The sequence below is a fragment of the Musca vetustissima genome, unplaced genomic scaffold (assembly GCF_032173495.1).
Source record: "Musca vetustissima isolate MV318-11 ecotype Yass unplaced genomic scaffold, APGP_CSIRO_Mvet_v1 utg9639, whole genome shotgun sequence".
NCBI classification, from domain to species: Eukaryota; Metazoa; Arthropoda; class Insecta; order Diptera; family Muscidae; genus Musca; species Musca vetustissima.
Window position 1 is genome coordinate 571,764 of NW_026887794.1, and position 288,358 is coordinate 860,121.

General features: G+C 33.2%; 2 protein-coding genes across 5 annotated transcripts; one reads left to right on the forward strand and one right to left on the reverse strand.

Annotated features, from left to right (window-relative positions):
- Nucleotides 1-52,580: 52,580 nt before the first annotated feature.
- On the forward strand, nucleotides 52,581-214,135 carry LOC133335508 (protein grainyhead). 4 transcript variants are annotated; one of them, XM_061543784.1, is made up of 15 exons: nucleotides 52,581-53,775; nucleotides 169,030-169,426; nucleotides 179,914-180,045; nucleotides 181,051-181,506; nucleotides 181,893-182,122; nucleotides 183,268-183,430; nucleotides 186,507-186,618; nucleotides 188,375-188,469; nucleotides 196,186-196,242; nucleotides 201,562-201,660; nucleotides 209,870-210,049; nucleotides 210,296-210,423; nucleotides 210,552-210,735; nucleotides 213,588-213,652; nucleotides 214,009-214,135. In XM_061543784.1, the coding sequence occupies exons 1-15, from the start codon at nucleotides 52,592-52,594 to the stop codon at nucleotides 214,133-214,135; spliced, it is 3,609 nt and encodes a 1,202-aa protein (XP_061399768.1). In that variant the 5' UTR covers nucleotides 52,581-52,591. The 4 variants fall into 4 exon arrangements, with proteins under 4 accessions (XP_061399768.1, XP_061399769.1, XP_061399770.1 ...); XM_061543787.1 differs by lacking the exon at nucleotides 52,581-53,775 and adding an exon at nucleotides 153,333-153,607; XM_061543785.1 differs by lacking the exon at nucleotides 213,588-213,652 and having other exon boundaries at nucleotides 214,009-214,134.
- A 21,121-nt stretch (nucleotides 214,136-235,256) lies between these two features.
- Nucleotides 235,257-267,436, reverse strand: LOC133335510 (regulator of G-protein signaling 17). The gene is made up of 6 exons (XM_061543788.1): nucleotides 267,349-267,436; nucleotides 266,888-267,271; nucleotides 237,241-237,321; nucleotides 237,111-237,172; nucleotides 235,423-235,711; nucleotides 235,257-235,354 (listed from the first exon to the last, which is right to left on the reverse strand). Exons 2-6 carry the CDS (start codon nucleotides 267,253-267,255, stop codon nucleotides 235,267-235,269), a joined length of 888 nt encoding a protein of 295 aa, XP_061399772.1. The 5' UTR covers nucleotides 267,256-267,271; nucleotides 267,349-267,436; the 3' UTR covers nucleotides 235,257-235,266.
- Between the last annotated feature and the right edge of the window lie 20,922 nt (nucleotides 267,437-288,358).

Below are 288,358 nucleotides of genomic sequence, written 5' to 3' on the forward strand. Positions count from 1 at the left end.
TATTACCAATGTCGGCATCAATGTAGGCATGACAGGGAATAGAGCTACCCACAGGAAAACGACAACACTAAATAAGCAGGGACCCCAACCATTGCATACAGTTCAAAGAGGCGTTGTTTCTAGGGAATGATAGATGGTAGCCCCATCATCTAGGAAAAAAAAATTTTTATGTTCCCAAAAGGAGAAACAGAAGACAAAAAGAAATAAATTTTTTAGTGGTCACATCATGATTTTGCATTATCGGTTCGGCATCAGTATTAGGTGGCACTACAGTCGTTTTTTACAAGCTTCACGAACTTCGTTTTTGAGCGAGAGTCAGTCGTGATTAAATTCACTTAACCATGGTGATTCCTCATTTCTGTCGTGATAATCACCATCGAAAGTTGTAAAAATTGAAAAATGAAACGTTCGCCTTGTACCCAAACGTGGACAGTTTTTACATAAAATTGGGGATGTCTTCTTACCTTGTTGGGTACCAATTAATGACATGGAGAACCACTACACATCATACCGTACTATTTCTCTATATTGCATCTTATTAATAATCCCGATAAAAGTCTATTCAACACTCTCCAAAGTATCTGTAGTTGCAGGTCGTTTGTATGACCGGATATATAAACATGGAAAATTTGGAGTTATGAAAGTTATTTAGGAAGTTGAAATCGGAATACGATGATATATTAGACATAATTTGATTTTCACAACATTTCGTATATTGCTGAATGGGAATAGTTCCCCATATAACAAAATAAACCATTTTTTTCAGTTTCACAAATAGATTGAATGGAACAAATGAAAAAAGAAGAAAATCATCATTATCAAACTGTATGTACCCACTCCTTCTTCATTGATACGATTGAGAAGTTGTGGTCTCTCCCCACGCTGGAGGTGGTTACGACGTAAAGAACTCTTTTTTGTGAATTGAGTTACATTTTTTATTCGTTCTTCGCTAAGATACAAAATCGAAATAGAATCCAATTCAAGTCAATGCAATGCTACTACTGGACATTCAGTCGATTGCGGTACAATTGTTAAAATTGCATCCATGGTGCTATGATAATGCCTATGTTGTTGTTGGTGGTCAGTTTGTGAACATTGTTGGTGTTGTTGTTGGCATTGGTTTAGAAATGTTTGTTTGAATTGAGAGTTCTTTCAATGGATTGCATAGACAACATGACGAGATCATTAGCGTAATTAGGGCACTACTAAGGGGGCCCACCATTTCGCTGCACAACAACAGCAACCGAACGATGATGCTACGTTTCCGGACAACGACAATGAAAAATGTCAATAAATGGTTTATATTTTCAGTGCAATTAAATTGAAATAAAAATCGTATTCTTACGATGATGAATTTTTCTCATAACAATGTTAGCATTGAAGTTTAATCACTTCTAAGAGCAGAGTTTAGGTTTTGGCGAAAATAAAATTGATGTCATGACTTAACCACCACATTCACCGCTCATGGGTCCTGATTATATTATCCTCTTTCAAAACGTAAGGCAACGCTGTAAGGAAAACATTTTACTACGATTGAGGATTAAAAGGAAAAACAAATCAGGAGGTATTGGCTATACCAAAAACTTACGATTTAGAAGTGTTTCAAGAATTGACAGCAGCTTGGTTGGATTAGTCCGCTTGTCTGAGTTCCGTTGATCCATTCGTTGTTCTTATTCCAGTTAAGATTGGTCTACTGTAGTATTTCGTGGATGGTGGTGCTGCCATCTATCGTTGCCTAGAAACAACGCCTTCTTGGATTTTGTGTAGTGGTTGTTGTTGTTGTAGCAGCCCTATTGTTTTTATACAATGGTTGGTTGGGGTCTTTGCTGATTTAGTGTGACATTGTGTTTTATCTTCATGTATTGATCCTAAAGTAAACAATTAGAAGGTCTGGAAGCTTCAGATATATTTCATCTGGAGGTGGTTGTATGCTTCTTATTACAAATATGGAATTGTCTATTAGAAATCGTCGTAAATTGAAATGAAAACTGTGGAAAGGGAATGCTATGCTATAAAAACTGTTTTTTTTTTTGTCCATATATACTTGAACCCAAAATAACCCCTCTTTTTAATATTAAATTCTTATTAATCTTATATAGCACTTTGTTCACAAAAAGGGAAGCAGAGAGAAATTGTGCTCTAATTAAACTGATCTTTCAGCGTGACAGTTAAGGGGTGGTTTTTGAGTGCGCATTGCTATTTGGTCATTGCGAAATTAGAGTCACTGTAAAATTCCCCAAAAGGATCACTTGAAATTGAAAAAATCACCCTTAGCAAATTTCAAATTCCTCTTTTTATATTTCAATGTCCTCTTTTCGTAATAACTTATAGAGCTTTGAAGTTTTGTGAAATTGTCTCTGAGCACCTAAATTAAGTGTCCTGTCCAAATTGCTTTATTTTTGAGACATTAACTTGTCAATCCGGTTTGGCAAGTTGTCTGCAATGTTCTGGGGTCTTTTTCCACAACCGTTTTTTGTGCTAAAAAATTATGTCCTGTTTACCTTAAAAATCGTGAGAATATTTCTATGTTTGTGTCCCAGTTTTGCTCGTGTTAATTTTGCCGTTTGATCTGTTGTTGTTCTTTTGGGCAGTTGGAACCCAACCCGAGCTGAACAACAGTTGTTGGTCGGTTCATTAAAATGTTGGTCATTTTTATTTTTTTTGTTATAGATATGACATTTGATTTAAATGCATTTTTATGTTTTTTAATTTTCGAAATGGACAATTAATTTGAAAACCAACAATTTTTGGCGGTGGCTGTGTTGAGAGAGAGCAGGAGGAGGGATTTTGCGAACAGCTGGATATGCGTTTTAGAATAAATCAATGATTGTTGTTTATTTATGGATATTCATTTGTTGTTGTGGTTCCATTTTCCATTCACAATGGAAAATTTGAGCATAGTAAAAAATACGTAAGAATCCGTACAATCACCTGTGGAGTAATGATGGCGCGGTTGCTGGTGGGCCAATCCAATCCTCCCCAAGCACAAAGTCCACGAACTTTAGCTCTGTTGTCATCGTTATAGTTGTTTTTGTATTTTATTTTTCTTAATGGCTCGGCTTGTTTGCTTGTGAATTTGCATTCTCTAAAGTTGTTAATTTTCGTTGTGCTGACCAACCCACGCTAATCGTGCCGTATCGCTTGCTCTCTCACTGTGGCCGCCAATGCCACCACCACCACTTAGCCAAGAAGGCTAAGGCTGTCATTGAAACAGTCATTCCACATAATAAATTTATTTTATTATAATTTAATTACATTCTTTTAACAAATGTTTCTCTTGTCATTTCATTCTACAGAACAACACTGATGCGTGATTACAACCGCTGAGTAGCAGTGAGTTGAGCCGTTGTCGGTCGATTAGTGGAGGAGTAGGGAGGCGGTGTGGCAAAATTAAAAAAAAAATAGAAAAAAATACAAAATGTGTGGTATGATGGTGGTGACGCAGTTACAGTTCATTAGAAAAAATCAATACAAATTCCACCCATGTAGATTATTCAATTCAATCATATTTAATGTTGTTGTAATTGTTGTTGCAACAACAACTATTAATGTCATTGGAAATTTACTGTCAAACTTAAGTCAATTCATTTTAGAACACTGATAAAAAAGTTGCATTTTAATCTTTGCAAATAAATATATATGTATATGCATGTAAATTCCATTTAGACAAGGTGAATATACAAATTAAAATCACACACAAGGTCGTTACTATTTAGAAAGTTCGAGGGTTAGTAGTAATAATAGTAATAATGATTTATGTTACACCCTACACGCCGATGTCATATAATTATTTGTTGTTTTTATTATAAATAATTTTCTGGGGGCCTCACATTGGCCGCAGAGGCCTCACATTTTTTAAATAATATATTTTTATTTTAATTTGTATGTCATTAAACTAATTAAAAATTTTATATTTTTCCAGGGCCGAATCTTATCCATACCTGGACTATAATATATCTGGATAAGAAAGGTAAGTTGTATCTCTTATGAAATATGTACTAAAATATCGAAATGGTTTAATATTTATAAAAATTTTACCTAGAGCAATATTATTACCAGCTGTTTTACTTTTGATACTCTTTACAATACGGTTTTATTAAAATGTTCATTGATGCCAACTCGAAATATTCGTGGTAGACTCCATATTTTGTTTCTCCTGTTACTCCTCTTGGGAGCATATGGCTTCCACAAAACATCTCCATTTTCTTACACGATTAGTCCTTGTATTAGTTTCGTTAACAAATTCATTATTCTTATTGATTGGCTGTAACTTGTCCTAAGTTATGGGACTGCCATCTATGGTAGAGTAGAAATAATGTCTCCTTGAAATTTGTGGAGTGGTTGGGGTCCTCGCGTATTTAGTGTTGTAATTTTCCCCTAAGTAGCGCTATTTGCTGTCAATTTGTATTTTGTGTTATCCTTCTGTGTTAATGTTGATACTGATATTGTTTTTTTTTTATGCCAAGGCGCTTTGGATTATTTCATCGCTTGATACCCGATTTTTTCTCCTATTACTCCTCTTGGTATCTTCCACAAAGTATCGACAACTTTCTCGACACAAGGGCTAGTGTTAGTTCTGTAATCATTATTTTGCAGCCTGTCCTAAGTGATGGTGCTGCCCTCTATCGTTGCTTAGATACAACGCATTCTTGCATTTTCTGCAGTATTTGGTAACGTTGCTTATTTAGTGCTGCCATTTTCTTCTGGGTGGCGTTATCTGATGCCATTTTTAGGTTAATCTCTCAGGAGACTTTGGATTATTTCTTCTGGAGGCGGATGAAAGCCTCTTTTTACAAATATTCCAAAGTCATTGGAAGACCATATTTATTCAACTACGAGTAAAAGATAAGAAGGTCATAAGAACGATGGGGTATGCAGTAGAAGATTTTCAAATAAAAACCATTAGGTCCTGAAACTTCATTTGAAGGTCAATACGAGGATAAGAAGAGGTCTACAAAGGTCTTCAAAAAACTATGAGACCATGAGATCCTTACAAGAATTATCACGATGTATTTTCTATAAGATGATGAGGTCTTCAGTAAATCGGCTTTCATTTGAAAGCTAATCGGCTTTCATTGAAAAACTAAGTCCATGAGATCTTTACTACAAGATCAAAAGGTCGTCATTAGGAGACCATGAGGTCTTAACTAGAAGGCCAAGTGTTCTTCACCCGAATGTCAATAGGTCTTCACATAAAGGCCAATAGATATTCTCTAAAACATTGCCGTGATAATTAGAATACCAAATGGACTTAGAAGATCATGAAATCTGAACTTCAAGATCACGAAAAAAGGTTTTCACAGGAAGAGAAAAGAAAGAAGTTTTCACAGGAAGTATATCGGGGCTCCTCACGAAAACCTTGAGGTCTTCATTACAAGATAGTGAGGTATTCACGTGGAAACGGACATGAATTATCACGAGAAGAGTGTACCGATGAACTTAAATTAATTAAACATTAAACATTGATGCCGAGCATGAACTGAACTGATGCAGTGAGTCTTCGGAAGAGGTCGAAAACGAAAAAAAGAAGTCGAATCATTGGGCGCCATTATAATGCGAGCTTATCAACTCAAACCTGAGTCCTTTGGACTGACCAATATATGAAATTGATGGATCATTTGTCGTACAGTCCTGAGTTTTCTTTATTTCCGCATATCTAGAAGACATGGGTGGTCAAGTGGAGAAAGTGCTTCGATAACTTGTTGGAGTGCAAAAAATATAAAGTATACTGGAGAATACTTTGAAGAACAATGAAATAATTTCTGATTACAAATATTAGCCCTCGTGATATCATCGATATATCATTTGAAGATAACGATATTCTATAGAATACGACGATGTTCCTGTGGATCTCATACACAAAGATACTTAGTAACTCTCTTGATCTTCCTTGTTCTTTTTACGCAAAAATACCTAAACTAAACATATTCCTAGGAAGCATTTTTACTGAACTCCATGTAACGTTATAGGGATAGGTCCTAGAGTCTCATATGAATTCTTCAAGAATAAATCAGTTCATTGTTGTAATAAAACGCAGGGAACATTGATTTCATACACGCCGATTGACTTCAAGGATATCTTCATACCATTTGTTTGTTTTTGACATAACCATTTTGGTTATAAGGTCGTCATACTTCGACTAAGTGACATTTTAACAGTTCCCAAGAACCATAAAAAACTATTATCGCTATTTAGGTCATCAATTTCCTGTTTTTATTTACACAATCCGATTTGATTCGAGCAAGTGGCATTTCAAATTACCTTGTAAATTTGGGTTAGTAATGATGGCAATCCCATCTATACTTGACTTGGAAATGATGATACACACACAAAACTTCACCCTAATCTGTATCAATTAACCAGCCTCGGCGGCATATGACCTTTTTTCGGTGGGTCATAAATTTTCTGCGCTGAGGTGGAAAGAAAATACATTTTTGTGTAAAACATTTTCCATTTAAAACCCCCGTGAGATTTTGTCTACCTGACCTCAGATGACATTGTAGGGCATCATCATCCTAAGCCTTTTTAGGTGGTGTGTAAATTATTATAACCAACTTCAGACACACACACACACACCCATAGTCATCTCAAGATTTATAAGAAAGAAAGTTAGCTGTTGTTGTTAGTTTTTTTTTTGGGAAAGATGTTTCTAATCAGATATGAAAAACCCCAACGTCGACATCCACCACCATGGGTAATAGTAGGCATGGTCACAAAACATTTCCTCCTAGAAGCCATGGCCCAGCCAGCTAGCCTTGCCTAAAATATTGCAAAATGAATATTCAAATGCTTGAAATATTTTATAGTGGCATGATTATATTTCTTCCTTTCTTCTTCGTCTCTGATCCTCTCCTTTTGTTGTTGTTGTTGTTGGGGAGCATTTCGGTGAATGCGCGTGCGCGATTTAAAGTCTTTTGCAGCAGGCTTGCATGTTTTATGGCTGCTGCAACAATTGGCAAAATTTATTTATCTTAGAATTGATGGAGGAGCTTTTCGTAAAGTCAGGCCACAGCGGCAGTCATACTTACAGCAGAATGAGGACAGTAACCCAGGCAAATCGACACACAATGCATCCATGCAGTCGGGCAGGAAGAAACGGATGATGCAGAGGGAAAAACAGAGTCAAAGAAGTGACCAACAGAGGAGAAATCGACCGAACTTGGCAAAAAAATGTGGAACAGATAATGGTTAGCAGAGGACACGACGAAGGAGGTCGAGGGAGGGAGGGTATTTTTGGTAGAAGCTGGCTGCTAATGCTGTAATGTCGATGTCGTCTCTGAATGCCAATGATGCTGCGTTCGCGAATCTTGGCTGTTACCATGGCATGGTTTTGGTATTGCCATGACATTAGTCCTCGTCGAAGACTTTTCACTGTTGGATGTTCGTGGATGGCTGGAGTTGTCAAAAAGGCAATGGTATTGAATTTATGCACACCATTGCAAAGACACCGCTAGCTGAGGTTGGAGTTGGAGAGCTGTAAATGCAACACAACAACAGCACGACAAGAGTCATGGCAAAGATACAGCAGAGCTTCATGGAACAGCACGGATGGCCCAAAATACTTATATGAACTGCCACTGAAATGGACAAACTGTAATACGAAAAATAAAATAAATACCCTGCCAACTTAGATTGCCTTCACTTGGTGGTGGTGGCTGTTGATAGTGGTGGTGTTGCGTGCAAGTTTGTTGCCTAAGTCTTTCGTTTTGGCCTGTCCGATTTTCAGCAACACTTTAACTCACTGAGACGACTTGCGAGCCTCCCTACTATAGACGTTTGTTTAGCTTTTGGCTTTCAACGATTGTCACTGTTGCGTGTAGAGTGTTGATTGCCGACCGCATGTGTGTTGGGTATCTCAACAAAATTTCAGCACAGTTTGTTGCGGGGGGCTGGTGTGAAGTTGTTAGGCAAACGAAATGTGTGTAAACGAAATGATCGAAACGTAATAATAAATAGCAAAACATTGAAAATTGAAAGGTAGCAGCAAAAGCCTCACTCCTCACCAACACACATACTCACACATTTGCTGCTGTATTAAGAGAATATCGCACACACATACACACATACATCGATACACCAACTACCACCAGCAAACCATTAACATTTGTATAATTTTTTAAAACTATTTTTATGGCGTTGTTTTTTTGTTGCCTTTCTTTCTACCAATTCCTAACTAACTGCATGCAGTCGTCCCAAAAGACACAGCAGGGTGATGGTGGTGTACCCAAAGACTTATGACGACTATCATTTCTTTGCCTTGCTTGCTGCTTCTGCTGCTGCACATACCGAAGGAGTAGAACTGAGCTGGGCTGAACTCTAAGCCATCTCTATCTCTGTAATGTTGGACAACACTGCTCTTATGTGATGTGTGTGTTTGTATTGTATGTTTGCCGTCACTGTTCATTCGATCGGTCATCTATATGTAGGTGTGAGTTTGTATAACTAACGGCTGGTGGTAATAGCTGTTATATGGTGCACAGTGTTTAAATTTATTTAACAAAATTTCCAAAATCATTTTTTATTTATTTGAATTTTGTCTGTCACGCGATGATCATTTGAATGAGTTTTAGGTCAGGTTTTTCTCTTTCGAGCCAAGCTTATTTCGGTTCATAATACCGAAATTGATCGGGACCTTTATATGATCGTTATGTAAAAACATGGACCTGCAGTAAAACCTCGTTAATCGGGACAATTGATTGTAGACCCCAATCCTGATTACCAGTTTATTGATAGCCATTGTTTTTTTGAATTGGTTCCGTATTAGCTAGTTTAGGATTATTGAGATTTTACTTTATATTGAAAAAATGTATGAAAGATTGCATTTCTCCATAACAGAACCCGTTATTGCCCTTCACGTGGAAAATACGGCACTATAGTTACCCGACACAATCTAGTGTCCACACTAATCTTCATAGGAGTAAAAGTAATGTATGTTCCTTTCAACAGACTGAATTAATGCCATGAAATTTTCACGAAGGTAACTTTCTGTAAAATTCTACCTCACTTTTAACCACTGTGCCCGCCGCTGTATGCCAAGCGTTGTGTCTGATTGCATCTATTGTTGGTTAACTTGGTTCGTTCCTTCGTTTTTTGTTTGTTGATTTGTTTGCTGTTGGTTTATTTGGTGTAACATAACGTCGTCGTCGTCGTTTGGGGGTTTTTCGTTTGTTTCATTTTCTCATTGCCTTTGTTGCCGTTGATGTTACTGCTGCTGCTGTTGCCGTTGTTGGCGGTTGTTGTGTGTTGCGATCGATGTGATTTTAGCCAAATGTGCGCAGTGTTTGCCATATATCTGTAGCATTGGCTGTATCTGACAGTACATTTTTTTTGTATGGTTCACTGTTGTATTAGTGTACACACACAAATATGACTTTTCACACATACACACACTATTTGTGTTTAAATATCTCTCACTACAGATTCTTCGTTTCGTTTCTTCTCATGAATATCTTGACTGACTCTTTAGACGTTACCTTTTTCTCTCTCTCTCCTTTCCTTAACTTTGATTTCAGTGGCTAGAGAGTCAGTTAGTTGTTATGTATTGTTAACAATAACAAAAAAAAAAAAAAAAACGAAGAAAAGAGTTGAGAAAATTACGTGAAAAAGAGCAGTAAATGTGGTGGGAATGAATAGCAGAGGTGTAGTACAAATTGGTGTTGGGATGTTTTGAGGGGGATTTCGCTAAGTAAGACTTCAAATTAATAAAAATTGAAATTAGGAAAATTGTGTTTATAATTTGGGAATAAAAAAATTGTAGTAGTTTTTTTAATAGCCATTCTAAAACTACTTAAAAATATTAATGGTGTTTACGCCGAGATTGGACGCTAATTGTGTAAAGGCCTGTTTGGGCTATAATTCGCCATTTCAAAGCATGTTATGAGTTCCACTTGTATATTAGGGATTCTAAAAATTGCTTCATTGTGTTTTGTTGGTTAATTTTTAGTCGGGGTAATTAAACGCCACACTTTCTATGAATGATGATTTGATAGGGGTTCATTTCATGATTGATTGATTGATTTGGAGTCGTAATATTTCTTCCAAACATAGTTCAAGTTCGAAGATGGGGAATATTTTTTTTAATGCGAACGGACTATCCGATATGAACCAAACTTTGAAATACGTATTATCTTTACCATGCCTAGATGAAGTCCAATGATGGGATCCATTGGTCCATTCCTTCTGGTACCTCCCCACAAATGTTTAAATTCAATTGAATAGAATAACCGATTTCATATTTCTAAAGCGAATAATAAATCCTGTGTGTAATTCCGAAGACCTCCGCAACCATAGGATGAGGGTATATATCTGTCGTCAATACCGACTAAGACTTTTTTACTTGCTTTATTTGCGGCTTTGTGCCCTTAAACATGATAGAATATATTAGGTTGGGGACAAATAAATCCATTATAAAAATGTCGATAAAATCGTAGAAATGATCAAAGTTGACCGGCATTTAGCAGTCGTAACATCGTCCAGGAGCTAAAAATCTTGCCAGAAACTTTGGAAGCTAGGTTGGGAAGTTTTAATGCATTATATTTCTTGCATTGTAAAATTTATTTAATGATAAAAATTGGTATCTAGGGAGGATTGTGAAAATCGACCACTAGAGTTTTTTTGCAAATAGGGAGCAAAATAAATAAATGGATAAGAATGGATTTCTTTTTCCCCAACCTAATATAATATCATGTAATATGTTTTATAATTTTTTCTGGAAAACCAAGATTTGTAACAGAACCTAAAGTGGACTTAAACCACTTTCAAAATACACCATTCATATCTTCATGTCTTCTTTCAAACCTATGATTCTGCAATTATTATTTCTTAAAGTATAAAAAACTTCTGATAGGTCCATTTTTTTAAATACCTTCTGATTTTATCGATTTTGAAGGCCTTTCCCACACTATGTGGCAGTAAATTACCGTTACCGGTTCTCAATTGATGAAATACCTCTGTACAAAATATTCCCCCTCTTATAAAGCCTATATCCATTTTAGATTTTTTTTTATCGAATAGTCTGTAATTTGTCATTATGAGTTTGAGGTTCCAGTTGGGAAAATTATTTCTTTCAGAAAAAGTTCAATAAAAGTCAACCATGTGGTGTTTCATGTTATGTTTTAAAAATTAGGAGATTATACAAATGTCGGTCCATCCAATTTTTGTATTTTTATTAATTCGTAAAATTTTCTGGGATATTGGACTCATAGTCTCCCTCTTAGCAAATGATCTACTTTTGTAAAAAAATGCAATACTCTCAGACACACAAAATTACAAGTCAATCTTCCGCATTCTAGCTATTCCCCAACTTATTGCCATGGGAGCATATTTGTTAAGGTACATACATATATTGTTTGATGTTTCTCAAATATACATACTTTTTGGAAGTATTTCTTTCCATACCAAGAGTATGGTTCACAAAAAACCTAAAAACAAATTCAAATTGTCAGCGTAGTTGAATTTCTTTAAATATCGCCATGGACTATATTGACTATATTCCAAAACTGACCTATGTTAATAGCAAATTTAAATATTCTACCGAATTTACATTTCACTATCATTTTTGAAGAACGATGATCGTCTAGCTTTATTTTTAGCACACATTATGCGTAATCGAGTTTGTGTCTTAAATCTTTTGTTTTGAATGAATTCAATGCTCATTGAAGTTATTCTTCCCTTAACATTTCAATGAGTTACTTCAAAAATTACCCGATTTAATTTTGTTTAAAATTCATTTGAAGTACATTTCTCAATACGTTTTTGTTCAATGATTCATTTTTGTTTAACTCGAAGAATAAATTAAATGTTTTATGGCTTTGATGTTGTTGTTATCAGCTTGTCATGTCGTCCCCCTAAATCACATACACACATACTATTTTCTTTGTTGATGAAATCCGAAAGAAAGAAAAAACGCCACTGACTCTGACTTGACTCTTTGACTTCTGGAGTTTTTTGTTGTTGTCTAATTCTGTTTAAGCCATTGCATTCGACCAACACACATTCACACACTCTTTACACCCCTAATCCCAAATTGGTTTTTGGCATTGTTGTCTTCACAACTTCTCCCTCTTCTTTGTTTTTTTGTATTATGTTTGGGTTTTTTGGACAATTGGATTTGAATGGTTTTGGGAGCGTTTGAGACCCGCAGTTTTCTTTTAAACGAAATAGTCAATAAGATTGAGTGACCGAAAAAATATAGAGAATTCTGTTCCACTACCTGTGTTTGGCTTAAATGAACATCGGAGAATAATAATTGAGTAACAAACACACACAGACACAGGTTGGTGTTCAAGTGTTGAACTGAGAGCAACAGGTGAGCGTGTATTGCTTAGGCTAGGCATAAGATGAAACCATAAAAAGACAAAACGGAGATACCAATACATAAGATGGTTTACTTTGGGAGAGCATAAGAGAGAGATAGTGAGGAATATTTTTGTTGTGGCTCCCACAATAGACACCTGTATGGGAAAAACCACCTGAAGAGACACCAATACACACACACTTTGTCAGAGACAATTTTGGAGTGATCTCGGATGGTTGAGAACGCCATACATGTAGCACTCTCTCCGCTGAGAGTAATACAGAGAGCAGACAATGCTGTTGCTTAAGTAAATTTTGTAGGTATCTGCGACGACGACGACGACAGCTCTACACGTTCCTTAACATCAACGTTTACCATCTACAACGAGTTTTTCATACCTTCGGCGCAAACAACATTATATTCCCCCTCTCGTAACATTAGAAATTTCTCGTTAAATTTACACCGTGTTTTGTAGAATTTTTAGCCGTTTTTGAAACATCGAAACAATGTTTGCCAAACAAAAATGCAATTGTCCAGTGAAATAAATAAGAAATTCGTGAAAAGTTCAATGGAATTCGAAAAAAGCAGAAAAATGTGCTAATTTTTTGAGAATTGAAGAAAACAACAACAAAAAATACGATGCTGTAATTGTGAATTATTTTTATTATTATTGTGAAGTGAGGAATCAAGTGAAGCAAAAGAAGGAAAAAAACAACAAAGTATTGTGCCTAAATCTCGTTTCTCGCCGTCTCGCCTCACCTCTTTTTTTGTATTACCAACAACAACTACTGAGAGATAACTTGTTGTTGTTGCTATTTGCTGGGGTTTTTAACAACAACAACAATAATAATAACACACAACGCAAAAAAGTGTTAACAAAACAAAAATAAATAAAATACAAACTACAACAACAAAACAACTATAAATAAAATTAAACAAATTAAAAAATAATTCCCAAAATAGTCTCGAATCGAATGTGAATACCTACGTTGATTGTTTAGTGAAAGAAAAGTCTCAAGCATTTTTGAAATCTATCTGTCCAAATGTGTTGTTGAATGCAAAAACAAAAAAAAGATCAAAAGCCTTTTTTCGAACCAAGAGCCAGCCAAGCTCCTCGTCGTCGTCTTTTTTACCACCACAACGAGGAGTTACAATCACACAAACGAACCTCTAAGAAAACAAATTCCAATGGTGCAGTTGCCTGAGAGCTAACGCGGCCCAAAACAATTCGTTTAAGCGTCACCGAAAAGACTACGTGCGGGAAAAAGACCACAGAAATCAGTTTTTTCCAATTTATGTGTAAGAAAAAACGACTACAAATTGTGATAGAATTGTTGTAAAACAAATCAACAAAAAATAAAATTGTTTAACAAATAAAAAAATTGCCATATTTTAATTAAAAATAATTGAAGTAAAATAAAAATTCAATACAAAAATAATCAAGTGCCTTTCCCTCAGCGAAAAAAAGTGATAAATCTCAAAAGAAAAGTATTTTTTTTCAAATAGTGTTAAACCATTTATAGCCTAAGTTCATCTATTTGAAATAATCATCGTCATCATCATCATCATCCAGTGCTCTGCGTACAAAAACCATTCCAAACAACAAAACATAATCAACCACCAAGCTAATTTGTTATGGTTTCATTAAGCTTACGTAAGTGTGTTACCCCCCCTCCTTCTCACTCTTTTATTTGGCATATAATTTATTTGCTATAAATGTGTTATTTACCAAAAAATGTTGTAACATCTGTTTTTTTCCAATAAACAAAAATTAATTTAAAAACACTAAACTTCAGTGAAAAACTATAATTTAATATTTAAAAAACGAAAAGAAAAGAAAAAAAACGTTGGAAAACAAATTACTGTTTTGGTATATAACGACAAGAAGTGCGCGCTTTTTTCTGTCTATAAAACAACAGCTAAATAAAAACAAAATCGCAAAACAAAATTCATTAAAAACAAACGTTGTTGTTTTCTACTTCCTCCTCTTCTTCTTATTCACCTTTGTTTGTGTGTCGCCCCCTTCCCCTCGCTCTCAGGTTCGCTGTGTTCAAAAACAAGCTTTAAACAACAACATCGCCAACCTCATCATCATCACCATCGTTGAAGTCGTCATGTTTATATGTGATGATCATGATCATGTGGTTGTTGTTTTTGTTTAATATACTTCATTGCATCCCCCTTTCTCTTTTGTGGTAGTGGTGATGTCGGTCTGTATGTCTGTCTATCTCCCTGTTTGTCTCTTGGTCGGTCTTACGTACACATTTTGGCCATTACTATTTGATTGTCGTCTGTCTCTTTGGTGTTGGTTGTTGTTGTTTTTGTTTTGTTATTGGTACTCTGATAGGCGTCTGAGGTTGCTGTTTTGCTGGCTATCTGTTGTGGTTGCTTCTTTTTGCCTTTACTTTAATTTTTCTTCTCTTGTGCCTCTCTTTACCAACTTCTTCGTTGTCTACTGTTGCTGGTTCTTCTTCTGTTGCTGTTCATCAGTTTAATCAAGCCGGAACTGTTTTTGTTGTTATTATTGTTTGAAAGTAATACGAATGTTTTTTATTATTTCTCATTGTTGTTGTTTTTGCAGATACCTCTCTCTTGATATAATAAAAAATACAGTAAATGAAAACAATCATCAGTTCATATTTTTAACCCTTTAAGAGACTCCATTTAGGGATATTTTTTAGCTTTGGAAAATGTTAATTGTAAAACACAGTGGGAGATATTTCGCAATTACTTCTTATGGAAGTCTATTGAATGTTACTCTCTCATAACTTTTTTTGTTTGCATTGAGAAATGCAGTTTGTTTCTTAAGTCTTTCGATGGCTTACTCCCAACCAGGGCTGCCATATTTGCCGATTTATCGGCATTTTGACGATTTTTCACTCTAAAAATGGAAAATACCGATTTTCCGATTTTTGCCTCAGAATTGCCGATATTTCAACAATCGACACAAATTGTCTAACTTTTTAATTTAATACGGCGTAACCATACAAACATATAAAATTGACAGCTTTAAATCATTATCGGCGACTCGCCGCAGCCGTTTTCAATGGCTTAGATATCTGCATTTTTTGTCAGAATTGTACTCTGTCTAGTTTACATTTTACATAGAATAATCTTTAGACTCCGAGTTTAGGGAGTTAAACTTTCTGAATTTTGAAGAAATTTTTGAAAATGCAGAATATAATTTAAACATTTTTTCGGAAAAAAATTTCCGAAATTAAACGTGGGGACTCCAATTTAGCTTTTCCAGTTTTGTCTAAATTTGTACAAAGAATTATGGTTCTTCCACACTCCACAGCAAATGTGGAACGAATTTTTAGTCAGGTAAACCTTAACAAAACTAAAATTAGAAGCTCACTTGAGAATGATTCATTGGAAGGGATTCTTTATTCTTAATATTACCTCAAACTAAATAATTCAAATTGTTTTAATATCAAAATTGATAATGAAATACTAAAAATTTGTAATAAAAATATGTACTAGTTTGTAATTTATTTTTATGACCTTAATACCACACTGTGTTATACGTAAATCTGAAAGATCTCACTAGTGTATATAATAATTACTATATTTTAGAAAAATCTACATTAGAAAAATGAATCTTTTATGTTGTTTTTTTATACAGAATTGAATTTGTTATCTTTTTTTAATGTAATAAACAATATTGATTTGTTATAAACCAAAAAAATATGAATTTATTTATAAATTATATGCTGCCGATTTTTTGCCGATTTTTGAAAATACAAATGCCGATTATGCCGATTTTTTTCTGAAAAATTGACGATTTTTCATGAAATTTAACTGGCAGCACTGCTCCCAACACCTTCTGTTCGTTGTTGTGGCAAATATTACACTCTTTAATGCTCTCTGTGTCTCTCAGTAGGAGTTAATAAATGACTATTTCAAAGTTTGTGTCTTAAGTCTTTCAATATTCCTCTATTGTTTACATTCATAAAGGCTCTCTGAGTATCATTCAAGATGGGTTTGGTTCTTAAGTCTTTTATCTTAGTATAGGAAATATTATATTCAAGAATGTGGAATTAAAAAAAGTATTTTTTTAAACCCGACAAATATTTCCGAAATATGTTTTAATTCAGAAGGTGGATTTAGAAAAAAATTTATTTTATACGGGGATTTATTTTTTTATAAATGTTTGGATTTGAAAAATTCCAGAACGTGGATTTCTTAAGAAAATATTCTCTTTAGGAATATTCTGTTATTTTATATGGGTCCGGTATACAGTTTACTGATAGAAAATCTCCTTATAGTCGTCTATACCTAGAAGAAGAAGCCATCAAAACATTTTGCATTATATTTATAGACGTACAATACCCTGTAGAATAAAGAATTCTTGTAGGCCTCTTATCCATCTTAGGAATACTTCCCCTAACTACTGGACTATTTTTTAACACCTGCCCGGACCAATAACCTATTTTCAAACTTTAATTATTTCAAATCATTCCTCAAAAACAAATTTCTTCCCTTTCCAGCATCCAATAATAATAACCCCCCACAATGGGTTAAAATCTGACTACTATTTCTTTTGTTGTTGTTGTACATTATGATTGTGATCTTTGTTTAACTTGAAGTTATTTATTAAACATTTTTGTTGGTGGGTTTTGTTGTTGTTGCTGCTTTTATTGGTGCTGCTGCTGTCTGAAGTTTTATTATATATGCCATTTTTTTCGATGTAGCCAGCCATAAGTGATGTTGGTTGCTGCTGCTGTTGTTGTAATTATTTATTTATTTTACGAAGATATGCACATTATTGGTGTTGTTGTTGCTGTTTCTATTTTTACTAAGGCACTGCATATTTTCAGATTTGATTTTCTGCTGCTGTTGGTTTTTGGGTTTTTTTTTTTTGGCAATTTCTCTACAAGCCACAAAGGCTGGTCGGTTTCATGCTGATGATGATAATGGTGGTGGTGAAAGAAGTTTGGTATGAGAAAGTCATGGCACCTCTCCACCAAACCAAAACCCATAGACAAAGAAGAAAAAAGTGTTAAACTCTGGCAGTGCAGAGAAACAAAAACTTCATAAATTTCCATAAAAGTTAATTGAACATTGTAAAGAAAAAAAAAACGAAAAATCAAATCCCCTCCCGGTACGTACATTGGTGGCCACTGCCACAACTAAGGAGCTTAGTTTTGCGATCGAAAAAAAATCTACATGCAGTTGTCGATATTGCCGTTTTTCTGTGTTTGTCTTATAAAACAAAGCCAACGAACCAACGATTGAAAGAAAAAAAAAAACAGCACAAAAAAAAATTGTAATGCTAAGTAAGACTCCTGTTGAACTTTCGAAAGTTTGATTACAACAAAGCCAGCCATGGCAAACGACATACCCTCTGAGACACAGCTTACAAACATACAAAGCAACGACATTGTAGGTATGTATGTATCGTCCGTACATACATTCAGCATCCCACTATGTTGCTGATAGAGGGTGCTACAAGTTTGTTGCTTAAGTCTTTTATTTTATACTGTTCAATATTTAACTTGAGGGAGATTTGTACACCCTGTATGTACAGAGAAAAACACACCGATGTACTCGTACTTTGTTGTTGTCAAGCTCCAGCCTCTGGGTTCTAGTCGCTCTGTATTATTTTTTCGTTGTCGTTTTTGGTGTGTGTGTGGGTTTGTTTGTGTTAACTCTAAATGCATTTAATGCAAGCAATGCATTCATTCTTCGTCTTCTTGTTGGTCGTCGTCGTTGTTCTCTGCCTCAGCTTTGCCTGCTCTGGCTGCTGTTTTATCTGACTGTAAATGGTCCACGAGACCATTACAATATATAAAAAGGGGCGAGCGCGTGTATACAACCACCACTCTTTACGTACACAACAAGAACAACGGCAACAATAAACTTCAGTGGCAGCAGCAGCATCGGTAACAAAACAACAAAAATAACAACAACAGTCAGTCAGTAACAGTTTAAGTTTAGTATTTTTTTGCAATTTTTCGTTGTCTGTCTGTTGAATTGTGTTGTGCATTCATTGGCAACAACATAAAGTATGTGTTAACGTTTTTTGTTGTTGCTGCTGCTGTTGTTGTGTTTTTGTTGCCTGATTGTCTGTCTGTATGTCTTTTGTGTCTGTTTGATATTTGTTGGAATGGAGTGTGCAACTAACTGACAGCAGCACAGAGGCCAGCCAGCCACTAAGTAGTAACGAAGTAAAAGCCATAAGCGGGCGTTGCACAATGGGTCGAGAAGGTTTTATTTATGTAAAACGTCTTTTTTGCAGAGGTCAATTGTGGAATTATTTTTGGAAAGTGGTGAGACGCTGAAGTTGGAATGCAGTATTGGATGTAGGAGGTATACCATATCAGGGTATAGTGAGCTCACGATAAATTGTACACCTCGATATATAATGGAACACGATTTCGTTCAAAAAGTCAAATTCTGAGCGAGAGAAATAATAATCTATCCGCAAATTCTTTCATACCCTCTGCAAAAATTTGTACAATTTATCCAGATACGAATATAATTATCTCGAAACCTTAAAATTATTATAGACAAGCGTTTTAAATCTATTAAACGATAAGCCTAGGAATGAGGCAGACATAGGATATGTTGTAAAATAGGGGGGGCCTCCTGCGCCCTCTAAAAAGAATTGTGGTGGGGAAAGTCCATTCATACCCCCTCATCACTATCATAAGGGCTATGGATTTGACTCATAAGTTTGAAAAAGCTGGTCACCGTCATAGAAAATATTTTAATATTATGTAAATGTGCCCGCATGCTAAGATGTCCGGGGTCTGCAAATTTCCCTTTGGTTAAGCAGTACGATTTTCATGGTCTTATCATCATTTTGATTTCCCAATTGTCTTGAATCGTGAATTAAAATCAAGTTAACATTTTTTGAACTACGATTTTAGATAGAATCCTCAAAGACCAAAAATCGATATTTGTATGTTTGTATCGTCCATTTTAATTTTTACCAAAACCTTGTTCAGGAAATCTTATATTTATGTATGTACTGGAATATTTCCCAAAATTATAGAATAATCCCAAAGTTTTGCTCTTTATCATGGTGTCGATTATCCGTTCCATGGGGTTTCCTGTGAGGCTTGGGTATAAAGAGTTATCATGGTACAATGGTTCCATTTTAACTGAATATTTTCAGGTTCTCGGGGTCATGAGTTAGCACGATATGTAATTTACTTTTTTTCCATCAGAGTCATTGTTGCCGCCAATTGATCGGTTGATGTTTATCTGGATGACCACCGAAAGTTCCTGAATGTTATGATATGTTGAATCGAGCTCACTCTTACCCGGTGGATCTTGAACTCAGCTCCAGTTTTGCCTCTTTGCAAAACTGTAACTTCAACTACAGATGCAAATATTGATTATTTGCTGCAAGTGCGGCATAAATACACATAAAGCTTATATGGAACAGAGTCCCTTCTTATGCTTCTCAATCATAATGTCTAATAGATATTCTTCTGAAATTTTTACTCAACATGGCAAATAAGCGATATGATTTTTTAAGATTACTACTAAAACAACGGGCGTTATTCGTGGGCATAAAATCGAGAGCGGAGTAATTTGGACCCTAACAATAACAGTATTCGTTATAACTTTTTCCTCACTCTTTCTTTTGGCGAACACATTTATTATTTTTGTATTGATCCGTCGTAATTACATTCCCGATATCGCCAGGTTCAACTAGAATAATTAAACACCTGGGATGGCATTCGTAGGGAGACTTGGGAACTCCCTTCAATATAACATACATAGCCCAAGAAATTTTTAAATTTACAATACTTTTTGAGTAAGCCCTGTATTAATTTGAAATATAGGTATTTTAATCCAATTCCGTAATATGTACAAAAAATATCAAAATAAAATGATGAAACAATCACATAAAAACGAATGAATAATTCTATGGAATTATCTGTAATTTTCACAACAAAAAATACTTTAAATAAAATTGTGTAATTTTTTTCTACAAAATTTGCGTGTTTAACGGTATTTATTATAGAATTTTATTAGACAACAATTACAAGCAATAATCGCTAGTTTATTATATACGAAGGGAAATTACATTTTTCGATTTATATTGGTTTATTATCCCCAGTGTGTGTGTGCCGTGTGCTTCGGGCAAATGATAGCTAGCTGTGTGGCGGTATGGGGGAGAGATGCTCGTGCTTCTCGTCGTGTCTGTGTGTTTTTAAGTTAACGTTTTTTGTTCATTTTTGTTGAATTGGTTTGGTTGGTTGGTTGGTATGTCATGATGGCATGGAGGTCTGCATAAGGTATACAAAAGGTGATCTGATCTTGCATTCGTGCTTGGTTTTTTTCTTCTTCTTTGCTGTTGTTGTTGTTGTTTTTGTTTTTTTTTTTGTTTTGCTGTTCACTTATTGACTTGGTTTAACTTTAGGCAGATGTAGCAGCAGTTTGGTGTAGCCAGCAGAGGTACATACAATGGGAGAGAGAGCAAAAATTCAAGAGATAATATGGCCCAGCATCAATAACTGCTCATTTTTTGCAATGTGAGTCTTTATGTGTGTTGGTATTTTGTATTGCCAGCATCTCTATTGGATTTGTGAATGCATGTGTATAGGTGTTAGCCATATATTGAGAGTGGATTCAATCAATTATCATCTCTGCAGTACTACCAACACTATCTAGAAAAAAATGGTTTAATGTATTGGTGTTAGCTGTACTCTTTTGGTGTATTATGTTTGCGGTATCTCATCTCAGGAGACTGAGTTCGTCTTGTGTGTTTCTCAATTCTCTTTGGATCTGAGTAAAATATCCCCCCTCCTATACCAAATACTACCCATGGTAGTATTTGTTATTATTGTGTGCGAGCATAGTTTGTGCTCTGTAGTGTTATTGTCAGATGTTTTTATTGAATTTATACCTTTTTTCCAGGCCTTTTGTCTTGTCTTTAGATTTTTTTTCTCCTTTAGAATAAAACTCAGCATCATTGAACACGAATAAATTTTATTTTGTTTTGCTTTTCATGTTTTTTGTTGTTGTTATTGTGAGTTGTTCATTTTTTTGTTGTTGTTTCTTGCCATTTCATCTATCAGACATTTCTTAGCACCATAGTCATATTCTTTCTTCATCATGCAATAACTCTTAACTTTGAGAGGCGAACATTATTTGGCTTTTGTTCCAAACTAATGTTTGTTTAGAACACAACAATTGAAGCAGCAGCAACAACTACAGCAAAGTCTAAGCAGGACACCAGCCAAAATGTGAGATTCATTGTAGGCACTTGAACAATAAATTTGAACTCTAAGTCTGAGGCACACACACGGGGAGATATCAGCCATGAAATGTTAGTGCACTGAAAAAATTGAACATATTGCAATAGAATATTCCACCACAATTGTGTGGTGAATACATTTTTAGGTGAATATATTTTCTCTATTGGAAATTTTTTGATGAACAAAATGTTCTTGATTGGATTTTTGTGGTGAACAATATTTTCTCTATAGAAAATATTGTGGTGAACAATATTTTCTCTATAGAAAATATTGTGGTGAACAATATTTTCTCTATGCGATTGAGTGGTGAATTTTAAAGATTTTAATACATTCTAGAATGTTATAAAAACCATTTGTGGTGATTATATGTTCCAATAGAATCGAATGGTGAATAATAACTTTCATAGAAATTGGATTAGTGGTGAATAGGATTTTAATAGAATATGGAATAATGAATATTATTTTCAATAGCAACATAGGTGTTGAATAAGGATTCCAAGAGATAAAAAAGGGCGAATAGTATATTAAATTCATATTGATGTGGTGAATTAAAGTATGCTGGAAAAAATGTATGTGGAGAAAAAGGTGTGGTAATTTTTTTAAATATGACAGTATCGTTATAGGAGTAATAAAGCATGTATTGTATAGTAATCTAATAGAAAACGGGTTGGTGACTTCAATAGTGGTGAATTTTAAGTTGGATAGAAAATCGAGTGATTTTTTGGAGGATTGGAGTGGGGAATATTATTTTCAATATGAAATTATGTGTAGAATACTGCTTTCTTATTATGGTGAATAGTATTATCAATATAAAATTTGAGGGCGGTGAATAATAAATTATAATAAGGTGAATAGTATTTTGATAGAAAAAATAGGGATTTATAAAATATTTCCATAGAAAATTGGAATGTGGAATAGTATTTAGAATTGGAAAGGGATTCTCCACCATATATTTGAATAAAATTTTTAATCAAAGATTTAATTAAAATGCAAACGAACGTGGGGTGGTGGATAGTAATTGCAATAGAGGATGAGGAGTTATTCTATAAAATCAAATCAGCACTGGCACTTCGTTGGATAATAATAATTAAATATCAATGGGAATATAAATGGGTTTGTGAATATTTTTTTTAAAGGAATGGTTGTGGTGAAAATAATATGGAAAAAAAACTTAAGCCAAACGAAAAAATTGACACAAACTCATATGGGCCACTGAGTTTGTGTAATTTTTTTCGGTTGGCTTAAGTTTTTTTCAGTGTAGTTGTAATTTTTTTCGAAAATTGTTGTTGTTTTTGTTAAAATTCAAATATTCTACAACTGGCTCAAATTAATTGGAAAAAAAGAATTAATAAAACATTTTTTCCATACTCCATAAAAACAAAACCCCACATACATACGTATGTTTGTAAATCATTTTACATGTTTGGATGATGTAGTTGTTTTTGTTGCTGCTGCTGTCGTTGTTGTTCACAATAGCTCTAGTAAAGTTGCTGACAACATCGTTGCCATTGCCTTAACTCGTTGCTCTGTGTTAATGGGCTTTGTGCCTGTACGACGAGTATGTATCGTAGATTGTTTGTAATATAAAGACACAGACTTGCATGTTATTTTACAACAACTTTAGAGGTTGTTGGTGGCGTTGTTGTTGCTGTGCTGTTTTGACATTCTAGCAGCTAGATGTGAATGTGCGCCAACGCAAAATTGCTGTAAATTTATTACAATACAGTGAAACTTCTCTATACTCACAGAATAAAGTTCGAACGAAAACGATATTGTCAAAAAAGTGACTTTGAAAGGTTCCACTGTTTCCCAAGTCATCTAGTTGCTGTCGTTTTGATGCTGATGTTGTTAACTCTTCTGGAGCTTTGCGAAAAAAATGCATTCTATATGAGCTGTTGTTGTTTTATTTTTGGTTTTTGTTCTGTAACTGAAATAAAATCCGATACTGTCTGGCTGTTTTGACTTTTGTCTGAAAAGGTCATATGTTGAGAACATAAAATTTATTTCGTTTTTTTTCTTTCATATCATTTATGTGGATAAAATTGTTGTTTTATTTTGCCTTGTAAAAATCCGCCGAAGATTTTTATTTAAGATTGTGAGAAATAGGTGTAGAATTCCAGGAAAAAAACTAAGCTCATCTAGCTTTTACTTTCTTCTGAGCATGAGGTGGGGTTGCCTGTTCGTCACTAATATCCCTTACTCATCATCAGCCGAGTAATAATCAGTGTCGTCATCAGGTTTTTTTGTTTTCTTTATTGTTTTGATGTCATTGCTGTTGTAGTTGTTGATGGTACTGGTGATTATGGAAACTAGCCTGCGAGTTCCAAACAACCAACCAGCACATGGTTGTTTGGCACGCCGGCTAAGTTAGGTTTTTAGTTTTGTGTTGTTTTTATTTCAGTTTTTTTTCTTGTTTTTGTTTAGCTTAGACCAGAAACCAGCAACCCGAAACAGCTGATGATCAGCAGTGCATTCAAAACTTTTTTCTTTACTTCTAAAACTCAGAAGAAGAAAAAAAAACAAAGTCAGAGGAAGCACATGGCAGTTTGACTGGTCGCTGCTGGTAGGTTGACTGACTGGATAGGTAGAGGAGTTGGGTTGATTGTTTGTGCCAAACCAAACAACCAGCCAGTCACTCAATTGTAGTACACTCACAATACAAGTTCGCATACTCGAGAGTGCAACAACAAATGCTGCCGCCAAAGCTACAACAAATGAGGCGGTCGATCGCTCGCACTTCAGAGGAGGCAGCTAGGTTGTTGGTAGGTAGGTGGCAAACGGGTTAGTTTGACTGATTTAGGGCCAAAACAAGTACCGTAACCTGAAAATGAGTAAAATGTAATAATACAACAACAACAGCAGCAGCACACAAATAATAACAGCAACACAACAATAAAAACTAGAAGAAACCCCCCGACTTTGCCGACTGAATGACTAACTGGTTAAGTGATGATTGGGTGGTGGCAGCGGCTGGCTAAGCATACTAGTACTCGTACATATGTAGAATCCGCAAAACAAACTGATTTGTTTACATGCGGCCAATTCCCACCAAACCACCAGCTGATCATCATCAACACTTGGGCTGTTTGTAGGTTGTCGTCGTCATTATCTGCTTCTTCTTTTCGATCGTAAAGTTGTTGAGGTGGGATGGTTGGTAAGGTTTATTGATTGTTTCTCAAAAAGCTGGTTTGAGGGTTTTTGTTTATTTTTGATAATACTAAAAATAAAAAAACAACAACAACCACAAATGAAACTATTTTCTCTTCTACTTGTTTTTTAGTTTTTTTTTTAATAATTATACACACACTCACAGACAATCCCCTCGCCTGAAATGATCTATGACTTTGAATTTTATTGTAAAAAAATAACTGCCTTTAGAAAAATATTAATAACAACAACAAAATGTGATTTCATTCATTCATCAACCCCTGGGCGGCACAGTCATACCACGAAACTTGACGTCAATCATCATTGATTGTTGTTGACTTTTTGTTGTATTTTTTTAGCCAAACCCATAAATCTGAAAGTTTCTAAATTACAATAGAATGAATTGAGGTTTTTTAATTCTGCGTTCTTCTTGTTTCTATTTTTTTTAAAGTTTTTTTTGTTAATGATAATTGAAATAATATATAATTTTCAGTAAACACTATAGGGGACTGAACTTTTCTGCAAACGAATTTCTATGACTTTTTGCAAATTTCTTTTTTCGCAAATAATACAGAAAAAGGTGCGTCAAAATCATTGTCGCCTCCCACATTATTTATTAATATTTCAATTAGATTAATTTAATTTTTATTTGGGATTTCCCCAATAAAAAAGAAGGCGTTGGAAACCTGGCTAATGAGGGTAGACATATATTGATAAGATGAAAATGCGCCTAAACGAAATATTAGTTTTAGACCCCAAGATTCTATGAATCAAATCAGTTCTGTCAAAATGCGAGTCAATTTCCAAAAGTCCGCCGTCAGTCTGCCAGCAAGGCTGTTGTTCAAGATGATGAAAACTCTCCGCACAAAATGATCAACATTTTGATTAAACAATAAATCTAAAATATCATACTTACGAAATATCTGAATTAACCACATCTTTGCAGGACCTAATTTTTTTAACTTGTATCACGACCAAAGATGTAATCCATTGGTCTACTTCTTCTAGTTTCTCCCTCACATATTTTGAAAATTGCTCTACTTCGTCCGGTTATTGTCCGGAGAAGCGCCTGACGGTCGACAAATATCCCTGCGGTCGCGATATATGGTGATGCTGACGTTGAAGCTTTATATCGTATCTTTGACAATTTATAACATTTATATTTGGTAGTAAATGAGAGAATAACTTGATGTTATCTATTGTAGGGTTAATGAATATCCTATGAGGTCGATGTTGCCTACGAGGGCTCAAGCCTAATAATGAAAATTTGAATGTTAGTCTTCAAATCAATTCTTCCACTCCACTTGTGATACCTCCAGAACCTATTTCGATTGCTCAAAAAATGCGCACACACAATGTCATAGCCATAAACCTATGATTCGTCACCAGTTCCGACCTTTTTGAGGTAATCTGGATTGTCGTTGGTGATGTCCAACAGCTTTTGACCGACATTCGGTGCCTCACGTTTTATTCCTAAAACATCCGTAAAAATAGGTCGACAAAAGTCGAAGGTCTTATCACAACCTCACTGATAGTGATTCGACGATTACCCAAAATAATTTTCTCCTTTGGTTCAATGTTTTCATCGATTTTGAAGTGCTTGAGACACCAGAACGACATATTCTTGGCTTCCTAAATTGATTATACTATAATGACATTGTGATTCGACGATTACCCAAAATAATTTTCTACTTTGGTTCAATGTTTTCATCGATTTTGACGTGCTTTGAGACACCAGGACGACATATTCTTGGCTTCCTAAATTGATTATACAATAATGACATTGTACTCTGCTCACATTATGCTCGACAAATGTCACATTTCCATTCCTTCGGCATTTAATTTTTTACACAAAATTTAATACAGTTTTTTAGATCCATTTTCCGAATAGTTAAAAATTGATCAGAACATATCATGATGAAACCTTATAGTATATCGCACTTTATAGAATTTCAAGTGTCTTAGCCATAGAGTGTTCAATTTGTTTCCCAATAATTAATATTTTTTATAAAAATAGTCCCAAGAGAGTTGTGATGACTCATTGGTTAATTTGTTAATTTCCCAAAGGCGACCCTATTTGGATTTTATATTCATTTTATTATCATCAGTTTTAGTCGATCAATTTGTTATTCCCATCCCTATCCGATGTAAAAACTAAAATTCTGCTAAATTAATACCCCAATACTTAAGACTACGTAAACTGATAAATAAAATTATACAAACGATTTTGTCACATTTCCCCCAGAGACTTTCCGAGAGATGCTTCTTGGTAGGCAGTTGGTGTTTCATGCAGGAATTTCTTGTATTGCCTTTCACAAATTACTGCAACAGCTCTTCGTGCATTCGCTGCTGCACAACAACATTGTGTGTGAGGAAAGGCTGGGGTGGAGGAGCGGAACGAATATGTTCAAGGGTATTTCACTGATTTCGATTTGATGTCAACATTCCAGAGACATAACTTGAGATAACAGCAACAACAACATCAGCTAAGCAGAAGCAACAGAAGAAGACCAAAGACAGGGACAAAGTCTTTATTGGTCACATAGTAAATTGCAACACATTTACTGCTGCAACTTCTTTTGATTGTTTTTTTTCTTCTTCTGCTTCTTCATTTGGCTTTTATCATTGCAAAGGTTGATTATTTCTCTCTTTTTTGTTGTTGTAGTTTTTGCTCTTTTGATTTGAGTGTTTCTTCCTTTTGCTGTGTACGCTAATAAAATGTTAAAATAATTGCAATTGTATAGGAAAACAAAAAAAAAATAAATAAATAAAATAACATCCAAGAAACTACAAAAAAAAGAAGAAAAAACTCCAGTAAATAAAACATTGCAATAAATGGTCACAGAGGCCATTTTCAACCAAAACGATGACTGAAATGAAGAAAGACAAAAATCAAGCAGCAATCACAAACATCGATCGATTGAGGCAAGGAATATTAATTTCTGGTAAAAAAGATGGCCTTTGCGGTTCTTTGGTTCTTGCAATGGCTTGTCGAGGCACCCTATTTAAATCTACACTACCTAAATATAGTGAATATTGCGTCTAATATTTATTCATCAATAACTATCTTTAAAGTAATTCCTCTAAGTTATTATACCCTTCCTTCTAGAATTATCGTGTGGACCAACCAAAGACCTTTGTAAATCTAACCAACATTTCAATGAGTTTGAGGGTATAACATTTTGTCATTGAAAAAAATTTCATACAAAAATCTATAATCCAACAATGTTACGAACACATTCATCTACTATTTCTTCAATTTATTTTCATAAATACAAATCGAATAAAAGAGAAACGAAAAAAAAGACAAACCCTCATGATGGAGAAAAAAAAAATTCAAAAAAAGCAACAAAAAATTAGATTTGATATGGGTTTCGGTGTTTTTTTCTGTTACACGTGTGTGTCTGAAGAAAGTATGTCGTCATTATTTTTATTATCTCAAAATCAGCAGCATCATCTGGGCAAGAGACAAAACTGTAGTTATCCAAAAAGCCCAATTTCTGTTGTTGTTTTAAATAATACTCATCAATTCGATTTTGAGGTTATATTTTGTTAGCTTATCAGTTAGGGGACTTGGTCGATTAGTTTTAAGCAACTACGTAATTAAGCTTACATGTTTTTAATGAAGAAATGTATTTGTCGTAAATTTTTTCGTTGGCATTCGAACCAATTAAATTTTACAAGAGCCCTTATGCACTTATCTTAAATTATGCGTGCTAATTCAGTGATTGGATGCTGTGACTACATTTTCTATATATGGGAAAATTTTTATATATTTTTTTTGGATTTTGATGTTATGAATGCGTATCAAATCGTATATTACCAAAGCGTACACAGATTCTTCCTATCATTATATAATTTTTGTGTGTGTTTTTTAAAAAAATATACAATTTATATGCTGCACAGTGTCTCGAAATTAAAAATATTATGAATAGATTTAACTTCCTGACACTGAGGAATTATTTTCTGTAGTTAAAATCAACTTCAGGGAATATGGATTTTTTCTATAGAAAAAAAACAGTTCTCATAGACTGAGGATTTAACCCGAATAGTGCTGTATTTTTTTCGAATTGTGGATCGAAACTTTCAGCGTCTCTAGGTTGTGGGCCACTGAATTCGAAAATTAGATTTGTATCCTTTTTTCTTATCTGGATAATCGACAGGATAAATTTTTGGGCAGTGGCCGTATGTTCACACTACCCCTGCTCGGGTACAGGTTTTTAGATGATTTATTGATCGTATTATGAGTGTGATCATATGATCACGCTAGCACAGCTCGGTTAACGGGAGATTTTTTTCTATAGAAAAAATCAGTGCTATTGGACTGAGGATATTTGTATAGAAAAAATGCTATCATCATTAGTTTCTATAGAAAACCCCGTCCTTACTTCCTGAAGATATTTTCTACAGTAAAACCTGTCCCAGTTGCTGAGGAATTATTTCAATATTTTTGCTATAGACAAAAATCTATAATCTGTGACTGATTTTTCTATAGAAACAATGTTTTATATAGAAAAAAATCATCAGACAATGGCAACTATGTTTTTTTTATAGAAATGGGACAGATATTTTTTTCTATGATGAAAATTCCTCAGTCGCTGAGAAAAAAGTTAATGAGGAGTGTTTTTTTCTAATAAAAATTCTCAAGTCAATACGTACTGATTTTTCCTTAGAACAAATTCTAAGGAAAATGGTCTAAATTGTTTATAGAAAAAAATCCTCAGACGTAAACTACTGAAATTTTTCTATAGAAAAAATCCTGAGTCACTGAGGGCTGATTTATTTTTATAGAAAAAAATTATGGGCAAAAATCTATGCTCTGTAACGGAGATTTTTTTCTATAGAGAAAAATAGTAACTGAAAAACTGAGGAATTTTTTCAATGAACCGATTAATGCTCCTTGCTGAACGAATCTGAGCATCCTTGACTGAGGATTTTTTCCGTAGAAAACAACAGTGTTCAGTGACAGATCATTTATATCTATTGAGAAGAATCAATGCTAAACGAATTTTTCTATAAAAATGGGATCTGTTTACATGAGGATTCAGCCATCAGTGATGTACAAAACAGAAATCATAAGTGATGGAGGGTTTGGTGTCTCTGAGATCATTGTGAATTAGGATTTTCTCTATAAAAACTAGTCTTCAATGGCTGTGAAATTTTGGTATTTCTGTAGAAACAATTAGGTCTTCAGTAGTTGAAGATTTTTCTATTGAAAAAATCAGTTCTTAGTGATTATTTTTTTTCTACAGAAAAAATATCAACTCTCTTTGATTGAGGAATTTTTTCATAAAAAAAATTTTGTATGGCTGATGGTGTATCAGTGATCAATGACTAAGGAAATATATCTCTTCTTTGGCAGTGCCTATGGAACGTATTAGTGCTTAGTGCCTTTTTTAGAAAATATCACTCCTCAGTGACTGAGTATTCTTTAAAAAATGTTTATTAATATGTAAAAATATCCAAATGCAGTGGCACTTTTCACAATTGTATCTAAAAGAAAATCCTCATGATAAATTGTCCACCCACACAAAAGCATTTCAGTTGAACTTGACAAAATCCGCAGAACTTTGACAAGCCCACAATACGATTATTTAGATTATGGCATAACTGAAACGTTTTGTCTCCCAGGGATCAATAAAAAACATACACCAGAAAAAAACATGTTTCTTACAGGAGCGTCATCACGATCCAGCAACAAAAAACCAGAAATGCGGCCAACAAACAAATCATGATTATGATCCTCGTCATCAACATCATTATTATCATTGTGGTGGCGGAGCAGGCTTCATCAGGCACATACACACAACAACAACAACTGCATCAGTATCATAATCTCGTTTTTTTAGAAGCGGGAATAAAAATATCCAGGAACCGGTAGAGAATCCTTGACCTAATGTGTTATTATTATTAGTGATGATGGTGGTGGTGGCGAGGAGATACTGGTTGGTCGGACCGTTGTGGCAGCTGGATTGCATACCGGGATCAGATCAACTTTAACACTGGTTTTTGGGTGACTAACAACCTTAACAACAGCCAGAAAGCCAGCCAGTCGTCAAAAGCAAACCAAGCAACCCAACCAGCTAGTCATCCAGACTGCTGGCATTCTCAATACAGTTTAGAGTAACTAGCTAGCCAGGCATTCAGCCAGTCACTCAGCTAGCCTGGCAGCCAAATGGGCAGCACATTTATTTACTAATATCATTACCAAAGTTCAAATCCAGTTCGTGTTCCAATCGACAAAACTTGTTCCTCCGACACCACCGACAACAACAACTCGCTCTTTCTGCAGCAGCGGCGGCAATCACATTAAATGCTTCTTGTTTGTTGATGATGTCCAAATGCTGGTTTTGAACTTGTTGCTGTTGTTGTTGTTTTGGTTGGCTATTTGGTTTAACGTAAACATTTGGACCGGCTTATTTCGCACGCTCTACTAGTGGGTGAGGTCAGTAACAAACAATAACAACAACGACGACACAAAAAACAGTTGATTTCTTTTTTTGGGTGGGATCATATTGCTTGCCACGGCTGGGGACTCTCCCAAATTTCGGGATATAAACCAGAAAATAATGTCACTTGGAGATCACGATGATTATGATGAAGTTGGCGATGACGATAAAGATCATATATATCCTGAGCCAAAGATGCAGATCTTTTTGTATGCTCCCATGTTGCTGTTGATGTGGTGTGGGTTGAAGAGCGGTTGTTGGTTTGAATCGACGTTTGGCGGCAACAACCCCATTGAATGTTATTTGAAATCAAATCAAGTTTTTGTTGTTTTTTCTCATTACTTTTTTGTCAGATTATTGACATCTCTTTGAAGGCAAACCAAAACGATTTTGAGTGTTTCTTGTTGTTGTTGTTGTTTTAGGTGATTGAACGGGTATTTGAAAGTGTTTCTAGTAGAGTTGTTGCGGTTGTTGTTTCTGGTCGTCTCGTGACTTTGACTTTTTTTCCTAGGTAATCGAACTGAGTGGTGATAGAAATAGGGTCATTGCTCGAAGTGCTTGTTTTTTTTTTTGGTAGAAAATAAAACAATTGACATTTGAGACATAAGCTGAAGGTTTTAATGTCAAATGACCTTTAACAAGGGTATTTGCTGTAATGCAGTGAATTTATTTGTGGGATGATACTTTCGTAGAAATATTTGATTTTTTTCTATTAAAAAACAGGGAACTATTCAAAGAGACAAATGGTTAATGATAATACCTGAGTCCATTCTACGGAATGAGCATTTTTCTAAAGGAAAATTCTCTCTCCCTATGTGACCTAACTTGTTAATAGAAACAATTCCTCAGATGCAAACGGCTGATCTATAAAAAATCCTCAGTCACTGAGGACTTAATTTTTTGTATAGAAAAAAATCCTCAGTCATTGATAACTATTTTTTTTTCTACAAAAAAATTCCTCAGTCACTGAGGACAAATTTTTTCTATAGAAAACATTATGGAAAAAATTCCTCAGTCAATGAGAACTGTTTTTTTCTATAGGAAAAATTCTTCAGTTAATGAGGACACATAGAAAAAATTCCTCAGTCACTGAGGACACATTTTTTCTATAGAAATAAAAATCCTCAGTAACTGAGGACACATTTTTTTCTATAGAAAAAATTCCTCAGTCACTGAGGACACATTTTTTCTGTAGAAAAAATTCCTCAGTCACTGAGGACACATTTTTTTATAGAAAAAATTCCTCAGTAACTGAGGATACATTTTTCTATAGAAAAAATTCCTCAGTCACTAAGGATACATTTTTTCTATAGAAAAATTCCTCAGTCACTGAGGACACTGAGAAATGTTTTTTTTCTAATAAACAAGCCTCAGAATCTTTTCTGTAGAAAAAATCAGTTCTCGGTGAATGAGAATTTTTTTCTATAGAAAAAAATCCTCAGTCACTGAGGACACCTTTTTTTATAGAAAAAAAAAATTCCTCAGGACTGATTTTTTCTATAGAAAAAAGATGCTCAGTCACTGAGGACTGATTTTTTGTATAGGAAAAAATCCCTCAGTCGCTGAAAACAGATCTTTTCTATAGAAAATATTTCCTCAGTCTCTGAGGTCAGATTTATTTTCTATAAAAAAAATTCCACCGAAGACAGTTTTTTTTTTTAAATTCTGTCATTGTTTTCAGATTTTTTCCTTGAAAAATCTCAATATTTCAGGTCTTTTTATTTTCTGGTTATATTTTCCTATTCAAAGGTATCCACAATTATTTCAACTGTCTTTGTTTTGATTTTTTCTTCAAGGATTTGTTGTTGCTGTTAGTATTTTGACTTCCAACGGAATTTAAAGCCGAACATATTTCGTTTATTTTCTTAACGATTCGAAAAATCTGTGTAGGATGTAGACGCCTCATACCCACGCTTGAACGTACGCACACACACCTCATTTTTTGGTGGAATCGATAACTGCCAGACTTAATGACTTCACACAAAGATAAATCGGATGCCAGTCAGTTTCTACTTCTCAGGCTTTAAATATGAATTGCAAGCAATTAACATTTGCCCCGGAATTCTTCCAACATTATTTTTTGGATATATAAATGGTGTTGTTGTTGTAACTTTGAGTTTATTCAAAAGTTTTGTGATTATGTTTGGGTTTTAGCATTGCTGGCATAATTTTTGTTCCTTTTACTGCTGCTCTTGAAGTATTAGTTGTGTGGTTTGACTGGCTGGCTGGCTGTATGGCTGAAGGTAGTTCGGTAGGTTGGTTGTTTGGTTGATAGTAGTCTGGTTCATAAGAAGTACTTTTGTATTGTTTGACATTTGTGAAGGAGTCAAACTAGTTCGACAACCACGTGCTGCGTCTGCTGCTGCTGTTGTTGCAGTCAATACCACCGGTGATGAGGAGGTTGCTGCCGCCTCTGTAGGCCGGATTGTTTTTTGCGGCCAGTGCACTCTCTGAAGCGTCAGAAGCTTAGAGAGTACTACCCGTACAACTAATGTACGCTGTTCCTGTTTAATGGGGCGGAGGGAGGGGGTTAGATTTAAGTATTTTCTGTTTTGTTTAGCTGTTTTATGATTATTTTTATTTTGTTTTGTTGTAGTGCTGCCTCCTCTCTGGTGTTGAGTATTTTGTTTTGTATTTAACCTTTTATCAAACTTGTTTAGCATTTGTTGTTGTTGCTGTTTAGTTGTTATCCTGTTTGCATTTCTTTGGTCTCCTCAGCTGGTTGTTTGTTGGTTGGTTGCTTGATTCACTCTGGTTTGATTTTTTGCCTTTTGTTGTGATAAAATGTTGTTATGATGTCATCAGCGCCATCATATGTTGTTGCTGGTGTTTTGTTGTATTTGTTGCTGCTTTTGTTTCTCTTGTTTTATATGTTAATTCCTGGAATAATAATTATTTGTGGGAAATTTGAAAACTTGTTTGCTAAGTGAATTGTTAGTTGATGATTGTGTTTCTGTTGTGTGTGTGTTTGTTTTGTTGTGCTTTTAATATCCTGTAAATCCAGTCAGTCAGCCAGCCTGTTTGGATGATTGTTGTTCTGTTTTTGTTACAGCATTCACATGTGAATCTGTGTCAATGCTAATGGCCTTGACCTGAAAAGGGATTTAATGTGTAATATAAAAGAAAATTAGGTTATTAAAAACCGGAACGATGTGATTAAATGATAAGAAGGATAAGTAAGTAAGAAGATAATTTAGGCATGAATTTTAAGTTTTTAAACCTATAACCAGGTTTTTTAGAAAAAGAGGGTTTTTCAATTGTAATTTTTTGTGCGCGGTTCTAATTTTTAATCTTTATTGCCTACAATGCCAGTGGAGGTGGGAAGTTAATGGAATTAAATATTTTGTATTATAGGATTGTTAAAAATTCAATCGAAATAGTTATTTTCGAATTTTGCACAAACACTGGCGTGAAAAGGCTTTGGATTTCCCCTTTCGAATGTTTAAAGGCCATTTTGTCGAACCTTTACATGAACGACTTCTTGTACTGTATATTAACGTGTAAAAACTATTCCTTTTCACGATTTGTATCCGTCGATCGTCAGGACACAATTTTAGGTATATTTAGAATAACACATTGGAATCCAAATATATATGAAGGCAAGGTTACTTGAAGCCTTAAATCAGAGGTATACAAATATCCAGTTTTCCACTTAACCAGTAAAATTTGTTTTAAATAATAATAAAAAAAAATATATATATATCATATTCTAAAAATGACTATGTTGGCCCTTTCAATCAAGCACCCATCTACCAACGATTTAAATTTGCAGGTGCAGACATAACATCTCCTAAGCAACGAACGGAGAAGGTTGCACTAGGTTTACTGTCATATATTAAAATAAACGAGAAGTGTTCCATGTCAGGAAGTTTAATCGTGAAAAAAAACATTTGTTAAGATTATAAAGGGTTTTTTAACTCTCGTCGAGTGAAACATTTTATATCCTCCAACATGTGGTGTGCATTCAAAATTCCTTTTAAAAAGGTCGGCTCATTTATATGAAGACTATCGTCTGCTCTGGGGGCAAAGTCAAAAAATAGATTTATATCAAACAAAGAATCAGCAATATTTTTCGGACTCAAGAAATTGGAATGGACAAATACAGCTCTTCGGTGGGAAAATGCGGTAAAACCTTCAAAATACCGAAATAGGTCAGGACCTAAAGGTGGAAAGCTATGCCAAACTATTGTATATATCTACAAATATATTTTTCCATGAACCTGGAATTTCAAATTAAATCCAGGGTGGGATTTAATTTGGGAAATAGAGATACCGTCTTAAAAATCATAAATGGGCGAGACCATTATATGTGGGCTATGTCAAACAGAGGTGAAAAGCTTCTCTTTCTTACCCAGGCATATTTTCCGAATCGTGTTTTTCCCTGAGTAAAAATGTACGCCATACGATTTAAATTTGGTAATTGTGGCCTATAGATCGACCAGGAAAACATACAGGGGTCTTCTTTGGACAGCACCCCTCCCACATGCAAAATTTCGTGACGATTGATCCATAACTGTGGACTGTATCGTGTTTACAATTTATATTGGACAGACATGTCTAGATCGACTCAGCTATTCGAGATATGACGGTCGGTATACTTAAAGCTGGGTCTAGGATCAAGGTGGATCTAGGACCAATGTTTAGATTTTACTGTTATTTTTAGTCCTCACGATATGACATTTGAGGTTCACAGAAGAAATGTTTATTTCTTGAATTCCGTGACAAAGCAGGCCAATTTATAAATTTTTATAGTTTGTTTTGTATTCGATGAATGCTTTTCAAAGTTCTCTCCTTATAAAAGGAAGATATTTTGTCAAATTAACTGATCTCCTGGCACTACATCATCTGATACAACTAAAATCACATAAATCATCAACCAACCGACAACGAAATCAATTAAAAGGCTAACAAGCAACAACTGTTACACTTTGTGCGGGCCAGCAACATACGAACCAAAATGAATTATACGCCCCATCTTTTGGCATTGATATTGGTATTATTTACTGCTTACCCAGTTTTCCCCAGCAATTCATAGTTGCTTCATTCTAAGCACGTCTTCGTTGTAGCAGATTTCCTCATTAGAAGCCACGATTGTTAAGTCGTCGTCCATAAATGTTATGATCTGTTATGTGATAGCTTCTTATCGCATTTCAATCTGCTGGGGAGAGAGAGAAAAAAAAAACAGAAAAAATAACTACAAAGATTTCAAACTGTGTTACACTTTACCATTTCGATTTGAATCGCCATTACAGTGGACGAAATGTTGTGCGATAATAATCTAAAGTGCCTAACAAGGATCGAAGTAGCCGCAGTAACGAGAGCAATCTGTAATTGATCCTTATCATGATGATGTCGGTTGGTCGATCGGTGATGACGACGACAATGCCGCTGATGATGTGATCAAAGAGTGTAGCTCATTAAACACAAAACCACAGCTCCAATTATTTCTGTTCACACAATACGCACTCACAACCTTACTATTCCGTTTGCAGATATTTTTGTTGTGTCTGGGTTGGTTTGACAGCTGAAATTGGATTGAAATCAATTCCCAGCTTATTAGTAAAGTTATTACCTTAAACACTTAATAACATTAATCAGCAAAATAATATCTTGAAACACTTGGTTTGTTTTTTGTTGCTGCTATTGTTGTTGTTGTTGGGGTCTTAACAAATACCATTTATTGATTTGAGCCATCTCTCTCTTTGGACATATTCTGTTTGATTTGATTCTCAAAGCCCAACTTGTCAATGGCTAACTGTTGTTGAACCACAACGGTTGTGTGATGATGGTTGTCGGATCGGGCTGTGGTGGTAATCTACAGTTATGGTTGCTCCAATAAATCTACTCTAAATTGGCAAATACTAATAAACACTGCTGCGGTAAAATCCAATATACAAACGATAGCGATATCTAAAACATTTTGGGTTGTACCAAACCAAACCGTTGATCGTCGGTCGATTTGTGGATGTTTGGTACAATGTGCATGACCGTTTATGATGATTGGCATTGGCAGTTTTACTTTGCCGGGTTTGTCGTCGTCAGAGTAGTTATTCATGTTTCCCCCTATTGGGAAGTTCATTAAACTTTTTTCTTTCAAAATAGCAAACAGCAAAAACAATAATAATAACAACAACAGGTGTGATATATGTACTTTATCAGACTGGTTACCGGGGTTGTTTTTTGTTGTTGTTGCATGGTAGAAAGATAGCTGTTGTTGTTGCTGGTGTGTTTAATAACATCATAACTGTTTTCTGTTGTTGTAGTTGTTGTTTTGTCTAGTCCAACTAGAAAATGTTTTGACGATTGTTTTTTCTCCTCATTGCCTGCCTGACTGCCTACATTGATGACGATTGACAACACCAGCTGATAAACAAACAACTAGACAACAAAAATCCGGTCGATCCACTCCAAATACTCAATCGCATCTTAAGCCATGATTTAAAGCATTCAATTCCACACTACTCAATAAACGTGCAATTTATTTCCTTTGGCCCCCCTACGTAAAGTGTTATCAAATTGGAGTTGTTCGATGATAAGAAGTAATGCCAGGGAAAATTAAAAAAAAAAAAAAAAACATTGCAATGTCTACTATTCCTGGAAATCGTGCAAATCGCATATATAAAGATTGTGTTAATATCGCTTATAAATACCCCTGCTTTGCTACAAAAAGATCCTAAAAAAAATTCAACCCAGGTATATTTGAGATCAACTATAAATACTCATTGACATTAGAGCTCATTTACACAGCCGATCCACAGTTTTTCTTCTATATAAACTGTTGTCCAAATATGAATGTTTATGAACTCTTTAATTTAGCCAATAATGTTATCTACAACAGAAATATATTTTGTAAAATCTTGGCCGTTGAAAGTATATTTGATGTAGATTTTCAGGTCGTGCCATGACATTGTGGTAGTGTAGTGCAGATAGTAGTGAGTCAGACTACAAGCCGATGGATTAAGGGTTCGAATCCCAGGGGGTTAGAAAAAGTTATTTTAAATATTATAAAATGCATCCAAAGCCGCTCCGACATTAAAAAAAAAACATCTCGGTATCAACTACACATGTGGATGAAACAAAATAGAAACGGCAGGAAATATCGCCACCTAGAGTAAAACGAAAACACTAAGTAAGCAAAGACCTCAACCACTGCACTGAATCCACGTGTTGTTTCCAGGATACGATAGATGACAGTCAGTCCCATCACCGAGGACAGGCTGCAGCAGACAGATCTACTTAAATGTAATTAGAATCAATGACATTATTTACGAAACTAACACTATGATTAATATATACTAATATCGATGCTTTGTGGAAGCCATTTGCTCCAAAGAGAAAAATGCACCCTGAACATTTTAGCTTAGAATGGTTATACCTTCTAAATAAATAAAATATTGTCGGTATCTTTATATTGTTAAAACATGGTTCATGGCTTTTGAATCAGGAGGACGGCTAGGACCATAAAAATACCCAAAATTGGGTTGTACCGTTAAATAGATTCTATGTTAGAAATATGTACCATTGATAGCGATTGAGTACCTTAAATACCGAGATACAATTATTTCGTGGTGAATACTTAAGCTGGTCTTTTCATGGGATCTATGTCTAGACGTGGACCTATACAATTATTTTTCTGTAAGCAATTCTTTGTCGAATATGCGGCGACAATATTGAAAGTACTTAATATTTAGCGCAATCTTTATAATGGGTCGGACTTTATCGGAAAAAACTGAGATTGGACTTATTTAATCCTCACCGGACCCTAAATTATTTGCTGTAAAACATGTTTATAGGATCGTCATAGGTTACGAATTATAGATCAATGCGTGTCATCGAAAAAGGCGCATCGAAAAGAAAATTGTTGTATTTTCTTAGCCAAAATTGTTCATGTGGACTGGTCTGCTTGAGCAACGTAGGGTGATAATTTCGGAGTGGTAAACCATCATTTCTTTACGTGTGGTTTTCGAAATTCGAAATAATCGCATCGACTCAAACCAAAGCGTTTTTGGTCAGCCCAACGGTGGATTTAGCGCTCATACGCTATAGATCATTGAATCGGCACCCAAAGTCTTCTTTTTGTTCCCGTTATACAGCAACCAGGCGACAATTTTCATATTGAACCAGTGTGTTCCTTGAAATTAAATCCTGTGTACGTGTCGAATAGCGACCAAATTTCCCCGGTACCATTACCTACTTATTAAAATTTTTACAATTCCCATAAAATAACCCTTTCTTCCATTATATGTTGTTGTTGTTGCTAGGAGTTGTTGTGTTTTTCTTTTGGAAGATACGTGTAAATCGATAATTGTTTGGTCTTGTTGTACTAAATAAAGTAGCATCAATCTGCTGTGATGGCTGGCTGTTTGATGTTGTTGTTGTCGGATGATGTGGATCTTGCCTGGCTGTCAGTTTGTGTTTGGGTTGTTTGACACGTTTAGATATGCCGTTCGTTTGTTGTTGTTTTTTTGTTTTTCTAAAGTCAATAATTGCAAAAAAGATAATTTTACTTGTACTGCTGCTGCTGGTCTTTAGATACGTAGAGCTTTCCTAATAGTTGTTGCTGTTATTGTTATTGGATAAACATTTTAAAACAATAAATCATAACCTACCGCAAATTTATTTTGTTAGATGCCAGGTAAATTTAATTCGGCCAGTTTTGTCGGTGGAACGGACAGTGCATTGCCCGCGAAAATGTTTGAAACCTCACTGGTGTGATGCTGTCAAATTGTTTGCAAAACCACAACATCGACAACAGCAAGTGGATTATTGGCCTTTGATTTGTTTACATTTTTTGAAGGGGTTGTTTGACCGCTGACGCCAACAACATTTGTGTGCTATTCGTGTTTTTGTTGGTTTGGGTTTTTTCTGTCTAGCCTCCAACGGTTGGGTGATGTGGTTGTCCCCAAGCACCTGTTTGATAGGTAATTTTAAAACGGCTCCGTTACTGAAATAAGTACAAAAAAGTTCATTTCAGGTGTCACAAAAATGTAATGTAATAGGGTATAATTTTTAATAACACTACTATGGAAAAAATCTAGAGGATGAATTAATTCTTCAATACTGATCTGGATAGATCGAATACAATAATAATATTTATTAGCAGAAGGAAGATTCAGATTTCTAAAATGTATAAACCGGAGTTTTCACAAAACAATGGTAGTCAATACAGGCGATTATCGGCTTTGAATTAATAAAATATTATCATGTATGGGGTGTCACTACTGATTACAGTTTCACTTCAAGGCCTGAATGAACCAATCAATTGATTACAACCATCGTCATACAATGTTGCTGCATCTTCATACAGTAGTTCAATATTATTGTTGTCTGATTATTGCCATAAAGTCATCCTTTCTTATCGTTTCTTTTTTTTTGTTTCGAAACTGCAGGTATATCTTTACAAGACCAAGGATAACAACAAAGTTTGTGTGTATATTCCTCTCTTGGTTATTAAACAATTCTTTGTTGCTGACACTAGTTTGTTGTTTTTGTTTCTGTTGCAGTCATCAACTGGACTCTGCTGCAACCACCATCACCATTGATAAGAATCAATTAATTAGTGTTGCCACATTTTATCTCTGTACAGTTGTTACTCTTCTCTTGGGGGCTGAACTCCTCTTTTGCGGCATCCTTCTTGTCAAGAGGCCGTAACAGGAGGGGGGCTTACTCTCGGTGTTGTTGTAACTTTTCACCGCGTAATTTTATATTTTCCTGGTTGATCGTTGATCGGCTTCATCATTGCTTCGCCGAACGTGTAAAACTTTAATCACAGCATGTGACTTGTTAGTCGCTAATGGGTGTTTCCTCATTTAAAATATGTTTTCAAAGACGTTTGAAAACGTTTTTTCACCATTTTTTGTTGTTGTTGTTGCTGCTGCTGTTGTTGTTAATGTTCAGCTCGGAGTTGTTGTGTTTTAAACTTTTAATTTATGCCTGGTGATGTGTTGTTGGCTGACTGGCTGGCTGTGCCTTCCTGTAAAGTGTGTAGCTGCTGTTTACCACAGAATCGTTGGTGGCAGTGGTAGCTGCCTGCCCCATAAGCCTAAGGGGGCTTTGTCTTAGAAAACTACAAAAAAGGCTGATGCTGTGTTTCTGTTTTATTTATTTTTTTTTCTTCTCGGCTCACTCACAAAGTATGTGTCCGGCTTGGAGCCAAATTAACATTTAGATTAGATTATTTAAATTGCTGCAATTAATAAAGTCCACTACACATCCACTTTCTTGGCCAAAGTAGTAGCACTATGTGCCAGTATTACCTACTGAAAGGGGCCTCTCTGCTGAAACACAAATTTTTTGGTGTGGTCGTTGTTTGTGGTATTTTCCCCTCAGCTGGGTATGTTTTGTTTTTTTTTTTCCAACCAACCCAAAATAATGGTGTTAACTTTCAATTACTTGGCCATTGTAATTAGTCAATTGTAAGATAAGCGGGGAAAATGTGTTTAGGCTAATTCTGTGCCATTGTACATTGCAAGTAGGCAAATGCAGCGGGAAATGTTTAATGTCCTCCATAAACATCAAAATTGCCAGAGAAAAACATATATTTGTAGAAAGGAAATTCATTTTGAAAAACAAAACAAAAAAGAAATGGGAATGTCAGTGGCATTTTGTGGGAAAATTTACAGTTGGAAAATTGGTAGTATTGGAATGGAAATTCAATGAATAACAATTAATACTGGTGATGGTAGTTTTTAAAAAATTATGAATATAATATTGAGCAGCCTTGGGAAACACAAAAGATTATACGAAGTTTTTGGAATATCTGATTGGAAAGCGGTGTTAAAATAGACAATTATCAACACTATATCGGAATATTGCCCTAAAACTTCGTAAGTATGACAATTGTTGTCTGGACGTTTTCGTCATCGACCAAAAACTACAGCACACTACATTAATGTTATTATAAAGGATATACTAATTTTGTTCTTCTATATTTTAATTTTCAAATATGCTCGAAATATGTTGCGGATTTGAAAAATATGGTAACATGTCTATATGGATAACATGTCTATTGATATCAAGATTAAGCTCGCTCTATTCAGGATAGTTGATTTTCAAATTATTCACATACATTACCCCTTTCTCCAGGATTTTGGAATTTGGTCCCTGATTTGGAAGAGCTTATGTTATGTATGAGATCTCTTATCAATTTTTGGTTTTTAGAATGTTTTATGCAGTATTTTCTGAACGAAGTGGATATTATTTTGAATTTCCTGCTCTTAAATATAGATCCTTGATTCTATGTTGCTTCTATGTAAAGGGGACGCTATGTTTTAGGTTTTTTTTTTGAATGCTCTGTCTGTAGTTTTTAACTTAAGGTTCATTTAGGATTTTCAATCGGTTCTTCGCCTTAAATATTTAATATAGGCCCACCAACTAGACAAACTTTAAAGATCCTGCCCCATTGTAAGGATTTTGAGGGTCATATATACAGGTTTCATCTGAAGTGACTGAAATTAAAAAAAATATTTCGCAATAGAAAAAAGTATTGTATAGGACCAGATTTTAACATGGTCTCCATAAATAGGTCTAGTGCCACTATAGATCTTTCAAAATTTCTAGTTTCAGTTTTCATTCAATTAAGGCTCAATCGGTAAAAAATCCCCCTAACATTCGAATAACCAATCTCGACATCAACACAAGAGGAGGAATTATGGGAGATGGCGCCGCCCTAAGGAAATTGCCAACAACACTAAATAGCAATACAATTCAAGATGGTGTTTTTTCTAGGCAACGTTAAATGACAGTCAAAACCCATGACAGCAGGCCAATCATATACTTAAATCAAGCGCCATCCACGGGGAAATGACAACACTAAAAACAAGGACCCCAACCATTGTACAAAATTAAATGAAGAGTTGCTTCTACTCAATGATAGATGGCAGCACCATCACGTAGGACAGGGTACATTAGATATCTACTTATATGAAACAAACAAATTAATAAATAAATACATTACGAAAGTAAAACGAGGACTAATGGGGTAAGATGACGTTGATTTGTGGAAGCCCTTTGTTCGCAAGATGAATAAAAAGAGAAACAAATTATAACACAGTCCTGCCCAATATGTTCATGCTTTAACATAGAACATATATAATGTTGCCGCGTCATTTTATATATTTTGAAGGTATGTCCAAAGTGGCTTTAATTTGGCAATATGGGTTCTCTCATGATAGATCTATATTTTGATATATTCCTTTATATCAATCTCGTCCCATTTTAAGATTTTTGGGGGTCTTTTCTAATTTTGCCAACGAAAGCGGCAACAAATACGGATATCAGAGAATAGATTCACACACAATTTAAGATATATACCCATAGGTCTTCGGAATCGAACATTTTTCGGTCCTTCATAGAATAGTTGAGCTGATATATGTGGTGAGCATTAGATACGTTATAGAAAAAAATAATTGTGCCTAAGACGATGGTCTGCATGATCATAGGTAGTGTATCTGGGAATGAGAAAATAAGACTCACTAATGTCGGTCAGACTGTACGAGGATTTTTAATCTTCATATGAATAAGCCTGATACAGAGTGTTGTACTTACTTAATAAAAATATTTCTGCCATGAAACCCATTCATAATCGATGTCAATTAAATCTCAAAATATAACTAATCTACATATTTTCACAAAAATTGTTTCAAACTTCAATCTTATCTCAGTTATGCATAACATATTATTATGGAAAAATATTTAGTTTAATCAAAAAATGCATGCCAAACAAACTGTTTCTGCAAAACACAATTGAATTGTTCGATTGATTTCTATCTAATCAATATTAATGCCTACACCTATATTTAGAAACGAGACAAAAAAAACTGAAAATAAAAACATGTTAATCATAAGCCCCAGTTATAATAGAACAAACAATTTCAATAGCAGAAAAACACTGAGACACACAAAATTACGCTTTAAACTCCACACAATAACCAAGGGGCAGCCAGCCGATACTTAACTAAACCACCGCCATCTACCCAGGGTATTAGTTAATGGACGTTTAATCTTGTCTCTTCAGACAGAAACGAACAAACCAAGCAGAACCAAGAAACGTTAAAGCTTATGGTTTTTGGACATTAATGCGAGTGGTTGACCAACTGCTGTAACGCCTTAGGTGCTACACTGATCTAGGGTAGCACCGTAAATGCCACATTTTTAGTTAGTTCCTTCAAGTGCCATTGTTTTCATTGTGATACTCTTTGACCATTGCACTGGGTGTGGAGCAGAGGGGTTAGAGATATTTTATTATATCAATCCCCTCCCTCCACCTACTCTTCTCTTGTTTTGTTTTTTATGGCTTATTTTTGAGTTTTGTTAGAATTTTTTTTTGATTGTAATTGCATCTAACTTGGTTTCAACCAAACATTTTTGCATCAAAGAATGCAAAATTGGTTGCAAGTCCAAAAAAATAACTTAGAGTACTAAATTGCTTGTAAGTAGATGCAAGTGTAGGTATGTGTGTACACGTGTGTGTGTATCCAATCATCGTTGAGTAGCTAAAATACGGCTGCTGTATACAAAGTTGATAATAATGTTGGTCATTTTTTTTAAATGTAAGATTGTGGTTCGTTTGTTGTCGGCGTTGTGGACACAGTGGGTGGATAGTTGTATTTTAAGTATCTAAATGTCATTTCTATGATTTTATGGTTAATTTGGATTTCCATCGAATGGAACACTTATGTCCAAATCTTCTCGAAAATAAACAAAATTTTCTGTACAAAAATTGTATTAACAAATTCCACAATGACGACCCAATAAACAAAATTCCGCTGGATCTATAAAAAAATAGAATAGGTCCATATATATATATATATATATATTTGGGATGACTTATTAACCTGTATTGAACGGGAACTAAGTCAAAAATATTCAACTACCGACTCTCAGGTTGAAAAATAGGGTTAGGACCTTAAACAACCAAACCATTCAAAATATCAAAAAAAGTGCGATTCTATGGGGATGTACCCGAACGAGGACAGGTGTTGATAACTTTTGGAAGGACGATTCAACACCCAATAAGAATCTAAAATATCAAATTAGAGCCATTTCGGTCGAAAAACTTACCCTCCGCAACAAAACCGAATATGGAACCTATCCCGAACCATAAGCTAACATTGATCATTTTTGATTGACAGATTTGTTACCCATTGAGAACTCAAAATATTAACTTTTAGCAATTCTGTTGAAAAACGAATATTGGAGGGTACCGAAGTTCTATAGGAGATTCTCAGATTTTTTAGAATACCTTTCCTAGGTCTTAAATCTGTAGAATAAGTTGCCTATACAAAAACTTATTGAAGCAATCTACAATGTCTTGTAAGCCATCTAAGGGTTCATTCCTAAGGTATTTACCAAGGATACTCCGAAGGTCTTCATTCTGACAACTCTAGAAGAGTCTATGAAAAGTTGAAAGAAATTTCTTCTGTTAATAGAAAGCTCTTTGGATACTAATAGCCTATATAGGTGAACATTTTTCAATGATGAACCTTCAGATTGACTTCAGTTTGCGGATTTTTTTCATTAATTGATCCTCGTATGAATTTCTGTTTATGACAAATCTTTTGAAGTGATAATTTCATTAGACGATCCTTTGAATATCTGATATATACCAAAAATGACCTTAAATATCCTTTTAAATATATAATATATTCAGTGTTTTATATCTACAAGGACTTCGGTATTGTAATACATTCGGTCTATGGAGAATTCGAAAATCTTCCAAGGGCCTTTTAAGTTTAGCAATTTCTTATAGAATTAGGAACTAATTGTTCAGGGTGAACTTTATTCTCCCAGTTTTTTTTTTTTGTAAAAATGTATTCAATTTTTTTTCCCGCCCACTGTGCGTAGGAGGTTTGTTGTTGTTGTTGGCGAAGGCAAGTAAATTGCATTACATTTAGATTTAGTGCTAAACATCAGGGCAGGGTAGTGGTGGTGGTAAAGCCAAGCCGAGTCGCTGCCTGCAAGCCATGCTAAAGTCAAGTAGTGTTGGTATTGTCTTGGTAGTTGTCATGCACTAGTTTCAATCATGTGGGCGTGTTATGTGATGCTGGAATGTGGAGGCCGCCGTAGCTTATTGTGCTCTGCTGTGCACAGGCCGCCGAAAATGCATTTGCTTGCATTTAACTTCAGCTGGTGAGTGACTGACAGCCTCAGGGGGCATAGAGTTACACAAAATTGCATTGTTTTTTTTCGTGATACGTTGCAATAGCTATGTGTCCGCATGTGTTTGTTTGTAGATGTTTGGTATCTTTATGGATTTTAAGCTAATGGCGCCGTTATCACTACCACACAATAGCCGCACAATGAAATTACACCTTCTTTTATGACTTTCAAACAATGAAGAACGTTAATATTTTTCGCTCTTCTTGTTGTTGTGGAAAACAATCTTTGTAACGGATCATGTGGTTATAGCATCATCAAACATCGTCATCATCATCGTAATCTGCATGTGATATGATATGGTATGGTGGACATATGAAAATTTTAACACCATTACAGATGCTCCTGGTGATGCTGTTACTGCTGCTGCTATATAAATATAATGTTATGACATTTCCAAGTCAATGGCCAGCGTCACCAGATTTTTTGTTTTTTTTTTTTGGAATACGCCCCTAAGCTAAAAGTTCACTTAGTCCGACTAGGATGGACGCTGGCCCACATGCCTGCCACACTAACCGTTTCGCCGGCATATGTGGCAGTGGCAGCTAATAATCATTATTAAATATGCACCACTTAGCATCGCAAAATAAATTATTTTCATATTTTCGTGATATGCCATCGTTTGGTCACAAAACGATGTATGAGAGGTTGTTGTTGGTTGACGTTATGAAAATATATTTTGTATAAAAAATCTGTCCAAGTAGCGAAAATAACCATTGTAGATGAAAGAATTTATAGGTTGGGTATTGGTATTAACAGTAGTTTTGTAGAGTTCAAAAATAATTTTAGAGTTTTTGGTCTATATTAATGGTATCCTCAGAGGATCTTCTTAATAACTGGACCAGGGTGGGTATTAAGTCTTTAGAAGAGGATAAGACTAAGGTTGTTCTAACTTTTTATTCTTCGCTCTATGGAAAACCTCTTTAATTGCTAGGCTGCTGTCTTTGGGAGACCCAGATGGAAGTCTTGCAGAATATCCATAAATTTTAAATTTAAATCTTTACCTTTTATATATTCATAGAAACATAAAAAGTGTTAGGTTTTCGCTCCTTTGAAAACATATGGAAGATCTTCTGTCCTATCTATGAAATAGGAAGTTTTCAGAATATTATTTGGAATTCCCTCGGTAGGTCTTATATCGATAGATGAAAGTGTCTAGACAAAAACATGTCGAAGCAATTTGAAAGTCTTGTAGGTCTTTAATATTAGAAGCCTTTTGGATAACACTTGAAGGTTCTACAGAAAGTTATCAAAAATTGTTCTACAGAAAATTATCAAAGTTTTCCAGCTGTAATCAAGATATATTCTTCCAAAATTTCCTCAGTTCATCGGAAGTTCTTCCGATATATAATAGTCTATGTGGGTGATATTTTAGCATTAATTTGCTCTCAGTTTGTGACAACTCCTTTAAATAAATTCTCCAAATATTTTGTATATACCGAAAATTGCTATAAAATCTTCCCTGGACTGTAGATTATCTAAGAGTTTTATACTTACAGGGACTTATATTCATAGAAGAGCCTCATAATTCTTCTGTCTCCATAAAATCTTCAGATTTTTTAACAATACCAGGCTCTATATATGATCTTCCGGAAAAAATCTGCTACTTCTTGAAGGGTCTTCTATACATGGAAGTTTTCTAGAAAGTATTCTCAGATCTCAGGATATATATTAAGAAATTTCTTCTCTTAATCGATAGCTCTTCAATTTCATTAAAGAACCTTCGAATGATCTTCTGTTTATAAGAAAAACCTAGAAAAGCTCTGGTTGTCCATACAATATATCCAAAAATTCTTCTCACCTAGAATGTCTTTAAAAGGACATTGATTTTGTATGCCCTGAATTATGACCCGAAAGTCTTCTCCTTTTGGAAGATCTATTCAAATATGAAATACAATTATTATTAGGTCTCTTTAAGGGGTCTTGCAAGGATTCTGAGGATTTAAGTCTTAATCTCACTTTGATGGACTTTGATAGAGTCAATAAAAGTTCTACTTAGATGGAGAATTTTTTCCCCTTAATATCGTTGTCGGTCAATATTTTTCATATTCGGGTTTTCTATATATTGGATACCTGACACATTTTTTCTAAGGTCCTTTAAAAGGCCCTTTCTCTATTGAACGTTTTTCTTGTCCACCACCCCACTTGTTAAAATTCCCATTCTAAAACAAAATAATCTTCTTCTTTTCTATTGTCAAAACTACTGTTCATTGCACCGATTATGTAGTCATATAAGCCTCAAAACAATTCCGTTGTTGTTGTTGTTGCTGTGCCTGGGTTGGCAGCTGTCCACGTCCGCTTCCATTCAAGTGAACTGTTAGCAACGCTGTTCCAAAAGTGAACATTGATTACAATTATTAGAGTTAGAGGTGTCCTAGTGTGGTGAATGGCAAACATTTTCTGTTGTTGTTGTCTTTTTATTTTCGTGGTGGTGATGGTGGTGGCCATGACCAAAACGTTCCAATCTTTCAAGAAGATGATGTTGGCTGCCAAGATGTTCACCGCGCACTACGGGAACAGAGCAACACTAACAACAACATGTTTTGCATTGCTAACCTGGCATCTAAATATTCTATTCTTTTTAAGAGTTTTCTTCTTCTTCAGCATCATTCGCATCCACAACGGTCGTTGTGTGGCCTTTTTGATGGTTACAGTCTTTTGTTATAGTGTCGTTGTTGTTCTTGTTGTTGCTGTGTTTTGGTACACCATCAAATATTAATATTAGGAGGCATATGCATGCATGCCATTCATGGCAGCTCAATATTCGTATCCAGCCATGTGAATAGCCTTCCTGCTAGCCAAACAGTCAGCCATCGTGCCGGCCTGCCTGCCTAGCTGTCCGCTGCCGTATGCATTTGTGTATGAAATGCAATTTACTTTGGTGCTATGCTGTGCTGAGGCAGGCTACAGCATAAATCTGCGTACCAACAAACAAAAAAGTGCCATGTGAGAGAGTGTGTGGCGTGGTGGAGCGCTATGCTGTGTTGTAGTGTTAAACCCCAATACCCCATTTGTGATGCATGTAATGGTAATGCCTGTCGCTGCCTCTTGGCTAGAAAACAATATGGAAAACACAACGGACTGCACAGTAAAGTAAAAAAAAAAACTGAACTGAGCTGAGCAATTTTCCATTCATCTCAGTTGTCAAATAAACGGAATTTGTGAGTTTTGCGTTGGCTGCCATGCCATGGCTGTTAGTAGTTAAACTTAGCCTTAACAACAACGGCAACAACAATTCCCCCTCAAACACCACCAAAACGACCAACCAGCCAGTCAGTCATTCATCCCAGCAAATTTTGTATGTAATAGAAAAAAATACAGCGGCCCAACATTATTCCATTAAAGCAGTACTACTACACACACAACCCCACGACCATGCCTCCTTCGTCCGCCTAATGCTTGCAAACTTTGGACCCCGCCATACCAACCACCACATCTCCATCTCCAGCTGTGTTGGGAAATTGCCCACTCAAAACTTTGTTGCAATCTCTAAGTCTAAGGTCGTTGTTCCAAAATGTCTGGCCAGTCCTAGTAGTGGGTAAGCCATGGTGTAACTCCTTGGCTATGAAGAAAACCAAAATACATTGGAAAATTTATTATTTGATATATTGACAATAGTATATATCTGCATGTATGTGTAAGGGGCGTTTTGGGGGGGGGGGGGGGGGGGGGGGGGTTCTTTGTATGGGAAGCTCATAGAAAATTTGTAAAGGGTCAAATTATTGTTGTATTGTTTGTTAATATCTGACAATAATTTTTGATCCTTTATCTGTGACCAAAGATTTATTAGCAACGTTTAATACAAAGAAAGAGGGAATATAAAAATGGTGGAAAGGGGAGAAAAAAGTTACACAGAATTGTGAAAGAGATTTCTTAACCCTTTCAGTGTAAAAAAAATTGTCGGAATAAAAATCTAAAATTTTGTATTTAAAATAATATTAAGGCATAGAGTTTAGAAAAATAGCAATTTTCACTTTAACCCTCGGAGAGTTTCATCTGTCTGACAGCAAAAACAAAAACATCAATAGTATACATAGGATTCTTTTAAATGTCGAATATATTCGACAAAAACACTGAAAGGGTTAATTTTCTGCTTCTCCTTCATGTATAGAAAACCTAGTTATCTAAAGGGTCATAATAATGCGTTTATGTACATTATACATTTGTCTGGAGATGAATTGTTGTTTATAGAAATAGCTCTATAAAATACCTACATCACTATCGATAGAAAATCTACAGAGACGACTAGATGACTTTCTATCTAATGGAGACCTACAAAACGCCCTTTACCTATATCTTTCTGTAGAAGAATTTTAGAGGATGGTCAATTAGAGTGCCTGTGGATGTTCTGAAGCCAATTGTCTGCAGAAACCCTGCCTGTGCATTTTATTCTATCTATCTATTAAAGTTTCGCAGAAGATATCTATATAAAAAGAGCTGCGGAAGATATGGTGTCTAGTGACATAATGTCTCTTATTTTAGAAGATCAGCTCTCCATAAAAAATCTGTTAAGACTTTCCATGGCTTACACTTTTAGGAAGTTCTCTATCTGTATAGAATAAGTTCCCTCATGTATAGAAAAGGTGTTCTATCTCCAGAATACTTCTATTCCCAGAAGACCTCTAGAAGGTCATCCATTCAATAGGTAGAAAAAATCGTCTTATTATAGAATGTTATTAAAGTAATATCGAATTTTTATTCCCTCCATTTTGTACCGTAAGTCTTCTACTCCAAAAGTTCTACTGTCCATAGTATACTACCAGTTCTCCTCGTTTTAGAAGACTCTCTCTAAGCCTCCCATATGGAAGTTTGTAAAAAGTCGGTCATTATAAACTTTAACAGTTTTTTTAATGTACAAGAGGTCCTTTAGAAATTCAGAAAGTATTTTATCTGTAAAAGACTTTTAGAGTGCCATCTATATAAGGCCTTTCAATTATCCTCTAGAAAACCTGAAGAAGTTATTGTAGTAGGTGTTCTATCGATTCACGACCTGTATATATATATATGACACCTACTGAAGGTTATTTGTTCATGCGTATACAGATCATATATATCATTTTTTTTCTTATTTTATAAAGCTTCCCGTCAAAGGGTCACCTTAGAGGTTCAAGAAATATGAACCGATTATTCCAAAGACACTACCTCCAACCGTTGTTTTTATTTCATGTGGTGACAGGTATGGAATACCTTTAGGTTGCTCTTAGTGCAAAAATGCGGCAATTTTCTTGTTTTAAGATAGAAATGGGCCTCTCGGCTGAAATCAATTCAACTAGACAGCTCATTTCACTGATCGGTTTATGCCCGATTTTTCTTTATATTTTAGAAAACCTACAAAGTCTCATATCTTTAGAGTACATACACCTTAAGGAAGTCATCAAAATATAACAGATTTCCCATTGATAAAATACATATTTTGGAGTATAGACCCACATCACCTGTTTGCAATCTAACTCCTAAAAATATACCTTAAAATAAGTAGTTTTTAGTCCCACTTCCTAAAAGTATACTTTAATTTAAAATCATAATTTTTTATTAATTGTATTTTCTCTTCATTTTTCATTACAGATGTTTCGAAGCAACTACTCTAACATTACAATAATACCAGCCATTATTGCCAAAATCCACAACCAACATCATCACATCCTCCATACGGACCCACAACAACATGCCACAAAAACTCTACCTATGAAAAAACGGTAGGAAAAAACGGAACAAGAAAACGCTGTTCAACGCTAAAGTGTGCCATACCATCAGCAAATTCTTAACAATTTCCGAAAGAAACAAAAAGAGAAACCAATTAAGCCCAAAAAGAAATATTGCCACTATACAAAACTAACAACGGTCACAACGAATTGTACAAGATATAACATAACCTCTTCTAGAAATCCGAGCCTTCCAAGAAATCAACTGAGATTAAAGTGCCTTTTTATATATTACGTATATATACATACACACGCCCAAAAACACAAACATACACATTATTCGTTTATAAGTTAATATTTGCATCGTATATTAAGAACTAAATTAAGTTTTAGAACACATAAGGAGCCATTAAACATACTCATTATTACATAACGACAACAACATTCCAATCAAATTTCAATACATTCCATACGGATAAGATCCTACACAATATTTCTTACCAGTATCGGAAAATATTAACTGGCAAGTGCAATTCTCCTCACATACTTCCCTAAGTAAGAACTAAGAAAAAAACAAGGAACTCAACTGTTTTACCACTCACCGCCCAACTCCTTCCAACGATTCTAAGAATCTCCAATCACATTGCTTTAAAAATAATCTCCAAAATTGTACGCTGACATAAGATGTCATCATCATCACCGGTCACAACAAGTGTCATTACCGCCAACGAACTTGCTCTAACGGCTCAAGCGAATATGCATCACCGTGCCGCTGGCCATATGCACGAAGCCCCCCTTTCGCCAGCACGTGCCAATTCAGTATCTGTGGCTGGAGCCACCGGAACCACAACGGGCAATATTGTCAGCACAACCAGTATTTCAAATTCTGGACAAACAGCCAATGGTATACCCATGATTTCACCCGAGGCCATGCATCACTCATCCCCCGATAGTCCACAACCCGAATTGGCTACCATGACCAATGTAAATGTCCTCGATTTGCACACAGACTCCTCAAAGTTATACGACAAAGATGCCGTCTTCATATATGAGAGTCCCAAAGTGGTAATGACTGGTGGTGGTGGAGGACCCCAAGATGATCATGTCATTGATGCACGAATGGTGGCCCAATTGAATCAGCAGCAGGCCGCAGTACAAACGGCCCATGAAAATCAGCCATTGGCCAAAATAGAGTTCGATGAAAATCAAATAATCCGTGTCGTGGGACCCAATGGGGAGCAGCAGCAAATCATATCTCGGGAAATCATTAATGGTGAACATCACATTTTATCCCGCAATGAAGCCGGTGAACACATTCTTACACGTATTGTCAGTGATCCCTCCAAGTTAATGCCCAATGATAATGCCGTAGCTGCTGCCATGTTTAATCAGGCACAAAAAATGGCCAATGATCATGCCGTTTATCAAACATCCCCCCTAGATGCCTCCGTGCTACAACATTACGATACCGAGGCAGTGGTCAAAACCGAAGTTGATATCTACGATGATCCGAAGAAACAACATTCGGGGCAGATAATATACACAACATCGGGACCGGATCCTGGTAATCCTAAACATTTATCACATTTACCAATGGGTGCCAAATTGGATCCAGATATGTATCCAACGGATAAACATATCGATTTAATTTACAACGATGGCAATAAGACGGTGATCTATACGACTACCGATCAGAAAGGTTTGGAAATATATTCGGGCAGTGATTTAAGTGGCCTTGTGGCTGATGGTCAAGTTGTGGTACAAAGTGGTGGTCTACAGTATGCTGGACATGGTGGTCCCGGAGGTCAACCGGTGTACATTGTGGCTGATGGTGCTCTACCGCCCGGTGTTGAAAGTCATATACAAAGGTGAGTGATAAAGAAGCAAGTTTAGTTATTAATTCTATCCTATTCAAAAGAAGAGGAACTGGCTTGAAATATATTGTTGACAGGTATGTCATTTGCAGTCTCATCTAATTTAGGAATATAACAGTCAGATAAAGTGGAAGGTGGTCCCCCTTAACTTTTTAGGACGTGTTGTGTTTTACTTAGTTTGGCACCATACTATGAACCATCCCTATTAGATATTCTATAAATTTTTTCTTACCCGTCACAGGAATTTGAAAGGTCTTTGCTAGACGACAGAAACATTTTTTTATATTTCACTCAAGAATGCGAATGAAGTCATTAAAATTCGTAAATAATTGACAATTCTAAGAAAAACTTAAGGTTTATGGTCCAATCAGCTGTTTGTTCAATCAATACCTGAAAGTATGCTACACAAATAAATCTTTAGCCTAGACATCATCCCCTATCACCTAATATGCTTTTGCATGGATGTATAAATCTTATTAGGGCGTGTTGGTGTTACTTATTTCCCGCTTTCCTATTAGAAATCCTCCAACAAATGTCCTTAACAATTTGAATTGTCATTCCCATATGTTGGAACTAATTTCACATTTTATTAGGTGAATGAGGACATCAAAAAACGACGAATAATTGTGTACTTTCTAATAAAAAATAATGTTTATGATCAAATAAGCTGTTTACTCCATCAATCCCTAAAAGTATGCTGTTTTTCAAACAAATCTTCAGCTAAGACATCATCCCATATAATCAAAAAAGTCTTTGCACGTGTGTATAAATGTTACTTGTTCCCCACCTTTCCCATTAGATGTCCTCCGACATTTTTTCCTACCCTTGACAGCAATTTCAAAGGTCATTCCCATATCTCTGAATGTTATTTTACATTTTATTAAAGAATGTTCAGAAATGGGAACGTGAATGATGTACACGTGATGTTTGGGAATGTTTTTGTTTTGTTATAGTTGATACCTACCAATGAAGAGAAAACAACAACAACAGCAAGGAGAACATCAACATGCATTGCATTTACAACTAACATCCTTTCTAAATGTAAATAAAAATAGGATTCGTTAGCAAATATGTTGTTGGAGTCGTCGGTATTGTTGTTGTTGCAGTTGGTATTGTGTCTCAAACAAATGGGACAAAAAAGAATCCAATAGATTTCATTGCTCATTTGCATCTGCCTTTGCCTCTGTCTTAGTGTATTCTACATCTCCAAATGTCAGGTAAAATGGGGAGGAACATTTTAGTCGAGGGATGTGGGGTATCCGTCAGTCGGTTGGTCGGCCGGCCGGTCGTTGTTGTTAAATGATAAATTGCATGCATAGCTGGAAGTCAATCGTATAAAATCTACGCAGCTGCGTCATGCAAACCTTTTTGTTGCAGCCAACCAAACAAACAGACGAGCAAACGGCCAGGGTCAGCCAGTTGAAGCTTAGCATATTATTGTGTACTTAGAATACGAAGGCTACCACAACAACAATAACAATAAAATTGTTGTTGTTTCCGAATCAAATGCCATGCGAATAACATTGCTCATGCAATCCATCTATTCGAGTTGGCGAAAATATACACCCCTCTCTGTGCATGGAAACATTGGCCATTGGTCCTCGTCTACGTTCGTCATCATCATCATTGAAAGAAATGGCAACAACAACAACTTCTACTACTGCATCAGCAACATCCTATACATCTCAACTAACATACATTACGGAAATGCAATTTTGTCATTATTTATGGATGTATAAATCGGCTGAGTTGCATGCCAGCCGACTCACGGGTTGGATGGCTTGCCTGTTTGCATTTTCCATAGACTTTGGTTTGGTCAAACGGTTGGCCACAATTTTTTACCCCCCGAAAGGAGGGAGGTTGTAGACATTTTTGGTGTTTCATTTGAAACACATAGTTCAGCCTAGGAGAGGTGTTGGTTGGTGCCACCACTCATGGCTGGTTACTACTGCTAACGGTTAAACTTTTTAGATTAATTTCTATTCAAATTTTTATTACCAACATAATGTGTGGCTAGGTGGCTGTCCGGCTATGGAAGGATGCCTCTGCCTTTACTACGACATAACAGTAACTTTAGAATACCAGGGAAGGTTTGCTAGCGAGTATCTTGTGTTAGGAAAATAAAATATACAGTAAAGAAAACGGATCCGGGCGCGCCTACTTAAAAATTCGTAGCACATCAAATGTTTGTTATTGTTGCAGTTTTTATTTTATTTTTTTGCGAACGAAGAAAACCGACGACATACTATAAAAATGAAGAAGAAGAAGCATACTTTGCTGTTCTCCTGGCCACATTGTGTTGCAAGCAAAACATTTCATTCAACAGCCGAGTGGAATACAACCCAACCAACTCAGTGATGATGAAGACAACTACGACCAAGATGACGATGACGACAGACAACAACAAACGGTACAAATGTCCATAGCTGCTGTCGTTGTCTCCTCGCCACAATGATGATGACGCTGGCCACAAACATTTGCCGGAGACATGTAAAAAGCTAATTAACAGCATCATGAAACTAACGAGATGTATAGCAACGACAATACCAACAACAGCAACAAATCAAATGTAGCTGACGAATGCATTTAACCGCTAAAATCTCTGACGCATAGAACAAACCGACTGGTAAACTAGACGAACAACCGACCAGCCATTCAGTCAGTTAGTCGGCCGTTCAGTCTGCCCGTCTAAACATCCAAACAGCCAATCATCATCATCGTCGTCAGGTCAATCCATGTGGGGTGCTCCCAATCAAATAGCGAAATTTATTTTTGTATCATTTTCTTTCCCTGCCGTTTCCTATATATTTCTTTGTTTGTGTATGGCGGAGATTCATAGAATTGTGAATTGTGTCTCCCCAGACAATTTCAATTCCACAATTGCAATAATTTATTACACACAAAAACAATTAAAGTAAAAGTCCAGACATTTTATGGGCTGATGATGTGGATATGAATTGTTATTTGGAGGAAAAAAGTTATTGAAAGGAAGACTTGATGTATTCGATGCGAATTAGTAACTTGCCTAAATTGAACTGTGAGTCAAGGAAATATACTAGGTTAAGAGAAATATTAGAAAACCAATAAAACAATAAATAGTTCGACTTTTTATACCCTTTTCAGTAAGGAACCAATATAAAATTCTAAATTCTGGTATACCACTTGGAATTGACAATTGGATCTTCAAAATATCTAAAAACGTTTGGACTCAAGAAAAGGGTGTAGGTATTTTCAGGCAAAAGAGTAACTTTTATGTTCAAATCAGCTGTTTACTCCATTAAACACCTAAAAATATGCTACACAATTAAAACTAAATTGTATTTAGCTAAGACATCACCCTATATCACACAAGAATCAATATTTGAATGGCTGTGTAAATTTTTTCCAATTCTTTTTTACATACCATTGTCTGCAAAAATTAATTATTTCGACTTTTTATACTCTTTTCACTGAGGAATCAACAAAAATAAATCAAAATTATAGATTACCACCCGATATTGTCTCTTTTTCTTAGAATCTTCAAAATATCTAAAATCATCGGGATCCATTAATGTATCATATGTCAAAACCTGCAATGGCATTGAAAATGTTCTGCAGAATATTTTTACTTTATTACTGAATTTTACGTTAGAATAATAGGCCAGGACCTTATTGGTAGCCACTTTGGTTTAGTCACAGAGATCAAAATTCTCAAATACTAGGCTAGAAGATTTTATTTAAGCCCAAAGCTCATTTTTAGATTTTTCTTTTATCTACTCAATCGTTAATTTACATAGATGTCATAAAAGGGTCAAAACCAATTTTTGATATTTTGAAGATTCGGCCTCATTTTATTTTTCTTCTCTTAGGACAAAACAAACTATTACAGAAAATGTTTAATTCAAATGAATGCTCCTCCCGATTTAAAGGTTTTTACGGGTGGTTTTAATTTGTTATTTCGGAATTGCAGATTATAAAATACCTCCTTTCATGCCTACAATCTTAGCAAAAAGCTTTCTTTTCCAATGATGTAGCTTTAATTTGTTATTTCGGATTTTCAGAGTATAAAAGACCACCTTTCATAACTACAATCGTAGTGAAATGCATTCTTTTCAGCGGTTTTAGGTGATAGAAAAGTCTTTCAAATGCAACCCTGTTTTCGTTATCAAAGACACAATCCTTGCGCGCAATATTGTTTTATTGATAGTGAAGTCAACGACCAAAATTTTGCATCTACAATTCAACACACATGGTTCGTGTCTACACTAAAATAATATTACAGCACCATCTGATGGTAATTATCTCAACTAATATGTAATATATATCTTTTTGAAGTAATTCCCATAAATCACCTACTGAGTGGGTTATTGTGGTGCAAAATACATGATTGAGATTTCCACAATTATCATTTCTATAGAATAGTGAGCAATCAAAGTTGTCAAAATTTATCAGGTTGTAGTCCTAACATGTACATTAAAAATAAACATATTACAACTGTCCCCAGAAGTTTATTTAAACGTTGAAAAATTATATGCATAATGTTATACATATGAATTACAGGCTTTATTATATATTTCTAGGCGCTGTCAATTTATTTTCTAAAAAGAATATTTGATTGTAATTCATGCATACACCTTATTAAAAATAATACACCTTTGTTTGCTATTAACTCACTCGAATTCATTTGAATCGAATTTGACAGCAACCGCCGTCTGTTAGTCTTTGTTATAATATTTTATTGTAAATTCTTTATTTTTTCATTTTAAAATAGGTTTTTTGTTTTCTTATTTCTCCTCGTTATCAATTTATGAAACCCAATTTTCTACGCCTAACAATTTACCACCATTCAATGTTAATGATTAAAATCTCCACAAGATAAGCTGCTCTTCGAACGACAGACCGACAACTGTCCATTGTAGTCAATTTGAAGTTGCTGTGCACTCCTTACCCACAACTGCATTCCAATAAATTTAACAGCAGCAGTCATGATATTGATTCTATTTTCTAAACTAAAAAACACACCTACTAACTCAATGGCAACAAAGTGTGGCTTATTTGAAAAGCGAAACGCAAAAACGAACAACAACAAACTCTACTTCTTATAATAATTTGAAAATTCTGTAACAAACAATCGGGGCTGTTTTGTGCCACAGCTTAAGCTGCTGTCGCTGCTGCCTCTGTTGTAGCCTGCCACTATTGAATTGATATAAATCATTTTTACCTTGCCGTATCACCTCTCCCTGCTGTTGATAATCCAAATGTTATTGGGAGATATATGGATGTATGTATGTTTGTCTCTCTGTTTGTCTCTCTGCCTATCTATTTTGGTGTGTCAGAATGGCAGTGAAACCTGGGCTTGTAAGTCTGATTTACGACTGTGTGAATTGTGAAATCGTAACAATGAAACAATTTGTGTAAAATGAGCATAACATTCAGGTGGTACTGTGAGATTTGTTGTTGTTGTATTTTTAATTTTTTTCATAAATTTAACTAACTAACTCTGACCATTGGCCGCCACACAGACACACATACACATTGATGACGATATATTTGCTACTAGGTCGCACAGTGTGACGATATTTACAAAAATATCTTTTCTAAGTTTAATAAAATCTTGAGAGACCACTAAATTTCACCGAAGACCGGATAAGAACAAATAAATTATAATTTATAGGATAATTTTATTATGAATTTTAAGATTTTTATTCGCGAAGAAGTTTAAGCTAACCGATGTGGCTATAATTACGCATTTCAGTTTCTCCGAGGATAAAACCAGCTTTGCACATCAATTTTAATGTTGGTCCACATTTCGTTATAATACAGTTCTTTTCGACACAGTCCCTTTCCTACAAGGATATAAACCTATGCCTCCTAACGGAGTAATTTGAAAGTAGGTCCATTTTTAAGTCAGACCTCCTCCTATAAGGATTACGACCGATTTTTTGTACTTTTAAGGTCCCACCCTTAATTACGAAGCAACGATTCTTCATTTTTTACATTTCACACTCTTAATAGATGAAATATCTCCTCGCAAAAGATTTGAGAATACATCCATTGTTCGGCATAATTAAGCTTGTGGTGATATTTCTCAGAGGATAAAAACCTCCTTAAATAAAATTAGAGTATAAAAACCACCTTAAATAAATTGGGTCCATATTTCGATACAGTTTCTATGCAAGTGTCCCGACTTATTTTATATCTTTCAAGTTCTCAGAGGACGTTCTCATTTTGACTGAATTCTCCTTATATTTGGGTCACAACCGATTTTTGTTACTTTTAAGGACCTTCACTTATTTTAAAACCTAAGAGTCTTAAATTTTGTATCTTAGAACGTAAATATCTTCTTGTAGAAGATTTACAATGTAGGACAATGTTTTTACATATCTCTCATTTTGGGGTCAGCGTCATTTTGTTTGTAATCCGACATTTCGTGTTTTTAGGGGATTAAAGAGTCCTCTGCAGATGATTTTCGATCCAATTCGACCCTGTCATTAAGTTTTTCCGTTTTTTCCACTTTATAGCCTCTTTTTTATTCCAAGTATTCCCTGTAGGTTCCATACCACTGTTACCTATTACCCTACAACTGAACAAACTCCTTATCTTCCATTGTAAAATAAAATGAAAAAAACGATTTGTAATTGTATAGAAAAAAATCTCACACAGGTGTCAGATTGCTAGGGGGCACCCTTTTTTACTGTTTGCAAATGTTTGTGTTAAGCTACATCGCTTTGCCCTCCGAACGTGTACATGTCATAGTCCGCTCCTCACCGCTCACCTACAGCTATAAAAATCATTTTTTTTAAATATTGTCTGTCTGTTGTACGTTTGTAATAACAATATTTCGCTCATGTTTTTGTTTGTTGTAAATCGTGGTGTGGTGTCTCCCTCCCTCGTTGTTGTTGTACACCAAAACAGATTTGCACCAATTTTGCGTCATAAATAATAATTAAGAGTCTATTATACGGCTATATGCGTTCACATTGTTTGCGCCTCCAGTCTCCTCTCATTGCAAGCGCCGTTACCTCAGCTCGTAACTTCGATGCTGTCATTTAGAATTGAAAAGGCATTTTATACGAAATACAAAACAAAAGAAACCTCCAAAAATATCCATAACTGAGCGAGTATGAGTGGCAACCAATGACGATTTTGATTTTTTTTACCTTGCACGATTTTTTGTTTTTTGAGCTGAACAATTCGCCCTCATTGCAATTCCATCATTGGGCCACCTACATGCGTTGTCGCTCATCATTGCACTGGCTGGTTGGGTGCTTGGTTGTTTGCTTGGCTGGGTCTCGAATGCATATTACTTGCCTGAGTAGTTTGGCAGTCAGTGTGTGCGGTTGATGTATTCGAATTAAATTTAATTAACCACGTTGTGAACAGAAAGCAAATCTTAGCTTAGAGACGACGTTCAATTAACTTCTCGATAATTTGGGTTAACTAGCAACGGGTGCACCTGATAACCTTTGGTTTGCTAGTATTAAAAAGACTTGAGAAGAGGGGGATGAATATTATGGTTGGATGAATTTTGGAAATACGGGGGAACTGAGGTCATTTTTTTGAAAACTTGACCTTTTTCAGATCATATCATAGTACATTGAGGGTTCTATTTCTATCGTTTTCCATCATTGTCTTATTTCCCTTATGGAAACTTCCCATCAAAAACCTTCCTCCTGATCCTCTTCTATTCTAAAACTCCTATCGCTGCGTAACATTTGTAAAATTAATCCATTGTCTTATTTGAGGCTAATGAAACACATGTTTAGATGATTTAAAGCGTTCCCCCTTAAGCTTTCAAAACACCACGGCAAAACATTGGTCAATTACAAGCCACACTCACACACACACGTCTATGAACATGCGTGTATGGGTGATAAAGTCGTTGTGGTTCACAAGTGTTAGATTCACAGCTGATAATCGAAAGGCCATATTTTGACCCATGGCCTTTTGAACAATCATAAACAAGTGTCGCTTGAAATCATTTGCATGAATTTATCAAATGATTTGGTTTGGTTTACACCATTGGCAATGGTCATTGGCTGGTGGGTCCAAGAAATGTTGCTGCTGCTGTTGCCATTGCTGGTGAATGGTTAATTCTTGAGTGTAGTTTTGCAGTACAATTGTGTTGCCTCTCCTCTTCTTCTCCTTGGTTTCTTTTTTTCTTGTCTTGACAACGCCTGTGTTATGTACAAATCCATGATAATGGCCATCATTTATGTACCCATATTGCTTAACAATCGAACAAACGATCGATCCTTTTGAAAAAAAGGAACCGAGACAAACAGCAAACAGAAAAATATGGAAAGAACAACAACAAACAAAAATCAATGTTCTTCGTTCGTTGTGAACGCCAGTAGTAGTACTGTGGGAAGACCCCACCAAAAAAAAAAGAAATTGTTTTGTAAGGAGAAAATTTAGCTAGGGTTTTTATTTTTGGTAATGTATTGGTGTCACCTTGTGTTTTGAATTTCATGTCGGATACACTGGGAAAATGTGACCATAAAATTGATGCGCAATATACTTCAACAGAATTTGAATTCATGCGGTGAGGCCTACTCTAGAGGTAGACTATCCGACTATCTGATAAGTCATGTTTGCAAGTAGAAATAGGTCGTCTATTAAAAAATCCTCGCGATCTTTTAAAAAATTGTTTTAATTTTAAATTCCTCTGGATAAGAACATATCCTGTTTATGTTAAGATTACCCTTCTAGATTATATGACTCAAGTTCTGTAAAAGTCCTCCATGAGGCCTTCTATAGTAGTGAGAATAATATCTCATTTAATCACACCTTTAAAAGAAGGTCCTTTAATGCCTTATGCGGATGATAACCTTGCATGAGGTCTTGTACAAAAGAAGGCCTCCCTTATGTTTGTATTAAATAACTTTTCTCCTGAGGTTTTCTTTGAAAGGAGAATTTCAATCGGCATTGCATAAAAGAAGTCATCTCCTGAAATATTTTTTCCCTTGAGGTGTTCAATTTATTAGAGTAAGTAATTTCCTATAAGAAGGATATGCTAGAGATAGTATGAAGATATTTCTCCGAGAGCGTCCAGACAATTGGTATCCCTGCTGCTGAAATGTATTACTTTTCCGAATATAATAAAAACCAAACCTGTGCTGATGAAACTTCAGGACAAGTCCTCTACTCAGGTTCAATAAAATTAGCTCTTCTCTGAGGTCTTCTGTAGAATGAGCCCTTCGTTCGGTTCTTTGAGGGTTTCATTTACAAGATGTCTTTACCAAAGGACTTCCCTATAAAAAGGATGAGTTTGAGGTATGTTTTAATATATTTTTCATGGCCGTCATATACGTTTTTTTTTGAATTTTTAAAAAGATAATTTTGGTTTTTCTTTTTCCGAACCCCTGTGCGTAACAATTCTCCCATTAGTTTGGGGCAGCGCTGCAGATTTATCATTTCCATGATTAATGAGACGCTGTTGCGAAATAATTGGAAAACATTGCTAAGCAACATCTTGTTGTACATAAAAATTGCTGGTACCACAGCGAGACAAACATACAGACAGACGACGACACACATACAAACACACGCATGTATGCATGCTAGCTTGAATATTCCGGGGGTACCTAATAGCTGGGCTCTGACAAACATTCATTTGTTGTGTTTCGTCGTTGTGGCCGACCGAAGCGTAGAATGAAGCTTACAACTTGCTAACGCCCCAGGATACAAGCAACGGTGGAGCTTCATCATCAGCAATTGTTGTTGTTGTTGGTGGTGGTGTTGCCGTTGTTCGAACGAATGACCAGGCCATAATTTGTTGTTGAAGCTATTGATATTCTTGTTGCTGATGTTGTTGTTGTTGCTGTGCATGTTATGCAGCCACTCTCGCATATGAATGTTGGGAATGGGAGTGAGCCTCGACATGGTTGATATGCAAGAATTGGTGATGTTTATCGCGCCTGCAATCATATGAGATGAGACGCGTAATCAGAGCCACTTGATGAATGGTTGGTCACATCAATACGGAATTTTGGTCTAATTGGAATGCAAAAACAAATTTGTCGCTTGCATATGGAAATGCAACAGCAGCAGCACCCCGTGCAATGGGGACAACACTATATATTTAACACAACACCACACCAAGCGAGCGAGCAGGCGAACTTCGATATATACAGATCCATCCTCCCGTATTCTCTCGATTAACAAAATTGTAGCTATCATACCACAGCTGAGGTTTGCTGGTGGTGTTATTCGTCCTAGGCCGATGGCGCCAAATGGCCACAACTCATTAGAGGCTACATGATCGTCGTTACCTAGGCTATGAGACCACAGCCACATTCACAGTTTTATTTCACAAAAATTAAAGCCAGACATGCAAATGAATCGAATCGAATTTCATTTGTTTTGCCAACAACAATTTCAACAATTTCCCCTGTGTTGTTTTTCCAAATAACATTGATCGCAAAATTTCCGGGGGTTTCTTAGTTTGTTTTTGGTTTGTCATTTGAAGAAAGCCTTAGATCAAATAAAACTTTTAAATGGGTTGCCTCGCTATGGGGGGTTGCTGGCCATGGAATTTGTTCGTTTATTAGAGTTTTTAATTGTAAAGGAAATTCAATTAGTTCTGGTTAAGCTCGCTACTAATAAATGGAAATAATTAAAACGGATGATAGATATTTCCATTTGTAATACGTTTGATCTATGCAACTTAATTCATTATAAATGGAATTAACAAATGGGGCAGGTGTTTTTTTTCAGATTTTAATATCAAATATTAACGAGGCGTATATTAAAAAAAATCCTGAGACCTTAAGGGGACCCCCCATTCTCGGAGTCAAAAATTTTTTCGATTTAATTCGAATCTACACAAGTGAAAATCTCAAGAACTCATGAAGATATAGCCGATTTATTGTTTCAGCATCAAGTGACGGCTAAAGGCTTCTCAAACTTTAAACGCGTTTTCCTCTTTTGCGAATGGCGGGCACGATAACTCAAAAACTAATAACCCAATCGATTCCAAATTTTTACACGTTTTTCTATGAGTGTACTGCTATCGTATGAACTGGGATAAAGCCAATCGATGAAGATCTTTCTTATTTTTTAACTTGGTTTGTGGTCAAAAATCGGCGATTTTCCAAAAATATTTTATCAAAGGTATCAATAATCCTAGTTCATACGAGAGCCAAATAATTTCACCTTGTCAACATGGTTTCATAAAAGGCGTAGACTGAGACTATACAAGGCGTAGATTTTTAAAATCAGTTTTTTCCGTAGATTTTTAAGATAATTTTCGTCACTGTAAAATGTATACTAAAATCACCGACAGAGGATTTCCTTTAATAGTGTCCGAAAAATTTATAATTCGAGCTGAAATTCTATCCCAGAACTATTTGAAATGTTAAAAATTCTCTACATAATGTTTTTTTAACTGCAACACTGTCTTGTAAACCACAGTGCCTTATAAATATTAGACAAACTCTATAACATCTACACTAGAGAATCAATTACGGATTTATTATGCTTTGATGTGGCAGATAACGTTATATGAAGTACATATATATTTTTGTCATGGACTACAACAACAATACACAACTTACGCACTATCCTGCAACAGCCAGCGATGGTGGTACAAACAAACAAAATGTGGCTCAAACAAAAAAATTGTATATGTAGCACAACAAATCATGATTCAAGTAAAGTGGAGATTTACAGCACCAGTAAAGTGGACAAGCTGTGGAGTAGTTTTTTTTGCTATGGTTTGGGTTTTGCTCCAAAATAACTGGATTAGTTTAACTGATATTCACATTTGGCTATCTCTGGGGATTTTGCTTTGAGGTTTGGTGTTTTGGTTTTCTGTTTTGTTTTTTGTTATCTCTCTAAGTTAGTTGACTGCAGCTTGGAGTTGTTCAAAAAACATTGAGGGATTTGTTGTTGCATGCAGTTAAGTATGTATGTATGTCTAAGTGAGTGTGTGTGTTTGCTTGCTTGTTGGGTGATTGCGTTTTGGGGGCATGACGAAGTTTAAGATCAAGAGCGCATGCGAAACGCGTGAAATCCAAATTCCAACACTTTATCGTCGCCGCAACATTTGTGGTTTGATTTCATTTCTTCGTTGTTGTTTTTGTTTTATCCAAACATTTTGGGTTGAACTTTTTTGCGGCTAATTTCACTTGGTCGTTTTAGGCGAAGTAAGGAAAAAAAGGGAGGTCACAGCGTAAGCCAAACCAACTTAAAACGCACACCATACAACACCACACATTGCAACTATAACAACAAAAGCGACAAGGACAAGTGACACCTAACAAGACATAGTAATGCAACAAGCATCCTGTGTTCGTACCGATGAAATGACCAACTAAAACACCGCAACAGCAACAACTCATCCTTATGAAACAATGTTAACAGGGAAATGCTGTGTTGTTGTTCCCCTCGTATGTGTTGATGTTTTGAAAAGATAACATGTTAACAACAACAACAGATCCATTGAATGTTTTCTCCGTCTCAATTGTTATGTTGTTGCTATAGTTGTCCACGGGGTCGCATCCTATGCAGGGCAACATCAGTTTAGGGTCTTAACATCAGTTTGATGTTAAGATCACCATTTACAAATGTCACTCACACTTCGTATATCGTCTCGAAACTGAAACGAAACCAAAATGTCATCCTTTGATTTCTTTTCAACCTTTCCATGTCACCATCTGCAACAACAGCAGCAGCATCATCATCTTCATCGTCGCCATAAGTTAAAATCCATGGAAGCGAACGGAAGATGCGATTAAAATCTTTTGTCTTGTGCTACAACGATAAGCGAAAGTTCAACGATAAAAATAATTCTTTCTTTATATGAAACGGCAAACAGCAAAGGTTAATCGAAAGGGATTGTTTTCTTTTCCTTTTTGGAATTTCTCACATAACTGGGTTCAACTAAACCTTTGTTAAAAACCAGCCCCTTGTAACCTCTAAGAAAAACATTAATTAATAGAAAATTTTGACCACGTTATTCATAAAGATTTCCTATAATTTCACCTCGTGTTCAATCAGTAATCGTTTCTGAAGAGCTTGGATTATATGTCTGTGAACCCTTTACAAAGACTTAATAATATATTCAATATTCAGCTATGAAGGTTCTATGTCTCCTATAGCTGTGCATCTGTCAGGCTTTTAATGATTTATTATCTATCACCTTTGGCGTGATATTCACATTATATTGACTTTATAACATTCACCAATTGAAAAAATGTTTCATGCATTGTCCAATATCAACGCAAAAATGCAGTTAAAATTAAATATGCAAATTTAATAGTACCATCAGATCAGGACTTTTCAATTCTCTGATCGCATATTAAATACCAGTTATAACCCTTAATAAAGGCTTTATTTGAATTTAAATTATAACAAGGTATTGGCGTATAATTGACATCAACATGTATACGTCAGATGGTACCAGTGACGTAATTGATGTCAATATGTATACGTAAAGGTGGTGAAATTGATAGCTGACTACCCTAACCTAACTAATGACCTTCCGTTGGAATATGAACTCATGCTCCTAATTATCATAATCTTCACTTGAGACAAAAATATTTCCTTCCGTTGGAATATGAACTCATGCTCCTAATTATCATAATCTTCAGTTGAGGCAAAAATATTTATACAACCGTAAATTTGTGGAGTCCCTACAGAAAGTCGTATTCAAATCATAGTTCAGGAATGTTGTGCTCTGACAAGATATGGTATGATCTTGGTTTCCAAGAATTTACAGACTTTTGTGAAATATAGACATTTCCTCTATTTTTATTGTCAATATTTTATAAATTCTGTAATCCGTAGCAAAAGTAGGAGCGTATGATTTACAACAACACGTATGCGTTAGGTGGTGTTGGTTGCGTATGATTACTGTCAATATGTATACGTGAAGGTGAGACTATTGTGCGATGCAGACCAGTATTTAAATTGAACAGAAAGTCTCATAGTTTCGTAAATTTTTGTTTTGAACAAAATCTAATACCGATTCCTAAGAACTGGCAGCTATGGTTTGTGGAAGATAGGTATTCTAGTTCCATTAATATTTCCATTCCATTTCTGTAGTTCTTTTATCTCCGGACTTTTCCAACAGTAGAGTCGGCTTATTCCGGAACAAACTGGTTCGGTCGTCTTGCTGTTTTTGCTATAGTAGTTTCCTTCATCTAGTTCCTTGTGATCCAATCGTTCATTTACATGAGCGAACTGTTTCTGGGAATAGATTGTTCAACTCTAAAAGAATGTGTGAAGGTTTTCTTCACTCAAATGTTTAAGTCTTGGAGCTACGAATTTTAGGAATTTACTTTTTATGGAATCCACCAGTTCTAACAGAGGTAAAATAAAGGACACCATTGCAAGAAATCGTGAAACTAGTCATTCTTAAGGAAAACAAAAAAATACATACCCTAAAACTAAGACAAGTAGGGAAGTAGTATTTTGGCTTGTTTTTTATGCTAATAGTATTTTTAAAATTCACGGTTGCGTATGATATATGTCGTCATGTATACGTTAAAAAATATCGAATTTCTACGGTCTATAACAGAACTCAGACACTGAGTATACATACAAATTTCAAATACATGCATATATTTATACAGTGCCTCAATAATATGTCATCAAAAAAAAAGGAATTTGTACGTGTCAGCCGCCTGTATACCCCAAAATAAAGCAATCGATATTCTCAAATATGTAAATTAAATATGAAATTTTCAATACGCTTCTTCCTCGAAAACTACGGGCCTATATTATAGACATGATTTGTGTTTCGAAAATTTGCAACTTCGTCTACCTCCATGGCCAATAGACCCCAACAATGACACTTCGAAGCAGAAAAAAATAAAGACATTAAAAATGCGAATGAAATAAAGACTTGCTTGCGGAAGAAACATTGCCTGACAAGCATCTTAAAAATGCATTAATTTTTTTGTGTGGTTCTGTTCTTAGAAGCATATTTCTTCGTGCACGTCTCCCAACTTTGTGCAGTTAGCTAACAATGACTTTGAAAAGTACTCGATACTTGCAGTCGCCCGGCTACTTTTATTGCTATTAGAAGTCAAGGCAAATGACATCAAATGGAAATTTTTTAATTGATGTTACTTACATTTAGGCCTAGAGTTTGGCTGGTGGCTGGCTGGCCAACAAGAGGATGCGAATTCTAAATTCTAGAAACGGCATATTACAGTGACAAAAGTTACGTTCTAGCCGTTCTTTAGACCAATTCATTGGAGAATATGCAAAAATTAAAAAAAGAAAAGAAAACAAAAAATAAGAACAACTTGATGCGTGCTGTTGCAAGTTGAATTATTGCATGCTAAGATTTTTGCAGCGAGACAAAAAAATCGCCACGAAGGAAACATAGAATACGGCAAGAAATTAAAAAAAAAACAACTCCCGAAAAAATTAAAAAAATAAACAAACAACCTGGCAGACAGTCATGGATGGATGGACATACCAGGTATGTGAATGAATGTGGACAGACAACGGCAAGCTGCAAACGCAACGGATTAATTATCGCACGCGTATTCAGTGTCAGCTTTGCATGCATATCATTCACAAAGGAGGACGACGATGACGACGACGATGTTATGGAAGGAATGTCCGCTCTGTTGTCCAGCCGTCCAGCCAGCCAGCGATCCAACCAACTAGCACCACCAACCATTTTCCAAAATGCCTACATCCCAGGCATCCGTCGTCCGTTGGTAGAGATCGAGCGACACCACACAACACTTCATATCATTTGGAAGACATGGTGTCCACGAATATTTTTGTCGTTGCTATTTTTTTTGTTTGCTTCTTGCTCGCTGTTATTAAAAATCTTAAATATTTTTTAGAGTACCGAACGTTGACCTAGTTTAGACATCAATTTTTTACATCTAACGGTATTTCGTAGAATTTATATTTTGTGTTTTTTTTCTTTTTTGTTGGTTTTGACTGTGAGACTTGGTTACTTGGTCGGTCTCAGCAAGATTGTTTTTTGGGTTTAACGACATGAATTATTTATTTACCCAAAAACAAAACAGCAACATAGCCATTCACAACTACAAAGACAATTGCCATAGGAAATGGTTACACACATAGGTTGGTTTGTGGAAAAACAGTAGTGGGATGAGAAATTAGGACTCTTTGGGGGTTATTGAAGGTGAGGGTGAGATTTGAAAATAATAAGGAATTTCTAATTAAAAAATACTAAATTACTATGAGAAATTTAAAACAAAACGGCCGATGAAAGTCCTATTAGTAACAACTAGTGAATACATAAGAGCGTATGACTGTTGTCGTTAAGTATACGTTCTGGTGTCCCATTAATAAAATGTTTAGGAATCAGAATGATAAATTGCCAATGAAAAATTTAAATGCGAAATGGTACAATCTTTTCACAGGGCTTTCATCATAAATAAATTTGTCACCTTTGCCAATTATAGCAAAAATTTACTTTAAAAAGGATAGCAAATGTCGAACCTAAATTGGTTTCAATTTTCTCCGCATATGAAATTTCTCAATATCTTACATATAAATACACACTATCAACGAAATGACTTTTGTAAAGCCACTGTCCCATATGCATTATGGGTCGCCTAACAAAATCATCGGTCCCCTAATAAATCAAAAATATTTATTCAAGGTGGCGTATGATAACCACCTTAATGTGTACGTATGTTCGACGGTGGCGTATATATAATGTCAGCATGTATACGCAATAAAGCTCAATGTAATTCTTTTGAATTACATGTTTAATTTCTAAAACTTGGGTACGGTACATAGACGGCATAGTTTCGGATTTCTATTCCTAAATATTCAGTTTTTTATTTATATGTATTTTATTATTTTAATTATTGTCACATCGTAATAATTCATTGGCCATTGACTGTCTTCATAGCCAAGACATCACAGCAACAACAATAAGATTTTTTGTATGTCATAACAAATGCGTTGTTGTTGTACTGGGGGGAAAATAATATTGTCATGGCATTGTCTGCTGCAATCTCCTTTGGGTTTTATTTGATAATTTGAATTTTATTTTATTTTCTACACAGCCTTGGCTTATAAAGAAAAAGACAACTAGAAAATAATTGTGTTCGTTGCTGTGTGTGTGTGTGTGTTTGTATTGGCTATAAACGAAAAACATGTCAAGTGTCACAGTGGTCAAATAGGTAGACACACAGGCACACCAACCAACCATTCCATCCCATCTAACCATGCCAACCAATTCAATATCTTTTGAGATAAATTTGCTAAAGCGTCAAAGACCATGTTCTAAAGGTTGAGTTGTTTTTGTTGTTGTTTGTCTCTAAGCTTTTGTGACTTTTTTTTGTAAGTGGCATCTCCGCGCCTAAAAGCACATCGCCCAATACAAAGCTGTCGCCGACATTGTACATGGTCACAAACGAAATGCCAAAGCTAATCATGAGTCTTCGTTTTTTCTCCTCCTCCTCTTTCTTCTTTGCATCGTTGTGGTCTTTACTTTAGCGTTTCATAGTTTTCTTTTCTGTTTGCATGATTCCATGGAAATGTAATTTGTCGCTGTCGAGGGTATGTCAATAATTTCTGGCATTGCCGCCTGGCCATTGTTTTTGGACACCACGAAAAAAAAGATGACAAAAAAAGAAACTAAAAATATTTCAATACTCATCATAATTTTGCCCGTTTTGTATTTCTCAACGGGGAGGATGGAACAAAGGGGTAGACAGTAGATGCAACACATTTTATTTTCTTTTCGTTTTTCTCGATTTTTTAATAAACGCATGAAACGTTTTTATAATGGCACAAAGAATTGTCCATGTAAGGCATTTTGGCATAAATAAAATCAACGTATATGCCTTATTGTAGAAGTTCGGAAGATAAGTTTTTTGCTGCATGGCCATTCCATGCCAATGCCACGCTGCCACAACGACACGACAATGATTTCCAAACGCATTCGTCGACATTTCATTTTATTATGCGAATAATGATTTTTAGGACATTTGCCGATGCTGATGATGGCAATGGCATGCCCCTCCGAACATTAAGGAGCTATAAATGGAACATAAAATCTAGACAATTGCATTGTTATTACTGCAAAAACCGTTGATATTTTCGCTGAAAGGAATTTAGTGTTGCGGAAAAAAATATAGAGAAAATACTGTTTTGCTATTGGGGAAGTTATTAGAAATGTCAGGTTTGGGGAAAACTTGCGTAATTATCGTCATCAATTTAATTAGGAGTGGTGATTAGAAGTGGGGAATTTGCAAATAAGGTTTGAATGCGTTTCATTAGGGCCTTCGACCAGAAGTTATGCTAAGATGTGTGTTACTTCTCAGATTTCTAAAGAGAATATGATTGGGGACATCTTATCCTACAAGTTCTGACAAAGAAAGAAGAAAATTATTCGTGAAAAGGTTTTGAAATCGGATTTTGAATATATAAAAAAATTTTACTGGTAATTTTTCCACGAACACAATATGACAAAATATTTGGAAGCTAAAAATGAAACAAATATTTTTAGAACAATTTGTTTGATTTATAGTAGGGATGTCGATTGTAAAAATGTTGCAATTAGAAACGTCTTAATTTCAATATCATTTACAAGAAATATATTGATCCAAAAACATAATGATTTTGAAATCTGAGTTCGCCTAGAAGTATACACTGCGTACCACAACATTGATAATGCTACGTATGGAAATTGTAGTGTAATTGCTTTTCATGTTGCCCTTCGAGAACAAAGTTTTCATAAAATGATCACATTTTGAGGAACCTTCCCAGAAAATAATCTTTGCTTTCAAATTATAAATATTTACCGTATAGCTCTATATATGTTCTTTTCCATACCAGGTCTACACAAAAATGTCTCTGAATAGCATAGATATCTGATCGATACGATTTTCTATTTTATTGTGTTCTAAAGAACATTTTTTCTCTACAGCAAGTAATGAAATAAATTTGATTTGGACAAGACAGCATAGAATATAGTAAATATCTTCCTGCTATAAATTACCTTTTAAAGAAATTTCAGCACATACTATATATATATATTTACTTTGGTTATGATTTTCTGACAGTCTGTTAAGGTGGCGTATGAATGGCGACAATACGTATACGATACAGTGGACAGTGTTGAGGGTGACGTATGGGTGAACACGTTAAGTATTCGCAATATAGTGCTACGTAAATTTTTAAATTTCCACAAATATTTTTCAAAGATATTTAAAAAATCCACATTTCCTAAAAATTTAAAAAAATATTCTATATATTTTAACAAAGTATTTTCAAAAATTAGTTAAAAATGTACGCTCAAAAAATATTTTAAAAAAATCGTAGCTCCAAAATATTTTTAATAATGTCAAACTTATGTGGAAAAATCCACACTTTAAAAATAAAATATATTTCTAAATATTCACATTCGTAAAAATAAATAAAATGTAAAGGAATATTTTTTCTAAATGTACATCCCTATTTTTTATAAACACATAAAAATCATGTCAAATAAAACAACAATAATTTTATATAAAACAGTTTTTTTTTGTTCTGCAAACATTTGGTTATAACAGCCGACATAATACACACTAAACCGTTAACATGGGTTTTGGGCCAAGAGGAAAAAACTCCAACAAAAAACAAACGAACAGCAAACAACAAAGCTTACACAAAAGCTAGGAGTAAAAAACGTTGTAAAATTGTGTTGTTGCTGTTGTTTCTACAACAGGGATCAAACCACAAGGCAACTTTACATACATGTTGCTTCTTTGTATTTTTTGTTGTAGTTTACAAAACTACAATGGCATGAGAATATACAATTTTTTGTTTTTACTTTTTTTTACAATGTCATTTACATTATAAGCTGTAAAAAATACAGGAAATTTCTTGGTTATTGTTCGTTTTTTAATTCCCTCCCCTCTTCAGCATCTCTTTCTGTGTGCAAAACTATTTATTGGTGATTTCTTCATCCTAGGTAAAAGTTTATTATTCTGCGATTGTAGGTGTGTGTGCGCAATTATTTTCTTTTGAAGAATTCATGCATGCGACTGATGATCGTCTAAGGTACGGTTATTGGTGTTTTTAGGTGGCAATTAATTGTTTATTATACGCCCATACAGCCGTTGAGCCGTTGAGTCGTTTGCTGGGTACTTTATTTTTATTGTTATTGTCGGGTTGGGGCCAAATCTTCTAAGCCAACTCTTCTCTCAACAATGTTGGGCTCGACACATTTCATGTGAATTTTGTACTTTTTGATGCATGGCAGAGCCATTGTCGCTGCTTGCCCTCAAAGTCCAAATTTAATGATACACCACTATAAAAAGTTTTATTGGATGTTAAACAGCATCGAAATTGTCTCATAAAAAAGAGTAAATGCAACAAATTTGAAAGGTGAGAATTTTGTACATCAGATTAGAAGGCAGAGGATTTGAGATGGCACCATGAAGAATATTTATAAAAAGTGGGATTTTTTCCTCATGTTACTCCTACAAGGAGCATATTTTTTCCTCTTGTTACTCCTCCAAGGAGCATACAAAGCATCACCATATTGCCATGCTGATTAGTCTGCTGTAGTCTATACTGGGTGATTGGGCTGCCATCTACCGTTGACTAGAAACATCGCATTGTTGAATATTGTATATTATTTTCCACTGGGTGCCGCTATCTCCTGAAAGGTGAGAATTTTGTACATGAGATTATAAGGATGAGGTGACAACATGAAGAATATTTATAAAAAAACTGTTTTTCCTCATATTACCTCTCCAAGGACCATAGGGCTCTTGCCTAGCTGATTGGTCTGCTGTAGCCTATACTGGGTGATTGGCCTGCCATCAACCTTTGATTAGAAACACCGCAATCTTGAATATTATATAGTGGTTTGTGTCCTTGCTTGTTTAGTGTTATTATTATTTTTGAGAATTTTGTACATGAGATTAGAAGATAGAGGATTTGATATGGCCTTTTTATTTTATTTTTCCTCATGTGTTCACAATGTTATTATTTTTCACAGGGTGCCGCTATATCCTACATATCCTTAGTAGAATGTTACGGGGCTTCGGATGTATTTTCATATGGGGCCTTATTAAATAATTGAAAACCAAATTGAAAGAAATTTTCCACCTCTGTTGTGATCAGAACCCGGGACCCATCTGCATACTATTCAACATAATAATAAGAATGTAAGTAGGTTTTCGATGTATTTTAAATATATCCGAAAACCACATTAAAATTATTTTTTCCTCCTCCGATGGGGTTTTGAACTTGGGACCCCTCAGTTTTTAGTCTGGCATATCATATCCTCTACATATCATACACTGTACCTTTAAAGAGCGTCATTGATTACCTTCTGAATCAAAATCCAAAAATGATATTTTAAATAATTCCAAAACTGTAATCTTCTTCTTCTTCTCCCTTTTGCCATCATTATGGACATGCGTTGTTATATCTTGGGCAAAACAGATCTGCTGCTGGCTCTTTTTGCGGTAGTGATTATCTTATAATGAAATCAGCGAAAAAGATAAAATTACCCCTTCAGCCGACAACGAACTCAAAGAAACAATCCTGCTGGAATGATGGTGACCCCATTTCCAATTTGTATTGTAAATGTAAAACTCCCCTCCCCTACCCTCGGCAAAATTTCTTTCGATCTCAACATCCTCCATCTTTAGGCCACAAAAAGAAATGCACATAAAAAGATTTATGAGCTTCTGAAATTATTAACAAACGTGTGCTAAATTAGTTTCTCATTCTTTTGTGTGAGTCTTTTAAAACAAAGTTCCGAGCCAGACGGACGGACACACTGCCAGCATCTCACTGCGAACAGAATTCCTTACATTGTATTTTTTGTTGTTGCTTTTATTCTTGCTTTTGAGAATGCGTTACGAAAATGCATTTTCTGGATTTTGGTTTTGGTGTGCCGTAATCATGTTTACATGTCAGTGAGTTATGTGGGAATTTTTTTGGTTATGGCTATTGGCCAGGGATTTCGTGTTTGTTTTTGGTTTTTCGATTTTTTTTATTTCCAATTGGTAACTGCCGAGAGTTGCTTTACCATTACCTTTAACTGCAAGATTTTAATTGATTTTAGTTTGATTTTAAGATTGATGACATTTTATATTTGGCCGCCAATAAATAAATAGGGGTTGGGGGATCATCGATCTGTGCCAGATGATGGGTATTTCATAAGAGCCCCTTGGAGCTGCTTTTTCGGCCCAGACTAAATCACTAAATCACTTTCACCGCCAAATCTTAATGATATTTTTATTAATCTTTGATGCCTTTGATTTATAATGCAAACGACGTTACAACAGGGCTTATCGAAGGGAACCCGAAATGTTTGAATAAAAGCAAGGTTTGGCTCTGCCACAGTGTGATCCATATTTATATTTTTTTCTTCCATTCTGCATTGTTAAACTGTAAATTATTGATAAATGATTGTTTTAAATGAGTTCAATGCATGCTTTTGTCGGATTCTAAGAAATTTCGAGGAGCGGGTGCATGCTTAATAATTGCAAGGAGATTTTTTCTGTTAAGTGTGCCATTGATTTCATTTATAAGTAAATTTTAAGGTTTTATTTTATACTGTACTAATGTTGATTTTCCTTTTATCTTTTCAGGTATGTATTTTTAGGAAGAAATATTATATAGGTTCGAATACATAATTCTAGTATTCCACAAACATGTAAGTAAATTATTTCGGAATTAAAGATTTTTTTTTATAAAAAAATTCCAGATTTTTTACAAAAATTATACAACAAATATTTTTCTGGTGCAAAAAATGGTGCTCCATGACAGAGGAATTTGCCTTCTGTAAATTAAACTTAAGAGGATTTTTTATTTACTTTTTCATAGCAAAAAATTTGTGGCTAAGATATTTTTATAAACAAATTCAGTACATAAAACCTATCCTCAGCGATTTAAAAAAATCTCCAAGATGCATAGGGCTTCCACAATTGCATGGCCATCTTCTCTAACTACCATCTACCGTTGGCTAGAAATACCGCCTCCTTTTGTCCAGTTTTGCCATTTTCCACTAGGTGGCGCTATCTCCTGTATATTTTGTTATGACGTTGCTGTTGGAGTTTGGTTATTGGAATACCAGGTCTTCGGATGTAATTCAACTGTAACTCTCTTTCTGGTCCAAATGTGGTGTTCCTTGACTGAAGAATTTCCCTTGTGTAAATTAAAATTAAGAGGAATTTTTTTTATTAGAAATTTTTTCTCAGTGGCATTGCATTTTACACAGAACAGTACTTTTTCTACAGCGAAACAAAAAATCTATCCTAAGTGATATTAAAAAATCTGCCCTCAGAGACTGAGAATGTTGTGAAAAAAATCAGGCTCAGAAAATGAGGTTTTTTTTCGATTGAAAAAAAATCAGTCATTTTATTCTATAGAAAATAAGTCAATCCTCAGAGAATATTAAAAATTTCTATAGAAAAAATCAGTCCTCAGAGACTGAGGAAATTTTTTCTATAGCAAAGAATGAGTCGTCAGTGCCAGGAATTTTTTCGTCTTTGACGGAAGAATTTTTTTCTATAGAAATATGTCTGTCCTCATTGACTTAGGATTCTTTTTTGTTTTCTATACCAAATTTTTTCTATATTTTGTTAGTCGTCGTTGATTGAAATATTTTTTTCTATAAAAAAATCAATCCTAAGTTTCTGAGGAATCTATAATATTTTCTATAGAAAAAAATCAGTCCTCATTGGCTGAGGAATTTTTTCTATAAAAAAAAATCAGTCATCAGTCAGACTCAGCAAGTGAGGAGTTGTTCCCTATAGAAAAAAATCATTTACCTCATTTACTGAGGAATTTTTTCTATAAAAAAATTAGTCCTCATTTACTGAGGATTTTTTTTCTTTTGACAAAAATTAGTCCTCAGTGACTGAGGGGTTTTTCTATAGAAAAAATACGTCCTCAGTAAGTAGAAAAAATCAGTCCTCGGTGTCTGAGGATTTTTTTTCTGGTAAAAAGAATAACTGAGGAATTTGACCTATAAACAAATTTTGTTTTTACACATAAACCAGCCCTTTGGGATAATCTATATTAATTATTTCCAAATGGCTCAAATGAAGTGACAACCTTAATATACCTTTTGCCATTATATAGTGGAGATCACGAAATACCTTTATTATCCCCCAAATACTATCACACCACACTCTATAGTCAAGCCAATTTAAAATGTATGCCAATTTAATTGCTGTCAAAAAAATGATGTCTCCTCAAAATCAAAACAATAAAAACAACAACAACAAAAAATTCATACAAACTACAACGCTTTTGGTTAGTTAAGCAGCCAATTTTTCTTATTAAGCCTCTTCTAGACTTGTCTACATCAAGGAAATGACACAAGTGCATCATCATCATCGCCGCCGTCGTCATGGCCAGCATTCGGCATGGTCGACTGGCTGGCTGGCTGACTGCCGCCACCAAAACGATCACATCATGATGAGGAGGATTGTCAAAGTTAAAACTTCATCATGACTTTCATATCATAAGTCGCGTTTCCTTTTAGTTTGATTTTTTTGGTTTGGTTTTCATTTGGAGTGGAGTGGGAAAAGACCCACCAACCAAATAACCAAAAATAACACATAATCACAATATCAATGTTGGCTGGTTGGTTGGCGACTTGACGGTTATATTGCCAAAAAAAATCACAAAAAATATTTGGTCATAAATACATTAGCCACGGTTGCAACAATGCAGTCTTCTTTAAGCTCAGGAGTTTTTTTTTGTCATTTTTATTTTGGGTGAAAATGGCAATGGTTTATTTGTTGTTTTAAAAATTTCCTTTTACTTTTTTGGAGGGCGTTTGTGTCGGTATTGGTGTGTGATTTTGTTTCAAGACAATCTCATCAATGTCAGTTCGGTCTTTGTAAAGGTTGAGAGAAGATCCACCTAAGCCAGCACTGTTTTTTTTTTGATCTGGCTGGCAAATGCATCCATCCCATCTCCTGATTTCGTCCCTCAGCTAAGATGTTCGTTCATGCGTGTTGTGATGAATTGACGTGCATCTCGAATCCAGGTTGAAATAATGTCATTTCAGTTTCAAGTTTAGCCTTATTCCGCTTCGTTTTCGATTTATATAAAACAGTTTTTTGTTTTTGGGTCAGCATCACAACAGCCGCCGCTGCAGTAACAAAACAAAGTTTTGTGTTTCATTTGAACCCCAATTCGGGGTTTCGGTTCATTGTTGTCGTTCGTTCCTTGCTGCATTTGATTGACATTTAATTTAAATGCATTTTCGGTTTTAACCTTTCGAAATTGTTGGTGAGTCTGTGTGTGTGTTCGTGTTTTATCTTATTTCGCTTAGTTTGTGTTTTGCAGCAGGAGATTTTTTTTGGCTTGATTATTGTTACTGTCATTACAGATCCTTTGGGGGCTAGTAGCAATGCCAGGAAATTAAGTTCAGTTATGTAAACTTAAAAAAAAATGTAAAATATTTTAAAATATTTTGTGATCATTATAAACAGTGAAACCTATAGTAAACGATTACTTTTCTAAAGAAATATATTCTTGAGCCACCAATAATTATTTTGTCCATTTAGAAACAACTTCGCCTGCCCGCAGTGTCTATTTTTTGTTTTCTTTACTATGGAAAAAAATCCTCAGCCTTCAAGGACAGATTTCTTTTATAGAAAAAAATTTCTCAGTCCCCAATACTGATTTTTTCCTTGAAGAACATTTTTTCTATAAAAAATTGTCAATTTATATATCAGTCTCTAAGAAAAAAATCTCAGACTCTCAGAACACATTTGTTCCTCGATGGGGTTTGATTTATTTTTATAGGAAAAATCCATAGTCTCCGTGGCCCGCTTTCTCCAATAGAAAAAAATTTCTCAATCCCTAAGGATTGAATTTTTTTTCCAAATGAAAATATTCTCAGTATCCGTGGCCTGATTTGTTTCTATAAAAATCCTCAGTCTCCGAGGACTGATTTTTATCTATCAGCCTTTGAGGACTGATTTTTATAGAAAAGACAATTCTCGGACTCTGAGAACACATCGTTCTATACCAAAAGTTATCATTCGATTCAGATTGGCTTCTTTCTATAGGAAAAAAATCCAAAGCCTCCTCGAGGCCTTATTAATTTCTGTATGGAAATAAATTCTGCCAGTGAGAACTGATGGCAAAATTTCACAGATACGGACGTATTTTTGTAGGAAAAATGCTGTCACTGAGTAAAACTGATAAAACAAGTTCCACGGATCTTAACTAATCCTACTGACTATAGATTTTCAATTTAGAGATTATAAAAATCACAAAATTATAGGGATTTTGGATTTTGGTTGACCTTTTCTAATATAAATTCCAATGAACTTTGTTGCTTTGTTGTTCATGTCAATAAACCGTGATTATGTTAATATACCCTAAAAGTAGACAATATACAGTGGCCATTTACTTAATATGCCAATAAATTATGTTTCCAAAAAAATTCAATTGTTTTTTGAGCTGCCGAAAATTCTCCACTAACTGGCAAAAGAAAAAACTTCAGCCATTGATTGCCTCAAGTTCGTTGCTTAAGTCTTTTGTTTTGTTTTTCATATTTTTTAATACTTCATCCTTTGGGCTTTGTTTTTCACATTCATTTACATGATTTATTAACATTTACCGTTATTTTAAATAGGATTTTAGTTTTTTTTAGTCTAAGCTAACACAATTGAAAATAATAAATTTTCCAACCAACGAAAATGCGTTTATTTCTGCATGGCAAACATGGCAGCGAAAATGAAAAAAATAATTTGTTGTTGAGCGAAAAAATTCATTGAATAGCAAAACACCTGAACTAATGTTTACCGGGGCTATGGCTATGGCTTTGCAATTTTTTTCTGTTTATGGCTCCTCTTCTTGTAGCCATTGCTAAACGAAACAGAAAAATCCATTACATTACATCGGGCAATTATACGGTGGCTATTATTTTCGATTTGCCACTTGTGAGCTGTATTGGGGAGCGTTTAACAGCAATAAATGCAAAAACAACAAACCTACATTATTAGCAGCTACAAGAGTTCGTAACAAAATGGCATAACCCCTACCAGAGGAGCCACAAAGTGAGGAGACTACTTTAAGGAACCAGACGCTTGATAAAAAAACGAAAAACAAAACACTTTGAGTCTGGCACCACCAGCAACAATGCATTTTGTCTCCGTTTAACTTGTGGTGGTGTAGTGTTGGCTGCTGCTGCTACTGCCACCAACAGGAGTGTGCTAAAAGATAGCAAATTATAAGGAAAATTACAGCTACTGATTGTAGACTCTGGCACAACAAGAACTGCCTTCTGGCCAAAGCCCAATGGTGCTGGTGGTGGTTGTGGTGTTTAGGCTTCCCAATAATAACACCACCATCACCAACAACAACACCAACGACAACAATAAAAAATTAGAAGTCGGTTACTTGAAATTAAGCTTCTGTATACAACACGTTGTTGTTGCTCTTCTTCGCCTTTTTCGAAGAGCCTATTCCCGCCAAGTGAAACATGGCGTTTCTTTCGCTCTTTATAAATTATAGCAAGAAAATGAAGATTGGTTTTAGTACTTGTTGTTGTTTTTGCTATTTTTTATATAAAAAAAACTATTTCATAATCATAAATTTATGTGAATAGCAAACAATAATAATAATAACATCGAGTATGCTGCCAAGAATTTTAATTTTAATATCAAGCTATGAGGTAGCAAAGATACTATGTGCGAGATACAGTCGGGGGTCATGGTATTGGGATTGAAAATTTAAAAAAATACATGAGGCGGATTTGATTCCTAAGGCTGAATTTATTCCAAAGTGCTGTATAACTTAAATAATTCCCTGAAAATTAGTGTGACATTTTTAGGAATATTTTTCGAATTACCAACAGGGACAGTCGCTTTGTAGGGTTTTTAAGAATATTTTCAGAATGGCCGAGAGAAACAAAGCTTGAATTTTTATGACAAATTTTCGAAGGGATACACATGTGAATTTTTTAAGAATTTTTCCAGAAGGTCCAAATGACGTAGTACGATAGAATCGGGCATTTTCGAAGAATATTTCGGAAGGAACAATTAGGGTAGATTTTTATAACTTTTTGTTAAGAGGAACATAACAGTGGATTTTTTTTGAAGGACATAACAAATAAATGAGTGTGAATTTCCATCGAAGGATAAACAGTGATATGGCCTGATTTGTTTAAGAACATTTTTTGACGTGCCACCAAGAACATAACCCTTTTGTAAGAATATTTTTTGAAGGACTTACAAAGACCAAAGCGTGGTTTTTAACGAATATTTCACAAAGGACCAACAGGGACATATATGTGGTTTATTTTCAGAATATTTTTTCGAAGGACAACAAGGAATATAAGCGAGGATTTTTTTTAAATATTTTCGGATGGCTCAACAGGGATATAAGTTAGAATTTTTTGAGAATATTTTCCGGAGCAATATCAGGGACATAAATGGGAATTTTTTTTCGGAAGAGCGAACAGATGTATGAGAGGGGATTTTTAGTAAATTTTCCAAAGGACTAACAGGACATAAGCGTGTATTTTTGCTGAATACTTTTCGAAGGATCATATGAGTCTATATTAAAAATATTTTTAGAAGGACCATTAGAGGTAATTTGTGGATTTTTGCAGATTATTTTCCAATGAACACGCAGCATTGTAAGTTTGGATTTTTTTCAGAATATTTTCGGAGGACCATCAGAGATATAAGTTATGATTTTTTCAGAATATTTTCCGAAGGACCAACAGGGATATAAGCGTGGATTTTTTTAATTTGTTTCGAAGTACCAACAGAGGTACAAGTGTGCATTTTGTTAGTAATTTTTTAAAAATATTTTCCGAAAGGTCGACAGGAACATAGGCTTGGATTTATAAATATTTTCGAAGCACCAATAGAGGTGGTACAATTGCAAATTGTTCAGAATATTTTCCGAATGACCCTGTCATAAGCTTGGATTTTTGCGAAATATATTTCGAAGGGTCAACAGAGCCATAAGAGTGGATTTTTAACAAGCACCAACACAGGTATAAATGTAGATATTTTTCAGAGTATTTTTCGAAGGACCAGACGGAGACAAAAGCCTGGATATTTGAAGAACTTATTTCGAAGAAGCAGCAAAGACATAAGAGTGTTTTTTTAAAAATAATTTTCTACTGACAGACAGAGTTAATAGCGTGAATTCTGCAGGCCGAATGACCAACATAGACCTAAGAGGTAATTTTTTAAGAATAAACCCATTCCGCAAATTACGATTTTTCTCGCCTTTATTGGGTTTATCTTATCGATTTAATAAGCCAATTCACTAAGCTAATGCTGTATTTTTACCATCCCCGCTACCTTTACACAATGTAGCATAAGACAAAAAGTTCTATACTCTATGAGTTCGATTAATCTATGTAAGAATGACTTTAAGTAAAGAAAAGAGAACGAAAACAAAAAATCGAATCGCGATTGAATTTTTTTCGTTTCGTTATTATTATTTAACATAAAAATTGAAGTTTCTGGCTTCATGGCTCTTCCACAAAGTTTTCTTCTTTTTGCCAACGATTTATACTGAGGATATGCAACGCCATTGATGTTAAAGGAAACAAAAGCTAAGAAAAAAAGAGCTAATAATAATGGTTTTTTGCATGCTGGGGAAAATACATACACATACAGCACCATGATGTTGTTGTTGGTGTATTTTTTAGCCTTTGGAGGAACTCCTGTAGAATCAGGCAGCGCACCAGCAACAGCAACGCATATGAAAACTCAAAAACGCCCAAAGCTACTGCTACCGTACCAAAGCTGATAATTTCAATTGATTAATTGCCAGTTTATGGCCAGCGCACCAATTTATCTTTGCTTGGCAATCATTTTTAGTTATTGTCGTTGTTGTTGCTGCTGTTGTAGTTTCCCCCTATTTTCTGTAGTTTAAACTCCATCATCTTAAAAGAAATAACAATATAGCCAGCAAAACTATTAGCCGGTAATGTTTTGCAAAGGAAGGAAAAAAATTGCAGCAACAACAAATTGTTTTAAAATTCACTTGATTATTATTATTTTTATAGCCACCTTTGTTGCTGTTGCTGCTGTTGGTGTTGGCCTTTGTGTTGTAATATAGCCTCTCCTGGTTTAAGAATTTTAATTTTTGATAATCGATTTTAGTTTTTTTTCTTAACAATTACCATGAAAATTGAAGATCAGACTAAGATAAATTTGACCTATGATATTAAATTGCAGTTTTTGTTTTTGTATTTAAATATTTGTTTAAAATAATTTAAAGAATATGGGAAACATGGAAAACTATAATATTAATTTTAGAAGGACTAACAGCGTGGATTTTCAGAATATTTTTCAAAAGACCCACAATGAAAAATGTGTGGATTTTTAAAGAATATTTTCCCAATGGACAATAGGGACATAAGCGTAGGTTTTTTACAAATATTTTCCGAAGGACCAACAGGGATATAACCGTGAGTAGTTTGATTGTTTTCGTTTTTTTCGGGTCTTAATTTTTAGAATGTTCCCAAAAGCCTTTAAGTTTAGAATATTTTCCTAAGGCCTGAATATTTTCTAAAGTACCAACAGGGAATTAAGTGTGGATAATTTAAGAATATTTTCCGAAGGAACAACAAATGCATCAGAATGAATCTGATGGACGAACAGGGAATCTGACGGACGAACAGGGAAATAAGCGTGGATTTTTTAAGAATATCTCCCGAAGGACCAACTGAGCAAATGTGTGCAGTTTATCCTTCGTGTGCGATATGTTGCGACTATGAGACTTTATAATATATGACCAGAATATATTGTCATAGAAAACCAGAAGACCTTCTTATAAAAGACCTGAAGTACATATCATAGAAAATTGGAATTTCTTCTCATAGAAGGCCAGAATTCACCTCACAGCAAATCAGAAGTTATCGTAGAAGACATGGATAACTTCTCATAGAAGACTTATTTTCATATGAAGAAGGAGGTATTTCTATAGATGAGCAGAAAGTTTTCTAATGGAATACCAGATGGTCTTCCAATTGCGGACTCTACAAATAAAAAAAATGTTCTTCTGATAAAATAATAGGAAATCTCATAGACGAACAGGAGAACTTTTTATAGAAGACGAGGATATATTCCTAAAAGAAATCAAAAGGTATTTTTTTATTAAGAAAAAAATCTAGGGGCCTCCAAGGACAGAATTTAAATGTGTTATGATCTGTCTGACTTCTAGATCCAACTTTTGAAGAGAAAATGTCCTCAGAGATTTCTCGTACACACATCCTATCTATAGAAATATGTCTCATAAGATCAGGTTCATCTTCTTTAGAGGGAATTACCTCAAAAATATTTTCAATATTGAAAAATCACCCAATTATTTCGAAATTGCGCCCCTGTACTGGGATTTTTTTCTAGTTAAAAACTAATTTTTCGGTATAAATCTCTATTTTCAAGAGAAATATACTGTTATCGCTAATTACTTGCAACATGTACATGTTACAATATCAAATAAATCCAAATACTTGAAAATTTCCAAATGCATGCTGAGTTGTGACACATCAAGTGTTTGTGTCTTAAGTCTTTTGATTTATGGCTGACTGGCTACTCATGATGACAAATATTTATCTAATAATTTGCAGTTTAATACTTAACAAAATCTTGGAAAAGCCTCAGTGACTCAGCTTAAGCCGCAACAACAACAACAGCAATAACAAAAATCAAAAATGGAATTTGTAACTCTTCAAGACAAAAATGTAATTTACCCCCAGACGTAAAATAAATATGTAAGTCATAATGCACAATGAATCATGCATACGACACACGCACACTCACCTAGTTGTAAATGTATTTATTACAACATTGTAGGCATATTAGAGCACATCGCTGATAGGCCAATCAGCTAAATGTCAAATCGATTTTATTTAAACACAAGGAACTTGGAAAAGGCTTAAATCGGAACAAATTGATGGCCAATAAATTGGCAATACTTTGTAATTTATAAGGAGAACAACGCATATGGAGCGGAGTGAGTTTCTCACGGTCACCTGAAATTAAATGAAGCAAACTAAAAACGAATAAGACAAGAGGAGGGTTCGTTAATGACGTTCTTGTCAAAATTTATTAAACTGTAACGTCTTTTTGTTTTCTGTCGTTTTTTTTTTATTGAAAAAATAAGTAATCTCCCTTTCCCGGTAATTGTTTTTGAAAGGATTTGATTTAATTTCTTTTAAAATGTCTTCATTAAATTTCAATTTAGAACACAACGTTTTTTATGCCATTATTGTGGCTACTTTATGGCTTTTAAATTAATTGCATTCATTTATTTGCCAACTTAAATAAACATTATACAATTAGGGGGACGGCGACAACGACGACATAACTTTTTGAAATTTCCTCTCTTCGTTGAAGATTTGCATAAACTAATTAAACGAACTGAAGAATGGAAAGCAGGCATCCGCGAATTGAACAGCAATGATGATTAGAAAGAACGTTTTGTAATTCGTCGTTTGCCTTTCATAATCTGCAAATGCTGGCTGGGGAGCTGCAGCTGGAAGAACGAATGACTACAATCGTGTAATCAAAATCTTCACGAGCTGTTGCAGCAACGGCAGCGGCGGCTGTACGGTTCATCTCTCTTTGTCAAGATGCAACAAACCGAAGATGAAGTATAATATTAATGAATATGGCGCCGTTAATCCTGTTGTCCACCAGAGGCGAACATAGAGAGATATATTTTTGCATGGTGTGGAGCAGAGGGTTGTTTGAGGCGCTCTGCATATTATTTACTATGTATGATTTCCTTACAGCCTTTGGTTGTGGAATTATAATGGGGAAAAAGAAGTAGTAATCTTATTGCAGAAAAGGGTTATAGAGAAACCGAAAATATTATTATTCATAGACCAGAAATCAGGAGTTCATCCCATAGAAAAGCTAAACCTTTGTGTAGAAAAATTTCTTATAAAAAGAAGAAGAAGAGTTCTGAAACTACCTTACCCACAGACAACTAGGAGGTACGTAATAAAACACACAAATATCTTCCCATAACAGACTAAAGGGACTACTCAATACCAGAAGGTCTTCTAGGAGATTATAAGGAACAAGAAGATCTTTTAACTGAAGACCAAGAAGGTAAGAGGTTATCACATAGATATGCAGATATTCTTATCATAGAAGATTGGAAAGTCTTCGTATAGAAGACCATAAGGTCTGAAAGAAGACCAGAAATTTATTCTATAGATGACCTGAATGTCTTCTCAGAGAAGAACTTCTGATTTTCTATGATATGATCTTTCGGGGTTCTATGATACAAGGCCATGAGATTTTTGAATAACAGACGAGAACTTATTCTCATAGATGAAGACCATAATAACTTTTCTGAGAAGGCCAGAAATTACCTTCATAGAAAATCAGAAGTTCTTATAGAAGACCTGGACATCTATTCATTGAAAACCAGAACATATTCTTATAGAAGACAGGAGCTATATCCATAGATGATCAGAAGGTATTCTCATAGAATACTCGATTGTCTCCCAATAGGAGACTTGGAAAATCTTATAATAGAAAAACAGATGTATTCTCCAGAAAAAACAAAATCTTCTGGAAAAATATTTTCATAGAAGTCCTGAGGGATTTTCATGGAAAACTAGAAGGTCTTCTCAATGAAGATGGAATTTTTTCTCATAGAAGACAACATGTTCTCCTCATTGAGGACTACAAAAAGTCTCATTGTAGAATAAGAGAAGGAAAAAGTTCAAGATCTTGTAGCTCCTCTTCACTTATATGACCTCTATGGAGGTTCTCTTTCTCTATATGTACTTCTTTAGAGCTCCTCTCCACTTATACGGACCTCTAAAGAGCTTATGGAGACCTCTATAGAGCTCCTCTCCACTTATACGGACCTCTATAGATCTCCTCTCTGCTTATACGGACCTCCACAGAGCTCCTCTCCACATATTCGGACTTCTATATAGATCTTGTCAACCTATACGGACCTCTATAGAGATTATGTCACCCTATACGCCCCTCTTCACCTATTTCGACCTCTGTATATCTCCTCTTCACCTATACGGACCTATATATAGAGTTGCTCTCCACATATGCGCCCCTTTATGGAGCTCCTCTCCTCATATACGGACCTTTATTGAGTTCCTCCCCAAATGTAACTCCTTCCCACCGATGTAGTGTTCCTTTCCTCCTATATGGCCTTTACAGAGCTCCTCTCCACCAATACGGACTTCTACAGATCTCCTCTCCATCTATTCGGAACTCTGTATATTTCCTCTACACATATACGAACCTCTATAGTGCTCCTATCCACCTATACGGACTTCTACAGAGCTCCTCTTTACCTATACGGACCTCTATAGAGCTCCTCTCCACCTATACGGACCTCTATAGAGCTCCTCTCCACCTATACGGACCTCTATAGAGCTCATCTCCACCTATACGGACCTCTATAGAGCTCCTCTCCATCTATATGAACCTATTTAGAGCATATCACATCTCTCTCCTCTTATACGGACCTTTACAGAGCCCCTTTCCACATATACGGGCCTCTACAGAGCTCGTCACCACCTAGACGGATATCTATAGAGCTCCTCATCACCTATACATACCTCTATATAGCTGAACTTAAACTTAATCATTAACCTTCCCTTGCCTTCGATTGGTTTCACAATTTCCAGACCATTGACTGTCACCCCAAAAAACCCACACACACCAGGCCGTAGTTTTTATGCTGCACTGAAACTAATACGATTTGATTTCTTCCTTTTCACAAAATGGCCACAAACGGAAAAAGATGGACAATCTCTGTGAAATGGTCACGTTTAAAATTACAAAAATATCACAGAGAGGAGTTGGATGGCGAATGAAAAAAAATAACAACAACAACAAGGAGTGTAAAACGTTTTTAATAATTATTAAACAAAAAAACTTGGTGGAGAATTGTTTTTGTTGTCGTTATGTGGACCAATCCAAAAAACAACAACCAACCACCACGGACATTCTTATATCACAATGTAAAGCATAACAGAGCAGCCATGGCATAAGGAGAGGAATGTAAATTGCTTGGGTGCATGGTCGGCAGGAGCGAGGGATTGCTAACAACTAAGCGTCAACAGCAACAAAACCAACCACAGCAACAACTATGTATCCGGACAATATTAAAAGACAACAAACTAAAAATGGCTAAAAGATGATGACAACGACAGGTGTATTCGTTTGCAAAATGAATGAAGAAGAATAGCAACAACAATTTACAGGAAAATGATTTTTATTCTTTGAAGGTTACTATCATGTTCAGAAATGTAGCTTCACTCAAACACACACGCGCTCACACACATTTCCACGAGCCTTGCACGAACCGCCAAGTTATGGGCACCTTGGTTTTCTTCTGATACTTTTCTAGTGATATGACCAACACGGACTACCATTCATGACCAATGCCAGGCAACTTCGTTGCACTTCCTTGCAGTCACTACCTTCGTGTCTATGCTTCGCTGGTCCCCTCTGTGGGGATGTGCTTTGTTGATGTGTCTGTGCTTTTAGTTGAACCATATGTCTCCGCATTATTTCCCATATGCAGATTGCTCCAGATCATTTACTTCTTCGGTTCCCCAATTGCAATCCCCCAAATGAGAATGGCTGCGAAATAAGTTGGCTTTTCGCAAAATTAATTTACCATTTAAATATAATTTACACACATTTGTGCTACCGGTCAACCGTCAAAGTAAACCGAAAGTCAGGCAGACATACAGAACCTCATCCGAAATATCATCACGTTTAAATGAGCTGATGATTCGCTGATCATTGTTGTTGGTGTGTCTTCCCTGGTCTTTTTTTGTAAATTTTATAACTAGTAGGAGGTGCAAATAGTTTGTTGTTGGGAAAAAGTGATTGGCAATGGTCAGCTGTGTGCAGCACCGTACTCAATTTGCATTTAAATTACAAAATTATCGGAGGAACCTAATAAGATTGAGTTTCACGGAGGGAATATTTGAAGGCTAGGTTAATGATATGATGGGGTTCTGATTTGTTAATAAGATTTGGTAATATAATATTACGTTTAAATGTTTAGAAACAGGTCCCCCTTGCATAGTGTTTTGAAATACCTCAAATAGAATTTTGGATTGAGAAAACTACACAACAAGGGTTTTGAATGCTTCAAATAATCTGGAGGATACGAAAATGGTCGATTTTAGGGAATAATAAGTAATTAGGTTCCAAATCAGGTCTGTATTAAGGATGACCCACAAAGTCTATGTATTAGCCGATCTAAAAGACGCTTGTTTGAGTCAATCCGATAGTACCAGGCCTGAATATATATTATATTTTTTAAAAATGAAGATTACAGTTCCCTCCGTCTATAAAGCATCCGAAGCTCCCTGGTATTCAAATAACTGATCTCGATATCAATGTAAACTTGCCGGGAAATAACGCCATACAGGGGAAAATCACAACACTGATAAGCAAAGACAGCAACCACTGGAAACATTTAACGAGCCGTTGTTTCTAGGTAACGAAAGATGGCAGTTCTGTCACCTAGGACAGGCTTCCACACCACAAACATCTAATTAGCTGATGCTTACATTTCACTCCCGATTAAATGCTTCCAAAATTCCCTGACATTTGAATAACCGGCGTCGGCATCAACACATGTGGGTGACACATTTACTCCATCTGTAATGTATGCGAAGCCCGCTAACATTCGAATTACCAATATCGACTTCAACCTAAATAATGTAAGAAATAGCGCCATCCATAGGAAAATTACGAAACTAAATAAGCCAAGACCGCAACCACTACAAGAATTCAAGCAGCTGTTGTTTCTAGGAGTCATTAGATAGCAGCACCTCATGTACTTAGCTGATGTTTACATTTCCCTCCACATTAAATGCATCCGATAACCCCTGACATTGGAATCGCCGACCTCGGCATCAACATATGAATGTGACACAGACTAGGAATGACAGAAGATATCACCACCTAGAGGAAAATTGCTACACTAAATAAGCAAGGACCACATCCACTACACAAAAATTAATGAAACATTGTTTCTAGGTAATGATATATGGCAGCTCATCACATAGAACAGCCTGCAGCAGAATCATCGCCTGGGACAGCCTGCAGTAGACCAATCATATATGTTCCTGATGCTTATATTTCCCTCAAAATTAAATGTATCCGAAGTCCCCTGACATTCGAATTACCAATCTCAATAGCAACACATCTAGATAACACCGAATAGGGATGACGAAGTAAAATGGCGACACTAGATAAGCAAAGACAGAAACCACTGCAGATATAATTATGTTTTTGTTGTTTCTAGACAACGACAGATGACAGCCTCATCACATAGAACAGACTGCAGCAAACCAAACATCTATTTAGCTGGAATAAAAACAATGATTATCACATCTAATATAAAGACTAAAGGAGTAGGATGGCTATGCATTGTTGAAGCCATACGCCCTAAAAGGAGCGACAGGTGAATACATGTATCAAAATGCATTACTTATTCTTCGAATACACTTTGTTTTATTCCTCAGCATTGGTACTGAAGAGGTGCTTTGAGATCCATTGGTATAAATTCGATTCTCAAAATCCCTAGAATAATAGGGTCCTTCGATATAAAGAGTGTGGCTGCGAAAATTCTTAAAAATAAATAAAAACTCTATATGGGTCAATAAATACATGCAATGATCTCCAAAGCCTCATATGCTTGGATGGAAACCAAAATGCATTTTTTCCAAGGTTGCATTTCTGACCATGGTCTTATGAATAAAAATACCCCCTACGTAACCACCCCCTCGCCACAACAAGGAGCAAACTTCATTCAAGTGCTATCTACAATAAACTGCCACTATATTCAATGGCCGGTCAACACTCTAGAAAACGTAGCATCTTCTCATGACTACCCAAATTCAAATCCCAATCATATATCACATTCAAATGGCCCCCATCTTCCGTCCATTCCATTCCACCAGCCAGCGTGCTAACTCTATAAGTGCATCATAAATGCTACGATTTTATTCATTTATTTCTTCTACTGCTTTGCGTTTTTAGCTTAAAAGCATACAGACATAAATTCAACGGATTTATAGATTTTAACGTTGCAATGACTTCAATCTCGGCGTGAATGAAGCGGCAACTCAGTGTTGAGTAGTGGAGCAGTGAGTGGGGTGACTGGTGGTGGTAAAAGCTTTTGCATATGACCAGCCAATATTTTGTTGTTGTTTAATTTTTATTTTTCGCCTTTTCGTTTCATTTTGTTTGTAATGCTGTTGTTGTTGTTGGCGGCGGCATGATAAACAGAATCTTGTTGATATTTAAAAAGCGGACGCAATCGGTTGTATGTGCCACATTATATGGGGCGGGACATGGCCGGAGAAATGCAGGAGGGGAAAATACTCACGATTTGATTATAAAAAATGTGAAGAAAACGTTTTTTAGCTTTTAATATTAAGTTGTTAAGATCGATATTATTTCAACAATAACAACAAAAACAACAACGGCAACCACCGCTCGACAACAAAGCGACTGCAACAACAACACACAGCAATATTTAATGCAACGCACCTCAGCAAGCCAGGCCAAGCCACGCCAAAACTAACTGCCTGCCAATCGTGCAACCGTGTGGCAGCCGAAGTTGTAGAGGAATAAGAAGAAGACGACGACAAAGCAAACGTAGCACCACCAAATCAACTTGAAATTGCGTGCATTTAACGCATTCGAATCGAGGCAACGAATGAAAAAAAAATTAAAAATAAAAAAATAATGATAAACGAGCAAGTTTGTGGCAAGCGTCAAGTCTCTACGTTTGTCTGTCTGTCCGCCTGTCCTCCATCCTGTCGCTGCCTTTTGCCATAAGTGAGAAATGTATTTTTTGTTGCTTCATTTTCGTTAAAGAAACGAATCAATTTGCAATTAATTGCAATTGCGGTTATAATTTTTTTCGCATTCATTCTGTTTTTGTTGCTGCGGGTATTTATCTCTTTGGGTTTTTAGTTTAAGGGAGGGAGGGGAGGAGGAGTCGTGCAGTGAGGAGGGGGTTGGCTGGAGAAATTTCGTTCGTCTGCACTGCAACTGATAACTGTTTTCTCTGCAACATTACTAATTGCCTGTCATTTAGTGTGGGGTGTTGTTGCCACAATTCAAAGTGTTGCGTTTCTTCTTTGGCCAAAAGGCAACAACAACAACTACAGCAAAATATGACATGGCCTAAATAAGTGGCATATTTTTATTTATTTATTTTTGTATGAAGTTAACAATGCCCAAGAACAATTGTGAAAATGTCATTTGTTTTTGTTCCCCACCGCCCGTCCCTCTCCTGCGCCTGCCAAACAATTCTTTCTTAGGAAAATTTCTTTATTTGTTTAACAATCATCTTAATAGAGCAACATTATTTGCTGCCTCTGTCTCTGCTGGTCCAGGCCCAATTGCAGCAGCATCAGCCCAGTTGGTTGCCAATATTTTGGCCGTTTTTCATTTTGACTATTGCCACAAAAAAGGAAACAAACCACCGAACGAACAAAACCATTAAAAAATGTTCCTCAATGAAAAAATGCAGAAAATTATTTAAGCCACAGTGGCCTGCTGTTTGGTGTTTATTTTTTTGTTTGTTGCTTTATTGTTTTGTACTTGTTGTAGTTGCTGAGTTTTTTTGCTTTTCATGCTGTTTGCCAAATTGTTTTCCTCCTTTTTTTGGTGGGGCACCTCCATTGCATCAGATAACCGAAAATTCAGATATTTGTTTGTTGGTCTTTGCTTTTCATTTGTCTAAAATTTCATTCTATTTGAATGTAAATTTCTTTGCTTTTTTGTTGCTATGTTTTGAATTCTGGTAGGAAGTACATCACAGTTGGGGGCGGAGCAATAGCAGTGATAATAAAAATTTCTTAAATTTTTTTAATAAAAAAAAAAAAAATTCACTCATGATTCAGAAAATTCGCGCAAGAAACGAATCCTTGAAAATATGATAGATGGTCCTTGAAAATTTTCCTGTCACTATAAACGACGCATGGTCGTTCGTCAAACCGTTCGTGGTCTTTTTTAGGCAAAAGTGGCAATATTTCCGATACCATCAGTCCTGAATATATATGATATTTTTCAAAACAGGGCCTTACACTTTTCTCCATCTGGAATGCAACCGAAGCCTGCTGCCATTCGAATAATTGATCTCGGCCTTGGCAGGAAATGACTACACTAAATAAGCAAAGTCCACAACCACTACAAATACTCAATGAACAAGCTGCAGCAGACCAATCATCTAGTTGGCTGATGCTTACATTTCTCTCCAGATCAAATACATCCGAAGTCTCTGACATTCGATAAACCGACCTCGGCATCAACACATGAGAGTGACACAGAATAGGAATGACTGGAGTTAGCGCCACCTAGAGGGAAGTTGTCGCACAATATAAGCAAGGACCACAACCACTGCATATAAATCAAGGAATCGTTGTTTCTAGACATCGACAGATGGCATCCTCATCACTTAGGACAGATTGCAGAAAAACCAACATCTATTTAGCTGATATACGATTCCTTTCCTATTTATTTAAACCCTCATGCTGTAATGACCACGAACAAATAACGAAATATCTTAGACCCAGCAGGTAAAAGGACAATCTACTTGTCAATATATAAATCAAAGGGTAAATATTACCTCTGAACGCTGCAAGAAAATTCATTGTATGAATTGGAAAATAAATTATACAAAATCTCTTTTTGGCTTCCATGAAAGGCTACCGTTTCCCCGAGATGATGGCTGTGTGATTTGTCTAAGATAACCTTAGGCAAATGGTGGACGGCCACACAAAACGATTTTCTCCTCTTGATTGATAAAACCCTAGATTAGTAACAACAATGGTAGCCAATCTTTTTAAATTATATTCATATTTTTCTTTTCTTCCTTCCTTTTTTCTTTATAGGTAAGTCGTTTTTATTTTTATCCATTTCTGAAAAAAATATTATTGATGGTCAAATACACTCAGTGTGGTAAGTCGATGATTTCTTTTTATTTCTTTCCTGTGGCCACAAAATTATCAGTTTCATGACACAAATTTCACATAATATATATGTTCTGGATTTTATAGGCCATATCATATATAATGTTTAAAGAAGAAGAAGAAGTGCAAAAAAAAGAAGTCATCCTCCATGTGTGAAGAGATTGTGTAATTTCATGAATGCGTTGCTGAAGCAAAAACAAAAAAAAGCGGACAACAGCATTGAACGTCAATTTATGCCAGCTTTTTGACACTTTAATTGTCCGGTTTCTTTCGCTGTGAGATTACCTTCATTGTAATGTCATTTTTCATGTATCAGCATCGGCAGCAGCAGTAGTTTATGAAAAAAGTCTAGAGCAAAAATGACACTGATGGCTTTGTTGTTGTGGTGCGGCATTTCGAGGTGTGATTCGCCACACTTTTACATGGCATAGAGCGAGCGTAGCGTTTATTATCCATCCATCCCATTAATCCATATGTGGCTGAACGTACATTATTTTATGCATTACAATTATTCTGCTGCATCATTCATTCGTCCAGCCAGCCATTCACACGCTGCGGCCCCAGAGATGGTCCAATATGTTTCATTTCAAAAAGTGCTCTATAATTAAATAACAACTTCTGTTTTATTCGTTCGTACAATCCCTTTATTTCACACTTATTCCGCTTTGGCGTTTCCCCTATCCTCTGTATGTGTTGTTTACCGCCCTCCAATCGATTTGCTTGTTGCTGCTGCCGCCGCCTGCAAAAGGTGTGAATCCCATCGGATTGGTACCATGGATTATGGCAGCTTTAGTTGATGGCTTCAGAGAAAATGAAGGTGTTTTGCGATGTAGTTCTTCGCCTTCTTCATCTTCTGTTTGCCACAATATAATTTCGCAAAAATAAAAGTGCTAAATACTGACAATTTTAATAATACGATAATACACCTGCATATTAGGATTAATCTGTTTGGGAATTTTTCTCCGAAATGTGAATTTGAGTTCTGAGGAAAATATAAAACGATTTCAGTTTTATATTGGAACATTATCTTAAGTGGTGGATATTATACAGTATAATATGGTGGAATTGCGAATTATTTTTTAAAGATAGGCTTGTGTAATGTTTTGAGGGGGCCTACAGTATTTTTGAAAATTTCCAATTGAAATTTTAAAGGACCATTTCTGAATTGTTAAAAATCAAGGCCATATGTGGTCCTTGTATAATTCATCGCCATAGATCGTCATCGAAAAAATGTATATTTTTTAATCCACGTCTGTGGAGGTCTTTCAAAAATATTTTAAAATAATGATGTTTTTTTTTCAAGCTTATAGATAGTCGCTCCAAAATATTTTAGATTGGGAAAAAAAGCCATTAGTCCGGTCGTCGAAAATGTCGATGAAATCGGAGAAATGTTCGAAGTTCACCGGCATGTTACAGTCGTAACATCGCCCACGAGCTAAAAATCGACCATAAAACTGTTTTAAACCATTTATATCACAAAGCTGGATTCAAAAAGAAGTTCGATGTTTGAGTGCCACGCCACTGAAGAGAAACAAATAGGATGGATCGAATCTGCGAAGATTTGGCCCAATAGAATAAGATAGACCCATTTCTTGAACGGAGATTTGAAATGAATCACTCTTATCCATTAAAAATTCACAAAAAGGTCCTTCAAAAAAAACTAATTTAATATTTTATCCCTAACAAATATTTTTAAAAATTCCGTTGCTTATTGATCTTCCCTGAAAATTATTTTTTGTTTAATCCACACTTATTGGTGTCTCAAAATTTTTTCAACATATATGATTATAGATGCTCTTTCAATAATATTGTTGTCAAAATTCACACTTTAAAAATATGTTTTTTTTTAATTCACAAAAATAAATGCGTTTTTATTTAAAATATTTGTATACACTTGGGTTCAAATGGACCCTGAAATCATCAGGTCTTAAGTCACTGGATTCAACAACCTTTCTAAACTTTAAAACTTCCGAATTAAATTACTTTAAAATCATTTCGTAAATCACAAAGATATCCTTAGACCCTATATAACACCATCGCCAAGAAAACATTAAATAAAAATAATTTTTGTTAATATAATTTGCCTACACCCTATTTAAGAGGGGAGACAAAAAACTGAACCCTTTACAATCTCAACATTCATTCAAGTCATTCCTTTACAAGAAAAAAAACTGTATACGAAGAAGAATGAAGAACAAAATGCAACGAACAGGTGCATTTTTTCAGTCAGAACAAATCTATCTTACAAATAAAATAATAACTTGGCGAAGTTAACAACAAAAACTGCAACAACAACAGCAATACTTTACATAGTTAACGTATATTAAAACCAAAAGCAGGGAGGACACTAGCAGAAAAAATAATACACCAGATCTGTGTTCTGCTCTGCATAGTAGTATGCCACTTCCGAATTAAATTACTTTAAAATCACTATCACAAAGATATCGACCCTATATAACACCATCGGAAAACATTAAATAAAAATAATTTTTGGCTGGCTGAACCCTTTAGTCAACATTTTGTGGCGGTAACTTCCAGCGACTTCCAATCAATCTTGTTAACAACATAAATTCTTTTTTGTTTTGTTTTTGTTCTCGTTCATCTCATCTCCTCGTAGGCCAAATAAAAAAAAGAAACACAAGTGAATGACTACCAACGACATTACTACATACATCTACGACTACCACTACTACGAGTACTATTTTTTTGCGTTTACATCAACAACCTAAAACATGGCTAGATGGCTTGTTGCTGCCTGGTTGGATGGATGGATAGATGGGTGCCTTTTTCCATCTTCTCAAGCACCACTACTAAGCTACCATGAAAAACAGCTGCCTGTTTATGGGTGCGGTATTATCTTTTTTCTCCTTCTTTGCTCCAAAGGATGTTTTGCTTTTGCATGGCATGATGTGATGCAGTGTGGTGGTGGTCAGGGCCAAATCAAAAGCCAGAGATGCATTAACAAGATACGCATTGTGTAACTAGACCAGTCCGTACCCCACCACCAGTAGAACTTTAAGGAAAATATGTTTAGAGGACTACTACTCGACCAACAACAACAACTTGGTAAAAAATAATAAGAACAAGATCACACAGAACAAGAACAACAAAATCGTTATGTATTTAAGCAAAATACACTGATGAATGAATTTGTATCGATGGAGTCGCGACATAGGGAAGAATGAAGAAATCACAGTGAACAAATCTAGTTACCTGTCCTAAGCACAGTGGAACATGAGGGGAAATTTTGTGATTGTGTTCTCAATATAAAGTAAAATATCATTTGTGGACTGTCTAATAATAGAATTAGTCAAGCATTTTATAGCATACTGACAGAAGAAAGCCTTCAATAGAAGTCCCATTTTTTACTTAAAACTTCTAATTGACCTACTATCCAAGGAGTGTATTTTAAGAAGATTTTTTCTCCATAATTGTCCATATTTCACATTTCTTTAAATCCTTCTGTTCCACTGTCCCTCGTTTCGAGATTTTGATTTTTGAATGAATTTATTATTTTGTTGTACTCAAGAGTTAGTATGAAAATGGTTTGGCAATGATTTTCATACCTTGCATTGTAATCAATTTAAGGGGGCGCACAATGATTCTACTTTTTATGTTGATGTTTTGCCATGCTGCGTGGTGGTGGATGTGGTCTTGTCTTCCTGGACAACAACATTAAGTATAAGCCATGTAATCACCATCATTCTCATTCACATCATCGGACAACGTCTTCACCGTCATCATCATCATCAACAGGCCACCATCCTTTTTTTGCCTGGCTGTCCGCTGGCCTTCCTTCCCATTGCTCCTAGTTAGTTATTATAGTTTAACACAGAAGCTGTTTGAGGCTGGTCATCGGAAGCTTTGTTTAATAGCAAACTTTTTGACATGATGCCGAGCTGCTGCTGTTGTTACTCCCCATTTCGGGCCGAAACTTTAATGTTGGCAATCGATTGTTAGACAACGGGGACGGATGGATGGATAGATAGATGTATGGATGGCTGGATTGATGTTTTCTAGTAATGTTCCGGCCCCCATTCTCATGTTGACTAAGTACATGTTGCTGCAAACCAAAATATTGTTGCCATTCAATATTAGTTTGTTGTTATTATATTAAAAAACATAATTCATTCTGGCTGAGTGGTAATTGTGGTGGGGATGTATTTATGTATGTTCACCGCAACAACAACAACAAAAACACCACCAACATAGTTTCTAAACATTGTTCGCAATTCTTTAAAATTAAAGCAGGCGAAAGGAGGAAAGTTTGAAGCATCGAAGAAGAAAAAATGGTAGTAATAACGTTTTTCTTGTAGTTATAAATCAAAAAGCATTTGACGAGCTAAACTACTTAAAGAAATTGGTTAACAAATGAAGGATAAACAGAAGGAAGTATTCTATACGGAGAGTTATGTTTCAAAGCAAATAAGATTTCAGCATATAAGACTCTAGACGTATACTTTATGCCAATAGTTATACGTTCCAAAGTACCAACGGAAGATTTCATAAATTTCTCAATAATAGAGCCTGGATTCAGTATACACTTGCAGGGTTTAATTACTGCCAATTGCAGACCTCTTATTGGTCACACTAAATTTCATGTTTACATGCAAAGTTTATTTAATAGTTGCTCCATATATTTCAGCTTATTACTCAGAGATAACGTTAAAATCATCTTTAGACAGGATTTTTTCTTATATATTCAGAATCGTGTGTTAATGATTTAAATACATATTTTTAAAATTTAAAATTTATATTTATAAAAAAAATTGTGGTATACTTTTCCTACTCGTGGTGACGTATACATTACGACAACACTTATATTAATTATTCAGAAATAAATTATCGACATCAAATATTCACGCTAATTGTAATTTTACATTAATTTCTATATCATTTCGAGAACCTTATTAAGTTGTAACTATTTTCTAAAGAAACAAAAAACGAAAAAAACAATCCAATTTGATATTAATTAAATTCAATTATTACAAAAATGTGCCACCTTACAATCTCCACATTCCGTTGTTCTGAATTCGTTTTTTTTCTTCTTATTTTGTAATGCATTATCGCAGTATGATGTGTTAGCCCACGCAAACTAAAAGCAGAGCAAAACTTTTTAATTAAAAATTCCGATTTCTTAACAAAGATTAATTGCCCCGTGCATACTTTGTGTTTTACTTAACAAATTAATTCACTGCAACGAGGTTACTTCCCCTTTTTGGTAGGTAGATAGGTAGCCATAGCCAGGCCAGGCCACTGCTGGTGCAGCGTAATATTGGTTTGTTGTCTCCAAAAACGATTAAACGATGGATCAGTTAAACGATTGTATAACTGTTGGCAAACAACAACAACAAATGAACGACGGTTCGACCAAACGAATACCACAAGTGGTCAGCAATACTATCGTCTCCATTGGCGGCGGATGGAAAACCAATTAAGCGATTTGGTGGGCGTTGTTATAAATGTTTAATCATATGGGTCTTGGGTGTTTCTTTTTTTGTTTTTGTTATTTTTTCAGTGTGTGTGTTTCTTAAAGAAAACAATGATCTCAGAAAATGTTATTCTGATAGTTTTGAGGACAATAGCGGATACTACACACGTACACTAAATATAAGTAGATTAGGTAAGGTGAAATGTTTGGAAAATTAATAACAATAAGTCTTATATATGATTCTGCGATATTGGATTGTGATTGTGTCGGTAAAAAAGCCTTTGACATTCTTCCAGTTGAAATGCACTCGAAGCACCCTGATAATAACCAATCTCAGCTTTAAGATCAACACATGCATATATCAGTGAAAAAAAAGTTTGGAGGCGTTGTTTCTATCCAGTAATAGGTGGCCTAGAAGAGGCTACTGTACACTAATTTTTACTAGGTTAGAATAAAAAAAAGAAAATTGTGGCGAAAACGGAAGTAGGATCATAATGTCGAAGACCGCTAAGATTGATAGGTTAAAATTTACCGCTAAGATTAGGTAGTTAAAATTTAGATGTTTTAGATACGTATAATTGACACCCTTGTGTATACGTTGCTGGTTGAGTATTAACTATATTCCGCTCTTGAATTTATAGGGGAAAATGGGAATCTTATTATTGTCAATCCAACGAAATAAATGTCTATAACGGTCTTCCTTAAGAATATAATTTTATATATATATATATATATATATATTTGAATATTTCATATTTTAATGAAGTGTCGTGTGGGTGCGTATAATTGATGTCAACTTGTATACGTCATGGAGTAAATATAAATTGTGGCGAATGATTTATGCGGTGACGTATACGTTTTTTTATCGGAAGCAGGAGAGGGCAAATAAGTTTTTGGTCATTATCATAAAGTTCAAGTTTTCGATAAAAATAATCTCTTATTGTATATTTTAATTGGACATCTTTTCATAGTTGATTTGTACCACATTTTAACGTACACATACTCTTACTGAGTAGTGTTAAACCTGTAAGTTAAATAAGTTTTTTATCACAAAACATTTAAAGCATTTTAATTTCACAATAAAACATCAGCAAACCAATAAAAAAACTAGCCTTAGATCCGACAAAAATGATAACAAATACAACATTTTATTGTTTTGGGAAGAGTCACAGCGAAATCAAAATAAAATAAATGGACCCTTAATTTGTATTGGTCCGGCGATGGTGGTGACTTTCTCTTACTTTACTGGCAGGAATAATTCAAAAACACACACAAAAGAAGAAGAAACAAATAAAACGACGACGACAATCCACGATAACACAAAACAGCCCAAAAACAAATGTAAACAACAAATAATTACAACAATAAATGTCTATAAAAAGCCAATCGATAATCGAATAAAATTTCCAAGCAAAGCGTTTACAACGCCAAACAAAAAATGCTGCTATAATTTAAAGTTTTTGGTTATTTTTTATCAAGCTACAGAAAAAACGTTTAATTTTGACCACAGCTATTAAAGATTTTGTTGTCTTTTTTGTTTTTGTATAGGAAGCAGGAGAGGGAGTAACCAACCATGAAGATGTTGGAAAACGCACACACCAAACTACAAAAAAACTTTACAAATATTTATAACTTAAGGGCAGCACTTTTTGGAAATTTACAATGAATTGTTAAGCATGAACTGAGCATGTTGTATAGTCACTAAATTTTTACAGCTACAGAAAAAAATAAGCGAGACCAAAACGACAACAGAAAACAATTCTTTTTTGGTCTTTAGGCCAATATTGTATCCATTTTTTTTTGCTCTTGTACATAACACATGAATCGCAACATCAGCAAATCGTAATTACATGAATTTAACCACACAGTAAAGGAAACAAAAAAATCGACAAAAGAGGAATATCTTTGGTTTCGTATCGCATTGCTTGGAAATCATCATCAGCGTCCCAGCCCCAAAAAAGGAAGAGGGAATCCTTAACTAACCATCTTTTAAGCATAGGGGGCAAATTGTGCCCTTTTTCACTGTTGCCGTACATGCCCCCTTTTCATTATTATTAAATGCGTATAATGTGAATTCAACGACCAATCGACCGACCGGCCGGCGAATCGAACAAATGATCGACTTGAAAAGAGGTTACTTGTAGTTCACAATTTTTTTGTGTTGTTATTTTGCCGCTCTGGTTGATTTGGAAAATATATCTCTTGTTCCGTTTTGTGAGTTCTTTTCAATCGCATGAAAGTTGGGAGCAATTAAAGAGCACCACAACCTCAATATAGAAGAAGGTATACGGAGGAGGTGTATTACGAATGTTTATAAAACGAAGGAGACGGTCAATGGGGTTTCTGCTATAGAAGAGGACCTCCTTCGATTTTCTGCATATAAAAAAAGACCTCCTCGGTTTTTGTCGGTATAAAATAATACCTTTTTGGGTCTTCTCCGTATAGAAGAAGCCCTCCTTGGGTCTTCTCTGTGTAAAAGAATAACATCTTCAATCTTATCTGTGGAAAAGAAGATCTTCTTCAGTCTTATCTGTGTAAAAGAACATCTTTAGTCTTTCTGAAGAAGACCATCAGTCTTCTCTGTATAGAAGAAGACCTCATTGAGCCTTCTCTTTATAGAAAAATCATCCTTGAGTCTTCTCTGTATAGAAGTAGACCTCCTTGGATCATCTCCCTATAGAAAAATACTTAATCCCCCCTAGGCTTTCCTTATATATAGGAAAACCTCAACCCGTCTTCGTTTAGATGAATACCACTGCGTCTACTTCGTAGAGATGAAGACCACTGTGTCTGCTTGGGTTTTCTCCTCATACGTTCTCTTCTTCATATGCTATAAGGCCACATGGACTTTTCAATAGGGTCATTGATGCTTCTCCTCGGTATAAAAACAAAATGTGATCCCCTTTCTATAGAAAAGTTCTCCATAGAGGAATATCTGGACATCTAACTTATTATTTCGTATCTCTCTCGCGCTGTAACTATTCTCCCCATTGTATTTATTTTCACATAGCTGTACCTTCAACCATCCATTCCCCACACATATGTATGTATGTTTGTACCTTGCCCTCAATGTGCCCTGCATTGTTTGCGAAATAAAAAAAACCGAAGATCGAAAAATGCTTTTAATCAATAAGTGCGTGTGTGTGCTTACGCTTCAACGGCATTTAAGTGAAATTGCGAACAAGTGCAGTCATTTTTCTTTGCCATTGTTCTTGTAGTTGTTGTTGCTGCCCTTGCTGTTGTATTCTCCTATATGCCAGGTTGATCTTTGGCAATCACCTTTTGGCTGACTGGTGATGTTGAATGTTTCCCTTTTAAGTCGTCGTCGTCCTCATCGCATCTCTAACATCATCGTCCTCGTCGTGTCTTCGCATAATATCACGACTTGGCTTATAAGATTTACAACAACAATAAGAAATGTATGCGCATTCATGAAACGCAACAGCGACAACAACAGCAGCACCAACAGTTAAAACAATCACCTGAAGTTGAAGAAGTCGAAGAAGAATTTTTGCTACCAAAGAATACGCTCGGGTATTCATTCTCTTGGGGTAACAATTCCATGTTTCTTTTTCATACTTCATAATTTATGAAGCATCCATCATATCGAAGAACTTGGCCGTTTGTTGTTGTTGTTGCTGTTGTTATTGCTCCAAAGTAATAACCAAACATCAGACAGATAAAAACGAACATCCCGCGTACAAATACCATAACAACATCACATGTTATTTTGTTGTTATTATTTTTTTCTTATTCTCATTTTTTATGTTTAGGTGGGAAATGAAGACACTGGAAAAAATATACGGTGCCTCAATTCAGTCCTGAGGGTCTAGAGATTTTTTTAGAAAAAAGGTCCTGAGGGACTACATAAATTTTCCTGTAAAAGCAGAGTCCTGTTGTTATTTTCTTAAAATTTGTTTAAATAAAAAAAATCACAGTTCTGAAGGAAATTTTTTCTAGGGACTGCAACTATATAATTTTTTCTATAGAAGTCCTGAGAGTCTATAGAATAAACACAGTCTTGGGGTACTATAGCAATGAAAGAACTTAGTCCTTAGGGTCTAGAGAATCGTCCTAAAAAAACACAGCCCTGAGGGGCTGGAGAAAGTCTTCCGGTACTGTTAATATTTTCATATTTATTTTTTTTTTGGTTATCATAGTCCCCTGAAACGTTTGAACATTTTCTTAGAAAAATCGCAGTCCTCAGTAACTGTTCCTTAGACTGTTATTTTTCTATGGAAAAACTGTACGGAGGGTCTAGCAAAATTTTCCTAAAAATATTCCTGAGGGAAAAAACAAAGTCCTCAGAGTCTGTAATTTTTCTGTAAAATTGCGTTAAATTTAAAATTAATTAATATTAGAAATATTAATTAATAATTAATATTAAAAAATACAAAGAATGTAATTATTTTTAGAAATGGTCGGAATGACCTAAGGTCAATATTTGTTTTTCTATAGACAAAACTACAGTTCTCGGAAACTAAAGAATCGTTCTTATGGAAACGTTTTTGTCTCGGAATTTTTTATAAAAATTATATTTTTTCTCAGTGTATTGTTTCTGATTGCAACAACAACAATATTGCCTTGTAGCGCCTTATTTTCTGCATCCGTATCATTCAATTGACTTGACTTTTTGTTAAGCTTATGAAATAATCATTGTTAGTTGACGTTGCCACTATCATCAGTCAGAATTCGCCTTCAGAATGTCCATTCGTTGTTCAATCAAAATAAAAAAAAATCCGACCATTATATATATTTATATTTACGTATATACCACAATCATTATTGTTATTATTTGGTCCTTTCGTCTTATTCTCTATATGTCTGCTGTGGCTTCTTCTTTTGATTTGAGAACAGTGGTAGAGTGACTGATTCTGTCATAAGCATCAGCACGATATGTGGAAGCAACCAGCCAGCCAACCAACCAAGAGTTTTGCTCTCATTCTCGAGTGAGTCCATACGTTCTTATTCTTTTCGAGTTCAATCCTTCGGTTTGTTAAATGAATGCTTAAATTAAATTGTATATAATGACTTTGTTGTATGTTGTTGTTGCTGCTGCTGTTGCTATACAAACAGGAAATAGTTTAAATTTTATATATTATCAAAGTAAACATTGTGCAATCCATGACTGCCTGCTTGCCGGCCAGCCAGCCACTGCCCCAGCCTCAAATGCAGTGATATAGCCATGGCTGTCCGGCCAGCCGGCAGCCAATGTCTTCGGTTTTGAATGGTTTGATTTGTTGACTTTACTTTGATATGGCGCTGGCAGGCATTAGGCAGATTTATTTTAATGATAATTTCTGATGACTTTAAAGTGAAGGATATAATTTTTTTTATTTTCATTTCATTTTCTAATCGAAAGGAGATTTTTCATTTTAAAAGTGACATGGGATTTATTTGTAGAGATGAAGAAGAAGGGATTTCATTAAAGGCATGATGAGGGAGAAGAAGTTGCACACTGATCTAGTATTTATATGTTGTTACTCTAACAAAGTCAGTCTATATTAGAATTTTGAGATAATTGTATGTGGAAGATACGAGTGGAAGCAATTCTAATGTTTTTCTATTATTCAATATGGAAAGATTTGCAGTAATATAAACTTAAAATTCAAGAAGGACTTCCCGAAATGCATATTAAAAAAATATAGTTCAGTCACTTCGAGCAGTCAGAATGTCTCACTAAAGAAATTCCTTACAAACTCAACTCTACATAAAGTTTTGAGGACTATGGAGAGGCTCAGAAGTCAAGACAAATAGGGAAGATGAATGTGTCATGTTAGGCCATTTTGAGACCGTAGTTCTTCATGTATTTGGAAAAATTTATAATGAAAAACGTGTATCTATTTATTTTCCCTTATGCAAATCACTAATATCCCGCAGTTTGTAATAATGAATAGCTGAGTAAATGTAAAAAAAAATTTCAGTTTGAAATTTACACCGGGAACGTATAAGTATTGACACAACGTATACATCACAATGTCCAATTATAATAATAATCTACATCGTCTATAATTTTGATCTTCAATTAATCAAGCTCAATATTTTATACTCATGAAGAAAATAAGAGATTTAATAAATGTATTTGCTCATAACAGAATTTTTTCTTTTCCACACAATTAGATTTATTTAGAAATTTGTTGACGTATACTTTATGACAGTACTGATACGCACTAAATTCCAAGATAAATGTACTTAGAGAATTAAAATTGTCAGTATCTCCTTTAATTTAATTTCTAAAATAAGCCTTCCATTTGATGATCTCTTTTGCTGCTAGAATGTTTTTCTCATATGCAAACTATGTCAGTGAAAATGTATGCTAAGATTTATTATTAGCTCATGAAATATCTTTCTTATCAGATAACCTAGTCCAAATACACGTTATTTTATTTACTGTTCTAACATTGTAACCAAAATGATGTTAATATTCTTAAAAAAGAAAATTCCCATCTCCACAAAACAGAAATTTTCAGCAGAATCTCGTAATCACTAATGCCACACACACCAACTTTGTTTGCCACCTCTGTTTTTTCGGAATTCTTTCCCCTTGGCATATAAAGATCTTATCAATTTATAACGGCATTTGCAACATTAACTTTAAGCCTTACGAATAATGCGAAATATTTTGTTTTGGCTGCATTTTGCACTAGGTTACGCAAACATATGCAAACTTTTATGATCCTTTGTTTAAGAAAGAATCAAGTGAAAAAAAAATCTGCAAACAATGAGTGCTTCAAGCCATCTAAGTGTTAAAGGAACAAAATACTTTATCTTACTGCCTCTACGACTACTCAACAGTTACGGCGCAACACAATGTGCGTCTTATTCGCATAAATATATTTTTGGAGGAAAGGATGAATCGCGCGTTTTTTTCTTTCTTTGTTACTCTTAAATGATAGCCATCAGTTAAGGTGTTGTTAAGAAACTTTGAATTGCACGCTAGCTGGAATCAAGAAAAAAAGAAGAAAAGGAGCGCACCAAATCAAGGCACCCAAAAGTGATGTCGTGACGTCATAATATATATAACAATGTGTGCCAAAAAAATTGGTCTGGATTAGAAAAGCAACAAAAATGTGGAACACATACAATTTATAATGGGAAAAGTGTTGTGGGCAAAAAATGTGCTGGGTAGTGTGAAAATTGATGTGAATTCTGGGAGAATAAAATCCCAGAAATACCTGTTGATTGAATATTTTATCATTAACTATTTAAAAATATTAGTAAAAAACGTTTACGATACGAAATGATTTGTTATTTTTACTTTGGAACACAGTGACGTATAAGTTACGACAAGACTTATACGCACCCATTTGACTGTAATAGCCGATGGTACTCAGTTCTAGTTTGGTGCTGAGTGCATACATAGATCTAACATTAGGAATTTCTTTATGTTTATTGGTATATGAGATAATTTTGGAAATTCCATACGAAAATCCTCGTCCTAAAATTCCTTAGGATTATTGTCTGAGATTTTTAGCAATGAAAAGGAGCAACTAAAGAAATTCGGATAAGATTTTTTTGGGCGGTGTGCTGTTAATAATATATTCAGTGATTTTTATTCGAGGGGGTATTTATCCCTATAAAACTAAATACCAAACCACAGACACTCCGATTGAAAAAAATGTGCTATGACCTTGAACATACTGGAAATAATGCGTATGGGGGCTATGTAGAAATATGGATTAAAAAAAGGATTTGGATGTTCTGTAAAGAAGTTGTTTTCCGAAAAAAGGTCCCGCATGTTGTGGTGTTCAAAACTATTTTCGATAAAGAAAGGAATATTTCTATAGCTATGGTCTTATTCAACCAAGCTGAACTGAATTTTTCATTAAGAGAACACCATTCCGTTCAGCTGAAGTGAAATTTTCCTATAGACAGCTTAATTCCAATTAACGACTTTTAGGCCACTGAAGATTTGTTTTTCAGCTCCAGATTCTTGAAATTTAATACCATTTTTCTTAATCATAGTATTATTTAAGTCCTATCCGCTAAAACTAAATCAGAGATTATTCCTCCTTCAAACAAGTCCTTTTCCAGGAAATGTTTGTACTACAGTTTTTATCCCCCCTCGTTGAAGCTCATAAATCTCGAAAACCCATTCTTATGTTACAGGAGTAGCTCTTCATAGCATGCGCCAACTTCAAACGCCATTACAAATAAAAACTCCAACTTCATCCAACATCTTATGGACCATTAAAAATGAGCTAAACAAATAACCATTGAAGTATTTAAAGAGCAACAAAAAAACATTAGCGGGGATTTTTATTAGCCAATGGCTGAATGATGGCCATTTGTACGGATGGGGATGGCCAATTGGTTAAACTCTTCAAAAACAATGATGAGTTGCAGGGAGACCAAGGAAAAAATACACACATCTTCAGATTTAAAAAAAAAAAACTTCTTATCAGCCATTCTATTGATGCTGTTTTTTGGAGGATTTGCAGATTTTCACAATGTTGTTGCCAAATGGATGGATGTGTTGGGAATGCATCAATGGAATGCATCAATGGATTGGGCCTGTGCCTACTTGGCGGCCATGGGTCTATGCGAGGTGGCTTCAAACAAAAAAACCAAACTAAATAAAAAAAAACGTTAAAGCAAATTGAATGGATGGATGACTGGCTGAATGATTGTTGGCTGCTTCGATGGATGGATGGATGAACGATGCCTGGTTGGTTGCTCGATTGCCACGCAGCCAGCCAGCCTTCTGCCTGCTTAGCTTTGACTCTGTCTGTTGTTTGCTTAGATGGATGGATGAGTGTCAATAAATTTGATAAATGGCTGCTTAAGCTGTCATGCTCAACAGTTATGTGCCTATAAAATAACATCAACTTAAGCTTTATTATGGCATAAAGTAGCAGCATTTTTAAACTCTTCCTCCTTTTCTGTTCTTGTTGTTGTTGCTGCTGCCTGTTATGGTTGGTAAAGCAAAGCAATTCGTCTGCTTTTAAAATTCAATAAAAATGCAAAAATCCAAACAAAAAATCGCAGTTTAACACACAATTTGACACTTGTTTGTGGCAGCAACTAACTGCAGCAGCAAGTCATGAACAAAAACAAAAAACAATTACGTCTTTGTTAATTAGTTTGGCCAACTTATCTTTCGCTGATGCCAACTTCAAACGAAAAAGAAGGAACATTTGATATTTCATTTAATAATAAGAGGAGGGGGTAAATTAAGTCCCGACATTCTATCTATTGGCTGAGCAACCGCCTTAAAAATGCATTTTGAAAAATCGAAAAATCATGACAGGAGATACTGTGACTGACAGTGAGGACAGACAGTTAGACAGACAACTTCTTAAGTTCTACAACTCATTTGTTAAAGAGTTTTGTTCATAATAACAGCAACAACAACAGCAACGACATAAAAACTCTGAAAATCGGGGGGAGCGGTCATCTAAGCAGTTGAACTTTAAATAAGCGCAAAATCGTGATTCGTGCCACAACGTAATGTATCACTTTGTTGGTCCATAACACAACACACAAACACACTTGCAGGCAAACATACAGACGTTGTGAGTTCTTGGCATTGTGGAGATATTTAGAGTTTTACAGTGATTATAAATAATAAAAATTAAAACAAAGAAATAATTCACTTCAAAAGTTCTTATTCAGCTAAGCTGAATTAACATAATGCCATAAGAAAATATTATTCAGCTAAATTGAATTTAAGGAAAAATTATATCAATCAACACATGGCAGAATGAGAATATAGTCCAGAAGAAAATAGATGAAGAAGCAAGGACCCCAACCACTGCACCAAAAATTCATGGAGGTGTTATTTTTGAATCTCTGCTGATATTTTTGGAAGAGGTTTTTAATCCTCCAAATGAAATGCATTCAAAGCCCCCTGACATTCTAATAACCAATCTCAGCATCAACATCAAAACGAACATAACAACACTAAATAAGCACGGACCCCAACCGCTGTGCCAAATTCATGGAGGCGTAAGCATATACTACATCACACCCACTTGGCAGACTGACGAATCTCAGCTGATCTCTTTCAAACGGGATTTGAAATATCTATACAACGTGGCTTACAACTTCCTCCAGATGAAATGCTTCCGAACTTACCTGATATTCTAATAGCCAGCCTAACATAGCGCGACCCTAAGGAAGGAGGTGCTATTTCTAGGCAACGATAGATGGCAGCACCATCCGTTAGGGCAATCATCTACATAGCTGGAAAAAGAATAATGAAATGATTAACGACCTAACGGCCGAACTTAGATTTTTTCCCCAATATATGGATTTTCTATTTTCAAAACACTGTGCATTCAGCATTTATTATGGCAATCACCAAAGAAAAAAATCCGAACTGCCATTGGATTTTTGCATGTCATATACAGCATGGATATACATACCGTCAGTCTCTGACAGACATTCAGTGTTAAGATATGGCAGTTTAGTTGAAGTTTAAATGTTTGACCTTTTCTATTTGATTATAATTTGCATTTGTTAAGAACGACAAAACCACTGCCATCATGACACAGAACACAACCATAAAAATCTCTCACTCTGGTGGTGCTTTCCTGCTAGAAAAAAAAACATTGGTGGTTGTGGTGACCACCACCACGATGACGTCGTCGACGATGACGACGACCATTAAACTTGACTTGGCTTGACATTCATACCATTGGCAATCATAGAAAGACATGATTGCTGTCTTGTCAACGAATTTGGATACCTAAATTTGCTGCTAGTTGTTGTTGTAACTGTTGTTGTTGTGGTATTACGTTCCACAATACTATTCAATTGTCGTCAATTGGCCATTGAATGTAGCCGCAATTGTTGTCTTGTTATTTTCGTTTTTTTTTATTGATTTTTGCCACATTTTATGTTCAACTCATTATCCAGCGATAAAACGCTAAGAAATGTTTTGTTTTAATCATTCCTCACCTGCTTTGAAGTTTATTTCGTTTATTCGCTCGTTCGTCGTTCATCGTTTCGCTTGTGAATATTTCAATAAAACTGCATTAACGAGCATCATTCGTTCTTGCCTGGCTCACTGACTGCCTGCCTACCTTTGACTTAGCTGTCTTATTAATGTCAGTCGAATGTGCATAAAAATTATTATGTTTATTTTTTGATGACTTACTACGTATTGTTGTTTTTATTTTTATTGTATATTTTTTATGATCCATATTGTGGATACTTAAAATGTTACGAATAATGGCCATAATACGCTTCCATATTTCGTCCATAACAAAGGTGGTTATGGTATTTTTATAGAATTATTCTAATATTCTAAATATGTGGGAATTCAGATGTAATTTTTTTAATTTTTACAGTCAATTCTATTGAGTCAATGGGTCAGTAATAATTTGCATAGTTAATTCCTATTTTTGACTTAAATGTACTTGAAAAGTATCACCTTGCGTTAAGTTATAATTTGGGAAATCAGTGGTTAGCTTGACATTATAATTTTGAAAAATTCTGATAATTTTGATAAATAAATTATTACCCGAACAGTGGGATTATTACCCGAATAATGGTATCATAAATTATTTTCAGGAAGTCAACCTAGTTCTATATGTTTACGCCATTTTTCATAAGGCGGATGTTTATTGAACTTTTTATTCACATTGACACACTACGAAATATTTATCAGAGACACAATTTGGCCATTCCTGTTATTGGTGACTCAAAATTGTATTCCTAATACCAAGTGGCTGTAATGGAAAATTGCAACATTGGAAAAGCAAGGACCCCAACCACTGCAAACAATTTAAGAGACTTTTTTCTAGGCAACAATAGATGGCACCCTCTTTACTTAGAACAATCTAAGGCCGAATTAAAAAAATGATTGTGGAATTCAAAGCAATGGTTTCCAAATAGGAGTAATAGTATAAATAAAAGGTTGTGATCTGCTAACACGGAACTTCTACCTCTGGTAAATTATTTAGAACATATGCTTCATTATTTATATAAGTGACTTTAGAATGTACATAAAAAGTTAGATTTTTTCCCTCCAGACCACCGTGACAATGTAAGCACATGATAATAACACCACATAGGAATAGCAGGAAATATCGAGCGCCACCCAGTGGAAAATGGCAACACTTAATAAGCAAAGACCCTAACCACTGTAAAAGAAGGCATTGTTTCTAGGACATATGGCAGCCTCGTCACCTAGCGCAAACTGCCGCTGAATTAAAAAAATGAGTTTTGAACTAAAATAAGGACTATTCGAGTAAAATTACTACATCGTCCCAATAGGAATAACAGAAGAAGGTGTAATCTGCTGACATGAGACTTCTACTTCCGATAAATTATTCAGAACTGTGCATATGTTTCTTTATTGTACAATTATGCTACTAAACTGGATTTCTCATGCAAAATTCCCGGCAATAAAAATATAGTTGGTATGTATGGCTGGGAATGACCCTTTTCCATTGAAAACGTTTATCCTTGACCCTTAACTTTTGTAAATTTTAATTATCAGTCAACAACAGATGTAAGTCGAAGTACCAAATTTAGAAATAACCACCTAACCACAAAATATCAAAGACCTGCACCTTGTTAGATATACAAATGAGAGACAACAGGTGGCGGTCCGGCATTTTTATGCAGGTTTTAAGGACTATAACAAAATAATTCATGTATAATTGTGAAAGTAACCTGCTACTATAAAGAAAAGTTTGGCTGGCCAGATGTAAATATAGATCCGTTTTTTGTGATCTCGTTCTTTTTTCTTTTCCTTTTTTTCTCGTTCTATTTTTCTGATCTAAATCAACGTGGAACTATGTGAGCGAAAAAAAACAAAAAGAAAGATGAAAAAGAGAGATTCAAAGGAACTATGAAGGAGTCGGAACTATATGGAGCAAAGGAACTATTTGGAGCAAAGGAACTGTAAAAAGCAAAGGAACTGTATGGAGTAAAGGAATTATATGAAGCAAAGGAACTATATATGGAAAAACGAAAAAAACAAAAACAACGATGAAAGAGAGAGAGAGATTCAAAGGAACTATGAAGGATTCGGAACTGTATGGAGCAAAGGAACTATTTGGAGCAAAGGAACTATAAAGAGCAAAGGAACGGTATGGATTAAAGGAACTAGTTCCTTTTTAAAAAAAGGAACGAGAATGATCGATCCGCTAAGTGAACTATTTTTTTTTTTTTTTTTGATATGTTTAAATTTTTTTTGTGTATTGCAGTTTCTTTATATTCTGTAACATTTCAATAAAAAATACTGCAATACAAAAATCTACCGCATATATCCTTTAAACAGGGATTGCCATTCACTAAAATTTTGTCGGATATATGACATTATTTTGGTAATTAAAATTTAATGTTTTTTTCCTTTAACCCTCAATACAAAAAAAAAAAAAAAAACATTACAGCACCTGTAGGCTGTTGTAACAATATACACAACAACAACTGCAACAAAAAACATCAAACGATCACTACACAATATGTAAGCCATGTAATAATAATGAGTATGTACCGGGCCATGTTACCTTTAATTAAGCATTCGACGATCCATAAAGGAGGAACAACAGACAGACGACAGGAAGATGCCGCCGCATCATCATCATCCGCATGCTCATCGAGTGTTATGTGAGGGGCGGAATGAATACTGCAATTGGCCAGGCCAGATCGGGCCAGAGTATCATAAAACCGTCACTTTGTATTTTTACATTCACCTTTCAGGTATCATCTTTAATCATTTAATGTTTTCACAACGTTGATGTTGATGTGTGTTGTCTGTGGTGGTGGAGGATGTCGATGCTGCACTGCACTACACTTCAATGGAATGGGATGGGTTGTTTTGGGATATGGGACGCAATAACTGTTACAATGCCATGATGACGACTAAGACGATCACGACAATGATGATGCTGTCGATGTTGCGGTAGTTTGTAATGTTTGCTTAAATTTCGGTTAACTGCTGACCGATTTTTCGTTGTTGTTGTTGTCAGTGTATTTTCATGGGAATATTATACTGTTTTGCACTGTGACAACAACAACCACAATTATAATCATATATGTTTTTAATACATACGGTGGTAGAGGGGAATCTTGCCATCCAACAAAACAAACAACTCCTTGTGATTTTATTTTGTGTTAAGCACTCATTAATCAACTCCTTAATGGCTTTTCGAGGCCTGCCACTGAGTATTAATTGCTATTTTATTGGTTTATTGGAGCAGAGTGGTGGAGTAGAGTAGAGTCGGGTAGCTGCTATATAATCATCATGCAGCTAGCTAGCTGGCAAACTTTGAACTTTTTTGTTTTGGCAACTATCCTTTTCAACATTTGGCAGTGTGTCCCCCATTCAAGGTTTGTGGTATACGGCTTCGGGTTTTTTGGCAAAAGGAGAATTAATATTCCTGCATGAGCATTTGTTTGTTTTTTAGCCTGAAAACCGATACTTTAAATATTGTCATCTGATTTGAGTCACATCTTTAACCGCACTCTTGTCGTGCTTGTGTGTGGTTATGGTGGTGTGTCACAGTGAATTTTTATAGCCTTAATAACCTTGATGACGATAATGTTGTAGTTGTTGTTGATGCGGCTCTGTCTGTTGCATTTGTGATGCATTCACATAATGCAACTTGGTTTTGTTTTTGTTGGTGTTTTGATATCATTTGACTTTTGTTCCTTGCGGGCTGTTTACTCTAGTCATGGATATACTCTACCAGCAAAAACGAGTAAGAAATTATAAAAAAAACAACGGGAATAAAACATGACGTTAATTTTAATAACGACCCCTTGCTTAGCTTAATATTGATGACTTTTAATTGTAATTCATTGTGGCAAAGGGTTATTTTCGGGGTACTTTATTTTCACGAGATGGTAATTTTTTAATTCGAAAAATGTGTAAGAAATTTTAATATTTATGATAGAGTTTTGAAGCTTCAACCGGTATAGAAAAAATCACATACCCTCAGGAATGTCTATAGAAAATGGCAGACCCTAAGGACTATCGGAAAACACTGTGTTTTGTTATAGGCTGTGATTTTTTCTATAAAAAAAAATCAGAGACTCTCAGATCTGTTTTTTTTCCTATAGATAAAATTCACATACCATCAGGACTGTGTTTTTTCTACAGAAAAAAAAATCACAAATCGCCCTGTTTTTTTCTATAGAAAAATATCGCAAACCTTCCGAACTGTATTTTTTCCAATAGAAAAAATTCACAGACCTCAAGGCTGTGTTTTTTATAGAAAAAAAATCACAGACCCTCAGTTTTTTTGTCTATAGAAAAAAATCACATAACCACAGGACCTCAAGGCTGTGTTTTTTTCTATGGAAAAAGTCAGAGACCATCAGGACTGTTCTAATAGACAAAAACCCACATACTCTCTTTTTTATATATTGGCATTCTGATTTCTTCAAAATATTTGTAGAATATATTCAAGGAATGTCAGAATTTGGACATAGTGCTCATATAATCATTTTCGGTATTTTGAAGGTTTTAGCCGCATTTGCTCACCAAAGAATATCTTTGCCGAAAATTGTTTGACATCGCCATATAAAAGGCAAGACACGATCCATTTTCGGTTTCGAAGATTTTTACTCCGAATAGGTGAATAGCTTACCTGGATTTCATATTAATGTCTTGCTTAATTTTTGAACGTTGAAGTTCCCAGACCTATTTTCAAATCTCGTAACCCGTACATGTGTAAACAATAAATTTTGAGGTCAAATAATATTAATTAATTTATATTTATAAATAAATTATCGACATTGCTTATAATTTTTTAAAAATATTTTTTCGAATTATTATTTTGTTTTTTTTTTCAAAAATACTTTGTGATATTTTTTTACTTATAATTGTTGTCTTCTTTTCATTTTAGGTAAGTCTCACAATTTTTACTAAATATATATATATATATATATACTTGGGATCCAGCGAATTCACACCCACTACCTATATTGCACAATACATCGTTGGAGAGTATTTTTCTACGAAAAATAAAGGTATGTTGAAATAAAAAGTATTATTTTTAATATTTCCAATAAAATTTTTACAAAAAGAAAAACATTTTCCTTATTAAAATACCCACCCAGCTAATGTTTCTCCTGGAAAATAATATTACATTATTGTTAACCCTTTATCGAAGGATGGCTAAACAACCAACCGCACCTACAACTTTGCTGATTGCCTGCCTTCCCCTCAAGAAATGTGTTGTTGATATCAATTTGGTTTTTGTTTCCCAATTTTAGTTTTTTTCGTGAAATCAAATTCCCTTGAAATGCAAAGAAAAAAATCCTCCAAAAAATGTATTTTTTTGGCGATTTCTTTCTTAGCTTCGAGGATGATGATGACGACGACTCCCTGTGTATTATTAAATTGAATTTACTTTCACTTTTCTGCCTTGGTATTTGGCAGCGTGACGTGATGCTCTTCTTCTTTTTCTTCTTGTTTGGTATCTTGTAACAATGTAATGCGGTTGGTTGGTTGTGTGATTGTGTTTCGATGTTGTGTAAATGTAACTGTTTTAAGTTCAATTTCATGTTCCCAATTTTAAAAGGTGTTCGAGTCAAAAGGATTCGCTTTTTTAGCCTTTTACCACAGTGAAAAAAAACCAATGCTTGACATGATGAAGTAACAGTCAGAGATGGACAAGTAAAATAAATGGATGAATCTTGAGACGGACAGCAGAATGACTGACATGTTCCATTGGCTGGCTGGCCGTTTGCTTGGGACGATATGAAAATTAACTTTTGACTTGAGGCCTTGTAAATTTCATAAGAAATGTCTTGTCCACACCAAGGTATGCTGGTGTGTGTATGTGTGTGTGCGCGAGTATCTGTGTGGCATATTGTGAAAAGCATTTTTCATTTAACTGTTTTCTTGTGAATCAACGAAGACAACGACGACGATGGCGATGAGGAGGACAACAATCATAATCAAGATTTATATTTGGTGTTGGAGATTGTTTTCTATAATTTTTGCCTCTTAAGCCTGAGCCATATTTAGTCAAGTCTAGCTGTCTGCCGCTATGTCTATGATTTTTCTATTCCCCCATAAAAGTCTGTATTTCTTGACACAATCTGCGAAAGCATCGTCCGATCGGCCGGCGACCAATCGATCGCTGGTATGACTTTACGCAGGTCTCCATCAAAGACAATACGCACAGCGTCATCTCCATCGCCACAGCGACCACCACCACCACGCTGTTGCTGCTGATAATGATGAATTTCTTCACAACAAAACAAAACAATTGTTGTCTGTTTGTACAACCCAAACAGCCATATTTAGACATTCTTGGCATTATTCAGAAAAATACGTCTGTGGAGAGGAGCAAAAAAAAAAAAATGAAGAAAAAATCGTTTGTTGTGTTTAGGCCAAAACCATTTAGGATGAAAGTATGTTGCACAAATGGTTTGCAACACACTGCGGCGACATACCGTTGACACAACAGTACTTTGTTGTCAACCACGACCGCTCAGCATCTCTCTCCAGCATGCCTCCAACATGCCATCATCATTGTCGTCGTCATCCCCATCAATGTGGACTTGGTCGTCATTTGCGGGTCGATTGCATTGTTATCAAACTCAGCCGGGCAGCCAGCCAGCGAACAACCACCATCATCATCATCAAAAGCTTTAAAAGGCATCATGGCAGCAGCTTACCTAGAAGGCTGGCAGTTACTATAGTCCGATCCCCCCGTCCTAGTTGGTTGGCTGCAATTACTCCATAGTTTTGGGGTTCTTTGATTTTTTCTCCTCTCTTTATCATTAAACCTTGTTCACATATGACTTTAAATGTCGAATCTGTCTGTCTGTCTGCCGGTCGCTCGATCCGTGCGTCGTTTTGACTTGAGGCAGATCCATGGCATATAATGTTCACTCACACGCTTGCTCTACACGCTGCTGACATTCATTCATATGAAAACCCACAACAAAAAACCACCAACCAACAGATTAAAGTGACAGCTTGCTGTGATTTCCCTGTAGTAAAGCTTAGTGGCCGAATCATGATCGGCTACAGCATCATCATCATCGTCGTCATCACAGCCAAGTCCAACAAATCCATCGATAGGACAACGAGTCGGACAGACAGACAGCCAGTCAAGTCCAGCAAACAACAACTACAACTGAAAACTCACTTCATGCGACAAGTGTTTGTGGTTGTTGCTGTTGTCGTTGTTTACCATATGGGCGGTGTGTGTCCAGTTATTTATTTTCGATTTTTTTTTGTTTGCATCTCTCCTGGCCTACCATCATTTTGAGGCTTGAGATATAAGGAATTCCTCAGATTGTTTTCGTAGATTTGATTTTCTTTTACAATGCTCACACACACTATTGTTGTTTTTTCTTTTTAAGCTTAACTGTCATCAATGTTTGTTGTACGCCTGAACAAAAAAATTGGGGAAGATCTCAATCAGCAAGAAATCTCCCCCCTATTCATATAAATTGACCGCCGACCACTGAAACAATGGAGTTTGTTTTATGAAGATGATTATTTTTTTGTTTAGGGAGATAGAGAAAGGGAGTGTGTGCGGATATATGGGCAACATTGTTTAGTTGGGAGGTGATTTTTTGTAAGGATTTAAAAAATATTTTACTGAAAAGAGAAAATTATTGTTATTTACCGGAGAAATTTTTAGACCTGAATTTTCGATGTAATACCTTCACAGGTATTTGAATGATATATAACTAATCACAGAAAATATAATGACATGTGAAAGTCTTGAACAGGATTTTGATAGACTGAAAAACTTCCACCTGTCTTCCAAAGACAAAATATCTTCTATAAAATATGCCCCTTGCTCTATAACCGCGAGATAATTTACTTCTTATATAAATATGAAAACTTCTAAATTATTTTAAATCCAGAAAATCTGCTATAGATTTCCCCTAAATATGCCTTCTATAGGCATTCTACGGAGGAACTTCTACGGGTCTTATATATCCAAAATATATTCTACATACAAAAAGTCTTATCGATATCGTGTATAAAATTTGCAACAGATCTACCATAATCAAAATATTTTGAAAAGACTGTAGATCTTTTATGCGCCGAATATCGTATGTGGAGTTTCTATAACTATAGGACGTCCTGTATGCCTTATGTATGTCAGCTGTAGGTGACATATAGATAGAAGTTTTCGTCAAAAAGTCTATTCAAAGAGACTTCTGAAGGCCTTTTACAGTTCTTCTGTGAGGATAGGGTCTTATATATTTTACAGGTCTTCTGTAGACAGTTCGCATCAAACATATATTCTTTATTGAATGGAAATGCTTATGCATGTCCTCTGAGACAAAACGCCTTTAAAAGATCTTCTGAAGGCAGAAAGCCCCTTCTACCATTATCCGTTAGACATAAGGTTCTCTACAGCATACAGATTATGCATACAGATGTTCCTCAATAGGTCTTCTGAAGGCGGAAAACCTCTTACAGATCTTATGTAAGGGTCTTATACAGGGTATCTATTGACACAAGGCCTTCTGCAGGTGTTCTGTGAGCGGAATGCCTTATACAGGTCTTTATATTCGGAAGACATTTCTTAATCTTCAAAATCTTATTAGGCCATACATAACCAAAATATCTTCCGCCGACCTAAGATTATCGTCCTTACTTTAGGTTTTCCATAGAATAAAATTCTGCTACGGGTCTTCTATATCAAGAATATATAGTTTGGAAATCGTATATAAAGTAACTATAGATATAAGGCCTTTTAGAGATCTTCTATAGACAGGAGGCTTCTGCAGATCTTATGTAGGCCTAAGGCCTTCTCCAGGACCTTTGTAATCAGAAGGGTTTCTACAGGTCATTTTTATACAGAGGGCCTTCTATAGGCCTTATATATACATATCCAAGATATTCATCAGATCTTACACAGACATTCGATTTTCGTAGATCTTATATAGGCCTTCAATATCCAGAATATATTGTCTGAAGATTTTTTATGGAGTTCCTATAAATGGAAGACATTTTCTTTTCCTATATTATTTTTTTTTTCACTACTTCGTAAATATTCTGGAAGACACTTCCTTGAAATAAATCCTTCCAAGGATAGAAGACACTGGTTCTGGTCTTGAACAGATCTTCATAGATATAAGAGTTTCAATGGTTCATCTGGCTGAGAAACTTGTCCAGGCGGAAGATATTATTCGAAGGATATAAGACACATCTCGTTAGATAGAAGAGCCGTCTTAGGACCTTCAACGAGTCTTCCTTTGATATATATGACATTCAATGATTCACCTGGCTGAGAATCTTCTGCAGCTTTTCTATGTGCAAAAACAAATTCTTTGAAATAATACATTAAAAATGCTTTATATTAGATTTCCTATACATCGAAGCCTTTTAGGCTTCTTCAATAGGCTTATTTTCCATTCCGCTTCTCTCCTCAATAATTCTCTTCATAATTTTCCATAGAAAAACAAACGACTTAAGAAGCAAACTTTTTTCCTTAAGCTATCCAAAAAACCCCATAACAACTCCTCTTTGAGGACGATTTACACGTGTTATTTCCTTACAACATGAAAATTGTTTACAACAACAGCAACAACAACAAATCTAACAAGGCAAATCGGCGGGAAGGCAAAACCACCGATCAACTACAAAGCAAATAATTTTCTATGACCATGTATGTAATCAGGGTTGTGATTTGCCCTCACTTGGACCAAAAAAAAAAAAAAACATTCCATATTTATGGCAAATAACTGCAATATGCATTTCTTTATCAAATCAATTGGACATCAATGTAACATAAATTTGAACACATAAACGAACAATTACCGTTGCCTGTTTGGTTGTTACTCCAGCGAGGAGAGTGTTGGCCTTTTGGCAAAATAAAAAAAAAATATTAAAAACAAAAAACTGAAAACGAACAGCCACAACTACTAACTAGCCAAGACAAAAAAGATAAACGCCAACTCAAGGCAAGACAAAAATCATCGGTATCAACAACAGAAGAAGAAAAAGCAACAGAGGAGGATGAGGAGAAAATCACAGTTTGATAGCACTAAGGCAAAAAAACCAAACAATGCTAAGGTGTTTGTCCAATTTTTTTTTTTTTTTTTTTTATTTGTTGTTCTTTTTTGCCACAATCCAAAATATGTGCTACAGCAGCAAACACGCCTTTACAGCGACGAAGAAAGCCAAAGAGAGCAGAGCAAACATACCGATGAAGAGCATCAAACCAAACACAACGAAGAAAAACAATACAAAACAAAGATGATGCTGCTGGTGGCCTGCCTGTGTGCCTGCCTGACTGGCTGGCTGCACGTTAAGCAGGTGCAGGAGTTGCAAATCAAACCAACAGCATCGCATCTTTGTCTTGTGTTAAGTGAAACAATTTTTGGTGGTATGCTGCTGCTGTGCTGTGGTTTGGTTTGGTTGAAACCTGTGTGTGAGTCTGTGTCTCGATCAGTGTGTCTTTCTCTTGGCCAATGGACCACGCATGCTGCTCAACCTGCGCTGCTGAATTCGCCGCAAGTTCGATCTGTGATCTGAGCATGTGCGGCGATCGAACCAAACGATCGTGGCCAATCGAACCTCTTGGCCAGAAACGGCGATACGATGCGAATGTTCAATACACAGGTTGTGTATTGAGGCGCGCAAAGTGGTTTTCAGTTGTTAACGGCTCGCCACAAGGCTAACAACAACAAGCTGATCAGCTCTGTTCTGCGTTTAGCTTTTTGGTATCATTTGGTCTACGAGTTTTTTAGTATTTCTTGTCTGGGCCTTCTTTGTTGTTATTATTATTTGTGTTGTGAGTGTGTTTTTTGCGCATTGTGTACTTCTGCTGTTATCAGTTTTGTTTTGGTCTCTTACAACGAGTTAGAAGTTAAGTGCAGTTGAATATTTTTTTTGTTTTGGTGCGAATATTTTTTTTTTCATTACGACAACAAAGACGTCGGAACATGAATTTCCAGTTGGCCAAAATATAAAAAATAATACATTTTGTGAAAAAATAATCATAACAAAAAACAAAACATAAATATTTTTTAAATACTTCTAAACAAAAGAAAATGTTTAAAATGTAAATGAAAATTTCAAAACCCATAATAAAGAAAGGAAATATTTGTTTTCTGTGTGAATTAAAAATAAAAACAAAGTGCCTTAATTCAAAATACAAAAATGAAAATTATTGTGCAAATGAAAAATGTTTTAAAACTAAATTAATTCTGTGTTAATTTAACAAAAAAAAAAATACTGAAATCTTCAGTTCTTCCACATAGTGCCTTAGCATCATTTTGCCTTTTCCAAAAAGGATTTAAAAAACATAACACTTCAAAGCTTTAATACAAAATGGATACCGCCAGCACATTTTCGATATCGTATGCAGATTGGTTAACAGAGCCACGGTAATTTTTTAATTTTTTTATTTGATAATTTTTAAAAAGAAAATTAACCCATATGTAAGTGTGTCCGTTAAAGGTGATAATTAAAATGGAAAAAATAAAAATTGTGTTAATAGAAGCTGTGAATCCAAAAACACTGTGAAGCTGTTTTTTGTTTTTCTTTATTAACATTATTTTATTTATAATAAAATTGTATTAAAAAAAATAAAGTGGATCAATGTCATCTTGCTCTTTAAATTCTTTTGAGGGCGATATGTAAAAATAAATATATAAACAAAATAATTTATGGGAAATGACTAGACTACGAATTTACGAAATTTGGGAACATATGAAAATATCTTTGACTTCCCGACTTTGCCAGTCTCCACCTGTTAGATTCAAATATATTTGTAGATTTTGGTGTAGCTGACATGATTTTATTGAAAATGTTAGTATTTTTCTACCAACTATGCCTGATGTCTTAAGGCACAGATATTTTTTCTATAATTAGTAAAAATGTTATTTATGTTTTTAATTTTTTTCCGTCGCGAAATTTTTTCGACTTCGATGAAATGAAAGTTTTACAATATGGACCATATCTGCTCAGATCTGCTTTGGATTAATTGTATGATATCTGGAAATTTTACTCCTATATTTTCTATTCGTTTTTACCGAACTGTAACTGAAATCCCTGACGGATTAAAGGTTTTCTAAGAACTAAAATACTATCTGGAGGTCTCTTTAGGTTTTTTTTAATTTGTATATTACCACGAGACATTTTATGGTCCTTCTATTGAAAATATCCAATGAATGAATTCGGAGGACGAACGCACTTAATGCTTCGACAAAAAAAAAAAAAAAAACTTTGCCATGAGGTGTTGGTCTCAGTTGGTGACGACCCACATCTGCTCCAGAGGGTCATACTACAGATGAGTTCCTCCGATACTTCTCACACTTCTATTTAGTTACCAGGGTACACAGTTAGTTTTCCAGAATATCTCCAAAATGTTTTGAGCAATATCTTGCGAAAAAAAACAAACTTCGTGCTATGCTCCTCACCTTCAGTGGATTCAATATTTCATACAAGAAACAAAAGACTTAAGACACAAACTTGAGGTCTGTATTAATTTAATTGAAAGCAATTGTCATTATTTTTAATTAAAAAAACAATCTAAGGATTTGTTTAAGAGTTCCAAACAAAAAATGAATAAATAAACTTCATATATCAATATTCCAGATGGAATGTAGAATATCACCTAAAGGTCATTCATTTTTTCCAAATATAAAATTTGTTATGTTGTCCATTTTCATAGGTTTGGTCTGCAATGATTTCCTATTGAAATCAAGTGAAAAAAGAGTGGTATATTTCTGGACATTCAGAGCACTCCATGTCCTGTAAATTCGTTATATATAAATCCTAACTGTATATCTTAGGTATACATAAGACACTAAACCATTGAAATAAAAAATCGACAATCTTATGGTTAGGAAAGTCAAAATATAAATCAAAATCTAAACAATGATTTTTCAGTACTTTTCTTTAAAAAATACGGAATTTTCAATCATCTTCTTGTATTCAAAAATATATCATCATTGTAGAACAGTATTTCAGAGAATTATTCTCGGGCATTTCAGAAAGATTATCCTACCCAAATTAAAGCATTAAAAAACAACTTTAAGTTTCTCAAAAAAATTCTACCATATTTTTTGTTTAAAAGTCAAATATTTAGAAAAAAAATCCTTTGGGTTAAATATTTCAATTAGTAAAATAAATATAACATTACGGTTCTGACACAGATTGTTTTCATTTGTTTGTTTCTCTTAGCCTCCAAAAGTTCTAATTTTAACAGTTTCACCTGTTCGTTTTCCAAAACACACCTCATTGTCGTATACCTACATAATTAATAAACCCTTTTTATATAACGTATGCACCCGTTTTTGAAGAAGAAGAAATTTCACTTTTTAACATTTCAAGGAACCCACCAACCAACCAAAGAAAAAATACTTAATGTCACTGTATTTGTTAGGAGGCCTTAAATGGTTAATTCATTCATTTCTTAGTCGGTTTTAATTTTGTTTCTTTCTTTTCTACTCCCTTGGATTTCTTTACAACAACGACAACTAAAAGTCCGATTCAGCCAAAAAACTGATTATAAACGTAAATTTTATTTTATTGGAGTTTTTTCGTTTGGTTGGTATTGATTTCAAAGATGTCTTCTGACGTCTACCCCCAAAAAATGTGGCAATGTTGTTGTTGTTGTTTTTAATGTAAATGAATACTAAATGCCTTACAGCACGAATAAAACGAAGACACATACAGGCGCACTTAATTGTGGTATGGGTTTAATATCATTGTATTAAATTAAAAATTGTTACTGATGCTGGCCGCAGCCTCCATCATCTCCATTGTTGTTGGATTTTCTGTTTTTGTTATAATCATTTGTTTTTGTTTTTTTTTTTTGTCTGTGTTAGGGAATTAAATAAAATTAACATAATTCGTAATTAACATTAAGATTTGGAGTCTTATATTTTCGATAGGCTTTTTGAATAATAAGGGGGGTGTTCCACTGCGATGACGTCTTAGAAAATTAAATAAAAAATCCCTACTTAATTAGTTGTTGTTTTTTTGTATTTAAAGACAAATACTAGTTGCGATTATTTATTTATAACATGGAAAACATTTTCTAACTTATTGAACAGACCTTGCATATTGGGTCCCTAATTTTGTATATACTGACCTGAAAATTTTGCTGTGAATTTTCTTGTAATGAAAACAAAGGGAGTAGAAAAAAATTACAACAAACTAAGAAGTTAATGAGGCCTAACAATGCGATATTTATTTTTCTTTAAAATTATAAAAAGTTCAATTTTCTTAATTTAAAAGGGTGTATACGAAATATATGTAGGGTCTATAGCTATATGATGAGGTTTGTTTTGAAAAAGAAAAGGTGATTTTTTTTCTTTAAAACTTTTTAAATATGGAAAAACGCCACCTGATGAAAATATTCTAAATAAAGTTGGGCTTGTTTTACCAAGTGAATAGGTGGCCAGATGGTATTTAACCAAGTCTCACAGCATGAGAAAAAATACCGAAAATCATGGAGTATACTTATAAAAAATGGAACAAATATTCGTTTCTAAAATCTGCCAAAACATTAAAAAAGTATTTTTAAAAAAGTAATTTTTATTTATTGTATAAATGTGGTTTTCTCAGATCCAGGTCCAGAGGTGGGCCAATACTTTTTGGGTAATAATGAAATTTCGAAATGTGATCTTTGACAACATTACATCAGCCACCATATTTTGGGATAAAAAATGTCCTAGAGTATTTTAGTAATTTTATTTAATATTTTACAATGTCGACAACAATTGTTGCCAAGTTGTCGACAGTGTTTAATTGATGAGTTATATTAATTTCAAATACATATCATTCATTCATAATTAATATGTAAAATAATAACAATTAACGCTCGTAATAATCAGTGTTTTTTATATTTTGTATTAGCTTTGTTGTTGTTGTTGAGTATATATATATATACACAAAGTGCGCGGGGAACTACAAAAATGTTAATAAAATGCGCATCATGGCAAAATCTAAAATAAAAAACTAACGCCATAATTTTTTCCGTATAAATTAACATTTCTTAATGAGTCAAAAATCTCAAATTGTTTCATCAATAATCACAATGATTGTCACAGTGACAATAAAATAAAAAAAAACACACACAAACAACCGTGATGAACACCAAAATACATAAAATACTGAAATTTAATACTTTTTTCGCAAAAACCACAACGCATTTAAATATTATTTTTTTATTAGCAGATTATAACACTATTTCCATGTTCCGGAACTCTTAAATGCTAAAATTCTGATAGATGGTTATATAGTTCAGACCAAAAAAAGAACCGACAAAGTGACCTCCAAATACAAACAAAAAATTAATTTAATATATTTTAATTATAAATGGAATTATTTGAGTATAGAACAGATAAAAGATGAGTTCTAGTGATCATTCATGATGAATATGATCAATGACGTCAAAAATAACCTTTATATATATATTTTTTTAATATGGAACCAATGATCATTTATAAAGGAAATATTTATTTCAATAGAGATTTTATAAGCCTAGAACTCAACTCTCTAAGGACTGCTTTATTCTTAACAAAAATCCTTGGTCTCCGAGATCCTTTTAAAGTATTTAAAAATATTTCGATATTCTTCAATATGTATATTGAATGAATTCACACCATTTGACCTTGATTTGTTTTTTTTCATCTTCACATTTTCTTCCTTTTCGCTCTTCAAATAAATGATGATCAATCGAACATGTAATTTTCTTTCCTTTAGACATCCTCCTCCTTTGCCTCCGATACAGCTAATTATGTGTTACTTTTCTGTACGTTTCTTCCTCAAAAAAATCTAGCATCACTAATTACATACGATGCAGCAGATAATGATGAACAATTTTCTTCAAAATCCATTTTGAAGCTGCTGTTGTTGTTGTTTTTGTAAATTTCCAAAGGGTATACTGTTATGCATCCGTCCATTCTGTTATTTTTAATCATCTATGCCAATGCGCATTTCACGCAATGCCTGTCCGTTTGCCCTTCACCTATATAATTAATGACCAAAGCTTCATCGATAATCCTTTACATCTGGACATTCGTTCACTTTTCCTCAAAAACACACATACGCGCATGCGTTAGAGTAGAAAAATCCGTAAATGAAATATATTTATGCGCCGAAGCAAAGCAATTTAATTGCCGCCGCGTTGTTATTTGCTTTCCCACAAAAGGTGGGGTAGCAATAGAGATTTGTAGGGCGTTTTATTCCTCGGTTTCTTACCACTGCGCAAAAGGGTTGAAATTTGAATATCAGCGCGAAAGGAAGGGGTTAAAATGGACACTGAGCACCACCAAACTTAAGGGATATGGTGTTGTGTGATTATTACCTTTTGTCAAGCGGCGGACATTAGCTAACTCTCTAGGTTACCTTGGCCGCTTCGGCTGATCGTTGAATATGCAAATTTTTCAATGCTGGCCGTTTTTCGTAAAATAAATAAAAACAATATTTTTCATTTTATGTTGGGTGGTAAACTGTGATTGCCTTGCTCATAAATCTTTGTCTTTGGCGGGCAACCAACCATCCATCCATCCATGGCTTTCATGTGTGATTACAGCATTGCCTGCCACCACCCTTGTGGCGGTCAATATTGACCTTATGGGTCAGTTTACTAATGATGTTTTATAATAAATTTTTGTTTGGATTTTTGTGTGTTTGTAGTTTCGTTTATTCGCTAACAAACAGCTGTGTAAATTGTACAGAAAAAAAGTTCCCTTTTTCCACATACAATGTTTGATGTTAATTATTAAAAAAAGGAGTACCTCATATGTCTATTTTTATACCCATGTCTAGTATTCGAATGTCCAATTTATCTATTCACAAGTTTTTTTTCTGAAAAAATACTTTCCTTGATTTTTTTAATGAAATTGTTGTATTTTTTATGGTAAAGAGTGACCAATGCTTTACTCATTATAATTTATTTTCAAATGAAATGAATACTTTTTTAATTAAAAATGATATCTATTTGAAAAAAAAATATGAGAAATTGTGGTATGTGCTGCATATTTTTTAATCCCTTATTAACCAGACATTTTATTATAAAAAACAGGCATTTATAAAATTGACGGTAAGAAATGGAAGATTGGGCTAGAATTTTTAATTGGCATTGAATTTTATAGACTAAAACAATTAGGCCTGGCCATTCTATGAGAACCATGTAAAAAATTTTAAACTGTATTGAAAAAATTCATCTAGAATTCGGAAAGCCAAATTACGGCCACTTCGAAATAAAAACCCTTAAAAATGCATAAAATCTGGTCCCTCTATATATGTTGGGAGCTACATAAAAAAGTCGACCTACATTGAAGTTTTTTCAGCAAATAATCTGTCTAGAAAAATTCTAAAATGTCAAAAATCAGACGGGACATTTATATTGCCGTTATATCCAAACATGGGCCTAAATTGAATTTTTTGTGCAACTTTGATTTTCAGCTTCCAAGAAACCAAAATACCAAATTATAACTTTTTCGGAGAAAAAATACGGATGGGGACGGATCTCTACGTGGGGCCTCAGCGAAAACTTGGACTTATAATGATTATTTTATGCATATATGGGTTTTACGCTTCAAGACCCTGAATACCAAATTACAGCCACTTTGCTTAAAATGAGGATAAAGCCCTCAAAATACCGACGATATCGTGGACCTATGCAAAAACTAGGACCTACATTGGCTTTGGTTTGTAAAAATGGCATTAATGCCAAATGACGGACATTTCGGTGTGAAAGTGCGACTAAAACCTTCAGAATACCGAAAATAGTGTGTTACCCTTATATGAGAAATATACCAAAACGTTGGACCGATATTGATAATTTTATGTGGGAAATTTGTTTACCCAATGAGAATCCTAAATATGAAATTAGAGGCAACTTGGTAAAGAAATTCGCCAATAATTCCCAAAATACTGAATAATGAAGGTACTGTTATATTCGGTGTAATCTGAAAAGTGGACCACTATCGATAATTTTTTGTATAAAGTTTTTCTAATTAATGAAAACAGAAATTATCGAATTGCTGACAATTTGTTTGAAAAAAGATATCCAAAATACCGAGTATTAGGGAATACGTTTATGTAGGGGCTTTGGCAAAACGTGGACCGATAAATCCCATTTGAAACTCAAAGCATCCCATAAGTAGTAATTATGTGTGTGCAACATTTCAAAGCTTTATCGTAAATATTGCGATCCCTATTATGATTTCAACAGACAGACGGACATGGCTAAATCGGCATAGATTAGGAATTTATACGAATATAAATGGGGGTCTCCGACAAATATTTCGAGATGAAGTATACGGAATGAAAATTTTAATACCCCCTTCAACTTATGGTTGAGGGAATAAAAAATCCACTTCCCCTGAAATCAATTAGATTTTTATAGAAATAATTTCCATATCTGTGTACGGATTTTTACTGGAAAATGTCTTTTCTTTCGACGTGAAAAAATATTCAGTCCAACGGATTGATTAACTTCAAAATTTCCTTTCCATTCCGTGTTATTGGATTGAGCTGCAATGATAAATAAATACTCCCTCAGTAAAATCAATGCTTCAGGTACTCAATGACATCTATATAAATAGCAAAATATTTCCTAGCCTTTTATCATTTGTTTTTGTCTTCATAAAAATTAAATTTTCCGTCCTCTAAAATTAATTTTTTCATATAAAAATGATTACAATTAAGCTATTAAAAAGGCTTGTCTTCAAAGAAGCCGACGGTGTAAACTTTTGACATTTAATGACAAAAAACTGTAGGCACATCACCTCACCAAGGAAGACATTTAAGGTTTTCAACACTTTCTTTCCCATAATAACAATTATTACTATTTTTCCTTTATTAATTTTCTATTTTATAAAAACAAAAAACGTCCTTCTTCAAGATATTTTCAATTTGTATTTAAGCCATGCAGGCGTACATATATTTTGTTTTAATTTTTTTCTCTCTACATCATGCCGCCAACTACAACTAAGGTTGGACCGACAAAAAAGTCTTTCCATGCTTACGTCTTGGCCATGGCTTGATGCTGTTGCTGTTGATTTTCTTATTTGATGCTAATTAATGCGATATGTATGAGAAATTTATGGCCCACACCCGAAAATTTGTATACATCAAATACGGATACATAGTGTATGTGTGTGTATCGGTGTATTTCTTTGAAAAACTCACAAACATAGATATATAGGCATATAAAAAAATCATGCATATGGTTGGTGTTTTTATATCAAATGTAGATATACGATATGTATGTGTGTCTGTATGTATGTCTTTTAGTTTACAGCTCTTGACTTAAGATTCTCAAAAGCACTAAAATCGCCGCCATCATCACTGAATTATCATGGTGATATGGCGCGGGGGTTACTATGACACCACTACTTAATACCTATAGATTTCTGTGTGTCGTCTGTCTGTTCATCTGTCTCCAATTGTTGCAGGTGTGTATTTATGGAGGCTGTGTGTTACCAAATCTATATTTTTTGGGGGTATTTGTTATTGTTTGAAATTTTAGTTTTTTTTTTTGTGAATGATTGTGACGTTAGTGATGTTGTCTTTCGATTTCCTTAATGAAAATTGTTTTTTTTTCTTCTTCTGTAAAACATTTAAATTTAATGGCCTACCAGAGCTGGTGGCTAAGTTGTTGTTCCATCGCATCCCAAGATGATTTAACAATAACTAATTTGCATATCAAATTCAATAAATTCATAGTAGATGCTTTGTTGTTGTATTTTCGTTGTTTTTATTGTAATTTATATTAAGCAATAATATGGGTATTTCCATAGATTTTTTTATTTGTCAATTTATTTGATTTTGAATTTTGTATATACCTGGGAATTTCCCATGACAAATATTTGCTGTTTAATTCATTTAGTCTATGAATTCTCAGTAAATAATGAAAGTATTTGTTAATTTATTGATTGAAATACATTTAGTTAAATTTATTTCAGTTGAAATATTGATCATTTATTTTTATGTTTTCGGCCAGGCCGAATTTTGTATACCTTCCACCATGAGGTTGACATTCAAAGGACCGAAATTAATCCGATCTGTTATGGGGGCCATGATTAAATTGTTTATAGAATTAGAGACAATCTGTGCCTAAAATATGAAATAATGGAGGGATATAGGTATAGTAGGCCTTACTCATAGTTTTTGATAGGCATATTTTATACCCATAGATAATAAAAATTGCATACAATTTGGTTGAAAAACTTTACAGAATATTTGGGAATACTATTATACTGAGATATACCAAATTGTGGATCGATATATCCCATTTTCAACACTAAATATTCTAGGGGTAGTAGTAATGTATATACAAAATTGCAAAGCTCGATCTGAAATATTTCGGCCACTATCGTGATTTCATCAGACGCATATGACAAAAAAATGATCAATTTATTCTAAGGACTGTGGACATTTTTTTTTTTGATTACTTAAAAAACTCCCTACTCATTTATTTAGATTATTTTTAAAAATAAAATTGAGTGCATAATCGGTATGCAAACCCAATTCAATTATTGTTATAATTATTCTGTCCCCTTTAGACCTACTCAATTCAATTTAATTTAATTCCAATACACTATAGAGTTACCCATATGTATAAATCCTTTGTTGTTGTCATTTTATTTTAATTTTCATTTAGTTCCACTATCAGTTTTTGTGTGTTTTGAATAAATTCAAATCAAATAAAAGAAATAATACAATAAAATTTCACTTTCTATATATGAATCGGGTTTGGGTTATCGTCTTTGACCAAAAAATGTTTTCTTCTTCGACGACAACGACGACTCTTTGGCTTTGTCTTTAAATGTCATAGCTATAAATATATGTACATAATTTAAATTTATAGTCAATTTTAATCCATTTCGACTAATAAGACAAACAGTATTACAGACATACCCACCTATACAATAAGAACTACTAAAGAAGAAAAGCAACAATAATAAAAAAATAAAACAACAACAGACAATATGAGGGTGAGGGTAAAGGTGTTGCTGCTGCTGCTGATGACGACAATCATTATATGAAGAGGATAAAGATGACTTTGAAGGGGGAGCGAAGATATCAGACAAGCAGAGAACACCTGATGTGCTGTAATGTGTAGTGGTGCCCTTAACAGAAAAAAATCTGAAGACAAAAATAAAAATACACCTTTTTCTCTCTCTCGTATTTTTATAGTTTATGACGTTTCGGCTTAATCAAATATAATTACAAATAATTCTTTTATATCTTCCAACTGGCCTGTCTGCCTGCCAGCCAGCCTGCCTGCCTTGCACTTGAAAAGGCCAAAATACACACACACTCAAATACTCTTCGTCATCATCGTCAGCACCATCATCTTTGTGTCTTAACTGTCCGTTAAGGGGAATGAAAAGGATTCCTTTTAACTTCGGGAACAGATAACATGATTTTCTCACACTTGGTGTTGTCGCCTTTCAATTTTTGGTGCTTCATTGTTTTTGTTGTTGTTATTATTGCATTGTACACGTTATGTTTGCAGGACACGCACATGATCCTTTTGCCCAACATACACACACAGAGCGATGGTACACATGCTCATTTAAAACAAAAAAAAAATAACATTGACTGTGTAGAATTTTCGTTTGGCATTTTTTGTTGTTTTTATTTCGGGGTTTCAACAACGTTTTGTAATCTCAGTTAAATGAATGAAACAAACACACACACACCCATACATAGATAGTTATACAAATGGACAGGCCGGCAAAGGAGTCATCATATCTGTTCTGTTGGCAACAACCACCTCACTCGTTTTCAAATTTTATGATTATCATTCCTGATGTGCGCATGTGCACAAACATGTAAACTAATGGAAAGGATCGACGAGGACCTTAATGTCCGTAAATGAGTGTGTATGTGTTTGTGTGTATTGTTGTTATGATTTCAAATAGGAATATTCTTGCATGGACAGTGAGTTAGGTGTCAAATTAAGCAATGGACATTTTTTGGGAAATACATGTTGCATAGAGGTAATAAAACGTTTTTTATTGCATACTTTTAGGGGAAAATTAAATTATATAATTTAAGGGCTCTGTTTAGGTTAAAATTTAATTGTTGCAATCTTTTTGGGAGACAATTATTGTAAGGAATCTAGAGATATTTTTAGGATTTTTGGAACTTTCTTGATTATTTCTAACGTACATAGTTCGGCACTGTGAAAAACTCAAGTATGAATTTAACATTTCAAAAATGTTGGGAATAAGTCCGGAATTATTCTTCCAGGAGGAATATCTATTGGTACTCTAAAAAGTTTCTAATTGTTTTTAAATCTAAGAATTATATCTCAGCCCTATAATCTTTCGTCACAATAAAGTTTTTTTTATAGAAAAACGTCCAACACAGAAACCTCGTGAAAATCCGATTTTCAACTCAGCAGACTACTAAGGAAAATCTACGCAACATAGGAAGTATATTGTCAAACATTGTAAAACATTGGTTCAGAAGTGATGTACGATATTCGGCATAGCACTTGCATTTGGACTCTCTCTGTGAGAGAAATCCCGCACATTATTATAATTTTTATGTAATTTCTTTTAAATATATTGCCTACTTTTAGGCGAACAAACAATACATTTCGGATGGCAAATATAATATATGACAAGTGTGAGCTTATGGAATAGACATCCATCTCCGGATAATTACATTCAATAATATTTGAATGTTTATTCATACTAAATTATATTGCATACTTTTAGGCTCATCATAGTATTGCAAGAAGGTAGAGGAGGGTTACATTATTAGAGTGCATGATTTAGGGTGAATATACCACGTTTAAATCGAAGGAATATTTCTCAGCACTAAAATTACAAAATTTTATTCAATGTCCCATGAAATTAATAAAAAATATTCGAACCATTTCTTTCATAAAAATATATTCAATTTGTTAATATTTCTACAACTATCTTTAGGCGTCAAAAGTAATGTTTTAATTATTGCATATTCTAAGGTAATTCAGAATAATTATCTGAAATGTGGCCCATTTCGAATATGAAATGGGTCCAATTTTTGTGTGTGTTTCTCCTATAATTATGTCACAAGCATTTGAAAATTGCATACCCTTTGGATACTCTATTTATAGACCTGCTATAATTATAACATCCTAAAAGTATGCAATTTACATTGTACAATTATATTTGATTTATCCGTAGATTTTTAAGAAAAAAGTTGCATATTTTTTGGTCGTACAAGTTTCCACTTTATGTGTACATTTTTTTACTGCACAACCCAATGTGTACATTGTGCAACCCAATTTCATGACCTTTCCATTTTTGTTACACTAGTATTGGTGATAACGTTGAATATTTCGTTATTTTCGTTTTATCATCATTACTTTTAGTCTGGCGATTGTCCGCCCAAGCGTCCTTCCTATCGTCCAGCCTGCCAGACAGGCAACCATCCCCTTGAGTTTGGTTAGGTTTGATGTCGGTACAACAACCACTGATTTTTGTTGCATTTCAGTTTTAAGTGATTTTTCTTATCCATCGTTAAGAGCAGACGTGCATAGGATGCGTAAGGATAGTCGGATGGATGGACGAATGGTTGGCTAGCTGGTCGCTTGATTTTAAAATTGCATGATGTGGTGGATGAATGAATGGATGGACGCTGATGTCTTTAGGTTCCCGTGTTGTTAAAAAAACACTGATGATGCATTAAAATTTAACTCAAATGGACATTTGATGATAAACGAAGGACGTAGGAAAAAGGGTTTCTTTCACCTTCAACACACACAATAATAATTTAAAACAAAATAAGGGTTGTTTTTCTACACTAAATTACCTGATGATGATGATCAACAACATCATCCTCATCCTTCAAATGTGGCATCTTAAGTCCAGTGTAGATCTTACTTCATGCAATGTCTTGTCTTGAAAGAAAGGGTTGTTTACACCAATTCATCGTCCTGCTGCAGGGACGCAGAAGGAAACTAATTTGCATAAGCTTTTCATTTGTTTTGTCTTTGCAGCATCACATGGACATCATCCATCCTTTTCAAGGGCGATTGTCTAGGCAAATGGTTCACAATATTATCGGACAGTTGTGTCCAACAATGACACACAGAAAACCCAAAGTCCTTAGACAACAACAACAAAAAAGGATAAAAATTTCTCAACCACATTCCCTAGCAGCACTGGTGGTTCTTACGTCCAATCCTTTAGTTGATATTTTGTGTTATTATGCAAATGAGTTTGAATTGTGTTTTGTTTTTTCATTGTTTTCTTTCTTTGTAAACTAACAAAAGGGTGCTTTTTGCCCCGTCTTTAATGTGGCCGTTGTCCGAAGGAATGACAATCTCCTCCTGGGCATTCCTAGATATGATAAGTAATTGTGTGAACAAAAACAATAGCAGACGAAACTGAAGAACGAAAAAAGCCCAAGGCGTTACTAAGATTTATACTTTCATCCTTTGTAAGGATTTTGTTGATGAGCATCTGCTTTCGCGGCCGTTAAGAAAATCCCATGGCGAATTACTTAGGCTTCGTATGCTTCTTCATTAAGCGAATGCAAACACAGCTGTTGATTTGATAGACAGCTAAGTGATATTAAAAAAAAACTTTGCACAACGGCCGACGTCAATATACATTTCGCTTAAAAGCAAAAAAAAATCGTAGTAAAACAATAACAACAACACTGTAATTCCACAAAAAAAGTTTATTGTAAATGCATTTGTGTTGCTGCCTCCTTGTCTCTGTGGCTTTTACGAACAAATCACCATTTAGATTTTTTATGATCTTTTATTTCTTTTTTTAACAATCATTTGATAGATTGCTTGAGATATTTTTATGCCAAACAGCCCACAATAGTTACAATAAAATTTGCGATTTGTTGTAACCGCAAAATGGGGTTTCGACGTAGTGGTTGCTGTCGCTGCAATTTGTAGATAGCTTCACTATAATATTGGCCAAATGCTAAATGATTATAGCAATAATATTACAATTCTTGTAAAAAAAGCTTTACAAAACCATAATTTTTTACACAGCTACATAGTGTATGTCGATATTTTTTTGTAAAATAAAAAATCATAAATACATTATATGTATTTTTTTCATTCGATTGCGTCTTCAATTTTAAATGCATTTTTTTCTTCCCTGCCTACTTAGTGGAGTTTTTATGTAAATTTGAATTGGCGGTTTTTGTGGTTTCTATTTATACCAATTTGACATAATCATTTGTGTATTTTTTGTCGTGTTGCCGTTTTGACTGGAAAATAAAAGGAATATTTTCATAATTTTAGATATATGGTTTCGATAATGTTGTAGGCCCATAGTTTTGTTATCTCATTTTGTCGCAAAGACAGAATATTTTCTCAAGAGATGTAGAAAATATTGAGAAACAGGTTGGCGTTCAAGTATACACAGTTACTGCAAGTCGGTCTTTTAAACAATAAATGAACGCATGATTTACTGCTCTTAGAATCTATTTTTTAACTTTTTCATCTTCTATTTCTATACAGTTATTAATTCCTTAATGTTTCTTCATTTATGAGAACAAGGAATTTACAAGGATCTTTGAGAACAAGGACCATTGCTGGCAAGCATTATTTGCTAAATTTGTTTATTAAAAAGGAGGAAAACATTTTTTGTTATTCTACAAAACGAGAATAAATCGAAGCTATCCTGTATCGTGCCAAATTGAGTCCAATATATCATGAAGAAGAAAACAATTTTTGTATAGTTAAATAAAGGTCGGACAGACCGAACTTTTTATAATTTCCAACATGTGGTGCGTTTAAACAAAATTTTTAAATCCGTCGGAATATTTATATTGGGACTATGTCATTGTAAATTATCTGTTAGTTGGTTGTTTATGCTCTGAGAAAATTACAGTCACTCAGTTCGGACTTAAGTTGGACTTTTGTTTATGCATTATGTAAAAATATGGAACTATATTTTTGTGAATGAATTAAAATGAAGGACATTTTCTACAGGATATTTTATCACCAAAGTATAGATGTTGTTTTTAACCCAATAAGAACCCGGCATGCCAAATTACAGACACTTCGATATGAAGCAATATCTCACAAATGGGTATAAAATCAAATCATGGCTCTATATTAAAAATATTCTACAGATATGGTAATCAGCCTCCAAAATGTCGTATTAAACTCACTTCGATTGTAAATGCAGTAAATGGGACTGGACCTTTATAGGAGGGCTATGTCAAAGCATGAGCCGCTATTGAAAAATTCCACAATGATGATTATTATCCTGCCAAATGTGTCTGAAACGTTCAATGGTACGAGACCTTTATATGGGGGCTAAACCCATGCTCTTATATGGATTTTTTTTTTTTTTTTTTTTTGCAAAAACTTCACATGGTTGTGGATATAAAAATAAACGATTCATAACAATTATTTTTTTAATAAATAAGGGGATATTTTGAAGCCACAAGCTCTGCAACATTATTCATATCACTCCAAATTTTACTAAACTGCTCTAGGATCGGAAAGATATTGATCAAAATAAATCAAGAATTTATAAAGGAATTAAATTCAGAGCACAAATTTTTAATAACATCGAAATACGTGACTAATTAATAACGACTGCATAATTAACTCCAATATAACGATTTTAATTGTCGCCACCAATGAATACTTTATTGCCTTTAATTGTTAGTTTGAATTTTACAAAATTCACTCAATAATAATATTCGAAATTTATGTGGATGTCTGGTCATTTGTTATTAAGATATTGATTAAATTTATTAGCTAACGGTGGGGTATATTTTTCGATTTTAATTGTATTTCGAATTGTTTGGAATGAGGAAGACGTTTACAAAAAAATAATTGGTATAAAAATTTATCGGTGAAAAAATAATCTGCCTTTTTTGATGTTCGTATCATCTACGGATTATTTTGAAATCAGTGTCTTCCTTTTCATGAGCATTGCATGCTTGACTATATTCTGTAATTCTTAAGACGTCCAATAAATTTTTATTTAATTTTTGTGTGTGTGTGTTTTTTTTTAATTTTGTTTGCTTTTAAATTGTTATGCTCCTCTTAAATTCACATCAAAATCCCTTCTTTATCGAACATATTTATAAATTTTTATATATGTGTATAAATAGTAAAGCTATATTCCTTATAATTATCATTGCCACATTTCCTTATATAGCCACCAATTTCCAAGTTCTTTCCTGTCTAAGATTTCTTCAAAACAACAACCATACCACTCACTTTGTTATCCATTCTTCCGGTATATTTCCTCATACAACTTTCTTATCAGGAAATTAAATATTTGCAATTTAACATTGATATCGTGCAACCCACCTCATGTCATTTTACATATATATACGACATGTGATAACATACACATTAACTTTTTCTTCACATATTAATTTCATAATTATTATATATACATTTTTTAGACAATGCAATTAATTAATTCACACACCACCACTCTTCTCCACCTCCTCACATTCCTTCAACTACCAATCAGTAGAATACAAACTGAAACATTTTCAAACATAAATAAAATGTTTACAATTTATACCTGTTAAATGACCGTTTACACACCTGAACGACTTTGAGTTATGTTTTGCAGTCATGTATCATATTTTTTGCTTTTATTTTTTTGTTTTGCCACCACCTAAACCCTATACGACGTGACGACCACCGCCATTCACTATTTTCCACTGTTTTTATTCATTTCCCATAACATATGAAAATATACTCGTAAATGTGTGTGTGTGTGTGTGTTTATGCGGTTTGTGTGCCTTAGCTTCCTTTCCTCTATTGTGTACCTATCTATGGTGCCCATGGCATCGTGGGTGGGTAATGGAGCGCATAATAATGCGAAAAGTGCATGTTGCTCATTGCTATTGTTGTTGTAGTTGTATCTTTTTTGTTTTCGTTGTTGTTATTGTAAATAAAGTACTTAAGCGCGTGCGCATGCCTATGTTTCATTTGTAGTTGCAACACGAAATAAACGAATTTAAAGTGGCAGGCGGGTAGACAAAGCCAACTGTTGATGTCTAGCGAACAACCAGCCAGCCAGCAAGCTACTCAGCCAACCAAGCGGCCATCCAAATGAACAAAAGCATTCATTACCTTCAGTGGCTTTTTAAGGAACAGTGTTTTGAGGTTGATTGTAGGAAATATAGAAGAGCTCTTATTTGATATCAGAGATTCTCATGGGCTTCCCAACCTCTCCACCAAAAAATGATCGATCAATATTGGCCACAATTTTAGGATAGACCCTATATAACGGTACCCTCCATTGTTCGGTATTTTAGGAAGTTTGGGGCACATATTTCAAACAAAATGAGCTCTCATATTTTAAATTAGGTATTTTCACTCGAATTGACTCTTATTGGATAGTAGGGAATCCCAAAAATTAATGCTATAGACCCTCGATGTGGTATAGCTTTCATATTCCAATTTTTGCTATTTTGAGCCAAAACGAAGTCAGAAGCGTAATTTGTCATTTTCGATCCTAGCCCAATGTTCTTACCTGAGAGTCTGTCTGTTTGGCTATTTTTTTTTTTCGATAATAGAAAATTTCGTTTCTGTCGAATTTAACGATGTTTCCTGTTGGTATATTTCATCGATTCAAAACACTGTTCCCCCTCATATTATTGTTCATTTTGAGCTGTTTAAATGGTGTTTAAGTTAATTGTTTTCCTTCTATTCTGCACTCCCTCTCTCTACCAGCAGCAATTGCAGCAACAGCATGTCACACTTGTAGCTGTGTAGTTCTTATGCAGCAGCTTGGTTGGCAAAGGGGAAGCTTATACTCCACAGTGTACGAGTATACATTTTGTTGTTGTTGGGTAATTGTTGTTGTTACTGCTTGGTATATTGTTGTTATCGTATTAACCACCAATCAGTTTGTGTAGGCGTTTTTTTCGGTTGTTGTATTGTCATTTAATGCTTTGTAGTTTTGTTGTTGTTGTTGCTGTTCGCTCTTGTGTGTATTTATGTTTTTACTTGATTACATGACATGTTAGTAGTATTGATGTTGCTGCTGCTGTTGTTGCTGTTAGTGGTGGATTTACAAAACAACAAAATGTTTAGCATTCTTAATGAGTTTTGTGTTTAGCAAAAAAGTCAAAAAGTCGCACGCTTTTAGGGCTGTAACAGTAGGCAGTTACCTTGTGGTATGTACACTAAATGCAGCACACATACCACACACACACACGCACTCACTCGCGCATATGGCAGGGCGAATGGTGGCATGCATAAAATACCATAATAACAATGAGGAAGGTTATTTAAGACGACTTAAAGAGACCACCGACCGACCAACCGACCTACATTTATGTCAATAGTTTCCTTCCGTTTTGTTGTTTTTTTTTTTTTGCAATTTTATTTTATTAGAGGAAACCTTGTGTGTTGTGCCTGTGGCCCAGGCCGGACAAAGTATTTGCAGAATGTGTGTGAAAATGTCATAAACGGAAATTCGTTTACAAATAACCAGGGCAACACCAAGTCAACACTTTTTATTCTTTCATTCAACATCTTTGCATTGTTGTTGTTTGTTATTACAATGGTCTTTTGTTTGGAATTAGTTGCTACAGCAGCGAAAATTACAGTGTAACAAATCCAAAGGGGAGGAAAACAGTTTCTTTTTGCAACTTGTTGCTTCTGTGGGACATTTTAAGAGGGGTTGCAATTCTTTCTTTTGTTCTGCATTTTAATCCTAGAACAACAAAATTTTGCCAATGAGGCTTTACCTCCTGCACAGTCTTTTTCTTTCTTTCCAAAATTGACTTCTCAATAATGTCGTCATGTATATGGGAATTTTGGTGGAACTGGTGCTTCCCCACTTGGTTGGTGGTTGCTTGCTTTGGTTGGTAGTGTTAAAACTTAATTAGTAATTTTTTAATTTTCACATTAGGACCTCATGCTGCTCATTGTTTTCGGATGATGGTGTGGTGTGTCGATGAATAACAAAAAAGTGCTAAAAACTTAATTTACAAATCTCACAAAAAAATGAAACAAACAAATCGGCATCAGCAGCAGAGTACTCATAAAAGAAGATACCGCTTTTATTTGATACAACACCAACGGCTACCATTATGTTATTTCCTCCATACCACATTCGTCCCTCCATCTAATGTCAATTTAGATTCTCACCGCCAAACAACAAAGTTCGTCTGCTACCAGCCATGCATCAGCATCTTGAACATCATCATCATCAGGTATAGCTCCATTGTTAGGTCTCGGTGGAGAGATAGTAGCCGCAAACACCCATGCCTTTGACTTTGACGACGTACTTATCAATTTGACATCGTGTGCTAATGGCGCTAAATAAATAGCTAAACAATTACCAGCGGTAAGCTATAGACAAGGCGAGCACACGAAAAAACAAAAACAACAACAAACACCAAATAATAACAATAAAACATTTGTGAACAATTGTTTATGTTTATTAAGAGTAAATATGTAATATTGATATTGTGTTGTGCATCATTGTCGGACAGCCAGACAGACAACCATGGTAAATATTGAATGTTTACTTGCATGGGATTGTTTTTTGGAAGTTTACTGTTACTTTTTTTGGTAGCCACTGGTTGGTTGATTGCTTGGCTACCGTTGATTTTTTTTAACAGTAAATTTCAAAATAATTGTGTATTTTTCATTTAATTTTGGCACCTGCAAAATTAATAGAGAAAATAATTTGAGGAATATTGTTTACCCTCTAGCATATGATGGACATTCAAAATACTTAAAATCGATCGGGAATTTTATATGGAACCAATGACATAATGGGGAGAAAAATTGCAAAAATTAGGGAGTACCATTACAGACTATAACTGATCATGGTCCGATATTGATATTTTTAAGAGGATGATTTGCCATCTATTCAGCTAGTCGACATTACCCTATTTCGTGGTTTTATTTTTTATACGATTTACTTAGGTTTGCATCTCGTCTATGCTACAGTTTTCTCGCGTTTTTTTTACAATTATCAAGTCATGGATCTCAAATGTGTTTGGTTCTTAAGTATTTTGTTTGTTGTTAACGAGTATAAAAAAATAGATAAATTTGCATAGGGAAATGTTATTGAAATGTGTTCTTATGAAAAAATTGATGGAACATACAATTTAAATTCCACAATTAAACAAAAAATATTTTTTTTTATTTTTCACACATCATTACTTACGTAGTTTTTTTAATTATTTTCAAAGCTACTGTTGCCAGACGAAGAGCACCAGCAGCCCATCTATGAAAATAATTACACTTAATTGGTTTTTGGCTTTTGGCTATGTTGTTTTGTTTTATTTTGTTTCAATGCGTTTAACATCATGAACACGATGCTCACAAAAAAACGCTAAATGATGAGCTGAGTGTTAAGCTTATCTCTAAAATGAATAAAATGTTAACAAATTAAAACAGAAAAGCAACAAAAAACAACAACAAATGTTTAACAAAATAACATAACAGCAGGTACAAAAATACACCAGACTGACAAAAATCTACTTAATTTAATTAAAAAACTCATCTTGTCGTCATCACAGTTTAGCCTTGGACAAACAACAACAACAAACAAGAAATAAAAAATAAAAAAATAAACTATTTATAAACAGAAAACTTAAAGAAAAACATAAAACATTTTTTTTTTGTTTCAAATCGACAATTACATTTTAGATTTAAGGCTTAGGCGGTCGGGTAATGTAAACCGCCATTGGTCATAAATTAAAGTTTTGGGTGAAATATTTACCTAAATGATTGGCTGGCTAGCTGACTAGATTGGCTGCATTATATGTGTATGTGTGTTGTCATGGCGTTGTTGATGGTGTTGGTATGCCTGTACAACAACATAACAGCAACAGTTCAAATTACAATGCAATTAATATGCAAATATGCCCACACGATGTTATGGTGGTCGTCATTTTTTCTGTCCGTCCATTCGTTCGTTTCGTTGGCGTTATTTTCGTACATACTTTATAAACAATTATTACAATATTAACAAAAAAATAATGGCCAGAGAGCCAGTCATTGCGATACTTTATGGAGTGTAACAACAATTAGTGTACGGTGCAGGGGCAGGTTTTCCAATTTCCAACAACAACTATATGTGGAAAATCCATTATTTTGTCATAACCCACCAATAAACTAAAAAAATATATTATTGATTGATGTCAAAATGAAAAATTAACAACAAAAATTCCATGTTTTATTTTGAGGTCCGTAAATTATTTTGTAGTCTAGGTATTTTTGCAAAGAAAACTAACAAACTGGTTCCCACAAAAATAAGAAAAAATGTTGTGAGATAGCACATGCCAATAATATGTTGCCATATATATTTGTTTTCATTTTGGGTGGCATCAATTAGATTAGTTTTGTTTGTTTGTCTTTGACTTGATGCCAGGCACACACACGTTTGGTCAGCCACTTGTTTCGATATTAAAGATTTTTTGTGGGAGATTTTTTGAAGACAAAACACTGAACTTGTTGAAATCCAAAAAACAAATAGAAATCACATTAATAACATATTTTTGCTAAATAAATTGTGGATACTGTTGATTTTGCAAACCATAGAAATTAATAGGGAAAAAATTGTATCCTATTAGTTCCATTTCAAAATCACAAATATTTGAAATTAATTGTGAAATATCGAATAAAAATATGACATACATTATAAAATAATCAATTTTGGAGAGCAAAAAAAGGGAACGGAAATTTGGAAAAGAAATGTGGTAGTGGTATGTCTTCGATATGTGTTAGAAATATGATATTCCCTATATTGTGGCAATTATAGACTGTCCAGGTCGGACTTAAATTTTATACCCTCCACCTATCTATAGGGATTTTTATATAGGGCTAATTAATGAAATTCTAAATTATCAAATTATTGTCAAATTATTTGAGAAATGTACCCGAGCACTAGGGGGTATCGTTCTATGACGACTACCTCGAAACTTAAGTCAGTATTTATAATTTTTGATTAAGAGATTTCCCATCCAATGAGAATTAGAAATAAAAATTGCCAAAATACCGAATATTTGGGAGGTATGGGTAAATAGGGTGGTACTTTAAATAGTGGGGATATATAAAAAGTTGACCAATATTTATCATGCTCAAGCTCATAACCAATTCTATTGAAAAACATGCCCAAAGTACTAATTATTTTGGTTTACTGATATGTGGAGGCTAAACCAAAACGTGGACTGATATATCCCATTTTCAATACAGAACTTCCTGGGTGAATATCTCGAATAAAATATTTAATATACACTCCAGCTTATGGTGGATGATATAAAAAGAAAGAGGGAGAGAAGATTCGAAAAAGTAAGAGAAATTTTCAAAAATTTGAGGCTTGCAATGTAGTGAGAATATATTTTAAAAATTCGCTTAAAACGTTCACACCACTTTCTAATGCCTTCCAAAACTTACATTCCCTGATTGCCTTCGAAATTCCAAGATTATTATGTCTGCCCCTTTAAGCCCTCTGATAGGTCCTGCAGAATGTAGCTACTCTGTATAAGTTTATCCATTTAATTTGTTTTAAATTTTTAAATAATTCTAAAACAGCTTCCATTTTTAATGACACTATAATTATATATAAATATAAAATATATTACTTCTAACTATATATACAATTTGTCATTTAATCAATCAAAATCAGAAAACAATAACAACAAAAAAAAACTTCATTAGAAAAACAAAACCAACGATATTAATATTATGCAATTTCGTATCGAAATAGTTTTTTGTTTTCAAATATGGCGACATGATTTGCAAAATTAGTCAACATTTTAAACTAAATAGTTGTTGATTATCTATGCAAATTGTTGTGTCTGTGTGTGTGTTTTTATAACACAAAAACAAATTCTTTCTAATTCCGTATTGACAACAAAACAATTCTCGAAGTAGGAAAATTTAAACAAATACACACATATACAGTTAAGAAATTTAAAAAATATACAACCACAAACTAAACGATAATAAATTGAATAATTTATTAATTAAAATATGTCTAAATAACAAATGACTCATAACAATTTCCAAGTGTTTAAGGGTAGGCAAGACAATTTAGAAAAAAAAAGCTCTGAAACAGAATCAAACAAAGAAGGCTAATACCACAGATATAAAATAACAACGAAAAACAGTTACAATAATAGCGGACAATTACCTTACAATTCAAAAATGTAAACATTTAAACGTCAGCAATACCAAATTGGTTGGCAACTTGTTGAAATGAAAAAAATACAACTCAGATGAAAAAAGAAACAATTTAACACACATATTTGTTTTGTAATATATGTGTGATTTTGTATGTGTGTTTGTATATATGTGTCTCTGTGTGAATGGATTATTAAATGACATTACAAGTGACAAAAAGCTATAAAAAATAATTAAAAAATTATCATACCTTAAACAGAAGAATTAATACAAATCATTTACAAATACACATACCGACACACAGAGACTCACTGTATAATATAGCGAGCTTGAAGATTGCACATGAATTGACCACAGAGTAGAATATCAAAGTGTGTGTGTTTGTTGTGTTTTTAGTAAGAATTGAAACAAATAATGAAATGATAAGATTTATATAATTAAAAAAAATACAACAACACAAAAAATCAGCACACACAATAAAACAAAAAAAAAAAAACATCACACAAAAAATGAAGGACACACGTACATTGACTGCAGTTAACACTCACATATGTATATAGATACGTATTTAAACGCATGCCAATAATAAAACAAAACCAAATTGGGGAGAGAGGTGGGGAATGGCCATTCAACCATATAGTCCACGATCAGATCACACCAACACAGAATGCTATCAACGAAAAATGCTTCAAAAGATCAGTGGGTATTTAATGTTTTTTTTTACTTTTTTGTAGATTTGTTTTCTTCTTCTTGTGTGCTTTTCAAAAGAACAACAATAACCATAACTACTTGTTGTCGCTCAATGTACATTAGATGTTTCTGAAGAATTATGTTGGGGCCACAAAAGTAATTGAGAATTATTGTGTTTATTTGCTTGAAAAAATACACTAGCCTTCAGTGAAATTTTGAAGTATTTGGAAAAAAAAACTATTAAAAAATCTGGGATAATTGCACGGATTGTACTTCCGAAAATTCACTGATTTTTTTGTTTCTACAAAAAAAAAAAAAATAATAATATCTCAGAAATTGGCTGTAGTATGGTGTTTCGAGTTATCATTCGGTATTAAATATCTGCACTAAATCTTATCAACATTAGTCCATTCTTTAGATTTGTCCAGAATTTTCGGCATTTTATCTAATCTCTGTGAAATTATTCTGAGTAAGTTTTCCATAAAAAAACAAAAAACTTGACTTGATACGACACAACTTGACCCACATTCCTTCAGAACAAAAACTGTTTTAAGAAATCAAACAATAGTTACAATTATGCAGATTAGGAGCTTTCCAAAAATATAAATAAAAAAATAATATTTTTCAAGGGCAATGTCATCTATCGTTGCCTTAAAACAATACCAGCATCTACTTCTTTGGTGATTGTCTCGACTTATTACATTGTTGCTTTTTCCTCCACTAGATAGCGTTTCTAATATCGACTAATTTATATTCTCCATTTGTAATAATTTCGTGAAAACAGTATCTGAGGGTAGAACTCTGAGCACATTTTCAAAGGAATTTACAGTAATTTGGTATTTTGTAATGTTTCCCAAGCGGAATGCCATCTATCGTTGTCTGAAAACAACACCACCATCTACTTTTATGGTGGTTGTCTCGACTTATTACAACGTTGTTTTTCCCCTTCACTAGATAGCGTATTCTAATATTCTTGAAAATGCTGTATATCGACTAATTTATATTCTCCTGTAGTAATCATTTCGACAAGACAGTATCTGAGGCTAGGAATTTGGACATAGGTTTGGTTTTAGGATTCTCATTGAATACCAAATCTGCCTAGATATAATTATCAAAATGTTTCAATTTTTTAAGCTAGACCCTATATATCGGTACCTACTAAATATGGGTACATGTTTTTTTGTTAATTTTTGTAGACTAGTGTTATTATTACTGATCAATTGATGTTGCTAAAGAGATCTGCTCTCTGTACACAGAGCAATTGCCGCTTAGAAAAATATGAAAAAAAAATAAAATAATAAAAACCATGTTGATTATTGCAATTAAAAATTACCAATGCTGATTAAACTCTATTTTTTTCTTTGAACAAACAATGACTTTTGATATTGAATTCATTCATGCCCCACTGGACAAGCAAACAAACTTTGTCGACACATGCAGACATCATGCTCCACAAACTGAATGTGAGAAAAACGTTACTTCAAACCAAATCGACAACAACAACAATACACTTTATAACAAAAGAAATTAATGGAAAAAACTTTAAAATTATTATTTTATATTTTTTTTTTTGTTGAGATAATAACAAACAATGAAGTTCAATGCATAAGAGATGGGAAAGAGTAGAGAGGGAGGAGGGGAGGAGTGTAAACAAACCAAACACGCATGCAACATACACTTGAGTATGACATTATTTTTTGTTTAGTATTTTTTTTTTTAACAAATTCAAGGTTAAAAGGTGACACACACAGGCAGCTCATAATTTTGTATGTGAGAGAGAAACCAGGCATCTTAAAAAATAAAAATAAATAATCACTGATAAAAATCCATTCACAATTAAACATAACTATGGGTATGTATACACTTGACATATGTAAAATACGCACTTCCGTATAATTTATCATTATTGGGTTTTTGTTGTTGAAAAGGGGAGAGAAAAGTAAAAAAAAAATTGAATGAATAAATAAAAAATGAAAGGCTTCTTCTGTATGCTGTAACCTTGTTCGAAATAAAATTTTTTTATTAAAGTCTATGGCTGGCTTATAATGATTGATCATATACATATATGTATGTACATCTTACAGAGCCAAGATTCTTTAATTACAAAAAAGAACGCCATGCTGATTGCAAGACAGTTTTTTCTTCTTCTTTCCAACAGCAACAACATTGTAAAATAATAGTAACTGAAATGATCGATGATGCATAAATAAGTAGATTTAATTGACTTATCAAGTGATTAAGTATCAAAGTATTTCGTTTCGTTTCATATGAAAAATCCCATTCACAACGATCAAAAAGTATTAAGGTAAATGGTTTGGTTGTAATCAAAAAAAAAAAAAAAATTCTAGCAATTCTGCCTTCCAAGTATTTAAAGTTTTTTGAACTTTAGCATACTTAGCTCAACTGTGAAGTAAGGAGATTTAGAAACAAAGTCATTTTTATTTTGAAGCCATATTAAATTGCTTGATTAGTGTAGCGCGAAAATTACAAGAAATTAGCGAATTGTTGCTGTGAGCCATAAAACTTACAGAAAAATTAAATGTTTGCCAATAATCACCGTTTTGTGTGCGATTGTGTGTGTTGGTAATTTCAAGCAAATCACTAGACTTAAGACACAAACTCAATTATTAATTGCCATATCAAAAGAGTAGCATGTTGTTGTTGTTGTTTTCTGTGTACTATGTAAATCTATATGTTTAGCAAACACTCTCTGTGATATATGACAGCGTTAATGTAATGCATAACGAAAGATTTAAGACACAAACATGAACCAAGACACACACACACACACATCTGTGTCAAAAACAACATTACAAAAATTCCAATGTCCGTCAGAGGCATGCACAAACTAAATTAATGTTTTATTTTTTGTTTTTGCACAAACGGAATTTTATATATATTGACCATGAACACTGAAACTATTTTTTTTTTTTTCGTTTTTGAGATTATAGGGTAATAAATTTTCGAAATTATCAATATAATATTGAAAATAAAATATATACTCGTATGTAATGGAATTTATTACAACAAATTCTTGTACATTTTTATATTTTAAAACATGTTCATCCGGTCAGTGTTTGCGCATATAATAAACTAAATTTGCAATGAAATCTGATCACTCTTTGTTTATATCACTCACGATTTTGATATTTGCTTAGTGTGAATTATCTTTTAGCTGTACCGCCATCATCTCCAAGTCACACATTCGGTGTTAGGACTTGAATGTTTAATTTTTTTCACCAATAAATCTATGTTTAATACTTCCATTGACATTTTGAAACTTATTGTTAATATTTAAGATTGTATTGCAGAATAAGCCACAAAGCAAATTTCAATATTTTTATTTTCCATGAAAATTTCGAATCATACATTTTTGGATCATTATATCCCAATGAATTTGACAAAATTGGTCACGTGAAATTCTATATACATATATTTTCTTTGGATTGACTACCAACTATGGTGCATTTTTTTTTTCATTTATATTTTTCTACACCAAAAACCAAATCAATTTATATATCCCTTCGATTTTCCCAATATGAAACCGTATTTCATGCTATTAACAATTTAGAATAATCAGTTCGTTATCTGAAAACAATACCACCATTTAGTTTTCTGGTGGGTGTCTCGGCTTATTACACCGTCGTTTCATCCTTACATTAGATGGCGTTTGAAAACTTCTCGAATATGTTGTATAATACTATCAATAGTGAAAATCTCCTTATCGCCATCTAGAATCGTTCACTAAAATTTTGTTGCTAAACTTCTAAGAAAATAATAGGATAGGAAGCTTGAAGGTGGCAAGATTTTAAGATATTTTTCTCATGCTTATCAGATGTTCAAATCATGGTTTCTGTTCCAAAAATTATTTATTCCATGTGAAATTATTTTGAGTAACTTTCTCCATAACAAAACTGAAATCCCCAGTTAGACCCATACTCTCTTATGGAGAACCGAACCCTTTTATTAGTAATGTATTAGAAATCAATAATTAAAATTATACAGATATCGAGCTTTCCAAAAATATAAATCGTTGGAAAACATATATATATATATATATATATATATATTTCGTTGTAATATTTCCCAAGGGGAATATATCTATCGTTGTCTGAAAACATAGTTGTTTTCCCCTCCACTAGATATCGTTTCTATCTATGTAACCATTCGTGGAAATAGTATGACATCAATTCTAGGAGATAGGACTTCCATATGCTTTTTTGAAGTGTTTTGGCCATTTGTTCGCCATAGCTACAATTTTTAAGTACGAAGTGTAATGAAGAAAAATCTCGCGACTGTTAAATTTTGTTAAATTTTCAATTCGATGCATTTATTTTTTTGTTTAAATAGTTTTCCAATTGGTGGAGATTCCGAAAACATTTTAATTTTTTTTTTTTTTTTTTTTGATATAAAAATTTAGTACATTTTTCAGAGATGATACGGTTTCTGATACTCCATGTTATTGGGTTTCAAGTTAACTGTCTGTTCGAATAATTGTTTATACAACAGATGGCGTTAGTAACCTAACCTAGGCAGGAATATAAAAATAGGAACGATTAATTAATTTAAGTTTAATATGCTAGTAGAGTAGGGATATTGTGCGCTCTTCTTACATGGAAGAGTGTACCCATATTTATTTACTCTCAAGTATATCGAACATACAGGTTATAGCAGTACGTCGTACCAAGCATTCAACTCATAAATGACGTTCAATATTACAGAGGAGCTTAGTCGCCGTGATAAACGTGCCGTTGTTTTTGTAGAATCTAAAACTATAACCCCCACAATTATGATCACAATTTTTCTGTATTTAATTTTTACTAAACATTTAAATTTATGTATCCAAAATACCGTCTTGCAAATTTACATCTTAAATATTTCACACCTCGAACTAATGAGATTATGTAGATTCTTAACAACCTAACCTTACCTAATTTTTTGTAGCTGTTTTTTCCGATCTTCGTTATTTCATTCTTATTCTGTACCCAAATTAAAGACCTACATTTCACTTTCATTTGAAAACCACCACAAAAAACTTGTTTCTGGACTTTTATTAAAATATAGAATATTTGTTTTTTTTCGGGTAAATTTATTAATGTTGCCAATATTTATTGGCTTTAGTCGCACAATTAAGAAAAAAAAACAAAACAAGTTTTGAAAAATTAAAAATCTTTCCATAACAACAACAGCAATAAAAATCGATTTTGAAAAGAATATTTTAGCAGGTGCCTTTAGAATTTTTTTCTGATTCTGCTAATTCTCCTTTTTTTCTGTGGCATCTTTATATGGTTTATTTGTTGTTGTTATTGTCTGGTGTATTGGATATTTGTTTGAGTTTTTAATGCAGTTAATTTGCGTTTATTAAGTAAATCAAATTGAAAATGTCAAATGTTAAACCTGTGTTTTAAAAAATTTATAATTTATTGAATAAAACAGACAGGCAAACATACACATACTAATATTATTCTTATGTGGCTGACTGTACATTTTGTGGTTGATTATTTTTTTTTTTCTTTTTCATACTACACGTGTAGTGGTGTTTGTTTTATTTTGCCAAAATTATTTGTTTTTATTTTTCTGAAACAAAAAAAACATCATCCGTCCGTCCGTACAGTTAATTATTAATGTTTCTATATAGACTTATGCGTTGTGTCGCTGCATTTTGGTATATAATCGAAAGCACAAATGAAATGGAAAAAAGTTAATAAAATTAACAAAGCAATAATAATTTTGAACAATTTATGGCTTTTTGTTGGAATTCTGACAGAAAAACAAAAAAAAAACAAAAAAGATTCTACAAAAAGGTATTAATAACAATTAACTAAGATTATTCTTAGTCTTCCTTTTGTTTCTTTGTCAGCTTGGTGTGTGCTGTTTTTTTTTTTTTTCATCTTCTGACGTTATTTGCATTTTTTTTTTTTTTGAGTGTCATAAAAAAATAAAACAAATAATGTTTAAAAAAAACATTTTTCGAAATGCAATGGAAATCGGTTAATCATTGATATGTGTGATATGGTTCCCAATCACAATAGGATGTTAAAATTGCGATCTGATGCTATCATGTTTAAATATAGAATATATGTTGAGGAAGACTATATATTAATTTCCTGACAGAGCGTCAGAATGGGAAAAATAACATTTTTGTCAAATTCGGTTCCGATATACATAGATATAGCTCCAATATATAATTTCGTCCGATTTCACACCACAGTTTGATTCAATTGTCAACTCGTTGCAAATTGTCCTTATTTATCCTTCCTAACAAGCCAAGGTGCCACACAAAATATTACAACCAATATTACTCCTAGCATTTGTGTGGTCCCATTTCCTGATGATTTCATATTTCGCTTCCTCTTTTTTTATTATTATTTGATTTTTTCAATAATAACACTAATCCTTTTCCTTGTGTTTTTATATATCCTTTTGCCTTTTCTACTAAATTATGTGTTGACATTTAATGGTTTAAACTTTCTATTGTGTGTTTCTTTCGTTTCTTTGTCAATGGCTCCGAAAACCCAATAATAACAAGGGAAGTTGCCTTTTTTATCCCGTACCTCCAAAAGGAAAGGCCTGTTACACACAGTCTTCTTCTTCTTTTTTATGTTGTAATAAAACAATCGGTTTTTTACGAATGATTTAACAAACGACAAAATATTGAGAACATACGCTCTACCAAAATATGTTGTCTGTGTTGTGTGCGCCCTTAAAGGATAACCGAACACAACAATAAGGAGCTCCTGTTTCTTACTGTCTTTCTTTCTTTTTTTAGCCGACAAGCTTATCCTGCTATCAGATTTCAATAATAAAATGTTTCAACCCTTAAGAAGACAGTAACGAACAAACGATCTGAAATTTTATTTTATAGTCAGTCTATGGATTGCATTGAAAAACAAATTTGCATAATTTTTTTACGGACTTCCCTTTCCTTTTGTGGCGCTAGAAAAAAAAACATATGAAAAAATAATAAATTTTGTTCCCTTTTTTAGATGGGTTAGAAACGGAGCGTGTGAAATAGTTTTTAACGTTTTTGCTTTATCACACTATTTTTTTGGGTGAAAAATAAAACTTGCAATATTTTGATAGTTAATTGCTCACTTTTTTGGAATGGAAAAAAGTGATACAAAAAACCCACTTAAGTATACTTTTAAAAAATTTACAAAAAAATAACTTTTTAAAAAGGACAAAAAATTGTCACCGGAACACACTTAACTTTGGGTTATTTTCTTTAAATTTGGTTCTCAAAATACACAATCATTAAAAAACGTAACCCATTAAACCCTTTAGACGCCGCACGGTCTTAACCAATGGTGATGCTCTCAATCAAAATGCCTCTTCTCCACCACCTGCCACACCATCATCACAAGCCCAAACGCTAACCATGTCTTCCTCAAATCATCAAAGCAGTCCCCATGAAGTTATCATTCACCAACACAATGGCAATACTTATCAGATACCAGCCTCATCGGTATCATCCCGCTATTTTGAACATCCCCAATTGACAACAGTGGTCTCAGCTGGTCCCCAACAGACATTACTTAGTCTATCGCCGTCAGATCAACAGGATCAACAACATCATGGACAACAACAACATCATCAACAACAGCAGCAGCAGCAGGATGATCAACAAAATGGTCTGCAGCAACAACAACAGCAACATCATCACCATGATCACGATCATCAACAGCAGCAGCAACAACAACATCAACATTTAATTGAAACCTCTTCGGGTTCGGTAAATCTAAGTGCCTTGGGTACGCCACAGTTACATCAGGTCCAAACCTCAAATGGCACCACTTCTTTCGTCTATGAATATTATAAAATGCCCGATAAGGATGCTGCCACCGCAGAGGCTGAACTACACTGGAGGTAAGTTTTTTCGAGGGACCAGGGATTGATTTTTTTTCAGGAAATTTTAATGTGATCATTTTTTTATAATTTTTAATTTTTTATTATATACTGATTCCCAGCATAATAGGACAAGTAAGGATAATAATAGTAGAAAAAAGGGCTGCCAAACTAAAGGGTTCGCACCATTTCGATGCAATATCATATACTTCTAAAAATAAGGCATTGATTTCTAAATTTGTATCCCCTTCACGACACTGTGGTACAGGGATGATATATTTGCGCATATGTTTTAACATGCAAAAGGTTAGGTCCATAGCTAATTATGAGGATATACTTAGAATAAGTATTTCCTTCCGTCGGTCTGTCGATATTATTGAAAACAATGTTCAGATCGCATTTATGTTCTGAATCGGATGAAATTTGCCAAGGAAGTATTTTGGCCCACAAGACGAACCCTATTAAAATATTGATGAAAATCAGTTCAAATTTCGATATACATCCCATATATACTTTCTGCCGAATGTACCAAAATCCCAATATCTGTATGTTTAAAGCGAATTTATGTATTGAGGAGAGAAGTGAAAAAAGTTTTTTGGCTTCAAATCGGATCAGATTTAAATATAACACATATATTTTCGGCCGATCTCATCTAAATGGTCCACGAAATACCCAAAGATTGTCCGATTACAGTAAAATATTCAATATTAAGTCAAGTTGAAATCGGATTCAAATTTAGATATTGCTCACATATATAATTTTGTCGGATTTCATGCATCAAATACCTAACGTTTTTTCTGATGAGATGAAATTGTGAACAGCATTCCGAATTAAGTCCATAATGACGTGTGAGCTACCGACTTGAGGCTAGAATGGGGAGTTTTGAGTTTTGTTGGAATTGATTCAGATGTACATATAGCTCCCAAATATATTTTAGTCTGCTATTATACAAATGGTGCAGCAAAGACCTTAAGTCATTACAATTAATGTGTTTTAATTTACCTTAAAATCGATTCAGATTTAGACATAGCTCCCATATATATTTCCGTTTCATGAAAACGGTGCACCAAAGACCCGACATTTTTGGGTTTCACACGAAATATTACATAGATTCAGTCTAGTTTGCTTTAAATCGGTTCAGATATCTACATTTTCGACCGATTTGATCTAAATGTTGGACCAAAAAAATATCCACGCATCTTTGATTACGACGAAATTTTTCAACATTTATAAGTTTCTAGAACCCAAAAAATATATACAATTTAGAATACTTCGTTCGAAAGACTTCTGAGAAACATAACGTATAAATTTTCCTTATATCTTCTTTTAATAAAACATTTAAAATGCAACACATTTAAATAAAATTTCAATACAATGAACTTTTACCTTGAAAACGCTCAATATGCTAAGAATGTTTTATGATTATTTTTATGGCTGTTATATATATTGTGATACGTTGTATTTATTATTGAAAAAATATATAATATTTGTTTTAACATTTCATTTTATCGTTGATATTTTCCTCTCTCACTCCTTCTGTGTTTGTGTGTGTATTTCACCCAGACAGAAAAAGATCGCAGCTTATTATAATAATACGTTAATTTATAAAATATTTATGAGCAATTTTTAAAGATTTTTTTGTTTTATTTTACCAATACTTAGCTGATTGAAATAATATATAATTTTTTTCGATAAAATAAAAATGTCAAGTGCTTGGTAATCTGATGATCTGACTCATCTTTAAAGCCTGACTAAAGGCAGCAGCAGCAACAGTACAATATTTTTTTAATTAGTAAGAGTATGTGTCACACTGTTACTTTAAGTGTTTAACATACCACTGATAATTGTTATTGTATGCTATTGCTAATATACTCATAAGTTTTATCTTCTTCTTTTCTTTTGTATATTTTTAATAACACATTATTTTGAGTGACAAAAATTAATATTAGCTAATCTAAGTGAAGGTTAATACATTTTTTTCTTCTGGGTGTTAATTTTATCTGTTGTCTTCAAATGTATTTTTTTTTTATTAATTTATTTCAAACGTTTTCACAACATTAAAGAATAGGGTGTGGAATATATTAATATAAATATTATTTTTTTATTCTTATTATTATTATTAATAAATACCATTGAATTTATTGCATGTTCTTGTCCACTGTAAAAGTGACTTTTATTTAGCGATTTTTATGGTCGTAAGTCACGTAAATATCTTTAATTAATTATAATTATATAGATTTCACATAAATTGTATTGAAAGTTTAATTATTTCTGTTTAGTTATTTTTTGTTTTTATAAATGATCGTTTACAACATAAATTAAAAAACGTGAGCGAGTAGTATAAGGACTGTATGGAAAAAAGACTTTAGAATTAATTTTGAATGAAATGTTTTAAAGCAAATGTAAATCTGAATTTCATAGCAATCGGATACATATAGGGTCATTGGTGCAAAATTTACATTAAATCGGAAAAATAAGTTTGGGAGCTAAATCTGAACAGATTCCCCCAATATCCAAAATCTTCGTCCTTAGGCAAAATTTCAAATCATTTGAAAAATAAATGCCTAAATCTACCCAAAAACTGATTCTAATTATATCCTCAAAAGTAACTATGGTCCATATTTTTTCTATGTTACATAGAAATGTACAAAGGCACAGTATGGTATTAAATCACAATTTTGTTTTCCTTTATCAGAACTAGAACAGTCTTTAAATTTACTTCAAAGAAAATTTAATTTATATCTCAAAATGTTTTGCCATATTTAGGTGTGTCCAACTCTCCTGACATATTATTTACGTTGACAAAGTTGTTTTTAGCTAAACGACCTTTAAATTTGCATAACTTCCGGAACACGTGCCCTTTTGGCTTGTCTACATTTTTTTCCATCTAAACTCTCCTCCGCAAAAAAATAACACTCACAGACATACACACATAGTCTGTGTTTGATTCCAAAACTATCAACAAATGTAAAAATTTTTTTGTGTATCGCGTGTGTGTGTGTTTGATCACTCGATTAATTGATCAATAAAATTCAAAATCATGATATTGTTTTCATTTCATCGAATTGTTGTAATTATACAGAAATATTTAACTAGAAAAGAACAACAACAACAAGTAACTGAATTATTTATTATTATTACAATTAAATTTTTTGTGTAGTGTGTTGTTGTAATTTAAATATTATTAATATTATGATTTACAACAAAATGTCACACCATGTTACAAGCAAATATTTTTTTTTTTTTTTTTTTTTTTGAATTTGAATGAATTGAATAAAAAAGCACACACATCAGCCCTTCCCTTTACACTTGCAATATTTTTTGTTTGACTTCATTTACAAGGTGTTTTGTTATGATTGTTTTCTAACGTTATTGTTTTGCCTTAATTTAAAAAATAAAAAAACCCATATATACAACAAAACAAATTACCTCAAGGCGTTAAATGATCACTATTTCTCGATTCAATGGTAGTGACCAACAGCAGCCACCGCAACAGTACCTGATTGCCGTCATTTGTTGTGAGGCCACCGGGGCAAATACCGAACAATACCTAAGAATTGATTTCAGAACCTATATATCGGCGACCGGCCGAGCTCTCCACAACACATGATCAATTTGATAATAACCTCAATTGAACAATAACAACAAAAGCAACAGCAAATCAGAATTACAAAAATATATTTTTTTGTTACTCCTAACGACATTCATTTACCACCACCAGGGCTGCTAGTTTTTCATTTTTTTTTTTTAATTTATAAAAAAACCTCCATACAGGGTGTGGCTGTCCTCATAGGTATAGATTACAATGTACCACAATATATGTATGTCAGTATGTGCATACGTATGAGAGAGCTTTTGTGATCTGATTGTGTGTTTATTTGTTGCTTGTTTATGTCTCCTGTCCACTGATGGCCAGGTTAGCGACACTTGGTAAAGTGTTAATGGTAATAAGATTCAAATAACCGATAGATAGCCAACAACAATGACAAAACAAACTGCTCTTATTTCAAACTATTGACAACGATTTATATATGTGGTCAATTGGCAGGGTTGCCCTTTAGATTTCGACCAAAAAAAAAATGGATAATTCAAATGTCCAGACTGTCTTTATCTTAGACAAAACTTTCCAGAAACTAAAAGCGATTTGGATCTGTCCCGAAAAATCAAGGCATTGATGCTCAGTTAGTTTTGAAGGCGATTGTTTCAAATGCAACCACTCATAATCTTCTCAAAAAATCGATTTCCATTGCTTAGCCTAAAATTATATTTTTTATATTAATTTTTAAATATTTATTGGCAACTCTGCCCACAGAACATATAACCAAAGTCCAATAAATTTATGTAGACTCGGAGCATAGACATGTGTTCAGATCAAATTCAAAACCAAAAGAAAAAAATTAAAAAAAAAAAACAAACAACAAAAAATATATCATAATAGCCAACACTTATGGCTGTAAGCTGCGTGTTGTTATATTTCAAATAAAAAAGCAAAAAAAATTGAATTGAATTTCTGTTTAATTTAAAATTGAAATCAATGTCAACACTTTAGAAAAATAACAAAATATCAAAGAAATAAAAAAAAATCAACAACCATTGACTCTCATAATGAAATAGTTAAGTAGTTTCAAACAAGACAAATAACCAGCGGGAGTGTCTTTCAAATACACGCGATTTCATTTCTTTTTCTTTATCAGGAGTGTCTGTCTAGACCGAGAAAAAATATATGTATGTTATTGGGCGTTCCAAAAGACGTCACTCACTGCATTGTGAAAAAAGTTATAAATTTGAATGGTAATTTAATTTCTTTTTTTCGCTCTTCCTCTTTGCTTTTTGGCAAATGATTATTAGTTGGCTGTTACGGACGCTTTGTCATATTTCTCTAATTTTCATTTTGATTTATAATTTTTAATTCAAATTTTATGCTGATTTGGTGTGATGATGCCCTCTATTCCCAAACGAACAAAAAATTGAATTTCAAAATTGACCTTTTAGGAAAAAATGTCACACTTATTTTCTTGTTTTGTTTTATAACCTTTGCCTCACAAAGATGTCAGCTAAAAAGAAAGACTTGCAAAAAATATATCTGTAAAATATGTGATTATAAGTGGGACTTAAATAAGGGAATCATCACACCTCGAATGACTACAATATATATACGTGTGATATAAATCATAATTTTAATTATAAGTTTTATCTTATAAAATTAAAGTTTATTTTTTATTATATTATATTATATTATATTATTTATATTATGTTATTATTCCAATAATGCAACGTTTCGACTTACATTGAGAAAGAACTGTAGAGGGTCTTACATATAGAAGAATGTGGAAACTTGGGACTTTGACCTGCAGAAGGTCATCTTCAGAAGATGTAAAAGGTATTTTATCTACAGAAGATCTGTAAAATTGTCATCTACAGAGATATGAGAATGCATTCCATATACAGAATATCTGAGAATGTATATAGACATACATATTCGGTAGAATACCCCTGTAAGAGATATTCGAACTATAAAACACCATTAAAAGGGGGTTTTGTCTGTAGAAGGCAAGTAGAATGTCTTCTGTCTATAGATGGCTTTTTTGTGTACAGCAGACCGATGATCGTCTTCTGGCTATAGAAATTATATTATTCGAGACTCTTTGATATATGAAAAAAACTTTGGAATGTATTTCGTCTATAAAAGACTTGAGAGTCTCAGATTTCTAGGTATGTATCTATTCAATGAAATACCTGTAAATGGTCTTCTAAAAAGTCGGGTAGAAGGACTCATGTCCAAAAATTGCTGTCGAAGGCCTTTTCTCTATAGAAGTCCTGTTAAAGACCTATAAACCCCCTGCCATTGAAGTCTTATGGGAGTTTTCCTCTCTAATTTTATTCTGAATAAATATCTAAATATTTTTGGGCAAATTTTGTTTTTGAAAGCCTCTATAATCACCACTATATTGATCGGCATTTACTGCGCGTATGTAATAATTTATTTCTTAACATGTCCTCGCCAAATTTTCGGTAAGCTCTATTATGAAATATTGTACTTACCATAACAAATCAATTTCCACAGCTTCCAACTCCACTAAATTCAAACTATTCTAGGGATTATTTTCAGTTCAAAGCCACAACCACACACAATACATACTCAACACAAACTAAAATAAAAGTGACAATAATAGATTTGGCATCATGGATTAGTTATACCAAAAGAAATATTTTTTGTTTCTTAAATTTTGGTGTGCTACGTTTTTAATAGAAAAACATAACAAATCTTTTTCTAACAATTCTATTAAATACAAGTTCCTTAGAAAAGGCAAAACAATTTAAAAACGCAACTTTGTCTACGATATGTTCAAAAGACAGATTTGCGCACTTTTCCATAGAAATGGAACATAAAAAATAAAAATGCTTAGAGCATGGAAAAGGTCAGCACTTTATAATCTTGACTACATACAAATGTTCTACACACATTGTTTTGTCAACTTAGCAGAAGAAGAAGATGGTTATTAAATTTGATACCGTCACACAAACACACACTCAGATGTGACAAAACCAAAAAATGACAATTGCTATTGCGTACAATTACGTTTTTTGTTACCAACTACATTTATTAAGAATTCCTCATTTTTATATTAAAAAAAAAAAAACAAAACATATTTACTTATAACCCCTTTACCAAAAAACAAAAAAAAACAACAAAAATTTGGAACAATTTGTTACTGTAACAAGAAACAATTTAACAAAGCAAAAGAAAAAACAAAACCGACAAAAAAATAAATAAAAAAAATTTGAAATTTCCACGAAAATAGTAGTTGGTAAAGTTTGTTACATTTCGGACAGAGCAGGAGGCAGACAAACGCACATCTTCTTGGGCAGTAAGGAAGTATCCACAGCAGCAGCAGCAGAAAAAAGGTTTATGAGTTTTTTTTATAGTTTAATGACTTTTTGAATCTTTTGCCGGTCCCCAGAGGTGTTGCACGTTTACAGTGTCTTTTTGTTGGATTGTACTACTCTCGGTACACTCACTCGGTGTATAGCAGGCAATAAAAAATATATGTTTTACTTCCAAAATAACATGTGTGATTCATGAAATCAACAAGAAATGGATGTCTTGGTTCAAAAAAAAAAACGGCAAAAATAAAAGACATTAAAACGGTTGACACAAAGTAATAAACCGTTTTAACCACAAAAAAAATCTCCAAAAAAATTAACTAAAGAAAATGTCTTAATTTTGTTGTTTTTTTTTTTCTTTTTGTTCCTATTATTGTGGGAAGTATAACATTTTCTTTTGAAATGGTTTTGTTGTTGCTATTGTTATGACATATTTCAAGGGGAGTCCTAAGGTAGAAGGTCATTCATTCTAGTTCCAAAATTTAGTAATGGGAGAGGGCAATGACATTATTTGATAATTTATTTGTTATAAAATTTATTGAGAGCAATTCAAAAATAAAAATATAAAATAAAAAGAATATTTGGTGATAGATTGGGCTTATTTAAAAAATATTGGTACTCCACAACAAATTTCAACCTGCCCCATACAGCGCCATCACTAGAAATAAATATGGGGATTTTAGTTCCTGAAAATCATGGATCAATATGACCTATTTTTGCTATAATTATTATTTATATTTCATAAAAGCCACAGGGCGTTGAAAATTATTTTTAAAAATATGTTTACCATTTTGGAGGAGATAAACGTGTCGTAGTCGATTTATTTTGAGGTGGGTGCCGAAACACCATAAAATAACTAAAAATGGATGTTTTTCCTGAGACTTCGAGCTAAGAAGTCACACTTTGTAAAGTAGCAAATGATACCTTCAAATATTTTCAGGGATCCAATATTTATTTAGTTTTTTATTTTGGATCGGAGTACAATTCCTTACAGTATAATACTAGCCTTGCAGTGCTAGCCTATAGCTATTAATAAAATGTTTGGTATAAAATTCTGGATCGGTTCACGTTTTGAAATAACCCCCTTCAACGATACAGTCAGCTTTTCGACACAATACGCATTTGTTTGGAAGGTGTCCTCACAGAAAATAGTCAATCTACGAATTCCGACCTATTTCCAGTATTTAGATGGTCATAGACCGCATTATTCAATCTAAACTTTTGTAATTTGGCAATAAGGGTTTCCAGAGGGTAAAAATTACCCTCACATAAGCTGTAGGTCCTATTATAAAGATAATGCCCCATTTTTAGTCTAGTTCAGTCCTTACTGCAACATCGATCTGGCTAAGTGGTTGTTATTTGCAATTATGGTTCCCATGGTACATTTTTTGTCCCATATAATTCTGTCGGTCATTTTAGATACGTTGAAGATCCAAGCCACATTTTTAATAAAATTCGAAGCTGATCAGTAGAATAATATTCGGTTTTTTAGAATGTCATGTTTCCTTATAACACCATCGGCACCTATTTCGGATCTCATCGCTAGAAAAATACTTATAATAAAAATCAAGAGAAAAATAAAATTCCCCATCAATCAGATGAAAAGAGCTTCATCTGTCAATGCAATTCGTATTACGTCCAAATTTGAAACTATATATCATAGACTTGCCCTTAATTTACAAAAAGACCACACGATACGCTTCAAGCTTTCAACTGACTAACTATGGTCACTTCTCTACTTCAAGATTCAAATTTATGTAACTTGGACGATTAGAGTTAGTAAATCAAGACTTCTGTATCCTGTTTCTCAAATCTGGGACATCATAAATTAGTCCATCAAATCCATCTAGAAAAATTTAGAAAATGGTAACATCCTATTTGTGTACAGTCGAATTCCTTTATAAGGACAGATTTTATAAAGCAATCTCAGTTATAACGACTGTATCCAAAGAACCGAGAAAGTTTCTTCCATTTATTTGATATCGTTTATAACGACATATCGTTCATAGCAACGATTTTTCCCGTTTCCGTCATATTAAGCGATTTTGACTGTATTTTGAAATTATGTTCTAATATTTCAACCGAATACACTTTAATTTTCCAGTTCGAAGATATCTTTACACGATTTTTTACCCACTGACATAATTACAACACCTACCCAAAGTGAAAAAATTAACATTTATTTATTAAACAAAAATTTTATGAACACCCCTGCATGCACAAAAACTAAAGCTTTAGCTTTAATATAAAATCAATCACACAGCCAGTTATACATATTGTACATAGCACAACAATTATGACACGTTGCATGCCACACACTTTATGTTTGCTGCTAATTTACTGCACGCAAGTGTTTTTTGCTTTTTTGTGGCAAAGCTGCAAGTTTTACATGAACTTAACAACAACAATTCAGTTGTAATAGTAATTTTTTATCAACTTAGTTGTTGTTGTTGCAGTTACAGCTTCGAACTCTTATTCTTATCTCTTGTTGAAAATCTTTTTAATTTTTGTTTTTTTTTTCTACCATTCGTCGTTGTTCTTTAAATTAAATTTTATTTAGATTTATTTGAAGTTTTCAACAAATCAAGATAAAAATCAAAAATGTTTCTTTTTTGTTTTTTTTCATTCTTACAATTCTCTGTTTTTCATTTTCTTATATGGAGCCTTGTACTTACTCACACACTCACATATTTACCTTTGCAAAAAGGAAAGGAATTCCTATAGTTAAAATCAAATATTTTGATGTTTATCTTGGCAACAGTTGCAGGCAGAAAATAATCAGTGAAGGCATCATCATCAATGGAGGAACATAGAATGGGAACAAATTAAGCAAAGGGTTGGTTGCAACACAACAGTAGTTGGGCCTCTGCAACTGAACTGAAAATAAATATGCAAATCCCTGATTTTTCTCCTTGAGTTGTATTTTTTGTGTGCTGCAGTCTTTCTTCTTTCCAATTGTCTGTCATTATCAATGTTAAACTAAGGTAGTCGGGCATTGCATTTTGTGGCATTCGTTGCATCTTCTTTTCTCCTCTCTTTTCTCTTTGTTAATGTGATGTGGCATGGATGGGAATCAATTTCATTAAGCGGGGATTACGCGTAACGTCAGTTTATTTTCATTTCATTTCAAGCAGCATTTTTTTTGTCTAACCAAAAAAAACACCGCTACCCATGCCTATTTTCTTTGACCCTCTCTCCCTCTCCGATTGTAGGGAAACAAAGAAACTAATATGCCAATATGCTGATACATTGACTTGACAATAAAACTGTTTATTTGTTGCATATTCAACAAGGCAAATAAAAATCGATACTGACAGTCAGCCATAGCAGGATGGCAGTAGAAGATTCTTTTCTTAATTTCCCCTCCCCCTTTCTTGAAACCATAATAAGCGAAACATAACAATTTTTAAGGCGTCTAGTGGTGTATTGATTCTGCGGCAAAGCTTACACTTCAACAACAGCAGCAGGTGGTGGTTAGCATGTAGCTTAGACACCACTGCGGCCCAGGACCTATTGAAGGAGTAGAGAATGTATTCTGCCTGGTTGAAAAGTGTTATGGTTGCCATTAAAAACCCAACTGACCATGATATGCACTTACCAATACATAGCTAATTTTGTGGCAGTATAATAAACATGCTGTTGCTATTGCTGATCGGCATTGGGCGAATTTTTTTTTCATAAAAAACACATCAACGTCTTTCATAATTTTCAGATTTTATGAAGTCACGACATTTTCAAACTGTGCCACCACAAACACCACCACACAATGGTCAAATACAAGGAGCAGAGCATCCGAACGAGTGCTGTAGAGAACAAAAAAGAATCAATTCACATTTTCTTCATCAGCATTATCGCCTCGCATGGTGTACAGAAGAAAAGATGGCGGCAGTGGCGGCATCGTAACGCCAACGTTCAATGTAGCGTTGAAAAGTTAGCGTGTGACTGTTAATAGGATTAAAAACCATTAACGCATCACGGTGTTGAAAAAATCAACATTATAGAAAAAAATTTCCAAAAATAAAATACAAAATAAATTCAAAATAAAATAGTCGCTAATATTAATGATGATGTATGTAGATATAATGGAAATTTATAATTTTTTTCTTAAAAAAAAATATATTTTTTTTGTGTCCTCAATGCCACGTTTATATAACTGCAGGGGAAAATAATAATAAAAATAAATTGCATTCAAAATGTTTTTTGGAGGATGCAAAAGTGAAAGGTTTTAGTGTGCCTTTATCAGAAATAAAATATTAATGTATAATTATTTAATTTTTTCGGTAATAAAAGACAAATGCGTTTTTTATAGTAGGTGGTCCATAAAAATGATTTTTAAAAAATTATGGAATACCGTTCAATATACGAGGGAAAATACGAGGGTCTGATCAAAAAGAAGATAAAAAATTAACCTGATCAATTATTTATTCCGAGCCTGGGTAATATTTCGTGATAGCATCTTTTCCTTGCACGGACATATTTTCCGAATATTACCAATATTCAGTACATCCTAACAGCTCTGGAAAAAATTTCTTGTTATATATTCCTAACGGCCATGGAAAAAATTGCCCTTGACAAATATTATTTAAAAAAATCACGACCTAAAATCCTACGATCAAATAGCCATTGGGAAATATTCTGGGAGAATATCTACGTCCAAATAGTCATTGAAAAATATTCTGGGAGAATATCTACGCCCAAATAGTCATTGAAAAATATTCTGAGAGAACATCAGCGCACAAATAGTCCTGGAAAAATATCCTTTAAAAATCCACGACCAAATAGTCCCAGAAAAATATTCCTTTTAAAATGCACGCCCTAATAGCCATTGAAAAATATTCTTTTAAAAATCTTCTCTATAATAGCCATTGGAAAAATATTCTTTTACAAATCTGCGCTCTAATGATCTTGGAAATATTATTTCTTCAAAAATCTAAGGAGTGGATTGCCTTCAAAAAATATTATTTCAAATTCGACACTTTGATAGCCCTGGAAAAAATATTATTTTGAAAATCTCGCCCCAATAGCCCTGAAAAAAAAATATTGTGTTAAATATTTAATTAAAAATCTATGTCCTAATAGCCTTGGAAAAATATTATTTTTTAGCCTTAATATTCATTAATAAATTTTATTTCAAAAATTCAAACCAAATAATCTTAAAAATATTCTTGAAAATATCCATGCCCTAAAAGTTCTACATTAAATATATTTTTAAAAAATTTTTTATAAAAAAAATATTTTTTAAACACATTTTTATATAATTAAGTTGTTAATATTTTCTGATTACATGTTGTTTTTGTTTCAAAAAAAATGTTGTCTTCGAAAAACAATACCATAAAAAGTCATAACCATTCCGCACACATAATATGCCATGAAATATTAATGACATGTGTTATGATTTGTCTGCAAAAAATATTTTAAATATTTTTAGATTTTTCGGTTTCGGATTTTAATGAATTATTAATTTCAATCAAAACCAAATAATAATAACAAGCATGACAATTCAATGTCAAAGACCAAATAATAATAACAAGATATCATAACAACAGAGCGAACACTATTAAACGGTTTTAGTGCTATATCTTAAGCTTATAAAATGAAAACACAATGTGTTGATTTTATTTACATTTTATACAGACATTTTCGCGTATTGGCGTTTTTATTCTTAACATGCCTCTGTTATGTCTGATTCCCCCTGGATATGTTTTCATAAACTATTTTGTCAAAATGCATTTTGTCGAGTCTTTACGGTTTCTATGTCTTTGGCTATGTGTTGCCATGTGATTCCATCACACATGCTGGCAACTGTGCATGTCAGTTGTAAGAAGAATTTCAAATCTAAGCAAAAATTCAATTAAATATTCTAGCAACACCTGTTCCGATTTGTTTTTAATTTGAATTGGCATAATTTTGAATTATACTTTTTGAATCAAACTACACAATTTCATTTTTTTGCATTTAACACCCTCAGATTTCCCACAATGATTGGATGACTGTTTGGTTGCTTGATTGCCTGACAAGTCACAAAAAGACAATTGCCACCAGCCGTCATTTGCTGCTGCTCAAGTCACTCATCTAGATATACAAGTTGGTGTGTTGTGTTGTGATGCCAAAGTAATTTTAGACTAGATTCTCCTTTAGATTACGTGTAGTTGTCGCTGCTGCTTTTCTGCTTTGGGTTGGGCTATTGTTTTATAGCGTGTCTCTGTGTGTTGTTTTGTGGGAACGTGTTTGATTTGTAAAACTTCTCCACTGCTGCTTAGTTTTCACAGTTACTGTTGTTGTTGTTGTTAATGTGATTTGTGGCATTAAATTGTTGACGCGTGCCTGCAATTTTTGTTGTTGTGCAAAAAAAAAAATCAACAACAACCAAACATGATTTTTGTGGTTGGCTGATTTTTATGTTTGTTTACCTTACCTACCAACCCGCCGAGAGCCTTACTCAATTGACTGACGGGCCACCGCACTCCTGTTCTGCATGTTGGTTGCATTAATACAGGCTTTGATTGATTTTTATGCCATTCTTTGTTTGTTTATTTTTCGGTGTGTGCAATTTTTCCAGCATCAAGGATGGAGTTTTTTATTATTATTACGAACCTCAACCACACACAAGCAAACGACACGGGTTACAACGTCAATATAATGACCGGCCACTTGGGTTCCTTTTTGACTGTTTTCCACCATGAAAACTATATTGAATGCTTCGTTGCTGCCTTGCAGAAAACAAAGCCCAAGAGCAGAGCGTGCTTAGAATTGTTTATGTTTTATGTGTGTTATGCAGTAATATTCACACTACTCTATGCAACATGCAGTGCAGGCAGGCAGCACCGGCAGTTAATGCTGCAACATGGAAACGGGTTAGTTTTAATGTTGAAACTTTTTCGAGTTTTTCTTTTTTGTTGTTTGGGTTTGTTTTACTAGTAGTACCACCCGATTCAAGTTCAATTAAGTTGTTATATGGATTTTTGCACTATTATCATTGCCAATGGAATCAGTGGAAACAACAATGCTTTGGCTACCGAAACACTCACTACTCAATATTATGATCAAAAGCAATATCATTATAAATATATATATACATAGCTGTTCAATACGCTACATTCCATGATCATCATTTTATTCCATTGTTATGGTTGTTGTTGTTGTAGACCATAAAAAAGTATAACAACAAAAACACAATTATGATCATTATCACCATAATTGGCAAAATATCGCGAAAAAGCCAAAGGATTTTTTTGCCATTTTATCTGCTACTACTGCTGCTGTTGTTGTGTTCAAGGCAATTTCCATTGCCATAAATTGAAGAAACAAAGGAAAAGCTTCAACTAGGCAGCTAGCCAATTGTGTAAAGTGTCAATGTACAATTATAATAAAATGAAAATTGCTCATGCGGAATACCAATTGAAAATAAATGCCAATCGCATAGAGAAATGCGGCCTTTAATGAAATTTTAGTTCCGTAAAATTTCAACAATTTTTGAAGAAAAATCATCGGCTTTTCCTGATTAATTAGTCATAAGAGATGTATGTAAGGGTATTTTTTTTAAATACAGGGGTAGTACTTCTTGAAAAATATTATAGTATATGAAAATATCATAGTCTTCGAGAAAATAATATACAAAAAAAAAATCAACGACGTAATCGATACACTAATAACCTAGACGAAATGTTCATATATAAATTTTCGTTAAATAGATCTAAAAATATTAGTTTAAAAATGTTATTCCCTAATAATACTAGAAAAAATAGCCCTGGAAAAAATATTCTTCTATAAATCTAATAGTCCTGGAATGTTTTTTAAAATAATTCTAATAACTCTAAATTTAAAGACATTATTTTTCTTAAAATTCGAAATATCCTTACCGATTTTTTTTGTGATTATGAAGGACAACTTCATAATTTTCAATATGAAAACTAACCGTTAAACTTGTTAACAAAACTGATGTTCATCTGTAAGTTTTTGTGTATTTCGATTCAAAAGAAATTCGGGATGTTGCCTCTTTTACTTACAAGAGGAAATCTTGGTATAAACCTTAAGGCATTTTAGCATTAAATTGTAAACTAAGTTTGAACTATGTAATAATTATTAAAAATATACTATTTAGTTTAATTAATAATAATATATTTAATACTTAATGATGATTTGTATTATATTATTGTTTAATATTAATTAATTTGTAATAAATTTTTATTTAAATCTCTTATTTTAATTATTTTTCTCATTGTATAAATTATTATTTTTCTACTAAATTAAAAAATCCGTCTATTGCATTTGGGAATCAGTATATTATATATTATTTTAAATATCATAAAGATTCTTTACAGGTACCCCAAATACTCTCCAACGAGAATTGTGCAATATATTTCTCCATATGTGCGTGCGTGTGTGATTTCGTTTTGGCTCTCAATGATATTGAAATTTTATAATATGCAACATTTTTTATTAATTTAAATATTTTTTTTTTATTTTCTTTCTCCCTCTTTTCCAATTTAATTGAAAACTTCTATCGTCGTCAAACAAACAAAAATTTGTCGCAAATTTGTATGTGTGTGTGTGCTTAGTGCTCCCAGTTCGGCTGTTAGCAAACTTAACGGTCAAACCACACCTCTCGATGTGTCAAGCCTATCGCAAAACGAGATACAAGGCTTATTGCTTGGCTCACACCCATCGGCCACAACAACCGCGGCGGCCGGCGCAAATGTCACCACAGCTTCAAACATTGCCCACCAACAACAATCGGCCATTGTGGCAGCCAGTGCAGCCGCCGCCAATGGTGGATCTGGTGGCGGTGGGGGTACTGTCGTCATAACAGCAGCTGATCAACAACGAGCACAACAACAGCAGCAGCAATCCAATGCAACCGCCACGATTAGCATTAAACGAGAACCCGAAGATTTGCGTAAAGATCCTAAGAATGGTACCGCTAGTAATGGCTCAGCAGCCAGTAGCGGACAAAAGGTGAGTGAACCTTCACAATTTCTTTTTTTGTGCAACGAGAAAACGATGTCGTCGCCTACGAAGCAAAGCTTTTGTTTTTGTTGACCACTTGTATGCTGCTTCACAAAAATTAAGTAGACAGACATCAGTCAAAAGAAAAGAAACAGAAGGTTAACAGGATATCCATGAAAAAAATCAAATATTTTTTCTTTAATAAAACAGGTGTTAATTACAGGAAAACCTCTATATAATTTCTTTTTTGCACTTTTTCCACATTAAGAATAAGTATATTTTTTTGTATATTAACTCAAAGAAAAAAGGACGCAACACGCAAAAGAAACCAGTTTTGTTTAAAACATATACGTTTTTATACGAAAATTAAGAAAAAAATGCTATGGAGACATTTTTTTCCTTTAGCCATTACTCTTCTCCTTAATATAGCTTTGCAATAACATACGCTATATTCCAAGTATTATTCCTCCCAACCAAATGTCTCATTTCATACTAAGTTTATTTGATTTGTTCTAATGCCTTCATTTAGCTTTCTTCCACCCATTTCTTTACAATCATTCGCTCGTGTTCATTCATTCATACATTTCACCATTCTGCAAAAAAAAGTATTTCCACCCCACTCTCCACTCTATGACAGCAACAAAAACACACTCTAGCTGTGCTCTCTTTTTTTCTTCTTCTACCTCATCATCTTCTGTTACACCCATTTTTCTATTGGCATTTGGTGTATTTGCAATGGTATGCATTCTATTGTGGGTATGTGTTTGTGTGTGTCTCCACACTTTTTTTGTCATCTTAGCTTTGCAATTGGACGGTGGTATTCAATTGAAAAATATAACAACAAAAATACAACAACGCCTGGCTTGTTTTCTAATAGTTGTTGGTTTTGCACAAACAAATGGGTATTCGCGTGTGTGTGTGTGTATGTGGCTGTGGCACAGCCATATGGCCCGACTGCAACGTTTGGCTATTGGTTGAATATTGTACTCTCGTTTATAATTTACTCTCTCTGTTGTGCTCAACTGTGCTACCGTAATGTGCATGCTCGCATGCAAAGCCTCTGGTAACTGTTATACACAGTCTATCTCTGTTTGTCTTGATAGGAGACATATGTTTTTTCTCTTTTCATCCAATTGTTTGGTTGTACGATATAAATGAGGAAATGTGTGCCTGGTTGTATGCCTGCCTAAATTGAGTGTTGTAATTTTGTGTATGAAAGTTTGATCGTCAACCAATGCTTGAATTGGAATTTTGAAAATAAGGGTTTATTATTTGCAACATGTTGGAAGTCGTCAAACCAAATGGTTGTATGATAAAAATGATGATCGTTCAGGTTTATTGAGGGTATTTAGTGGATTAGAAGAGAGATATTTTAAAATTTTAAATATTAAACAAAAGAAAATTGAATTTTGTTTTTTTATGTACATTTTTTTATATTAATTTATTTCCTAATCAATTTTTAATACATAATGAGTAAAAAAGCCTATAAAAATTATAAAATACCTAAAAAGGGCACTCTATGTATTTTGAATTTCGAATTGTATTTTTTTGTGGAAACTTATAGTTTATTTAAAATGAATGTAAATAAGCATTTTATCGAGATTTAATGAACTTTATGTCAGTATGATGCAAGTTTTATTGGAATTGTTAATTCTTTGAACCAAAAATTTCCACGTAAAAATTGCTATAGCATGACAGTATTTGTAGTTTTTATACAAAAAATGGTATTTGTATGCATTTTATTTTTAGTTTTTCTGAGTCATATTTCATTATAATTTTTTGTGCATATAAATTTTATTGCAACTTAATTTATATGAATTTTTTGGAAGAACGATTTGCGTCATCCCTTGTTCTTTTTTTAAATATTTCGAAATAAACATAAGTAATAAAGACATGATAGAATAATAGATATTATTATAGTATAAATTTTTATAGTATAATAAATTCAATACCGCAAGTATCCAATTTGAATTAAATCAAGAACAGGTTCATGTATTTTTGCATAACTAATTATGTTTATGTTATAAATGTATTATTCAATTTTTTTCAAAAAAATAAAATGCATAAAGATTTTTTATAGTTTTGGAGAATTGAATTTATGTCAATTTGTTGTTGCATCCCAAATACAAATGACAAGTTTTAGTTTTCATTATTTAGAACCTTGAGGTCACCTGTATTGGAATGGAACTCAAGTCTATTCTAAATAATTATATATGTCTATAATTCATGTAAGCTTAGTTTGCTCTTCGATGGAAAAATGTCTTTTAAAGTTGAGGGTATAAAAACGATGAATGCATTCGTGTCAGGAAATGGAGTATATATAATTATAAAAATATTGCATTAAATCATTATCAAATTAAAATAACTCCCTTAAGGGATTATGGTCACTCAATGACCTCAAAAACAAATTTTTCATGAATTTTTTACAAAAAATTATCAAACCTTTTTATAAGATTTTGTTTTCATGGGGAAAGATTAAACCTTAAACTTCTTCCGATTTGTTTAATATTGTAATCTTTAAAATAAATTAGATTATGACCTCAGAAACACCAGATTTTTGTATATTTTTCAAAATTCACTTTAAACCAATAATTATAATTGGAATAGAAATGTATTGATATTAATGAAAAAAATCTCTTATTTCCATATATCTTAAAATATATTTAAATATTTTTTATTTAATTTAGTATATCAGTTTAATGGTACAGGTGTAGAAATATATATTTTTTATGGTCTAAATAAATCATTTTTTATTATTAAATTTGCTATTTTCTATATCCTATTTCCTATTTTCTGTAAGGAACACAGAGAATTTATTAATTCGGCTAAATGAGACAGATGTTAATATTTTCTTAAAAAATATAAATTATGCACATATATTTTACCCATTTTCCACAATGATCATATTCATTTTATATACCATATTTCTATGGCATTTTAAATCTCTTAATAGTTTTAAATAAAAATGATCGACAAATTCCTATCTCCATATGGCCGCCGAATTTGATTCAAAACCCTTTCAATTTTTTTCTCAGTATTTTTCTTCTCTCTTTACACAGAATGCCATTTTTTCTCATATACTTTCTTTAGATTTTCTTATATACATAGTATGTACTAAATTGCATAATAATTATTTAATCACGACAACAATATTCCTCCCTTCACAATGCCCACTTCATTAAGTATGACTATTTTTCTTTTTCTGCTCAGTAGCTAAACGACGAACTCTCCACTACTTTACTTTTAAGAAACATGTGATCTTTTTGTGAGCTCGCCTCTCCTCCGATGAGTAAAGCACATAGTCCACGATCGTCTGTCCACATACTCTACACAATAACCGTGCTGATATTCACACTTCAACATCTCTACACAACAACGAAGACTTAGCGCAAGCTAAATGTGATAATGGTGGTGGTTTTTTGTTGTGTTGTTGTTGCTTTATTTTGGTTTGATCAATTGAGGCTCAGAGTATACGAGTTGGTTGGTTGGTAGGTAGGTTGCTTGCCTGCCTGGTTGTTTGTTTCGTTTGGTAGCTGTTAGCTGTTGTGAGACTAACAGTCGCAGCCAACAACTCTTTACATACCTTTAGTCGTCTTTATAACGTGGTCTTGACAAGGTCGTTCGGCTAAGCGCATAATTTTTCATTCAAAACAATACAAAAATTGTCACAACGTATTTATTTGAAAAAAAAGCGGGAACGATCTTTTTTTTTTTGGTATTACAAAAAAAATAACGTGTTTTATTAATATAAACAGTGAATTTTATTTTGGAAGCCACTTAATAATATAAAACCAAAGATTTTTTCGAAAAAATAAATAATTTATTAAAACAAAATATTAAGCCAAAAAATAAACCTCAAAGAAACCAAAAAAGAAAAAAAACAACAAGTGCAAAATAAAAATTTTTGGAAATATTTTTTTTTCTTTCAACAAAAAAATTAAAAAGTAGAGGTATAAATTGATTTTATAAAAAACGATAAAGTGGGCTAAATTTAGTGAAAAAATATGAATTAAAAAAAATTATTAAAAATTAATATTGTTTATTTAAAAAAATCGAATGAAACCATATGCCAGGCATGTGTGTGTTGCCTTAAAATGTTGTTGGAGAGTATCAAAGAAATTACATGTGTGTGTGTGTGAGTGGGAGTAGTGGTGCATTAGCACATTCAACCTACCAACCAACCAACCAGCTGTGTAAATGTAACACCCTCGCAACAAGTTCGGGTCTTAAGTCTTTTGTTTTGGATTACCACACCATAACCAATGTATTTAAATAAATAATTTATTTCTGTGTTTAGGAAAACATTTAAAGGAATTAAAAAAATATATATATATATATTTATTTTAAAATTATTAAAAAATAAAGGAATTTATATTCCAAAAAGATTGTGGAAGAAAGAAACATACAAATTTAAAAAAAAGACAAATATTTGGATTTTAAATTATTTAATAAAAATAAAAATTAAAAGAAAAATTTAAACAATTCAGGGAAAAATGTCTTAGAATGACATTTAAAAACAAAACAACAAAATTATATATTTTATATATATAATTGGTTAGAAATATTTGAAAACATTGCACAAAATTTATGATGGATGTAATTTATAATAAAATTTTTCACTTTTAAATTATTTAAAGAACATTTATATTAAAATAAAATTTATTAAAAATATTTGATTCCTAAAAAATCTTTAGTTTTTAATAACTTTTAATAGATATTTTTGAAAGAAAATTATGAAACGATTAGATAAGTTATTTTCTGATGTTCTTTATAATTTGCATATGCATTAATTTAATTTTGTATTTTTCCTTATTCTTCATTTCATATTTCTATTTAGATTTTTTCTCTAAAAATTCTTTTGATTCATTTCCTGTTAAATTAATTATCAAAAAAGCGATCTAAAGCTCAAAAAAGATTCTTAAAAAAGCCAGCAACAACAACACACAGCAGTATTGCAACATTGTTGTTAGATTTTTTTTCTTTTGTTCTCTCATATTTTTTATTTGTCACAATCATTAACAATTTATTGTTGTTATAAATATTGTTATCGATTTTTTGGTTTTGATTATATTTTTTTTCGTTATTTATATAAAAATGACACTTAGATAGAGACCATATATATAAGACAGTATTCTTAGGCGTCATTTTTATTTCATTCTCTTGGGCATTTTGTTAAGTCAGTGTGTTATTTTTTGTTTTGTTTAACTTCAAGGTCTTGTTGCTTTTGGTACAAAGAGGAAAAACAAAAAATCATTTTTGTCGAAGAGAATTAGGGGAGATGGAGACAAAAACAAAATTAGTCTCGCAGTGTCTCACTAATGATGTTAAAGCTGGAGTTGTCAACAGCCAATACAATAACAGCGAACGACAGTGGCTCGAAAAAACATGTTTCATCTCAAACAAAATCAGTTTGAAATAATGCAAATTAAAACGCATACATTTTAAATATTGATTTGATATAAATGATAATCAAATCAACAAAAAAAATGACTTAAGCCTCAGCAGCATCACCAAAATATCTTGCATACGATTTGAGTTTCAAATAACAACAACAATAAATTATCTAATTCTCCTCTGTGTGTGTGTTGTTGTTGTATTTATGTTAATATAATTTCGCTTTTTTTCTTAAATGTATTTTAATTTGTTGGATGTTTTGAATTTTAAAGTAGAAGAGCCCCAACGAAATAACAAAACCGAAAACAGCCTATGGGCCTTTTGATTTAACGTCACAAACATCACAATTTTAAACCAATTCGATTTTCTACTTGCCGCTGGGCCTTATTATAATCATGTTATCTTTGGTTGTTTTTTTTTCGTTACAAATTTCAAATATGTGTTACTAAGTCAGTAAGGTTTAAGATGTGTAAATTGTTGTTGTTGATGCTTTTGAAATATATTGTTTTTTGTTATCAACTGGTTTTGTTGTGACCATTTAGTTTTTTTTTTCTTCAGCCTATTTGGAAATTTCAAAATATGTTGTGTTTTGTTTAAAGTGTTATCATCAGTGGTGAAGTGGGTTTTAAGATGTTGTTGTTGTTTTTGCTTTTCTTTTTTTCCCAAAAAGATTTAAATTTTCTTCATCAACAGGTGTCTGTCTGCTGGAGAAATATTTATGTTTTTTTTTATAATTATAAAAAATAAATCTTATCTGATTAAATCATTAAGGTTGGGAAATGATGACCTTTAGGCATAGATTTTTTGTTTTGAATTAATAAATTTACATCAAATATTTGTTAATATTTGAAGTAGGTCTTTTTCATTTTTATATGTAACCTAAGGCTATGTTGAAATGGAATTTCAAAAATTAATTTGTTGCAATGAAATCAGAGACAAATTTGAGATTAAATACTGCACCCCTGCTAATTGAGGAATGTTTCGAAAATATAGCTTATAAAAAATCAGGTTCCAAGAATAAAATAATTTTGAAAATAACGAAAATGTAATGGATAGGGAATTTAAAGTAAGGGAATTAATATAATCTTTTTCTTTCTAGTACTAGAGTAAGATCCGAAATTAAAGATATCAGATAAAAATTGTAGATATCAGAATCCATTTGGGAGACAAAAATATCGAATAAAAAGTTTCGATATAAAAGAAAAAGTTCAGCGACTTTATTTGCGGAATAGAATCGAAAAGAAAAATATTAAATGCCTACAATTAAATTTCTATCCTAAAATTTTAAGAATAATAATAATAATTTATTAATGTCTGAGGCAGAAGACCAAGATGAATAAAAAATATACACAAATTTTTCAAGTTCTTCAAAAGGAAATATTAGTCCAGAATAAAAAAAAACAACCAAAAGTAAATTTCTAATAACATATAGTAATATTTAAAAAGTATTCCGTAATAGAGAACTGTTTAACAAAATATTATATGTAAACCGGAGATCCTTTAATAATTTTTTCTTCGGACGAGGAAAAATTATTCAGTTTGAAATAATTTGAAATTTTTTCAATAAACTTCTGAGAAATTTTTATTTGATAATTTATGACTCAGTAATGGTATATTCGATATCAAAATATTTTTCTTGAAAATATAATAAATTTCCTTCGGAATATCTCTTCCTTTCAAAATTGTTACAAAATTCCCTTTAGGCTCCATTCAGGCACTTGGATTACTCACATTCTTGCATGGTTTGAGTCATATGGAAATTCCCTTTATTTATTTTAAATTTGTACAATTCCTCTTACATTTCAAAATAGTTTCCTTATAGGCTGTACAAAATGCATATATAATTAATTTTATATTATATGTTTTGACATGCTTATCATTTGCCTTAAATAACTTAAAAGTGTTGCTTATAGTTTATATTTAAAAAAATCCTCCATCATAACAAAAACAACAACAGCAAAAAACTTATTATTTAATGGCAATTTTATGACATCCTTATGATGTTTTAATGCTAAAAAAACTGAAACGCAAGAGACACCTTAATAAGCCACCTAGCCAGCCAGCCCGCCATCCAGCCTACCTGTCTGCTTGATGTCGTCTTTTACCTTTTTATTTGCATTGCGAATTAAAAAAAACAGCGACGCAACAAAATTTGTATTTGTTGTTGTCTGTCGTTGACAGAAAACCAATCTTTTAATATATTTGCGTGGTTATTTTTGTTGTTGTTGTTATACAATAACTATCTCTTAGTGTTGCGTACTACGTCATTTGACGTAACTGTAGGATGGAATTTACTTCCTGTATGCAATTCTAGTTACACGTAACAAAATGAAAAAAAAAAACAACAATGGACAAAAAATGCTGGACAATAAGAATGGCAAAATTAAATGACAACTTAATGACACCAAGATTATGAAGAGAAAGACACAAAAATATGTATACAACAATAACAAAAAAAGTATTGGAGGAAAAATATTATTTTTATGGATTTTAAAGAATTAAAATCTGAGTGGATTTCAAGGACATTTTTTGGAATATATTGTATATTTCTTTCTGATATTTATTCATTGGAAATTTTAAGAATAAATTTTGTTTTTTAATGTTTATTTCTTAATACACAAATACCCATTAAATAAAGACAAATCAATGACCATTAAATAACGCCCACAGATGAGACAACACCTAAAAAATCAAAATCAACAGAAAATGCCATTAAATCGTATAGCTATGATATTGTGACATTTAAAGAAAATACAAATACAAACAAATTTAATACTTCCTTAAATAAAAATATGTTGATATATTTGTTTTGATTTTGGGTATCAAAAAAGTATTTTTTGTTATCATTTTTTATTCCAATTTAATCATTTTCAAAATAGAAGCATCTAATACCATGATATAATAAATATGTTTTTGTGCATCTCCTTTGTTGTTTCTTTTGAGAATTATGGTATCGATATTTTGAATTTAAATAAATGAATTATTGTTTGAATTTTTCAAAGTATTGGGATTTTTTTTCTGTATATATATATATTTTTTTTTTGTTAATATATTAGCATTTGAATTGATTTTTAATGAAGAAAATTTATTTCATTTATTTTTGCTGTATTTTATGATCATGTGCAGATAATTAAAGGAAAATAAAAATAAATTAAATTAACGGGTTTTTAGCAACAATTCTACAAAATAAAAACGATAAATATATATTTTTTGATATTGGAGATTTTGAAATTTTGTTTTTGCAATAAAAAAGTAATAATAAATAAATAAAAAAATTAATTGATAACAGAACAGTAACATAAAAAGAAACAAATATTTGTTAGGTATTATATATTGGAATAGTATTTAAAAAAATAGATTTTAGCATCTGTGAACAGTTTTTTGAAAATTAAGATTAATCCAATTTAAACATATTTCTGGCATTAAAAAATTAATTCTAGAAAATACTACTAGACTGAAGAAATTTAAAAAGCGGACAAAAAAGTATAATTTTTCCAAAATTCAAAAGTTTTAAAAATTATTTTTTGGCGTTTTTCTTTAATACTTGTGGCATATATTATTTCCAAATACTTCTTCTTTTTCAAATACCATTTTCAACAATTGTTTCTTTCCTTGTCCATAAATGTGTTGAAGGCTGTTTTTTGTAACCTGCATACAAATTCCCCTTATTTTGTGTTTTACTATTATTTTAATATTTTGACAGGTTATATTTACTTCCCTCAAACAAAAAAAAAAAAAATAATAATTAAAACAAAAAAAACCTAACAGAAAAATGATAGATCTTCAAGATAACAATAACATTGATGCAAAGCCTATAATTTGAGTTAAAGAGTTGATAAGTACAAGCATCACCAATTATAATTAGCTACCGATTTTTGTTTGGTGGCTGACTTTGAAAACATCAAATTTTTCTAAGCCATACATCAATCACCATAAGATTTGACACCACATACCTATATATTTTGTTTAAATGATGACTTGAGAAGGTTAAACATAAATTTGAAATAGACAATGTCACCTCTTTAGAGTTTTGGATAATAAATTAATCATTTATTAAAAACAAAAATCCATTGGAAACGAATCGAAAAAAAAACTTTCTTTTTATTAATGCGCAACACCCTTTTTAATACAAAAAAATTAACTAATTTATTTTAATTAAACGCTTTTAATAGATATATTTTCTTGTTTCGTTTTATTTTTATTTTATTTTATTGTTTACATGTATGTTGTTTTTCTTATCACCATTGGATTACATGGTATAACTAATTCCAACAATATATATAGAGAAATTTATTTAAAGGTGGGGCCTCCTCATTTCAACATCGATCGCAGCGCATTTTATTTGTTTTCACTTCTTCGATGGTTAATAAGAAGATGAAGAAGAAAATAAAAATCCAAAACAAAAACGAAGATGATTCAAATTTTTCTGTTTAGGTTTTGAAGGTTTCTTCATGTGACGCATTAAGATGCTGTGTTGCTGCCGATGATGATTTCTGTCAGCAATTTGACATGCGTTTTTATGTTTGATATTTGTTTTTGTAATGCCCAATAAAAAGTTAAGTAATCATCTGCCACGGCATTAGAGGCGGATGACGATGATGCAGTTGATCAATAATAGCTTTAGTTTTTTTGATTAGTATTTGAAGAGAAATATGCTAATTTTAAGTTAAGTTGAATTTTATTTTAATTTTTGCTTTTAAAAACGGAATTTTATTGTTATTTTTAATGCCGTTTCTTTGATTTTTTTTAATGGTATTCAAAGAAAATAAATAGGCAGGCATTAAGCATACACATTTTATTTCGTATAGAAAACGCCAACGCGATTTATTTTTATATTAAAAAACGAAAAAAAAACTTGGCAAAAATGGTAAACAGTATTGTAATTAAATTATGCTAAAGTACAAAAGACTTAAGACACACACACCACAACCCACCAACAACGCCATGGCATTTTACAGTTCCCTCCACTGAAAATCCTGTTTATTTTTTTTTTTTCTGTTGGAAATTTAGCCCGTTTTCTTTTTTTGCTATTTATTTTGTATATATCATCGTATTTGTATTGTTCTATAAACAAAACCCCACAAATTACTTGCCCTCAACAGGTCATTGTATTGCAACAATCACCATCGCCCACACACATACAAATTAAAGAACCGCCACCCAGTCCTGGAAGTCCCACAAATCAAACAGAAGCCATGTACGCTGCCGGCGGCGGCACTCAAATTTATCTACAGGTGAGTTATACACATACACATACGTTAAATAAAAAAATCAACAAAAACTAAGCACAATGAACCCCAACGTTCATCCCCCATTCATTGTAAACAACTTTGAGAAGAGTTCCTACTCAAACAAAAAATTAAAAAAAAAATGAAATAAACTGGTCATGACAAATTCATCAATGATGCTGCTGCCTGCCGGCTTGGCCACAAATTTTTGATGCTGGTCTATATTCTTCTTTCGTGTTATGTTCTTTTTTGCTTTTTTTCTGCTGTTGTTGTTATGGTTTCACTTTCATGACAGTTGGTGTCAAATATATTGCCTTTTGCGGTAGGCCGCTTTTTTCTGGCTTTGCCTTTGTTCTGGCTACTGTTTTTTGTGTTATTATCATCAATCCTAAGATTATGAGTAGTAAGGTGTTGGGGAACAGGTTGGTGGAACCGTTAATAACAACAACAGTTGTTGATGATGATGCTGATGTTGTTGCTGCTACTGCTGCTGATGATGATGATGGGAAGAACAACATTGGCATTGGTACAAAAAAGGCTGCTAACAAAAATCAACAAATGATTTAGCGCCAGTAGTTACTAAACCGGAATCTCCTCTCCAAAAAGTATATGAAAGAGTCCGACAAGCAAGCAGCAGCAAAAAAGAACACGTTCCTCACACACGCCACAGATCAGCTAACCAAACAAACAACGAAGCAGGCGGACGACCAGCCAGTCAGCTTCATTGAGCACTTATTTCAACAACAGCAAAAACATGCACACCTCCACAAAGCTAAATGCTTTAACGATGGGCTTAAAAAACCAAAGCAAACCGAACCAACCGGACCAGATTCCCTTTCCTTAGCAAACCAACAAAAAATGTTGGGACACATGTGCAAAGTTTTTGTTTTTTTTACTTCTTTCTTCTCACAACACTTAAACTTTAATAAGCTTAACAGCAACACCCCCGCAAATAATACTTTATGATTTATTTTCTTCTGTTATTCTTTTCATTTTCTTCTCACAAAAAAGGGTCCCCATCAAAATTCAGCCGTTGGTCCCGGTGGCAATGTCAACACACAAACACCCAGTCCGGGTCCGTACATAGGAGCCGATGGCTATGGCATGTATGCCACTAGCCGTCTCACCACAGCTCCCACCACGACATTTTTATCGGAACCCTATTATCGGGAATATTTCACCACCACCACAACAACCGATGGCCAAGGTTATGCACCCACACGTACCATATACGGTGACAGTGAGGGACCCCAACCGGGTACTACATACGAGGGACGTTTTACCACAACCACAACAAATAACGGCATACCGCCACCACATTCCACACCAAATGTTTTGAAAAATGGTGGTACACCCATCTATGCCAAGGCAGTTACTGCAGCTGGACTAACAGTGGATTTGCCTAGTCCGGATTCGGGTATTGGAGCTGATGCCATAACGCCGCGTGATCAAAACAATATACAACAGGTAAGTTTAGTAATAGAACTTGAGCGAAAAAGAAAAACATTTAACTAAAACATTAAAACCCAATATTTAACATTTTATGTAGAGGATCCTTAAAAAAGACCCACTAAGAGGGTCATTATTGAAAGGATCCAATATTTTGCAATTTAATAATAACTTTTATTCCAGCCTGTGTGTTTAGTTTAATTTTGTATGTTTGTAGCAAAAACAAAACTGGTATAACTCCAACTCTTCGTGTAATGCGTGTAGCGTCCTGTATTTGTATTTTCATTTTTTTATTGTTGTTGTTACATTTATTTTTAGTTTAACCTTAAAAAATAACATCCAATATTGTTTCAGTTTTGTTTGTAAACAATTTTTTATTTGTATCTATTTTTTGTTTTTTACAGTCCTTCGATTACACAGAACTTTGCCAGCCCGGCTCTTTATTGGACAACAATGGTGGCATTCCAGTTTCCGTTAACAGCATACCACGCGGTGCTGTTAGTGTCCATGGCGGTCAAAATAGTCCGACCACATCATTGGGCGGCACCAGTGCCAATGGCAGTGCTACTCGTTCCAGGCCATGGCATGATTTTGGCCGTCAAAATGATGCGGATAAAATACAAATACCAAAAATGTGAGTAGATTTTTTTCAGATTAAAAAAAAATATTAGTTTTTGAAATTAAAAAATTGAGGAAAATTTGAATACTATAAAATTAAAAAATATAGCAGAAGAAAAAGAGTTAAGCAGGAGAAAAAACCTTTTAAAAATATTCTACATAAAAATCTTTAAAATATATCACAAAAGAAAATATTTTTTAAACTCAGAATTATTTCAATACTACATAAGAAAATATATTTCATAAAAAACATAACACGATTAGCTCTAGCATAAAATTCCAATAAATTAAGCCTAAGGCTCAAGTTACAAAATAAGAGCAAAACGGAAAATAGCTGAGCGAACTGCAGCCCGAGTTTCCGTTTCATGATCTTACGTTTAGTTTTACAATAAGACGAAATCAAATGTCTTTCAGCATAAAGTATCAGCATTCATTTATATTTGTTTAACTTTTAAGGCCTTTTTCCCCCTGGCGGTGTTAACATCCCCCAAAAGGAACAACAACAGTAGCCATGCCATAGACAGCCAAAGAGGATTGAATGCAATTTTTTTTCCTTAAATCTAAGCTTTTTCTATTTCACATCCCTAAAAATATTTCAAAAGTTAGAAGTTATTCTGGAACTGGAACAAATAACTTTTAACATATTCGTTAAAAACACAGAAGAATAGGTCAAATATTCCGTATGAATTCAATATTAGCCCTTGGGAACCATGTTCAAAAATTTCGTTTAATGTCATTACGTCTGTCTCTATTCATTTAAAAATGTATATTACAGAAAATGTACATAGAACTACAATATTTTAAATACATTCATTAAAAAGCTCTAGAAATATAATTCAAATATTTCACAGAAGATCAATAGAAGTCCTTGACAAACATTTTTAAAAAAATTTTCCCAGACACTAGGTCTACGTCAAATTGTTTTAAAAATGTTCTAGAAAGCATACTACCGAACAATCATTATTCAAATAATCATTATTGAGCTACATAAATATTTTTTTGAAAAAATATTCAACCTTCGAAAAGAACTAGTAGCCCTTGGGACCTATTTTTTAAAACTCTAATAAATCTGTAAAAAATTTTGAAATTTGAATATTATTTATTTTAATTATTTCCTTTCCATTATATTAATACATCTTTTTTCTTTAATTTTTGTTACAGTTTCTCAAATGTTGGCTTCAGATATCATCTGGAATCGCCAATTTCATCATCACAACGACGAGAAGATGATCGCATTACATACATCAATAAAGGACAATTTTATGGCATAACATTGGAATATATACCCGATCCGGATAAGCCATTGAAAAATACAACAGCCAAGGTAAGGTTACATCAAAGAAAGAATTCACATTGCATTTACCAGATAAGTCTATTAAAGAGAAATAAAAAAAAACCAAATAAAAAGAGAGAACGAAGAGATAAATCATCAGCAAGGATAGAAGAGAAGAAAAGCATGCAGATATGCAAATTTTAAATTATTTTATTGTTTATTTTTTCTGAGACCTATTTTTGATATATGATGAACCCCATGGATTAGACAATTTCTTAAACAAACATCATGAGAGTGAAACGAGTCATCTTCGTGCGTGTGTGTGAAAAGAAAGAGTTATATAAACAAACGTTTTGGTGATTTGTCATGTTCTGCATGATTTAAGATTATAGCACTTCCTCCCGTCCTGGCAAAAGAAAGACAACTACCCCCTTTTTTTGTCTTTTCTTTAAGTACAGTTGTTGTAAGGCCTTGCGGGCCTTTTTCCTTAGATGATCACTCACTCACTCGTCAATGTCATTTCAAATCAGTGTGTTGTGTGTGCGATTGTTTCCCAATGATATGGCCTAACAGGAGACGATCATCAAGCTGCCGCTGCTGATGATGATGACGATCATGATGAGTTGATAGATGATGAATGATAAATGATTTGTATGAATGATTTATTTCTGTTGATTTTTTTTTTCGTCTCGGATCCTTGTTATTCCTTTTGTTTGGCAATTTGCGCAGTCTATCATCAGATGGAAATTTTTAAAGTTCAAGTGTAAATTTATTTAGGGTTAAGTGCAGAACTATTTCCTTGAGAACGAAGAAGAAGAAAAAAACGAAACATTATCAATCAAAAAGATATGAAAACGAATTTCAAGAAACCGGATATGCAAATTGCTTGTTGTTTTTTGACAAACACTTGAAAGGATATTTCATGTTTTTTATTTTGAGAAACAAATGAAAACTGTTTCAAATTTCCATGGTTTCTCTTGAATGTATTTTTTTTTGTCTTGTTGGTTCATTGCTTTCAATTTGATGTTATAATTTGTCGCCTAAGCTCAAGTTGTAACTTTCCTTTATCGTAAAAAGTGATTTTCACCATTTTGCAAAAAGCAAAGATTTCACTCGTTTAAAATTGATGCGTGTACGCTTAATATCAAATGCGTGGTTGTGTTTATAGCTTAGTGTTTTTTTCATTTAAAGTATATCTCTACCCCTCCATCTAAATGTATGGTTGGCAGCCAAAGGCCTTGAGGCCTGACCATGAAGAAAATTAGAAAATATAAAACATATTTTTTTCTCTCAATTCGTTCGTTCGCCTCACTTTACTCTCAAAGGCCATAACACTGTCCCGACCGACAGACAGACATTTAACTGTATTAATTTTATGATATCAATTTATTTTGTTTGTAATGTCTGGCTACATGAAAATGCTACCGATCTTTTGCTGAGATGTGTTTGCCATTTCCAATAACTGCTGCAGAGCCGTTTGACTTTTTTTATTTTAAACATCTATGATGGCTGGCGTTGATGATTGCATTGCGTAGCTAAGTCTCTGTCGTGGTATATCTTTATTCAGTTTCACAAAAAAAAAAATGAAGATAAGATGCAGTTTTTAAAATGCATTTAAAATTATTTGCATAAAATTCCAATAAATTAAGCCAAAGGCTCAAGTAACAAAACAACAAGAGGAGCAGAGCGAGCAGCAGCAGCCCCAGACTCCGTTTCACGATCGTTGCCTTTAGTCTTGCTCACAATAAGACGAAATCAAATGTCTTTCAGCATAAAGTGTCAGCATTAATTTATGTTTGTTTAACTATTAAGCCCTTTTTCCCCCTGGCGGTGTTAACATCCCCCAAAAGGAACAACAACAGTAGCCATGCCGTAGACAGCCAAAAAGGATTGAATGCAAATTTTTTTTGTTAGTTCATTCTTTTCTGAAAATTATTTATGATCCACGCACAAATACACACACTCACACACACAGCTATGATATCATTTACCTACACGCATATCAAACTGTCTCTCACCTTTTTTAACTAAGCATAACAAATCTTTAAGATGTAAATGTACTTAAAGGATGCACAGGGTGTTAAAATAGCGAAGAAGGGGTTGTTTTGAATACTATTTTTTTGCAGATGCTGCTCATCTTCATCTTAGCTCTTGTCTTTCTATTGTTTTAGTAGTCTATGTTATTATCTCATTTTTTTGTGAATAGAAAAGAAAAATTATGTAAATTTTTATTAATTTTCTGTGATGAAAAAAATCTATAATTTGTTTTAGTATTCATTTTCAAAACAGATTTCCCTCAATTTTTCCTAATCATTTTGACTTTTATTTTTTCTTCTTCTCCTTTTCTCTCCATGTATTTTGTTTTTATGGCGTGATATGATATTTAAATTTGAATATTTAATTTTTGGAAGAAAATAAACAAATTTATTGATTTTCTTTGGAGATTTTTAGAAGATCATTAAATATGATAATTAGTAAGAAACATTTTGGAATGTTTTTTTATTACAATTTTCAAGCAGGCATCTCATTGGTTTGGAGTAAATATTGGGAAATTTACAGATATTATATTTTCCATGAGAAAAAAACAGAGTAGAAAATTTGTTCTCTAAATTTAACTTTAATTCCCTTAAATTAGGGAAACCCTCTTTTTTAAAAAGCTACACGCCTTCAAAAAAAAGCAGTTAAATTTTTTTTTAATTTACGCCTTCAAAAGTTCTTTGAAAAATATTTTTAAAAAAATTGATGCATTTAAAAAATCCACGCCTTGATAGAAAAAAATATTTTTTAAAAACTTCATGCCTTTATATCTATTAGAAAAAATATAGATTAAAGTCTTCATAAATTATTTTAAAAACTATACTCTTTCATAAATGATTGAAAAAACATTTTTTTAAAAAATCTAAGCATTAAAAAAATATTTTTTAGAAAGTATGGGAAATAAATTTATTAATTTATATATTTTCCTTAATATTTATTATGTATTTCTTTTATTAACATTAAAAATATATTTATTATATAATAAATATTTTAAAGTTGAATGTTTTTTGTATTTTTTTATTTTATTGTAAAATGATTAAAAAAATAAATTACTAATTTATTATTTTCTCCTTCTCTTTTCGCCGAACAGAGTGTCATTATGTTAATGTTCCGTGAAGAAAAATCCCCTGAAGATGAAATCAAAGCCTGGCAATTTTGGCACAGTCGACAGCATTCGGTTAAACAGAGAATTTTGGATGCAGGTAAGTCTTATGGTCACAATGTATGTATGTATGTATGTATGTAATCGCGCATTTAAGCGAGACACATAAAAATATTACAAACAAAAAAATCAAAGGGAAAAAGTCAAAAGGTTATAATAAACAAATTATTTACAATCAATGGGGCACAGTGTGTGAAAATGTATGTGTGCGAGTGTGAGGGGTTTTGTTTATTAACTCCCACGTGTGAATTAAACGAAAAACCATACATTGGTCATGGATGGTGGTATTGGGTCACACAACCAAAGTTTTTTTTCTGTTTGATAAAGTTGTATATTAAACATGCTAAGGTTTTATGTCTGTCTGTTTGATTTCCAATTTTTGTTGTTTTTGTTATGAGAGATATGTTTTGAAGATTGACTTGTAATTTGAGACAATGTTGCTTCATTTGTTTGTTGCGTATATTGAATACATGTGTGTGTTTGTATTTTGTCCCTGGATTATGTCCCTCAGTGTCGCTCTCTCACAATACACTGGGAAATAAAATCTTTATTTCTACAACAAGTGTCATATTGAATATTGTTGTAGTTTTAGTTTTTTTTCGTTTTCTTTACAAAAAACCAATGATGCTTATCATTTGGCCAGCAACATATATGCCTATGTGCCCATGTATGCCCAAGTCTCAGTGATTATGTTTTGCCTCCATGGCTGAGTGGCAAACTGACGCTTGTCGTCGTGATCGCCGTCATCGTCGCATTGTCGTCTGGCTGTTTGGTTATTGAAGATCATTGTAAGTTTTGTAATTTTATTGAATACGCATCGAATGAATTTGTTGCGGGCAATGGCCAACGGGCCATTATAACAAAGATTTCATGGCTGATAAAAAAATTAAAGGCCTTAACTTGATACAAAGGCACACCAGACACACACACTCAGACTCTCATATGTTAGCAACATCATTGCATTGGGGTATAGTATTTTTTTCTTTTTGCATCACAAAGGGGAGTACAATTCATTGGCAATCACCTGCAATCGGCCAATTCTTCGTTGGTTTGGCTAATTGGAAAAAATCATACAACAAAAAAAGGAGCCAACACAAAAGAGTAATCAGAAGAGATGCCGGTAGGATTTATAACAAGAAAAACAAAAACTTAGATTTGATGATTATTTCCAAGCAAACGTAAGATTTAGCCATATTCACCTGATCAAGGATTTAAATCTCGATATTCTTTTATTTAAAAATTTCTTTTTTTTTCGTTTCCAAAATGTCACATAATTATAAATTGTTAATTCTACTTTAACACTTTAGAGTACCACATATATCAAATACCTCGATTTTGATAGGAAATTTTTTAAAAATGGATATTTCGAAAAACTGAGGCCAATTTTTTGGGTGTTAAAATCATGACTCTGAGATTAATATTTTAATTGTTTAAATTTAAATTCTAAATTCCCCTATGTTGTTTTTATAAAAAATCTCCATATAATAGATTTTATTAATTTCCCCAACGACATCCCTAACCAACCACTTTTTAGCAGTGTTGTCGCCATTACCACCATCCTCATTGTAACTTCTCACAAGGAAAGAAAGATTTTTACATTGTGATAAGTAATTGCTAATATGTTTTAAGCATAAATTTATTTATTTGTATATAGTTGTAAAAGAACAACAGCGTATTATCATCGTATGCATGTGTATGCATGCATATGTGGTAAAGATGACAAATGACCCAATCATAAACATTCTTTACTTTTTTGGATTTTTTTAATAAATACATTTTTGTATTTTTTCCCATAGATACCAAGAATTCAGTTGGTTTAGCTGGTTGTATTGAAGAAGTCTCCCACAATGCCATAGCAGTCTATTGGAATCCTTTGGAAAGTTCCGCCAAGGTAAGTCTACACATTTTTTTCTTATCTCATTTTTTATTTAAAAAATATAACCAAAATGAAGTTCAAGACTCTTTTCCCCTCCCAGCGGCCTGAGAAATCTGTTAATGCTTTGCTTAAAAGTTATTGAATAATTTCCTTGATGTTGTAATTTAGTTTAACATATTTCCACTGTATTACGTGGCCATTTCATAAGCTAAATGTTACATCCTCTCTGGCGGTTGAGTCCCAGATTTCAGAGAGGCCTTCTGTTTCACAGCCATTCATTGTTCAGCGTTCACAAAGGAAGCGGCAACACCGCACAACAACAACAACAAAATACATAATGTTAATGAAAACACATAAATATCAGCAAGCGATTAAAGCTAATCAAGCTTAATTGCAAAAAAGCATTCAGTAGCTGAATGAAAAATAAGGGAACCTAACTTTAGCCAATGAGCATAAGGTGTTGTCGTCTCACAGACTCTGTCTGGCTGATTGCCTCTATGAGCTTTAACATTTTTTTGTTTTCGTTTTGTTAGCGTGCATAACTTATGAAAAATATCTCAATTTCCGTTGATGAAAATTACATGACTATCTATAGCAGGCAGCCGCCCATGTTATAGTCCAAGCCAAGAAAATAAGTGCCTACCACCATTAACTGGAAAATTGTATTCATATGGAAATGCTTTTTTTCTGCTGTGCACCTTTCTTGCTGAAAGGCCTCAGGTTGTATGCCACAATCTTAAAGGTGGCCTAATACACTTCGATTTTGCAGAACAAACGCAGATCCAGAAACGAACTGCAACATGAAATATTGTTTAGGAATTGCTAATGCCTACAATGGCAGCACCTGGCATGCACCACCATCCTCCTTGAGCCATTTTGCATTCTCTTCGAAATTTATTCTACTATTTGAATTTTTTAAGTTGTTGCATTTTGTAATCATAATACTTTAATGTGGCATTGAAATATGCCGTACATTTCAACGAAATCATTTCTTTGTATTTTTTCTCTCCTTTGACTGGAGTTTTTTCTTGTTTAAAAGAAAATCTGAAAAATTATGTTATACGATTGTGGCATCATAACTATAAGCTTAATACAAATTATTAAAGGTAATTTGTATTCATATTTAAAGTGTAGCACATTTGTTAATGCGTAAAGAATAATTTTTATGGTGGGGATGGTGGCTTTGAAGAAGCAAAGAGATATAGATAGAGAGAGGGAGCCATATAAAAGACAAATTTAATTATAGAAGGATTACTGAACATTTTTTTAAATGTATAGTTAGTTCTATTTATGGTGAAAATATGTTTAAAAATAGCCTAGATCATAAATAAGAGATCCTCAAAACGGATAAAATTATTTATCCATGACTGAAATAGATGAATATCACAAGAGAAAGAGAGAGAGAGAGAGAGAGAGGGGGATAGATACACGAATATTGAAACTCCATCTATACATGAGAAGTCCCTCTCTCTCCCCCTCTCTCCCATTTTGTATGAAGAGTTCATTAAAATGTATTTGAGAAACGATTCAAATAACGAAAGACTTAAGAAACAAACTATTTTCATAGAAAATTTAATGTTTTTATTTTTTCCCATCCCTTTTACATGCCAGAGAAGATACTGTAGGAAAAATTATTTATTTTATTTGAAGCATTGAATTATTGAGAGTATCTAATATGCTAAAGCTCCATCTACATATGAATTGTATAGGGAACTAACAAAAGACTTAAGAAGATAATACATATATACATTTTCTATATCCAATCTCGGCATACGATTGTATTTGTTAAAAATGTATGCACATATAAAGACTTAAGCGACAAACTGTCAATGAAAAATTACTTTCTTGAAAACATTTTATCTCTTGGCTATTTTTTTTTAATTTCTTTTGATAAAAGTATATATCAAAAAATATTTTTCTGATCAATCTTCTTTTCCAACTTTTTTTATCTCATCCAAGCCCAAAAACGCCATCTATATTTCAAATTAAATTCACATTTTGGAAATTTTTTTTTTTGTTTTTGAACAAAACTAAAGACTTAAACAAACTTTCTTTGAATTATATTTTTTTGTCCCTGCAGAGAAAATCAACTAATTTTAAAACCATAACATCACATATTTTATGGGAATGTTATACGAAACAAAGTATAATAACAGCTTTTTCACCAATCGCAAATAAAATCAGTGAACTCCTAAATTATTCAAATGATTTCAATTTGAATTTTATTGCAAATACATATCGCTTCATTTTACACGCATAAATACTAAGATTTAATGGAAATTTGTCAACTATACCCCTCTAACAGAAAATACAAAACGTAAAAAATAGGCGTTTTCATTTTGTATATGATTTCAGCCAATTAGAAAACGTTTACAGCAACATTGCGTTTTGGCTGTTTTGCTTCTTTTACACTGACACTTAAATATGTACGCCATTGGAAAATTAATATGACAAACAAATTAAACAGAAAACACACGCACTCACGACGAGAAACAAATGAATGCCATACGACACCCAACTGTACTAAAAGCCAAAAAGAAACAGTTAGCAAAACTCTATCTTTCTGGCCATAATAGTGAGTCAAAATGGTGGTCGTCGTCGTATTGTGTGGTTGACGTAATCATTAATACTAATGTGTCTCGCATTATTGTTATTACTTTGGCAATTAGCACCTCACGCACTTGTCTGGGCTGTCGTCCAGTTGGCCATTGGCATTTTCACGTTGTGTCTGTTTCTTTTTTTAATTCCTTTTTTGTTTTGTTTTTGTTGCTTGCCTGCCTTAAAGCTTTTAACATAAAACTGCATAAAAATTATCGCATAAATTGAAATAAATAATACACAGAGCAAAGCAATTTAAAGACATAAGTGATGTCTGACTCATTTACTCGGTTACTGATTCAGGCAATGGCACATTTAGCCATGTTATGTAAATCGTTATATTATTAAGATTTACAAAAAGAAGAAAAAAAACAATTGGAATGGCCAATAAAGAAATTATCCATAGAGTAGTAGCCTGGAATTTCAAATGAATGTCACCCGGCGAGACATTAAGACTACATTGTTTCTGTGATTAATACGTCGTATAATTTTGATTAAGTTACTTGGATTTGTTATTGATAAGGCTGGCTGGCACTACTTTGTTTACTAAATCCAAATGATTTGTTATGTTAATTAATTTGAAAGCTCGACATTATTAATTTTTTCTAATATAAACAAATATTTAAAAGTAGAATTAGAATGAAAAATAAAAAAATATTTTTTTTATTTTTTAATTTATTATACATTCCAAGCAATGTTGTTGTAATTTTAATTGAAATTATATTGAAATGTTTTTTTTAAGTTTAGTTTCAACAGCAACAAAAACAATGCAATGCAATTAAATCATTTGCAATTTCCTGTGCAAATCTCAAAAAGCTTGCAAAAAAAAAAAATAACGTCAATATCACACACATGCAATTGGTCATTTTATTATATTAACTATACAATGGTCACCAATACACCTAATGCGGGGTTATAAAAAAACACATATTTACTCGATAAAAAAAAACTCCTTGCAAAAATAAATCCCAAACCATGCGGACTAGATAGATGGTTCGTTTTCATTTGGTGGTATTGTAGTAAAGATTTTTGTTAATAAATCACATTTAGTATATTTTGTTGTTGTTGTTTGTTTTTTTCATCACAAACTGACATTCAACTCCAACATTTGTAGTTTTACATTTTGTCAGAGCAACCACAACAACAACTGACTGCCACAGTTATAGTTTTATTGCAAATGCATTCTATTACCATTATGTCAGCCAGCCAATGCACAAAATGTTTTTTCTTCTATTTTTTGTATTTCAAATCTGTTTATATCGTTTCAGTCTGTCTGTCTGCTTCTATCTTATCTTAGAGTGAATAGTTTCTTTATGCATTTCCTTTCCCCCAAACAACCACACGAAGCTACTGACTACCGACTTCAATGGCTGGCCAGCCAGGCATTTCATAGTTTCGTCATTGTTAGTGTTTGCCGCAGTCGATCGTTCCATTGGTCGGTCAACTCTTGCCAGTTATATTGTGTCCAACAAAAAAAGAGGCTTATTAAAGTATTAAAATTTATTGCAAATGTGCTAAATAACTAACGAACAAAAATTTCCATAAAATATTGAAATATTATTAGAAGAAAAAAATCGTACAGCAACAACAACAATAACGACAAATGATATTGTTGTTAGTGATTTTTTTGCTATTCGCCGTCTGGCTGTTGTTTACAAACTATCAGGTCAATTATGACACTTGTTTTGTTGAAAAAAGTAATATTTCAATTTGAATAATATAATTAAATATGTAGTTTATTTTTGTTGTTGTTTTTTGAGAAGTGAAAAATAACACACAAACAGCAGAACAACAAACAAAGTACTGTTCTAAAATTGTTAATGTGTTGTTTATGTTTGTTGCTTAAGTCTTTTGTTTTTGTTTCAAATGGGTTTATGCATTTTGGAAAGTATATTTTATTATGGGCGAGAGGAAAGAGAACTCGACACATTTTGAAATTAAAAAGAGAGTTTTATTTTTTTTCAGTATTAGGCAAGGGGGGAAAATAATATCTTGGCAACATATTAAATTAATTAATGTTTATACAAAAATAAATTGCCAGCAAATACCACATCTAAAATATTTAAGAAAAACCTCACACAGTTCCATGCATGCATTTCTAGGTTAAAATAACAGTTAGATGTTCGTTGCTTAAGTCTTTCGTTTTGTAGCTATATTTTTAAAATGTTTAATACTTTGCCTTTGTACTGAATTAACCCAAGAAGAATACAAAGTCTCCTCTTATTCCAATAATTTCAAATGATAAGGAATTCTAATCAACATTCTGTGCATATTATACTACGTGTTACTTCTAAGCTATTCTAAATTCTCTCTCTAAATTGGAATCGAATATTCAATTGCAGTTATTTTTATCTCTATTTTTCTTCTCAATAATTTAAAAAGATTCTTTGTTTTTTATATTAATTATTTAAATAGAAAACCTAATTTAAATATTTTATTTGAAATTCCCTCAAACAAAAGACTTAAGCAGCAAACTCCTCATCACCATATAAGGCCCATAATATATTTTCTACTTCTTCTGCTTAACATTCCTTATGGCTTGATATTCATTCTACAGTTTCTGCAGACTTTGAAAGCATGGAATTTATAGAAGAATTCCCTTGACAAATTAGCTATGCCTACACCAAAGATATGTTAACAATTAGCCTGTCTAAGACCATAAGAGAAAAGATCAAGCAAACGAAGGAGATGAAGAGGAAACAAAATTGCAATTTAATAAAGACTCAAAACTTCCTTATAACTACAAAGAAAAAGAAAAAAATCTGATGAGCTTACAAAATCAAATAAAGCATATCTTTGAAAGCTAAGCTAAGTCCAGGCAGGCAGGTGTGGCACGTACTGTCTTGTTGTTGTTTTTTCTTTTTTGTTTTTGTAATTGCTTTTCCTTGCCAGCATATAAAGTCAAACATTTTACATAGCTTCTGCCATTGTCATCTGTTAGAAGACCATAATAGCGTTTGTCGTCTTGGACTTGGATTGTGTATGGCTGTTTGTATCCTTATTATGGCTATGTAACTGTGCGTTTTTTGCTTTACTGTACTGTGCTTGCATACTGCGTGCGGCCAAGCCACAATTCAACCTCTACTTAATTAATTTCCTTTTTGCTTAGTCAAAGTAACAAATAATAAGATATATTTTCCCCATTGCTGCTAAAGCCAGCCTTAGACATTGTTGTGGTGTTTTGTGGAAAAAATGTTTAAAATTGCCAAATACATTTATGGTGTTGTTTAAAATGTTTGAGTTAATGTTATGATGGCAAAGTCTATGTGTGTGTGTGTGCGAGCGCACATGCTTAAATGTCTGTGAAATTCATTTACAAATTGTCGGTTAAATAAAAATCCACCTTGCCAGTTGTGATGGTCCGCTACATGTGCCAGCTAAGTTTTAACGATAATGTCACATTTACCAGCCAGCATAATCAACCTACCCCTCCTCCTTTACACAAGAAAAAAGTCTTTTGTCTTTAAAACAAAATGACGGCTGCAAATCTCAGCAAAATATGGAAACCCCCAAAAGAAAGAAAGAAAGAAAGATGGCAAAAATCATCATAATATTATTTGGATGTTGTTGTTGTGGTGGTGTTTTGCGGCAATTGTAAGGTGCCATGGCACTCTGCAGGTTGCAGGGTATTTGAGGTTTCGTTATTGTCTTTGAAACATCATGTCTAAGTGTCTGTGCCATGCTGAGATGAAGCTTCTTTTGTTTGTTGTGGGGCTTACTACTACTGCTGTTGTTTTTGTTGTTGATGATGGCCATGTAAAGCAGCAGCAGCACCGACGAATGACGTACAGCAGCCGCCTGTGCAATCGAGTGAGTGAATGGTGGCTCTGCCCTAAGCTTTATTTGGTAAAGCCTGTGTTCGCTAATTAATTCCCATTAAACGCTAGTGGCTGTTTTGGTTGGTTCGTTGGATGGATGGACGGTAGGTTGGATGGATGTATGGTGTGTATGTTGTGCATTATTGCACTTTGCCATTAAAAATGGTTGACGCTCTCCAAACCAAAATGTGTGTTGGCTGGCTGCATGGCTCAAATGTTAGCACAGTGATTATGCGTTTTTTGTTTTTGTTTCAAGCACCAAACACCAGCAGCAGCTGTAACACAGCATCCGTTGATGTTGTTGATGATGATGGATTTTCCTTTAGATTGCCCCTTTTGTAAATGAATTGTGCGTAACTGTATGTCCACACTTACACACATGTGTGTTCGAGTGTGTGTTTGTCTCATTTTTATTTTGCAATGGCATTCTCGAAATTGTTTTAAACACATTTCCATTGAAACCAAAAAAATCAAAAAAATTTAAAAAAAAAACATACAAAACAATTACAAAAAGTCTACAAGTCAAGCTCAAACATACACACACTCACACAATATACGCACAATAATCAAATAAACAAAACAAAAAACAGCAGCAATAACTATGGCATTAGCGGCCTGCTTGGCAGCGTCATCATCAGCCGGCCAGTCAGCCCGGCCGTCAAGCAAAGCAAACAAGCACTTAACAAGTTGTATAATTGAAGTTGCTCGCATACTTAAGTCCATGATGATGATGTGCGTTACAATGATATTAAATAAAAATTAAATGTTTGGCCCGTTGACCGTTTGGCATCTTCTGATTCGACTCCATTGGCCAGCACTCCAATGGAGTGTCTGTAGTTTGTTGTTGTTGTTTTTTTTCTTCAGTCAAAGATTTATTGTAATGTTTGCTTAGAAGAAACAACAACAAAAACATATATCTATGCTGCTAATGGTTGTTGCTGCTGTGCAGCGGTCATCATCACCATAATGGTCAAGTAGCAAAACTTTAAAGCCCATGTAGTTGGTTTATTTAAGTGTTGTTTGGTTTTTTTCTGCTGCTTCTTTCTAAGCATTATTTTTCCTTTTGCTCAAATCTTATGGCAATTAATAGCCAATGACAAATGTTGCTGCCAAATACATAACTGCATCTAGGCAATTGCCAATATGCTTTGATTTGCAATATTGTTGGTTTTTATTATTGAACTCTTGTGCTTCTTCTTTATAATTTCGATTTATGATTTCCTTATGATTTTTTTCTGTCTGCCATTATGGCCATTTATTTTTGTTGTAAATATTATTTTCTAATAATGTGCATTTTTTGTTTGTTTTTTTACAGATTAATATAGCCGTGCAATGTTTAAGTACAGATTTTAGCAGTCAGAAAGGTGTTAAGGTAAGTCAAAATTTTTTTAATAACGTATGTACATTAATTCAAATATTACATATAAATAATTAATTACTAAATTACTAAAAAAAATTAAAAAAATCCTAGCTCATAAAAGACTTAAGACACAAACAGGAATATATAAAATGTTGGAAATGTTTTTTTTTTTTTTTTTATTAAAAATTAAAAAAAAAAATTTTATTAAAAAAAAAATAGTGGATTTTTTTTAATATCTCGCCCACCTCCCCCTCCTTTACAAAATTACAAATACCATATTATTGCCTATGTTAATTACATTCTTTAAGATTGATTGATCAACTTGTCATTGCGAGAAAAAAAATATTCTTGGAAAATCACCCTCAAACATGTACAGATTTCAATATCTAGAGTTTAACAAAAAACTTAACATTTTCATTATTTATTCATTAATAACCAATTAGATGTCTTATGGTTTGACAGTAAATTATTCATAAAATATATCCCGAGGAGGTTCATAAAGTTAATAATATATTTTTCTTGGTGTGTAATAATAGGTTTTGAAAACAATTTGTTTTCATATGGAAACAAAACGCCGAGCTGTCAGTTGTAAAAAAATAAATATGTTATGAGTCAGAGCTTTTTTGTAACTAAGTGATTAAAAATCTATTTATTATTAATTACATTTGTAATATGTAATAGAAAAGTGAAATGAACGACAATTTATTGTTGCTAATTCGATCAATTAAAATCTTAAAATAGTTCACTTTCATTATTGTAACAACAAATTACATCCATATTAATTACACCAAACAATTGGAAGAAAATTGACTACCAATTTTAGATATTTTTAAAGTAAACATATTCATTGGCTATATAGATTATTAAATCCATACAATATTTCTTATAGGGTTTTAAAATCATTGACTATTTTATGTCAATTTTGTCCCTATTAATAGAAATGGACCCACTCATTTTATTAATATTTGTATTAAATTCGAATACTATCCTTTAATATATTTCAAATCGGTATTTCTGAAGTTAAGCCCTATATACATAGAAAGGTTACTTTTTTAATTTCCATCCCTTTTGTTTTAATATTTGTCCTCCATATATTATCTCTTAAAATATTTCAAAATCAAGTCGGCACTTCTTCAAGTCCTTCCCCATTAGAACATAATTTAATATGACATTAATACATTGCTCAAATTCGGGTTGCCTTGAAATTCACTGGACAATAAATTTTCCTTTATTACAATCAATTCATAATAATAAAAAATAATTATAAAAATCATATTTTCCAATTATATGAAACGCAAATAAAAGAAAAAAGGAACAACCCTCCCCTAAAATCTTCTCATTACACAAGTGCCGAACACAATAAACACAGGTAGAAAATCTTTTAATTTAAAAAGTCATTCTCAGTGATTTCTTAAAACCATTTGGGAACAAGTGACAATGACAATTTCCAATTTTCAAATCGCCAAGGGTTCTCTTTTTCCTTTGTAATAAATGTCAAACGAAAATCAAGTGATTTAAGACGATAAACCCAACAAAGATTCTAAGCAGACATTGACAAGGGATTCCTTTTTTATTACAATACTGAATTTTTTCTCACCGATTTTATAAAAAAAAATGAAACAATTTATCTACATATGGGACAACACATGTGTAAGTGTGTCTGTGTGTAACATGTGTATGGAAACACCTGTAACACCAATGATACTGAAAATTAAAAATAAAATAAAAATCTTTTAAAAAAGAGGAAACACGAAGAACGATACAACGTTATAAGTTATGGCCCGGCCAGACATCACAGTCAGCCAGCCAATATGACAACAAACACCATGAATGGTTGTTATCTTAATTAAAAAATACATTTTGCTGCAACATAAACAACTAACAAATGTTGCATGCAGCACAAAACTAAAGCAGCACACAACAAATATTCCCAATAACAATACTAATAATAATAAAATCAACTTTTGCTGTCCCTGTTGCTCTGCCTCCACCCAATCCTGCAATGTGTACGATATCAAATTCATGCATTGGCACACACAGATGGACAGACAGACAAAGAAAAATATGACCATTTACCAATACGGCCTAACAAATCAGGCATCATCCATAGTTATGGACTTTAATTTATATTTCATTTTTCGTTGTGAATTTCACTTTACCCACCAGCCATGCTCTGAATTGCTCTGAATTTTGTCACCTGCTAAAAAATGGTTATAACTTCGATGAGATCTTCCCCTTCATTCATTACAACAAGGTGTTGGTTGTCTTGCTGGCTTTGGCTGGTTCATCTTTCTATCTTTTGATCAGCATGTTTGTATGCATGTATGTATGTGCGTACGCGTGTGTGTGTCTATATTTTGTATTGCAACATGCAAAGCGCCCACTTGATAAGTCATTAATAATAATTTTTTGTTTTCGAAGTTTATTCGTTTTTTTTTTGTATTCACTTTAATTCTCAATTTATTTCATCTTTTGTCGTGGTGTTGTGGTTGTTGTTCAATGCTCTTATGGTAGACATGATTATATTGTCGTGGCTAAAATGTAACAAAGACATGCAAAACTAACAACAAGTAAGGCTGGACAGACGCAACACTTTTTTTTGGTTAATATCATTAATATATTTACATATATATCCCATAGCATGTCTGTCCATTTGATTTTATGTCCGCATAATGTCTGTCTCCCCGTCCATTTGTAACGTCATGCGTCATATATACATGACAGATTGCATTTGTTTTTGGTTTTTATGTTGCTGTTGTTGTTGTTGTTTAGCTGTTAAGAAATAAAATGTATTGGAAATTTATTAAAATTTTTCAAGAGTAGACTCGTTTTTTTATTTTTTCATTTCTTAATGTCGTGTTTGTTATGGCAGCATAGCAGTAACAGCAACAACAAAAACAACATCACACGGCCAAGTTGATTTAATTTTGTTGTTATTGCAGAGTGTCGCTTTTGTCCATTTTTTTACGATGCGTGAAAATATTATGGCAAAAAGGAGTGAATGAACAACAAACACCCCAAAGTGATTGTTGCTGGCCTGGGATGCCTTGGACTGACCAGGCTGGCTGCATGCCTGTATGCTGTTAAACGTTGCTTTACAAACAAACAACACATTTTATGCTTTTCATGTGCGACATGATGTTAAGGCAAATGTTAAATCGATATTTTATTGACAGATGCGGCAGCAAATAATAGCAAAACATGTTTAAGCCGTTGTTGGTTGTTTCCTTTAAAACAAAATACACACACAGATACTCGCACTCAATCAGACAAACACATGATTTTCCTTTTAGGTTAAGCTATGGTCAAAAGGCTTTGAGAAAGAAACCAACGCAAAAAACTGTTGTTGCCTTAGATCTTCAAACCAAAAAAAAAAAAAAAATGCGTGAGATATTGTTTATAAGTTCCCAACCCCATGAAATATAATAGAAAGCTTAGCGCGCCAAATATCATGTAGTTTAACACTTCTTCGATCAGGTTACAACAACGCCTTTTTTATTTATTTTTTTTCGTATGCTTAGTTTTATGACAAGATCGGTAAAGAGCCTGTAAGCTTGCAAAGAAACGTACAACAAACGCCTGAAGTAATACCACCACCACGAAATTGCCTGGACAGTTATTATTATTTCTTTGATTCTTGTTTGTTGTTGTTGTTTTTTCTGCTTCTTTTCATAAATTAAACAACGACAACAGTTTTTCCTTTTGCTTAATGATTTATGTTGGCAATTTAATGTATATTGTTTGCCATGAAGGCGTTAATAATACATGTGCAATATCTACAAATAAATGGTGCTTAAAGTGGGCCACACGAAAAACAGTGACAAATTGAAAAAAAAAAAAACAAAAAGAAAAATCGTAAAACTATTCAAATAAACAGAAGGTGGTCCAAGTTTTAAACTAATATTAATTTTTATTCGATTTTTCTAGTTAGATCTCCTACACAATGTCATTGAGAAATATTGGAATTCATTTATTTAAATAATTGTTACCGAAACTTAGCCCTTGTCTATATTATTTCTCTCTCACTCTCTTTTCTTAATATAAATAAAAATAATGTTTTTGTCTTAAGTCTTTTGAATTCACATTTTATTATTTTCCCAAGACATTATTATTTTCATTTATAATATGTGATCGTAATAACTTAAGTTTCTTAAATCTTCTTTAACTCCTATGATAACAGAAAACATCTCTCTCTCTTCTCTCTCTCTCTCTCTCTCTTTCTCTCGTATTTTCATGGCAATTCCAATTAAATAATTAAGCTTTTAAATAAAGTGTGTGTCTTAAGTCTTTTAAATTTATATCACGGACTCTCTCTTCTATGTGTGAGCTCGCCGTTATATTTATTGGTGTTTTGCAAAGCTAAGAGAGTCAGTTAACTGTATCTGGTTCGAGAGAACTATTGTATTTTTTCTTATTCTCTCATTTCAAATCTTTGTTCCAAACTGTGATAATGAATAAAATCTTGAGATATTCGCCCATGCTTCCTTCTCTTAGAGAGAGAGAAAGAGAGAGAGTGGGATAAAAAATGTTTCCTCAGATAAATTTGTCTTCTCTAAACAAATCAGCAGCATCTTTACTTTAGGAGTCTTTTATAAAATAAAGCATTACTAAAGTTTTGATGATTGTGTCTTAAGTCATTTAATTTATACAAATTATAACTAAATAATCATTTGTAATAAGAATTTAACATTCGTCACATTCTTATTTTTTTTAATTTTATAAATGTCACTAGCATTTCCATTACCCTACTTTTTTATTGTCTCATGTCAAATAGTGGCGTTTATCGATTTCCAAATATTTAATATGCAAACGTTTTTCGAGACAATTTTAATTGATTGCTCTAATTCCAATTATTATTGCTTTTTTCTTCGTTATTGATTTCTGTCATTTTTTGCAATTTGGCTTTGCAATGTTTTCCAAACAAATGCCAAATGGCGACATTTATGATTGAGGTTTAATACATATCTCGCTGAAAGCAAACGGAAGTTGCTACTTAAAAAAAGTATTGGGTTGATTTTTATACCCACAAGAGCTGTGAGATTATAGATCTTGGTTAAATAAGAATTGAGAGATTATTTCATGAGATAAAAATAAGTTGCAATGTTGCAAGAAAAGTTAATTTAATGTCAATATTTAACAAAAAAAAATAGCTTTTTTAAAGTTTGAACATAAAAACAGTTTTTTAATTATAAAATTTAAACCTTAAACAATAATTAAATATTTTTTTTATATATTTATTTATTATTTTATATTATATTTTTTAATTTTTTTCTTTTTTATATCCCTTAATTAATTATTATTTTTATTTTTCTTCTCTTTTCCATTTTTTAGGGTCTCCCATTACACATACAAATTGATACCTTTGAAGATCCCCGTGACACACAAGTCTTCCATCGAGGCTATTGTCAAATTAAAGTTTTCTGCGATAAGGTAAGTGCCGTTGCCGTGTTTTTTCATTATTTTTTGCTCCCTTTTTCGTTTAATTTAATTTTGTGTTACTTGTATTGTATGCTTTCATTTCCTTGATGTCAAGTGTCATGTTTTGTTTTGGTGTTTTTTTGGGCAGAAGGGCTTTCAAAGTAGGCGTCCATTTCAAAATGACAACATGCATGACATCAATTTTAAAGCCCTTCAAAAAGTTGCCATTTTGGACAGGCAATTTTTAAGTCGGCTTAATACAAAAGGAAGACAGTTTTATGAGATTTTTTTTTTGGATTTTGTATTGTTTGTTTTTAAAAACTGTCAAAAATTAAATTGATAACCTCGAAGAAGGGTTTTAAGGGACGTCATTTTGGGATTTTTTCTTTATTAAGTGAAGATTTTTTGGGAGATTATTAAATTAAATTAATTTCATTTTATATAAAAAATTTTGTTTAGCTCCGATTACTGGTTATAAAGTCCTCTATAAATCACCTAAAATTCCTCTAATTATATTTCTATCCCAATCATGCAATGTTTGAAAATGTTTTCAATCCTAATCAAGTTTGTGTCCTAAGTCTTTTGATTTCTCAAGAAATTATTATTTTTCAATATAAAAAACTCTTACTTATTTTTTGATAAAACCGATGTACAGGTTATTTACCACAGAGTGTAAAAAAATCCCATTTTCTTAAGAAATATACAATGTATGTGTCTTAAGTCTTTCATTGCTGCGCTAATATAACCACATTATCACTTTTTGAATTCAGTATTATTTTTTCTGTGGTTTGATACAGTTTCTTTGGAAGTGTGTTTTTTTTTTTTGTCTTTACATTTAAATGTATTAAATTAACATATATATGTGCAATTTCATTTTTTGTTTCGTTGAATTATCGGAGATGAAAACAAAACAGAAAATCCCCCTCCATCTGTTCGAGAAAAAAAGGTATCACACACAACGATTTTCTTAAAGGTAACCCACTTGTTTTTGTTATGCGTCATTGAGAATATCATTTGGTTAGATTGATATATAGGTTTTTTATTTATTTTTTTTTTTTCAATGTGTGTGTGTGAGTTTATTGAAATCTTAATGCTTCATTAGTATTTTGTTTTGTGTTTTTTTTTTCATCTCTGACATTGCTAGCCTACTATTGTGGAGTAGGCAAATGTGTGTGTGCGTGGCTGTGTATTTAGCCTTAGTTTTTATTTTTTCTGATTGCACAGGGCTTGTGTAGGTCCCCCTATGTTGTTGTGTTTTTTTTTCGAGATCATTGTGTGGTGGCAATGCAATTCATTATAGCGTGCCATGCATGAGACTTGATTGTTGGTTTGCTAAGGGACCGGACCCTATGTCTTTGTTGTTTACTACCTTATATTTTTTTCAAAGCCATTGGTCTGAGTGTGTGTGTTGCTGTGTTACTTCATCACTTCATGAACACACTTCTATAACGCATGCTGTTTGCTGCGTAATAATATACAGAGAAAACACACATATAAACCTTTATAGATATGTAATCGATACAAGAAATCCACCAGCCGATCGATTGAACGGCCTGCCAGCCAGCCAGCCAACTGCCAACATCATCTCATCTCTCATTGTATATTATTGAATGAAGGGGACCCTTTCCCTTTTGATTGTAGGTATTACGCAAACTAAAGTAATACAAGATTTTTACATTTATGATGCTATTGTTGTTGTTGTTGCTTGACTTTGCTTTACTTTTTTGTGTGAAATCAAGAAGTAACCTACAAAAAATGCCACAACCTTAAAGATGAAGTGTTAAAATCTCCCTTGTGTGTATGGTTTTTTGCCAGTCCACCATTATAAGGATTCCTTTGAAAGGTTACATCAAGCCAGGGCAGGCTGCTGGGTTGGTTGTCGGTGTGCTGCACTTGTTATGTGAACCTTATGTTTGGCCTGACAACAAGGCACCTTTGGCCTTAAACATTAACAGCAACATTATGGCCAACATTTACAGTTTAAAGCCTTAAGGGCTTTTCCCAAAACTAAAGAAGAAACTCATGGCAACCTCCTTTAATGTAAAATGATAGCATAGCGAAAAAAACTCTCAGCCAAAGTGGCCAAAATATGTATCATTGTCCTCAACAAGACAAAAAATAAAAAAAATGCGGCTCTTCTTCATTCTGCATTGTTGTAGTTATTTCATCTTTGTTGTTGTGCTCTTGTTGTTGCCAACGTGCAATCTCGCCCCATTTATTTTAACATGAAATTTAACTTTTACAAATTTTCAGTTATGTTAATATTAAGTTTTGTGCTTATGTTTTATATGAAAAAAAACAACAACAACAGCTTCAAGAAAAAAAATCAATGGCATTTTTCCATTATTGCTGATGCTGTTGTTGTTATTATTGTCTTATTTCCTTTTTTGATTGGTTTTTTGTTGTTGTTGCTGATTTTTTTTCTTCTGTAATGTTCGTGCATATGTAATTTAAGCAAGCAATAATCATATGGCTCTGGCAACATCGGTGATGCTATCAATTAAATTTGTGTTTCTTATAATAGTGTTTATTATAGTTGGTATGTAGCCAGCCAGCCGATATTGTTGTTGTAATTTCATAAAATTCCATTGAATTCAAATTAGCGCATAGCCTTCAATATTATCAAGAGCTTGTGAGCTGCAACGACAGCCTAAAGCCATAAGAAGAAACAAACCAATAAAATAATATAAGGCAGCAGCAACAACAACCTAACAATTGGTTTTGGTGGGGATGCAACCTGGCCTGAAACATAACAACAGTAGCTTTATTTCAGTTATACATTTTCTGTGATCATTCACAACTTTGTTTTTGTTGTGGACGTTTTTTTCAAAAGAAATTCTTTTTTTTACTTCATACCTGGCTGATTCATTTTCCGTTTTAGAAAGTATAACATTATGTTTATGTCAGCTACTGCTGTTGATTATTGCTTAGTTTTTTTGTTTTTGTCTTCTTCAATTGTGTCTTTGGCATGTTATTTTCTACAGCATTTAAGCAAACCACACCCAAAATTAAAATGCAAAGGCATTTTAACCACAACCGCACATACTTATTGTTTTATTAGCCATCAATGCCCATTTAATGGCCCGTCTGATGATCTTTAGTTTTAATCTAAAAACTGAAAAAACAGACATGATGCCATGACTTTACTCTCATTTAGTAAATATAATGGATTTTCAATTAATTAGCAACAAAAGAAACTGGAGAAAGCAATTGAATGGAAAAATGCCTCTCCATCCCCCTTCACAATAAGTTAAAGTTTTCTTTTTGTAATTCCACAAGAAAAAAATTCTTGGGTTTCATTCAACAAATTTGTATTTCTAATCTACATTTTTTCCTATTGCCTTCAATTTTTTTGTTTTGATTATCTTTGATGTGTTTTTTCGTTCTGTAATTAGCGTTGCTTTCTTTCTCTCTCTCTCTTTTGAATACTAATTGAAGTAGATTTTTTCTTCAATGAATTTTATTACAAATACTTGACACAAAAAAACCTGAAATTTAAATTTAAACCACCTAATCAATGTTTGGAGTGCCAACATTATTTGGCAAACAAGTTTTTAGATAAACGAACGCCAAAGAAAAAACCCATATTTTGTTATAATTAACAAAAATATCCAATTGACATTTGTAGTTCATTAAGACAAAATTTACTAGAACTTCTTTTAGCATATCATCTCATAATAAATTATGTAGTTTAGTGTGAACAAACAGTGGTAAAAAGGAAATGTGTTATTTAACGGATAACACACCAATACAGGTTGAGATACAATTTCAATATCCGGCTTAAACATGAGCTAAATCTCATGGACGGCATAATAGTTTTCAACAATTAAGAGGAGGCATAAAGATAGGGAAAATATGGCATATTTAAATTCCAGGAAAAGTTTTTGTTAATTAGATTACCTCTTGGGTAAAATATTATTTTTTTAAGATAAAAATAAATTTTGAAATCATTTGTTTTATTTAGTTTTTCATATAATTATTACTCCAAATTAAATGTTTTTGTCTTAAGTCTTTTATTTTTCCATGATTGTTTTTCACAATAAAGCCATATCCTGTTCGTGTCTTAAGTCTTTTTTTTCCTAATGAGAGAAAAAGAGTGATTCGTTTCTTAAGTCTTTTGACTTTTCTAATTTTAACTGCAATATTTTTTATTATTGCACATAATGATCCTATATGAGTATTTAACTGTTATTTATTTAAGTATCTCTCTCTTGTTTTCTCAATGAACTTTTTTTTGCTGTTCGGGTCTTAAGTCTTTTTTTTTAACTTCCAATTGAAATAAGTTTGTTTCTTAAGCCTTTTGATTTTTAATGTTTTAATATGTTTATAGATAATGTGTGAGTGAGAGAGAGAGAGAGTATTATAGTATTACTCTCTTTGCTACGCACAGTCATTGTTATTTATGTCAGTTACATTCCAATAATAAAGAGACAAATATTTCTCTATCGTCTCTCTCTTTCTATCACACACTAATAGTGATAATGAAAACTTATAGAAGTATATTTTGATTTAAAGAGCAAAGAGACTATATATGATCAAAAATTATCTTTCTTATTAATAATAGAGATTTTTGACATGTTTTCATTCCAATATGGCAATTGGAAAAATAGACCTTTACTAATTTGTTTACATAACTCATTATATCTCTCTTATTTTCCCAGTATATTTTGTTTGTTTTCCTCTTACATGATTTGCGTAACTATTTTTTTCATTACAAAATAAATTAAAGAAAAGACGAACAAAACAAAAATAAAAAAAAAATAATTTGCCTAGGCTTTAAACTGACAGCTAAAAAGTTTAACATTTATTTTTATAAACATATTACGTTGATGCTGGTGGCAGGCTGTCTATTTTTTCTTTGCTGTTATTTTCTTAGGAAAACCATCATCATCAGCATCACCATCAGCCGTTTGACTTCTAACAAAACATGCACACACCCACCCCCTTCTATGATTCGTTGTTGTTTCTTGGTTATAAGTCAGAGTAATCTCTGATTATTGTTAATGCCTATACCTATTTGATGCAGTCAGTTAGTCAGTTATTGCTGTTGATGGTGGCTTATAATAATTACGCAAATCTTATACAAAAAGGTGATAGACCTCTTGGAGGCTTAAATTAAAAAAAAAAACAAAAAAATGAGTAACCAAAATATTTTGGCCAACAAACATATGGCTGCTGGAAATGTTCAGGTGTACATCAATATACAATAAATTTTTCCGTAATTTTGTATTTCTTTGGAGTATTGTGGAGAGGTCATTATGTTGAGAAAATATTTTTAAATGATTTATATAAAAAAAATTAAACAAATATATACATTGTTACAAATGGGAGAGCATTCATCATTTTTAATTAAAATATCCTAAAATGTATGTCATTGGGCAATTAGAATTATTATTGTCATTTGGCAAACATTAATCAAAAGACTTAAGAAACATAGATCACCTCTTTGCTAATGGTTTTAATTAGGAGCTAATATCTTTATTACTTATTACATGTAATGGTGCAAAAACCCTTTGAAAACTTATTTCTAAAACACATTAAAGAAAATTTGTTAATTTATAAAGTTCTTTTTTACGAATTTTAAGTTTTTAATACTTTTAAATCTAAACATTTGGTATAAATTGCATCTTCGTTTTTTAAATCATATTAAAATTTATACTTTACTTAAAAATACTATTGTCTTTGCTCTCCAACAACAAAAGGAAAGGAAAATCTTTACTTTTGTTAGATCAAACAGACAGATAGACATGTCCATGTGCCAAATCCCCAGCCAAATGGATAACAAAACGAAACTCCGACACATAAGATCTATTTCAGTTTTCTTCTTTAAAGATTTACAAAATTTATGGCTTGAAATAGTTTAACACTCTAACTCACATATCTGTAAAAAGAAGAAAAACAAAAATAACAACAACAACAACAGACAATCGATATGTATGCTAACTGATATTGAAATCTTTCACCTTACTTACCGCCAACAACAACAACAACGACATAGCCATATAACATGAACAGCAAAAAAGATGCGTGTCAGATCATTTACTGCACTCGATCGCTCTCGATTGCATGAAGCTATAAATTCCCCCGTAAAAATGTTAAGGAAATTCAACGTCAATAAGCATAAGCCATGCCGAAACATACTCAAACACATACTCGCAAACATATCGTGGCATGGTTGGACTTTCCAAGATATTAAGAAAAAAAGAAAAATCTTTATATCAAACAAAGGCAGGATGTATGGCTTTGCCAAAGCTTCCGTTGCTTTGTTGATTTCTTTCCTTTTGCTACATTTTGTGGCTTGTGTTTAACGATTATAGATAGTGTCGGGCATTAGCATTTATACCGTTAGCCAAACCAAGCAACCAACCAGCCATATTTTAGAATAAAATAGTTGTGTGCCTTAGTTTTTCTCCCCTCCCCTCCCTCCTCTCATCTCGTTTTTTGTTTTATTTAGTGCGAAAGGCAAGCGGCGGCCATACATCAATTGTAGCAGGCGGAAAAAAGTTTTTTTTTCGTTACAGAATTTATAGCATTTCCATGAAGTAGAAAAATATACTTCACACTTGTGCCTGCATGGATTTTTAAACGCTTCATTAGCAATTCTTGGTAAACTATTAGCTGTATAAGTAGCTTTGATGTTGGGGTGTTTGCCAGATATGTATCATCTGGCTGGCGTCTCTAGCGCAAAAAATTATCCAGCTGCTGCCGTTGTTGTTACAATTTATATTTTTTCACAACAAAATTATGATTGCCTTTCGCTGCAATGCTGCCTTGCTCTTAAGCATTGCAAAATTTTAATGATAACCTTACACGAATAGAGAGTGAAATACAAAAATACCACAACAAATAATAATTGTTGGCATGTCATCCGTAGAACGAAAGCCAGAAGACAAAAAACCTTCTTCTTCTTTTTCTTCATACTGCAATGATGTTACACTTGTTGTTTTTGTTTATTTGTTTGAAAATAATAATAAAACAAAAAAATATCTCAAGATTTATTATGGTCTTATGCAGATGGATTAGATTGGCATGGTATTAAGGCATATTCTCCATGGCCACCAACACCATTACCATTATCTATCTTTCATTCCTCCAAAGCAATTTTATTTAATTGTAATGTCCATGATGGTACATCATCTTGGGGTTTGTTGCTGTTGTTTTTTTTTCTTAGTTTTTCTATTTTATCTCCTTTGAGCATTTTCCACATGTGCATTTCCGCTTGATAAAACTTTTGTTGTATGGCTGTCATCTTTTTTCTTTGCGCAGCATGTTAGTAGAAGTGTGTTCGGTGATTCGCATCTAATTATAAAGGATTTGTAAGAAGGAGCAAAAAACTACATGCTGCTGCCTGTCTGCCAACCAGCCCAAGGAAAAAAATCGCTTTAATAGTGAGTGGTTTCCACTGCTTCTGGTGTTGTTTCTGTTGACATTTAACATACAGCCCTGTCTGTTGTCAGTAGTGTGATGCCGGGTGATGGACAGTGAGTTGGAAGGAAAAAATATGAGGGTTTTGAAATGTAATAAGTTAGGGTTTTATAAAAAAAAACCTACAGCAAAGAGAGAAAAAATTAAAAAAAAAGAAATCAAAAATTGTTAAGAAATTTCATAATGGACACTAGAATTTACATTTATTTCCCTTTGGCTCTTCAAAAAAGAAATTAGACACTAAATTGTGCTCAAATACAATTACAAATTTTTAAATATCCCTTCTCTCTCACTCATTCTCTCTAAAACGAAATGACAATTGAAAACCCCGAGTAAATTAGCAAAGACTTAAGAAACAAACTTTACAGTACTTCGTGTAAAGAGTTTCTTAAAACGGTGAATCTCTCTTCCTCACTCACTCTCGCGAGAGTGCACGCGTGCGGTGGTTCGCCCGACTGTGCTCTAAATGAATAAAATGATGTAAATTGCTGCCTAAGATCAAAAGACTTAAACAGCGAACTTGGCAATCTGCTTAACTCTGAATGTTTTTCTCTCTTTTTCAGGAGAAAAATTGTAAACAATTAGAAAAAATACTTCAAAATATAACTTTGCAATAAGCAAATATATTTTAAAATAAATACTTTTATATTTTAGTTAATGTACATTAAAGAATAGACAAACAATTTTACAATGAAATTCTTCAAAAAAAATGAAAGCATACTATTAGAATTTTCTTCATTTTCCACAAATTCTTTTATTAATTGTATTATTTTATATTCCTTTCTTTTTGTTATAGGGTGCTGAACGTAAAACCCGTGATGAAGAACGGCGTTCGGCAAAACGTAAAATGACCGCTACCGGACGTAAAAAATTGGATGAATTATATCATCCAGTTACCGATCGTTCAGAGTTTTATTCTATGCAAGATCTTACCAAGCCGCCGGTATTGTTTTCACCAGCCGACGATTTGGAGAAGGTAAGAAATCAAATGCATCATAATATCTCTTCTGCAACATCTGTAATAATCTCAACAACAAATCATAATCACAATATTACTACCACTACCACCACCAACAATAATAATAATTCTACTACTACCACCACAACAAATGCAAATGCAACTTCTTCTCCGCAACATTTAACATCTTTAAACACACAATACAATCATGATGTCTATTACAACCCAAATAACAATAACAATCAATTTGGTAATTCTTCGCAGGGCTTCTATGGCCATGAGACTGATGGGGCGGGCGATTTAAAGGGTGCCTCACCGTTCTTATTGCATGGACAAAAGGTAGCAACGCCAACATTGAAATTTCACAATCATTTTCCACCAGACATGCAGACGTGAGTATATTGTAAAAATCAACCAAGAATAACAATGAATTCCGAATCAACATCAAAGAATGGTTATATAATTTGTATTTTTTTTCTCTCTCTCTCTTTATTTTATATTTTTCTTTTTCCAAACACAGTGACAAAAAGGATCACATTTTGGATCAAAGTTTGGCAATGAGTGAATTTGGACCACCCATGAAACGTGGCCGCATGACCCCACCCACCAGTGAAAGGGTTATGCTGTATGTGAGACAGGAAAATGAAGATGTCTATACCCCCCTACATGTTGTGCCGCCCACCACCATTGGCCTTTTGAATGCGGTAAGTTTGCAAAACAAAAAGTTCCCCGCCCCCCTTTCCTTAACTTGTTCCTACCTCTATCTGTCTGCTGGTCCCTACAAAATTTTCATTAATAGTTTGGCAAACAACAATTACAGAATCTATATATAAATATAAAAAAACAAACACAAAAACTCATAACTTTAAAACCAAACCAAGAAAAATGTCATCGCCAATTAATAAATATTTGTCTAATATTAATTTTAAATCAAAAAACAACTGCAACAACAATGGGGTTTGTTTCAAACCAACTGCAAAATAAACCACCACCACCAACCAATCAACCAACACCACCAACAAACAACAAATATTAACTTTTTAACTTGTTATTTTTTGTTCATTTTGGTTTTGAGGCATTGGCTTTGTGGAAATAAAATCTACCACTACCAAGATTTATTGCGATAAAAATCAACCAAAATGTACGAATTAGTCACAGGGTTTCATTGTTATTTAGTTTAATCTATTAATTGTTATAACAAAAATTAATCAAAATTAAATTAAATCATTATCAAAGATCAGGTCTTTTAATTGTCTTTATATAGTCAGTCATTCACTCACTCATTTCGAAATGCCACCATCATAAAAATAAACAGTGTGCCAAACAAACAGTAGCACACAACCACCACCATCATCAAGCAAACCATTTTTACACTCCAACCAACACAAAACACCAATTACACCATTCACACTCACACAGAAGCAAATAAACAAAACCAAATCAAACCAAATTTTCGCTAATAAAGCACTTTAATGCATTTTATACTATTTAAACGTATAAAAAATAAACATCAGCAAGAACAACTGACTACTGGTTAATAATTTAAGTGTTTTCTTATAATTAATATATTAATTAATTTCTGTGGGGAACAAACAACAACAACAAATACAAAAAATAAACAGCAACAGTGCACCACAGCCACAGCCACAGCCATTACAACTACCAGCCATAGCCACCACCACCACCAACAACAACAACTGGACGATGAATTACAGTGGCAATACCCCCCAAACGAAGTAGGTAATTTTATGTTGTGTACTTCTCAGACCCATGTACTTATGAGTTTATATTTCAAGTCATGAGTATTCAACAGCAAGAAAAAATAAGAAATAAATACCGCCACCACAAACTAAAAATGGCAAACAACAAGCATCGCCAGCAACACCTAAACACAACTAATCGACTTACTTACCAACTCTGAACATTTGCACTCACATAGACACACACCATAATAAATAAAATTAGAATACACTTTACTACCACTCTACTACTACTAGCCTTCTTTTTTAACTATGGTGGTGTAAACTATGTTTATATATGTGTGAGTGTGTGTTTTAATAATTGTGAAGAACTAAATATCAACATGTACTTAGTATCACCAACCAATACCGTACATACATATATGTTTGTCTAACACATTGTAATACTACTGTCAACATTGTGGTAAATTAGCACCAACAACATCAACAGCAAAGAAAATGTACACTTGCAATTTTGTTGTTGTTTCTTTTTCCATACCAAATCTAATCCAAATATTGTACTCGTTCGTGGGGTCAATCATAGAGTGGAATGAGAAAAAATCCATGCATTACAAATTGTTGAAATATTTTTTAGTTCCATTTAATATCCGTCAAAATAAATTCAGTTTAGCCTGAACGATTTATCATTTTATAGTCCATCCATCATTCATCTTAAACAAAAGACACTGATGCACAATTTCCTGAAACACTATACAATGAAAATATTAAAAAAAAAATAAATCAGGGTTCGAAATGAAATGGGTTAAGTTAGCGCAATTATTTTTGAAGCTTTTAATTTGTATCGTTCTGAAGGATATATTGTTTGGTTATGAGAATCAAGATTATATAGTTGTGACAAAATTTTAAAATTCACCATTATTATGTATTAAATAAAATGTAAGTTTGATAAAGATAGATTTCAACATTTAAAGTTTGTGTCTAAAATCTTTTGAAATAAATGCAAGCAAACACTATATAAGTGAGTATCCAACAAGCACATTTAATATATCTTCTCTCAGAGAAAATACTATTCAATGTGATATTCTATTCAAGTTCGTGCCTTAAGTCTTTTGAAATTAATGGTAATTAACAACCAAGATACTCTCCACGTTGTCTTTGTTTTATTTACTCTTCTCACACTCATACTCAGTTATAGGCTGTAGTGACCTTTATTATCTCCATAGCTCTCTCAGTATCCGTTAAAGTTTGTTTCTTAAGTCTTTTAAATAAAATAAATGTAAGTGACACTAATAATAAAGAGAAATACAGGAAATATAATTTAAAAATATGAAAAGGAGCCAAACAGCAAATAATTATGTAAGAGAAATTTGAAATTAGTTTTTCATTTGGAAGTTTTGAAATGATTTAATACATTTTTATAAAAAATATTATCTTAAACATACAATATTTTCCTAATTGGAAATAGAGGACATTTATGTGCCCAGTATATTGACATTAGCTAGCATGTCTAATCTAAATAAACATGTTGTGTATTTAAATTTAGATCCAATTTTCTTGTAGTAAAATATTGATTTTTTTCTGTTTAATTTTATATAAATATTATCGAACCCTGTTTATATGAAACTACATTTATTAATTGGCTGACATTTTTTAAAAATTATTTTTTCTTATTATTAATTTTTGTAATTGGTTTTAAAGTTCAAAAAATATCTATGAGTTTTTGTTAAACTATTATTGAAAGTGTAGGTAAAACAAAACGACGACCACAAACACAGCAAACACCCATCATAGACTCTACAAAAAGAAACAACGCATCATCAATTTTTTTTGTTTTCTCTCATTTTTCTCAATTACAGATTGAAAATAAATATAAAATCTCAACAACGAGTATAAATAACATATATCGAACAAATAAAAAGGGGTAAGTGTTTTTAACCAACCACAATTAACCATAACCTATAAAAAACAACAAGGAGGCAAACAAGGATATACTAACAACAACAGCAACAAAATAAAATTAATATAAATGTACAAAAATACTAATCAAGGGTTTTTTGGGGAAAATAAAGCTTTGTAGTTAGCAGGCATGTTTCTTCTTCAGACACACAAGAAAAACACATGTCATTTATTAGTTTTAAAAAATCATCATTACATTTTATTTATTTAGTTTTCTTTTTTTTATTATTTATTTTGTTTTTTGGTAGTTTCTTATTTAGCATATAATTTTATTTATTTTTTTTATTAAAATTCTATATTTTTCTATTTTCTTTCTTTTAGGATTACGGCGAAAATTGATGATGATATGATTTCATATTATTGCAATGAAGATATTTTCTTATTAGAAGTTCAACAAATCGAAGAAGAATTGTATGATATAACATTAACTGAATTGCAAAATCATTGATAATTGCTAACAATGAATGCTAATAAAAACGTGGCAGTCTTTAGCGTATATATACACAACCCCGCCCCCAAAGTCAATGGAGGATGTTTTCTATTAATGTTAATAATTTATTGAAAAAAAACACAAGAATAAAAGTAATAAAAATTCTTGGAAATGCAGCAATGTTTGTAAATAGCCATATACAACAACAAGAAGGAGAACCAGAAAAAAATCACTGCAAAAAAACAATCACATCAACAACAACAACAACAACAACAAAAGGAAATATGCACAAATTTTAAGGTTACAATATATATTTTTTAATTTAAAAATTTATTTTCTTTTTATTAAGGAAATTATATACATTTTTTGCATACCAGCATATAGCTTTTAAGTCAAATGATAAACAAGAAGAAAAAAACAAATATTTATAATCGAGATTGATGTGTCTTTAATATTTTTTTTTTTGTTTAAATAATTTAAATAATAGCAGCAATTACAAGAACATTATATTTTTTTATATAATAATTTATAAAAAAAAGAACAACCAACAACGAACAAATAATCGTAATAGTAATAATGATGATAATTTTTTATATTGTATTAACCGATTCTTTAAGTGCCAATAGTATCAAGAATAATGATAATTATAACAACAACATAAACACAAACTAATAACAAAAGAAAACTAAAATCATAGCAATATTAAATAATTTCCAAAGTAATTTATTTTCCTTCAAGAAGAAAAGTTCGTTTCATAAGTCATTTTAAGACATATTTTGATTGGAAAATATTTCTTCTCTTGCTTCTCCGTAAGGAGTTTGTGTCTTAAGTCTTTTGATTTCAATGTAATATTTATGACAGTTTGCTCTCCAAAAGATGTTTGTGACTTAAGTTTTTTGGTTTCTCTCAGTCGGGAGTAAGCCCCTTGTGTGTTTCTCTCTTTGGTATGCAACTTAATCTCACAATAACGTTTGTGTCTTAAGTCTTTTGTCTGAAACCAATTAAACTCAAAGAGAAAAGGCGTGGGAAAATATATTCAAATTGGAAATTATTTTCTTATTGTTAATATAATTTAAAAATAATTAAGAAGCATCAATTTAATAGGATTTTAGTTATCACTAAACTCCTTTATTTTCTTTGGATGCTACTTTTACAATAATACAAAAACAAATACTCTTTATAAATATGAACAAATAGTTTTAATGTCGAAGAAAAAAAATAATTGTTATTGTTTTACAACAAAAATCACTCTACTTAAGATTTTCTTGAAAATCATGTTTTCTTAATTCAATACGATAAGATTGCATTGGATACAGCTGAGTTAAACGTTAAGTCTTTCCATAATATTGTTTAAATATTTTATTTTTAAACTAATTTTAGTTCATTTAATTTTTCAACTGTGTTTTTCGATTTAAAGTTAATTTTGCTTAATAAATAAAAAACGATGTCAATCTAAATTTGCTTCCAATAAAAATAAAAAAACAAATGTCTTCTTCTTCTTCTTTTCATATTCTAAACAAAAATATATAAGATCTCAATTTAAAATTGATGCTTACTTTGAAGAACAACAATCAATCGAAAAACATAAACAAAAAATTTCTTTGTGAGACAAAAACAACAAAATCTTAAAAAAATGCAATAACAACAACATGATATAATGATATAATTTTTATTACTTTATTAAAATGAAATGGAACACAAAGCATTTTTACAAATTAAATTTAAAGCATTAGATGTTACAACCGCAAAAAACCTACCCTACCCAACAATATATGTGATGAGGTATTTTGAATGAAAACAAAACAACAAATCTAGAACACAAAAAAAACTACCATTAAAAACAAAAAAACACAAATTGTAAATATAAATACCTATAAAAATATGAACAAAAAACCTTCCACTATTTTCTTAAAATACAAAAAAAATTAAACATTCCCTACGGCTTCCTCATTTTCTTAGAAAATTCCCTTATTTTTTAATTTTGTTGCTTTAAATTTATTTTTTAAAAACAAATCTTTATTTACTTTTATTTTCTTTGAAAAATTTGTAAATTCCCACTTCCCCTTTTCATATTTATTTAATTTAAATATAAACATAATATATTAATATTATTTTCAATACCAACAAAAATCTTGCCGTTATTATATAAACAAAATATGTAACATTATTTCTTAAAGTATACACAAGTTTTTATACAACAACGAAAACAAAACAACAACAAATCACAATATATTTGTAATACTTTCATGAAATTAATTTTATTTTTTTCTTTAATTTAATTTTGAAAAATATTTTCAATTAACACTTATTATATTTTGTTGTTTTATATATATACTATTTTTTTTATTTTAATTTTATATATATATACATATTTTTAGTTTATTTTTTCGTTTTATTTTTATTTAAACAAAAAATATAGAAAATAATAAAAAACACAAAATATTTCTTTTTTGTTTGTAACGTAATTATTAAGTTGTACCTTAATTTTAAATGAACAAATTATTTTATATACAAACAAAACACAATACAAATATAACAAAAACAGAAAAAGAACAAATACTACTTAAATTGAATGAACGGCAACCACAAACAAAACAAACAAAAAATGTGAACAAAAGAGAAAGAACAAACATTTTATTTTTTAATGATGAAAGAACAAACATATTTTTATATATAAATATTATATTATTATATTTTTAAATAAACTATAGTAGAATAAATGTTTTTATACAAAGTAAAATGAAATGAAAAGATTTGATTGGTAAAATTATGAGGTAAGTATCAATAACAGAGTATATAACCATAGGTCCATATGCTATGGATCTATAGGTATTGACAAAAATAAAATTTGATAATAGCTTTTAAGCTGATAAGATCTGAGGATTTTCCATTTACTATATATGATTTTTTTCTAAGCAAAAAAAAAAAATAGATTTTTCAGCATTACTAATTTTTTAGTGTTACTTCCATTGGTTTAATTTATTAAAACTCTTTAAATATTAACATAATTTATTGTTATGTATGCTATAGCCAAATAACTTCCATTAAAAATAAAAACACGATAACTGTGTATTTATTGTGTATTTTTCTTAGATTTGTGCCTAAATCCCTACGATGGTCTTTTATTATTTACACAATGAAAGCCAACATTCAAATCTTTCATTTGGTAAAAGTTTCATAGAGAAAGCTCATTTCGTTTCTGAGATATTGCCATTTGAAACAAACCATCATCCAAAAACATCCCTGCTGTTGGATTCTGTTCGCCTGTTACCACAAATCTGATCTTCCTTTATAATTTGATTTTTAAATTTAAGCTAAATGTCTCCGAATGAATAAAATAGCGAGCAAACTGTAGCATATTTCTAGGAGCAAGAATGTCCATATGTTTCATCGTCATGAAACATATATATGTACATCATTATGTATCATTATACAAGAAGTCTGGATGAGTGAGCCGCCCGCCCTTCACCCTCTCTCACCCAGTATCTTGTGTAGACAATAAAGAAATTTCAAAAACATAAAATACAAGGCAATTTAAAATTTTGGTAACAGGCGCCCAGAAGTCAGCAATAGGGATACTTTGTATGATGGTAAACTTTAAATTGTCATATCTCAAAAACTATAGGTGATATTTGTATAATTTTTTACTCAGATGAAAGAGTAAATTATCTACTATACTATGACCAGCAAAAAAACTTTATTACACATATATTACAGAGAGAAATTATAGAAAACTTTAATACTACATTTCATATTCAAAAATTAAAAAACTTAAATTATTATTTATCTTACAAGGTAATGTGAAATGACACCTTTCATGTGACACCAATTTTATTTAAATATCTACAGTAGTTCAAAAGTTATAAGAGAAACAAATTAGGTTTAAATTTTGCATGCTTGATTTGTGGATCTACCCAATCAAATAAATGGCGCTGACGACAAGTGTTTGCCAGTGCTGCCAAGGTTGTGAATGCGTAAAAATACATAAAATAATTCGAATGAATTGTTTAGAATATGAATAAGAAAGTTTGGCAGAGTTGTCATGTTAACACATAATTACAGTTTTCTGGGATTCTTCATAAATTTCGAACGCGTAACGATAATTTAATTATTCATCAGTTTATCTCTTTCCGAAAGATGTTTTGAAGAGTTTTTAAGAAAAATTTAAATTTTTTAATAAATATTTGATATGCAGGTATTTTTTATTAAACATGATATTTAATAGATTGTTATAAAATAATCCTTCCGGCTTTATTTGTTCTAATTAATTCTTCATGTGTCGATTTTTCAAACATTATTTAGGTGTATTTTTTTTAATATTTCTTCAAGTAAAATTTTTCGAGGAAAATGAAAACAGTCACCTTTTTGGAGGTTACAAGGGCAGTCAAAGTGAATTTTTATAGAAATACTCTTTCTTCTAGGACTACCAAAGAAGTTACGATGAATTTGGTTTCAAATTTATTTCCCGATATGAGCCCCAAACTGTTGCTGCGAATTTCAATCCAGGTGCATGTTACGGAGCTGAAAGCGCCCAATATATCAATTAGTTTATTTTCCGAAAGAAAATACCCTCTCTAAACATAAAGCCTGACTTCATTCATCATTCATTTCTGTACACTACTATTATACTAAACTGTATTGTATTAAATTAAGTAAGTTATGTTAATTAATTTTTATGTATTAAGTTGAATAAAAAATAAACAGACTTAAAAACAAATAAAATAAGTTTTTTGATTGCTTATGGACGTCTAAAAAATCTGTTAGTGGGGGTTCTCAATATTAGTTTCTTAGTAAAACTCTAACATGCCTATCCTGGCTCCCTCCCAATGAATTAAAGAAATCCCAAAAATGGTGTGCCTTTTTGGTAAATTTCACAAAAATACCAGGCGCCCAGAATAAAATAGCAAGTTGCTCGCCAAAAAAATAAAAATGTCTAAATTTTCGAATCTGGCAACATTCTACACACGAAAAAATTTGAGCGCCTAAAAGTATGCTACAAATTTTGTAATTTCTTAGTAAGGCGTTGCCAGATGCAAATTTTTTCTATTTTTTTGGCGGGCTACTTTCTACTTTTTCTCAGCGCCTGGTATTTTTGTAAAATTTGCCCAAAAAATACACCAAATCAGGTGAAAGAAAAATTGTGACGTCATCACATAAATATATGTGGCACGCGCAGGGACATGTATGTATACTTACCGTATTTGAATCCGTAAATAAAAACAAACAATATTTTTAGTAAATTCGTTTTTTTTTTATTAATTAAACATTTTAACAAATACAAACATACATTAAAAAAATAGAAATATTAAATTTAATAACTTTCTTAACAACTTAACCTACGTTTTCGATTGGTCTCTATTGCATTCCAATCCTTCCTTCTAGAATTTTGTGATTGAGGATAATATAGGACAATTCCAAAAGATATAATTATTGTCATAGGCGGGACGGGCCATCCATATTATCAATTTGTTTGTACATTGTTTTCGATTGACATCATGCGAAAATCCGAGCACATACTAAATTCACAACAACCTGGCCTGGAATGGAAAATTAATAGATACATTAAACCAGTATGCGGATAAGTTTAGTCGGACGGGACCGGACCTTATGATACTCTACACAACTACCACTTACCTCTGCGAATCTGTAACCCGAGCCTGGGAAATATTTCGCCATATTTCCATTCTCTTGACCGAATAGACGTCAACAGTGTATCTTTCATACTCTGGAATATGTTTGAATCTTGTTTTCTGGTGGTTAACACTGTGCCATAACATGCACATTTCTCAGGGAAAGGATTGATTGGTTATCAATTTAAGGGTCAACTCCTCTTGAATATACTGTCATTGTCTCCGGTCAGGAGTAAATACATACGGCACCTATAATCTGAAAATGAAGAATCCAAGAAAACTGTTGTTTTCTGTTAATGTGACAACTATGTCAAATATACTATAAGCTCTATAAGATGTACTAAGTATGTATTAAAATACATTTGAATTATTTCTTTATCGTTACGCATTTAAAAGTTATGAAGAATATAAAATACCCGGGAGTTTTCGATAAGATAGCAACACTGGCAAACATTTGTCGTCAGCGCCATCTATTGAATGAGTAGATCTAAAACCCTTTTTTAAAAACTTAAACCTCATATATTTTGTCACCACATTTTACCTACTTCGACGTTATTTTGTACATACACAGCTATCATATGAACTAGGACAAATGTAATCGGTCAAGTTCTTCATTATCTTCAAACTTGGTTTGTGATAAAAAAGAAATAGGGAATCAAATTTCATAGGTCCGTAATTTTGCTAAGTTTTTGTGCGATGGTATTCCTAGTTCATTTGAATGCAGTTCGAATTTTTTGATTCGGATGTTCATGTGGTCAGAAATCATGCCAGCCATCGAAAAGAAGGGGCTTTATAGTAGAACTATAGAAAATCAGTTATAAGTTTCATTAAAATAACAATGCGTTTTTTCTCCTCAGAAATTTTAGGAAGATGCGGACATACAAAAATATATTTATACAAACGTGGTCCCAATTATACATATTCCATATACTTAATTATAAATGTGTGACATTTATATTTTATAAATAAAAAATATACATTTCAACCGTCAATTTGGTACAAGTTTCATAGAGAAAGCTTGTTCCGTCGCTAAGTTATTGCAATTTGAAACAAGCCTTCGTACAAAATCATCCCTGCTGTTGGATTCTGGTCGCCTGTTACCACAAATCTGATCTTCCTTTATAATTTGATTTTTAAATTTAAGCTAAATTTCTCCGAATGAATAAAATAGCAAGCAAACTGTAGCATATTTCTAGGAGCAAGAATGCCTATACGTTTCATCGTCATGGAAAATATATACATATGTACATCATTATGTATCATTATACGAGATGTCTGGATAAGTGAGCCGCCCGCCCTTCACCCTCTCTCACCCAGTAATTTGTGTAGAAAATAAAGACATTTCAAAAACATAAAATACAAGGCAATTTAAAATTTTGGTAACAGGCGCCCAGAAGTCAGCAATAGGGATATTTTGTATGATGGTAAACTTCAAATTGTCATATTTGAGAAACTATAGGTGATATTTGTATAATTCTTTTACTCGATTTTAGAGACGACTTTTGGACTTTCACACTAAAATAGTTTTGTTGTAATAAAACAATATAAATATATTACAATTGTATAAAAATAATAAAACAAGCTGGATACGACCGGCATCAATTATTGGCGGTAGATACCTCAAAGGGTGATAACAATATGTTATTATATTTACAGATTAAAATTTATGAAACCAAAATTGTATACAACAATGTGTACAAAACACTTCATAAAAATCAATCACATCGCTGTCTATGAAAATTACTCAATGAAAGTAAAAGAAAAAAATAAAAAAAAAACAGAAATGCTTCAACATAATTTCCCCCTCCGCGCTAAGAAATGTTATTATAAAAATAATTGTTTTATAATTTCGCATTTCAATTTCAATGGCGATGATTATAACTCGCAATCGGCATTTTGTGCACACACACACACACACCCTATATTATGGACAAAAAAAAAACATCAACTGCTTGTTAGCGGAGTAAGTGAATGAGTGTGTGATACAAGATCAACTGAATTTAATGCCGCTGGTGGTTTGTCATTTGGAATTCAATGAAGTGAAATTACGCAGGCTGTAAATAAACCTCTCCCCCACCACCATACCTCCAAGAAAAATGATAACAAGACAAGTATGTGACCACCAGAAGCACAAATCGTGGACATAACGATAAAATCCCAATGCACCGGCACTTAGCTGTCAACTGGCAACGCTCGTTCAAATATCAAAAAAAGCAACAACAACAACAAATAGAAATGAAGAAAATAAATCGACAAAAATTTAATAACAAAAATGATCAACTTTCAAAAGATTTTTTCTTTGGGCATTGGAATTTTTCAAAAATATTCTCGCTGACTGCTGCTGGGAGATGACGCGTTGGATGTGATGTTGATGCATGCATTTCTTTTGGCTATCGGCTGCTGTTGTCGTTGTGTCATTTGCTCCAAAATAAAATCTTCCCAAATCATTAAAAGACAAAACTTCTAGCTATGTGTGTGTGTGTGCGAGTGCGTTTAACGTCATGACACAGTGCTGCAAAACAGGTTTTAATGCATATTATCATTGATAACGCTATAAAATATGCTAATTAATTTTATATTTTAATTAAGTGTATTGTTTGTTGTTGTTGTTTTCTTCGTTTTAGATATTTTTAATAATTTTGTATATTTTTTTCAATTCGAAATCACTTCACTGTCTCTGACAAATACAAAAAAATGGATTAAAAACTTTTTGAATGGAATAGCTAGCTAGCATCATCTGATTTCGAATGAAAATGTTCATACATTGTACCTTCACTTACATACTTACCTACCTGCCTACCTTGTTGTACATGTGTCCGTGCATACCTTACATTCATTCGTACATATATTTAAACATTGTTTGTGGTGCTTCTTGCAGAATCCTCAATAATTGCAGACAACGATAAACACATACAATTATCTCGAGTCAACTGTGCAGAAATTGTTGTATAACAAAAAAAGAACAAAAACAACAACAGCACACTTAGCATCAAGGAAATTAAAGTCGGCAGAAGTGATCAACGTAAGCCTACACAACTACCTGCAAAATTCAACAACGATTTTAGTCAAAACTTCAAATTGTCGAGGCCCTCGGTGACGTTGTTGATTCGACTGGTTACCCACTTCTGAGGTAGGAGATTGTCGTCGTACCTTTGGAGTACCTTTCCTGTTGCCAGTGTCGTATTCGATGAATTCTGGCGGCAGTAAACTCAGACCCGCTAAGATTTGTATATGCGGTGTCCGAGCTGTCCTGTCGTTTGTGCCGTGAGACCGCCACTTACCATCTCTTCTTGCGTCAGCAGCATTCGAAAAGAGAGGCTCTTAGAGGAGAAATTCGAAAAGAGAGACTCTTAGAGGAGGAAAGATAAACTGCACGTGTTTCTCGGGCTGCTACAATCTTTTCTAAAGTTCCCTCAACTCTCTGGTGTCCAAGATCTTCATGGACAACCCAAGCCATATCGCAAATATTTCAAGTGAAAGAATGGAAGCATTAGAAGACCAATGAACCGATCTAGACTTACCCTGAGATCTCTTCGGCTTTTTTCTGGCTCCCATGAAATTCGCCGGATTTATAGAGTAGATCTTTTGAGAGCAGATACTATCCTGCGGACTTCTATGCCTTTTACTGGCTCCCCTGAAATCCGAGTACATCTTCTTGGGAAGGGAAAGAATAAAAGCATCAGAAGACAAAGTAGACACTAACTTGAACCACTCTAGATATATCAGATTCCCTCAGTCTTCACCTTACTTCCATGAAAGTCGTAGCTTTTTCGGAGTAGATCTTTTTGTGGAGTCCGCGCCTCCTTCGTGGCAAATCTTTTAAGAGAATTAAAGCATCAGAAGTGAAATCATTTACTAGCTCAAAATGAACCTCTTTAGAATTACTCTAAGATCTCTTCAGCTTTCTCTGGGGTCCCATGGAATTCATCGCGTTTTCGAATTACATATTCTTGAAGGCATCAAAAGTCCAATCACTCTAAATCAACCACTTTAGAGGTGAAGTATTATTAAAAACGTTATTATTATATATATTTGGGCATATATTTTCAAGTGATAAAAAAGGATATGTCATAAAATCCAAACTGGCTATTATTAAAAATGGATGTAAAGCTCTCACTCCATTATTCGGATTATCAGCTCCGGCTTGAACGTATAAAAAATCAGATATCTCATAAATTACGAACTGATTGAAACGTGGACATAATGGACAAAAATAAAAGCTTCATTGCCTTCTGTGAGAGAGATGAACCTCAAATTTCCTTCCAAGAAATTCACATTTGTCGTGAACTGGAGTAGGGTACCTAAAATAATTTCACTGTTCCTGTTGTTGTCATCGCTGCCGTCGCCGTTGCTGTTAACTTGGCTACCATTATTTTTGTTGTTACATTAAATACGCGACTTTAGTTCAAAACTTCCAACAATTCGTTATAAAAATCTTCGAAAGATCATTAATAAAACATTATGGGAATGATGGGGCTGCTGTTGGTGTTGCTGATATTATTTTTGTTGTTGTTGTGGTTAGTGTTGTTGATGATGGTTTGTGACGGTGGTGTATTCTACAAAACTATACTATCAACAACAATAAATGAATGTATGAAGTCCTCAAAACAAACAAAAAATAAAGAAAGGAAAATAGCAACAACAAACATTCAATCATAATTTAGTATGTGTTTGTTGTTTTTTTCACTTCTTCCTCTTCTTCTTTTGCTTTATTTACTAACAAACACAATCACTTACTCCCTGTATTTTTTTCATTTTTTGCTCTGCAATGAATTTAAACATGCCTCTTCGTAGCCCCCGCATCTGTCGCATCCTTACCCGAACGATTTAAAAGACAAAAGAAATTATTATCATTTTTATGTTTGCAATGTCGATGTTATTGGCGAGTTGCAATCATTCATTATTTATAAGTTTACGTGCTTTAATGCCTGATGTTTGTTCGCTCGCTCGTTCGTTCGTATGTCACAAAGTTGCTTGCTGGCAGAAGTCAAACAGCCAATAATCCCAGTAAGCCAACCATCCAGCCATTATTCGTTCATTATTATTTTGTGGATCGCTGAGGTTTATCCGTCATTTTTTCCAACAATTTAAGAAAATTGGCATCCGTTATGTTCTCAACAATCATCAGGAAAATATTTTGTCTTTCTATCAAAACCCTCAATGGAATTGATAAACCCAACTAATCCAGAGCAACCAGCAGCTTCCATGTGAAATGTGATTGCTGTGGCCTGGTCAGCAGTGAATGTCATAACGCTTTAGTTATGATTGAATATGCGATTGTCAGAGCCATGTCGACATTTAGGGAAAATATCTATGTCATAGACTTTCTAAATATGGCATGGGATTTTCAGTTGATTTAATCCACCAGTATTTTTAATATCCTTAAATATTTTTTGGTATAGAAAAACAAGAAATAAATATGTATTAAAAACTAAAAAAAATAATAAATTTATATATTAAAACATATCTGAATACCACTAGGACAAACAATTATTTGTTGATTATTTTGAATTACAGTGGTGCCTTTGGGTTCCGGGTTCGTATACCAGCGGAGAGAACAATTATCTTTCAAAGTGATTTTAAAGTTTTTGTAAAAAGGGGCTACAGATGCAATACATCCGAAGCATCTCTATATTTAATTCTCTACCTCGGTATCAGCTCATGAGAATAACAGAAACTAGAAATGGCTAGAGATAGCGCCACCCAGAGGAAAATGGCAATACTAAATAAGCAAAGACTCCAATCACTGCACACAATTTAAGTAGGCGTTGTTTCTAGGTTACGATAGATGGCAGACCAGATACAGCAGACCAATCATTTACTTATCAGGAATAAAAAAATGAAATTAACAGATGGACTAATGGAGTAAGGTGGATAGCTATGTGGAAGACATAGCACCCTAAGAAAGGTAACAGGAAAACAATGTTATTTATTTAGAATTAAAATGAAAATCGATGAAAAAATAGTATAAACGATCGTAAGGGTAGTATAAAGGAAATAGGAAATTTTCAATATGCGTCCATTTTTTGACATATCCTCACCATTTTCGATATTTTAATGATTTTATATGCACTTCATCCGACAGAGATGTAGTTTAAAATCCAAATTCATGGAGAGCCAGAAATGTTCGATTTTGATCTATGGCATAGGCACACAGAGATTACGTTAATGTTAGCTGTCATTTGGTATTCCGTGTTCCTGGAGAAAATTCGGTATGCAGTTTTTTTTTTAAGTTTTATGCCTTCGGAAGGAGTTCTCCTTAAAGAAGAGCTGGAAGTCTTCTTCTAATGGAAGTCTTCCTTTTATAGAAGAGCTGGAGGTCATCTTCTTAAAGAAGTGCTGGATGTCTTCTTATGGAAGAGCTAGAAGTCTCCTTCTTATAGGAGAGCTATAGAACTTCTTCTGAAGTTCTCCTTATAGGAGAGCAGGATGTATTCTTCTTATAGAATAGCTGGAGATCTTCTTATAGAAGAGCGAAAGGCATTTAGAAAAGCTGGATATTTTTTTTTATAGACGAGCTGGAGGTCTTCTTCTTATAGAAGATATGGAGATATTATTATAGAAGAGCAGAATGTCTTCTTATAGAAGAGAAGAATGTCTTCTTATTGAAGAGCAAAATGTCTTCTTATAGAAGAGAGCTGGAAGTATTCTTCTTATAGAAGAGCAGGAGGTATTCTTCTTGTAGAAGATATGGAGGCCTTCATCTTATAGTAGAACAGTAGATCTTCTTATAGCATGTCTTCTTCTTATAGAACAAATGACGATTTAAGAACGCACTTATACAAATTGAGAAAAAGATATAAAAGCAGTTCGGATTTTCAAAATTTCAAAATTGCCCAATATTTCTTTGATAGTACTTACAAAGGTTTTTCTAAATATTTTGGAACGAAATATATTTTCCAAATTGTATCAAGTTCCGATTACTTATTTCTTTCAAACATCCTTGCTGCTTCAATGAAAATGAATATTTCCTCCTACTTTATTACAAATATATAATTCTGTGAAAACAACCGGTGACGATGATTATTATTTGAGTATGCGTTTTTGTTTTCTTTCAATATTATCCGATTCACAATATCCACAAGACGTGGTAATTGAATTGCAAATCAAACAAAAAAACTACACGTACGCACAAACATACTAAACAGAAGATACATTGCGTTAAATGCAATTAATTTATTAATTTCTAATGTTCGTATGGAGTTTTTGTAAAATTTTCCTGTCGGCGACGATGACGACGCCATTCAATCGTCAGTCACTCTTTCATTCATACAATCGTCATTGGTTTTCATTTCTCGGGGCAATTACAAAATATATCAGTACAAATGAAAGCCCAATACATCAGCGTAGAGTCCATCAAACCGATTATCAACTGTTTGGAGATCATTGCGAAAAAACGAACGAGCCTTGTCATCATTAGTGTTGAAAACCGTGGCGTGGCAGACAGCCAGCAGCAGTAACAACATAGCATATATCATCGAAGAGCAGTGCAGCAAGCCAGCCTAGTCCATGCCAATTCAATTTAATTCAGTACAGCAGAAGTGCATCATATCAAATGCATTTCACCAGATCGTTGACAATTGCTTGAAAGTCAAAAATCATAACAAAGAAAAATAATTGATGGGGGAATATGGGGAAATGCTAACCAAAGGCACGGTGGATAAAAAATTTTAATTGTTTTGAAAATATTAAAATAATGCTTATATTTCAGAGAATTACTCAAGACATTTTAAAAATATTAAAACAATATATATATATATATATATATCGAATATTATTTTCTCCAGACCCTTAATTTTTTAACCTAAGATGAGTTCTCCAAATTTAGTGTTCGGCATAAATCAAAATAATTTTTAAGAAATTCATCTTTTAACATTGCAAATGTATATTTTGCAACCTCAAACGCACTGTCGACTTACATTTTCCCTCCATTCATTCATTGCAATTCTCTTAATGACAGGTGAAGAATGTAGTGCAACTAAACGACTGGAGACAATCGGGTTTTTTTTTTTGCTTTTTTTCTCTCGTGTGCATCACTTAAATGGAGTCATTATGTATTTCAGAGTTTTTCTAACTTTTTTTACAACAACAAAACATATACAAGCGCACACACACACACGAGCATACGCATAAATCATAGCGAAATATTTGAAATGTGTTTGAGACAACATTTTTTCCATAATAATTAAGAGAAATTGTGCAAAGTTGTAAATATTTTCATAGTTCACAGTAGTACGTGGAAGGGTTAGTTTAAAGGGAGGAGAGGGAGAGGTAGGGAAGAAAGGAAATCTTATCTTTGCAATGACATTGAAATAAAAACTCCGCAATGAAATAAAATCATTTACCGTTGTATTTTTTTATAATTAATTTTTATTGTGTTTTTTTGTTGTTTTAATTTTTCTTTGGTTGAAATTATTTTCTGTTTTTTTTTATTATATATTATTTTTTTAATTTCTTCCATTTCCATACCATTTGTTTGTAACTTATCATTTATTTTTGAAATAAATTCAGTTTCTATGCAGGATCCTTTTATTTCTCACAATGTGTTTTTGTTGTTCTTTTTTTAATACTCTTTTCTTTGAAGTGTTGTAGTGTAAATTTTTGCTATGTTTTTCTTTTTTGGGATTTATGTTTTTTGTCTAAAATTAAAGTTGGTTTTAAATTTTGGTTATAGTGTTTGTGTTTAGTACTTTTTTATCATAGAATTTTGTTAGTCTATACAGTTGTGTAGAAAAATAGGAAGGTTTTGTCAGTTAATTTTTCCAGAAACACGCCCGAAAATGTTGAAAAATCGAGAATATTGGTTTTACGAAGTGAAAAGTGATTGGGATAAAACATTGGTATTACACAGTCAGTTTAGATTTTAAATTTCAGATAAATTCAGTAATATTTTTTACAAAACTCAGGAATTACTAATTTGTTCTTGTAGACAGAAGTTGTATAGACATGTTTACATATCCTCGTTTTCGAAGTAGCGGCAACGAATTCGGAAAGATTCAAAATTCGCCAAATGTTGAACTTTGGGTTATGGCATGATAAATTGTATGCGGATCCCTATGGAAAAATGCACTTATCCCTAATTTTGAACTTTGATACCGAAGCATTGTTCGGGACATTTTATATGGAGCCGCCGATTACATTGATATTATGCAATAGTGATATGGTATAATAATACCATACACTACTGCATGAATGATTCTGTGCCACATTATTCAACCTAAATATGTACATTTTAGTATTCATGGTACGAACCACATTAGCCAATTTTGATTTTAGGTCCATATTTCTACATAGCCCCCATATAAATGTCATAGGCGTTTTTTCGAACCAGATTCTTGATGAGTTAATAACTATTCCGAAGACAAATTTCAATAGAGATCCATGTTTCGGTATAGCTCCCATATAAAGGTACCGCACCAATGTAGGCCTTTGAATGGTCATAGATGAATTTTCCAAACCAATTGATTGTAATTTGGTTTTCTGAAGGATGAACAACTTCTTGGAGTTTGAACTGCTTCAAGCATTTTTCAATATAGGTCATATAAATACACCACCAAAATTTCGGTATGTTTTAAGACCTAAGCGAATTTCCAAGCAAGGCGTCTGCCACAGAAAAATTCACAATGTTGAAGGACCCGACCGATATTCGATGTTTTAAAAGCCCATCTCATCGCCGAACTTAACGACGTATTTACTAGTTTATTTATGAATATATCAATATGATGTTTAGATAAAACCTATAAGTTACTCTATATCTATATGTGTGAGGAAACGGTCAATCCAGAACTAAATAAAAATTTAAATTAGTGTCCTGACTTGCCAATTATCACTGTGCAGTAACATTTGGGGGGTGGAAATTTCCTCTTGGGTATGAATGTCCTTAGTGAGTATATGAAAACCCCAGAAAGAAACAAATCGCCATAGGCCAATGTTCGTAGACATGGCGGCGTGATAATTTTTTTCTGGCGACCCTATCATAAATGAAGAAATAGCTCAATATCTTGATTTGTAGCCATTGCACGTATTTTTGGAGATTATATTTCTTCAGTGAAATCGAATGAGGAATTTGTCTATAGAACATCTCGTCCTTCTATCTTGATTCCTTGTATGTCATTTTCGTCCTTGATTTATTGAACCGCATTCCAATTATCACAAGATGTGCCTTTTCACTTACTCAATGTTCCTTTTCACTTCAATGTTGCTCAGACGATTTTAGGTGGGGTCCTCGAAGAAATGCAGTCGATATTTTAACGTTATAGTTAGGCCTAATAAGCCAAAAAAATGATTTCTTGGAAGAATGAACTGGGATTCTAATTTTTTGAACTGGATATTAAGATAATAAAATCGGTTTTAATTCTTTAAATGCATACCATTAGAAAGCTAATCAACAAACGTGCTAAATGTATTGAACCGTACTATTATCGGTATGAAATACCCAGAAGTATCTAAGAAAAATACCAAATCGAATAATGTGTATCTACACAACTGTACAACTTGATGTTTTATTCAAGGGATATACGATTTCCAAAAAGGGTTAATTTATAAATTTTAATATATTTCAATTTAAATACAGTTTTTATATGATTTTTTTTATTTATTTATTGCAGTGGTCATATAAGTTTTCTTATTTAATTTTTTGTAATAAATGTTACATTGCTAAAAATTTATAGTGGAAAGTTGTTTGGTTGTTTTACAATTACGTTGATTTTAATGATTTCCGGGGGTATTTGTGGGAATTTTTGGGTGATTTTTTTGTTTCTTGGTTGTGTGAGAAAGGGATGAATAAGTGTGGAATTATTTCACAATTTTTAATGTCTAATTTTGTTGGATTTTTATTTTCATTTTTTTTCATCTCTTAATGTTAATGATTTCTATTAAATTGTTAATGCTAAACATTCAATTGGTTTGATGTAAAACTATTCTTACCATTTCTTCGTTTTTGTTGTTGTGGGTTTGTTTTTAAACATTAGTTGGTATCATTCTTATGGGAAAACTAATTTTCTTTTTTTATATATAATTTTCGATTTAAATGATATTTTGGTTTTGTTTTTTAATGTTACAACTATTCAATTTATCGTTAAATTTTGCTATGTGCAGAGTTTTCATAACCAAAAAGAAAATAGGGGAAATTAAATATCTAACATTTTATTGAGTTTCTAATTAAAATTATTTTTTTGTTTCTATAATATTGGTCATGTTTGTGTTTGTTAAAACCGCTTGTTTTCATGTTGCTATTGTAAATATTTTGGTTTTTCAAATAAATATTAAAAGATTTCACAACTCATATTACAAAACAAGGTACACTGAGAACATAAAAGTTGTTTTATTGAAGCACAACACCGGTTGTTTTTGGTTTTGGATTTCAATTCCTTGAGTTAAAGAAAAACAATAATAAAAAAAATAACTTATTTTTCGGCTATTTGTATAAATAATTTTTTATTAGGTCATAGTTTAGGAATGGTCCAAATGTTCGTGGAGGAGGGAGGGAGAGGTGATCCTTTAGTGATTTGGTGATCGGTAGTGTAGTGTAAATACATATGTCACGGTGAGTGTTTGTTGTGATTGATTGGCAGTGATTAGCATACTTAAGGCTAATGTTTGTTTTTGTTGGCTATATAGTTTCTTATGAAATCATATAGTTTGTATGTTTTATATTTTTTCCTTTGTTATATGTATATAAACAACAACATCAATGTAGGTATGTATGTATGTATGTATGTTAAATTTAAAATGGAAAGTGTTTGTTTGTTTGGAACTGAATTTGTTTATTTATTTTTTGGGGAAAATTAAAATGCATTTTTTCGGGTTTAATTATTGTTATGATTTTTTAATTAAAACACCAAACACACCTTTTGTTTCATTGTCAAATATTTTAGTGTTAACATTTTGTTTTTAGTATTTAGTATGACAATATACTTTATTTTTTTGTTTTGTTCTATTTACAAATAAATTTCGATGTTAACATTTTATTTTGCTTTTAAGTCATATTTAAAAATTAGGGACTATAGAAATTGAAGTTTTAATGAAATAAATTAAATCATAAATTTAATTCAAAACGGAAGAAGAACCGCCAAGAAAGAAATAGTTGTAAATCTGATATCTGATCATTTTGGTCTCCTACGTGTATCTGTTATAGAATTATTTATTTTTTAATGTAATTTAAATGAATATTAAAAATCCATACAGACTGAAAGAAACTTCGTTTTAATAGTGAAATAAAATAATACATTTGGTAGAAGTGGAAAAATCAGATCAGATTCAATTCATCTGTTTAAATGCAATCCACTGAGGGCGGAGATTCCCCATAGGAAATGTACACATGCCTCGGGCATGCCTTTTTTACTACTTCACAGATGACCTGATCCCATTTAGAAAGAAAAAAGTAAACAACTAAGAACTGTATTCAAAAAATATCTAAAATGGAAAAAATCAGATCAGATTCAATTCATCTGTTTAAATCCAATCCACTGAGGCCGGAGATTCCTTATAGGAAATGTACACATGCCTTGGTCATGCCTTTTTTACTTTTTCACAGATGACCTGATCTCATTTAGAAAGAAAAAAAGTAAACAGATATGAACTAGATTCAAAAAATATCTAAAAATGATCGGGACATTTATATGGTGACAATACTAAGTCCTTATGCATACCGAATATGGACCACGACCTATATTTTTTGCAACTACGAACCCGGAATCCCAAATTACAATCACTTTGTTTGAAAAATGAGCATAGTCCACCAATAAACTAAAATCGGGACAAGTTTGAAATGGATGCTTTATAAAAAAAGCAGACCTCACATCTCAAGAAGCGGAAATGTCAAATTGCAACCCGATCGGGACGAGCTGGAAATGGATACTATATTCAAACGCAGACCTCACATCTGTTGTTGGAAAATGCAGCCTTCAAAATGCCGAAAATGGAACGGTACCGTTATATGGGATTGTTGAAAAATTTCTGCAAGAAATCCTCAAGAACCCGGAATGTCAACAAAAATACCCTTTCGTGATATTGGTCAAAAACAAACCCGTTCCAATGTCTCAAGTGACCCACACACGTCAAACATGTGCGTTCGATCGGTGTGAATAGAAGCAATGTTTGACGTGTGTTGTACGGTGTTCACACCGATTTGCCGGTGCGCACACCGATCGAAAGATATTAAAAAATTTTAATTTTTCGTTGTGCGACGCGCACCTGTTTGACGTCTGTGGCCTGGTGTGTGGATATTTTCTCATTTGTTGAGAAATTTCGTGGAGTGCGGATCAGCGGACAAATGCAATACATATGTATTTGGAAGATTTTTTGATGTTTTCACACATATTCTACTGTGTGGCAAATAAAAATGTTTTTTCCCGGAATAAAATAAAAGTATTTAATACATTTATATTAAATAAAAATATGTCATCTTTTTTTCCGTCATCACCATCGCGGTCCATCTTCACGCTTCAAAAATAAATATGAAATGAAGTTTAATGGATCCGTTTGACGTGTGTGGGCTAGGAGCTTCACACCGATCGAACGCACATGTTTGAGGTGTGTGGCCCACTTCAACCACCGCATTCATACAACATGACCCCGCTGGATTTTTCCTTCGAATAGATTATATTAAAAATCTCATTTCAGAAGTGTATCGAGGATTGTAAAAAATTGGCATAAGACCATTATGTTTGAAGAGGATTACTTCGAAGGGATATTATATTAAGGGATCTTTTTTTGATCGGACCTTTACGGTTATTTTATAATCCGACCTCGTATGTTTCCCTATATACTTCCGGTTTATTACTAGAATTATGTATAGAAGACCGACACTTTTCATCTTGGAAATCGAAACCGAAATTTTTAAACTATTTGCCATAGGCACAAAAGTGGATAAATATTTTCCACATCCGAACCTTGCCAAAACCTTTAAACTCTCTTCCATAATGGAATTCTATAAGAAAGAACACCTATTAGGTACAAATTGGTAATACAATATTTCATCCAATGAGGCATTACTCCCATATTTGAAATGTGAAAACATAAACACACATCCCATAGGAAAATTTGGAATTAATTAACTAATAAAGATTTATAAATAATAAGGTTATTCTTTAACTAAACCATCATATCTGACATGATTTTTTTCTAATTTAATTTTATATATTTCAAACAATTTGTTTTAATTGAAAACTAAAAGCAAACAAAATAAAACAAAACAGTTGTTTTTTCTTTCATTGTTATTTAAACTTAAAACAGTTTTTTTATTTAAGATCTTTGTTTCATTAACTTAACAAATTTTATTATTTTTTTATATTCATAGTTTTTTTATATTAGTTTGCATTTGTTGTCGTTATTATTATTTTTTTTATTAAGATAAATAAATTTACTTATATAATAATTCATTTATTTTTTAATGCATGGATTTTTTGTTTGTTTCTGGTTTTTATAAGAAATCTTATAAACTAAATACTCGTGTACATTGTGATTTGTTTTTCCATTATATATATATATATTTTTCTTCTCTTATATAGAATTGTTTGTGATGTCGGTTTTACATATTTGCAAAAATTTATGACTAAAAAATTAAATTTAAGGGATTTTTTTATTTGGATTGGAGTTGTTTGGTTTGGTTTATAATAATCGGTAAACATCTTTTATTTTTGTAATTTTTTTTTCTGTATTTGAATTTATATATTGTTTTAAGTTTTATTTAATTTTTTTTTATTAATTTAATTTGTTAAGTTGTTTTTTCACTTCAGTTACAAAAAAGAAACAAAATAATCTTCGCTCGTTCGTTTAATTTTTCATTTATTTTTTGTTTGGTTAATTATTTGAATTCATTTTTTAATATTATTTATTGGATTCTTTTTTTGCTGTAATTGATGCCACAGCAAATTCCATTTTTTGTATTAAAAACTTTGACTAGAATTTATTTAAGTAATCATTAAACAGAAATATTAAATGAACAATAAAAAAACTTAAACAAAAGAATTTGTAAAATTAATTATAAAAAATTAATAATAATAAAAAATTGGTATTTGGTAATGTTTACGATTTATAAGCAGTTTGGTTTGTTTGTTTTTGTTTTTTTCCATTTTTTGGTAATTAAAAATAAGAGTTTTGTTTTATTTTAGCTATATAACTCATCTTAAGATGTTCTTAACATTTAAAATGCATTTAAAATACGATTGTTGCGCTTTTGTTTAAAATAAAAAATGTATCGCAGAAATAAACATTGAACAAAAAGAAAAACAAGAGGAAAATCAGGGAAATGTATAACAAATATTGCTATGTTGGGCCTTTTATTTTCTTCTTTGGATTTATTGTTGTTTTGTTTATTCTCTCTTGTGAGTTTGGTCTGTTGTTTTGTTGATTCGTAAATAGAAAATAAAAATGCTATCCCATTTTTTCCTTTCTTTCTTCGAACATCAATCCTAAGCGGCAACAACCTAATGACTTCGTTCTACAAAGCTAAAGTAAATTTAAGCGATTTCACTTTTCATAAAGCGAAAGGCCTTCTCTCGGAGTCTAGCCGCTTATTTAAGTGGGACTATCAGCTGCCGAACCCGATGCGGACATACCATCCGTTAGTTGAGCCAATGTTTTGTATTTAGGGGAATTTATAAACCTGTGGTCAAATGGGCATAATTTATTCTGAATTGTGTTTTGAAAAAAAAGTAAACATTTTCCTCTTACCTGGGATATGAGTCTCTGAGCATTAGTGTATAAATTTGTATTTGAGCCTCATCGAATGTATGCGATGTTGGTTCCATCATATTCCTATTAACTATCTCTCTCACCCGGGCATCCAGTGACACTTCACGCGGTGACAATATCGATATATAATCTTCATAAATTAGTCGTGCCTTCTCGCCAATAGCCTCGGCGTTCATTTCTTTTTTCAAATCCTCACAGGCCAGCCAAAAGAGGATGTTTTCTTCACTAAATTCACTGCGCAGAAAATCGCGAAATACTTTTCGTCCGCCTGTAAGAAGGAAAGGGAAGAATTTAATAAAATAAAAAGGAAACGTAAAGAGGATAATTATAAGCATATCTCATACGCAGGGAAATTATAAAAATAATTAATTTGAAAATAAAGATCTTCAAAAATAAATTGAATATAATATATTAATCAGCTCTTTATCGATATAATTCCATCGGTAAAAATGTAAGGTAAAAGATCGTGGGACCTTTTAAAGGAAGTAATCCGACTTTAATATTATTAAAAATAAAAACTATTAAATTACTGACACTGGGATTGGAAGAGTGCCCAAAATTTAGAGAATACAGGGCATACCCCGAAACTTAAGTCAACATTAATCATTTTCCAAAATACTAAATTATAGCCCAGGTGGTTGGAAATGGTGCCCAATCTCCCCAAAATTTAGGAGGTACCCTAAAAAGTGGATCAATATATTTATGCTACCCACTGAAAATCACAAATACAAAATTACAACTAATCTGATTCAAAAAGCGTCCAAACATCCCAAAATATTGATATTATGAAGGCAATCATAAAAAGTGGACTAAGGTTGAAATTTTCTAAGTTAATTCCAAATTATCTGAATCGAATTCGAAATTGGATCAGGTTCCAAATGTACCATAAAATGTACCTGATAAAAAAATGAACCGCTCGTTTGCTTTTTGGTATAGCAAAAAGCTCCTGCGTCGATTGGGAGCTATATCTAAATCTGAACCGATTTTTACAATACAAATCACACTAGACTCAATTCAATAGCCTCTGTCAAATCCCGCGTAAATCGAACACATATTGGCTCTTCGGCGCAACATCTATATATCGGAGCTATATCTAAATCTGAACCGATTTTAAAATTACGTCGTTTCAATCGGACAAATATTGGAAGTTTGGTGCACCATTTACATAAAATCGAGCGAAACTATATATGGCAGCTATAACTAAAACTGAACCGAAACTTTCACGCCATTTATTTAAAATCGAGCTATATCTAAATCTAAACCATTTAAAGGTAACTTCGCATACATTAATCTGGACCTTATTCCGTATGCTGTGAAAAATTTTGTCTCAATCAGACAAATATTGGGAGCATGGGGCAGTTTTGGGAAGAGGAACTCTGTTGAGTTCGGTGTATATGAAAATCACAATCGAAAAGTGATTTTTGTATAACGCACTAAAATTTTTTTTATTTTCAAAAAAAGTTTCCAGTGTAAAGATAATTTTTCATACGGCATTTACATTAGAACTTTTTGCCGGGTTAACCTACTTTAAGAGGATTTATTTGGCATACATTCAAAGGAATTGAAAATTGAAACCCACTCGGTTAACCAAATCCCGTTCAATGTAAACGACCTTTTATACTTGAATATTATTCCGATATGATATATATTAATTAAAAAATACTTACTTGGACTCTTCATGAGTTTTTCAAAACTACTACCCCAACTGCGTATCTCTTCCAATGAAGGTCTGCAATAAAACAACAAGAAAATAACATTAATAACAAAATGACAAATAAAAACTCAATTTTTACTTACTGTTCTCCTTCTAGTAATAAATCTGAACTACCAGGATCACGTTTTGTGGGCGCATTGTCTTCCGCATTTTTTAATGCCAAACTGTAAGAGACAAAAAAGAAAAAAATTAATATCAAATCACCACATTAAAATCGTGACAGATTACAAACTTCACGGTATAGGTATTGAAGAAAAACCAAGGCATTTCGATAATATTGACAACAAAGTGAAAAATTTTCATAAAAAACAAGCGTTCCTCTTGCGCTACACCACTTCATGGATCAAAAAAATGGGCAAATGGCGAAATGAAAATCAGAAACACATTAAGGCTTTTAGGATTTTCCATGATTGTTGTTGTTATTTTTTTCCCCCGATAATATATATGTAAATTATTTAATCAAGTTGTGTGTGTGTGGGTTGTTGTTGTTGCTGACTCCCGTATCTTGAGCGTTATCTATTGTCATAGACAGATAGGCAGGCAGGCAGATAGATCGATCGATTGATAGCTAGATAGCTTGATGATGGTGTTGAGTGGGTTATAATGGTGTAGTTGTTTTTTCGTTTTTTTTTTTATTATTTGGAAATGTCTGGTATGTAAATATTGTGTTTAGTGTTTAATTGTGTGGGAGTTGTGTTTATTTCTTGCGTTACACTTGAAGAAAAAAACGTTCGAAGAAATTAACTAAAATCTTGGAATAATCAAATGTAGATATTCTAAATAAACTGCAAATTAGTAACTAAAATACATATTCCGTTTATGTTGTTTTGTTTATTAAACGCAAAATTCTAAAAAATAATCCATAGTAATTGTTTATTTCTCTAAGTGTAAAACATTGCATACAATTGATGTCTAAATTCCAGAATTGCCTAACAAGTGAATAATTCCCTTTTGGTTTCCATAGAATTATGATTCTCCCACACGCATTCGGTTGCCAGGAGATTTACAAATATCACTCAATTTCTATGTTTATTAAATTGTTTTAAAAGCTAGTCAGTCAGCCATAGCGATTTGCAAAGACATTCACACTCACATTAACATGATTATTGATTTAATGTGATTAGGATAACGTATTACTACTACGAACGGTGGTTTCAATAATAGATCCCTGGAATACCCTCATCAACAACAACAGCTGGTAATAGTTTTTTTTTTTTCTTTGGATATCTATTCATCAGCCAATGTCTGATAACGCTGACTTTTTTAGGGGGTTTTATTTGATTTTTTTGGGTTTTGTTTATAAATAATATCTATGTATGTAATCAAGTACTTGTAATAATCTTATCAGCAATTAGCAATAACAATTGGTTAAGTGAATTTGCATATTTGGGCCAAAGGGCCAACTGTTTTTAATGGGATGGAAATTTCTGTGAAAAAGGCAAAAATGCTAAATCACAGTGACGAAAATGATGATTGTTTTATTTTTCAAATCAATCATTACAATTAATTTATTGAAGTTATAAAATTCCCAATCGTTCCATTATAGTACAACAATATATAATATTTGCACAGATTCTATAACAATTAGATGTTTCTTATGAAAAATATATAGTATTTGGATTGTCATGGATTTTGAAAGGGATGTCCTTGATAAAATTATTTTTAGAGGAACAATAAAATATTTTATAATAAAATTTACACTGAGAGATAAAATAATAAAATATCAAGAAAACAAAATGCAAAATCGACAGAAAAATCATTTTAAATGATTCTCTATTTTAGTTTTTACAAGAATCAAAAATAATTCTGATGGCAGAAAATCGTACAATTTAAATGCGAATCGATTTAAGTAATTTGGACTGTATACACAAATTAGTACTGTACACAAATTTACCCTCTTCCCTATATTTAAAAGCTCACAACGTTACCAAAGTTTTGAATTTTCTTTTGATATGTATCGTCCGAAATCCGGTCTTCACATATGGAATCCAAATAAAATATATCTATTAGCTGCATATTAAAAAACATATTGTTGCCTGTGGGCAACATTGGGCCACAAAGGCTTTATGAAATGGGGTGGGTTTGTCAACCCATATTGAAAATGCCTAGATTTTGATTAAAAAATTTGCATAGGACAGTGAAAACACCTAACATGGAACGTAAGGCTTCTACGTAACTATATCGAAAATTGGGAAATTTTGAGAAGAAGTGTTTTATAACCATCCACATCGATTCGGAGATTTCTCTGTTGAGTCTGACAAAAAAACGAACCGCTTCTTCAATCGTAGCAATTCAATATGCTAAAAGAAATGTCCTGCAAATGTCCTACGTAACTATATCGAAAATTGGGAAATTTTGAGAAGAGGTGTTTTATAACCACTTCGGAAATGGTGAAGCATCATCGGTGGAAAATTCGCCTAGGACTCTAACAATATATGGGGTCGAGCCCTAATATGTCATTTATCCAAAAACATGGACTATATTCAAAATGTTCTTACCAACCAAAAACCTGGAATGCCGAATTACAGTCTGAAAATGGATTGGTATTATGATGTGGGGGATGTACCAATTCCTGGACCGATACAATACAAAACTACTCCTCCTAGGATGCTTGATAGAAATTTTGTAAACAATTTCAGAGCGACCTTTATCATATTTTTTCTTAAATCATTATTTCTTAAGTCCCGTTTTTTAGAAAAAAAATATTTTTTGATATCATCGATTTATTTGAAACCTGTCTATAGGTGGCAGACCCGAAAATCAGATGTTGATGCGGATATGAGATACATTAGGTTGGTAAATACGATTTGGTTCCTTAAAATAACTAAATCGGGGGCCATTAAACTGTGTCAAAAAGTTTAAATTAAAAATATAAATACCAAATAGATCAAATACAGTTGAATTTTTTGGCTAGGACAAAAATTGTCCCAAAAACCTAAACTTTTATCTCGAATTATAGGTATAAGGCTATGACATTTAAACCAAAGCCTTATCACCCCAATCGAAGGTCATAGAAGAGCCAAGACCGACTTGACACACACAGACATTTTTCGTTTTCTTGGAGGAATTCCCCTTGTATGGTTTAAATAAATTAATTAACTTTTCCCATTTAATTCGAACTTACACTAATTCAAGAATGTTCCTTTAAAAGTTGGAAATCTCTACAACTACTGAAGATATAGCGGATTTATTGTGTTAGCATCAAGTAATGAAAGAGTGCTTCTCAAACTATAAACACGTTTTTTTTTTGTCTTTTGTGTTTTTTCGAATAGCGGGCAGATAACTCCAAAAATAATAATCGAATCCGTTTCAAATTTTAACATGTTATTCTGTGCATACATATGAACTATTCTGTACATACATATGCACATCCTTACGACAAAAGAAACGATTATTGCTACAATTGTAAAGAAAAAAGAACAATCGAAACGGGAGCTATTGGCTGCATCGAAAATCGCGTTTCAGTCACGGTCATATCGATTTCAAAATTTGAAATAAACAAATAGTGATAATCCTTTTACGTGACAAAAATGCTTAAAAATGTGTGCATATATTTCAAATATTCACAAATACCAAAGTTATATGCAAAATGAAATTCAATAGATCTGAAACATCTGTCATATATTGCAATGATAATAGCATTTTAAGAAAACAAACCCTTAAATTTTTATGGACAATTACAACCAAAAAAAATAATAAATATTTGTTTGATCCACCCCAATACACAAGAGTGCAAATAATGGTATATGTAGTATGTACACATAAGCAATTTGGATATGTATCGTATGTTTCATTTGGTTTTTTGGTATTAAACTATATTTTCTTGACGATGTTTGCATTAGTATTTTTTTGTTTTGTTTGTTGTTATTGTTCTCTCCCACTAATTCTATGCTGTTGTACTTGTTGTAGACTATTGCATGTTTTCATAAGTATTTTTATATGTTAATGGTTGATCATAAATGAAAAAATAACAACGAGCGACGAAAATCCCCCCAACTAACACCAATTCGCCGTCAAGTAGTACACACACACATGCAATTGTTTATGTTTTACTTTGGCAATGGCCAACAGCAACAACAAACTACACAAGAAGGCAACATTTAAAGAGGAAGATGAAAACAAGCTGTTAGTGTGGTTAACAAAAAAAATCAAAGAAAAAAATAAAAAAAAAACACTAGAGTGAGGGTGTTGTTTACTCTCCGGGAGTGTGTGAATATATGTGTGTATGTGTTCTTGGTCAAAACATTTTCGCATACAATGTACAAACTCAAAACACAAACATATGATATAATTATTCCTGGATTTGTTATTGTTGTTGCTGTTATTGGCATAACACCATCATAAAGGAATCGAACAGAAATTAATTTACCAGTATCATTTAAATGACTAGTCCTGCTAGCTCTGTGTGTTGACCACGACGATGCCAGGCCATTGTGTGTGTGTGTGTGTCAGGCGTATGATTGTTTTTGTTTTTGCTAGCTGACCGGCCGTCCGCTTGTCAATAATTAAATTCAATTAAAATTTTACATTTTGTTTTCATTTTTTTTCGAACTCTGGCAACCTTTTGATTTATATTTCAATTTGTATTCAAAATGCAACCATGTAGACATGCAAAAAACTATAAAAATTGCAAAAAACGTAAAAATAAAACGCATATTTTTATTTCCGGAGATATTCTGGGTTGGGACGATGCTTTTTGGGTTGGACTATGGAAGTGATTTGGATTTTTTCGAAAACATTATTAAGGGTCGGTTAACCAAAATTGATACATGCTATTCGGTAGACCGCAATTTTCAAAATTTAATCTCAATCAGACACCCTTTTGAATAAATAGCTGTGTCTGCATCTGAACAAATTTCACCAAAACGCAATGACGTCATTCTGGTCTCAATTCGATACGTTGCGCAAAATTTTGTGTCACTCGGTGGACCATTTACCTAAAATACAACAAAGATATATATGGGACCTATATCTAAATTTGAACCGATTTTTACGAAACTTATCACACACCATTTTAGACTCAATTCAGTTCGTTGTGTGAAATTTCGTGCAAATCGAAAGATATATTGGGGCTTTTGTGCACCTTTCACATAAAATCGGACGAAAATATATATGGAAGTTATATCAAAATCTGAACCGATTTCCACGAAACCTACCTAATTCAGTATGATATGCACCATTTATATTAAATCGGACGAAAATATATATGGGAATTATATCTAAATCTGAAAAGATTTTTCCCAATTTCAATAGAATTCGTCCTTGGGCAAAACAAATGAGCTGTGCCAAATTTCATCCAAATCTGATCATAGATGCGACCTGTATTTTGTTTAACATGCACAGACGGACGGACATGAATAAATAAACTCAGAAAGTGATTCTATGCATATTCTCAAAAGGAACCATGGGTCTATCTCGTTTCCTTTTGCCTGTTACAAACATATGCACCATACTGTACCACAGTGTGGTGAAGGGTATAAAAATCAGTGCATCAGCTTAGGATTATCGAACCTTCGCGCTCTAGAAGGACTTGTATCTATAGAAGTCCTGACAAAGCCTTTAAAATAAATCTGAAAAACCTGTTAAAGATGATCAATAAAAACCCATCTACGGAGAAAAAAATGAAATCATACTATTCAGGACCTTTTGAAGATGTTATAGCCTTTGACGATCTGAGGAGTTCTATATCTAAAAACGGTTAACTATATAATAAAGGGAGTATGACCTCCACTATATGTTTGATCAAATATATTTTTGTGGTATACTCTAATATCTGTCTATATAAAATACAAACAAATAATTGTAGCAAAAAAAATGGCAATGTAGACACATACCCTTGTTTTAATTTAGCGACCACATTTTTCCACCTTTCAGCCATTGTTGAAATGTGCACAATATTATTGTTGGTGTTGTTGCTATTTTTGTTGTATTTTTTATTCTTTACATATGTTGAAGGCTGGCAAACAAATCGGAGGCGTTAAAGATGAGCAATGAATGGGATTCGATGGTAAATCCCCACCATACACAAGGGTGATAAATAATTGATTTAATATTTTGGTTTTTGTTATTGCTATTTTTTCGATATTGTTGTTTTTTTTTATTTTTTAATCGGAAAAATGCAAATTTTCTTTTTTTTTTATTAAGCCCGTGATGATGGATTATTTTTGATTTGTTGTGTTTTTGTTATTATTCGGATTTATTGGCCAAAACGAAAAGCGATCACGTTTTGTTCATTGAGATTTTCCTTGTTTATAAAAACTTTGATTTCCCACGTATTATTTTGTTGTTGTTTTGTGGTTTTTATTAGAGTGGCCATTTGACCACATTCACTTTATGCTGCTGTTGTTGCTGATATTATTCCAACAGATTGTCGAATGCAATATTAATTCAACTGTCAATTTCTAATTTTGGAATTTATGAGGTGTTCATGTTTGATTTTCATTTGTTGTTTTTTAATGTTGTTTGTTATTTGGTATTTTCTTTATTTTTTGGGGGGTTTTACAAAGTTTACTTTTTGTATTTTTTTCTCTTCTTCTTAGGAGTATTGTTTTTCTTCAGAAATTTTGGGCATTTTTTTATTTATTACTTTTTTTTATATTTGCTAAATAGACAAATTATTTATTTCATGGATTTCAATGATTGGAATGGAATGAGAAAACACACACAGACATAGATAATGGACACACACACATACTGGGCCAATAGCATTCATGAGATTCTTCAAAGTTATTTGTTATTTCTGAATCTCTTTTTTTCTTCAGTTTGTTATTGTAAACTATTTGCCATTAAATAGATTACAACAATGAAAGACGTATTGTAGATTAACAAAATCGAGAACAGCAATAACTACAGCCTCTATAATTGATTGCAACATTTATTGGCTGCCTCGGAACTCGGCACGTGAACGGATATATTTTTCTTCTTCTATTCACTACCGCCTGATTGATGGAAATTCCTGCTGTCGTTGTACCACTGACTTGCCTTGGCTTTCCACTTTTGGAAGTCAATGTTTGAGAGGGCAGAAAAAAAATCATATGGTATCTATCAAATGGATGGAAAATGAACTGATCGCTATCAATCATAATTCTTCGATAGCGAATGGTGAAAAATCCATTCGAGATCGAAAAACAACGAACAGCAAATGGTCGTTTACATATACATATGTATGTAGATATAAACACATAAATTGTTTTAAAAATTTATTTCGGACATTATGGAAAATTATTGTAAACAATTTATTTATTTATTTACAATGTAATTAACAGCAATTAGACGGATGCCAGAATGAAAGGTGTGGATTTATATATATTTTTTTTTTTCATTCAGGAAGAAAAACATCAGGTTTTGTTGAGGATGATGAACTGTATTTCAATATAAAACGGATTGGAAAATATTTGTTATATATTGATGATCTGCAGAAGTTATTGTACTTATAGAAGGTCTATGTTTTGTATGTCAGAAGATGTCTGGTGACCAATAGTATCAGGAGCTTATATCAAAATACTTTTGAAGAAAGTCCTCTACCTATATGAGACCTTCATAGAGTTTTCGAATGAGAAGGAGTTCGAGACTCCAAATGAAGAATTATAACATTTGAAGGCATGTCGCCATGAACCAAGTCTGCTAATAATAATAATAGCAGTACAAGTATTTACTTTTGTTCGAGGTGATGCAGCAATATAAAAGTAAACAAACGAGACCGTACGAGCCAGTACGCCACAATGGCAAACATTAGTTGGCTTAATGGCGACAACATTAAAGTTAAGGCCAAGGCCGACTCAAAAAATACATTATGGTATTTTTTGCCTATTGGCAATTCAGAATATTTTCTAATAAAAAGTTTAAATGGAGTTGAGATCTTTATAGAGTTTTCGACATACCATTTCTCCAATCTTATCGACATTTTCATAATGGATTTCTTTTTCCCCAACCTAATATATAAACATATATTATCTGAAGAAGGTTTGTGGTAATAAAATTCGTTTGGGAATTTTTATATCTACAGAAGGCTATTGGGGCAATAATTTGTAATTGATATGATTTGAAATTTTAAACAACGAAAGTTACTTCGAGTACTCCCAGACAGGATCACAAATGATTAGACCGATCTAAAGTTATTTTGATTATTTTATTCCATATAGGAACACTGCTGAGAAAGCAAATTTTAAACGGCGCCTAAAAGTATGTAATAGACATGTGCTATAACCTTTAGAAAATCTACTAACAAATCTATATAAGACCATTAGAAGTTATCTAGTGGAACTATAAAAAATTTTATTTCTATAGAAGTCCTCAAAAGGTCTACCAACGGATTTGCGGCCATATTGAAAGTCTATTGATAGAATGAAATACTAAACTGTGTACGCGACCTAAAAGTATGCAACACACATGTGATATAACCTTTAGCAAATTTACCAGAAATATATACAAGACCTATAGAAGATATACAATTTATAATACAAAAAGAAAAATGTTCTCTTTCTGTATAATCAACTTATAGAATGACTTGTACTGTATACTGGAGACCCGACCATATATGTTATGAAGACCTCCAGATGTTTTTGATAGATATAAATACTATTTTAAAGGTCATCTATCAATGTGAATATGTTGTGGCAAAAAGGCGATTGAAATCTATTTGTATAGCAAGTCTACAGAAAGATTCCTATATTTAAAAAATCTGACAAAGTCGTCTCTATGTTGAAGTCCTTTGAAAGTTTTTTAAAAATAGATCTGAAACATCTGATGAATATCCTCAATCAAGATGTATTTGTTGTGGGACTTTTATTAATAAATTCTCCTTTGGATATATTCTACATGCGGTCCTCCGCATGTAGAATGTTTGTGTTGTTTGTTTGTGTTTCAAAAGAAATATATATCCTGATAAATAATGTTTAAAGGCAGAATTACTTAATATCCATTTAACGTCACCTTAATATCTATTTTTAGTAAATTCATTTAAAACAATTACCTTGAAATGTGTCCACAATAATAAAATATAAATAAAACAACACTGACCATAAACCTTAAAATTCACACGCTATACTAAATTGAAATTACATTTTGAAATATTGTCGTTTACAACTAACACCCACCCATGTTTCCGAACATGTCATGTGTTGTAAATTTTTAAAGACATTGGCACGAATTTAAAATCTTCTGCTCTCTTCTAAAGAGTATTAAAGAAAGAAAAAGAAGAAAAAATAACACAAAGGCAACAAGGAGCAATTCAAATACCAATACATTATTTAGACGACAGTTTGCCCATTCCTTTGACCTGATCCTTTTGTTATTTAAATTTTTAATAGATAACATTGTCGAGCACATACGAATTTCTTATACCTTCGCCACCAATACCATCACCACTACTAACCGGATTTAACTGTTAACTCTCATAAAAAATTCAAAGACTTTTGGAATTTTTAAGCAAAACAACAACAACAAAAAGCACAAAAACTTTGCAAATCAAAATAAATTTTCCAACAAAGCTTCGTAATTCAGACAGTGGGAAACAAGACAAGATGTTTGAATCAAAGTGAATGGATGATTGAGGGTGTGTGAATAGCAGGGCCAATGATGTGAAAGGAAGCTAGCAAACAAGGCCAATGTGAAGACAGCCAACAAACACACACGCACAGACTCTCTCACACACACAACGAAAAAGGACAAATTAATAAAGACTAAGAAGGTTAATTATGAATGCATTTTGGAGCAAAAAAGCAAGGCTATAAGGCCATAACACCAACAAACATTTGCATGTTAAGGGGGTGAGAGTGCAGGAAACAAAAACGAAATAAACCCAAAATGACGACAAAGTTTGTTAGCCAGCACACACATACCCGATAACATACATACACACATGGTCCAACATTTACATACACACACACAGTCACACAAAAAAGGGTAAATGATGACTGAAGTGCTGTAAATTAACCTAACTTTTTATGTTCTCTGCCCCAACATTTTAATTATTCATTACAATTACAAGAAGAAGAGACTGCAAATGAAGAATTATAACACTTGGAGGCAACTTGTCGCCATGGGCCAAGTGTGCTAATAATAATAATAGCAGTACAAGTATGGACTTTTGTTCGAGGTGATGCAGCCAAAAAAAGTGAAAAAAGAAAAACGAGACCGCCAGCCATTGCGGCCACAATGGCAACATTAGTTGGCCTGGTGGCGGCAACATTGAAGTTAAGGCCAAGGCCGACTCAAGAAATACCTTATGGCAATGCGTAACTTTTTTGTAATGTCAGAATATTTTCTAACAAAAAAGTTTCAATGGAGATATGGATCTGGTAGAATGATGATGATAATAGTAAAATATAATATTTTTTATTTTTTATGTGGACGTGAGCCAATATTGAATTTATTACATTTTATATCGTCTCGTGCGTCAATGTTTTTTTTTTTTAATGAAATGTGCAACTATTACTAAGGTTTCACCAAGGGAGGAAAAGTCAGAACTTTAAAGAACTCAACTGCATATGAAGCGAAAATGTAAGATCTTATTAAATTTTGGAAAATAGTTTGAAATTTATATAATAATAAAAAAATCTAAACAGATATAAATTCAAAAGAATTTTATTTTGAGTACTCCCAGAGATAATTTTGATTATTTTCTTCCGATCGGTTCTCGGAACACAGCTGAATGAGTAAATTGTAAACAGCGCCGAAAAGTATGCAACACACATGTGCTATAACCTTTCTACAAATCTACAAAAATATGCCATTACCTTTAGTAAATGGCCTACTACTAGACCAATAGACTAAATGTAGTAGAACTATAAAACATGTTCTTTCCGTATAAGACTTCAAAAGGTATGTCGGACGAATTTTGGCGATATGAGAACACTGCTGATGAAAATATGTAATAAACTCTAAACGTGGCCTAAAAACTTGCAACACACATGCACTGCAACCATTAGTAAGTCTACCCATATGTTTAAGACTTACAGAAGTTCTGTAAAATGCCTAAAAAGGTCTTCATTCTTGCCCATATGGAAGCACAGCTGATGGAAATAAATAATAAACTGTTAATGGATTCTAAAAATATGCAACACAAACCCATGCGTTTTAACCTCAAGTAAATCTACATATTAGTACAATATCTATAGAAGGGTTGTGAGAAGACCTAAAAAGGTCCATTCTGAAACGCTTGTTGATTTGTCCAACGTTTCATATTTGGACTTTTCTTTTATCTTCCTATGTCTTACGTTTTAGGAAGAGGATAAAGTCAGATTGGACCGAACTTGACATGATTTATCGGTCTTGGTTCGGTATCTTTTGGACATTTACATTGGGATGATTGGCTTTTAATTTCAATGTCATAGCCATACACCAATGATTTGTGATCAGTTATGACCTGGATCATCCTTGACGATGTCCAACAGTTCCTTTGGTCATAATCTTCACTGCGGCCAATTATATGTCCCAGATATTCGAAAAACTTATTTGGCATCTGTCGATCAATATGCTAATATCATCAGCAATTTCTCTGATATAGATTCGACGATTATTCAAAACATTTTTCCTCACTACCGGGCAGTCAGAACAGCATCGTCATTGACATATCCTCGTCTTTTCTTCAAACGGTTTCACCACAATTGGACGTGTGTTCTGCTCATAGTAGGCTCGTCAAATTTTCACATACATTGCTACTACATCTTGGAAATTTGATATAGGCCACTTTTAATGGTATATCCTAATATTCGGTATTTTGTGTAGTTTGGGTAAGTTCCAAATTGACTGTAATTTGTTATTTTGGGTTCCCATTTGGTAGCGAATCTTCCGACCAAAAATTATCAATATTGGTCCATTTTAGGACCCCACATAACGGAACTTCTAAAAATTCGGTATTTTGGGGAATTTGAGCACGAGTTTCTATCAAAAAATAGAAATGTAGAAAATGTACATACCCAAAATAAGTTTCGGTGTAAACACTATTTAACTGTACCCTCCCATTATCCGGAATTTTTGGCAGATTTTTCAATCGAATTTGCTCAAATTTTATTTTTTAATCTCATTCCAAAAATTCAACCATAACATAGCCCCAATATAAAAAGTCGCAGTATTTTGAGTGTCCACCCTTTGGTGGAAGGAGTAAAAACTTCAGCCGTTTTTAACTTAATGACGTTTGCACAAATTCTGCATATTTCTTATTAAATTAGAATTTTTGGTTTCCACAAAATTTTTAATAACCATATGAGCTGTAACGATATTTTAACTTTAGTTACTGTTGAGGATTTTCAATTACACTTTATCCTAATAATCTGTGTTAATTTATCATTAAAAATCATGCACACTTCTTATGTTTCTCAAAACACCCTCAAATAACTCAACACATAATTTATTTGCCATCTAAATAATAATACTTTATTTATAAAGGATTTAAAGGGATCAACATTTCAAGTATTCCATTTAATTTTAATGAATAGATTGACAATTCATTCTGATCCTTGGGTATTACGTTATGTAAATGACATATCCAAACTAGGGCGATCCAATGTGGCTTTTATTTTTTGGTTTGGTATGCCTGAAGCGTAGTTTGTTTGTTCATAATTGAGGCAGGCCACAGAATAAACAAAAATGGTTACATCCTTTAATTTTGTGTTGGCTGGTCATTTATTAAGTGGACCAAACGTGATATGCAAATTTTTGTGTTCGATTTCATGCGATATTTAAAAAGTGTATAAATGAAATTACGGCAAAAACCAAAAAGCAATTGATGAAATTTAGAACTGTAGGGTAAACATTTTTTTATATATGGAAAAACAAATGACGAAAATATCTACACAACAACAAAAGCAACATGAATATATTCCTGAAGAGCCATAATAAAAATGAAATTAAAAGAAATAAAGAGCTCAACCCCATAAACTCACACAAAAACACACAAATACTCGGGGAGAGAGTGAATAGGTTTTTTAGTATTTAGAAGAGGTCATACGAAACGTGTTGCGTCAGGTGAGAAATAATTGCGCTTTAATGTGTAGGCCATAACAACACCACTATAGTCAGAACAAAACGCAAACAACAACACCAACAACTATAAACACAAAGTCGAATAAATTGTATACATATGTCTTAATTGTGGCCCAGCGATTCATATCCGATGTGCATGCATGTGGATTTGAAACACGTAGCCACCGACAACACCACCACCACTACATGTCTATTATGTTTAATGTGGAGTATATACTCGTACATATGCCGACATTGTGAAGTAGTTACGGCTCAATCGCACACTTGGAAAAAGAAGTTACAGTTTAAATGGTTTGGGTTTATGGGACCTGTTTTGATTAAATAAAAATACAAAATTCCTTAAATTACGAACCATTATTTTACTCAGATTGAAATTCAGAATATTTATTCTGTACCTCTGTGTCCGAAATGTTTTATTAAAAACTTCCTTCCTAGGTTCCAATGATGTTGACCTGAATTTTTCATAAAGTTTGACATCATTTGGAAAAACTCCACCTCACTTCTCAAAAAATGCCCTTTTAAGATGTATTGGTGTAGTAGAAAAATGTTTCCCTTCCAAAATTAAAACCCAAAGTCGCATTAATATGAATAAATGTATGACGACGCCTGTGTAGATATGTGACCACCGGGAATTTCAGGCCAAGAAGTCACAAAAATAATAATAAACCAGCTCGAAACAACAAATAAATAAAACGAAACAATCCAAAACAACAAAAACTGCGGCAACTACACAAAGACCAAAAGGATACTTCATGAATCTCAACTACTTTGTATGACGAACTGACTCACATAGATGCCCTGTGTGTATGTGTGAATAAATAAATGGTTTATATTTTGTGTAGGGATGGGGGTAGACTACCACACACACGCACACTCATACATGCAGCACCTATATTTGCAACAGAACAAAGGTATAACTTTGAGGTTGAAGGGGTTGGGGGGAATTTTATTAAATAATGACATCGTTGAAATTCTCCTCCTCCTTTGCCTGTGGTGGTAATTATGTTTAATGAAACCTCAGAAGCTCTGAGATACTCATACATAACTTCAAATAACTATTGCGAGTGGCCGTGTGTGTGAGCGTGTTTGCTCAAATGTACACAGTGGGAAATAAAGTGGAAGTTAATGGCAGTAATAAATGTAAATAATGACACAATGTTGAGAAAAAAAAAAACCAATTGCAGCCAAATAACAAATATTAATCAATTTTAATATGGGAATAGGGACAGTGGTTAGAGAAGGTGTTGGTGTGTAAAGGGATATATATTGAAATTGCCGATTTTTCATATATATGTATTTCTTGTATATATGAAAAAAAAATCAACAAGTAAATAATATATATATATATTGAAGACCTCGAAGAAATATACCTCAACATAGATCCATGGTCCAAGTTGTGAACCATATATCCTATACTCAAAGTATACCAAATTTTTGTCATCTCCTTAACTTCAATTTAGTCGATCCGGTTTCGGGTGGAGGGTATGGAAAGTTCAATATGGTCGACCGTTTGCTTTTAAGAAACGCCCTAATACCTTACAAAACGACCACTGGACATTTACTAGCTGCTAACCTGTATCTGCAACCTCTGTAAAATTTCCGATTTTTTCTGGACTCGTAATGAAATTTTTACACAATCCTAAATAAAAAATAGGAAATTACCACCAATAAAGAAAAGTATGGGGTCATACATAAAGGTGGACCGAGGGTCCAGGTCTAATGAAATATTAAAAAACATGTTTTTTTAAATCCAGAGCTAATAAAAGATTTTAAAAAAGGTTTTCTTTTTTAATCCAGGTTAATGATTGATATTGAAAAATATTTTTAAAAAAATCCAGGTTACACTTTTTTAAGAAATTTACGCCTAATGAAAATCAGCTCGAATTTCCATCTGCGAAGCCTTGACCAAACGGAATGGGGTAGGCCCATTTCTGAAACGGATTGTGACTGGAGATGAGAAATGGATTGCATACGATAACTCTGTGCGAAAACGATAATGGTCAACGAGCAGTGAAGCGCGGTGGCCAAACCAGGACTAATGGCCAGGAAGGTTCTGCTATGCATTTGGTGGGACTGGAAGGGGATTATTTATTATGCCAAACTTTAAATACTGATCTCTACAGTCAACAACTGGACAGTTTGAAAATAGCAATTGACCAGAATTGGCCAACAGGAGAGGTGTCGTGTTCCACCAGGGCAACGCTAAGCCACACACATCTACAGAGACTCGCCAGAAACTTCGGGAGCTTGGTTGGAAAGTTTTAATGCATCCGCCATACTGTCCGGACTTGGCACCAAACGATTATCATATTTTTTTTGCATTGCATAATTTTTTTAATCATAAAATATTTGGTATCTAGAGAGGATTGTGAATATCGACTACTAAAGTTTTTCCAAATAGAGAGCAGGACTTCTATGAGAGAGGCATTATGAAGTTACCTTTAAAATGGCAACAAATCATACAACAAAACGGTTCATTTTTAGCCCAAATCGGATATTCCGAAGCGTGCTAAATAATATATATAGTTCATATAAAAATAATGAATTTATTTTTCCCCAAACTAATATTAAACTGTCTTCCACGACCGATCAATCGAATAGATCTCAGATTAACGGTCACGAGCTCCTCTGATACTCCAGCAACGTCTTTCCGGAGTGAACATGTATTGACTGATCATCATCGCAACAGCCGTAATGTATAAACAATTTGGCTGTAACTCGGTACTTTTGGTTCTCGATGAATGCTTCAAACGCCGTATTCATCGAGATAGGCCCCCGATGACATTTCCCCCTTCCCAAAACTCGAAAATCTAACCCAGAGTTGTTTCCTTTATTATTCTAAGGGGTTATATCTAAAAAAATCGAGGACATTTTAATCCATCTCTCCTTAAACCACTGTACGATAAACATACATTAGAACAAACAACAATTGTATCCTCCGCATGTGTACATTTCTATGCATAACCAAATGAATTCGTAATTGCATTACTTCGTCTTCTTCTTCTTTGTCGATTGTGGGATACACCCTTTTGAAGGAGAAACTTTATAGATTTTACACGTTTTATTTCTCTATTTTGATGAGATTTTGCGTTTTCATGTAATGAGGGTCACCATGAATACAACTTCAACACCCACACACTCATTAACAAAGCTAAATGTGTGAGTGTGTGTGTTTGGTTTCTTTGTTTGAAAACACTAAATTACTATTGTGCATGTAAATGGTGTGGCATTTTTTGGATGGTGTGCAAGGACACAACAACGACTACGACGACAACGACAACGACATTCATTATGTGACAGTTTAGTTGAAGTTTTTTTTCTCTCGTGTTCTTTATTATTTTTGGTCTGGTGCTGTTGTTTTTTTTTTTTGAATACGATAAGTTGTAGTGACTCCCATTAAACCAGTAATGTGATAGTTTTCCGTTTTGTTGACATAAACGTTGATTTGCTTTTGCCTTGGCAGAGATGTCGCCAACACAAAACGAAAATTCAGCAGGTTCTGTGTGGTTTTTTTCGCTGGCTCCACAATTATGAACTTCGGTATTTTATGGTTTTGTCAATTGCTTTTTTTTTTCTTTTACACAAATACCGAAATTTAAGTGCATACGAAGGAGACTATCACATAAAAAGAACCTTGGTAATATGAAATAAAGAGGTTCAATGTTAACCACACACTCGCAAACCACAAAATTCTAATAACTTTTCTTAATGCACATACTTACGAGTATACTTGTATGTACATAATAATAATAAAACCCCATGTATGTAAACAAAAGAAAAAAACAACAACACTCAGACGAAAAACATGTATGCATTTGAATGAAATATGATATGTTTTAAATGGAGAAATATGATGAACAATACTGAGTACAAAAGAACATTCAAGGAAACTAGACTAACTAACTGAAGGAAGGAATGAATGACTGACTGACTGAAAACAAAACTAAACAACAATGTCAAGAAAAAAATTACCATAAACTTATATGAATCTTTAAACAGGGGAAAATAATGCAAGTAACGGTATATGTAAATGAGGACAACAAAATAAAAATATATAATATTTGAAATTAAGTAAATTTATTAAATATTCCAACAAGAAATATTAAAATCTTAATTATAATCAACATCAAATATTAATCCATTTCTATAAAGTCTACCCTGCGTATACTTTATGATTAACCGAATTTTTCAAAAGAAATAATACGCCTCAGTGACAGCTTTATTCTTATGGAGGCTAATTTTAAAAGGAACACTTTATATATGTACATATATACATATTTTATTAATATTTCTATGTATCCTTTATTACTTAGTCCTGTATGGGTATGGTTAAACCATCTATCTATCCGCTAACCTCGAGACATTTGACACAATTGTAATTTATTAATAAACAATATTTATACGAATGTGTATGTATGTCTAGTAGTTAAATGGCATGTACGGGAATGAAATGACAGAATTACAAGAATAATAAACAACTATTACACTTTTAATAAATAGCAACGATATCGCATTACAAAAGCAATGAATTGTGTCGATTAGAACAAATATGTATGCATGCATGTATGGGTGTACGAAGGTTATTCTTAATTGAAATTAAAAAATAATAAATTTAAAATTCAGTTTAGAAAGTAAAAAGAGTTATTTAAATATTTATTATTGTGCTACATGGCGGTAAATGTTTCCTCATCATAGGTAAATTGTTTCCAAATATTTAGTTAGTTAATAAAATTTCAACTGTAATAAAAACCGGCTGAACATTACACCAAATAACTTGACCTATACCATAAACATACAGGCCTAAGTAATAAAGGATACATGTAGCCGATATGGAGATATTTGTAAAAATGTTTGTATATATATTTATGTATACACATAGTATTCCTTTTAAAATTAGCTTCCAAAAGAATAACACTGTCAATGGGGCGTATTATTTCTTTTGAAAAATTTGGTTACGCTTAAGTATACGCAGGGTAGGTTTTTAACGCAATAGCTGAGTGTTTCTTGTGGAGTATGGCGTATGCTTTACTCTTCATAGTTGTTAAACCTCTTTGAATATTTAATCAATTTACTATTTTAAATATTATTGTAATTGTTTTTCTTTTACATATACCTTTACTTTCTAATGCGATTTTAAAAAATGGTGGGTACAACAAACACTAAATTTCGACCATTTATATTGGAGAAATATCCTAAAATCTAAACATTTTTAAAACAGCGGAGCAGGAGTATTGATACTTTGCAGGGAATTATCTACACAATCTTAATCAACAATTTAAAATTATGACTAAATTGCCTTGAAAATTTGCGCAACATGTTTAAAATATTGAAAAGGACGCCATATGGAGCCTTAAACAATATTTATATAAATACTAAATCTCTTCTTATGTAGAGACATTGAAAAAAAAATATTTTTATAAAATTCACGACTAATGATAGACATTGAAACAAATATTTATATAAATACCAAACTCCTACTTATGTAAAGACATTAAAAAAATATTTTTATCAAATCAAAACCTGATGATAGGCCCTGAAGAAATATTTTTAAAAAATCCACGTCTAATAACAAACCTTGAAACAAAAATATAAAATGATAGACATTGGAAAAAGTTATAAAATCTGTACCTGATGATAGACCACTTCTAATGATAGATCTTTCGTATAGACCAAGCTTTTGTAGAGACTTTGAACAAAATATAAAAAACGAATCCTACGTTGATTAAAGACCTAGAAAATATATATTCCTAAAAATGTATTATGGTTTTTAACATCAATAATGTAAAAAATTATAACCTGAATGAAGCTATTGAAAAAAATATTTAATAGTACGACCATTAAATAATATTTGCTGCAATTTAGGGGATTAATACCACCAATAACTCTCAGATTTATGGTAGAATAAGGAGATCGTCAGTACTCCTATGTTACCGGCAATTATATTGAAGGAGGAGATGAACAGTAAGACAAAAAATATACTTCTTTTAATTACCCAAATTTGCTTCAGAAGTTCATAACTGATGACGAATGATAAATTTAAGGTTATGTATTGGATAGAATTGATAAATCATCCTTTAAACTTCCCATGACCGAAACACATTATTTTACACACAAAGGATCATACTTTGTGCCTTTTTATTTAGATTTCAAATCTTGGGATCCTCAGGAAGACTCGACATTCGGGCCAAAAAATTAAATTCGATAAAAACATTTTAAAATATTAAAGGTACAGTTTTGAATTGCTTAGATTCGAAGTAAACAAAAAATCATTTATTTCATAAATAATTAAAATTTTTGAGGAGCAAAGTGAAGTTTCCTGAAGGGTCCCGAGATGTTAAAAATAAAAAAAATAATAAAACCGTATTAAGTCAAATCGAGATGATACAGAATTACTTCTTTGTCACAGAAGATGTCTTAATTTGGGGTAAGTTTTGAGGGAATCATGAATCCAAGAATTTTGCAATTGCATTTAAAAAAAGCCTTCAATACTAATGCGTTTTTTTTTTCAAATTCAAGACAATTATGTCGAGTTGCCTTTTAAACTATATATATTGTCGTAGACTTTGTAAATTGATCGGCTTTATAAATTGCAAGATTCGTTTCACTCAAAAATAATATTATTCCATCCTTATAAATTTAAGTGATACATTTTTAACTTATTTTTTAATCTTCACAAAAAATCAGATTATTAATATCGAGTATAAAAATTTTGTTCATTTTTTCCAAACAACTATTCGAAAACAACGCATATTTAGTTTTTTTTATTTAATTAATTTATTTTTTTATGACACTTTCACACTTTTAAGAATTCCCATGTGCATTTACATATGTATTGGCCTTTAATCCTTGTTGCTTTGTAATTACAAAAGAAAGATTATGCCAAGTTAATTTTTACAAATTTGAATGTAAATTAATTCATTTTGTTGGTATGCAATGCTTTTAGTCGTCAACTTTCGTGTTTCAAACCACAAATACTCGTATTCCGTTTTTAGATTCACACAAGAGATCATTAATAAAACATTATTCATAATTTAGAAATTGCATTTCTCACGGGAGCCTTTCTACGAAAAGGAGCCAAAGGCGCAGAACATAACGCGAACAACAATGACAACAAAGTAGAAACGATTTTGAATTTATATCAACGATGACGACGGCTTCATTGAATATTTAAATTGGTAGTTTTGATTTTCCACCACTTGTTTTAATTTTTGTACACAAAACAAAAGTAAAACACGGATTTTCAAAGGTGTTATGAATTATTATATTTTTCACAAAAATACAACATCCGTATACAACATTTTTTTATTTAATTAAAATATTTTTTGTTTTGTAAATTAACACCACCAACCAATGTTTAAAGTAATTAATTACACTGGATCGCACATTGCTAATATAAATATACGAACACGAGTATTTTGTTTTTATTATTTTTTCTTCTTCTGCTTAGGCGTCTTTGCGTACACAACACGTCCGATTTACTACACGGCGCGTATGGAATGTATGTCTGAAACCAAAACAATCCGACCTTTGTGGAGAAATCCACAAAAGCATTGAGCTTTTCAAACAACAGCAGCAGGCATATATCAAACAAACAGACACGAACAAGAACAACAACAATAACAGCCATAATAAATTGCAAGCAAAACAGTGGCTGGCAAATAAAGGCTAGACAAACATACAAACACACATAAACGACAAACATCCACACTGTCCACTGTACACGGTTGAGTATGTGGAATGTTGATGACTATGTTGTTCATACGCACCACACACACAGCCTAACGATGATCCAACAAAAGTGCCAGACACTCAAAAGCCAGGCAACAAATCTTGTTGATCAAAAAGCAAAAACAACAAGAACAAAAACACAAAAACAGAACCATGTGAAAATGTAAACCAAAAAATATAGCAACAAAATCAAACAGCCACAAGCAATGCACAAGAGCTTTTCATTTACTCGCCATAGTAGAAGTTGTTTTGATTTGATTTGTTTTTGTGTTCTTGGAGAAATTTTTATGAATGAAATGCTTTCAAATAGAAGCTTTTTCCTCCCACAAAAAAATAAAAGTTGTCTTAGCTTTTATCAATTTGAAACAGCATTGCCATTTGTAAAAAACGCCTGGAGCTTTTCACAGCTGTTCATTTGTTATCAATTAAGGAAGAGAGAAAGCTTTACGGAGAGTAGTAAGCAAACAACATATTTTCATAGGTACACCAAAAAGTTTTAATCAATGGAATAACGGGAAATTGGAAATAATCTAAAATTCCTGTAGAGAGCACACACAAATTGTTTATTGTGTATATGTGGGCGGGAGAGCAAGAGCACATACACACAAGAGAGAGGGAGAGAAATAGAGAGTGAAAACCATGGATACGGCCAAAGGCAATGTTAAATGTTTATAAATGAGACCACGGCAAGACGACGTTGATGATGATGCGCATACTTTTATTTGATTAATCTCCCACAGCATTCCTTTGGACCGACCCCATCATAAACAAAAACTGCTAAAAATTCCAACAACACACAAATCAAACAGATGAGTGATTGTCAAATACCAACAAAAAAGCAACAACTACTAAAAAATTCAGAATAATTTAATTACCCATAAAAAAATATTTGAAACCACGAAACAGGCAAAAACAAATCTGAATAAATAAATATTCCAAAATATAAATTAATACAAATCTCTGGTTTTCTAATAAAAAACAAGAACTACGGCAGCAATAATTTTCATAATCCACCAAATAAAGACATAATGAATGATGAGTTCGATTCAGCATTTGACCGACCATGACTTCACTTACACCACGTATGCATGTAAATAATTCACACACACATACACACAATACTTAATTTTCAATAGAAATTCCAATACACAGCAACTTAACGCAACGTAGACCAACACACACACACTCACATACAAGAACAAAATATGTTTATGTATATTATGTTTACATATGTACGCAGCATTACTTTTTTCGTTTGGTTTAGTTTGGAGCGCCGTAACCTTTTTCATTAAAAAATTTGCCCCCTCTATGTAAACAAAACAAAACAAGAGCATGAACCAACAACAGCAGCAACAACGACGACGACAACGAACAAATAAATGTGTGTATAACCTCATTAATTTGGGCCAAATTTTCTGAAGTGTTCCAAATGGATTTGTTTGGCGTTACAAGGATAGAAAAATAAAATAATAATAAAGGAGGTATTGAACTTTATGGAAATGTGAAAGAAGAGAAAAATAAAAGCTACCGTAAGCAATGAAATGAAATGCGGATTTATTCAACAGCACTAGAGTCAACATATTGTCGGTGTATTATCGGTCAAAAGTCAAAATATGCCATTAAGAAAATATATCATATCCATGATGGAGGATAAGACTTAAAACTTTCCAGGAGTACTAAGAAAAGGAGCGATAATTTCAGTTACAAATTGATGGGAAGTAAACGTAAAAATTGCTTTATATGAATAATAGGTAGTATATCCTGTACCAATATATGTGATGTATACAAATGTGGACCTCTGCTGATATCTGCTGTGAGAAAAATTTAGGTAATGTTGGAATTAGCTCGATAGCCCCAGGAATTTTATCATTGAGGCATTGAATCCGCGCTCGGTGACCTCCAGCAAAGTGGCGTGCGAAGAGACAATTTTGCAGGAATTTGGTACTCAGCGAAAACTAATATTCGGAGGTAAAGGATTGGAATTTCCGTAAAATTGAGGACAAATATCTGCCAATTGTCCACAACGAGCCCAGTTTCAGGACAACGAATAATATTTTTGTGATCTTGAATCGACGCTGTGATTGGTGTAGGAATTTATTTTAATACTGATGTTTGAACAAGTAAGGGTCCAATGACACCGGCGGACCAAAAACCGTATCAAAAAGTTGGCACGTTGAGGATAAAGGGCCTTCGCAACAATAACTCTTGGCCCACGTAGAAACAGGGTCTCATCAGTTACGATGATTTTTCGATGGAATTCCGTATCAATTTCATGAATTTGAAATACTAAATGTGGTATAATGACGTTTCTTAGGTTGTATTTATAAGAGTATTTTTTGGGTCGAGTCCGGAGGTGGCTGTACAAAATCTATAATTTTAATCTTCAGAAATCCCAAAAAGGAGGTCGTGGAGAAGTGCATTTGCCTATAGAAGACCTGAAGAAAAACCTTTGTCTTCAGAAGTCTTAAAAAATATAGTATTTCAATACAAAAATAAAACATAAAGAAGGGCTTTGGTCTATGGAAGACATGCAGGAGGCTTATTGTCTGTCGACGACTTAAAGAGGATACATGATCTACAGAAAACCTGCCGACAAATCTTCTGTATATAGAATCCATATGCTAGAGGGGTTGATGAAGATATTTTTCCCATAGAAGATTTGGGGAGGTTTTCCGCCAGTAAAAACATTAGGAAATCCCAAAAATCTTGTCATCGGTTTTCTCGAGGAGTACAGGAAGGAGATTGTACTTATAATTAGTGTACATATCATGGTCTGGCTGAAGGGAAGCTAGGGGAAGGAAGCGGCGATATGTACGAAACTAATCCTAGTCTTTAATCCTTAAAACATGACTTGAATGTATGAGAATAAGAATAATGGTATTCTCCTTTAAGTCACTCCCTCATCTAATAATCCCAATGTCTCCCAAGAATCACGTTTAATGGAGAACCAATAATTTAGGAATACATAGAAATGGAACAATAACTGTAATAATAATGTGGTTATAATTTGACATTTCACATCCTTGGTGGGTAAGGACTTTCGACACTGAAATTTTAAGTATTTCGTATGATATGATCCTAGCCTCATTTTCTAAGCTACGGGGAATAAAAAGACATTTCAATATTGCATCGGATAAGATACCTCTTGACAGAATTTTTTCAATATATATGTTCACGTTTCGATATAACCAATAAATAATCGTATTTTCCAACCGAACAGGATGTTAGTTTGTATTCGTGCGTCTTTTTTTGCAGAAAATGTTCAATATAGATCCATATTATGATACCAATTAGTGGTATTTTTATGGTCTTTGTGGGATTTTCCAACCAAAAAATCTGTAATACCATCTTGAATGTTTCAGTCGCATTTTCTAGCCGAAGTGTTTCTTGGAGAGTAAAGAACATGCACATAGAAAATCTTCATGTTTTTAATGATTTCTGTTATTTGGCATATCGGATTCTTGTTGGTCAAAAAAATTCCCCGCAGAAAATTTTAAAAATAGCTTAACATTTTGACATAACTTCATAATAAAGGTCTCGAATTTTAGGTTTACGGAGGAAGAGCACAAAAATACCGAGTTTTTTTTGAGAATCGAGAGTGGAGGGTTGTTCCCTGAAATCAGCTGTTATTTTATGCTAAATCGATAACTAGGCTCTTCACCTTGTATATATTTTGTCTCAAAAATCAGATTACCTAAAGAAGAAAGTAATTTAATATTTTTTTAATATGGAAATGTTAAATCTGCCTTTTACCATATCGAAATTGTCCTCACTGTGTCGTTTTGTTTATCTAATACCATTAATATATTTCAGTCTATTATTCGATATTCATTTGACATAATTCCTGGAAACATGTTCAATATGAATAGCATGCTGTCGTGTAAACATGCTGCTACTGCTTCTTGCTTCTACTGCTATGTTAACTATTCAATAATTAATATTTTATTTTCCCGTAGATATTTCTATACCAAAATCTACGATGTTTGCTTCATACGTGACTTATAACACAATCATACAACGATATATAATTAAAAGAGCAAATAGATTTTCGATCAGCATAATTTCAATGTTATGTAATTCATATTTAATTTGGTAGAATAAATATTTGGAGAAAATATAAATCTTTGCAAATGTAATAATCATTTTTCATGGACATATTCTTACTGCCATGCATAAGTATATGTCTGAAGAAAGCATATCCAAAAGTTTAATTATTTTTTAAACATTTTTTACCACGTCCTTTTTCCATCTCTAATATCCATCCCAAAAAAAATAATTTTCTACTTCAAAACCACAAAGTCAAAGTTCATTTTTATGACAAACCAAAAATCATTTGTCATTGTTTTATTTCTTTCTCTCAGTTTGTTCCATGGCCATGTCAGAGGCCATTCTTCATTTGCAATGTTTTTCCGCAGCAGTAATAATAAATAAAATATGAAAACATCAGCAGCAACAACAACAATGGCACATGAAACAAACGGGAAATGACATTAGGAAATAGAAAAGTTATTTGTATGCTATCACATCCGTTCATTTTCGTATATAAGAAATATTGTCAACATTTTGTTTCTCGTTTTTTACAAAGTTCATCATCATCATTAGCAGAACAATCACTGACGCTATCAACGCCACCACCACAAACATATTATATTGCCGGTACCCCACAATACCGAGTTATACTCAGAAGAGAGTGAGCAAATGTTGTCTTCTAACCGAAATCAGTTTTAGTCAAACATATCCATAATTCTGTAATCGAAACAGCATATCGATAGCAACAAGAATCAACAATAACAACAGGAAAAAATAACAACAATGGCTGTCTACTGTAGAATAGTCGACTCATTTGTCGACCCATCCATCTATCAGTCAGTTACAAACAGCCGCCACAAAATCTATACCACAAACAAATATCATGGCATGATTCCTTTTGTAATTCTGTTTGTGGGTGTGTGTTTCATAAGAGTAAATTTTGTGTTTGGTATAAAAGGGAAAAGGCCTGGAAAATGAAGTTTAACTAAAGAAGACAACTATTTGCCTTTCATAGGAGACTGGTAGAATAACTATAGGAAAAAGTTTGAAGATGAATTAGAGAATGTCATCGGTCCATAACAGACCAAAAGAAGGTTCTCAGACTGTAAAAGACCTGAATAAGTTTTTATGACTCTAGATGAAATTCCGTTTATTGAAAATATGAAGAAAGGCTGTGATTTTTGGAAAATGTGAAAAGGATTATCTGTACTTAAAAATCGGGTTTCCTTCTATAGAAGACCTACATATGGCTTTTTGTCTACAGAAACCATTTTCTTATTGAGGATTCCTAACACCTGAAGTAAGATTTTGTCTATAGAAGATATGACAAATTTCTACCTGAACAAGTTCTATTGTCTGAAAAAGGTCCGTTGGAGAAGACCTGAAATAAATTTTCTATAGAATACATAAATAATGTCTGGGATCTATAGAAGTCATGCTGAAAGCCTGTCTCTCGAAGGGTTGACCTGCAGAAGGTTCGCGCTATTCTATATACAGAAAGCGCCAATCTATCTATTTACAGAAACATTTATGAAGTTGTTTTTACCTTTAAGGGGACCCCCCCATTCTCGGGGTCAAAATTTTTGTTGATATAATTTGAATCTACACTGATTAAAGAATGTCTCTACAAAATTTCAAGTGAAAATCTCAAGAACTCTTCAAGATATAGCCGATTTATTGTGTCAGCATCAAGTGACGGCTGAAGGGCTTCTCAAACTTTAAACGCGTTTTTCTCTAAATATTTTTTTGCGAATGGCGGGCACGATAACTCAAAAACTAATAATCCAATCGGTTCCAAATTTTGCAACGTTTCTCTGGGAGTGTATATCTCTCGTATGAACTAGGATAAAGCCAATCGGTGAAGCTCTTCCTTATTTTTTAACTTGGTTTTTGGTATAAAATCGGCGATTTTCCAAAAATAATTTTTCAAAGGTCCATCATTTTGTTAATTTTAGAGCGAAGTCAATAATCCTAGTTCATACGAGAGCCAGACATGTACTCTTTCTAACACCGTTGGAATTTTCGGATTCCGATGTTCCAGTGAGGAGTTATCATGCCCGCCCTCAAAAATAAGGACTTTTCTTCAATTACAAAAAAACAACAAAACAACAACAAAAAATGTTTGTAAATTATTCTTCTTCTCTTTTAAATCTTCAAATATATATGTGCAAAATTACAAACCTTAACAAGCATTGGTATTGATTTACCAGCCCATTGAAATTCTTGAAAAATTAAAATCGAGAATGGGTGGGGTTCCCTTAAACAATGTATGGAAGTTTTCCTGTCCTGTCTAACTTCCGGCTATCAACGACCTGAAAAAATTTATTAGTTAGATGAAGGAATGTCTACTGTACAGAAAAAAAGGTCTCCGGTATATAAATGGGATATATATAACATGAGAAGGATTACTTTATTGTGAAGGATAATAAAAAGATCTGCTATGAAAGAATTATAAATAAAGATGGATATTCATTCATTAAAATGCCAAAAGTGGTGGGAAACCCTTATATGGAAAAATTCAACTTCGGTGGAAAATGCATCTGAAAACCTAATACTACAGTGAGTAGTGCCTACATTGAACGTATACTGAGTATTATCTGCGTAGAAACCACACTCACTTCAAACTACAGCCACTTCGATTGAAATGTACGCCCAGCGCCGTAATTTTCTATAGACAAAACCTAGTATTTTATATAGAAAAACTATAAGGTCCACAATACTTATTATATGTATAGAAAAAACTTCCAAGGCCACAGGACTATTTTATTTATAAAAAATGTCAGGGCCACTGGACCTATTTCGTCTATAAAAAAAATCAAAAGACCTATCCTTCCACAGTAACCTAGTTTTTTCCTTAAAAAAAATCACAGGAACCATTTTATCTATAATAGGAATATATTCTTATACTTTATTGGGCCTCTGGGGAATATTTTTAAAGTGTTGCAAGCATAATAGCAAATTTATGATGATGGACAGTATCAATAAATTCTTCTAGCTTCGTAGAAATTCTATAAGATACCTTCTAAGACACATTGAGGAAAGCTTTCCTTTGTTTGATTGAAGTTTTTTCTATATAACAGAACCAGATAACGTCTTCAGACTATAAAATACCTTAAAAGCAATTAAAATATATGAGAAATTTATGAGGTCTCTACCTATAGAATGAAGAAGCAAACAAATCAAATTCGCAAACACCAATGAGTTTGGCAATAAATTTGACAATTTCTTGACTTGTCTACAACTTTTGTTTGCCGCAAATATTTCGTCAGTTCTACACGCAACAAACATGCCAACTCTCACTCTCCTAGGAACCAACCGCTCTCATCGCAAATGTTTTTTTTTATTTAATATTCACGCACACGAACTTGTCCATGTTGCATGTTATTCTCTACTATTTAAGCGTTCTGCTAGTCGTCTTAATGTACATTTTGTTGTTGTTGCTATTATTATTTTCTGGCGTTCATTGTCGATGATTGTTGTAGCAATTTTTACACTTGAAAGGTAATTTGTATTTTAGTACCTAATTTAATTGTTTTGCTTTTGGAGAAAATGCCAACAAAAATAAAACACAAGGGGAGGTGGTGGTGAGGAAAGAGGAGGACGATGTGAACGCAACAAAATAAAAACGAAAAGACGTTGAAATGAAACTAATGGAAATACATTAAATGGGCCAAGAAAACACTTACACACACTCACCATGGCGTGTAGTGGCGAATATAGCAAACCAGTCGATGGTGGCTGGTAGGCTAGCAGACAACAACCTGGGTATGTGTGTGTCTGTATGTATGCCAATACATATATACCAGGAAAATAGTGTATATGCGTGCCATAAAATAAAACAGAAGTCACTGGTGGCGTATAATTATTATTTTAAAGAGGCGTGCACACACACCCGCACTCATACGCAAATACACATACGAATTGGCTGTGAGGCATAATTTTGTTGTAACAAAGCCTTTTTTTGAAATCGCAACTTGTGGCAAATTATTTGTTATTCTTTGTTGTAGAACTGCAATAACAAAAAACGGAAAACTGTTATAAAGTCATTGACATTATTTCATGAAATTGCAGTTGATAATTGACAATAAAAGAAGAAGTTTCACCAATTAAAAAACATTTCTAATGAGCAGATATAGAGGCTCATATATTTTGTTCAGAGAAATATCATTGCAACGGCTACATAGGACTATATAGAATAAAATTCAGGAGCCCAGAAATAAATTCACAGAACCAATTTGGCCTATTTTTTATAGAAAAAATACAGGGAATATTTTTTTATAGAAAATAAAATTGCGGGGCCACAAGACATATCTCTGGAATAAAGGAAATATTTTTTCTCAAAAAAAATTACATGATCTATCTTTTTCTATAGTAAAAAAATTAAGGGACCACAGGACCTATCTTTTATGGAAAAAAAATTACGGAACCTATAATAAAATTCACATGACCCCAGGGCCAATTTTTTATTTAAAAATCACAATACCATATTTTTTCTATAGAAAAAAATTAATATAACCTATTTTTCTGAAAAAACACAAAAGAACCTAAATTGCCTGGACGACAGGAAATATTTTTTCCCAACGAAAAAAAAAAATTTCTATAAAAAATATACGGACCTTTATTCCTATAAAAAATCGCAGGACCTATTCTTTCTTTAGAAAAAATCGCAGAAATCAGGGGCCTATTTTTCTAAAGAAAAATTTCGCAGGGGACCTACTTTTTTATAGAAAAAATCACAGGACATATTTTTTCTATAAATAAATAAATGCATAGCAACAATTTTAACTAAAGAAACAAATTCACAGGACTCTGTTTTAATTCATATAATTTTCCAAACTACACAAGCAATCATAACTGAAATCAATGAATTGAATCTCCCAGGATATCTACATCCTGTAATTCCACCCAATCTGTCTGTCTTTCTTTCACATTTCATCAAAACAAAACAAAGGGAAATAAATCAAATAATTATTCCGCACAATTACTTACCATTTCGCCCATGAACACGAACAGCAGCAACACCAGCAAAAGCAACAGGGTTTCTGTGACTGTTGCTGTTGACGTTGCAGTGGCGTGGTGCCATCCGTCAGTCCTCCACTTGTTGTCGTTGTTCCCATTGTGTTTGTTGTGCTTAATATGCCGCCTATGTGAATGCCACCGGTATTGACATCGGAGACAACGCTGCGGCCATTACCACCACCACCGCCGCCGCTTTCTCTGCCGCCGCCACCACCACCGGAACCATTGCCACCACTGCCGGCACCTGAACCACTACCGGCATTGGCAGCACTTTGTGATGATGAACTCATGCCGCGTAAACGGCATCCTGATGGCAGTTCCGATACTGTACAAGACATTCTGGAATTGAAGAGTGTAAATGAATATTAATTATTAAATAAATGTAATTATTTGTTTTTTTCGTTTTTAATTACTTACCTAAATTTGTTAAGTCTTTTGGTCTTAAGCTAAAAATTGCCTTATTGCTTCTATGCTTCCTTAAATTTAATTAAAAAATTTATTGAAGCCGTTGTTTTTTTTATAAATTTGGTTTGGTTGATTTCTAGAGTTTCGGGTTATTACTTCAATGTGTCTTAGTGTGTGCCAGGGTGCTTCGTAATATTTTTTTGTGTATAGTTGTTTTCGTTTGGTGCTCTAAGGATATTCTAAAGTTAACATTGGTTCTGTTGCATTCAACTAAACATCGAAATGCATGATGATTCATTTATGCTGAAAAGAAGAGAAGAAGAAATTGTTATTGTAATTTATGAATTTATACATTTTTATAAAAAAATCTTTATAACAATATACTCAAGTCCTTTATGGCGCAGGGCTTTTTTTGTTATATATAATCTCATTTGCAGGACCCCAGGACAGATTTTTTTCTTCATAAAAAAGTTTGTAGGACCACAGGACTTATTTTTTTCCTATGGAAAAAAATTCGAAGGAACTCGGGACTCATTTTTTTCTATAAAAAAATTCGCAGGACACCTGGATTGATTTTTTTTCTATGGAAAAAAATTTGCAGGACCCCAGGACAGATTTTTTTCTATGGAAAAAAATTTGCAGGACCTCAGGACAGATTTTTTCTATGGAAAAAAATTCGCTGGACCCCAGGACAGATTTTTTCTATAAAAACAATTCGCAGGACCTCAGTACAGATTTTTTCTATAGACCAAAATTCGCAAGACCCCAGAGTACGGATTTTTTTTATAGAAAAATATTCACAGGACCTTGAAATTATTTTTCCCAGGACCATTTAAAAATTCAATAAAAGTCATATAATGTTGTTTAATTCTTTTTAATTAATTTTTATATTTCAATTCCCTGAAAGTTGTCCTAAATTAACATAAAGTCTTTGTTTTAGTTAATTTATGTTTGACATGCATTTTTCATTAAGTAATGGATAAAAATATAAATCATCTTTAACCAAGCCAATACGGAATGAACTATGCCATGGTCTTAGGCCATACAATGATGGGCAAACGGACTACTTTCGTTTCTAATTCGTCTATCATTGGAATGCATTGACAATATCTTGTATTGCATTGTTGTTTAATTATCCTTTGAGTTGCTTGGGCTTTGCTCTGCTCTGCTCAAAATGTAAACATAAATCTTGTCATTTGTCAACAGAACTAAGTAGCAGTTGATTTCGATAAGACCTTTTGTGTAAAACGGAAATAAACACACAGTCTGTCACACACACACACACACACAAAAATGAGAGAGGGAGACATGGAAGAGCAAATGAATATACAACCAATAATCATAGCCAAGTGTTTGTTTGTGAGTGAGTGAGTGAGTGACTGTGTGTGTGTGTGAGTATTGTATAGAGATTTTTTTCATTTGGAACGTGCTGGCAGTTAGTCTGCCTGTATTTGAGGAAATTCAATTTAATTGTCGATGTTGGTTGTTCGTTGTTGCTGCTATTATTTGCCATGTCGATATAGAAGAAGAAGACGACGAAGGCGAACATTTACTAATTCAGGTCAATCACTTTGAAAATTTCCATTAGAAAATAAACGATGTGAATGAATGAAATTAAATGATAATGAAAGTGCTTCAAAAGGATAACCGAGATAGAGAGAGAGACACACACACAGCCCTGCACAGCAGTTGTAAAGAACATCGAACCAAATTGCTTAGACACCTATGAATATCTCGGAGAATACTGTTTATCGTGGCTTATGATGTCGACGACAATGATGTTGATGACAATCGTGCTAGAGATCAGTGTTGCCAATACCAACCATCTGTTTCAATTACACAAAATTAATTGAAACAGAAAACAAAATAATTTTTGTGGAGAAAAATCTAAACCCAATTGTGGCAAAATATCATTCTTCAACACGTCAAAAATCATAGTTTTCCCACCAAAAAAAAAAAACACAAAAATATGGAAACCCTGATCCAAATACAATTCAATAACAAAACAATTTGATGTAAAGCGAGAAAAATAGATTTTCATCCCACTATAAATGGATGGAATACAAACAGAAAAGGCATCCGTCGTCATCACTGATGTCGTAGTTGATGGAAATTTGTCCTTCCACTGTAAGAAGAACATCGACAATAGTGATGACGGTGACAACGACAACAACGACATCATAATTATCCACATCAAACCTAGACAATGCCAATGTGGCAGCCAACGTCCTCCCTCACAGGGTGACAGGAGGCATCGATAAATTGTCTATCTGTCGGTCTGTCTCACAGCCTGTCGGGATGGTAAATAACTCGACAACATTTACAGGCACTGAATGACAAACTATTGGCACTTGAATCAATTGCAAATTGAAAAAATCAGTTTTAGTCTTTTTTTGCACTTAATTCATATCAGATCTATGGGGACAGCAGTAGCAGGCACATCGTGACACGGAGGTATTATAGGCAGGCAATATCGATGGCAAATAGTTTGTGTAAACATGGATACGGTTTACACAGAGGAAAACATTTAAAGTAGACCGGTGTAAAATATTGTTTCCCTATTTTTTTCTATAGAAGAACTGTCCGGGGGTCCTGAGAATTTCTTTATATAAAAAATCAGTCCTAAGTCCAGAGAAAAAATTTAGTCTGAGCTCCAGTGAATATTTTCTATGGAAAATAAATCAGTCCTGGGATCCAGTGAATTTTTTTTATAGAAAAACAGTCCTAGGATCCTGTGAATATGTTTCTATAGAAAAACATTCATTCAGTCATGGAGTTCAGTGAATTTGGTCCTATAATAAAATATTTGTTTCTTTAGAAAATATGAGTCTCTAAGATTTCTTTCTATAGAAAGAAATAAGTCTTGAGGTTGTGTGATTTTTGTTATATAGAAAAGAATTTTTCTTCAGACGAAAATGTAGAAAAAAAAACAGTAGAAAAAATTACTCCTGGGAATTATTTCCTGACGTCCAGCTATTTTTTTTTTTTTTTGTATAGAAAAAAATTCTGGACCCCAGGCCTGAAAAATGGAATCCTGTGATTTTTTTTCATATAGAAAAAACAACAGTCCGGGGTCCTGAAATTTTTTTTAGATAGGTTTTTGAATCGTTTTTCTATAGAAACAGCAACCTTCGAATTCAGTCCTGAAGACCAGTGCATTTTTTCTACATAATATAAAAAAGTAACTTTTGTTGTGAGGTCCTGCAATCTTTTCTACATATCAAAATAGAGAATAAAAAAACAGTTCTGATGATTCCACGAAGAAAAAACTAGTTCTGAGGTCTTCGATTTTGTTTTAATTAATCCAGATGTCCCACGATTTTTTTCCTGCAAGATATTTTAAGAGGTACTGCCAAAAAATCGAGTGGTCGATGATAATGTTATTAGTATAATTTATCTATTGATGTGAACAACACCTTAACTATTTAGTCTTGCTTCTAAAACCACATAGGTGTTTGTTTGTATGACACCACTACAATTATAACTAATGGCCAACAACACTATCAGTTTCGTGTTGTTGTCCTTTCTTTGCCATTATCGTTGTCATCATCTTCATCATCATCATCACAATTACAAATATCGTAATAGTCTTAGAAGCAGTACCTTTCATTGTTATCACCCTATCTTCGTCTATCATAATTATCGAAAAACACGAGAAGAAGAAGACACGAAAAGGGGAGAATACTAATGGCACCAGGTATTACATTATTTTTAATCTCCGAATGCCACCCACCCATCCGTTTCCATCCGTGGCCCTACAACAGTATGCAGGCGATAGATAGCTATGTACTTCTGAAAAACATGTTCATTTACTGCTTGTCAAAACCCATCCTGCCATGGGCACCAAATCCTTAGGCCTTGGATGCAGCAACAGCATCATGCCTTACTGCCTGCCAGCCTGCCATTCAATCCGATAATGTACTTGTTAATCGTTAACTGAGTGAGTGGCTGGATGGATGTATGGGTGTGTGAATTGTTGGCTGGCAGCCTGGTTTGAATGACTGACTACTAAGTGAATGACAGCCAATAAGAGAACAACAGCAACAGCCAATATCTCGTCTTCCTCTTTTTTATCCTCCATTATTCAGTCTGAAATCAATTTGTAAATGCATTTATTGGTGATCAGAACAAACCCCGTAAGCTGTAGGGGCAGGCATTCACCGGGATATCATCGCATCAGCAGTTAACTATGGAAATTCGTTCGTTCGCCCCTGGCTGACTACTGACCACAGAAGGTGGTTAATAGTGGAGAAAAATACCACAGCCATGGAAATCGATTGGATAGATAATTGAAATTGTCGGTTTAGATAATTGTTGCAGTACAATTAACTTTAAAAAGGGATTAAGATGAAATGGATGAGGAAGATACAGGGGAGATAATTCGTTTTAAAATTGGGTCAGAGATTTCGACTTTTTCCATGGGAAAATAAGCTCAAAGTTTGAAACATACTTCGATTTATACAAGTTTTATAGAACCAATCATATGCATTTCCAGAGTATGGACTCCTTACTTTAAATTAAATAAAAAATGTTTGGTTCGATAAGGCCCAATTGTGTACACTTTCAATTATAAAGATCTATGTCAGATAATGGACCAAATGGATGAAGAAAATCGAGGCAAAAAATTGGGAAGAACCTTTATAGCCCTGATGTCCCACATTTTTTTCTATAAAATCTGTCCTCAAAATTAATACATCTTAATAAAAATACATTTTGAAGCCTTCGATTTGTTTCCTATAGAAAACATCAGTCCTCAGATCTGTCCTTATAATTAATTATTTTTAAAAATAAATTTTGAAGACTTCGGAATTGTTTCCTAGAGAAAAAATTAGACCTGAGATCATGCGATATTTTTTCTGAAGAAAAAAAATTAATCCTAAGGTCCTGCGAATTTTTTTCTATAGAAAAATATCTGTCTTGCAATTTTTTTTACAGAAAATATCAGTCCTGGGGTCCTCAAAAATTTTTTCTATAGAGAAAAAAATTAGTCCTTAGGTCCTGCAAAATTTTATTTTTAGAAAAAAATCAATCCTGAGGTCCTGCAAATTTTTTTCTCTATAGAAAAATATATGTCCTGCAAATTTTTTTTCTATAAAAAACAGTCTTGATGCCCTGCATTTTTTTCTATAGAAAAAATCAGTCCTAAGGTCATGAATTTTGTTCCTATAGAAAATACAGTCCTGAGGTCTTGCATTATGTCCTGAGGTCCTGCATTATTTTCTATAGAAAAAAAATCAGTCTATAGAAAAATATTTGTAGTGCAAATTTTTCTGATGGCCTGGGAATTTTTTTCTAAAGGAAAAAGATTAGTTCTGATATCCTGCTAATTTTTCCTTAGGAATAAAACCAGTTCTGAGGTCATGGAATTTGTATATAGAAAAAATTAGTTCCGACGTCCTCGGAATCATCAATCCTGAGGTCCTGCAAATTTTTGTTTATAGAAAAAAAATCAGCCCTGACATCCTGCAAATTTATTTCGGTCTCACTCAGTCCAGCAGATCAGTTCTGATGGCCTGCTATTTTTTTTTTTATAGGAAAAAACAGTTCTGAGGTCTTGGAATTTTTTTATAGAATAAATTAGGTCCGACGTCTTCGGAATCATCAGTCCTGAGGTCCTGCAAATATAAATATACGGAACAACTTATTTTATTCCTTAAACCTTCTTTTACTTCTCATTTCGTTTGCATATCCCAAAATAAATTAAATTCACAAAATTTATATTTTTCCCTTTAAGAAAATATAGAAAAACAATCTCCGCATATTTTGCGCAATGTTTAACGAAAAGTCTACCCCTTTGTTCTTTATAAACTCTTATAAATAATTTATATTCCAAGAATTTGTATGCAATTTCAAAATTAACATTGTTGCATTCGTTGCTACACCTCCAATTCACTCTGCAACATGCTATTCATTTGCATACAATAGTTAATACAATGACATCAAGTTACCTCCATTATGATTAATATCCTGATTATCCTCGCAGATGTGGTCGTATTTATTTACAGCTTATTTATGTGAATATTCGTAAAAGGTGCAATTAATCCAGCTTAGAACACTCGGAATAAAAAGAGAGAAGAGAAGAACTACACTTTTATACAAACACACACATTTTCTTGTTATATATATATATATTGTATACACAAGGATTTTAAACTTTAAATTTGTGTTTTATTTGGTATTTTGTCACGTTTCTTTTTTATTTAGTTTCCAATGATTTTCTTTTTTTTTTAATAAAATTTATTTTTTTTCCAACTTTAAAATTGTAATCAAATTCTGTTCATGTGCAAATGAAGAGAGGAACAAGCAACCTAACGATAACGTCCAGTTTGAAAAACTAACCAAACTAAACTAATGTGATTCTGTTTTTTTTGGATGCATGGTCGTTACTGGTCGCATTCCGGCCATGCATCCATCCATCTACACAACCAAATAGCCATCCATCCAGCAAACTTCCCTTTCGTTTATGGCGATAGCGATAAGATATGATTGCAACGTCACTTGTCTTATTTCAATGTTTGTGGTTGTAGTTGTTGTTGTTGTCATTGCTGCTGTTATTACTGTCACCGAAAGTGGATTGTGTTTCGTACAGCCAGTCAGCTAGCGACCCAGCCAGCCAGGCAACAAGGCAAACAGAAGAACAATTTTCATTTTTTCCCAAACAATCTGTTGATGTTACACGAGAGGATTAGAGCTCGGCGTTCGAGCACTTCTCACTTTGTTGCTGAGTAGCAACAACCAACAGTAACTACAACAAAAATAAATGTTTGTTTGCTGTTGACACACACGAACGAAGATACAGACATACACAGTAAACGAACTGTTCTCATTTTTCGTTACATGAGAGATATATGGAACACTCACACATACGTACAGTGTTGGTAGTAAATGTTGGGAAATATTATTGTTGTTGTTATTATTGACAATATTTTTTTTTTTTTTTTTGTAATAAAAAATAAACACATGTTTTAAAATATTATCATAAAAATAAAATTAAGAAAATGTTGAGGTGATAAAAAATATTAAAACCGAAATGTTTAAGGAAATTTCTCGATGGCAAAGGAAAATTACCATTTTCACATACAAAAAAATACTCATTTAAAGAAATGTAATCGAAAACTCAAAAGGAAAAACTATAATAATGAAATCGATTCAGAGTTATAACATTCATATCAAGATCCCGTCACAGTCGAAGTGACATTTTCCCACCTTCAGACTTCCTAACTAAACGGCCACTTGTTGTATTTATACCCTCAGTCTTATGGCTAATTAGGGTATAAATATTTTGCTACGCCATAAATGTGCCCAACTGAAATATTGGTTTTCGACCCACATCGGACAAACAACTGCACTCGTGCTCTCTCATTCGGGAATAAATATTACTTACTGTCTGCCCGATCCTGTTTTAGACCCCATGTGTCTTTGGCCAAAATACGTTTTAGACAATTTGGAGACTATTTACAAATAACTCTCGAAGGGAGTAACCAATTTCATCCAAATTTTGCACATCATAATATTTGTTTTCCCAAATTAGTTTAATTTTGAAGATGGGGAAAATCGGTGCACTCCTTCTGGTACCTCCCCCACAAAATGGTCAAAATTGCGCAATTTATAATATTATAATATTATAGAACGGACTACCCAATTTGAACCAAACTTTGTACAACTTAGTACCTTTACCAAGCCTAGATTAAGTCAGAAAATGGAACCAATTGGTTCACTCTTTCTGGTACCTCCCACACGAATGGTCAACATTTTCCAAATTTATAAATCCAATATCGGACAAATGGAATGACCAAACGTTGCAAAACCTATTATCTCTGCCAAGACTAGATCAAGTCCGAAAATGGAAGCCATTGCCCACTCCATTTGGTACCTCCCATACGATTGAACAACATTTTCCAAATTTATAAATCAAATATCATATCAATTCCAAAGATTGGAACCATTGACCCTCTGCTTCTGGTATCTCTCCCGCAAAGTATATATATTTTATAAAATGTGTTGACACCTTTAAATTAAGTCTTAGTCACAGAACAGAAATTTGACAAAAATCTAAAATGACGATTTTCTTCCTCCAGGAACCCTTAATGTCACATTACAGCTACTTCAGAAAACAAATATTTTCGAAGAATTCTAGTTTTCCTCAAGTGGAAGGGTTAACTTTTAACATAATCTCATACCTCATTCTACAGCCATTCATTCCCTATTACTTTCCCACATACTGTAAAAGAAACACACACGTAACAACTACATAAACATTTGATGCACAAGTGTTTTGGTGATAAGAGACCACAACCAAAACGACCGACCGAGCGTCCCAACTAAACCGAACCGAAGCGATAAGATGCAACATAAAACTCTCGCTTGCAGGCGCTTCATGATGATGATGATGACAACAACGACTGACTGGCATACAGACAGACAAACAGCAATGGAAAATGCATGGCAACGAAAAGAATTGTCAGTTGTGACGACACAGCAGCAAACAAATGAAATGAAAACAAAAATAACAACAACAACAGCAGCAGCAGCACAAACAAACAAACAGTAACGATAAGAGATAGCCAACAGCAGCAGCAACACTGGTGTCATAACACTCAAGGTTTACACTGATGATAGCCGTGCACGGGTTGGATGAGCTGGCCTTTTTTGCTGCCATTGGATTTTTATGACTTGAATTCTGATTAACAGTTGATCAAATATTTAAAGTGAAGAACCGAGTGGCTGACTGTCAGAATGAATGTTTGAATGCGCAACTGCAAACAGGAAGAACATATTCAAATCATTTCAAGTGCTTTCACCTTAATTCACAAGAAAAATAAGAATAAATATGGAACGCAACAACAACCAAAGTAAGTTGTTTCGAAATTTTGCTTGGCATTTTTAAAATTATGCCAATGATTCATTTTGCAAAAATTCAAAATAAACTTTATTTGTTTTTGTTTTTTTTTTCATCGGTGCGCTCTCAATTCACATCAACACCCGCGTGTGGCGTTGGCTGGCTGATGCACAACAAGAACAACAACAATCATCATCGCACATCAACAACATCACACCGGCATTTATTACCGAAAAACTGATGTCCGTCTGTTCTTTCGGTTGCTGAAAAATATGTGGAAAATAATTAAAAATTCACAACTAACCAAAACAAAACAAAAAACCAGGAACAACAAGTAATGAACTTTACGCACGTTTGCAAAATTGATTTCTGTTTTTTGTTCGGATTCATTTAAAACAAACCGATAATAGTTTTGTAGAGAATTTTGTAAAAAGAAACAGATCAGGTATGGGGAATATTAAGGGCCTTTTTGCACTACTGCTAGGATGTGTATACATAAGCCCTATATAAAGATTCCGCCTGCAATTTTAGGTATTAGTTAGGACCATAACTTATTTTCCAACCAAAGTGGCGGAATTTTGGCATTCTGAATTATTGAAAGATGAACAACATCCTTGAATCCCTGTTCAATATAGGTCTATGTAAAGATCCCGTTCATTTTTATACCATACCCTCCACCTATCTTCCCACAAAAAATTACAAACAGTTATCAACTTTTTATGGTACGCCCTCCTTCATAAAAGGCTTCCAGAATATTTAAGGTATTTTATGGTGGCTTTCCGGTTTCTTGATGGATAAAAAGGTGTTCAATATAAGTCCTTGTTTTGGTATGTTCCTTTTATAATGGTTCGCCCCTTTTCGATATGTTGAAGGTCTTATACAAATTTTGCAACGTATTTATTATTTAGTTTTTCTTTTCTCTGGTGATAAACAATATCCTTACAGAAAATGTATAATGTAGGTCCATGTTTTCGCCTCTTCAAATTAGAATTAGGCCCCATATAAAAAATCCTTTCCTCACCTCGGTCATCCGTAAAATTTGTTCTGTACTAGCAATTAACTAAAAACAACAACACCAATAATAATTTTCACGAGTTTCATTATTAACACCAACATTTTTGTATTCGCACTTAGCACCACCCCAAAATCGCACACACACACACACATAGCCACACAGAAACACGAGTTATATGCACGTACACACGAATTTATAACACGTCGATGACTACGTCAAAAATTTCCTCTTCAGTTCATTCACAAAAATTCTATTCGCACTATTTGATGTGTTTTTTTTTAATTTGCAGATTAAGGAATTTACAAAAAAAATTAGCAAACAATGTTGAAAAAAAATATATAAAAAAACAAATACATCCATTAATGACTTTGTTTATGGTATTCCAATAAAAAAACAACAATGTATTTTTCTTCCAAAACGAAAATATTTTGGAAAAACATCCCACCATTCCATCAGATGATGATCTAAAATTAGATCCTTGTTCCAAAAAAATGGAGAGGCCATTAAATGATTTTTTTGCGAAAACAAAACAAACAACGAATTGTTTTTACTTCAAAGGGTAAGAAAATATATCAGCCTTATATGGGACTATGCTCTTGAGAGCATAGAACTTCCAAAAAACATCGTGATCTGTCTTGATTAGTTGCTATTGTCGTTTATGTATACAATGGGTTAACGAAATCCGGTACAATCTAAATAAGGTTAAGGTTACATTGTCGTAATTCTCGGGTCATTGTTCGTCGTTAGGTTTTTCTTGGTCGATCCCCCTTGGGGATTTCATTCTCGTTATGCTATGGATATTTTTCTTAAGATATGACCAATGGTGTCGGTTCCTAGTTCGTTAGGATCCACAACTATATGTTACTTATGAAGTTCGTGTCAAAATGAACTGTATTGAGTAACTTCGGGTAATGTGGACTATGCGTCTAATGTGGACCACCCCTCATATCTAAGAAAATTCTTGAAATTTGTCAATTCCGCCTTGATAAATGTTTTCCTAATTTGTGAAAACAAACATCAAACTTGGTTTTTAATAAATAATTGCGATGTTGAAAATTTAGTAGTAGAAAATGTAGCACTGACTGTAAAAATGTGATTTTAACATTTTTTAGAACAATAGTCGAAAATTTTTGCAAAATAGTTGAATACTTTGTTTTTCTCGTTTTTTGTTTTAAACGAATATATACGTTTAGCTGTAATTACATCGGTGATTTTTAATTTTTATTCATTTTTTAATCCGATAATTATTTTTAAATAAAAATATTCAATGTCGGGTAATGTGGACCACTATAAAAAAGTGGGACCTTTTCATGAGAACGCGTTCGAAACATGGGCTCTTTTAATATACGAGGAGGTATTCTATCCTCTGAAAACTCGATACGCGAAATTGCAGGTGTTTCGGTTGGATAATGAAGCAAGGACCTTCAAAATACCGCAAATGGGGCGGTACTCCTAAATGGGGGCTATTCCAAAACATGAACCCATATATTGTTGCATTCATTGTTACCCAAGAGTGCAATAAATTGAAATTTATCACAACCAATCCACAACCTACCTTTAACTTACTGATCCTCAATATCCACACATACTGGTCTACATTACCCGCCAAGTTATTTTTATTCGCAGTTTAGAGTTTTTTGTTTTGAAATATAGAGCAATAACATTTGATAGACAAATGTATATAATGTTTGAACTGGAATATATTTAGCCAACAAATCTACTATGTTTCGAAAACATTTTGTTTTTATTTTTTAACCGTTGTTACGCCTACAGCATTAAAACTAGAAAATGGTGGTCCACATTACCCGAAGTTACTCTATTATCCATTTTTGGTTTTAACGCGCTTTCCGTTGTGAGGAACTAAAAAATCCTCGTACACCACTCTCAATATTCGGATTATTTTCCGAGTCTCTCCTTTTTCTGCAAAATGATTTCCTAAATAAGCAATAATCACAACCTCCGCATAAAACATTCAAGGTAGCGTTGTTTCTAGGCAATGGTAGATGGCGGCTCATAACCACATGTTTATGAATTTCCTTATACGAGAAAAAAGTTTTTTTCTTTCTTTCTGTCTTTCTTTCCCTAAGTTAGCGTCAAAAATATGTATTATATCTTATCTCTTAAATGCATTAGTTGATCATATAATTAACCTTTCACAGTGTCTTCAGCATCTTCTGTTGGCGCATAGCACTCTACTGGGGTAAAATGCCTTACATTGCCATTGAATCGATCGATTGGCACTCGGTAACAACTCTGAAGTTGCGTTTAATGAGTTTTTGAAGTATTCTTAAACTGATAAGCAATAAAATAAACATCATCGGTATGATATGTATACCATGATCACCAAAAACGACATTATGCGATAAACTGAATTTAAAATAAATATAAATATTTTAACTTTTAAGACACCACTGACCTCTTCTGACAAATATTAAGCAATACTTTCAAAAATAAATTTCACATTAATACCCATCCCATACCCCTCCATTAGCACTAATACTAGCAACTCTTATTTATACAAACCAACACAAACCACAAAACCCTGGCCCCTACTTAATTAACTATAAATAATTTACAACAATTATTCATTATCATTTATATTTTTCGGTTATTAACAATTCATAAAGAATGTGTCATAAATTGATATAGAAAAACAAATTATTAAGTTAGGCCCCCTCCGAATTTCTTTTTCAAAATTCAGTTAATATTCCAGAATAGCAGATGTGTGATACACGGAATATATTCGTGGTATATTTGTATATCGAATGTCAATAAATGTCAAACCTTCATAGGTATTAGGTAAAAGTTCGTGAGAAAACACTCACATGTAGTATATACTCGTAATATGTGTCAGTTATCAACAAAAAAACACAAAGCACAGCAATTACAAAATAAATAAATAATACGAAAGATGTTTGTAATTTTTTTATTAGAAATTTTGTAAGGATATTTAAATATTTCTTTCGACAATTTCTAGAATTTTATGGTACGACATATTCAATTAAAGTTACGAAATGAAATCAATATTTTATTTGAAATGGAATAAATTATCCGAATGATGGGACATTTCTAAAATCAGAAGACTGAAAACACATCTTTTAGAACCGTTCAATTTCTCGAAAAACATAATTACTAATTCCAAAAATAGTAACTTTGTTTGTTCTCTGTTTATAATCTCAGCCTTATGAATAGTGAGGGTATATACACATTGATACGGTGAAAAGGTGCCTCATCGAAATATTGGTTTTAGATCCCATGTTTCTTTGGACCAAAACCGTTTTAGAAAATGTTGAGTCGATTTACAAATATACGTCTGTCTCTATGCTTGGTACGCACGATAACTCTCTCGATAACGGACGTAATCGATTTCATACCAAATTTGCACATCTTAATATTTCTTCACAACTTAGTTCAAGTTCAAATATGGGGAACATCGGTCCACCCTTATCTTTACCAAGACTTGATCAAGTCCCAAGATGGGACACATTGGTCCACGCCTTCTGGTACCTCCCCCACAAAGGTTCAACATTTTCAATATTTATAAACAGAAGTTCAGGTGAATGGAATGTTCGATTTGAACCGGACCTTCCACAACCTATTATCTTTACCAAGCCTAGATCAAATTCCAAACTGGGACACATTGGTTCATTCCTTCTGGTACCTCCACCACTAATGATCCCGATTTTCAATATTTATAAATCCAATATAAGATTCTATTATAGCATTTCCAATGATCAAGCCCTCCGCCAGAAAGGGTCAATATTTTATAAACTTGTAAAATCTATTAAGTTAAAGCAAATTCAATAACCGATTTGATCAACATTAAATCGGAAACCTCCTTGATAACAAACATACCTTATATAAAGCGAATAATAAAATATGTGTGTAATTCCGAAGACCTCCGCAAACCATACCAAACCAAACCACTTGGTTAATTTTGGAAAGAAAGACTCTTGCCTGAAATGTCATCTCATGCCTTGGCGATACGAATTTAATTCCGAATACCGGGAGGAACAAAATTAAAACATAGCAGGGACATTTTTTCATGGTACTTATATTGGGAACACAGGATCCAACACTTATCGCTATCCTTCTCGCTTATTTACGGTTGTTTTTGCATTTACGCATGTATGATTAGACCCCGTCGCTTTGTATTGAACTCAGAGTTCTGTATCCTGATAAATCCTTTTTATTATTCGGATTATTTTCTTGGGCCATACCCGCGATGAACAGTAAAGAGGGTTCGCGATTCAATAGATTATTCTATTATGGCACGTTGGGTGTTGGGCGGGTCTACACAGCTTATATTTGGTATGAAGCCAATTAATTCAACTCTCAACTTGTCTTTTAATTGCTTTTTGTATTACTGCTCAGAAAAAAATGCATCCGAAGACCTCTGACAGGCAAATCAACACATGAATATATTACAAAATAAAAATAGCGCAATCCATAGGATAATAGTGACATGATATAAACAAGGATTCAAACCAAGGTACAAAATTCAATTAGAAGTTGTTTCTAGGCAACGATAGATGGCAGCCCTCATTACCTAGCGCAGTCTACAGTGGAAACAATGATTACTAAAAATAACACTAGGATTTATCGAATATGATGGTGATGCTGATGCAAGATGAGTAACAGGAGAAAAAATACCTTCATTTGAGGGCAATGTCAAAAAACATGGAGCGATATTGAGAATTGTCACTGAACCATTTAAGAACCCAGAATGCCAATAATGTTTTTTTATATGGGGCGGTGTGCCATAGAACTAAGAAGAAAGGGCCTCAGGGAAAAAAATATTGATACAATCAGGACATCAACGGATTCGATTAGCTATGCATATTCGCTAATTCGCTTCAAAAACAATAGGAAAATAAAAGGCCTTAAGAGGCCATTACTATGGCCATCTGCAAAAAATACAGATCGATTCACAGAAATCCTCCAATGGATTGGTTTTGGATTCAATCTTGTAGATGGTAATGTTTTCTCAAAGCCAAATTATTTTCCAAATTTACAGATGAAGAATGCCGCTCACGTTGAAATAGTATAGTTAATCGTTTGAGAATTTTATCTAATTCAAAATTTCCCTATAAAGTTTTTAAGTGGTTATTTATACTCTTTCGAGTCGAGCTTGATGATCTAAGTTTTGCAATGAAAAGGAAAGCCAGGAGAAGAACCTACCCACTACCCACCATTATGCGACGCGTTTCGCCGTTGGTTAAGCGGCTCATCAGGCATATTGAGCTATGTGGCTTTACAAATGTCGTACTTTGATAACTTGTATTTATTCCGCCCTGATGCGAAACTTGCATATGCGAATTAAATTCAAATTTGTCAAAGTTCGACATTTGTCTTCATTCTAGGAACAGTCCTTTTCAAAGCAGATTTTTGTTGTAGCGATGGATAATTAATCCACAATCCACATAATTTCCCTATAAAGTAATTTTCCGATTAGGAACGTTTTATTATTATGTAAAACAAAATCACCAATATCATTTTTTGCCAAGTAATTAATTTCCTCAACTTGGGACTATTGGAATTTTTGGCACATAGCAACTTAGTAGTTTTTTTTTTGTTGTTTTGTGTTCCAGGTACTATATTTAGGTAACACTTGATGTACTCACCTTTTAGTTCCGATAAAATGTTGCTACGTTGCTGTTTTTGTTGTTGCTGTTGTTATTGGTGATGGTGACGACGTCGGCAGTAGCAGCAGCGGCAGCTTCTATGATGATACTTGTGAGTTGGGGGTGATGACGACGAAACGGTGGAAAACAAAACAAAAAACTTGCCGCACACATTAGACCGATACGGAGAGCGAGCGAAAAATACACAAATCTTTTGCAGGCAGCAATACCACCGATCCGATACCGATTCCCCAAGACCCAGAACAGAAATCACAAACAAACAAAAACAAAATCAACAAAACAGACCACACATTTGTGGACTTCTCGTCGAGGAGTAGGTTGGAGGCGAGTGGGAGCGGCAGAGAACTGTTCTAGGAGTAGAACACACTCGCACACAAATGGTCTTTGCTGCTGCTGAGTTATGTAGCTGATGGTGGGGTGGCTGGCTGGCAGACTGGATAAAAGGGCTAGCAAATCGAACTGGGTGGCTGCTGGCTGATGATGGTGAGTTTTTTTCGGAGGGGGTGTTGGTTGTGCAGCCACAAATTCTGCTGCTGTTTTTGTTTCAATCACTACACACTTTAAATCGAATAACTGACCGGCGGCGTAACTCTCTAGCGCCACATTAATAATCACCACCGCCACAATATTTTACATTTGCATGAATGTAATTATCAATATTTTCTTTTCATTTATTTTTTTTATATTTACTTTCATTCTTATTCTGATCTCGTTTTTTTCACTTCTTTATTTTTTTGTGTTGTGCACAATTATATTTTTTTATAATTTTTTCTTATTTTTAATATTTTTGTTTTTCTTTTTTGCTGCTGATTCTTCTTCTATTTTACATACACACTTTTCACTTGTGTTTGTTTTTATTATTATTATTTTCTGCTGATACTTTTGTTCGGAGAGGCCTGCAAAGAATGAAAATCGAAAAATACGTTGCTAGGTTTCTGCTGCTGCTGATGGATGCAAAAAAACAACAACAAGGAATAGTTGTTGTTTCTTTATTTTGTTTTAAATCGCGACGTGTAATGTTTTTTTAGATCACCGAAAACCACACACTTCATAATTTTGTTCTACTTTCTGACACACACACTCCAAATTAGTTTGCAAACTAAATTCGAAATTTTCATATTTTTTTTAAATTTCTTGTTCTTCTTCTGCACTAAAATATTTTTTTTATTTTCCATATTTTTGTGGTATGTAATACTAATAAGATAATTATTTTATTTTGTTCTTCTGTGTTTCAAATCCCGACCGTGCTCAACGTATTAAACATGCGCCAGTGGCAGACAATCGACAACCACGACGACGACGGACGGATAGACGACATTGTAAGTTATTCGTCGTTATTGACTGACGCCTGTTCGTGCGTTTGTTCGCAGCAATGCGTTACTCTGACTGCTGTGATGTTATTTGTTTTGTGTGTAAGTATGTACGTATGGCTGTCTGTCGGTATGTGCGAATGTTTGTTTGTATGTACGTGTTAGTTTTATTGAGTGGGCGGTTATAGATGAAGGGTGAGTTGTTGCGGTGTGTGTTCTAGTTGTTGCCACATGATTAATTGGTGGGGAGTTTTTGGGGGATTTAATGAAAGGAGTTATCTAGAAAAATTGAAAGTTATTTAAAATCAAATCTCAAAACAAGGGAAATTCGGTAGAAAAATGGAAACAACTCTAGTTTAGTAAAAACGATCAGATTTTTCTGAAATTTTTTTCTAGGTATTTTTACCCTAATTATGGGAATATCTTTTTTTTTCTTGGGAGACGTACCCGGTTATTTGACCCGGAACTTCGGGTACCAGGTTCTACGGATCCGGTTAATATAAAATGGGTATCATTGTAAAGCTTATAACAATATCTTTCCATTGAGTGGTGAATAGAGATGGGATTATCTCAAACCGTTTTTGAGATACAGTCGAAAAACGGGGTTTTAGACACCGATTTTTTTTTTTTTTTTTTTTTTTTTTTTGAAAAACTCCCTAAAATTCGAATTTGGGTCGATTAAGGTCCTTCTCCAGTCCTGAATCAAATGATAGTCCACAATTCGTTCTTTCCAAAATGAAATCGATAAAAGATAAGCTTTAAAATTATACCCATTTTATATTAACCGGATCCGTAAATAACCGGGTACGTCCCACAAGAAAAAAATATATTGCCATAGTTAGGGTAAAAATATCTACCTCCGGAAAAAATTTCAGAATAATCAGATCTTTTTTACTAAACTAGAGTTGTTCCCATTTTTCTACCGAATTTCCCTTGTTTTGGGACCAATAAAATACATTACATACCTATATAGGGGCTATGTCAAAACACAATCGGAATGTGTCGATATATTGGACTTGTATATTTATAGTGGACTTGTATTGAAACGTTTCTGCTACGATTTTTACCTACCAAGTACTGGGGGTGCCAAATAACAGTCACTTCAGTTTGACTATGCGATAATACAGATTATGAAGCGGAAATGTATATGGAGGCTAGACCGAAGCGTGAGCCAATATATACCATTTTCAGTACCAAACGTCGCGAAATCAAAGCTTTATTTGAAATATTCTGAGCTTTTTGGTGAATTCGATCGACGCATATAGCTAATTCGATATAAAATTTTATGGCATTTCGAGGTGTTGCAAATGAAATAAACACTCCACCTCTTAGAGGAGGTTATAAAATTCAGTCAATTTGACCTAAAAATTGACAGATTTGGGAAAGAACTTCGAACTTGTCGGATATGGAAATTCCAACTCCATGGATGGCTGCAAGCCTATGTTACCGAGGTCTGCACATTGACGATCTGCCAATTTTAGGGAAACCAAATGTGCCAATGCCCAGGAAGTATCAGACAAAGAGTTTTACCGGAAATCGATAAACTTTTGCAACAGATTCATCGAGTTGGACAGAAATACCATAACCGACAAATAAATCCTTCCATTTAAGAGGAATCTTAAGTTTATTAACAAGTTTACAAGGAACTAACAGAAAGCTAACCTGCTCTGGATGAGAAAACTCTAAATAGCCGAAGCTTGAGTGGGAAGATGATATCAGAAATCTCCAATCAATCATGGCCTTATAAGGGACCACCATCTACCAATGCAAAGAAAGTTAAGGGAGTAACAAAGTCGTCCAGAAGAAGAGCTCGTAAAAAGGTATACAGAATTGCGACCCACTTCCGAGCAATAATTATTTCGTTGCGAAAACACAGAACCAAGCTTATGACAGTAAAACCTTAAACACAAGCATTGACTGTAAAGAGGATGCAGTTATAGGTCTATCCGATTCCCCGAAGTAGAATAGTACCTTTTGGTAGTACCTTTTTGGGTGACCTATTTTCCGGTAAGTCAGATATTTTTAAAATCTAGTAAACAACTGTAGACTGTATAGACCAGGCATGATTAGTTAGTATCAATGACCTCACATGAACCACTGACTCACTGCTATCAAGGTTTACAAATCACGTCATAAGAACTATTGACATGCTAGTTTCTACATTTTTTATATATTTTTCTATTTCCCGATCCCTTTTTCAATACACATATCCTGCTTAAGATTTCAAGCCTAAATGATAATTTTACAAATATTTTATTTTATAATTCCTTATACTGTTTAAATCTCCTAAAATAATAACAAATTTCCACAAATCTGGCATCCCTTAATTACTTTGGAGCCATAAGGAGGAATGTAACAACACTTCCACCTCACTCTCTCACACACTCTCTGTTTGTAAAGAGTGATATATTTATGATTTATGATAAAGGGTAGGGTGATGGAGTAAGTGTGTTATTGGAGGAGTAAGTGGGGAGCACACCACCACACAACAACAACAATAGTGGACAACTGAGCAAGAGAACTAATCTACTCACAGTAATAACAATAATAAGGGAATTTATTAGGACGGATGGAGATGGAGAGAGCGCTCGCGAGAGAAATTGGCACATTAACTTGATGTGGGGAGAAGAGCCCAAAACAGAGCAAGTGAAGTGAATGAGTAAAGCAGGTGTGTTGTTTTCTCGTTGTTGTTTTTGTTATGTTCGTCGTCGTCGTCTTCTCAGCCGTTTCATAGGAGCCAGCCAGGAATAAGGTGATGTACGAGTTGTTGTTTTTGTAGCGGTTTGTGGGTGGTGTGGGGGGAGATCGCTTTTTGAAGGTGGATAGACAATAATATATCACTTGGCAAACGCACTTTGTCACTGTCATTTGTTTTTCTATGATTTGAAATTTTCATTTGAAGTGATTTGGTTGTGTTTCTGTTCTGCCTGCAATCAAGTTGTGTTGTACGTGAACTTGGAGGGGGCGTCTTTTGACAACAAAAATAATAATAACAGCAACAACAACAAGAAAACACTTGCATACGTCACTTCGTCACCCATTCATTCATACAGAAAAAAACAAGATTGCGTTATGATGACGACGGCAACGACGAGAGGAGGACGACCACAACTGTGTTGTGATGATAATGATGAGCAGATAGTGATGACGATGGACAACATCGCTTTCGTCGTGGCCGTGGTCGTCATCGTCGTCGACATCACCATTGTTCTCAGCGATATTGTACAACACTCGCGTATCGTGTAGAACAAATTTGCGGAAATTCTAGGCAACTGCTGCTGCACAGCTGCCTGCCTGCTTCCAGGGGCAACAAACATATTTTTCCTTTGGTTTATTTCGGGTTTTTTTTTCTTCTTAATTTCGTAGTGTTTTTTCTTCTTCTTTTTTTGTTTTTTGCTGTTAACCACAAAAATGAATATCGCCTGTGTTTTTCATAGTTCATCGATATGTGAATATGTGTGTGTTGTTGCCTTTGTATATTGGATGTGGGGAGGCTATGTGAGTTTTCGCGTGAGTAGATATACAAATTTTTTCTCAAAAAAGAAAAGATTCTGTTTCATCCATCGTATTGACTTTTTGTTTAATTTATTCTTTTTTTCATAATCATTTTTTTATTTTCCACAATTAGTATTCAAATTTTGTGCACTTCAATTGCCTTCTGGGGCCATTTATTATCAGATTCACTTGACCATATTCTTTATTTCTTCATGATTTTTGCCATTTATAGAGATTTATTTTTATATTTTGAGTTGAGTTTTATTAATTGAATTCTTTATGCATTATTTTATTTCAATACTTTTCATTTTTTTCGCGTTATTTTTCTCTACCTCAAATTTGTCGGAGTTTTGTGTTTAAATCAAATCCGTGAAATTCTTTTGGGTTCCATACCAAAAACCAATTTAGAGTTTTTCTTTGTGTGTTTTACTTTTTTTCTTTATTTTCCTTCGAGAGTGTGTGAGTGTGTTTGTTGGCTGGTCGATGTGTATGTTTGCGCGTACGTTTGTGCGGGTGTGTGTTCGTGTCAGTGTTGTGTTGTAGTAAGAACAACAGTTAACGGCGTGTGGCGTTAAAACATTTCGGCCAAAACTGTTTGGCATCGGAAGAGAAAATTTATACTAAAGTCAAAGATGTATAATTGAATGTTATTTGGCCAACTTTTCAGCGACAATCACACAACGAACTTGCTCTCTCTCCCGCTCGCTCTCTCGGAACTTTCCAGTGAGCGAA

Coding starts and splice junctions, on each gene's coding strand:
- LOC133335508 (XM_061543784.1), top strand. CDS start 52,592: ATGTCATCATCATCACCGGTCACAACAAGTGTCATTACCGCCAACGAA. Junction 196,243..201,561: donor GCAGTCAGAAAGGTGTTAAG/GTAAGTCAAAAT, acceptor TCCATTTTTTAG/GGTCTCCCATTACACATACA. Junction 210,736..213,587: donor CCATTGGCCTTTTGAATGCG/GTAAGTTTGCAA, acceptor TCTCAATTACAG/ATTGAAAATAAATATAAAAT.
- LOC133335510 (XM_061543788.1), bottom strand. CDS start 267,255: ATGTCTTGTACAGTATCGGAACTGCCATCAGGATGCCGTTTACGCGGC. Junction 237,322..266,887: donor TCGTGTTCATGGGCGAAATG/GTAAGTAATTGT, acceptor TGTCTCTTACAG/TTTGGCATTAAAAAATGCGG. Junction 235,712..237,110: donor AAAACTCATGAAGAGTCCAA/GTAAGTATTTTT, acceptor TCCTTCTTACAG/GCGGACGAAAAGTATTTCGC.